This window comes from Staurois parvus, unplaced genomic scaffold (genome assembly GCF_062004578.1).
Source record: "Staurois parvus isolate SC_StPar_1 unplaced genomic scaffold, SC_StPar_1.0 ptg000604l, whole genome shotgun sequence".
NCBI classification, from domain to species: Eukaryota; Metazoa; Chordata; class Amphibia; order Anura; family Ranidae; genus Staurois; species Staurois parvus.
In genome coordinates, this window is record NW_028318400.1 from 36,932 (window position 1) to 325,289 (window position 288,358).

General features: G+C 41.5%; 2 protein-coding genes across 3 annotated transcripts; both read right to left on the reverse strand.

The window, feature by feature from the left end:
• Positions 1–11,851: 11,851 nt before the first annotated feature.
• LOC149449760 (alpha-2-macroglobulin-like protein 1) lies at positions 11,852–140,522 on the reverse strand. Of its 2 annotated transcripts, none has more exons than XM_089692746.1 (37): positions 140,444–140,522; positions 114,352–114,402; positions 101,167–101,350; positions 87,551–87,713; positions 84,632–84,684; positions 82,520–82,540; positions 80,065–80,218; positions 79,902–79,986; positions 76,376–76,526; positions 74,204–74,318; positions 72,688–72,797; positions 70,116–70,283; positions 66,048–66,275; positions 65,822–65,888; positions 64,868–65,013; positions 64,462–64,611; positions 62,453–62,611; positions 52,572–52,650; positions 52,345–52,441; positions 49,044–49,269; positions 47,347–47,473; positions 46,452–46,573; positions 44,492–44,552; positions 42,181–42,264; positions 41,562–41,738; positions 38,981–39,062; positions 34,470–34,626; positions 32,582–32,656; positions 29,989–30,151; positions 29,443–29,648; positions 27,608–27,823; positions 27,406–27,530; positions 25,603–25,693; positions 15,793–15,861; positions 14,849–14,951; positions 13,326–13,417; positions 11,852–12,004 (listed from the first exon to the last, which is right to left on the reverse strand). In XM_089692746.1, exons 3-36 carry the CDS (start codon positions 101,239–101,241, stop codon positions 13,350–13,352), a joined length of 4,173 nt encoding a protein of 1,390 aa, XP_089548872.1. In that variant the 5' UTR covers positions 101,242–101,350; positions 114,352–114,402; positions 140,444–140,522; the 3' UTR covers positions 11,852–12,004; positions 13,326–13,349. The 2 variants fall into 2 exon arrangements, with proteins under 2 accessions (XP_089548872.1, XP_089548873.1); XM_089692747.1 differs by lacking the exon at positions 140,444–140,522 and adding an exon at positions 134,775–134,816.
• Positions 140,523–162,771: 22,249 nt separating this feature from the next.
• On the reverse strand, positions 162,772–287,933 carry LOC149449761 (alpha-2-macroglobulin-like protein 1). The gene is made up of 36 exons (XM_089692748.1): positions 287,826–287,933; positions 276,664–276,847; positions 274,149–274,308; positions 269,690–269,742; positions 266,907–266,927; positions 266,257–266,410; positions 265,549–265,633; positions 265,282–265,405; positions 260,458–260,572; positions 257,265–257,374; positions 253,570–253,728; positions 249,177–249,407; positions 247,676–247,742; positions 242,186–242,331; positions 238,973–239,122; positions 228,666–228,833; positions 219,196–219,304; positions 216,935–217,082; positions 211,619–211,844; positions 209,893–210,019; positions 207,498–207,619; positions 205,740–205,797; positions 205,006–205,089; positions 204,172–204,348; positions 202,469–202,550; positions 201,236–201,392; positions 194,639–194,713; positions 192,635–192,797; positions 190,762–190,967; positions 188,478–188,693; positions 188,269–188,396; positions 183,716–183,806; positions 181,663–181,731; positions 178,993–179,095; positions 178,255–178,296; positions 162,772–163,038 (listed from the first exon to the last, which is right to left on the reverse strand). Exons 1-36 carry the CDS (start codon positions 287,891–287,893, stop codon positions 163,022–163,024), a joined length of 4,395 nt encoding a protein of 1,464 aa, XP_089548874.1. The 5' UTR covers positions 287,894–287,933; the 3' UTR covers positions 162,772–163,021.
• Between the last annotated feature and the right edge of the window lie 425 nt (positions 287,934–288,358).

The following is a 288,358-nucleotide window of genomic DNA, read 5'->3' on the forward strand; positions in this document are numbered from 1 at the left end:
GGGGCGGGTCACTCGGATGATGTCCCCGGCTGGCCCCGCCCCATACCTATATAAGAACTGTCAGCTAGCCTCTTCTTCACAAGGCTGGAAGCCTGGGACTGGAGCGGAGCCTTTTTTTTTTTTTCTTTTTTCGGGTCCCTGCCGCCGCCGCCGCCGCGATTGACGTTGGATCTACTTCGGGGGACATTGTTTTAATAAAGGACTTGTCAAAGACCCTGTACTGTGTTTTTTTTACACCACACTTTTTTTTTTGTGAAGGAGTCTGCGGGAGCATGTACCGCAGACTCGTTCACGTAGGGGGGGGCTGGGATCTGGGGGCCCCCTTGTTAAAGGGGGCTTCCAGATTCTGATAAGCCCCCCGCCCGCAGACCCCCACAACCACCGGCCAGGGTTGTGGGGAAGAGGCCCTTGTCCTCATCAACATGGGGACAAGGTGCTTTGGGGGGGGGAGCCCCCCTGCCCCAAAGCACCCCCCCATGTTGAGGGCATGTGGCCTGGTATGGTTCAGGAGGGGGGGGGCGCTCGCTCGTCCCCCCCCCCTTTCCTGACCTGCCGGGCTGCATGCTCGGATAAAGGTCTGGTATGGATATTGAGGGGGACCCACGCTGTTTTTTTTTTAAATTTCAGCATGGAGTTCCCCCTTAATATCCATACCAGACCTGAAGGGCTTGGTATGGATGAGAGGGGGGACCCACGCTGTTTTTTTTTTTTTTTTTTTTTTTGCGGACCTTTATTTTTACATTCAGCTTTCAAAATAAATATTATCTAGACCTTCAAAATAAGTAAAATCATAACAGAAATAATTATAAAAGATAAGAAACAAAAATAGAATCACTAAAACTAAGGAAATCTAATTAGATTACATGAAGATATGCCGAGTGCTGTTTATTAAACACAATAGACGCGACCGAGTGCCGGCTGTCAGAGGAATCCACAATCAGATTCACTATTAGTCAGTGGCTAAAAAGCAAACGCCCATGGCAGAGGTCTAAAAGGTGTTCGCACATGCTCAGTTCTATCTGCCAAAGACACTGCACGGGCATCTAGATTTTTACTGTGTCGATTTCCTTGAAAAAAACGATTTTTAACACATTCTTAATTTTTTTGGAAATAGCAGATATTGTTTAAAGTGAAGTCCTGATATTTGGCAAAGCAAATTTCTAAGTGAACATGTCTCTACAGTGATTTTTCATTGTGTTAGACTTGCTTCTTAGCAAGTCTGCTTTTGTGAGTCTGATTTCGGGCGTGTGTCTTTTTGTGAATTAGATTGGGCGTCTGCTTATGGGCTCTGGTCAATAGTGAATTAGGTTGCAGGGTAAAAAATGGACGGACGCCCATGAAAATTGGGCTTAAGCCCATAAATATGCGCCCACGCCCAATAGTGAATCAAGGCCCATAAGTCCGCTAGTGTGAAAGAGGCCTTACAGTGCACATACATTTTGGAGGTGTGTTTGGAGGTGGGGATTCTATTCAGAATCAATGGCACGAAAGCCCACCAACACACGTACTTTATCAGCTTCTTTCATGCATTCTTTCCTCAGTTGTCAGTTTCTCTAAAGTAGCAAACTCTGTGATAAGGTCCTCTGAAAGCCAAGGCAAGGATACCAAAATACACCCCCCTCCCATTCCCCTAGCTCTTTAATTCAGCACAACAAAAACTAACATGAATTTAATATGGTTAAAAGACATTAAGGAAAGGACATGAAGGGGTTAATAAAAATAAGAAGGGTTAACTAAAATTTTAACTAAATTGTAGTGTTTCATAAAACTAATTAGTGTTCACTATAAATTTTATTTTACGATTTATCCCTTTGACTTTGTTTTTGGTACAAAGCATTTGTTTTAATTTAGTGCTACAAACATGAACAAACATAAATTTAAAAAGTTTACATAAAAAAATAAGCAAAAGAAAAAAAAAAAGTTGTAGTCTGATGCTCAGGATTAGTGCCTGGGTTCGCCATACATTACAATACTGTACTTTGGATGCCAAATTCAAACCCATTGAAATCAATGGGCTTGACCTGTAAAATTAATATTAGCCAGTTTGCTAGCTATTGGGCTGGGTATTGTCAAACAAATGGCATGGGGTATATGTACTAATGCAAACGTATTTTGAGGGAACTTTGAAGGGTCTCTATGCCTTTTAACTAAAAAAGAAGCAGGCAGTGAATTGTCATGTCACTTTTGCTGTCATACATCCTATACACAGACTGACAAAGAAAAACTGCATGCCCCCCCCCCCCCCATCTCCAAATCCATACCAGAATATTCTAATCTGGTATGGATTTTAAGGGGGAACCCTACAAAAAAAAATGCTTAGCCCCCCCCCAAGAGAAAATCTATAACAGACAGACCCTTAACCCAAGCTTGTAACTTGGCTATTGATTAAAGGGAGGGTGAATCCCCCCCCCCCCACCATTCCTGAATTATACGAGGCCTCAAGCCTAAAACATGGTGAAGTGCCTTGCTAGGGGGACCACCTGGCAAATCACCTTGTCCCTATATTTGGCAGGACAAGGGTCTCTTCTTCATCAATCTGGCCCTGTGGACAAGGGGTTCACAGGTTGGGTGGCTAGTCAGATTCTGGAAGACAATAAGGGGGCGCTCAGATACTGGTTACCTTGTAGAAATGAGTACCCCTACTCATTGACAAAAAAGTAAAGAAAAGTAATTTATTAAGATACCCAAAAAAGGTCCTCAATGTAAATCTATCATCAATCATGTTATCCAGCGATATAGGTCCTCGTCAACTGTGATGAACAACACCTGCCACAAAAAAGAAGCCATAGACCATAATGCCACATGCTGTGTGACAGTTTCTCAAGCTGTCTTATGGCCATGTCCCTATTTGGTCAATGCCGTCCGTGCATTTGTAGGCAAATGGGGCCATGTGGCATTAGTGGTTGCTGAGGATTCAGCAGGTGCCTAAACCTGCCATGTTCTTAGCAACCACTGACGCCACCTGACCCATTCGCAACAGGGCACTATCCTTAAATATAAGCAGGACAGCCTGCAAGAAGGGACAGAAACTGGCTCAGTGAGAGACCTGAACACAGTTTACCCAGAGCTACAGGATACAAGGACATTGTGAGTACCTCTACACCCTGGGGGCCAAAAGGAAAGAGGGTTGCTGGGTGCAATACCTTACCAGTTCTCCCTGGGACAGTGCTGCATGCCTGTCGTATAATCTCTTGCTCCAGTATATTTTTCAAAATGCAGCCAGGTGGATGGACATTTCCTAGCTGGGGTCTGAATTCACTAAAAGAGGACCAGATGCTCTTCGCAGAGACTTTGCTATTGAGTCATTAAGAGGCTGTGCCACTCCAGCTGGAGAAGAAAGTTCAGGATATACCGTTTTTGTACAGAATTAGGAAGGTTGTCCTCAGGGTTATTACTGAAAGTCAAGTTGGGCATCAAGCTCATGGACTGGTTATTGACTCTGAGTGGAAGTCTGAAAATACATGTTGTCTGGCTGTGCAGGATATAGGGGTACCCAATACTCAGCGGCTCCGTTGGGAGTGAGCACTACATTTATACTAGGCTTAGTCAAGAAATCAGCTCAATGCCTCTGTCAATAGTCTGTAGGTGACCTAGCCTCATAGTCAGCTATTCAAAAATCTGCAAGTAGCCTTACAGAGTTTTGTATGTATTATGGCATCCCAATGAATTTAAAATTTAAGGTAACCTAACATTTCATATTCCTATGTACTTGTGTTAAAAAGTATCTTGTCCTTTTTGTATTGCTTCCTTTGTGTGAAATATGTGGTGATCTTGCCAGTTGTCCCACTTTCCCATTCCAAACCAGGCCCAGGCATGTCACATGGTGCATTTGACCAATAGGCTGGGGCCACCTGGATAGTAGGGGCGGCAGGGTGGAATATAGAAGAACCGATCTGTCCATTTCTCTCCTGTCACCACTAAATGCCCACTTCTCCTCCTCTCCGTCTGCAAGCATTCAGCAGTGGCAGGAGAGAAATGGACGGATTGGTTTCCTTATGTACTGCCCCTCCTTTCCATCTTCTTTCTGCTGCCCCAGACTGCTGTCCACTCTCCTGCCCCCCCCCCCCCTCAGCGGTGTGGTGTGCCCCCTACCCCTGTCCCTCTGGCTGCTATGGGGGATCTGTCAGGATGGAGAACGGGGAAGGGGCTGGTAAATATGTCATTTATCGGCCCCTTCCTTGTCTGAATTGACAGACATGATCAGTACTGATCCTTGACTTTGTCTATTCATAACTGTGTTTACGATACTTCAGTTTATGAATGAACGGGAAGCTCTGTACATAGCTATTTCGGTACATTCATTCTATGCTGCTGAGGCTGCAGAGATGGTGATTGAGGGCTGTGTCCTCAATCTCCTTTCTGTGTCTCAAAGGTGAGATGTCAGGGGTCTGTTTAGACACCTGATATCTCACCAAGGACTACTAATGGGGCTTCTAAATAAAAAATCATAATAAAATAATAAAAAACAAAATAGAAAATAAATTAAATAATTAAATGGTAATAAATAAATAATATAAATAATTAAACTACTGACACCAGTGGAGGAATTGCCAGGGTTGCAAAGGTCACACTTAAAATGCTTGGGCTTATCTTTTGTCCCAGTCTAGGCCTGTTTCAAACTGACCATGCCAAAGCATAGCACATCCATCCCAGCGTTGTCAGTTTGCTTCTTTGCATTCTATGTGGGAGCACAGCTTGACTTTACTCCAGTGCTCAGTCTTGTGCTGACATGCCTCCCTGCACATCTCTTCACTGGGAAGATCAGTGTCCTGTTGTTTCTCTGCCTCCTGCTGACATACCCCCTTGCAGTCTTCATTATAAGCTCTCTAAGTAGCTGAGAAGAGAGATTATGGGGGATTTACTAAAACAAGAGTGTGCAAAATCTGGGGCAGTTGTGCATAGAAACTAATCAGCTTCTAGTTTTTGTTTTATTAAAGCTTAATTGAATGAGTTGAAGTTAGAAGCTGAATGGCTACCATGCACAGATACACCAGATACTGGGTGCTCCAGTTTTAATAAATCTTCTCCTATGAGATAAAAAAATAAACATATATATATATATATATATATATATATATATATTTTATATCTATACATAAATGTTTTTCCTTGAATTTCTATTTTAAACTGAATGGGTTGTTCTACAAGGTGAGGGTTTACATATACTTTAATCTTAATTGTAACACAGATTTGTATCCAGAAGGGTGTCTGGATGCAATGCTTCATATTACATATAATTAACAAAGGCCGTAGTATTAAAAGGAATGTATATTTTTCACTATCTTTAAAATATACAGTACAAGCAATCTTATCAGAGTTTGTTAATCTAAAAAAAATACTTGCCACTATTTATAGCTTTCAATTACCCTGAAACCAATAAATACACTAGATATACAAATATCGGACACTTACAGTTTGGCTTCCAGGGATCCGAAGATTAACAGTAATATTAAACACACAGGTACACAGTGGGGTGACATACTATGACGGAGTTTCTTCATTGCATGAGAGATCAGCCAGTCCGCACAATAAATGACACATATCTTTAATATCCGCTGCTGGTTGTAGTACAGCTTGCTTATTGACCCTTGCAAGATCAATATTTGCTGAGCTAGGACTGGTCAGCTCAAGGTTTGTGTGGGTGTAACAGAAGTTAAAAAGAGATTTTCACATTCCACAGAAAAATATCACAAACACTGATTTACTGGAATCTGACCTACATAGAAGCCAGGTGTATCTAACTACCTAAAATAACCTCAGATTGTACCGACTGAATAATTTTGTTTGGTTCACCAGAATAAATGTATAAAACTGCCTGGAAGAAGAACTGTGTGTCCTGCAATAACAGGTTTCTGCCTTATGTCCAGAAAAATTCAAAATCAAAGTTTAAAGCACTAAAGTGCCCAGCACTCCCCTATCCTCACAATGCCCCCTCTGTGCCCAACACTCCCCTCATCAACACACCGCTCCCTCTGTGCCCGGCACTCCCCTATCCTCACACCGCTCCCTCTGTGCCCAACACTCCCCCCATCAACACACCGCTCCCTCTGTGCCCAGCACTCCCCTATCCACACACAGCTCCCTCTGTACCCAGCACTCCCCTATCCACACACTGTTCCCTCTGTGCCCAGCACTCCCCTAGCCACACACTGCTCCCTCTGTGCCCAGCACTCCCCTAGCCACACACTGCTCCCTCTGTGCCCAGCACTCCCCTAGCCACACACAGCTCCCTCTGTACCCAGCACTCCCCTATCCACACACTGTTCCCTCTGTGCCCAGCACTCCCCTAGCCACACACTGCTCCCTCTGTGCCCAGCACTCCCCTAGCCACACACTGCTCCCTCTGTGCCCAGCACTCCCCTATCCACACAATGCTCCCTCTGTGCCCAGCACTCCCCTATCCACACAATGCTCCCTCTGTGCCCAGCACTTCCCTATCCACACAATGCTCCCTCTGTGCCCAGCACTCCCCTATCCACACAATGCTCCCTCTGTACCCAGCACTCCCATATCTTCACACTGCTCCCTCTGTGCCCAGCATCCCTCCCTCCATACACATTGTTCCCTCTGTGCCCAGCACCCCCCTCCATCCACACACTGCACCCTCTGTGCCCAGCACTCCCCTATCCTCACAATGCTCCCTCTGTTCTCATCACTCCCCTATCCTCACAACGCTCCTTCTGTGCCCAGCACCCCCCCATCCATATACTGCCCCCTCTGTGCCCAGCACTCCTCCATGCACACACCACTCCCTCTGTGCCCATGTGCCCAGCACCATGTCTTTCTATCTACACTCCACTCCCTCTGTGCCCAGCACCCCTCCATCCACACACAACTCTCTCTGTGCCCAGCACCACCACCCTCCCTCATCCACACACCACTCCCTCTGTAATTAGCATCCCTCATCCATACACCGCTCCCTCTGTGTTCAGCAACACCCCCCCAGCTCTCACCTTTTGGTGCTGTAAACTCAAAAGCCTTCCAAAACCCTTCCCATTTCAGTAGCAGCAGCCAGCATGGGCTTTTCGATTCTTTGTCTGAACACAGCACACTTGCAGCTTTTGGGCAGCTGTAGTGTGTAAGAAAGCTTTGCTGGCAGGCCGCATCAGCACCCAGGGAAGGGGGAACCTGTTAAGAAATGTAGGAATGTGTCCTGGATGCCGGTACCAGTAGTGCCCCTGCCCCTGAGTCTCAGGAGCATTTAGACCAGAACAGCATCCCAAGCAGACTGGGGGGGATTGCCACTGAAATCCAGGAGACGGTGTTCAGGGGAGCCGCACAGATCCCCTGGATCATGGGGCTGGGTCGTAATTGTGACCCCTGTAGTTACGCCCCTATTATTATACAATAAAGCTAAATGTGATGTGTAGGCAAATATCCTAAAAACAGGTGGAACATGTTCCAAAAGTGAACTCGTCACATGTTCCAAAAGTGAACTTATCCTTTAAACTGTTATTTAGGGTTCTAAAATAAATTGAGTAACTCAAGCGCTAACTATGGTGAAATGAAAACAAAAAATTACAATTATATACTGTAGCTGCTAATGTACACAACCCATGTCGCAGTGGGGCAAATTATATAATCATAATGTGAAGTGAAAAAATGCTGTGCTACATGAAACAATGGTACGATCCTTATATAACCAAAAAACAAAGTGAAAAGATAAAAAAATATATATTAGAAGATAAAATAGTAGAAAAAATATTAATATTGAACTAAAAAAAAAAAAAAAAAAAAAAAAATATATATATATATATAAACATAAAACACACAAGAAATAAAAAATAAAGAATATTTTAAGTATGAATCAAACAAAAGCCACATTATACAATGTTATGGTCTAACTGCACTTTTGGTCCCATATGGACTCAGAAGCTCAGCTTGCTGAATGAAGACTCTAAAGTAAGCTCCCTCCTGATAAGTGTCTTTGTATCAGCTGTATTCCTCATTAAAAAGAACTCAACATAGTGCTTTATCCTTTTAAAAGAATACACTCATGTTCCGGAGGTGTATTTTGCACCAGGTATGATGAAGATCCCGTGATGTACTGATTAACCACAAGATGGCAGTATCATCTCAGCAGCAGAGTCCTGTACAAGCTCAAAACAGACACCATCCGTAATGTAATGCAAGGCAAAGCACGGACCACTTAATGAATGCTATTGCCTGCTGTAATGTCGTTCCAAGAGCTATCCCGATAAATGGCAATGTCGTGATGTCATCCGCACACTCCTGCCCGATGCGTTTCACTAGTAACGGGACTTATCAAGGGTATCACAGCCAAAGATGTGCTGACATTGTACAATGTTGTTTATTATACTGCTGTATCACAACACCATGTACAGTTTTACGGCATCCCCCAAGCAAGATATTTAAAAGATTTGTGTATTTTTTAATATTGCCTTAAAAGCCTGAAAAGCCTCTCCCTGCTGTATTGTACTTTTGTCTGTGTTGGTACATGTTCTCCATAGCAACGCCCAGTTTCCTGTGCTATTTTTTGGCAGTAGATGTTGCCTACTAGCTCTAAAAATGGCCTGAATTTAATAATGTATTTTATTATCTATTACATATTTATATAGCACTGTCAATTTATGCAGCGCTTTGCATATTTACATTCACACCAGTCTTTGCCCTCAAGGAGTGTACAATCTAAGGTCTCTAACTCCCATTCATACACATACTAGGGCCAAATTAGACAGGAGCAAATTAACCTACCAGCATGTCTTTAGATTGTGGGAGAAAACTGGAGTACCCGGAGGAAACTCATACAGGCACAGGGAGAACATGCAAACTAAAGGACAGGTGGTGTTGTGGTTGGAACCCTAGTACTGCTAGGCAGGAGTGCTAACCACTTAGGAGGGTGGGTGCCCCCTTGTGGCAACTCATCTCCTGATAAGAGAGTCTTTGCAATCACTCTGCACATGCTCAGTTTAGTGTGTAAGGCTACAAAAGTTCTTTCTTTTTTTTTTTTGGGAGGGTTCATGTGATCAGCACAGGGCCAATCAGCACTGTCCAGACAAAGGGTCAGGGGTTATGCAGCCTCGCAGGGCAGTCAAAGGAGAAATAAAACTCCTCCTACAAGCTTTACCAGTGCTCAGCTAGACACTGATAGAAGTCACAAGACTGCTATATACTACTGATGAGAAAAGGTATTTAGCAGTTTATATTTACTAAAATAATTGCACTTCCATATTTTGTGTACTGTGGCAGGCCAGATATAGTGAATACAGGGTCCTGGGTTTAGTAACACTTCAAATGCGCATTGCTCAGGTGTGAATGCAGCCTTAATATAACCAATAAAATATATTTTGTAATATGTTGCACTGTAATATGCATGCCTAAAAAGTCCCAGGTTTTATTTATGACTAGTGTATACTTCCCCAGGGATGCAGGAGTAGCACCCATAGATCACCTCATATCCAACTGCAGCATTAACAGTATCGGGTCAGCAAGTGCTGACGGAGTATAGAGGTGCTGAATACATGCCCATCAGTGGTGGCAATAGTGGAATAGAACAAGACAGGTCAGGTAGTGCTGGCAGGGTACAGAGGTGTCCAAATTTCTGGTCAGTCAGTGCAGGTGAAGAATAGCAGTGTCCGATTTAGGGTGGGATATGTGTACTGCCTTACTGGTTTCCTATCTTTGCCTCTATCTAATACCATAATTGGTTTATCTCTGTCTTTTACAGTTTTCTCTACCTTAGATAACCACTATCTTTCTTTCTGCCCAGCTGATTTTTTTCCTCCATGCACTTTGTTCTTATTTTCTTTTTTTAAAATAATTTTCTAATGGCAAAGCTTCCAAGATACATCAAGTCAAGTCATCACATAAAGTCTTGCCAATCTGCATGGAGGAATGGGCCAACATACCAGCAACAGTGTGTGCCAACCTTGTGAAGACTTACAGGAAACGTTTGACCTCTGTCATTGCCAACAAAGGATATATAACAAAGTATTGAGATGAACTTTTGATATTGACCAAATACTTATTTTCCACCATTTGCAAATAAATTCTTTCCAAATCAGCCAATGTGATTGTCAGGATTTTTTTTCTCATTTTGTCTCTCATAGTTGAGGTCTACCTATGATGCCAATTACAGGCCTCTCTCATCTTTTTAAGTGGGAGAACTTGCACAATTGGTGGCTGACTAAATACTTTTTTGCCCCACTGTATATCTACAGCTTTACATGTACTACAGATATTATGCAACAGGACAATGGGGCCAAAAGGCCCATGAGCAATAGTACCAGACTCTGTCAATTGCATTGAAACATATGGAACTGAACTAATGCATAAATAGAAAAAATGTATGCTGACAACTCTAACACTTAATCTTCACAACCATATTATCATGTGACTCATGACTTCTATGATGCAAAATTAACGGTTGACTTCTCAGAAGAAAATGGTTAATAAAGGGGAGACTGAGGAAAAGGAAAGAGGGAGCATAAGAAAAAGGGGGGGATATACCATGAACATGCGGGTCACACTCCAAAAGGGTAATGTGACAGGAGACCCATAAGCAGAATCTTGGCTACTAAATGGTTCAGCTTAAGTGGACTCAGTACGGGCAATATCCTGTCGGTAGGCTTTCGTACACATAAAAGTATCTCCAGGGCCCCTATTTGTCTCTAAATTGTTCTTCAGAATTGTGGAGTGTTGCTGTTAATTCTTCCATATAGTGAATATCATTGATTTTGGAGTAAAGCTGGGATGCAAGCCTTTGTTGTGATAAACAACTGCATGGTAAGAGTTTACCTATATTTCTGGAGGGGTCTCTCTGTCAGGTGGAGTAAGCATGCAGCTGGATTTCTTTTCAGATCAGCCGAGGTCAAATGTTTTATGGCTGCCGTCACCTCCTCCCAAAAAGGCCTTAACATGGGGCAGGACCAAAAAATATGGGATATAGTGCCCGCCTCCACCTTGCACCTCCAACACGTGTCTGGGAGTGTACCATCCATTTTACATAAGGTACCCTGTACCATCTAGAGAGAACTGTGTACCCAACTTCTTGGTACTAGTTTGCTATGAAAGATTTGTGGGCCAAGAGGAAGATTTTTTCAACCTATATCAACTTACCAAAAACTAACTAAAGCTGGGATCGGTTCATCAGAGGGGGCCATTTTTATTCCTTAAAGGAATCACTTCAGATTTCTCTACATCCTTTCCAGATGTGCACACACTTACATCTGTGTCAACTACCCCCTTCAAATGTATCTATCTTTTCTGCTATTAGACCAGTTTGCATGAAGGTTCCAGGACAATTAGAATAAATTACTTTGGATGATAGCAGCAAGAACCTACAACTCTGGGCATTATCCAAAATCCATGAATGTAAATGATGGTATCCACAATCAGGGAAGGACTGGGCTGAGGGAAAGGGTTTGGTGTGGGGTTAACAGGGAGGTATTTCCAGTACTAAAAGGCAGCAGAACCCATAGTCAGTGACACATGGTGTGCATTGATATTTAGCTACCTGTTCTCCACTCAGATCTGTGACTACAGAATCTTGTAATAGAAAGTGTTCAACTCCAACTTTCTTTGCATCTAAAGTTTCATGTGAATAAATGTTGAGAGCTGCAAAGGAAGTAGATGTTAAAAGATGTGAAAGCATATTACAATAAACTATGTGTTTTAGGTACGCCCACGTTTGACCATGTCTACCAGTCAATGCTGTACCATGGCATGTTTTTAATGCTAAATGTTCTTTATACCACAAAAAACTGTTTCTACCATAAAAAGTGCTGGTTAGTTGTGTTTACCCCCAAGGCCAAAGCTTCCCAGTCTTCCCTTGTCAAGAACCCACTGATGTGGACAAGGGCTGTAAATAATGACATCCAGAACCCAAAGATGAAGTCACATTATGGCATTCAACTATAATTATTTTATTTTTTTAAGAATACACACAAGCTTGGGCATAATATTTATTACATAATTGGAAATGCATTGTTTTCAAGAAGCTTGCAGTTGCTTCTATAGAACATTTATCTTGATTCTCTTTTAACTAGAATAAAATACAAGATAAGAGAGTATCATCATTACATTTATAAATAGTTTGTAAGACAAAGTTGCCTAAAATCTACAGTAGAGGTTCCCATTCATGATGGGAGGGAACAAAAAAATTTCAGATGTGAATCATCAGAGATGTTTCTAACCTGAAAATTTTATATTACTCATTTAGAACTTTTTGGAGTATATTTATTTTGGAACTTTTTGAAACATATTTTCATTTACAGAAATGTTTTTCACATATTTTGTTATTTGTTACACATGTTTATTATGTGATGAATATATACGTATATGCACTTGACACTTTGGTATATATGATGCATTCTATTGCATATATTGCACTGTGATATATGTTTTACATGAGGAATGTATATGCACTTGATACTTTTATAGATGTGTTATATATTTTTTTTTCACCTCTGATATAGATCTCACTAGGATTGATTGCACATAGACTGCACATATTTTCACATTTTTTGCTGCAATAGTGCTTCCTCTAAAACATAAATATTTCCAGTTGATGTATACATCAGTTGGCAGCTGTGCTATTATTTTTGGTTGGTAAAGATTGTGGCGATGTTCTGAATATTTCTGCAACACTCGAGTTTGCTTACATTTGCCTTTGTTGGCCAAGAATTTTTGTACAAGTCAGTACCATTCAGACTACATCATAATATGCACTTTCATAGAAAATTGAACAATCGGTCATCCTGATTTTGCATAGTGTGGCTTTAAGTTGGTCATTGAGGGTTTGAATCTCAGCCGGTTCAGCAACAGTTAATTCACTGTTGGATTTTACATGCGATTAGTGGCTATTATAGCTGCTAGCAGTAACCACAATGGCTCCACAGGAGCAGTTATTACTAGTGGCTATTATAGCCAATAACAGTAATCACTTTGTTCTCCCTATCCCCCCCCCCCTACCAGGAAAACAGAATGGCTAAGTGGGAGGGAGGGACCCTGGTTGCAGGAAAGAAAATCTCTCTGTTTATGGTGGCTTTAGAAGAGAAGAGGGCTTTAATGTAACAGGAGGGAGGGGCTGTGTTAAGGAATTTACTTCTCTAAAGAATTCAAATTTTTAGCAAGTTCAGCAAGTGAATAAAAATAATAATATATATATAATAAAAGGATTTTCAATTACTTTATGTTTCAGTGACAATGGTCACTAAGACAAGTAGAGGACTGACTCTCCCCAGTAGGAACACAGACAGCAATAAAATCCTAACAGAAGGTTCTATCCCATCCGTATTCTATGCAGAATTAAACAAATGCCTTTCCATACACTTTGATATTAATACTATAATATCAATACTTACTTTTCTTATTATTTAATAATGTATTTATTTATTTTTTGTTTGCTTAATACCAGAGCTGCAGGGAGATTTGTAGGTTGCAACAGCCTCTTCATCTGGAAAAAAGGAAGAAAACAAACTCCATCAGGAAACGTATCTACTAGAAATGCAATAGCATAGTCTGCAGGGTAAACTGCTACTTTTTTTCTATTAAAATCAAGCCGATTCTGCCTGTTTCAGTTCCTGACTGTACATGAAATATTCCAGGATAGGTTGGTTGCTAGGTATGAGGCTTGGGTTCTGCCACTACCATGGGTTTACAGTTCAAACCTGGGATTTTCAAAGTTTGTAAAGTGCAAACATTTGGCAGAAAAATTTGCTATCAAAAGCTTTTGCCGCTGGTCAGCTGAGTCACAAGAGGCAATAATTTGAAGGAAGAGATAACCCAGTCCTCTTTTCATAAATTGTCAGGGTATGTCAGAGTGGTTAGTGACAGTATAAGTAGGGGAAAATACTGTTTTTTAAAATGATCTATTTATTTAATTTTGGCATGGGTCATGTCCCCCATAGTGGTGCCAATCTTACCATGGCTTTTTTGACTTTAGCTTTCTTATTAGTCATACAAAGTGCTAGAATTGAATAATCAGATTCACTCCCCATAGTTTTCAATGTGATTCAGCACAATATTTGCACACTTTTTGCAAGATTTGAAAAATTATTTGTGAACTGAACCCATTTGCTCTTCACTATTGGTTGTTCACCATCACAATTCCTACTTGTCAGTTGCGAATCAGCACTGATTGTGGGTGGGTGATTGGTGAATTGTCCCTTGTTACAACATTGGCAGTCATGCCACCCACTCTCTTTGCTTCATCATCATCACTTGCACAGGAAAGCTTCTATTGGTTTATGGAAGCAGAATATTTTGAGGAGCTGGTCACACACAGCTCCTATTTCTTTCAGTTGTGCATTTTGTGCAAGACTGTTGGAGGCTGGGGCCCCAACTGGTGTTTCTCTAAAAAATTGCATGGAGTTTCATACATCTTTATTACTTGTGGTCTTCTAAGAGTGGCTGCTATGAATTACTTGTAGGTACTGAAGCAATATGTAAAGTATATCAGTATTAAATGACTGTTTTGTCATACACAAAACTTTTTCTACACTTTTAGATTATGTAATATTACCTTTCCACTTCAATAAAACTTTTATAAAATGTTAAATGGACCCATTTATATCTTTGCACATGCATGTTAACACAAGTTATGATGAGCATTAGTATGTGTTTGTTTTAAGGTAGCCCATTCCAAATGAATGAGCTGCCAAATCATCCCAACGTGCCTGAAATTTCACATGACCTTTTTTTCTAATTTACCACAATGTAGTACAGAGCATGTTGCTGTGCCGTTTAAAATAAATGTCATCACACCACATGTTCTGTGTGTTTCTGCAATGCGGATATGTAAAAAAAACCTAAATGAAAACTGGAGCTCTGTTTTAGTCATTCTATGTAACACCACAGCAGAGGTCTTACCTTTTCTTTATCTTACCTGTCTCATAATAGTCATACACTTTCACAGTGGCCGGTTTCAGGCCTTTCACTTCAATGTCCTGTTCTACCAGAAAGGAGATATGTACGGGACTGTGGTTCAGCTAAAAAAAGAAAATGGCTTACATTATGGCAGCAGGCTCCAACTGGTTCCCTGGTTCCTTGTACCCCACATGTTCCCTCTCTTATTACTAAAAGCAGCTTTGCAGTCTGTTCTTTGTATTGGGAATAGATGTTTTGGCACCTACTATACTATGTGGTCTTCATAAGCACAAAATGAATTAATGACTATACAATAGACTGTATATAGATTAATAAAGATGATTAGAGCATCAGTCCACCAAAAAGTCATGTTTTAGTTATAAATGGAGCATGCTAGGCTTAGTCAACCCTCAGCTTCTTTTGCATATTGGACACATCAACAGTGAGACATCCCTGCCATTATTCTCAACTTTGTTCCTGTCTTCCTGGGAATTGTAGGTTTTCACCTTTGTGTGTTGTATCTCCTCCTGTTATAATCTCCATAGTATCAAATAAATATAAAATACAACATGGAGAATGGAATGCCCCTGATAATGACCACAGCAGGGGTACAGACCCAGGAACTCAAGCACAGAGATCTCACCAAGATGCAGAGATATAATAAATTGTCAGGTGCTTTGTCTATTCAGCATCTATCAGTAACTAAAAATCAATTTTGAATGGACTGACCATTTCATATAATTTCCAATATAATATAGGATATATGAGTGAAACCTTTCATCACCACTTGTTATAGGTAATAAAGCCAACAGAAGTCCTAACATTTTTTTCCACAAATCCCAAATGCAAAATGAAAGTTTGGCTGGAGTCAGGCTTTAAAATGTATAAAACTATAAAAAAAAACAGATCATATTTTGAATGGATCCAATGATGGGAATGAAGAGCTCTGGACACATCACTGACCTCATTCAGATACAGGATCACCAGATCGGTGCTGATTTCACTCCTCTTTATTACTTTGTCATTCTCCAGCTAGAAAAAGATTTAGATATTTATTAGTAAAATTAAATCTTTGTTAAACTACCTATTTAAAAATATCAGAATATTGCTTCAGTTAGATGTACATTTTTTTACATTTTGTTTTTAACACTGAAGAATTTAGCAACTCACTTATAAGACATTAAGGTTGATTTACTAAAACTAAAGAGAGCAAAATCTGGTGCAGCTGTTCATGTTAGCCAATCAGCTTTTAACTTCAGTTTGTTCAATTAAGCTTTCACAATAAAACCTGGAAGCTGATTGGCTATCATGCACAGCTGCAAAAGATTTTGTACTCTCCAGTTTTAGTAAATCAACCCCTTTGTGTTGAGATATCTAACACTCCATAATATAACACAGTGAAAAAATACACAATAATGTCCAATCATAAATGTCAGACAACACCCTGAATGGGCTATTAACAGAAGATTATACAATGCATTACAAGCAGCAGGCAGAACAGATAAAAGATTTAATTGATTGTTCTCTTAATCCTCCAGATATATTGCCAGATAGTTGTGGAGGCATTGAGGATTGCATCTTGACCACTTGTTTATCCTGCTCTGTGGAACACCACTAAAAATCAATAGCAACCAGAGAACAGCAGTAATAAAATGACAGTACAGCTGGAGGGTTTTAGGAGAACAACAGATTAAATCATTTATCTGTCCTTGTCTTTCACTTGTAATGGGTCATATAATCCACTATTAATAGCCCATTCAGGGTGTTGGGAATGCCTAGCTGTCTCAAACAGTAAAGCCTGATTCACATTTCCATACTAAAACACATGGTAGTGTATGTACCATACATTGCAGTGCCATTCATTTGGAATGGTACTCCTATGCGCTAAGACAGCACACCTGCATTGTAGCATGCCACAAAACAAAGCTACACACAGGGCTTAAAATAAAGGTCATGTGCCAAGATGTAAATGGGCTCTAAAGTGCTGAGATCCTGGCATGGAAACATGCATGTAGATCATGAATGTCAGAGTAAGGAAGAAGACTGAAATCTTTAGAACATGATAATTCTGGGTAACTAGTATTTTCAACTGGAAAGGCAAGTAAAGATGGCTGCCATACATCTTCACAACACATATTTTTAAATTACCCAGATAGTTCTTCATTTAGACATAAACAGGAAAAACTGGTAAGAAATATGTTGGTTAGCACTGCAACTGCCAAGCAACAGAGACGGTAGCTGATTTGTTTTATTATGCAGGTGAAGATTTCTCAGTATTCTGGCAGATCTTAGAGAAAAATACCCAACTCTTGCATTCTTAGTGCTGCTTGTTTATTGACCTATTCACAACATGATTATCCCTAGTAATGTTCAAGTCTCTTTAATTACAAGCACCACTAAATGTCAATCTGAACATGGGCTTAAGTGACCTGTGCAAGTAGAACCCATAATTAGAGATGATGTAATAAGGAGAATCACCAATTTGGCACTCCGTTTTTTTTTTTACTTGTGCTAGGGGGGTCTGCTATACTACCGTAAAACACATCCAGACCGTTCAGCCGATCCTCAGACTCTGATTAGTCAGGTCATCTCTGAATACGCCATTCTCAGGTTCTGAAAAGATGGTTACATCTGAAGCTCTTAATTTCAAAACTACATATGCATGTGTAAAGTCTCAGGCAGAACGAAACTGATACACAAGAAATGGACTGATGCTACAATATATTGGATTTTGCCAAAACCACAGAATAGGCAGTGCCTTGCTAAGCACTTTTTTATTATTTTTTGTTCCCAATTATTTAAGCATTTCAAGTCTGGGCACTTTCATCCTCCGGGCCAATTTTCAGCTTTCTGTATTAACGCACTTTGAATGACAATTGCTCTGTCATGCAACACTGTACCTATATGAATCTTTTTCATTTTTTCACACAAATAGAGGTTTCTTTCTTTTTTGATTTTTTTCACACAAATAGAGGTTTTTATTTTTTTTTTGTTTTATAAATGAAAAAATACCAAAAATTCTAAAATAAAAAACCTTTTTTGATTAGTTTTTGTTATAAAATTTTGCAAATAAATAATCTCTCTTCATAAATTTAGACCAAAATGTATTCTGCTACATTTTTGGGGAAAAAAATAACCCAAAACAGTGTAAATTATTTAGTCTGTGTGAAAGTTATAGAGTCTACAAACTATGATATATATATCTGAAAATTGATCAGTTGAGATGCTAAAATGCTACAATGACATATGGTGGTGATCAGAACATTGGTATGCGGTATGGCTGTGATCAGGACTCTGGTATGGGTTATGGCAGTGATCAGGCTGTTGGTATGGTGTATGGTGGTGATCAGGATGTCAGTATGAGGTATGGCAGTGATCCAGACATTGGTATGAGATATGGCTGTGATCAGGATGCTGGTATGGGGTATTGCAGTGATCAGGACGCTGGTATGGGGCATGGCAGTGATCAGGACGCTAATATGGGGTATGGCGGTGATCAGGAAATTGGTATGAAGTATGGCAGTGATCAGGATGCTGGTATAGGGTAAATGTTTTGACACAGGCCATAAAAATCTGACAATTATGCCTGATTATATTCAGGAAGATAAAAAAAGATCTTTATAATGTGTACTATTGTTTTTGTACTTCTATTTTCAGGAAATTATCATTATTATACAGGATTTATGTGGTGCCAGAAGTTTGCAGAGCATTTTAAAAAATAAAGGGAAAGAGCACAAGACAATTTGATACAAGAACCACATACACCAGGTGGTGGAGCCTGAGCATGGCGGCGGCGGAGAGCTCAAGGTAGGAGCTCTCCAATAAGGCTCCCCCACCCAGCCTCCCCAGGAACCCTATCGGAGTCGGGATATGCCGGGGTGAGACCTACCTGAGATGCTGGGGCCTCGGTAGTGGAGTGGAGATCCGGGGACGAGGAGAACTGGGAGCTGTGGGCAGAGATTGACCCATCCGGAGCTCGGCAAGTAAGAGAGCTGGGAAGCCGGGTTGCCGGGAGACAGGAGAGCGGCGTGACCACGTGGTCAGCCGCAAAGGAGTGCTGGGAATGGAGGAAGCCGGCCGGCATCCCGAGAGGAGAGGAGTGAGACGGTCGGCTTCTCAGAGTACCCCCTGGCTGGATACCTGGACCGGAGAGAGGACGTGTGCCCTAGTATACCCAGGAACCACGGATACCCCTATGGGAAAAATCTAGGGAAATATAATTGAAGCAACCCTGTGGAATCCCCCTGGAGATCGCTCTGAGGATAGTAGTTTGATGTCAGCAGTATGGAGCCGCATTGAAGAGAAGGAGGAGAGAGCTGGGTGAGTGGAAGCGGCTTGAAATAAATTAATGCTTTTTTCAAGTGTTTTCATGTTACTGTTTAAAAGAGCAGAAGATGAAGGAGAGATGAGGGGATTCCCAGGGGCTTTGAAGGAGAGATAAAATGAAGAAATTAAGCAACCAAATAAGGAAACCAAGTGGACAATTTATTAAGCAAAGAGGGGACCCTATCATATAGTTGTAACACCTATTGTCTTATGAAACTATAGAGGAGAATAAGCCCCACAGAAGATATGAAGAATAAAAGTACTAAAGGCAGCGGGCTTAAAGGGACCCAAACGGGAACAATTAAAAAATACATGTCTCAGGGAAATGTGACCCCAGAAAGGCTACAAGGTATAAATGGAAAAGGGGAAAGTGATATTAGTCTGGAAAATAGCCCTAGATTATCATTGGGCTTGAATGTTAGTAATCAGCAAATAATTGGAATGGTGGAGTCGAGAGAAATGGAAAGTGATATACAGTGGGGATCGAAAGTTTGGGCACCCCAGCTAAAAAATTGTATTAATGTGCATAAAGAAGCCAAGGAAAGATGGAAAAATCTCCAAAAGGCATCAAATTACAGATTAGACATTCTTATAATATATCAACAAAAGTTAGATTTTATTTCCATCATTTACACTTTCAAAATAACAGAAAACAAAAAAAAGGCGTCTGCAAAAGTTTGGGCACCCTGCAGAATTTATAGCATGCACTGCCCCCTTTGCAAAGCTGAGACCTGCCAGTGTCATGGATTGTTCTCAATCATCGTCTGGGAAGACCAGGTGATGTCAATCTCAAAGGTTTTAAATGCCCAGACTCATCTGACCTTGCCCCAACAATCAGCACCATGGGTTCTTCTAAGCAGTTGTCTAGAAAACTGAAACTGAAAATAGTTGACGCTCACAAAGCTGGAGAAGGCTATAAGAAGATAGCAAAGTGTTTTCAGATGTCAATATCCTCTGTTCGGAATGTAATTAAGAAATGGCAGTCATCAGGAACAGTGGAAGTTAAAGCAAGATCTGGAAGACCAAGAAAAATATCAGACAGAACAGCTCGCAGGATTGTGAGAAAAACAATTCAAAACCCACGTTTGACTGCACGATCCCTCCAGAAAGATCTGGCAGACACTGGAGTTGTGGTACACTATTCCACTATAAAGAGATACTTGTACAAATATGGTCTTCATGGAAGAGTCATCAGAAGAAAACCTCTTCTACGTCCTCACCACAAAAAATCATCGTTTGAACTTTGCAAATGAACATATAGACAAGCCTGATGCATTTTGGAAACAAGTTCTGTGGACCGATGAGGTTAAAATTGAACTTTTTGGCCGGAATGAGCAAAGGTACGTTTGGAGAAGAAGGGGCACAGAATTTAATGAAAAGAACCTCTGTCCAACTGTTAAGCATGGGGTTGGATCAATCATGCTTTGGGGTTGTGTTGCAGCCAGTGGCACAGGGAACATCTCACGAGTAGAAGGAAAAATGGATTCAATAAAATTTCAGCAAATTTTGGATGGTAACTTGATGCCATCTGTGAAAAAGCTGAAGTTAAAGAGAGGATGGCTTCTACAAATGGATAATGATCCTAAACACACCTCGAAATCCACGGGGGATTACATCAAGAGGCGTAAACTGAAGGTTTTGCCATGGCCTTCACAATCTCCTGACCTCAACATAATTGAAAATCTATGGATAGACCTTAAAAGAGCAGTGCGTGAGAGACAGCCCAGAAATCTCAAAGAACTGGAGGACTTTTGTAAGGAAGAATGGGCAAAGATACCTCAAACAAGAATTGAAAGACTCTTGGCTGGCTACAAAAAGCGTTTACAAGCTGTGATACTTGCCAAAGGGGGCAGTACAAGATATTAACTCTGCAGGGTGCCCAAACTTTTGCAGACGCCATTTTTTTGTTTTGTTATTTTGAAAGTGTAAATGATAGAAATAAAATCTAACTTTTGTTGACATTTTATAAGAATGTCTAATCTGTAATTTGATGCCTTTTGGAGATTTTTCCATCTTTCCTTGGCTTCTTTATGCACATTAATACAAATTTTTGGCTGGGGTGCCCAAACTTTCGATCCCCACTGTACAAGCACCAAACAAAAAAGAGATGGCAGAAATGTTTGGGGCCTTAGAAAAAATAATAAAGAATGAAATGGCAACTATCCAAAATGATCTGGGGCAGGTGCTGATAAGAGTGGAGGAAACGGAGGAGAAAATTAAACATCAGGCCCAAAACTTTTCTCAATTAGAGAAAAAAATAAAGAATATGGAGAAAACCCAGGAAAAATTGTTGTATAAATTGGAAGTAAATAGGGACAGGAGGAATAATCCAAGGCTGAGGGGTGTCCCAGAGACTGTAGATGGGGAAGTATTGCAAGAAGAAATATGTAAAATTTTAAATTTTATAATGGACAGATCTGAATTAGAAGTGATTAAAATGGATGGTGTCTTGAGAATAGGAAAACGATATCAAAGTGTTGGGAAGGAAAAACCGAGAGATGTAATCGTCCAACTCCACAGATATGGAGATAGAGAAGAGAATTTGGAGGAAGATTAAAGGGAAAACAACGATTAAATATGGTGAAATGGACATTCAGATTTTTGCAGACCTTACACCAGAGACCTTGTGGAGAAAAAGAACTCTGAAACCTCTGATAGAGCAGATGAGAAAAAAGAATGTGTCTTATAGATGGGGGACTCCAGTATGCCTGATTGGTTGGAAAAATGGAGTAACAGTTCACTTGAGATTTCCAGAGGATATGAGGGATTTTTGTGAAAGACTTGAGTTGCAAAGAATGGAGATTGCCGGATGGGAAGAAGAAAATAGAGAATGAGGAGAGACAACACAAGAGGACTGGCAGTCTGTTAGGGGGAGAAGGTAGAGGGGGAGAGTGGAGGAGGGGAGAGAAAAGGAAGTAAGGGAATTTTTTTTTTCCATCTCCTCTCCTCTCTTGTGAGATTTTAATATCTCCTTCGGAAGTATATTAGGAGGTTTGAGGAATAGTAGTGATATAGAAAAAATAGATTCACTGCCTTAATAAGGACCTCTTAGAGATCTTCCTCTGGGGGATATTGTGGAACTTTAGTGAGTTGATTTAATGGATGGGGAGTGTTGGGGAGGTGGGTGGGAGGAGGAGCTGCCCATGGGCGAAGTTCAAGAGAGAACTTTTCATTAAGATAGATGAGTGGAGATACCACCAATTGAAACACTTTATTGGGAATCTTCCGAAACCTTTGAGATTGAGAAAGGATTGGAATTTGTTTGAGAGGTTGTTGGAATTACGTGGAGATGGGAAATGGGGCACGGCAAAAGTTTATAAAATTATCACTGAGTTAGACACACACGCAAAGCCGATGTATATAGTAAAATGGGAAAGAGATTTGGGAATAGAGATAGATGAAGACAAACAAAGGAAAATATATAGACTAACACACGAGAATATAAGCATGAGAGAGGTGGAAGTAAATTATAAGTGTTTAACAAGATGGCACATTGCACCGAACGTTGAATATAAGATGAATGGGGAGAATACACTGGAGTGTTGACGGGGGTGTGGAAAGATAGGTATGTTATATCACATATGGTGGGAGTGCCCAAAGATTCAAGGTTTTTGGGAGACAATGGTTCATTTGATTGGGATAATATCTGGGATAAAGATAGGATTGGATCCAGAGTTGTGTCTATTACACAGTACAGAACTATCAGTGAACAAATACAAAGATTCGGGTATATGGTATTATCTGAATGCGGCAAAGGGTCTGATACCTAAGTTTTGGCATAGTTCAGAGGTGCCGAGAGAAGAGGATTGGGTGGAAAGAATGAACCAGATATGTAGGATGGAGAAACTGTATTATATGCAAGAAGACAAGATGGGGTTATATTATAGGAGGTGGGGAAATTGGGAAGATTTTGTGTCCAAGGTGAAATATATGAAGCAGTAGAGTGGGATATGTGAAAATACTTAAGAAAAGATGTAATGGAAAAATGAAGAGTGGGTGGTTTTATGGGTGGGGCGGTATTAGATAGGCGGTGGGAGGGTAATGGGAATAAAGATAGAAAGGGATATAAATGATGGCTTTGTATGTTATATGAGAGTAATGATGGAACATGTATTTTATATGAAAAATTAATAAATATTTAAATAATAAAAAAAAAGACAATTTGATTCAAGAGGACCAGGAGGGTCCTCCTCATGAGATCTTATAATCTAAAAGGGCAAGTGATACAAAAGGTAATAACTTTGATGGATAAGGCTGATGGAGAAAGTAGGAGTACAGTTTTTTTGGTTGAGGTAAGATAGGCTTTCCTGAACGGATGTGTTTTCACCTAGAGACAGGGCTGGAGATGTCCAGACAGAGTAGAATGTGGAGTTCCAGAGAATAGGTGAGGCTCTGGAAAAGTCCTAGAGGCTAGCATGAGAAAAGGTAATAGAAGAGCTAGAGAGTAAATGGACAGAGTGGACGGTTTGGGTGATATTTTGGGATAAGGTTGGTGATGTAGCTGGGAGCAGAGTTGTGGGATGGCTATATATATTTAGTTAGAATTTGAATTTTATACATTGGGCTAGCATAAGCTAGCTGGAGGGATTGGCAGAGTAGGGTGGTGGCCATTGAACAGTTTGTAAGGTGGATGAGTCTAACAACAGCATTTGCAATAGACTGAAAGGAGAATAGCCTGTGTAAGAATATCAGAGGGCAAGGAGGTCAGAGGGAGTGGAGAGGGGTCAGGAATGTGTGGTCAGCTGTATCAAAGGTGGTGGAAAGGTCTTTGCATACAAGTACAGAGTAATGGTCAGTGGTTTTAACATTTAGTGAGTTATTAGCGGGTTTTAGGGAGGGCCATTTCAGTGGCATGTAGTGGGTGGTAACCAAGATTGTAGGGGGTTAAGATTGTTGTTATCAGCAGTTCAGACAGTTGTAAACAAGGTGTTCAAGAAGCTGGGAGGTACACAGAAGCAAGGAATTGATCTTAAATTGTTCAAGCTGGTTGGGTCCAGTGAGGGTGTTTAGATATGGGGTGACAAGTGTATGTTTTAGAGGAATGGAAATGATGCCATTAGAAAGCGAGAGAATGAAAATGTGAGTTAGGGAGCGCATAGCAGAGCAAGAGGATGACCATAGAAGTTGCAAGGTAATCAGGCCATAGAGACAAGTGGTTAGGTGGGCCTCAGAATAAAGTTTAGCAACCTGCTCTGTGGTAACAGGGTCAAAAGAACAGAGTACTGAGTGTGGTGGTGGACATTGTATGTTGCATGGGGGAGTTTTCTAGACAGTGGAGATCTCATCACATTATGCATCAACCTTGTTTTTAATTGACTGGCAATCTCCTGGGTAGTGAGTGGGTTAGTGGGTGGAGACAGTGGCGGAAAAAAGTAGAGAGCTAAAGGTAGAAAGTAATTGTCAAGGACTAGATTAGAGGTTGTTATTGAGAGTGACAAAAATGTTTTGTTTGGTAGCATGGAGGTAGGAATTGTATTTTTTTAGTAGGGTGGATTTGTATGAGGTGAAGTATTGCAGGGATTTAGATTTATGCCACAGTCACTCATGAGCAGGTCTATGTTGTAGCAGTCGGGCCTAATTTTGTGTGTAGTGAGCGGAATAAGTCTGTTCAGGATGGATGTGAGCGAGCTGTTATAGACTGAGATGGTCAGATCAGAGCAGGATATGGGTGAGATTTTGCCATAGAGGTAGTAGCAGAACAGAGAAGAGAAGGGTTAAAGTGGTAAAGTTTTCAATGGGTGACTGGTTGTTGATTGGATGAAACTGATACTGTTGTGATCAGAGAGAGGAAAATGCTTGCTGGAGCGGTTGCAAAGACTGCAGAAGCGGGAGAAATCAAGGCCATGGGTGTTTCCATCACAGTGAGAAGGAGTGTGTGTCCATTGTGTTAGATCAAAGGAAAAGGTTAGGCTGAGGAGTTGAGAGGTATCTGGGGTGTTAACATTAACTGGAAAGTTAAAGTGAACCAAGGATGATAGCAAATATTTCAGGGGAGAAAAAAGGGTAACAGGGCAGAGAAGACACTAAGGAAGTGTGACATTGATCTAGGAGACCGATAAATCCCAGCAATCCTTAGAAAAACTAGAACAAAAAGACTAATACAGTGAGGCTCAAAAGAGGAGAAGGACAGGGAGGGAGTTGTAGGGATAATTTGAAACGTGCTTTGTAGGGATAGAAGAAGTCTATCCCCACTGTGTCTGGGTGAGTGAATCCAAAGGTGTTCACTATGCGAGAGGGCAGCTAGAGAGGAAGAGTCAAATTCATGAAGCCAGGTTTCAGTAACAGGAAGTAGGTTAAAGGTGCTGAAGTTGAAAAGGCTGAAAATCAAAAAATTTTACTGACAAAAAAAGCCCCAAAATGTCACAGTTAAGCTGATCCTCCAGCTATGACATTTGACACCTAACTGCCTCAATTGTTTTTGAATACCCTTCTTAGCCAATGACATACCTGTCTTACTGAGCTCTTAACTGGGATGTATCCAGACAACATCTTCACCTCTATGATAATCATATTGGATATCTCCCGGGAACCTGTGTACCTGAGAAAATAGAAAGATCTGTATTATTTCACCTTACCCTTAGAAAGTTAATACCAATAGGATGCTAACAACATATTATGACAGCAGATTTACATCACTGTTTCTAATAAACTCTTCCCTGCTCACTCTCCCTTACCTCATTTATTAAAGAGCTAAATAAGAACAATTTTTTGCCTTGTAGCCACCAAAAAGGTTCAGGCTTTTTCCCAAACTAATTTTCCAGATCAAGCTTAGATCTGATTGATCTGTGGCTGACAAACCCAGTCAATATGTAGCATAAACTGAGGATTTAGTCTGCTCTATTGCTGGGACTGACTTTCAAAGCAACCAGAGTTTGTAAAATTGTAATCTTCAGTCTTCACCTGTATTTAAGTGTATGTAAACCCCAACAATGAACGCTTATTTGCTCCTTTTTGATCTGTTAAATATACCATTAAGAGTGTGTTATGATGTCTGTTTGATACATGCAAAAAACTGTTGATCTTGTCAGAAATTCTGAGCGGTCTTGTGCCCTCTTCACACTTACTATGTTATCTTAAATAATTTACTTTACCTTCCTAGTTCTCATCTTGGACTGCAGAACGATTTGCCTTTATGTTGTAAAGGTCTGAGAGTGGGAGTGGTGGACTAAGACACTGGGCAAGGCTATCAACATTTAGTTTACAGAAAGGCTGGGTGTTGTCAGCCCAAAACATAGCTTAAGATCTGTGTGCATTTATGGCAAGTCAGCAAATATTGTTTTTGTACTTGCAAGTCCTTTAAAGTGCTATAAACATGGGAATATGTGCATGTAATACAAAGATGCACTTCAAATGTTTTTCTTTTATTTTGCCTTGACATACACTTTAAAATAAAACTGTCAACTAGTAAATCAAACTTGAGCAAATGAAAAATGCCCTCAGAAAAAAGGCATGTCAAAACAACCATATGCCTTTTTTTATTTTTCTTTTCTACTACAATATATCAGCTGCATTCCAGCTAGTTGTTGTGGCCAGTGCCGCAAAGTGCCTTCACTCTTAAAGCAGAACTTCATTCTCTCAATCAACATTGACTATTTTAATCCTTATGCTGCTAACAATAGTAAACAGATAGGAAAGTATTTCATATCTGCTTATTTTAAACTTTTTTTCACATTTTTTCTGTTACTTCCTAGTTTCTTGCCTAGGGCAAATGGTGTCATACATCCCACGAGTCTACAGGAGTGGAGAAGGGTTTTTCTCAGCTAAGTACTCCCTCCTGTCTGCATGCCTGAGCTAAGGGCAGATAGATTCCAGAAAGTAAATGCTACATGAATTATCTCCCCTTATTTAAGATGGCCATGGCCAGAAATGCTAAGGGGGTGTTTCCCAGCAAAATAAGTTATGGAGACATGGAGGAACAGACGCTTTGAGTAATAAAAAAAAATTAAATAGTGGTTTTTGTTTGTGGTGCTCAAATGCAGTATAGTTCTGCTTTAAGTACATATTGGCAAAAGAGTGCTGTTTAGACGCAGGAGGGGGTCTACCAAAATTGAAAACACTTCTGATATGGAACTTCATTGTCCACTGTAAAGGAATCATTCTTATTTCATAAACTATTCATTAAAGGGGCACTGTAAGGAGTGCTATATGTTTTTATAACATGACAGTAATATTGAATACAATAATACATACAGCAAGTGGGTCATAGATATAGCTATAGCCATACATGCAAGTACAATTTAGAGAACTTACTGAGCACTTATATTGAGTCTAAGCTCTTTCACTGGATCTTCTACACAATGTTCTGGTGTGACTTCCACCGTGACAGCAAAGGTGGTCTCATTTCTTACTACAGGGATGTTATATCTTAGGACTGTCTGTAAAGTAAGTATAACAAGATGAGACAATCACAGAATCAATGGAACAGAAGGAAAAAGTGGGAATTCCCACCCACCTGCACAGTGACACAACCACCTCCTGTGGCGGTCACTGTGTATTCTCCAGGGATTGTTGGTAGTATTGCCCTCTGGAAGAGGAGTCTGTTTTTGTTATCTACATGGAAGTTCGCCAGAAATCCTGTGTTAGAACTGACTGTCACTGTCATATCTCCTTTGTCACTGTACGTGGCCTCTGCATACTTGGCCAGGGCCTGAAGAGCCACAACTGTGTCCTGAGAAAGAAAAGACAGATATTATACCACTCAAAGCTCAGAATTTTAAAGCACACATAAATGTTGTTCACCAAAGCAGAAATAGAGATTTTTCTGGGGTTTTTGTTTGAAGATCTGTCAGAACTGGACTAAGAATGGCAAAACTCAAGAACCTAAGCAATCGTACAAGAATTTGTATCTCTCTGCTGACTGGAATAATCTAGGTTTATATTCAGACAAATAGAACAATTTCCGGTTTGCCAATTGATTTGCTCATCATGGTTGTCTACCTGAGGAACTATAGGTCACATGCACATTTCATGCAATGACTATTCAAATGTTTATGGTGAATTAGTATTCCCATTCATTCTTCCTACTCATTTGTAATCTTTTGGTTATTTCACTATTATAATATTCATACCATGAAGCTACATAATTTTGCCCACTTCGAGTACACATTCTACTTTCAAGAACAGGATTTACTGAAGTACTTTGTTTCTTTGAGTAGTATCTGGTGGTAGTCTTTTGCCTATGGATATTATATATCACTGTTTAACTGTTTAACTGTTCACAGGCATTTATGTCTACTTTTCACAGATTTTCAAATTCCATCCATGTACCTCCTTGTGCTGCTCTTTGGTTGCCCTATTGGGGTGCTTTGGGCCCCTTCCAAAATCACACACCCTGTGGCGGTCACCATCTGAAGGCGTCACAATAATGATTTTTCTATCAAGCTAGTTTGTAAGTACCTTTTTCATCAAACAATGACAGCACTTGAGCAACATTTTAAAAACCTCCCCTTTTCTTTATGGAGTGTTCAAACATATTCTGAAACCTTGTTTTTTAGTTCACATATTTTATACTGGTGGCATCCACTCCTGAAGATATGAAGTAACATTCACGAAACATGTTGAGTTTTAGGATGTGCTCCTTTTTAGCAATTTGGTTATATGTGAATATCTACAGTATATGGACTAATTATATTAATACTCTAGGCTGATCTATGCTGGATAGAACAATTCAGCTTGTTATTTTCATTTATGAGATTTACATGTATTGTTCAATAAACTGGCATGTTAGGTCATTGCAGGTAAAAAAAATGTGCATGTATTATTTTTTGTTGCAGGAGCCTGTAAAGCATTGCATGAGCAATCAGCAGATCAGTGGTGCCATACAGGTCTCCTGCAGACTTGTCAGTATATCTGCTTGCTGGGATGTACAGGCAAGCAGATATACTGACAGGAAGAATCAATGAACCACCATGGCGCTCCATTGCACAGTGGAAGTTCACTGAGAACTACAAGCTGACAGCCGCTAAGTAGTCCATTCAGTCACAGAACACTGTGAATGATTGATGTGGTCATGTGGGCGGAGCTCCGCACGGCCACGCTGTTTTTAAGAAGTTACAGGTAGTAGAGGGAACTTCTCCCCAAACTACTGTCATAAAGGGGGGGGGGGGAAATCGGGCAACAGCTGCAGCATTGGGAACATATTACACGTTTCACCCAAAAAATGGGTAGAGCATGTAACATGTTCCCAAAAGGTGAATTCATCCTTTAAAGTCCCATAGGCAATTGATTTGGTTCATGTACTTATAGTATTGAAATAACTACAGCATTTATACTTTATGCCTTTTTTACCTGTGTGGAAGAGAATCCACCATAAGAGTTTTGCTGTTTGGTCAACCATCTTACGATCTCTGAAGATTTACCCAAGTCTTGTTTAGGTCCAGAGAGCAGAGCCAGGAGCACATAAGCAGTCATCTCAACCTCAAAAGATGAAGCTCGGTACCAGTTAGGCACATTAGATGGCGGTGTAGGTGCCCGCTGCCAGTATAACTGTCCATCTATTATACAAAAGGGAACAACAAGGGCTTATAGAAAGAGTATCATGACATTGTGTAGGAGGAGCTTCTGAAAGAGGAATTCTGAGTTGTACATCACAGACTGCAGCGTATAGCTTGAACAATACACCAGATACAAGAGCGGAAGAGAGTGAAAGAGAGAAAAATTTAGGGGTTAATTTACTAATGGCATATTTATTTTGCAAGGGATATTTCCCTTAGCTTAATGCTTTATGAGGGTTTTATTTCTTCCTCTGAATCATATGTAGTAATGCAGTGGCAATCATAGAAAGTTAGGATTTTAGGTAGTTTTTAAACGACTACAATGAAAATCTTTTCTCACCTCTACGTATGGCTTTCTGTTCCAATTTGTCCAGTGCAGCTTTCCTGAGCTCTGTCTCTTGGCACAGGGTAAAGGTGTAGGCGAGCAGAGCCAGGGTGTATACATTGTTCACATTCCCAGCAGCCTTCTGCAGACAAGACACTGCGTCCTTCACCAGTGTATCCTGGAATACAGAATATAGATCTTACAATATCAATGAATGAATAACTGAGAGCTGAACTGATAGTTAATAAAATCTTCTGTTATGATGTAATGGTGGCTCTTTTGCACCTTGAGCTTAAAGTCTGTATTAACAGCTATTCCTTTTTCCATGAATATCCACTTTCAGCCATTCTGCTCCCTCTGCATGTCATATACTGAAAAATTGTAACTATACATTTATATATTGTGTGTGTGTGTATGTATATATATATAAAATTATATATATATACATATATAATTTTATATAATGTGTGTATATATATATATATATACACACACACACACACACACTGCTCAAAAAAATTAAAGGAGCACTGTTAAATCAGAGTATAGAAAGTCAATTAAAATCCAGGCATATTGACCTGGTCAGTTAAGCAGCAGAGGGGGTTGTTAATCAGTTTTAGCTGCTTCGGTTAACCTGAAATTAACAGGTGCACTAGATGGGCAACAGTGAGATGACCCCCAAGATAGGAATGGTTTTACAGATGGAGGCCATTGACATTTTTTCCCCTACTCATCATTTCTGACCGTTTTTCACTAGTTTTGCCTTTGGCTAGGGTCAGTGTCACTATTGGTAGCATGAGGCGATACCTGGACCCTACAAAAGTTGCACAGGCAGTCCAACTCCTTCAGGATGGCACATAAATACACGCCATTGCCAGAAGGTTTGCTGTGTCTCCCAGCACAGTCTCAAGAGCATGGAGGAGATTCCAGGAGACAGGCAGTTACTCTAGGAGAGCTGGACAGGGCTGTAGAAGGTTTTTAACCCATCAGCAGGACTAGTATCTGTTCCTTTGTGAAAGGAGGAACAGGATAAGCACTGCCAGAGCCCTACAAAATGACCTTCAGCAGGCCACTGGTGTGAATGTCTCTGACCAAACAATCAGAAACAGACTTCATGAAAGTGGCCTGAGGTTCCAACGTCCTCTAGTGGGCCCTGTGCTCACTGCCCGACACCATAGAGCTCAATTGGCATTTGCTATTGAACACCAGAATTGGCAGGTCTGCCACTTGCACCCTGTGCTTTTCACAGATGAGAGCAGGTTCACCCTGAGCACATGTGACAGAGGTGAAAGGGTCTGGAGAACCTTATGCTGCCTGTAACATTGTTCGGCATGACCATTTTGGTGGTGGGTCAGTGATGGTCTGGGGGGGGCATATCCATGGAGGGACGCACAGACCTCTACAGGCTAGACAATGGCACTCTGACTGCCATTAGGTATTGGAATCAAATCCTTGGACCCACTGTCAGTCCCTACGCTGGTGCAGTGGGTCCTGGGCTCCTCCTGGTGCATGATATTGCCCGGCCTCATGTGACAAGACTATTCAAGCAGTTCCTGGAGGATGAAGGAATCTATACCATTGAATGGCCCCAACGCTCGCCTGACCTAAATCCAATAGAACACCTCTGGGATATCATGTTACGGTCCATCCAACCTTAGACTGTCCAGGAGCTCAGTGATGCCCTGGTCCAGATCTGGTGGGAAAAACTTCAAGACACCATCCGTCATCTCATTAGGATCATGCCCTGATGTTGTCAGGCATGCATACAAGCATGTGGGGGCCATAAAAACTACTGAATACCATTTTGAGTGTCTGAAATTAAATTTCAGCAAAATAGATTAGCCTGCTGCATAATTTTTTCACTTTGATTTTCGGGTTGTCTTTGAATTCAGTCCTCTGTAGGTTGACAATTTTCATTTTCATCAAACTATGGGGTGTCCTTACGTTCCTAACACATTACCCAGTCCATATCAGTATAGATATCCAGCATGATATTTTTCACCATTGAGATCTGATGTGTTTTCAGTGTTCCTTTAAATTTTTTGAGCAGTGTGTGTGTATAGATATACTGTATATATATATATATATATATATATATATATATATGTATTTATTTATGCTCGTCCTGTCTTACCTTTGCAGTGGGTGAATAAGTGTTGAAAGGCATGCCCTTTAAGGTACCTACTGGCATTAGAATACTGTCTCCCCATCTAGCTACATCTTGTCAGATATATTGATGATCCAATGTCTATAGAATAGCATACAACAGTCCTAAGAATCCTCAGGGAAAACAAAGATCTTACAACTGTTACTACCTGTACATTGTGCCTTCTCCATTGCCCTAAACAGAATTCCTTATTGGAAAGGTACTTAATGTTTTTTTAGTTTGACTATAAATAAATGCATCAAACCAATGACTGTAAACACCTTAATAGTGCAATGGAACATTTTAAAAGGTAGTGTAGCAATGAATCCTCAAGATTTGGAATTAAATCAAGTCATTTTGTAAATACCTCAATTTCTGCACAGTTTTATACTGCAGTCATGGGACCTTTCAATGGTATACACCATTGTATTACCAGGCCTATCCACGTATGTCATCTCTTACCTCAACAGACAAACCAGACTCCACCAAAGACATTGTTACATAGGCTGAGAGAGAGATGTCATCTTCCACACCTCCCTGGAACACAGAGATCACAATATTTACACAATATAGAGATAGATATTGTATGCTTGTGTGTTATACGATTATCAGGCATGCACAAATGGTGTTCAACATCTGATGAAATTGATTGCTGAGCATCTGACAGTCTATAGCTGAAGAAGAGAGTGCACATAGCATAGAGGGAGGGGACAACCTGCAGGAAGAATCAATTGCCAATGATGTTCCTGCAGCTGCAGCTTACTTTCAAGTGGGCTCAAGTGATGAGGAGGGTGGGGACCATGAGATGGCAGACAGTATCTGGGTGCCGAGAATACAGAGGAGGGAAAGGAACAACCTCAGCCAAATTTCGTACATGGCAGAGTGCATAGGAGGGAAGGGAGCAGCTGCCCTATACCACCAGGTGGCACTGCTCCATGGGTACAGACCAATAGTATCCACAGGTAAGCTTTGAAGGGCTCAGAGGTATTGGCCTTTTTCATACATGTGCTGCAGAAAGCACTGTAGTGGTTTGTAGCTTCTGCCTGAAGTGCATTAGATGTGGCAAATCTACCAATCCCTTGGTACCACATGCATGAGGAGACACTTGCCTGTTGACCTCAAACCTCGCTATGCTCCTCCTTGCTGCTCTCTCCATATTTCCCCCCACTCTGCAAGAATCCTTACTTGTATCCACTGCAACATCTACAGCCTCAAGGAAAAGAGATGAAAGCTTGGAAAAGGGTTCGAGAGGCAAAGCTTAAGGCACATCAGGTAGCGAAGAGGGTCAGCATTGGACATGCTTAGCAGGGAATAGTGTATGCATCAACTGTGCTCAAAGCCTCCTAATCCCACTTCACCATCTCCAGCTATATCCTTGATAGGCAGGTCTCTCTTCCCAGCTGCCGATGCAGAAAAAAAAAATGTGCCAAGTCATCGCACGCCCAGTGTCTCAGTTACTGGTGTTACAGTTGCTCCTGCTCCAGCTGCCCTTTCTACAAATTTGCATCCCGTGTTTTACCACAGTGGTAGGTGCCCAGTCGCCATTTTTTTCCCCAAAAGTCCATCCCTGTCTTCCACCAGCATGTGGAAGGTAATGTCTTCTTGTTGCTTTCAGCATGTGATCAGCGGCAGGGTCCACATGACCACATATACAAAGGTCAACAAGCATGGGCAGAGATGTTACATCTCCTTCAGGGCCCACTGGGTCCATTTGAAGGTGAATAGGAAGGAGGTAGGACAGGACAAATCGCTAGTGCTGGTAGTGCCACCCTATGTCATGATACGTGGTTCTATGGTTGCTCATAGGCTTCATCGGGTAAATCCTCAGTTCCGCCCAAGTGACTGGAGGCCTATGCAAAATGTTTTACAGTTGGTATGCCGTAGGGAACAGGAGCCAAGATTTTCTCAGCTTTTTGGGGCAGGCTGAGAGGAGATTAAACCTATGCCAGCTTGTGCCAGGAAAAATCATGTGTGATAGTGGTACTAACCCGCTGTCCGCCCTTTGGCAGTAAAGTTCTAATTTTTGGCAGTGGAGATTTTCCTCAGAAGACAAATCAGTGGTTTCAATCTGCGTGTGCTTGTCAGTACTGGCAGCCCCTGATGGCAATTCGGTGATAGGCAAGGACACCACACATAAAGCAGTGTTTTTTTCTCCTGTAAGTGAAGGTCGATATGCTTGGTGAGGGTCATGGGTTCCTTGGTAGCAGAAGCTTCCAAGGTAGCAGGAGCAAGGTAATAGACTAGTGAGCCCTTTATGCTGTTTAAAAGACTCATTCTGAATTGGCTACGGAGGGTACAGCTGAATAGCACATGTGTATGTATACTGTTCAACAAATAATCAGCTTCCTACCTTCATGGCATTATTAAAAAGTTTTCCCACATTGTTGAAACAGCCGCTTTGATGCTGATGGCTTTTGAGCCAATTGAAAGAGTCACTCATTTGACTTTTCTTTATGAAAATATACGGCTGAGCTTTGCTGAAGGATTTTACAACAAAGGCAGTCAACCTTAAAAAAAAAAATCATTTATTTTATTAAAATGTATTTATTGAGGACATACAAAACTGAAAGTAATCAATAATACTATGATTTCAGTTATACAAACAAATATCATTTAGCACTAATTATGTTATGCAATATGTAATACCATGCTGATAGGAGGGAAGAGCAGAACAAAATGTGCTGAACACTATTCAGCTTCTTCTTTCACTATCCAGCCTCAGACTGGGGTGGATCAAGAATAACCTGGGCTCAGAGGAAGTGGGCTGAAAGATGCTAGTTATTTTTGGCCAGAGTGCTCACTTAAATGCTTTCTGAGTCCCTAACCTGGAACAAGCATCCAGGTTAGAAAGTCAAAGCTCCTAATCTGCATACTTGGGCAAAGCAATGTTAGCTTCCATAATTCATTCAGTAGAGAATTCCTATAACATTTTCCCAGGATAATTGTTGATAAGCATTTACGCAAACAATTGGTAAGTATTCACTGTACTGCCCCTATAGAGCAGCACAGTGACTAAGTGGTGACTAAGTGGTTAGCACTTCCTCCTAGCAGCACTAGGTTCATTGGTTAGAATCTCAACCATGGCACTACCTGCTTGGAGTTTGTAGGTTCTCTTTGTGCCTGCGTGGGTTTCCTCCCACACTCCAAAGAAATTGAGTAGGTAAACTGGCCCAATATGTGTATGTATGAATGTGAGTTAGGGCCATATTAATAAAGCAGTGAATGTGCCTTTCACCAAGCATTCATTTGTGGTGAATCAATCACAGTCATTAAAAACCCATGCAATGTGAAAATTGATCTTCAGTGAATGTTTGGTGACTTTCATATTCACTGCTATATACAGTGTCTTGAAAAAGTATTCATACCCCTTAAAAGTTTCCACATTTTTCATGTTACAACCAAAAAATGCATTTTATTGGGATTTTATGTGATAGACCAACAGAAAGTTACACATAATTGTGAAGTAGAAGGAAAATGATAAATAGTTTTCAAATTTTTTTACAAATAAATACCAGAAAAATATGGCGTGCATTTGTATTTAGCCCCCTTTTCTCTGATGCCCCTAACTAGAATCAATTACCTTCAGAAGTCACCTAATTAGTAACTAGTGTCCACCTGTATGTAATGTAATCTCAGTATAAATACAACTGTTCTGTTTAGCCCTCAGAGGTTTGTTAGAGAACATTAGTGAATAAACAGCATCATGAAGGCCAAGAAACACACCAGACAGGTCAGGGATAAAGTTGGGTTAGGTTATAAAAAATATCCCAAGCTTTGAAAATCTCACAGAGCACTGTTCAATCCATCATTCTGAAATAGAAAGAGTATGGCACAACTACTAATACATGGCCGAGCATTAATCAGAGAAGCCGCTAGGAGGCCCATGGTAACTCTGAAGGAGTTGGAGAGATACACAACTCAGGTGGGAGAATCTGTCCACAGGACAACTATTAGTTGTGCACTCCACAAACCTGGCCTTTATAGAGTGGAAAGAAGAAAGCCATTGTTGAAAGAAAGCCATAAGAAGTCCCATTTGCAGTTTGCGAGAAGCCATGTGGGGGACACAACAAACATGTGGAAGAAGGTGCTTTGATCAGATAACACCAAAATTGAACTTTTTGGCCTAAAAGCAAAATGCTATGTGTGGCGGAAAACTAACACTGCACATCACCCTGAACACACCATCCCCACCGTGAAACATGTTGGTGGCAGCATCATGTTGTGGGGATGCTTTTCTTCAGCAGGTACAGGGAAGCTGGTCAGAGTTGATGGGAAGATGGATGGAGTCAAATACAGGGCAATCTTAGAATAAAACCTATTAGAGTCTGCAAAAGATTTAAGACTGGGATGGAGGTTCACCTTTCAGCAGGACAATGATCCTAAACATATAGCTAGATCTACAATGGAATGGTTTAGATCAAAGCATAGCCATGTGTTTGAATGGCCCAGTCAAAGTCCAGACCTAAATCCAATTGAGAATCTGTGGAAGAATTAAAAATTACTGTTCAGATGTTCTCCATCCAATATCACAGAGCTTGAGCTATTTTTAAAAGAAGAATGGGCAAAAATTTCACTCTCTAGATGTGCAAAGCTGGTAGAGACATCCCCAAAGAGACTTGCAGCTGTATTTGAAGAGAAAGGTGGTTCTACAAAGTATTGAATACAAATGTACGCCACACGTTTCAAATATTTATTTGTAAAAAAAATTTGAAAACTATTTATCATTTTCCTTCCACTTCACAATTATGTGCCACTTTTTGTTGGTCTATCACACAAAATCCCCCAAAAATACATTTATGCTTTTGGGTATAACATGACAAAATATGGAAAATTTCAAGGGGTGTGAATACTTTTTCAAGGCACTGTAAATAAGCCCCTTAATGACAGTGAATGACAGCAGCAGACAAAACTGTGTATCCAATGTTTAGGCCCCTGCATCGCAATGTAACACCCACCAAACACCTTGCATTTATACTGAATCTGGTCAGCTCAGCTCAATAAACAGTCCTGGCTTGTGTGCAGGTTGCTTGGCGGCGGTCTGAAAATACCCGTGCTGTGGAGATGAAATCTTTAAAGGAAAAACTGAAAAAAAGTGATGTAACCCAACAACCAATCTGAAATTATCTTTCAATAGTTTTGTGTATTCTCCCCTGCTAGTGGTTAATGTAGATTGCCATTTTATGCTGCATATTTAAAATGACCAGAGGGGCTGATGATTGATGGAGTGAATTGGAGGGATTCAAAAGACTAGGCAACAGTCAAACATTAGTCTGTATTTTTTGTATAACTGGTGGTAGGTGGAAGTTTCTTTGGGTGTAGAGCATACAAAGTAGTTGGTGTATGACAAAGACCTCCACGAAAAGGTTCAGGCTTTGCCGAGTTACACTTTGGGGTTCTGGCAAACACCTCTGGTAAGAAGTAATGAGGTTGTCACGCTTCTGTGCACATCGATCTGACGCCAGGTTTTGCCTCATGTCTGAGTTTCTCAGGTTCCTGCCTATCTGCCCTGAACCTAGGTAATATTAAGCCTTTGCGCCTGTGCGTTAGTATTCGAGCAATGTATCTTCATTTGGAAGCTGGACCCCTCTGGTTCCTGTGGTGTTTGCCGCTGCTTGAGCATTCCCATATTTTTTGTGTTGGTTTATTCTGTCTTTGTTCTCAGTCTTTTCCCTTTGGCTGTGCAGTTATATTCCCTTTGGTTTATGTCCGTCAATCCCCTCAGTTCCTGTTGCTGTGTGTGTCCTCAGCATTTGCTGTAGTAGGTTACTGTAGTTTTTGGTATCCTCTGAGTGCTCTGTGTCCTTTCAGAGTGCTATTTGGTTGCACTTTGCCCGCACGGGTGTGTTAGAGAGCTGCAAACTGGGGGCTGTCATGCAGCACAACATCCACACCTACAGTGGCTCTGGTAAAGACCGAGTGGCTCCTCAGATCCTGAGACACACCACCATTTGCGTGTGGTCACACTGCTCTTGCATCTGCGAGGACCGATACCCAGGTAAACTTGTTTCCACTAGCCTGCTAGATCTTGAGTTTACAGTCCCAGGTGGTCTCATGCCCTGATCATATTAGAGGTGACAGGCTTCCAAAGCAAAGTGCAAACGTAGAGGGGATAGAAGCACTCATGTTCATGTTCAGCTTTAAAGTAGTGCTAGCTTGGGTTGGGAATGTACCTGAATTGCTCCCTGTTGAAGGAATATAAACAGGAAAACTAGCCCTGCTGTAAGAGGATGCCTTGAGAAGCATGTAAGTGTGGACTTGGGTCTCTCCTGAAAGATTAACTATCTGTAACCTGTATAAAGTATATGTGCCCTCAGTCTTTCCTGTGAAGCAACAGCTGATTCTGATGTATCAGTTGTCTTGTTATTTGCCTCAAGTAAAGATTCCACTTAGTTTATTATGGAACCCAGTTTGGACCGTCATTATATCTGCTGGGAGAAGTTTCCCTTGAACTACAGCCTGTGCTTAATAATGGGACTATATGCTGGGTATCCAAGGCTGGGCTTTGCCTAGAATTCCCAAAGGGGTGATATCTTGCTTAGAGAACTCTGGGGAGCAAAGGGACTACAGTAATGCAACATTGTCTGCCCCAAGCCAAAGATAAAGAAATTAAATCCTTGTGTGGTCCCTCTACATTTGACAATATCATCAGGTACTGTAAATATGTTTACTGAAAACAAAGACATAACAAAGACAGCATTTTGAATTTTTAAATACATTTTTATAATAAGGACAACTTGGAAACACAACTTGGGTTAAGATCAGGGGACATTTTCAACCATCCTTCAAATGTATAACTTTAATAAACTAAGGTATTCTGCCCCCAATAGGTTCAGAAGTGGCCATAATTATAAGTTAGCTTACCATGTGTTACCCTTAGGGTCTCGCTTTCCAAATGCACTGTATGAGCCATCATCACGCTTATATGTGAGCTGTCGCTGATGCCCTGAATGTAAGTACAGAAGATTTACAAATTATGTTCAATTTAAAGAGATGCTCTGAGTAACAAGTAATCTTATTTACTGAAAAGTTAATGTAGAAAACATTGTAACTCAGAAATGAAATATTAGTTTCATTATTAGCCAGCATTTGAATTTGACAAAAGGTTCAAATCCTTGTGGTAATGGAATACTCTATTCACATGATTCTGTGTCTTCCCCCTAAGCTTTCAAAATACAGTGCTCAGCATGAATGAGTACACCCCTTTTGAAAAGTAAGATTTTAATCAATATCTCAATGAGCACAAGAACAATTTCCCAAATTTTGACAAAACTGAGTTTCATGGAACATTTGTTTAGCTCATTACATGAAAGTATGGCTAATAATATAAATTAGATTACAAAATCTTCAGTTTTACTCAAATTAGTTGATGCAAAAATGAATACACCCCACAACAGAAACTACTACATCTAGTATTTTGTATGACCTCCATGATTTTTAAGGACAGCATCAAGTCTTCTAGGCATGGAATGAACAAGTTGTTGACATATTACAACATCTATCTTTCTCCATTCTTCAACAACAACCTCCTTTAGAGCCTGGATTCTGGATGTGATGCTCTCCAGAATTCCCTAGAGGTGTGCGATTGGGTTCAGCTCAGGAGACATACTTGGCCACTGAATCACTTTCACCCTGTTCTTCATCAGAAATGCATCTGGGGCCTTAGATGTGTGTTTTGCATCATTGCCATGTTGGAAAATTGCACGATGACCAAGGGCATGGAGTGATGGTAGCATCTTCTCTTTCAATATAAATAAGTATATCTGTGAATTCATGATACCATCAAAGAAATGCAGCTCCCCGGCACCAGCAGCACTCCTGCAGCCCCACAGAAGGACACTGCCACCACCATGTTTCACTGTAGACATCATGCATTTTTCTTTGTACGCCTCACCTTTGCGACGCCATACAGTTTTGAAGCCATCAGTTCTAAAAACATTTATCTTGGTCTCATCACTCCAGAGTACAGTCCTAGTAGTCTTCTTTTTCAGCGTGGGCCCTGCAATATTCTAGCCTGGCTTTTTTGTGGATAGGCTTTAGGAGAGGCTTCCTTCGTGGACGACACCCTTGCATGCCATTCCTCTGCAGTATATGGCAAATTGTGTCACGGGAAAAAATCACCCCAGTGCTTTCTACTTCTTTACCTAACAGACGTGAACTTGCATGGCAATATTCTTCAGCCTTTCTCATTAGAAGATGTTCCTGTTGAGGTGTTTACTTCCGTGGATGGCCTGGATATCTCTGTGAGATGGTTGCAATTCCATCTTTGTTATATTTTTGTATCACTTTTGCTACAGTATTCTGACTGATAAGTAAAGCTTTGCTGATCTTTTTGTAGCCTTCACCTTTCTTGTGTAAAGAAATTATTTTTTTTCTCAGGCCTTGTGACATTTCTCTTCCATGTGGTGCCATTGCTGACAGCATGAAAAGGGGTTTTCTTTGTTAAGTAATAACTTTTATAAATAACTGTCTTCTGGACACTAGTTTAACAAGAATTCAACTACTAGTTAGTCTAATTATTCATTAAGTAGGATTTTGTTGTCTAAAATATAGCTTTGCTACTAAGACTTTCATTGGGGTGTATTTATGTTGCATGCTCTTGAATGAATTTGTTAGGAAAAATACTTTTTTGTGTGTGCAAGTAAACACATCTTGTTTGCAATCAATGGCCTGCATTTGTGGGAATATTTTGTAGTATAGTGTCCCATAGAAAATGTTAATTCTGAAAGGAAAGTAAAGGTTTTTTGATAAATCTGTTGGGGTGTACTTATTTATACTGAGCACTGTATATGGGGTAGCTTTGGGTATGGAAGAGAGATTGTGCTTTGAAAGGGGAATACACAGGATCAGTTTTGGTACTTCTCAGAAGATAAGGCAGCAACATTTATGGGGTTCTAGCATGCAAAATGTCAGCCAAGTGCAGAAGATGAAGGTGATTTAGCAAAAAAAAAGATACACAGAAATTAACTTGTGTAGCTAAAGTCAATTAATAATGATTGACTGCAATGTAAATTAAAGACTGTAATTCTTCACTTTTTAAAGTACTCTACCTCCTCCTTTACACAGCTGAAGTGGGAGCTCCACCATCTAAGCCTGCTCTTGTGCAGAAAAACACCCAACAATTCTGAACAATTCATAACTCCATTTGTGGTTAACTGTATGTGTTTTATGTTTCTTATACTATTATTGATTATTATTATTGCATTTGTTTGCTTGTTTGCGGAATAATACCGTAAACTTTTTTAAAATGCAATAATGAGGGCTTTATGTGATACCAGGACACAAACAGGAAAGGTGTGCAGTGACTTCCAGGAGCCTACCAGAAATAAATGTTTATTCCTTATGGTTTATCTGTACTTATAAAACTTGAATTTTGACTGGTTGCTGTTAGTCACTGCTCATTATTTTTCTTTGTACTATGTGGTACGGATAAACAGTAGCTCACCGCTGTCCAGGAAGTTGGTGGCTTTTTTCTTTATCTCATCAGTTAGCTGATGGGTCTTCTCCAGATACTGTAGAATGAAGATGTTTGGGGCAAAAAGGAGCATGTTCTGCTCTCCACACCCATATGGCATGGCTAGAAGGTGGTCTAGGTTCTGCATGGCTGTACCCATCAAGTCTCCTAAAAAAGGGAAAATGTTAATAAATGTTTATATTTGGTATTATTCATAATATCTCAGTATTTTATATCTGACTTGAAATATTAAAGTATAAGTAAAGTCAAAACTTTGTTTTAAAGGTTTGGACAGAGTGGAGATGGATTAGAGCAATGTATCTTCATTGGAAGCTGGACCTGATGGAAAATCCAAAATGTTATAGTTGTCACTAGAACAAGAGGTGAGGGGGAATCTTCTAACAGGAATTTGTTCTGGTAGCAGCTATCTAAGAAGTTAAGCAAAATCTCATCAACGGGGCACAGACATCAAAAATCAAATGAAAAGTTTGAACCCTTCCAACAAGTTTAAACCCTTCCCTAGTGAATACAAACATTAAAAAAATACTATACATTTAGTATTTTTGAGACATGTTACACAGACATTTAAAGCAATCACAGTATATTTTACCCAGTACAGAAATATAAGCTCTTTCAGACTCGTTCAGAATGTTCCTTGGAATCTTTAAAGAGTGTTTCTCTGTTTTTGAATCACCTGAATGTGAAAACATAAGATTGTTTCAGATAGCTATTGATCAATGTAGAACAGTATAAAGCATAGAAAGTAACTTAGAATGGGCCTCCATTCAACAAATATCAGTATTATGCGTTGTACTACCAATAAAAACTGTTTCACACAATTTAATAATAATTAAAATAAATGTTCACACAATATATTATAAAGAATTATATGCAGAAAAACTAATAAAATGAGGCTTAAGATGTAAATGAAAACCTGGCAAGGAGGCACACATGCAAACAGGTAAGTGGTTTAATTCCCTGCCGTGCCCTCCAATAAACACAATTTAACGCCAAAAGTAGTTTTTCAGACTTTTTGGGACAGGCCTACTGAGGAGCCTTTGGGTACAGCTGCATAAGAAAGAAATTGTCAAATTGTATTTTATATTTAACAGAAAATGTGTAATATAAATATTTGTAATAAAATAGTTTACATTATACCATCACGTGATTAATTTTATTTATAGAGAGAGAGAGAGAGAGAGAGAGAGAGAGAGAGAGAGAGAGATTGCTTGCCCAGGAAACTGTACAACTTCCTTAAAAAGTAACTTTATTTTGGTTTGAATAGAGTGGGGAAGGGTTAAGACCTCTTTCAATGTTGATAGATATAAGCCAGCATCTCAGTGGACTCAGACTTTGAAAATCTTTATTGGCTAGTCATGTACATGTATTTATGTAGCCAATAAAGATTTTCGATGTTTGAGTCCACCAAGTTTTATTATTATTATTATTATTATTATTATACAGGATTTATATAGTGCCAACAGTTTGCGCAGTGCTTTATGATATAAGGGAGACAGTGCAATTACAATACTTTTCAGTCAAAAAGGAATAGGAGGACGGCCCTTCTCATGGAGCTTACAATCTTAAGGAATCTAAACTTTAGAGCTTACAATCTAAAGTTGCTGGCTTATACAGTATCTATCAACATTAAAAGTATTGAGGAACTGCACATCCCAGCAACGAGCACCAGTTTTCAGCCTTGGATGGCATCACCAGCAACAGAGCTTGGGTATTGTATTCAGTGATTTTAAGACCTGTTCCACATGTTTATTGATTATAGAAGAAATAGAAGTAGAGAACCAAGGGAAGAGTTGGTCTTGGGTCAACTATGACTGTGTGTTGCAAAGTAACCTGTTCTTAGAGTGTTTTCTATTCTGATTGAATGTTCTAAAATGTATTTCCTTTTAAGATTGAATGTTCTTAAGAGTATTTTCTCTTAGGATTCAATGTTCTTAGGGAATTTTCTCTTCTAAACTAATTTTCATAAGGGTATTTTCTTTTAGGTTTGAATGATTCTAGGGTATCTTCTCTTAGGATTGAATGTTTCTCAGGTGTTTTCTCTTAGGATCGAGTGTTCTAATGCATGCACTTGTGTGCATTGTGCACATGCACTGGAGGAGTTATTACAATGCATCACAGTTTTTGATTTTTTTGATTTTTGTAAACTTTTTTCAATTACACCCCTTGAACTCTATGCACAGCAGCACATTGTAATGCATTATGTTATGATAAAATATATCAGCATCTTTTTATTGCAAAGCACATATGGCACTGCAGGTCATTTATTAACAGAATGCATAGAATTTTAGCATAGTTTTGGCAGTAGTAAATATCTTATCTTTATCTTAAATAACACAAATTCTGAAAGGGGAAGTGGTCTATTTTCTGAAATCAAGAGAAAATATAATGCACGACAGGCAAAAGTGTTGCAAAAAAAAATTAAGCATGATTATAAGCATGAATCAATCAATATGGTCAAGTGTACAATAAAACAAAAACCTTTGAGGTACAGGAGATAATCCTAATTTTTTCTTTGTCATTATTCCCCAGATGTGCTGGTTCACATATATGCAGATTGGATGTGGGTTGCACCGCATCCAATCTGCATGACATGTGATGTAACATTGCTTCCTATGGTGCCTGTTCACATATGTCCGGTGCACTGGCAGTGCAGATTCAGTGTGGACTGAAAAAGAGTGCTGTTCGATTTCTGAGCAGTGAAGTCTAGTTCAGGTGCCAATTACAAGCTATTGACTTCTATGGGAACTGTTTCAAACTCCACATGTGTGAACAAGATAACATCCTGACCTGAAACTGATGTAAAGCTGACCTGATCTGCTGAACAACTACTGTGTCAATTACAGGTGAAACCTGAACTTCAATCCCCACTGCACATGTTTAAATCGGCTCTAAGCCCTCACCTTCTCCATCTTGGATACAAATAAGTGAGCTGTGAGACTTTTCTTCCAGTACACCCCCAGGCTGAAATCATTAATAGACATGGAATACAGAACATTAGAGAAGAATCTAATCAAAATAGATAAATATAAAGACAATTGTCTTAATACAATACATAGCAAAACATATGAGGAGATGAAACACATGATGGCAACCTTATTATTAGAGTTGAATCAAAAGTAATACATTCACTTTCATATCTCATCAACAGATAGTAGCATTGAAAGACAACAAGTTGGGGTTGATTTACTAAAAGCAAAAAGGCTGTGCAAAGGAATTTCCCTTTAGCTTAGTGAATGAGGCAAACACTGTGCTGCCTTCCATCATCCAATGCAATGCATATCTATCTACCAAGACCCAAGTAGCCAGCTGAAAGAATGCACCAAGAGTCTTGCTAGCATTCAGTAGCCAAGGATATTCATCCAAGCCATCCACTCGAGGCTTCAAACAGGAGCATCTTCCACTTCACAAGTTGAGAGCCGAGCTTCCTGTGGATAGAGTCACCCAGAATTCCTTAAGATAAACAAGAGAGACTTCTCCATTTCAACCTCAAAGTGTTTACACATGCTTTGCCTCTCATGCAGGAGCGACATGATGCTTCAAGGACTGTTTCAGTTATCAAGACTGCATTGCCAAGATCATCCCAGTTTTCACCTGATGTCTTTGGACTTGTGTTTATACTTGTTTTTGCTTGCTCTCCCTCTCTTGTTCTTTTTATGTCCTAGGACATCTAGGTCATCCTTTATGGACTTATATTGGGTTACAACCTTATAACCTTACAATTTTAGGCAGGGTGTATTCTGCACCACTTTCATGTATATTTCTGTGCTCTAGTGAACTGCATTAGGTTATAATTTTTCACCATTTGGTGGTGGTTTTAGGACTTTGCAACTTGTTTACAAATGTGAAATTGGTTTCTCCCTCTGTCCACCACTAATGTTCAGTGCTAGTTAGTTTAGTCCTAGCTAAACCCTTTTCAAGCTCCCTCAGTCATTATCAGTTATTTGCAGAGACAGGGCTCAGGAAAGTCATTATAGATAAGGCAATGTCGGTCACTCTAAAAATACCCAATGTTCAACCAAGTGAAAATAAAATTAAAAAGTCCTTTCCAAGTTCTCCGTATATCCTAATGGAGTCTTCTTTAAGTCCACCAGTTCTTAGTGATCCTTTGATCTCCACTACTCCTCCGAGCAATGCGTCTTCTTCTACTCTTATTACCTCAAAATAAATAAACTAAACATAGTGCATTATCCTTAAACACAAATAAAAGTGCATCCAAGTGTTCACAAAAAACAGTGTCTCAGTGATCACATGCACATCCAATGATTGGGGTTCGTGCCCTTATCCAAGCTGAGTAGGAACTCGCTTGTGTAATCAACACTTCTCCATATGCTGTAAGTGCCACGCCATACGACAATAGTGATCATACATACTCCCTACCCAAATCTGTCCAACTATCTCCTAATCTATCCATCTTTAGACGTCCTTTAGACAGAAACCCTTCTCTTTAAAGAAGCTTACCCCGCTGCTTACTAATACACTGTGTCTTTACTTTCATCAGCTCATCTCCCACAGTAATTGCCTTTTGTATCACTTGACCCTCCAACCTAGAGGCTGGGATATAAACCTTTGCAAGAACATGTTAATGTTGCATGGCAACCAGAATCTATGTTTTAGTTTAAGACATGGATGGCAAAAATGATAGCTGTAAACAGATTGGTTGCAATGAAAGTTTTCTTAAACACATTTTTCATATATCATTTCCTACTATAGTGAATCTGGTACATGATTGTGTTAGCATTAATGGGATTTTGTGATTTTGTGACATGTTCCATCTTTGTTTTGCTGAGCTTACAATTCTGATTTGAAATCTCTAGTACCTGAATAGGATACACAGTATAAAGGAATGATCAGGAAACTGACCTGTATGAGTAATGGCTTAATAATCGTATCAGAACTGCCTTGGCTGGGAACAACCGGAATCTCATTTTGACACAATTCAAATGAGTTTATAGCTTCTGTCCTCACTGTGACATTTACCAATCCTGATTTGAAAGAAAGAGTTTGAAAATTAATGGGTGATAATAACTATAATAATTAGCATGATGAGTTTACATAAATAAAGAACAGATCATATCCTCTTTTAAAGAAAGCCCTGGTCATCTATGAGATAACTACTTTGCATTGAAGGTAGTAGAGTGTAGCCAGTAAATGAGTTTTGGTCAGGACAGATGACATTTGGGAAAACATGTAATACTGTCATGGTTGAAAGCCATTGGCACTCTGTATAGTCTCCATTCTCTCGGATTACTTTTCATGACCCAAAAATACATGTCAACTAAGTACTTTTCAGCCAAAAATGGTCCGTATGCAGATATATGAGCATAGGACTGCTGCAGAAATTATAAATTACAATACCTGCAGTGGTAAAAATAAATAATAATGGTTCTGTGTACTCTGTAGGTTAGGAGTGTCAAACTAGTGGTCTTCCAGCTGTTGCCAAACTACAAGTTCTATGAGGCATTGCAAGACTGGCAGTTACAAGCATGACTCCCAAAGGTAGAGGCATGATGGAACTTGTAGTTTTGCAACAGCTGGAGGGCCACCAGTTTGACACCCCTGCTGTAGGAGATGTGGTTCCTGTATTATGACTGAATTAAAAAAAAAATCCACAAACTAATTTTTCTTTTGCTTTTCAGCCCTATGCATCTTCATCATTGATAGCCACCACTTTTTAATGTATCTATGGAAGGAAATACATTTGACATATAAGAAACATTTGCTGGTTGGCTTGAATGAAGACAGACTGATGGATCACCCAGTTTTGTGGCTTTCATGTTCCATTTGAAGGTTTTACTCTCCTCTGCACAAAGACAGCTGGTATATGGACTGTCTACACGTGTCCTCTGCTGTAATTCTTGAGAAGGTAGAAGGGTGGTTTGTATCTGTCAAAGTAAAAAATGAGCCATGGGTTAAGAATGCATTTTTATCAAAACCAGGAACCCCTCTTCCAACACCTCTAATCTCCATCACAAAGCAAATTCTTCCAGTGATACAAAATACAAAAATTAAAAAAAAAGCCACTTTCTTTGCAAGTACACTGTGAACTAGACTACCCATATGTGTTCTGTATACTCCCTTACGATAAATAGTAATAGAGATACACTATATTGTGAAAAGCATTGGGGCACCCCTCCAAATCATTGGATTCGGGTATTCCAATCACTCCATGGCCACAGGTGTATAAAATCAAGCACCTAGGCATGCAGACTGCTTCTACAAACATTTGTGAAAGAATGGGTCACTCTCAGGACCTCAGTGAATTCAAGCGTGGTGCCGTGATAGATTGCCAACTGTGAGATAAGTCCATCCCTTAAAATTTCTTGCTACTAAATATTCTACAGTCAACTGACAGGGGTATTATAAAAAGTGGAAGTGACTTGGAACAACAGCAACTCAGCCACAAAGTGGTAGGCCACATAAAATGACAGAGCAGGGTCAGCACATTCTGAAGCGCACAGTGCGCAGAAGTCACCAATTGTCTGCAGTCAATAGCTAAACACCTCCAACTCTGTATGGCCTTCAGATTAGCACAACAACAGTGCATAGAGAGCTTCATAGAATGGGTTTCCATGGCCGAGTAGCTGCATCCAAGCCTTACATCACCAAGTGCAATGCAAAGCTTTGGAAGAAGTGATGTAAAGCACGCCGCCACTGGATTCTAGAGCAGCGGAGATGTGTTCTCTGAAGTGACGAATCACACTTCTCTGTCTAGCAATCCGAAGGACGTGTCTGGGTTTGGCGGTTGCCAGGAGAAAGGTACTTGCCTGACTGCATTGTGCCAAGTGTAAAGTTGGGTGGAGGAGGGGCTTATGATGTGGGGTTGTTTTTCAGGGGTTGGGCTTGGCACCTTAGTTCCAGTGAACGGAACTCTTAAGGTGGCAGCATACCAAGACATTTTGGACAGTTTCATGCTCCCAACTTTGTGGGAACAGTTTGGGGATGGCCCCTTCCTGACTGCACATCAGTGCACAAAGCAAGGTCTATAAAGACATGGATGAATGAGTTTGGGGTGGAAGAACTTGACTTGCCTGAGTCCTGACCTCAACCCAGTAGAACACCTTTGTGATGAATTAGAGTGGAGACTGAGAGCCAGGCCTTCTCATCCGACATCAGTGCCTGACCTCACAAATGGTCAAACATTCCCATAGACACACTCCAAAACTTTTGGACAGCCTTCCCAGAAGAGTTGAAGCTGTTATAGCTGCAAAGGGTGGGACAACTCAATATTGAACCCTACGGACTAAGACAAGGATGCCATTAAAATTCATGTGCATGTATATAGTTTATGTGACTATAGGAATTCACTTCTGGTTCTGTCATTCATATATCTTATTTTCCTATTTTCACCTGACTTATTTAATGAACTAATATCATTCACATTTAATTATACCAAGCAGGATAATTATGCTCCCTAGTGCCATACCTCAACAATATTGTAAACATTGCAGTTACCTTTATACATTGCTTCAAATAGTTGAACACGGTGGCTTTAAGGATAAAAGTTTCTCCTCTCACTACAGAGTATGGGAGGGTGAGATCCACAAAGAATGGCTGGAAAACCCTAAGAGATGCTGGAGCAGACAGGCCAAATCCACTGGGGCCCATACAAAGAGCCCCGGCATTCCAGTCTGTGATGGTGTCTGGTGCACGGTGAAGAAATTCTGCATTACCACTGTCCCTAAAAATACATCAGAAACAGGCTATTTTACCAGACAGAGCTATTTACATACATACACATATATATATATATATATATACTAATATACAGAATGGGATATATGAAATAAACAAGACTATGCTATGAAACCTTTTGGTATATGTTTTGGGCTCACGGTGGTGCAAAAGCAAAAGATCGTACTCATTATTGGCATAGCTGTACAGGAAACCATACACATTAGAGACACAGAGTCCAGTAGAAGGAACCACAGAGTATAGTGGGAGACTGGAACTTAAAGTATAACTAACTTTGGATGGAGTGGAAATGGATCAGAACAGCTGTCACGATTCTATTACTGTCTGTGCCACTGTTAGTGAAATTCACCCTCCTGCTTTTTCCTGTTTACCATTATTACCAAAAATGAAAGTGAAGGAAACAATTTTGGGTTGTCACCAGAATAGGAATAGAGGGAAATATTTAATTGGAAACACTAGTGACTCAGGTGATAATCAGGGATTCTCTCACTTTATAGGAAGTATCTTAAAGTAGAACAATGTCTATGGGAGACTGTCCCTCGAAGACGTTGTTTCTGCCTAAACATGTAGGGCATGGCTTGTAGATGACGTCATCATGTACGAGTGCTGCTAGGAGCCAATGTTTTTTCATAAGCTATCAGCCTGGTATTTTGTTTGCTCTAAATGCTGTATATTTGCAACAAATCTGCATGATTTTAACCATGATAATTCTTCTGGATCAAATAAAAGGCATTCATTTTAAAAATACTACACTATGGAAGTATATGTTTTTTCTCTTGTGCCTATCTCAGCAAGCGGAGGTGCAGTGTTTGATCCTATGCTTGGAGCCATTGAAAAAGCAAACCACTTAAGCGAATTTGACTTTTATAACTTTATGGTGCACCAAATCTGCTAAGAGACGTCTGTTGTTGGTGATACACGGTGATGGAGTTCTTTCAAGTCTAAAGGTGCACTATGGATGAGCTGTGTTTCTATCTACACAAGTTCTTTTTGTTAAGTGATTACATTTGCACATTCACCTGGGATTAAATAGTTTATGTTGATTATTTATCTACACATGGGAGTTGATTTACTAAAGGCAAACAGACTGTGCACTTTTCAAAGTGTTGTTGCTCCAGAACTTAGTAAATGAGGTAAAGCTTCACTTTGCAAAGACTACCCAATTATATGCAAGGAAAAAAAAAAAAAACAGCATTTTTGCTTGCATGTAATCAGATTGTGGAAGTCAGTAGAGCTTCCCCTCATTTGCTAAGCTCTGGAGAACCTGCACTTTGCAAAGTGCACAGTCTATTTGCCTTTAGTTAATAAACTACATGGACTGCTATGGAATTTCATGTATAATTTTCTGTTTGTGATTTATTTGTTTCTGCTTTTTTATTATTTTAATGGTTTAATTGGTTTAACAATTGCATAGCGGCTGCTTGTAAACTCATTGGATTGTCTTTGACCCAGCGCAGATTTATTTTGATTTGATTTGTTCAATTAATAAACCCTAGAAGCTGATTGGTTACTATGCACAGCTGCACCACATTCTGGGTACACCAGTTTTAGTAAATCCCCCCCCCCATAGTGTCTATGTAAAAAAGTGAATAGACTAGAAATAGTAAAAGATATGATGTTAGTCGGAACAATAATTGTGCACTCACAAGACAATTGTATTTTCGCTACTTTCTTACACTATGTGCTGCACAGACAGAACTGTACAGGCTATAGTGTATCTGTGGTTAATTTACTAATAAGAGTGGTTTGCTATGGGTACAGCAGCTAAGTGGTATGGTCAGGGCTGCTGTTACAAACCACAGGGCCCCATGCAGCTAACCTGACAGCCCTCCCCTAAAAAAAACAGTTTACTATGCTTCAGTTGTGAATGAACACAGTAATTGATTGGCACCAATCACTCATTGTGTTCATTCTGAAAAGAAATTTACTGGATCCTCCCCCCACTTTCCATCCTGAAGGATCCTATTGTGCGCCTTCAGCTGCCCATAGAAAGGAAAGGAGGGAAGCTCTGCAGGGGTGGGAGAACACAGGTGTGCCTGGGGAGCAGGGGTAAACATATGGTGTAAAGGGAGGGTGATGGGTGTGGCAGGGGGTTGGGCAATTACTGGAACCGATCCCTTGTATGGCTCTCTCTTTGCAGAAGCTGAAAGCCAGTGGGAGGGAGAGGAGAAAAAGCCAGATTTCAGCTCTCTTCTGCAGAGACACACACAGGGGATTGGTTCCAGTAATCCCCCCCCCTTGCCATGCCGATCACCCTCCTTGACCACATCCAACTCACCCAGCTGACCCCCTGGTGGCCTGGGCCCCGTACAGCAGGACTGGTGGTACCCCCTTGCCCATGGCCCTGGGTATGATGCTTATAATAAAAATGTGACTTTTTGGGTCTATCTGGGATTTAGGGATTTTGCATGCAAATCTTGTAGAAACCAAATCACAGGAAGTGTGAAGTGGTGTAATTAAGAAAACTGTTACAAAACACAGTTAAAGTAAGAAAGGCATATTAGATGCAGGGGTGGCTGTATTACAGTGCAGATACTCATATATGCCTGCTGTGGTCATGGTTAGGAAGCACATACAATTTTATATAGCATGGCATCTAAACAGGTTTCTAATGATAAAACCCATATATACACTGGATTTTTGCTCTGATTGCATTGCATATAGGATCTTTTGGTATGTGACAGGATGAAAACACAAAGTACAATTGGGAGACAGGGACAGAACTTTGTTACCCTATAACAGGAAGTGCCTGAACAAGGATGATCCAAGTATTATTTAGATGAAAGCTATAGATTTCCAATGTTAAAAAATACTTTTGAAATGACTTTAACATGTTTCAGCTGACATGAATAGTTAGTTTAAAAATAATGTAATCCTTTTATTTTCTCTTTGCTGAATTTGTTAAAAAAAAATCATATTGATGGTCTAAAGTTCACTGCTTGAAACTGAATTAAGAACCTGACCCAACTGGAGCACAATTTTATTATGGACCAGCAAAGTTAAATTTCATTTTTTTAAATGGAGAGTGATAAATATTTTTACAATTTTGACATCTGCTTACCCCACAGTTATCATTCCCCATATCCATGTTTCTGGGAAATATGTTCGGGTCCTCTCTGTTTTGCTAGGAATGCTAGGCCTTATATGACTGTCATGTCCTGGTGTTTATAGAACAATAGAAAGGCAGATGTTGCATGGATATTTATGATATTGAGTCTTGTTTCTGATATTGATAATAACAATAATGCTGTTATGATAAAGCAATTTGTCCAGGGAAAATCTTCTTACCACCATAGGCGAAATCAACTTCAACACATTTAAATGGCTTCTTAATTTCAATATTTGTCATCATTTTTAGCTTCATTTTCTGAAAAGAAGAACATAAAATATTTGTTAGAAATTAAAGGTGATTAGTTACTATATATATATATATATATATATATATATATATATATATATATATATATACACAGTCAGGTCCATAAATATTGGGACATCAACACAATTCTAACATGTTTGGCTCTATACACCACCACAGTGGATTTGAAATGAAACAAACAAGATGTGCTTTAACTGCAGACTGTCAGCTTTAATTTGAGGGTATTTACATCCAAATCAGATGAACGGTGTAGGAATTACAACAGTTTGCATATGTGCTTCCCACTTGTTAAGGGACCAAAAGTAATGTGTATGTGTGTATATATAAATATATATGTATGTGTGTATATATAAATATATATATACAGTATATATATATATATATTGCCAAAAGTATTGGGATGCCTTTACACGCACATGAACTTTAATAGCATCCAAGTGTTAGTCCATATAGTTCAATATTGAGTTGGCCAACCTTTTGCAGCTATAACAGCTTCAATTATTCTGGGAAGGCTGTCCACTAGGAGTGTGTCTATGGGAATGTTTAACATTCTTCCAGAAATGAATTTGTGAGGTCAGGCACTGATGTCGGACAAGAAGGCCTGGCTCGCCGTCTCCTTTCGAATTCTTCCCAAAGGTGTTCTATCAGGTTGAGGTCAAGACTCTGTGCAGGCCAGTCAAGTTCCTCCACCCCAAACTCGCTCCATCCATGGACATTGCTTTGTGCATTGGTGGGCTGTCTTTTTCGAACAGGAAGGTGCCATCCCCAAACTGTTCCCACAAAATTTGGAGCATGAAATTGTCCAAAATATCTTGGTAACCTTAAAAGTTCCCTTCACTGGAACTAAGGGGCCAGGCCCAACCCCTGAAGAACAACCCCACACCATAAGCCCCCTTCCACCAAACTTTACACTTGGCACAATGCAGTCAGGATAGTACTGTTCTCCTGGCAACTGTCAAACCCAGAAACGTCCATCAGATTGTTAGACAGAGAAGCGTGATTGGTCACTCCAGAGAACACGTCTCCACTGCTCTAGAGTCCAGTGATGGCATGTTTTACAGCACGGCATCTGACGCTTTGCATTGCACTTGGTGATGTAAGGCTTGGATGCAGCTGCTCAGCCACAGAAACCAATTCCATGAAGCTCTCTATGCATTGTTGTTGTGCTAATCTGAAGGCCACATGAAGTTTGGAGGTCTTTAGCTATTGACAGTTGGCATCTTCTGTGCACTGTGCACTTCAGCATGCGGTGACCCCGGTCTGTCATTTTACGTGGCCTACCACTTTGTGGCTAAGTTACTGTTGTTCCCAGTTGCTTCCACTTTGTTATAATACCACTAACAGTTGACCGTGGAATATTTAGTAGCAAGGAAATTTCATGGATGGACTTATTGCACAGGTGACAACCTATCACGGTACCACGCTTGAATTCACTGAGCTCCTGAGAGCGACCCATTCTTTCACAAATGTTTGTGTAGCAGGAGAGATTAATCCTGTCTGATGGCTGTGATCTGCTGACTGGCCTCTCCTGTGTAACCTGATACTTGCCCTGACACAGACAAAGCAGTGAGGGATCTCAGCCCCCCTTCCCCTCTCAGACTGTAATAGAGAGAGAGAGCCAATTATTATATAATTATAAGAGCCATTAAAGGAGTCAATGACAAGGACTCTTTCAAGTAGGAAGTGTAGCTGCAAAGCATTGTGGATGATGGAGTCTTGAACAGAAACGGCCTTATAGGCTGATATGGAGATAGAATTACAAAAGAACTACGAAAGCCATCATGCTTGGAGAGAGCAGAGTGAAGGGATCCATCTTGGGGTCTCTCCTGAGGAGAGGAGATTGCATGTGGCAGGAGAGAGATTGGACCAGGCAAAGAAGTGCTTATGGGCAGTGCACTGCATGCTTGGTGATCTGCATCAGCCAAGCGAACATCCAAACTGAGAGAAATGGCTTACAGTACAGTGTCCATCCTGACAGTGTGAAGTTCTCATCGTCATTTCCAGGACGATCGTTTGGGCCTTAGTCACAGGATCTGGTGAGAGGGGTTTTGCCCACTGTCAGATGACAGGAACACTGCACACATACTGCATCATACCTTGCTCATATTCATCAGGCACTGGGTTGTGTAGATGGCCCTGCTGAACAGACACAGTATTCGCTTTGCTATACAAATACTGCCACAGGATTACAATTACACTTTAAGTGTTTAAGGAGTTTAAGTGAACCAATGAAAGTAGCTAGCTGAAGATCCCAAGATTCATTCTGTTACCAACAGACTGAAGTTACTGGTGCCATACGTGCACGTGCATGCGTAGTCAGGCCTCTATATTGCATGGTGTGTGGGGGAATAGCTTTACCTTGGAAAGTAGCTATTAAGCATCATTTGGGTACAATGTTTTTCTATTGGGCTTGTGGTGTCGGGGGGTTAGAAGGGAGAAGTCTGACACAACAGAGAGTCATTCTTCTGCTCTCCTTCTGCTTGGACATCATAGAGCCGAATTTATGTAGAGGAGTTAAATCCACTTTGAGGTTGCCATTTAAGTGTTTGCCTCTGCTCTTGGGGTTAATTCATGGTTGGAATCCCCTGAAAGCAGCCTGAGTATAAAAGTGAGTTATATTGCTTTCGGTCACAGTATTTGCTGTTCTCTTGATTCACCTAACATATACCTGTTAATGTTTATTACTTCCCATAGAGGTCTTACAGTAAAGTTGATCTCTGTGTTTTATTACAAAGTGTGTGCTTTTCATTGGTCCTTGCACTTACACTATTGCCAGGTGTGTCAGTTGGGGCTGAGACAGTTCTTGGGGTTGAGAGGCAGAGTGGCGGAGTGAACAAACTTAAGCAGCCCCTACGGGGGTATCGCTACATTTGTAGAAGCAGTCTGCATGCCTAGGTGCTTCATTTTATACACCTGTGGCCATGGAGGTGATTGGAACACCTGAATCCAATGACTTGGAGGGGTATCCTAATACTTTTGGCAATATAATGTGTGTGTGTGTATATATATATATATATATATATATATATATATATTTTTTTTTTTTTGTACACACATACACACTATATACTGTATATATTGCTTTTGTATATACTTTCTTTTAGTTCATTATGTTCCTTTTAGTTGATGTAGATAAAACAGTTCATACTGATAATTCCTGGCTGGTATGAGGGTACACTAGGGAGAGCTGTAACTGGTGTAAGGGTACACTGGTGGGTTTGAAGCTGATTTGGGGTACACTGGGGAGGTTTGTAGTTGGCTTGGGGGAACACTGGGGTGATTTGTAGCTGATATGGAGGTACAATGGGTGAATTTATAGCTGATAGGGGGCACTACAGGGGTCAGTCACTGATGGGGGAACTGTGTGATGAAGAGCACAGTCAGATGAAACTAATTGGCAAGGGAAGTGCTATGATTGTAAGGAAAAGCTATTAAACGGAGGCTGTGATTTGTGGGTGAAGGGGATTTTGATGCAGGATGACTGATTACTGCTTGGGGGTGCTATAACAGAAAGGGGAGCTCTGACGGTGATTGATTATGCAGGTGCTGAATATGAATTACATTTGTGCTAACTGCTAAACATGAAACACTTGGGTAGGTGAATACTTAGCCATTGAGAATGTTAATTATTGCAAACATATGAAAATGTTGCCGTTGTGCTGTTTTTTTTTGTCTGTACAAACCCAACTTGATCTCATCTTAATGATACATTAAAGATATACACAAACAGATAGTTTTCTACTGGTAATGTAATGATCTAAAAGACAAATTTTGAAAGCTAAACTATTGTGCAGTGCTCTGGACATGCTGAGGGCTGCACTTGAGGCCCCCTATAATCACTATAAATTGACAACCACTTTTGTGATTGATGTTGACTGATGAGACTGAGTGAAAGAGCACATTCCTGGCTACTTTTTAGATGAGCAAAGTCCTCCCTGATGGCCACTGGATGGTGCAGGCTTTGGCCTTTATCAGTTACTTGATTACTGTTCCTGGAGCAGGTCTGATAGAATGTAATCAAGCAACCTATGGACAAACTACAAAGCTAAGGTCCACACCAGCTCCGTTCCTGGAACACAAACATCTAAAGAGAACCATTACTGGCTTGTGAAAGCATCTGATCAAAGCAATCTGCTTTGGAGGCCGGAGGGGAGATTTGGGGTCTAATAGGCCCCAGATCTCTCCAAGGAGAGGATCTGTCACATCACAAGGGATACTGTGATAGCAATAAAGTTGATAAAAAATTTTTTTACATTTTTTTTTTATAAAATCAATATTAAAATATTAAAAACATTTTAAAGCTTTGCCGTCCCCTCGTGCTCATGGCCAAATGCAAACGCGCACGTAGGTCCCCCACACATATATAAACAGTGATCGCACCACACATGTGAGGTTTCACCACGAACGCCATAGCAAGAGCAATAATTCTTGGGGTAGACCTCCTGTATAACTCTAAACTGATAACCGGTGAAAGTTTTTAATGTATCACTTATGGAGATTTTTAGGAACTGTGGTTCGGCAGTGTTCCACAGGCGTATGCAATGTTAAAGCGTGACATAATAGGTATCTGTGTAACACCCTGCTATCATTCAGATTGCATGATGTTAAAAGAGACACAAGATGGCAGTGTCCTGCAACTCAGTGGCACACACACTCTGGTGAAAAGCTTTATGGACTTTGTAGGCTGAACCACAGGACTTTATTGGAAGACAGCAGATTAAAGAACTTCATTTCCCAGAGGAGCTGACATGTGGGCAGAGGCATATACTGTATATACAGAAGCCCGGGAACCCGGGGACAGGAAATGAGCTTAAAGAGTTGGAAGGTGGGTGTGAGGAGAAGACTGTTCAGAGCAGCGGAGGACCAGACCAGGCTGCAGAGTGTGAAAGTGGAGAAAAGGGAGGAATAGCTGACCGCTGACATCGCTAGTAAGTCTGGGGAACTACTCTGTCACGTCTTCAACATAATCCAGTCATCAGAGCCTGCTGCAGTGTCTGCCCTCTGCAGGCCAAGCCACATCACTGCTTCTCCTGCAATTGGCTCATATTCATCAAGCAACACTTGTCACTGTTGCCAGTTGCTTCTACAAGTAACCCTTTCCTACGAGTGCTTCTATCCACCCTTTAAACCTATTCCTTAACCGCTTCCCGACCGCCCTATAGCACTAATACTGCTACAGGGCGGCACAGGTGAGCAAAATCACATATATATGTGATTTTGCATTTCCGGGTAGGGGGAATGAGTGCATCCTGCCCATTTGACTACTCGCCGGCGCCCAGTGATTACTAAGGATCTCCAACAGGGAGGAGAACTGTTTTTGTTTCCCTGTCAACTTGGGCACACTGCTTTGGATGGCTGTGAAGCACACAGACACCGCCCCATAGTAAAACATTCCCTGCACATAGTTAACCCTTTGATTGCCCTTCATGTTAACTCCTTCCTGCCCAGTGCCATTAGTACAGTGTTAGTGCTTTTTTTCAGCACTGATCACTGTATTGGTGTCACAGGGAATGTCAGTGACACCAAGTCAGTTTCCCCCCATGTCAGAATGTCCACCACAGTCCTGCTATAAGATGCTGATCACCGCCATTACTAGTAAAATATCCCAGTGTATATTTTGCCATTTGTAAACTATAACTTTCACGTAAACCAATTCATTTACACATATTGAGATTTTGTTTAGCAAAGACTTGTACCAGAGTACATTTTGGCCTAAATTTATGATGAAATTTTTATTTTTTAAATCTTTTTACTGCACATGTTCAATAGCAAAAAGTCAAAAATATTGTTTTTTTCTCAAAATTGTCAGTCTTTTTTTTTTATAGCGCAAAAAATACAAAATGCACAGGCGATCAAATACCACCGAAAGAAAATGTCGGACCTGAGTAAAACCGTGTTCAACCCACCATTTAAAGGAGGCCGGTTGTTCAAGGCCTGGTGGGAAAAGGGGATTGTTGAGCAACGGCAGTAAGGGTAACTGTGGTGACACAAGGTGACCAGAGTACTGTACCGAGTCCCATACTTTCAAATTGTGTAGCATGATAGGGCTTAATGTGGCGGGATGAAGTTTGTTCGTGAGCTACAACAATGTCATGACCTGAATCAGAGCACAATTAGGAAGTTCTAGGTGTGTCCAAAGCAGAACGTTTGACGCCGCATGTAGAAAAGTAAGCAGAGCAACCTGTACAGCCTGATAATATTTGGAGATATTTGGAACACCCATCCCCTCTTTGAGCCTATGGGTGAACAGAGTGGAGCGTGAGACTCTCGGCCGTTTAAAGGCCCAGACGAAGGAAAGAATCTTGTTCTTCAAAAGGTGTAGAAAAATATAGAATCTTAGGAAGTATAGTCATTTTTATGGCATGTATACGACCAATCCACGATAGTGAGGGAAAATGCCATGAGTGTAACAGGGAAGTGACAGTTGGTAGGAGAGGTTAGTAATTAGAGGAGAAAAGAGTGGAAAAGGACGCGGTTATTTGACTCCTAAGTAATCAATAGAAGAGGTCGCCCAGCAGTAGGGGAAAAACTGTTGATGATGGGCAATAGAGGAGGGGGGCAGAGAAACATTATGTGCCGTTGTGTTATGGGGATTGATCTGCAGACCGGAAATAGCAGAAAAGCAGCAAACTAAGCATTGCAGGTTTGGAAGAGATGTTAAGGGATTCGTTAAAGTGTGTAATCCGCAAATAAATTCACTTTATATTGATAGCTCGCGTGAGGGATTCCCGAAACATTACAATGTAGTGTGGAGTGTAGAGCGATCGACAGAGGTTCGAGAGCTAAAACAAATAAGATGGGGGAAAGGGGGCAGCCCTGTTTAGTGCCATGGAGGATTGGAAAGGGGTCAGACAGCAGATTAGCATATTTCACTGAAGTGGAGCAGCAACTCTGCATCACGGAGGGCTGCTGACTGTAATGGTGGAGGTTCCTCTGAGTACTCACCCTCCTCAAAGTGAGGGAGCGAGTCATCAGAGAGCGGCAGCAGGAAAGGATCCGGACTGGAAGACAGGGCCTCTAAGATGGTGTCTGGAGTGGGAGGCCTGTCTGTGTCAATTATTCTAGTCATTTCAGTGTTTCACTTGCTGCAGGTTTGATTGTTCTCTCAGTTTTCTGGAGAAAATGGGCAGCATGCTATTTATACAGCCCTGGCCAATCCCTGGGAGAGAGGCACAGATGGCTGCTGGTAGCCTGTATAAATACTCTGAAACACAGAGCTTCCAGGACTTTTTCCTTGGAAGGAGATCACAGTCTAAGGGAAGCTGCTTACCCCCAAAGGTCATCCTGCTGTGTGCCCGGGGGGGGGGGTATTTTTACTACAAGCGGTGACCTCCCACCGGTGATGTTATCTAGATGTGCCTGTAACTTGTATTACATGTGTGTTGCCTACCTTTGAATAATACATTTTACAGAGTGTCTACACTTAGAGGCGCTTTTCTCTCTTTTTTCTGTTCCTAAACCCATTGTCAATCATGTTGTCCAGTGATGCAGATCCATGACAATCATGATGAATGGTGCCTGCCAAAACAAAAAACACACAGGATCATGGATGCAGCTATGGCCATGATCCTGGTACTGTTTTTCTTAAATGGCAATCAGCTCTCAGGTCATAAGGACCCCCCCCACCTTTCACTGTCCACCATGGTTCCTGGGCTCCTCGTTTCCCTGGGGAGCCTGGGACCACAGTAAGCATTTGGGATGGTTGCCCACAGAGGAGATGGAGAAACATCTGTTCCCTGGTCTCCTCTGTGACAAATTCTCCTGGAAGCAACAAGGATTTTGTCACTTCCAAATTCAAAGCTGTAATTTTCTGGCTGTTACTGCTAAGTATACATCTAACCAAACAAGATCTGTGCTTGCTTAGTTGCTTTGGAGGGCAGGGGAGACATCAAGGGTCTAATAAACCCCTGATGTTTTTATAGAGAGTACCTGTCACCTACCCAAAGCTGTCATAAGGGGTCTTGTATGCCTCCTCTGAGAGCAACAAAGTTTAAAGAAAAAAAATTCAAAAAGTGTAAAATAATTGAAAAAAAATAAGTAGAAATAAAAAAAACAATTAAAAGCACCCTTGTCCGCCCAGTGCATACACTCAGGTGCAAGCATGCACATAGATCTGGCATGCATATGTAATTGGTGATTACACCACACATGTGAGGTATCTCTATAAAGGTCAGAGCAAGATCCGTCACACCATGAGGTATCCTGATTTGTTGCCATTTCTCAGGTGTGCACAATTTTAAATCTTGACATGTTTGATATCTATTTACAGGATGCAACCTAATCTTTTATATTTTACCAAAAAGTTGGGTATTATATTGTGAAGTGAAAAAATGCTGTGCTACATGAAACAATGGTACAAACCATTATATAACCGAAAAACAAAGCGAAGAAATAAATATATATTAGAAGAAGAAATAGTAGAAAAAATATTAATATTGAAATTTAAAAAAAATAATTATATATATATATATATATATATACACAAGAACCACACAAAAAAATAATAAAGAATATTTTAAATGTGAATCAAATAAAAGTCATTAAAAAAAATCAAGTTCAATCAACATAGTGTTCATTCAGCGAACCCTCCTTTGAAAAATATGTGCATCTGTCATCAATTCCAGTGCATAGACATCCTCCACCATATATCTGCTCACCTCACGCTACAACAGGCAATAGCATTCATTAAGTGGCCCGTGCTTTGCCTTGCATTATATTAGGGATGGTGTCTGTTTTGAGCTTGTACAGGACTCTGCTGCTGAGATGATACTGCCATCTTGTGTTTAATCAGTACATCACTGGAACTTCATCATACCTGGTGCAAAATACACCTCCGGAACATGAGTATATTTTATATGTTTTAATTGATGAATAGAAGTTTAAAAGGATAAAGCACTATGTTGAGTTCTTTTTAATGAGGAATACAGCTGATACAAAGACACTTATCAGGAGGGAGCTTACTTTGGAGTCTTCATTTAGCAAGCTGAGCTTCTGAGTCCATATGAGACCAAAAGTGCAGTTGGACCGTAACATTGTATAATGTGAGGTCACACTGCATGAGGTGAGCAGATATATGATTGAGGATTTCTTTGCATGAGAATTGATGATAGATGCACATATTTTTCGTTATCCAAAGGAGGGTTCAGTAAATGAACACTTTATTGATTGAACTTGATTTTTTGAATGAGTTTTATTTGTTTCATACTTAAAATATTCTTTATTTTTTGTGTGGTTTTTGTTTTTTATATATATTTTTATATATTTATTGTTTATATATATATATATTTATATATATATATATATATATATATATATATATATCTCAATATTAATATTTTTTCTACTATTTCTTCTTCTAATATATATTTATTTCTTCACTTTGTTTTTTGGTTATATAATGGTTTGTACCATTGTTTCATGTAGCGCAGCATTTTTTCACTTCACATTATGATTGTATAATTTGCTGAAAATTTACTTTTGATAAACAGCTGTGCAAATATCTGGTGATATTTATTCTCTAGGGCCTCTGTTTTCAGAAAATATATAATGTCTGGAGATTCTGAGTGAGTTTCTAGCAAACAATGCAGATTTTAACTTGTGCCCAAAAGAGTAAAAAAAATGTTTCAGAAGGCAAGTGGTTAAAATCTGTGTTAAGAAATGATACTAGATAGTAGGCTAGCTAAATCCTCTCCACTTTGTATAAAACAAAAAAAAAATGGCTTGACGTACAGGTTCACTTTAAAACAATGGACATTCAAACCCCCCTCCTATTTTACAAAATATATATTACCCTTAGTATGCGAAACACATCATGAGAATTCTTGAAGACCTCTAGATTTCCTTGGTTACCAGTTATATCTTGAGGATAATAGTTATAATCACAGTATGATAAATCCACGATTGTTTCTTCGTTATTTCGAAAATCTGAATATGGAAAGAGATCAAAAATCTGGAAAGAAAAATCAAATGAAAAACAGGAATTTTGAAATCAAACAAACTTGTGTAGAATTGTTGAATAAGGCCCCTTCCACACTGGTGTGCATTTTTGGGCTCTATTTTCTGTGCAGCAGCTGTGCACAAAGCCTAAATAGACTTCTGCACTTGCATTGAACCCTTTCTTTCTAGAGGTGTATATTTTGAAAGTATTTTTTTTAGGGTTGACTTAAACATAACAGTAATAAATAAAATTAGAAAAAAATTTAAATTTCTTTTACATATAGCAATAGACAGATAGTAAGTTCCTGATCTGTGACTTGTGTTACTGCAGATGGGTATAATAGAAGGTCAGGTTCTTTTCTTTCTTCCTTGTTGGTGACTGGTAATGAGCCAAATGCCCGGGGCTGGGATTTAGGAATGCATTAAAGTGGTACTAGAAAAAACTGAGTAGACAACTTTTTATTGTAGAAAAGAAAAAGGAACTTCCCTGCCTGTCAGCACAATGCCAATGTGCTGTGATGAATGACTTCTTTGAAAGTGCAGGGGGTCATAGCTCCACCAGCCAATCAAGAGGTTGAAAACCAGGTACCCACGGAAAACAAATCAGAAGCCAGTGAGGAATCCTACAGTCACGTCAATGGAATGGATGTGAGTATTCTGTATCTTAAGTTATGCTCTAACGCCCTATGCACACTGGGCCTTCGCTGTGCTTTAGTGCATCTAGAAGGGACAGGTATAGCATCCAGCTCCTGGTGCTAGCAGCATGTCAGAGTTTATGACAGGCTGTGTCTGGACAAGGCTGAATGCTGTACAAAGTAGTACCACCAGTTGGGGCCTTGTGTGTTTCTGAGAATACAGGTCTTCTGAACCATGCCAGGCCACATGCCCGCAACGGGGGGGGGGGGGGGGGGGGGGTTGGTAACTCTACCTTCCTGGTAGAGAACTTTTTCCCATGTGATGAGGACAATGGGCTCTTTTTCCCAACTCAATGGTTTTGAGACGTTTATGGGAGGGGGCTTATCAGACTACATAGTACCCCTCATTCACAAAAAAATGTAAATAGTGTAGCATCCTCCCAGTTAGGTAGGGGAGCTAGATTAATTTTTTTTTAGCTAGAAGGTTGGATAGCAGCCTGGGGAAATAGTCAGAGGGGGTCATATTTGGGTCAGAGGTTCTGCAGACCAGTTCCCTAATACCTCCTCCTGATCTAGAAACTTAGAGAAGTCTCTAAAACTCAGTGGGTGAGGGTGAGGAAGAGCTGGTCTGCACTCTTGAGGGATCCTGGCCAATCCTCAAGCAGGAGGCTTGGAATGGGGTCAGGACAGCCCTCAAGAGTGACTGAGCCTCGCAGAAGAGTTCTGGTGGAAGATGTGAGGAAGGCTGAGGTGCAGGAGCCTGGGAGGGGGCCCAGTTGGGAAGGGGACTGCCTTCAGGCAGTGTTGCTGGAAAGGACAGACATCATCAGCCCCCAGAACGAGGTAAGTTCAGGTGTGGTGTTCACAAAATGAGATTAGCAGCACTCCCTTTATGAGACTGCTTCTAATCTCAGCTTGACACCTGGTAGCCAGAAATTCTGCTGAATGATAGGGGATCAAATACCTATTTCCCTCATGAACATGCAAATCAGTGCATAATTTGTTAGTTGAATTGTTTGTTGCTATTCTGTCTCTCAGTGTTACAATACGCCTGCCATTCGATTTTTAGACTGATCATTTCTTTGTGAGTGGGCAAGCATTCAAAATCAGCAGGGGATCAAATACTTATTTCCTTCACTGTATATTATTGGCTTGCCAATATCAGTTAAGATTCTCTTCCGGATTCTACTGCATGTGGTAAGAAAAAATGAATGATGAACAGTCTCACCTTGTCAGCAGTCAGCTCTTTGCTTGGATCCATTAGCACAGAACTCTTGTCCACCACCCTGAGACCACAAAGAGAGCCAGGAGCTGCCTGAACCTGGAGAGACACATCCGATCCTGGGAGGACCTCATCTGTTATGAAGCCAACTGATACCTGGAATGTATACAAGACATGAACAATTTAGCCAGATCTGTGAAAAATATACTTAATAGATTGATATTGAATTTTCTAAAAGCATAATGATCAGCATTAAAAATATACCGCCCAAAATCAGATTTTCTGATTTTCCAATTTATTTGTTTATTCAGGGTATTTGGATGAAATATAGATTCTGTAACAAGTTATGATAACTATGTTTATTATTATGTGTATAGGGAATGCTAAAACAACTTGACTTCTCTCATTTCACCTTGTTCTTTAGGCATCTTTGTACTTTAAAGACTTTTGAATCTGCCACAATTTCTCCATCTGGTAATAGGATGTATACAAATGCAGCAAGTGTTGAAGTAATTCCAGGACTATGCGAAAGGCTGATGAAGGCTTCACCATGAAGAGCTAAAAGAATCATATTATTCTTTTCATTAGAGCGAAGAACAGAGAGAAGAGGTGAGGACAGGAATGAAGATGAATGTGAAGAAAATAACGGGAAAGGCTATGAGAGTGAAGGAGAGGAATGGAAAAGGAGATGGCAGAGGATGGGAAAGAAGAGAGGAGGAATAAAAAGAAGAGAGGATGAGAGGGTAGGAGGGTTGGGGAGAGGGGTTGGGTGGTAGAGGAGAAAAGGAAAGGGAAGAAGATTACAGGAAAGGGTAGAGGTGTAGAGGAGAGGGTAGAGGAGGGGAAGAAAAGAGAAGTGGAGAGAGGAAGAGAGCAGAGGAGAAGAAAAAAGAGATGAGGAAAGAAAAGAATATTGGTGCAGAGGGTAGAAGAATAAAAAAGGGAACTAGAGAAAAGAGAGAGAGGGGAGGGATAGGAGAAGGAGAGACAAGGAAAGGGAAGAAGATGAGAGGAGAGTGGAGTGGAGGATCTGAGGGAAGAGGAGGAAAAGAGTAGGGAGTGGAAAGGAGGAGAAAGGGAAGAAGAGGAAAGCAGGAAAAAAATATAGTGTAGGGTTATGGAGGGGTGAAGTGGAGAGGAGAAGAGGGGGAGGGTAAAGAAGATCAAAGGAGAGGTTAATGGAATGAAGGGGAATGGAGTGGATAGGACAAGAGAAGATAAGAGAGGAAAGAATACAGAAAGAACATGATGGAGGAGAGTAGGGTAGTAGAATAGAAGAGCAGAGAAGAGGGTTAGAGAAAAGGGAAGAGGAATTAGAAGAGGACAATAGGAGAAGGGGAAAGGAAAGACATTGAAAAAACTTTACCTAAAGTGACAACTGGAATGGGTATTTGTGATGATCCAAACTGTTGAATTGATCCTCTACTAGTAATCTGTAAGTAAATTAAAAGTTAAGTGATTCATTATTAGTATTTTAGAACTTGCAGGCAGCATATAGGTTGGGGAATACCAGCCTTAATCAGGGACTAAACATTCAAATGTTTGCTCTCTGTGGCTGACTCTGAAGTATATAATGTGTTACAAGTGCTTACCACGTAATGTAAGTCTATTTGTGTAACTTTCTTCCCCAGCTCTGAGCAATGGATGATATATTCCACCTTGATCTCCTGCTGACCTTCACATGGAAGATTTGTATTTGGGTTGTGAACATTCAGGAAGCTCTTACTCCGAGAGTAGATAGTTTTAATGAAAGCATGAGCATAGCCTTCTTCAGCTGTAAAGAAGCCATGCATGTGTTTTGATTTTATTTCAGTTTCTGCCTTTAAAAAGAGACACAATTCAGAAAAAATAGTGAAATAGTAATATACAAAAGGTTGTAAAAGGCAAATGTCAGATAATTACTCTATACTAATACTATGGACATAGTGGAAAACAAAACAAACCTATCTAATCCTTCCTGCCCACTACCTGTAATTAAATGTCCCTCAGCATGATGCACGATTCTGGAGAACTTTGTGTGACTGTTGGCTCCTAATCTTGGCTGTCATTGACAACTCACATCCCCAGTGGTGATTAGGTACTGACTGGAGTGATTCCGGATCATGTTGTGTTGAGTGATTACTTCGTAGCAGAGATATCAAGGAAAGTATACAACACAACTTTCTCTTTAAAATTTCATTAACCTCAGAAATTAGAATGTACACTAAGTTTTTTCAACTACACTTCCAAAACAGGAAGGTTATTTAACAGCAGTCACTAAGGTTTTTCAGTTTTACTTTCAAAACAGTAAGGGGAATTTAACAGCAGACACAAGTACAGTTCAAGAGTCTTCACTTTTTGCATAAAGGAGACCAAACAAAGTATGCAGCTGTTCATGGTAGCCAATCAGCTTCTAACCTCAGCTTGTTCAATTAAGCTGTGACAAGAAAAAAAACCTGGAAGTTGATTGGTTTCTATGCAGAGCTGCACCGGATTTTAGTAAATCAACCCTATAATGTAATATAGCATGTATTGACATTTTGATGATTTGGGTTTATTGAAACTTACAGACAGACTCAAGTACAGAAAAAAACTCGGTCTGCATGTTTAACTTGTTCTTCAGTAGTTTTTGAGAATATAATATTAACCAAAAATATAAAAAATGATTAAGATCTCCTAAGCAGCGTTCCCGTGGACTTTGGAAAGTACTGAGAGCATTAGGTAAACTAATAAAGGTGATAAAAGGTAATCTTTTTACTAGCTTCTTCCTTGACCAAAACTTGCCAGTATCCACTTGCCAAATCTAAGGTTGAAAAGAAAACAGACTTGCCCTAAGGCCATTAACTATTCTTCAACCTTTGATAACAAATACATCTTGATGTGTGCAGGCATTCAGCTTCATGAAGTCCACAAAGAAGTGAAAGCTGCCATCCTTCTTGAAGACTAAAACTATACAGCCAAGTGGCTACAGCTTTTTTCAAATAAGCCTCTAATTAACAGTTTTCACAAAAAATGTGTGACCTACTGACAAAGAGCAGGGAGAATGTTTCAATACATTTCCCTCAAAAGTCTTTCTTCCCCAGTATGTAAAGGGTGCTTTATACAAGTTGCTGCAGTTGCATTTTTTGCTCATGATCTAATTCTAGTCTGGATTGAGACACACTTGGCTTTTAACTCTGGATATGGGGTCGAAATACATGTCATTAAATAACATCTGCAATGAAAAAGCAGCCAAATAGACATTGAGCCTAGATTGATCCAATGAATTAAGAGGCTCCACTGTGGTCCTACCATTACAACAGTCCCACTTAATTTTCTTCTAGTTCACACTTGAATTGGAAAAATTAAACCTACCTTATTGTTGCAGGGAGGCAACATTAAAGCTCATCTAGGGGACAAGTTTACCACTGCGACTTTTTCTGTCAACTGTAGGGTCTGCTTCTGATGTGCTTGGCAAGCGTTAACAATGCTTTGTAACGGGGCAGCTGTCACCCAAGCCCTTTCACCCTCCCAATCATGTTTTAAAGCTTTCAGGAATCCTGTCAGAATCCCAGAGATAAACTGGTCATGCACAAGTTGCATAAGTTGATAAGTACCACTGGGTATTTGATAAATGCAAGCAGAGCTTTAACGTCATTTCACCCAATCTGTGAGGGACATGTTTGTACCATTACATTTTGGAGTTACTGACAAGGCTACTTCCATTGAAGCTGTCTGTCAGGCAGGGCATGCCAGTAGACTAGATGGCTCCTCTGGGTGGACTTCTGTGCATCTTCACAGGCTAATCCATGTTCCTTCTCACAGATATAGGAATTGGGCACATGCTCATGTGCACACACAATGGTGTTCGTACCTGTACACATACACGTGTGCATCTCTGTGCTCACGCGCACTTATGACAGATGTTGGCACCAAACGGCTATTTTTTTTTAACAGTTGCATTTACTGAAATTGTACAAAAGTATAAACATACCAAGGTACATGAGTACAGTCAAGCTTGTGACATACAGTCGATAAACAGTGTATACAAACTTCCAATGCTGAAAATCTGACAAATTCAACCTGGTATCCTGAGTCAGCAAGCATATACTGTACATATTACAGTTCAGATAGCAGCTACCCACAATGGAAAGGAGTTGAGAAGAAGATCTCAGAGTGTGAACCAGAGTATGAAGAAAAAAGAGCAGGAAGGACAAGATGGGGATAAGGGGGGAGAGGAAGAAGAATGAAGTAGAAAGGTAGGTAACACAACAGTAGCAAGTCATATAAATAATACAAATTTGACAAACCTCAAAGTGAAAACACCAATGACTACCAAATGGGCTATTTAAACTGTGCCAGTGTTCAGGATCAGTGCTGCTTTATTGTCAGCCTCCTGTGTATCCTGAAATCCTTTGTTCCTGGTTTCTGACTCAGGATGCTGACCCAGCTTGTCCTGACTATTCTTTGAACTCTGCCTGCACTGACCTTGGCTTGTCCTCGACCACCGCTTCTGCCTGCTCCATTTGCTTCTCTTCCACTAATTGACTCCTAGCCCGGCTTGTACCTTGACCAAGGCCTTGCCTGTGCCTCTGTACCTGATCTGTCCTTCCAGTTTATGACCCAATCTGCCTGTCTCTGCTATTCTTCCTGCAGTCACCGGTACCTGCCTAACATCCTGCTGATCTACAGTCTGCTACCCACCAGCTGTCTATCAGCCCTCCTCCTGCTTCACTGAAGAGAACTGATGACTTCTCCTGCTTGATGTGGACACCTGCTCTGCTGCTAGCAAGACTTATAGGCACTCATTCTACTCTGCACTCCTGAGCCTTCTATTCACACTACCAGGGGCCCCAAGTCAGATGTGTAGGAGAGGCCTTCCTCATCATGTCAGGCTCTGCTACCAGGTACGTGATACTATCACTGCTTCCCCAGTTGCATCTGTCAAAGAACAGAGTTGTTCCATCATCCTGCCAACTAGGCCAAATTTGGATGGTTTCTTTGTAGCAGAGGTATCAAGGAATGTACACAACACAACTGTTTCTTTGAAGTTGCTTTTATCCCAGAAACCAGAAAGTGCAGGTTATTTAATAAAACTTCTGAAAAGGTAAGGTAAATTTAACAGCAAACACAAGTACAGTTTAAGTGCCTTCACTTCTGACATAAAGGAAACTGAACAAACTATACCTTCCTCAAGCTCTGAATGATATTGGTTTCCCTATCAGGGATAAGTGCGGGACCATTCTTCTGGCTTTCAACTTACCCCTAATAAAAACCACAAGACCAAGCTCAAGGACTGTTTACTGACTCTATGCATGCAAAGTGTGGAAAATGCGTGTTGTCTGGCTCTGCAGAGTATTGGGGGACCAAAACAAATCCAGTGGCCCTTAAGAGGGTAGTGCTACATTAAGAATGCCTTATCTAATGCATGCACAGCTATTGTATGATCAGCATCTCACCTCTCAACCGTCCTTGCATTTTACCTTCCCTTCATTCTAATTTCAACACTTTGTCCTCAGGGAGAATTTCAGTTTAGGAGTATACCACCCTGGACTTCACAAAAGGACTCCCCTCAAGTGTAGTGGTTAAAATAACTTGTTATTCTGCCTGACACCAATCTAGCATATATTTATTAAGCTGTGTAATGTGACTTTTTTAAATGTCTCTCTTTTATCTAGAACAGTCCACTAATTTGATATTACCCATATCGAGGTGTGACCTTCCCATTTGGCTGTATCATCAATCTTAAAGGAGGCTAGTCCTTTCACATTGGTCACCAGTGTTTGATTGCTTAAGCGGTTGTTGGTGTAGATGAAGAACTTAACAGTCTGCCCGGATATAGGATTGCCATTGTTATCTTCCAGTTTGATCTGCAGTAAGACACATGAATTTTAATAAAATTTATTAAAATTGTGACTAATTCGATCATGTAGAACATATGGGAAAGTTTCACTTAAAGTATAACTAAACGTTTTATGACAGTGTCTCTTTAATAATACAAGGAATGAATATTAATAGGCAGTAACTCATGAGTAACTCATGTAATAGAATCATGTGTAAGGTGCATGGTCTGCTCTGCAACAACAACCAAGAGAAATCAAGAGTGAAACGGAGGTTCTTTATTTGATAAATAAAGATGCAAGTTGTAGCATCTTCACAATACACTGCTATCCTTTACATCCAAGAAAGCTGCCATCTTAGCCTCTGTTTGATCTACAATTGTCATGATGCTGCACGTGTGCTCAGCTATGATACCAACCATGCCCTGAATTTACCTGTTTAGGCAAACAGTTAAATTGGTGGGTTTATTTCCATTTTAATCAGCACTTTTACCAAAAACTCTTTTAGTGACCTACTACTGACTTGTTGAACACATTCTGATATTAGTTTTTTTTTTATTTAAAAGCCCTGAGCACCATTTGTTACATTATAGGTAACCTGTCAGTGTAGCGGTATGGGCACTCCTGACTGGTGTTTAAAATCATATCAAATCCTTAGTGTTTTAGGCACTTACAGCATCTGATTTATTCACTTACTGAGTAAGCAGCTTTATCTTTTAATCTTGACCTATGTTCCAGTTAAAACTTTTGCCATGACCGCTGCTCCAGGTTTCCTGTTTCGGGGTGGCTCTTTTCTCTTGCAGCATCCTTAGGAGTCACCCTTGCATGCAAAAACTATAGTCGTGTCTCCAATGTGTGCATCAATAGAAACACACATCCCCATAGCCCAGGATTGCCAGGAACTCCCATGCTCCTCCCTCCTCTCTTCTAACAGACTTTCGTGCTATAGCCAAAAGATGGATATAGCGTGGTCGTCTGATTCTGGGAGGGCGTCCATGGACAGGCTTTAGACAGGCGTTTGGGGAGCATTTTTAAAGCTCATTAAATGCTCCCCAAATGCCAGTGGTTTTGAGGCATTTCATAGGCATTTTCCAAGCATTACAAACGCACCACAAACGCCCATAATGCAGCTAATGGTATTAATGCCCCGCAAACGCCTCGCAAATGCCTCACAAATGCCTCACAAATGCCTCGCAAATGCTCTGGAAATGCCTGCCAGGCATTTGAGGAGCATCACCATAGACTTGAATGGGAAGCATTGAAAGTCTTCAACTCCTCCTGACTCAACATGAGGTGTTAATTTTGACACAACGCTAATGCTTAAGTGTGAACAGTACTGTGTGCTGCCATGTGTATAATTTTCATAGGCATTTGAAGAGCGTTAAAAACACCCCTCAAAGGCCTGCAAAATGCCTGCTTACAAGGCTAGTGTGAACTGAGCCTTAGTGTCACATGTGCTGCAGCCACTCACACACAGCCAGTGATGCAGCTGTTCTCCCTTTCCTCGACTGTGTGAGGAGTGATGGGAGAGAGAGAGAGCACAGATGTGTGCAGCCAGAGGAAAGCCCTACCCACCTCCCGGAAAAACAGAGGAAGAGGTCAATTCTGAAGCTGTGCAGTCTGGGAAAGGTCAGAGCCTGATGGAAGGAGCAAGGACTGATGGGAGATATAGTCCCCAGGAACACTGAGTGTGAGCTGCAGACTGACTCTGGAATTACAGATCCCAGCATTACCAGGTCTACAGAGGAAAAGGAAAGACTGTTCCTGGGATCAGGGCATTCATTGGGAGGATGTTGTAGAGCACACACACTGCAGCAGGCTGCTATTAGGGCATTTTGCCACAGTGTCAGAAATGAAGAATGGCCACTGACATCTCCTGATCTGTGGGAACACCACTGCCAAGTCAGGTGTCTGGTCGTGGGAAGGACATCACCATAGTTGGCACCCCTGAGCTCCAGATGGAGAGTGAGAGGAGACAACTTAGGAGACGGCACCCTGTTTAACGGAACAGTATTGCCCACTTGGGACACTATTCAGGCACCCTAATGCAGGTTCGTGGGGACTTGAGTTCTCCAAGGGATTTGGGTCCCAATGCACTAGGGGATGATTTATTAGTGACTGTTGAACCATTTGAGCTCCTATAGTCTAGGGATAAGGGTCAGTCATTAGTCCACTTAATTAGTAAATGAAAACATTATTATGCAACTGTTTCCATATACTTTTTGAGATGTTTATTTCTGCTTTCTATTCTTTTGTTCTTTGCATTATTGTGTATTGTTCAAAAGGTATACCCTCCCAGCCTTGGTGTGTCAGAGGATGTGGAAGGTCATTGACATCCAGAACCAAGGGACCCAAAAATCAGTAGCTCCTTTGGGGGTAATCACTACAAAAAAATGATCAGAAGCTCTGCTGGATACAGAGCTGGATAACTTACCATCCCTTTGTATGGGAACCCAGGCTTGTAGTAAGTTTCAAAGTTTACAAACTTCAGTTTGTGTATAAATTCTGAGATGGAGGCATGACTTCGGGTTGACAGCTGAACTCCTACACAATGAATGAAAAAGAACACAGGAATTATACAATGTGGTAGATATGTAATGCATCAGAGTTAGCCTGACCACAATGAAGTGTTCACTGTTCGATGTAAAGTAACGGATCTGAGCTTCCTTAGCAGTATCCCTATAGTGGAGGGGTTTTCCTAGGTGTATAAGTACCCTTAGCATAATTCTTGGTTGGAGGGAGATGTCATCTTATTCTGAGCCAATAAACAGCAAAATATCATAGAATGATTCATCTATCAATGAATGTATACCAAGTGAATTCTAAGGCTGCGTTTACGCATTACACCAACCTGGGCAAGTATGGAAGGCAAAGCTGTTTCATACATCAGTGCTTCTCACCTAGGGTGCTGTTTGAACTCCCCATGGGTGTCACAAGTATAGGACCCAGTTTGCCGTGGGTGAGTTGCTATGGTGCAGACAGATTATCCTTCAGCACAGTAACATCCATTGACATTCTAGGGCCATGATGATTTTTCGATCATTTGTTTCTATGGGGTTAGCAGCCATCCCACACCATGGCAGCACATGGTGCTGTTCCAGGACAGGTGGTATGCAGGCCTGCCCACCCAATTGATGAGGAGAGAAGTTCACCTCCTCCAGACTTGCTCAATTGCTTGCCCTCTGCTATTCTGCTCAAGCCAAAAAGTAGGGCTCTGATAAGAATAGAGGACTGTGTGATTAACGGGATCTGTGATGGGGAGAACTGTGTGATTGGGGGTTCTGTGATTTGGAGGGCCACTGATGTATTGTAGAGCTCTGATGCGAGAGAGCGACTGAAAAAAGGTTGTGATACTCTGTCATACAGAATCCATCTGCCATCAGACATTTTTTACAACTTTTAACTTGAGGACTGAAATAAAAACACTGAACTGTTTAGTATTCAGCATAGATTGGGTTGCCGACTCCACAACCTAGACCCTGCAGGGAAATGGACCACAAAGAATAGCTCAGGAACCATGTATGGATCTCAGTGACATTGATGTGATTTTCTCTCTTTACAGTCATTTATCTCTTCTTACATCCATACTTCTTGAATAACGATATGTAGTTTATATCACATACTCTGAAGGACAGCTTGTATAAGAAAGGAATCAGGCAGAGGGAGAAGGGATTTTGTTAAAATGTAACAATATTTTTGTAGATATGTGATTGGGGTTGTTTTTATACTTGATGTAGCTCATCACAATAACTGAATGTGGTTCAGGAACTGTCCGCAAAGGACAGACTTACAGCAACAAAATGTTTGAGCAATAACTCTGTGAATCCTTTCAGGGGGCTCCTTACCACCCACCTGTGGTTCATTTCTGTTGTTGGTATTACTCAAAACTTTCCAGAGAGGGCCAAACAATTATGCAACTCAAATGGAAACTTCCTATAATTTAGACATACCTGTCTCTTCCTCTGTAATATATGCAGATCCCTCCAATCTCATTTTTAGGCCACTCCTAGTTAGGTTAAAAGTGTCAGTTTTTGCCTCCACTGTGGAACATCCTGATGGATCCAACTTGAAAGACAGTCAGTCACATATCACTCAAAATTACACATATAGCAAAGGTCAGACAGGTATATGAAGGGTTCTCAATTCTACATATAAAACACTCCTGACACTCAAATCCAACCTTTCTCAACTGTTTTACCCCAGAGGGACTCATCATATAAATTGCAGGTCTCAGACCAGGATTTAAATAGCAGCTGGGACTGTTTACATTTGTTCAGTGGGTGGCAGGCATTAAGGTGAAAGTGATTTGGGTAGCTGAAAAGCCACTCAAGCACTTCTATAGCCCACTGAAGGTGCTACTATCTGGCCCAACTGCCCCCACCATGTATCTCAGGCTCCTTTGTCCCACCTGTGGACCCAGGACCACCATGGCAGGTGTTGTCAGTTAGATCAGAGGTAGACCGGCAAAAGTCCATTCACTGATTTCCCTTCAGTAGTTCAGCTGCTGTGACTGGGGAAGAAGCTAATGGTGCAACTCCTCAGTGAAGGCAGGGGAGATATTAAGGTTCTAACAGACAAAAATAAATTGCTGTCACAGCAAAATGCTATCTCATAGGGGGATATTGGTCCCCAATGGGATAGCAATAAAGAAGACTGTAAAACATTTAAAATTAACATAAAAATATCACTTTCAATGGGCCTCTGAACTTGCTAGGGAATTTTACCACTCCAAAAAGAGTTGATTCCCAAGCAAAGTCACATTTCCTTTTCCCTCCTACCGCATCATAGCCCTCTCTTTTTCTGGAAGTGTCTAATTACTTTCTGTGTTGGCCCAGCTCTTCTGCCCCTCCACTCACCTTCCTACATAACCTTTTATGTAGCAGGATGAGGGGCGAAGGCTAATACTATAGAGTATAATTTGAGATCAGATGACTCTGATTGAGTGATGACTGGAGCTGCTTACATCGTATCCAAGATGGCGGTACCCAGCAGCAGCCTCAGGCCTTTTGGATGTCTCCACAAAAGAAGCCTTGTAAATTGTAAATGTAAAGAGCATGCAAAAAATACATTGAAGCATAAGTATAACTAAAATTAAAAACAAAACAATTAGTACAAAGGATATAACTTACAGTCAGTAGGATGTGTCTTTTGTGCTGATTCATTGTGAAGATTTCTACTAAAATAAGAGGAATCAATACAAGGGACACATCCTACTGACTGTAAATTATGTCCCTTGCGCTGATTTCTCTGGGGAGTTTTTTTTTTTTTTTTTTCATTTTAGCTTTTCTTTGGCTTTATATAGACATATATTGTTATGAAAGGTTGTTGTTTAAATGAATTGTATGTCAACAGGGTCTCTTTAAGGAGGACCATACCCTTCCAAATATAGAATCTCCTGTTGCATGCAACTCACCCACAAGTTGTATTTTGTTTACATTTTTTTTACATTTTTTGTGATTGCACTTCCAGATTTCTCAAGGCAGTGGTGGCGTAGCACCAGCTGCACCGATGCTCCGGGGAAGGCCATATCACCACTGTCTTCCCCGGAGATCTAGTTTCAAAGCTGCAGGACCTTCAAAATCTCATTAAATCTCATTAGATAATAAGGAAATTTATTACACACAAGGATAGTTGACTGTTCATGTCCAGAATTTGTAAATATGTCAACAGTCAGCTTCTGTTTTCGAGTTTCCTCTGCCAGCCACCAAAGATGCATGTCCGGAATCTCACCTAATCTCACAGGATCACACATAAACACACAATTACTCACAAAACCAATTGCGATGTATGTGTGAGATGTTGTGCATATGTCATCGGTGGACTGGCAAAGGGAACCTGGAAAAAGAAGTTGGCCACCAATGACGTTGTTTTTTCAAATAGCTAAGCAGGAGCAGTAGCAGGAGCTACGAGTAGGAGGACAAGGAAAGGAGAAAATAGTATATGTAAGTGTATACATTTTGGCTGAATTGTTTTAAATAGTGTTTAGGAAGGGTTGGGGGGGGAAGGGGGGCAAGGCTTTAATAAAATACGATATGTAAGCTTTCATAATGTTTAAAATCATGTCTTCTATTTATTACAAAATGAAAATTGTTAAGTATAATGAAAGTTTAATGTTACCTTACCTTCCCAGTGAAGTTTGCACAAATGGCATTCTGCGCATTTTGCACGTTTATAGCATCTCTATAATTCCAGTAGTTAAATATATATCGATCAATGTATTGACGACAAACTTCAATCCTATAACCTCCTTTTACTGGCTTTCCATAGGTGTATCTAAAAGAACAATCCATGGGATGTTTTAACTACAGAATACTGTCAGCTAGTAAATACAGTTGCAAGAAAAAGTATGTGAACCCCTTGGGATTACGTGGAGTTTTGCATGAATTGGGCATAAAATGTGCTCTGAACGTCATCTAAGTCAGAACAACAGAAGAACACAGTCTGATGAACATAATACTACACAAACATTAGATGTTGCCATGGTTTAATTGCACATAACATGTAAACATTCACAGTACAGGGAGGAAAAAGTATGTGAACCTTTGGACTTAATAACTGGTTGACCCTCCTTTGGCAGCAATAACCTCAACCAAACGTTTCCTGTAGTTGCAGACCAGACCTGCACAACGATCTGGAGTCATTTTGGACCACTCCTCTTCACAAAACTGTTTCAGTGTAGCAATATTCTTGGGATGTCTGGTGTGAATCGCTGTCTTAAGGTCATGCCACAGCATTTCAATCGGGTTGAGGTCAGGACTCTGACTGGGCCACTCCAGAAGGCGTATTCTGTGCTGTTGCAGCCATTGTTTTGTTGAATTACTTGTATGCTTTGGGTCATTGTCCTGTTGCATCACCCATCCTCTGCGGAGCTTCAGTTGGTGGACAGATGGTCATACGTTTTCCTGCAAAATGTCTTGATAAACTCTGGAATTCATTTTTCCATCAATGACAACAATCCCTCCAGGCCCTGAGGCAGCAAAGCAGCCCCAAACCATGATGCTCCCTTCGCCATGTTTTACAGTGGGGATGAGGTTTTGATGTTGGTGTGCTGTGCCTTTTTTTCTCCACACATAGTGTTGTGTGTTCTTCCCAAACAACTCAATCTTGGTTTCATCTGTCCACAGTATATTTTGCCAGTAGTGCTGTGGAACATCCAGGTGCTCTTTTGCAAACTTCAAACGTGCTGCAATATTCTTTTTGGAGAGCAATGGCTTCCTCCGTGGTGTCCTCCCATGTACTCCATTCTTGTTTAATGTTTTCCTTTTTGTAGATGTGTCAACAAAAATGTTAGCATGTGCCAGAGATTTCTGTAGATCTTTAGCTGACACTCTGGGATTCTTCTTTACCTCATGCAGCATTCTGCGCTGTGCTCTTGCAGTCATTTTTACAGGACGACCATGCCTAAGGAGAGTAGCAACAGTGCTAAACTTTCTCCGTTTGTAGACAGTCTGTCTTACCGTGGACACATGAACATCAAGGCTTTTGGAGATACTTTTGTAACCCTTTCCAGCTTCATGCAAGTCAACAATTCTTGATCGTAGGTCTTCTGAGAGCTCTTTTCTGCGAGGCATGGTTCACATCAGACAGTGTTTCTTGAAACCAGTAAACCCAAAACAGGTGTGTGTTTTTTAAGGGCAGGACAGCTGTCAGCAACACATCCAATATCATCACACTGATTGGAGTCAAGGTTGGCTCACTCCTGGCTCCAATTAGCTCTGGGAGAAGTCATTAAGCTAGGGCCTCACATACTTTTTCCTCCCTGCACTGTGAATGTTTACATGTTATGTGCAATTAAACCATGGCAACATCTAATGTTTGTGTAGTATTATGTTCAGCAGACTGTGTTCTTCTATTGTTGTGACTTAGATGACGTTCAGAGCACATTTTATACCCAATTCATGCAAAACTCCACGTAATCCCAAGGGGTTCACATACTTTTTCTTGCCACTGTATATGGTAACAAGTGTTAAAATAAATTTCCAATATTAAAGCCCAGTTAAACCCCAGAAAAAAAGTCTACCAATAGCTTCCGAGTGCATTACAACTCAGTGTCGCACACCTCCTATAGCCACTTCCTGTTCACATGCACTTGCTCTACAGTGTTCAAGATTGGCTTCCTATTGGTGACAGAGGTGGAAGTTACCTGCCCAATGAGTGTCACACAGTGTCAGGAAAGGCCTGCCCATAGTGCAGGTGAAGCTCCACAGTGCACAAATATGCGCATGCGCAGAGTCCTTGCAAGCCAAGTGGGCATGTGGGCATGCGCTTGTCACTAATGCTGGCGACAAAAGGGCTATTTAAACTGTCTGCTGTGTTTGTCTCATTGCCGTATGGTCTTTTCCCCCTGCTCGTGTTCCTGACTTCTGTGATTGATTCCCGTTGCCAAAACCAGCCTGTTCCTGTTCTCTGCTTGATTGCTTCCTGCCCTGACTTCTGGCCTGTCCTCGGATTATTCTTCTGCCTGCTCCTGTCTGATTGACCTCCTGTTATTGAACCCGGCCTGTGATCCGACTATTCTCCTGCCTGCCGTTTAAGCCTGATCTGTCTCGTCAATACCGAACCCGGCTTGTCTGACTCTGCTTCTCAGTACACGGTGCTCCAACACCCATCCATCCTGCACGGCTACATCTGCATCCTACTCGTCCCTGCAACTCATCAGCCATCTGCTGCTACCGGACTGATCCCAGGCACTCATACCCCACCGTGCACCTGCGACTGCTGTCTCACCATCAGTGGTCCTTGAGCCAGAGTTGTACGAGAAGTCTGCCTCTTCACGTCAGGCTCACTACCCAGGTACGTGACACACAGCTGCTTATAGTCCCCATAAGGCTCATGCGCAGCAGAGTAACAACCCAGGAGAACAATTGGAGGACAAAGACAGAACATTGCCAACAGGATATGACTGAAACAAGACCTCCATAGCAGAATCATCGGGTTTTATTTTCATGAAAACTTCAATTTAAAAAACCAAACATTTCTTCTGAAATGACATGAACATGTTAAATAATGTACAGGATTTTAGTGAATGGGGTTAGAGCTTCTTTAATAAACTTTAGAAATGTGATAAAAACAACCCTTGCAGTGTGGCTCCCCTGCACTGGAAGGGTTAAATGCTCATTATGTCTAGGCATACCCAGATGGGGTGCTTTGGGCTACATTAAAATGCTTGCCCCACCACAAACAATACAGAGTTAATAACCTTGCAATGTCAATGATGATTCAGACACCCCAGTCACAAACCTGGAGTGTTCCAGAGTAAGGAGTCAGGTAGGTATTTACTAGTTCAGCTTCCCCCTAGACTAAAAGAGCATTAACCCTTTCAGTGTGGGGGGGCCAAAACAAGGGTTATTTTTGCCACATTCCCAGAGTTCAGATTTATTGACGCTTTGAATTTCCAGCATATTTGTAAGTACGATGTGTTAATGATTTTTTTTTACACCATTAATTGCTTCTAGGAGTAGAAAAAAAATGCTCATAAGCTGCTAGGAGCTTAAAAATAAGCTAATGTGCATGGAGCCTAAATCACAGTTGGAAACTGAACTCTGATAATTGGCTGAATAAAAAATAAGTAAATGATTCAGAAATTATGTATCTTTTTATACATACTCTGGCACTTGAAAAGGTTTTAGATCTTTTAAATGGCCTCACCTGCCACATATTTTGATTGGAAACGTTTTTCTGTTTAAAAGAACTACTTCGGGGAACTGGAAGTTGACCTCAAATTTTGGAAGCACTGCAGGGACAGAAGAAAACCAAGTTATGTTTTTGGAAATAAGCAGCAAACACAAACTACAGAAAGGATGTAACTCACCATATTCCTCCACAGTAAAGGTCTGGGTTGTATCCTTCAGTCGGATGGTGTATAGCCCCAGTGAAGGTTCAGAGGACAGGGGAAAGGAAAAATCAGCCAATCCCTGGCTTAGAGTTACATTAATCCATTGACCAATCAGATTCTTTCCTGGATCCTAAAAGAAACACAGGCTGAAAACAACTTTATTTATAATGTTACTTGCATGGCTAGCTGCATATATATATATATATATATATATACAGTCATGGCCGAAATTGTTGGCACCCTTGATATTTCTCCAGGAAATCATGTATTTCTCACGAAACGTATTGCATTAACACATGTTTTGCTATACACATGTTTATTCCCTTTGTGTGTATTGGGACAAAACAAAAAAAGGGAGGAAAGAAAGCAAATTCGACATAATGTCACACAAACCTCCAAAAATGGGCTGGACAAAAGTATTGGCACCCTTTCACAACTGCGGATAAATAAGAATGTTACAAGCATGTGATGCTCCTGTAAACTCACCTGGGGCAAGTAACAGGTGTGGGCAATATAGAAATCACACCTGAAAGCAGATAAAAAGGAGAGACGTTCACTTAACCTTTGCATTGTGTGTCTGTCTGTGCCACACTAAGCATGGACAACAGAAAGAGGAGACGAGAACTGTCTGAGGACCTGAGAACCAAAATTGTGGCAAAATATCAACAATCTCAAGGTTACAAGTCCATCTCCAGAGAACTAGATTTGCCTTTGTCCACAGTGCGCAACATTATCAAGAAGTTTGCAACCCATGGCACTGTAGCTAATCTCCCTGGTCGTGGACGGATGAGGAAAATTGATGAAAGATTGCAACGCAGAATAGTCCGGATGGTGGATAAGCAGCCCCAAACATGTTCCAAAGACATTCAAGCTGTCCTGCAGGCTCAGGGAGCATCAGTGTCAGCGCGAACTATCCGTCGACATTTAAATGAAATGAAACGCTATGGCAGGAGACCCAGGAGGACCCCACTGCTGACACAGAGACATAAAAAAGCAAGACTACAGTTTGCCAAAATGTACTTGAGTAAGCCAAAAGCCTTCTGGGAAAACGTCTTGTGGACAGATGAGACCAAGATAGAGCTTTTCGGTAAAGCACATCATTCTACTGTTTACCGAAAACGGAATGAGGCCTACAAAGAACAAAACACAGTACCTACGGTAAAATATGGTGGAGGTTCAATGATGTTTTGGGGTTGTTTTGCTGCCTCTGGCACTGGGTGCCTTGACTGTGTGCAAGGCATCATGAAATCTGAGGATTACCAAAGGATTTTGGGTCGCACTGTAGGGCCCAGTGTCAGAAAGCTGGGTTTGCGTCCAAGATCCTGGGTCTTCCAGCAGGACAATGACCCCAAACATACGTCAAAAAGCACTCAGAAATGGATGGCAAAGAAGCGCTGGAGAGTTCTGAAGTGGCCAGCAATGAGCCCAGATCTAAATCCCATTGAACACCTGTGGAGAGATCTTAAAATTGCTGTTGGGAAAAGGTGTCCTTCCAATAAGAGAGACCTGGAGCTGTTTGCAAAGGAAGAGTGGTCCAAAATTCCGGGTGAGAGGTGTCAGAAGCTTATTGATGGTTATAGGAAGCGACTGATTTCAGTTATGTTTTCCAAAGGGTGTGCAACCAAATATTAAGTTAAGGGTGCCAATACTTTTGTCCAGCCCATTTTTGGGGTTTTGTGTGACATTATGTCATATTTGCTTTTCTGCCTCTGTTTTATATTTGTTCCAATACATACAAAGGGAATAAACATGTGTATAGCAAAACATGTGTTAATGCAATACCTTTTTTGTGTGAAATACTTGATTTTCAGGAAAAATATCAAGGGTGCCAACAATTTCGGCCATGACTGTATATGCATTTGTAATATAGGGAAAAGGTAATTTGCCACTTGCCTACTTCGTTAGACTCCAAGATCTGGGTATCATTTTTGAAGCCGAGGCCCTATTGTATCATGAGCTTGAGTTTCACAGTTCTAACTGATTTCTGGGGTAGATTTTCTACAAACATGCTTGTGGACAACTCCCTGCATCAGCAGGAAAAGGAGATGAAAAACCAAACTAAAAATATGACTTTCATTTGTAAATCCAGATTGGGAACCTGGGAAGGATGAGGTAAGGGTTGACAAGCACAAATCTAAACACCCTCTGACATTTAGGCAAAAGGCAGCCATTTTATTTAGCTTTTTTTGCAAACTTCTTAATGCAGGACAGTAAAGTCCAATGGAGAAAAAAAATCTCCAGTAGTACATGTTGGTTTTAATATTCTTATAATTGATAGCATGAATGGAAATGTATAATTATATTTTCTTTACTACACAGTCATTACCCCTTGTAATTTCCAAGCACATCCTCCTATTTTAATGTGAAATAATTGCAGTGAAATTATTATATGTTAAGCTTACCTAAAGTCTACATAAAATACCATAATTACCTGCAATTCAACAATTGGAAGCTGAAAAACAAATAAGAATTTAATGATTAGACATGTGCTTCTTTCATCTCCTTTGTTATTTTCCTTTTAACAAGCACAACAATAAACAATCACAATGCTGACAAATTATTAAGTTTATGATAGCTTAAAATATCCTATAAAATAATTTTGATGCATCCAAAATAGTAATATAAAATATGCAAATTATCCTTCATGTTCCAACTTGACACTAAACAGATGAGTTTAAAATGCAGTTAGAGATCTTTGCTAGTTTAGATTAAAATAAACCAGAAGTAAAGTCAAGTTCGGGGTCTTGGAGCCTTGATTGAGTTACAGGACTGATATAAAGAACCTCTTGTGTTCTGCCTATGACCTTATATCCCACTAATCCAATACTTCATGCACACAGTTAAGCTCCCCCATGTATCACATATATTGGCCCTGGAATTTCTCTTTGATCAATATTTGAAGGAGGAATGGTTCTTGCAGACCAACCAAAAATCAGATTTTCCCATTTATTTGTCAAATATTTGTTGTTCTGGGCACAACACACATTTCATCCCTCAGTCTCTGAAACCTGGAGTCCCAGGTGCTCTTTTTTCTACGGAGTATTTTTTTAATAGATAAACTGCTGCAAAAATGTCAGCTACAGGAATACAGTTTAAATAATGGAGGAGTTTTATAAACTTAAATAAGGAAAGACATATTTTGTTTGATTTTATCAGCTTTGGAAAAATATATAAAGTAAATTCTGCCAGTTTCTAGACATTGGGGGAATTAGCAAAGAGTAATACAGGCATAAAGCCTGCACCACTTTTCTAATCTGAGAACACAGAGCAGATCCTGTTCCTAATTAACAAAAGGGGCATAAGTCAATTTGTTAATTACAAATGTGTTTGGTACGAGCTGCCTGCTCAATTTTTCTATGCTATGTCTGCACAAAGGACTTTTCCACCCATTAAATTGTTAAGTTCCTTGATGGCTATAAAACAGTTGTCTCTACCAGTAAAATCTGGAGAGAAACACAATTTAAAATTATAAATTTAAAATTATTCACCATGCCTAAAATCATTACCTTGTGACCAACTCAAAGCCAACACGACCAAGATTACCTAGCTGTCCCAAATGCAATCAGTCTAAACCTACCTTGTCCCATTTTATATGGTATTGCCCCAAAATAGCTAGTTTCTGGACACAAGTGAGACTATATATTTAATCCATCACATGGATAACTCTTTCTGTTGATCCACTTTTATGATTATTTAGCTATCAAGACCAACATCTGAAAGCCACTAAATCAGCTAAGGAGCGTGACCAGAAATAGATCCACATTTGTCTCCTGGCAGCTAAGAGATGAATCATGAAAAAGTGGGCTGTCCCTCTGATACATACCATCTCCAGTGTTAAATCGTCTATCCGCTATATATTCTCCAATGAAAAATTAAATGCGTAACTTAACCCAGATGCAGAATATTCAGAAATTTTTCACAAATGGGAAACTTACATAGAGGCTACCTACACAAAGTAGGAAGTGGAACAAATCCTTCACCCATTCTGCTTCACCAAATGGTTCCTCAGTCAGCAACTCCTAAACCCTTCTGAAGATTCAACTCCTTCTCCAGCTGCTGTGCAGTCTTCTCCCAAAGCGTATACTTTCTCTTAGCTTATTAGTTTATAAGCTGCTTGCTACTCCCATGCTTTCTCTCTCTAAGTCACCGAGAGTTTCTTGAGCATTAATTAGGCATCAGTCTATTTTGGTATCCATCCTGAAGATATTTACTCCAGTGGGATTTATTACCCTGTTGTACCTAATTATTTTTATGTTGCTACAGTTAGTCATTTCCTTTTCAATACTTAAGCCCTCCATGCTTCCAGGCTCTACTGAATCACTCAGTCTCATTTGTCACCCTTTAATTTGTGAGGGGAGGGCTTAGGCATTTCCCTTGGATGCTCTATGTTTTTTGACTCTTGTTGTCTACTGAACAAAAGATTTAAGTCTGTGATAGCTCAAAGCTGTATTATTCTTTTGTATGTTTAATATTGTGAAAACTTTTTTCTTCCTAATAAAATATTCACATTGATATTTGGCCCATTGCTGCCCTTTTATCTTACCAAACTTTGTCCAGGTTGAAGATTTGCATTAATTGCCACCACTCTAAATTTCACTGTTGATGGAAAAAATATAAGAAAAACAATCAGAATATAGGTTGGATACAGCTGCAATCCAATGAAAATAGCACATCTGATAGGGTCTGGCAGAGATGAAAGGCACCAACATTGGCAATCAGCTACTTTTACAAATAGTGTACACTACTGGTATAATTAGGAAGCAGGGGCGGACTGACAACTCATGGGGCCCCCAGGCAATAGGGGATCATGGGGCCCCTGTGTCCATGCCCAAACTCAAAAAAGCCTATGAAAAAGGTATCAGGGGCATCTCATGGGGCCCCCTACTGACCCCGGGCCCTCGGGCAGTCCCTGAGTTTCCAAATGGTCAGTCCGCCCCTGCTAGGAAGATTAGTGATGTGAGGAAAGTTTTCATGGTTGGGTCTAGGATAATAAAAAACAGTTTCTGTAAGTTCATTTCACCCTTAAAAACCTACATAAAATCCATTAATTTTACCCATTAACCCAAATGCATTTGTACCCAAATAGTAAAATTAACAAAATCTCCTGATTTGTATCAAAAGGTTGGCGCATGAAAACTTTAAATTGTATTCATTGTTACACTCTTTGTTCATAACTACATTGTAAGAATACATCATATATTTTGTTTCAGCTTTTATAAAAGAATCAATAGTTTACCCCTTGATTTGAACCAATGGACTATGTATGTATGTATGAACTGAAGGGAACCCAAAACCCAAAGATCAATATGCCACAAAGGAAGAAAAGGGATGAAGATTCACCTCAGGTAATATGGTAAATATGGTAAACATTTCATCCAAAAAACAAGCCCTTTATGGATTAAACCACAGAAAACTTAAAGCCAAAACCCAAAAGGGAAAGTTCTGGTTTAACGACTGGTCCCCTGCTTCCCGTTAAGGATTGACACCTTTGAGGAGTGTGTGTGTGGGGGGGAACGAGTACCTGATTTTAAAAGGTACCCGCTCCCACTTCCTCTCCAACTGCCTAGGCAATCTGAACTAGAAGTCTTCCCCCCCCCCAGTCTGAGCAGTGCTGCTCGCACATGTGCAGTGGGCACCCGGCTGTAACAGCTTACCCACACTTAAAATGCTGGTGCAGAGTACAGAGGATGAAATACTAGAATGAAGGCACAGTAATTGAATACAATTCCACATAAGTGAAAACCCTCTGCGTTCCTATGCCAGTGTACTAGCTGCCAGTACCAAATGAATATATCATTAAAGCAACATTAAAATATGTTAATACAGTGCTCAATACTCTTCACTCCTTGGTTATATCCCCTCTTGACTACTACAACTCCCTCCTCACTTGCCTACCTTTACACAAGCTACCCCCCCTTCAGTCTATTATGAATGCTGCTGCTAGACTTATATACCTTACTAACTGATCCATGACTGCTGCCCCTCTCTGCCAATCTCTTCATTGGCCCAATGTATAATATTCAAAAAACTAACCACAATGTATAACAACTCACTTTCACAACTCTGCCCAAGTTACATCCCCAACCTCATCTGCAGATATCGCCAAAATCATCCTCTCCATTCTTCCAAAGACATCTTGCTCTCCAGCTCCCTTTTTACCTCTTCCCATGCTCACCTCCAGGACTTTTCCAGAACTTCTCTTTTAGTCTGGAACTCTCTACCGCAATATGTCCAATCAGCTCCTACTCTTCCTACTCTATCCCTCTTTAGGAGATCCTTGAAAACTCATTTATTCAGGGAAGCCAACCCCACTTCCACCTAAGAACTGTATTTGAGTTACCTACATCAGATCATCCCCTGCAGCTATTACCTTTTGTACCACCTCCCCCTCCCTTTATATTGTAAGCTCCATGAGCAGGACCCTTCTATTCCTTCTGTATTCAACTGCGTTGTAATTGTACTGTCTCCCTTTCAATTGTAAAGCACTGTGCAATCTGTTGACGCTATATAAATCCTGTAAAATAATAATCATAATAATAATAATACAACTAGCAACCAAAATAATTTACCAGCACAAATCTCCTACTTTTTAAAATCTCAGAACAAAACAAAAACAGTAATAATAATAATAATAATAATAAAAAATACTGTAGTGATTAAACTAAAATTGTCCGTTTTGGTATCCTACAAGAAATTTTTCTGTGTTTGTCACTTCGGATAATTTTGCATGAACTGTTATGATTGGCTCTCATAAGTTATGTACTAGTGATCACATTTTCGTATGATCGCTTTGAAAGTGGTATTTTTCATCCGATTTTCTCATCATGTGTACTAGGTATTAAGGAATCATTCCTATTCTGTCTTTGAAGGATATATTCATGTACAGAGTTTAGGAAGGGGGAGACAAACTTCGACCTTCTAGCTGTTCCATGACATGTAGGGACATGTAGTTGTGCAACAGTTGGAGGGTTGAAGTTCATTTACCCCTGGTTTACTAAGTGCCTGGGAAGACTTACTCACATAATATACTAACGTGTACAGATAATTTTATTTTATTGATAATAAACTGAAAATGGACGTCCCCCTGTCTCGAAACAAAAAGAGGTTCAACATCTTATTCTCAAAAGTACAAACTATCACAACAAATTAGCAAAACACAGGAGGTAAAATTGTTAATGAATGGTGTTTAAGATAAAAGTACATCTTTTACTGAAAAGAGGTCTAACATTAAATAATTTTTTCACCTGGTATGCAGTATTTGGACATGTAAATTTGATGACTGATAATTGATAAGTTGTGCATATAGTATTTTGTTGACCTGTCATGGACAAGCAGTGATGCTATTCCTGGTGTGTTGGTTAGTTGGCATACTGCACAGATGATGGAGGAAAAGGCAGTGAGGACTGGTGTTTGTTGACTTGTTAGACAGATCAGACCCTTACCAAATCCAGTTATCCCTTACCTGTCTGTCCTGGCTTATACACTGCCTTGTCTGTTTGAACCAGAATACGATGTTCGCTCTTCTTCACAGTAACTTTACTGCTTTTTCTTATAGACTCTTCAGCATTCTGAATAGAAACTGACAGCTTGGCTTCTTTATCATTGCTTAAAGAAGGATCTGTAATCTGAAGTGCAGAAGAGAGGTCACTAATTACTGAGGATGTACTCAAATTGTGAGCCTATATTCCTGCCTAGGAATAATAGTTATAGATCTCTTATTTATATGAATATTAATGGTTCAGGCTTGTTAAACATGAGCATATTGCATTTAAACTCACTAAGCACACATCAACCTTCTGACAAGTAGTCCTATTGTAGGAATCATCTGCCCTCTACTGTCTGTATTTGTAAATAGTTTTGCTGTTTATCACACAGTTAATTAAGTATAGCACTTTTTCTGGGCGTTTGGGTTGGAAACCCCAGGAGGAAGGAAGTAGAGAGAGAAAGAGAGAGACGAGCTGAGACCACATGTCCCCATGGAAGAAGCAAGGATTATTAGGCATGTGTTAATATGTTATTAGTTTACTATTGTTGCTCTTAGCTTGCAGATATATATATATATATATATAGATATATATATACAGTGTTCAGCATAAATGAATACACCCCAACAGATTTGTCAGAAAACCTTTAATTTCTTTTCAGAATCAACATTTTCTATGGGACACTATACTACACAATACTCCCAATGCAGGCCATTGATTGTAAACAAGATGTGTTAATTTGCACACACAAACATGTATTTTTCCTAACAAATTAATTCAAAACCATGTTGCAAAAATGAATACACCCCAGTGAATGTCTTAGGAGCAAAGCTAAATATTAGACAACAAAATCCTAATTTACAAGAATTCAACTACAGGTGAGTTGAATTATTCATTAAACAGGTGTCCAGATGATTATAAAAGGGCGTTACTTAACAAAGAAAACCCCTTCCCATTTCATTCTGTCAGCAATGGCACCACATGGAAGAGAAATGTCACAAGGCCTGAGAAAGAAAATAATTTCTTTACACAAGAAAAGTGAAGGCTACCAGAAGATCAGCAAAGCTTTACTTATCAGTCAGAATACTGTAACAAAAGTGATTCAAAAATTTAACAAAGATGGAACTGCAACCATCTTACAGAGACGTCCAAGCCATCCACAGAAGTTAACACGTCGACAGGAGCATTTTCTGATGAGAAGGGTTGAAGAAAATCACCATGCAAGTTCACTGCAGTTAGCTAAAGAAGTAGAAAGCCAAACTGGGGTGATTGTTTCCTGTGACACAATACGACGTACACTGTAGAGGAATGGCATTCATGAGTATCGTCCACGAAGGAAGCTTCTCCTAAAGCCCATGCACAAAAAAGTCTGCCTAGAATTTGCCAGGGCCCATGCTGAAAAAGAAGAATACTACTGGGACTCTGTACTCTGGAGTGATGAGACCAAGATAAATGTTTTCGGAACTGATAGCTTCAAAACTGTATCGTGAATGCGAGGAGTACAAAGAAAAATGCATGGTGCTTATAATAAAACATGATGGTGGCAGTGTCCTTCTGTGGGGCTGCATGAGTGTTGCTGGTGTCGGGGAGCTGCATTTCATTGATGGTATCATGAATTCTCACACGTGCTGCTCTATATTGAAAGAGAAAATGCTACCATCACTCTGTGCCCTTGGTTGTCGTGCACTTTTCCAGCATGACAATGATCCAAAACACAGGGCCAAATGTTTTCATTGCTGTAGAAAAACAGGGTGAAAGTGTTTGAGTAACCAAGTATGTCATCTGATGTGAACTCATCGAACACCTATGGGGAATTGTGAAGAGACATGTTGAGCATCACTCTTAATCCAGCATCCAGGCTCTAAAATTCTTGAAGAATGGAAAAAGATAGATGTTGCAGTATGTTGCCAACTTGTTCAGTCCATGCCAAGAAGACTTGATGCTGTCCTTACAAATCATGGAGGTCATACAAAATACTAGCTGTAGTAGTTTTTGTTGTGGGGTGTATTCATTTTTGCATCAACTAATTTGAGTAAAACTGAAGATTTTGCAATCTCGGTTATATTATTTCCCTTACTTTCATGTAATGAGCTAAACAAGTGCTCTATGAAACTCAGTTTTGTCAAACCTTTGGAAATTGTGCTTGTGTACATTGAGATATTGTCTTACTTTTTAAAGGGGGTGTGCTCATTTATGGTGAGCACTATATATATATATATATATATATATATATATATATACATAGCCAAAGTATTGGCACCACCTGCATTTCTGTCAAATAATGCACCACTTCGCCCAGAAAATTGTTGCAATCACAAATGTTTAGGAATTCTCATGTTTGTTGTTTCTTTTGTTTGTATTTGTATGACAGAAAAAAGTGGAGAAACAAAAAGACAAATCTGACACATTCCACCCAAACCTCCAAAAATGGACTGGACAAATTGTTGGTATTAATATCAATCTAATATTTAGTAGCATACCCCTTGGAAAAAGTAACTGAAATCAATTGTTTCCTGTAACATTCAATTAGTTTACTTTGATTAGACCACTGACTAATGTCCCAGAAAGGAAATCTCTCCTGTCCTGCCCTATGGAGGCACTGTCAACTTTATTATCAAATTTTTTCCACTTAGAAAGTTCTGGTGTTTCCCATAACCACCACCCCCCCCCCCTCCAAAAAAAAAAAAGGAGGGCTATATTATATTTCATTTTGGTCATTCTGTATCTGGGTATTTACTAGCTAAATGCACTGTCTGGTCTGTATATTTTCATACTAACGTTGTACATTTATATGGTTACTGTATTTATCTGTTGTACTTTATCTGTATGATTCCCTGGAGTTTATTTATTAAAACTGGAGAGTGCAAAACCAGGCTCACTTCTGCATAGAAACCAATCAGCTTCTAGGTTACATTGCCAAAGTTTAACTGAACAAGCTGAGGTAAGGCTGACCATGCACTATACAATTTTCTTGAGAATTTTGCTTTAGCTTTACCAAAAACCATATAATATGAGATCAAACCTAAACAACACTTTCACTTGTATCCAATTAGGCAGGCCTTTTCACTACATAGTTGAAGGTAAATCTAAAGAAAATTGGGCAGAAATTGGACAGAAAATTGTATAATGTATGCGCAGCCTTAGAAGCTGATTGGTTTCAATGCAGAAGAGAGCCTGACTTTGCTCTCTCTAACTTTAGCAAATAAACCCCACTACATTGTATTGTATTTGCCAAGCTCGTCATTCATCTGGTGCTGTGGGGATTTTGCAGCCTACTAATTAGTTATTACTTTTCTTTATATGCTTTTGTAATCTCTGATGAATCTGGTTACCAATGTAAGCCTATACTATCATTATTAGTTACATAGTTAGTGTGGCTGAGAAAAGACAAAAAGTTCATCCAGTTCAACCATTACAAAAAAAAAAGTTATAATCCTATACCCACAGTTGATCCAGAGGAAGGCAAAAAACCCAGCAAAGCATGATTCTATTTGCTCCTGCAGGGAAAAAAATTCCTTCCTGACCCCCCGAGAAGCAATCGGATATTTCCTGGATTAACTTTACCTATAAATGTTTGTATCCAGTTATTATTAGTAGCATAGAGCCCATATTTAATATAAGTATAGGTTTCTCCTTGTCTGCTTATTGATATATTTTGTACATGGAGATACTGTATATTCTGATGTGGAGTCTGATAGTGCAGGCAGATCTTTGCTGTGTAGGCTGTGAGTCCAGGAGTACCCTAACACTGAAAGGCCGGTCAAAAGCTCCTTTCACATGGGGCAGACCTGTCAGTGGATCCACTTGCTCAGCAGCGGATCTCTGCACTGATCCCCACTCAGCAAGCTGATGCAAGGTCTGCGTCTGCTCCATTGCTGCAGAGCAGACACAGACACAGCCCACTGTCCTCCATGGGCAGTCGAATGGAAACGGACTGCCTGTCTGTTTCCATCCGACTGCCATCCCATCCAATCCGATGGACGGAAGGGGAATGGATCCCCAATCTGTCTCTTTTTGGCGGATTGGATTGGATGTTGGCGAGGATAAACGGACACATATCTGTTTACACTCACCGTTCCGTAGAGGAGAATAGAGGTTCCAGCCGAAGAACAGGCAGGCGGACCCGATCGGATCGTCCATGTGAAGGGGGCCTAACATTCTGTAATTATTAAGTGCCTAGTCAGCTGCAGGACCTTGCTAAATTAACCTTTTTCTGTGATAAAATGCTTTAGGTCTTTAGAATATATGTGAGTATATTGATGTATATATAATAAATGCTTTTATGAAACAATTTCACACTGAGATTTCTTTCTTTAGTGGTGATCTAGCCATCTTTCCTGGATTCCGGGAGCGGTCTCACATACAGGCAGTGGAGGATAACGTCTCTAGGTTTCACTCATGGTCAATTCACACTGACTTGCTCTAAAATATATGGATAATGGATATACATTTCCATCCATTTTAGTCATGTGCTGACATCTGTTGACATACATTTTGATGTCCGTTGACATATATTTTACATGCATTAAAGCATACTACACTTTCCAAGAATATCCTGTGCATTGCATTGACATCTGCTTACATCTGCTTGCATCCACTAACATCCACTGCATTGTGCTAGAATGCATACATGTTGCATTTTAGCGCAACACAGGTCAACACAATGCTATGGTGTGAATAGAACACATTGGAAATTATTGTTTTTTAGATGTTCTTGTCTTGAAATGTGCTAAAATGCAGGTCAATGCACTGGTGTGAAATGGCCCTCAAGCTGTTTTAGCCTTTCTTGAGAAAAGCCAGGCATGTTGTATTGGTGAGTGTGATTCCTATTGTGTAGTGAAGGGAGGACTATGGATTAGTGGTGACTGAAAGGATCTAGATAACCTCCATTTTGTTAATGTACGCCATTTTAAGTATTAAGTTAGCTTTTTGCAGATATATTAGAAATTTAATGAAACTGTTTTAGTTGTTCAAGGATGTATCAACAGAAGCTAACATGACCCTGACAATGTCTTTGTCTGGTTCAGTGGTCGGCAAGCCGCGGCTCGCGAGCCACATGCGGCTCTTTACACACTTTAATGCGGCTCTTCTGTGTGCCGGGCGCCCGCTCCCCTCCCTCCTCTCGGGCGGCCGCCCCAAAAGTCAGGACTCTGCAGCTAGCCCAGCAATGGGCAAACTACGGCCCGGCGGACCTTTTAATCCGACCCGCGGAGCGTGGCAAACATTGGCTGTCAGGATGTAGGCGGGGCAGCGTGACGAACTCCTCTCCTCTCACAGTCCGCCCTGAAGACCGGAACGGCGCGGGAACACGGCGAGAGGAACGCGCGGAGCAAAGGTAAGTAAATTGACACAATATGGGGAATGAATTACTATAGGGGGGATGAATTACTATATGGGGGATGAATTACTATAGGGGGGATGAATTACTATATGGGGGATTAATTACTATATGGGGGATTAATTACTATGGGGGATGAATTACTATGGGGGATGAATTACTATATGGGGGATGAATTACTATATGGGGGATGAATTACTATGGGGGATGTATTTTCAGTTTTAAAAATGTGGCTCTCCAAATAAATTTCAATCGTGGTTTTGGCGAGATTTGGCTCAGTTGAAAAAAAAGATTGCCCATCACTGGTCTGGTTGTTTCTCAGAAAGCTAGCCAAAACAATTTGTACCAAGAAATGTATATGTCATGTTTCATGTAGTTAGCTCATGATGGAAATTTACAAGTTACAGTTTAGAAACTCGCTCCCCCCCTTTACTTTTCTGTATTTTATATAATCTTAGTAATGTCTAATAAACTTTGAACATCTCTGAACATAAGCTGCCGTTATTTCCGTGTTCAAGGGGTGTTCCCAGAATTCTGCTGATAAACCAGGAATCTCTCCACAGACCGGGGGTCTCTGAGGGGATAAAGAAAATCATCCTTTCAGCTGGGGGCTCAGCCCGGGATGACCACCCACCTCACTTGGTAAGTAAACCTTTTGTCTTTTTATGACTAAAAGCTCTTTCTTTCCCTGTGTTGAGGGAAGGTCTTGAATCATTCTGTATTGTCTATATAGACCCGTGATAACCTGTAGCTGCTTTTGGTAAGCAGACTTAACTCTTTGGTAGAGTTACAAAATAGTGCACTGTAAAAAAAAAAAAAAAAAAAAAAAAAGAGTGTTTTTTGGTAAAACACAGTATGTTCTTTGGCAGAACATAAAATAGATTGTTCTCTGGTAGAACACACTGTCCTTTGGTAGAACAGTGAAGAGATAACTTTTGGGAAGTTATCAAAAGGTTAATAAGTCTGTGGAGCAGATTCTGGTTTATCTATCTTTTCCTTTTTCTTTCTGTTGCGTAGAAGTATAAGATAATTTGTTGTGTGGAACAAAATAAGATTTTAAGGTAAAATTGTCTTATCCACTGTCTAAATATGGGTCAAGGAGGTAGTTACCCACCAGGTCCCCCAGAAATGGGAGAAAATTGTAAGGATTATGTTGCTAGATGTTAATAAATCCCTGGGTGGATTGTATGGCTGGTTGGACAGAAGCCGTGGGAAGTACAGACCCATTCCAGAGAGAGGGAGAGATTTTATGGGAATTTTAGGGATTTCTCTGAGAGTAGCATCAGAAGGAGGTATTGTTGCCAGATCCTCCAAAGTACCCATTATACCCACCTATTTCAATGATGAGAGTCATCCCTCACACATTACACCCCCTCCTGATACACATCCAGTTTGGGCCACAAATTCTATGGATGTAGGATTCATTTCATGTACACCGTACACAGTCACACTCAAGGAAGGGACATTGCCCTACAAACAGAGGCAATACAAATTAATGCCAGAGAAGGAGAAAGGGATTGCTCCTCTAGTGGAAAGATTTTTAGAAACAGGTACTTTAGAAGAAAATGTTTCTCCTTACAACACACCTAACAATCCTGTTAAGAAGCCGGATGGCTCTTACAGGTTTGTACAAGATTTGAGGGCCATAAATAATTTGGTGGTTCCATTAGCCCCAATAGTGCCTGATGTACCATCACCTCTATTCCGTCCGATTCAGAATATTTTACAGTAATTGATTTAACAAATGCATTTTTTTCGGTTCCTGTGGACCACCAGATGAGGGCACTATTTGCATTTACGTTCCGCAATCGCCAGATGACCTGGTGTAGAATGCCCTAGGGTTTTGTAGATTCGCCTGCAGTCTACTCACTTGCCCTCCAGACCACACTGAGGTCCTGGACCCCTCTCATTATATATGTGGATGACCTATTGACTTGTAGTTCAAGTCAGGCGGCTAGTCAGGAGGATAGTTGGTCTCTGTTAGAATGGTTGTCAGGGAATGGTCACAAAGCATCTAAAAGAAATTGCAATGGTGCCAAAAACAGGTTGAGTACCTTGGTTTTATTTTAAGTCATGGTGAGAGGAATGTCAGTCACAAAAGAGCTGCGGCTCTCGTGGGTCTGCCCCGCCCACAAACAAAAAAGGACATGCTAACTTTTCTTGGTATGATTGGATACTGCCGCCAATGGATACCTGATTGTTCATTCTATGATCACACTCTGATTCCACACTTTCAGAATCACCTGACATTCTCACATGGTCAGATTAAATGGTTGATGCCTTTGTGTACCTGAAGAATGCTATGGTAACGGCCCCTGGTCTTGGACTACCTGACTATAAGAAAATGTTTCATCTGTATGCTAGAGAAAATTGTACAACCATGGCGGGGGTCCTGGCTCAGGAACATGGAGGCAAGCTCCGCCCTGTAGCTTTTTTTTCCAAAGTAGTGCCAACTCAGGTTCAGGGCATGCCTGCTTGTCTGAGAGCTGTTGCATCCTGCGCGATTCTGGTGGAGATGGCTATTTCTTTCACATTGGGACATGAAACTACCCTACACACCACACATCAAGTGTCCTTACTACTGAAAAACATACACACTCAACACATGTCAGCACAAAGGTTGAGCGGATATGAAGTGATTCTTCTATCTGATCCCAACTTGATTATTAAATATTCTTCAGCAAATTCCGTCCCTGCTCCAATTTTGAATGCCCTATTGGGGTTAAAGGGGGAACAGGATGAAGTGGCACAAGAACACAACTGTATAACCCACATACAGCAAGACACTTCCCCTAGGTCCGACATGTCAGCTGTGGCTCTTGATGGGGCCCCAGATGTGTTTGCAGATGGCTCATGCTCTAGGCCAAATGATAATACTTACCACCCCCTCAGCATTTACCATGCAGGATATGCCATTGTGCAACTTCCTGACAAAATACTCAAGGCAAAGCCAATCCCATATCAGTCAGCCCAAGCAGCCGAACTGATTGCCCTTACAAGAGCATGTCAATTATTTGCAGGACAGGATGTCAACATTTACACAGACTCCAAGTATGCCCATGGTGCTGTACACGATTTTGGGGTCATTTAGGAGAGAAGAGGATTCATTGCTGCTGATGGCAAAACCATATCTCACTCTTCCTTGATATCTGATCTATTCAAAGCCATACAGTTACCAAAAACATTAGCCATTCTTCATTGCAGGTCACATACAAATCGCAGAGATCATATAGCCAAAGGAAATGCATTAGCAGATAAGGTAGCAAAGGAAGCTGCATTACAACAAGTGGCCAGTGAACAGATGCCTATGCTCACTTCAGGTGTCACAACCACACCACATGACCAGATGTATGCAGATTTACAAAAATTTGCTACAAAAATCGATCTAGCAGACTGGAATGGTTCTGGAGCACAACTAGATCCAGCTTCTGGTCTAGTGTGCTTAGAGGGGAAACCATGCATTCCCATGTCAAGTGCCCCACTGTTCATTGCACAGTACCACGGTCTAGGACATAGAGGATGGAAAATGACATGTGAAACATTATTGCAGGATTTTTACATTACAGGCTTATGTAGGTTGGTGAAAGAATATGTTTCTAGGTGCATTACATGTATAAGGAGCAATCCACAGAACCCAAAGAAATCACAACACCAGCATCTAGTGTACCCAACTACACCTTTCACCCATTTACAAATAGATTTTACCCACATGCCAAAAACAGGACAGAGACAAGAGTTTTTGTTGGTAACGGTGGATATGTTTAGCAGATGGGTGGAAGCATTTGTCACTAATAAAGAAGACACACAAACTGTAGTCAGAATTCTTACACAGGAGATAATACCCAGATGGGGATGTCCACTGCAGATAAATTCTGATAACGGACCAGCCTTTGTGGCCAAGGTATGCCAAGACCTGGTAAAAGTACTTAAGATAGATTGGAAATTTCATATTCCCTATCATCCTCAAAGTTCGGGTATAGTAGAAAGGATGAACAGGACAATTAAGGATAAGTTGAGGAAGGCCACTGGAGGAACCTATACCCACTGGAAGAAGATGTTACCTGCAATTCTAGCAGAGGTAAGAATGACACCTAATAAGACTACAGGGTTATCTCCTTTTGAAATATTAATGGGAAGACCGTTCCCCACTCTTTGGGCTAGACAGCCACTTATGTTAGAAAGAGGGGACCTTGACCTGGTACAACAAGAATATGTGAGAAAATTGATTCAGACTTTAGATCAGATTGAAAGAAATGTTGCTCGCACTTCTCCTTTATTTTCTCAGGAACCAACACACCTTTTCCAAGTGGGAGATGTCGTAGTGGTCTGCCAACTCGCTAAAACAAGAAGCAAGGCTACCCCTTTGGACCACCTACTACGGTGATAGCAATTACCAGAACAGCTGTTCTGGTGAAGAATTCCCAGTCCAGGATCCATGCTAGTTGAGTGAAGAAGGTGAACCAAACACCTGAGAAACACGAAACGGAAAAAGGAGGTGAAGGACAAGTAGAAAATCCTCGAAGAGCGGGTGAAGTTGGTGAGAAAGACACTGAAGATGACATTCCTTACTGTCCCTCATGGTGCTTTGAAGCTCTGGGTCCTATTGGGCACACTGACTGTGCTCTTTTTTTCTGCCAGTATGGATCCTAACTAACTGTATTTATCACCCTGAGGACTTGGGCCTAATAAAAGGTATCTGTGGTCAAGGACTAGATTTAAATGAGACCCAGATAACCAAAAGTGAAAGAAAGTCAAAAAGAAGTTTTGAAGAGAACAATCCATTTTCAGGAAAAATGTTGATGATGCAGTTCAAATATGCTTATGCTCAAAAGTCAGGTTATGATAAATGTTGGATATGTAGTAAGTTACATCCTAGCACATATGAAATTCCTCTTCTGGCCACTCCAGTCAAAATATTTTTGTTAATAACAGGGAATGTAAGTATTGGTTTAACCAATATTATTTCTAATGCCACCATATCTTTTCCAACTCTGGGAGTCACTCAACTCCCCGATTGGTGTTTTAGACTGGGGAATACCTCCCACAAGGGAAAGGGAATGTGCTCAAAGTCCATATTAAACATATCTGATCCTGGAAGGAGGGATGGAACTTCTTCTGTGAAACTCTGGCAAGTAAATGGTAAAACCCTGAATGAAAGTTTAGAAGGGATACAAGATAATGTGGGGAAAACTATGTTTGGAAAACTTTTTTTATTTTACACTTGTTGTCACCCCTGAATTTCATTCTGCAATACAAAAATTTCCGATCTCCTTGGGAAACAATACCTATATCTGTTGTGGTAAGATCTGTTACCCTTGGATACCGAGTAATGTCCAGGGCTGGTGCTATGTAGCCCAATTAGTGCCAATCATGGCAGCTATAGACCAAAAGGAACACCAGGTAAAAGCCAGTACATACCCAAAACACCAACTAACTCTGAGACAGAGAAGGGAAACCAAACAAGAAAAGGTAGATCTATTCTCTACAGGCGATAAGGTTTGGTCATGGTTCCCTACCTACACTAGATGGGGAATAAAACTCATGAACAAAATAAATAATTACACAAACATTATTGATGATATACTGGAGAGGAACTCTAAGGAGATAGGGTTGCTAAATACCGAGACCAGAGCTATTAGAAAACAGCTGGAGATGCAAGAATTAGCTATTGAAAGTATGAGTGCTGCTCTGACAGGTTTGTGTGAGATGACAGAGGATTATGAATGTTGTACTTGGATATATAATACCACAATGACTGTTCCAGATTATTATGAAATAATAAAGCAACACAGGGAACAGGTAGATGGTTTAATGGAAGAAGCTAGAGCTATAGGAAAAGATGGATGGACTCCTTTTGATTGGTTAGGATCAGGATTTGGTTCCGTCTTTTCATGGATGAAAGGTATTGCTGTAAGCATAGTCATGATATTGTATTTTGTTTTATCTTTATATCTATGTTTTAAATGCTCATTATATTGCATTTCTAGAGCTACCAAACCGCAAAATACAAATGAAGGTTATCTGGCTATGTACAAAAAGATGAATGAGGTAAATAATTGAGATCATGTTCATGATCTCAGAGGGGATTGAAAGGATCTAGATAACCTCCATTTTGTTAATGTACGCCGTTTTAAGTATTAAGTTAGCTTTTTGCAGATATATTAGAAGTTTAATGAAACTGTTTTAGTTGTTCAAGGATGTATCAACAGAAGCTAACATGACCCTGACAATGTCTTTGTCTGGTTGTTTCTCAGAAAGCTAGCCAAAACAATTTGTACCAAGAAATGTATATGTCATGTTTCGTGTAGTTAGCTCATGATGGAAATTTACAAGTTACAGATTTGAAACTCGCTCCCCCCCCCCTTTACTCTTCTGTATTCTATATAATCTTAGTAATGTTTAATAAACTTTGAACATCTCTGAACATAAGCTGCCGTTATTTCCGTGTTCAAGGGGTGTTCCCAGAATTCTGCTGATAAACCAGGAATCTCTCCACAGACCGGGGGTCTCTGAGGGGATAAAGAAAATCATCCTTTCAGTGACCCTTTATGAAGTTTCACTGGGTGAATGGTTTTATCATCAGCAAGGACTGCAAGTAGAAGAAACTAGTATTGAATTAGACACTTTGTTATTATTTGAAGATCACTAATGGCAGTTTTATTTGGGTGTTCTTGGGCATGGTTAATTTTTTTTTTTATTCTATTCAGCGTGAACATATTTTCATGGCATATTGATTTATATTTGCTTATTCTTTGGATGTGCATTAGTTATAAGGTCAAAGACTGGGAGTTAGCAGAATAGATTTATTGGACAGATTAAAGCGTTGTACTATATGAGGGATCATTTTTTAACTTGACAATTTTGATAGATGTGGGGAGATTGAAGTATGACAGCTTTTACAAACATTTGTTTATTATTATCTTTTGATCACAAATTTTGAGGAATTTGTTCACAATAGTAACATGGTGGGGGGGTGGGGGTTGAATGTTATTGCATGACTGCCTCATGCTGCACTTATATATCTCTGTTTGGTATAAGATTAGATAAGGTATAAAGAAGCTAAAATGTATGTTTTAATATAATGCATAATATAATATATTTTACATTTTTTTGGTTGATTTTGCTGATAAAAGATTTGGTAGATGCATTAGTGCAGTGATTCCACGGCAGACAGGAACTAGTTAAAGAGAAGCGGTTTCCTACTGCAAATGTGGCAGCGGAGAGGGGGAGGAGGCAAATAAGTGGAGCTTCCACTTTTGTGTGGAACTCTGCTTTAAGGGCTTGGTAGCCCACTTTTATTAAAAACAGAAATCAAAGTCTATAACATAGGGTTTCCTATGCAGAGGTTTAGGCTTTACACAAAACAAAAAAATTCAGAGCCACCTGACTCTTAAGCTCACTTAACTTTTATTGCAGTACCTTGCTGCATGGACCCACTCTTATCCCCAATCTAGAGGTTCTTCTGATACCCCAGGCACTCACTCCTCCGAAACTCACATACTGTAACTCTCTTTCTCCCAGTTGCCTCAGCTGTAATCTCCCAGAATTTCCAGGCCCAACTCTCTTGGTCCAATGGACAGAAACCTCTCCCACATGAAATGCTGTCTCGAGGCTATTGCCTTGGACTCCAGACAGAAGCAAACTTCTTTCCTGGCTGCAGCAACTGCAACAACTCCAATTCCACCTATCACTGCAGGAACTCTCTGCAAGCCTGTGGTGTATATGATGACCTTGTGAAGTAAGCAAAATCTGAATAATTGCAGGGTTTACAGTATATATGTACTGTTTGAGGGAACTAAACAAGTAATCAATATTTAAAATATTGATAGTTTCAATACCCCATTTTATAATGGAAATCTGCAAGAAAGTGGGCAGCAGAGTGGATAAATGGTTAGTACTTCCGCCTGGCAGTACTAGGGCAGTTGGTTCAAATCCCAACCATGGCACCACCTGCCTGGAGTTTGCATGTTATCCCTGTGCCTGCGTAGGTTTCCTCCAGGTACTCCGGTTTCCTTCCACCCCCCAAAGACATGCTGGTAGGTTAGTTGGATCCTGTCTAAATTGGCCCTAGTATGTGTATGTATGAATGTAAGTTAGGGACCTTAGATTGTACGCCCCTTGAGGATTAGGGACTGATGTGAATGCACAATATATATGTAAAGTGCTATGTAAATTGACAGCTCTATATAAGTACCTGTAATAAATAAAATAATAAAAGCGGAGTCATACTGTAAGTTAGTTGTAGGAGTACTCTACCTGCACAGGAATACAAGTGAATATGGAGTCCTGCTGGAATGTCCTGTCTAGGATAGTGCTGGCTTTTCCATCCATTTGTATTGATATGGTCACATTGCACTCTCCCTGAGCTTCTTCCAGGTGTAGGCAGACATTGCCAGGATTTAGTGAACTCAGTGCCGATGGGAAGATGACTGCATAGTATCTAAGTAAAAAAAACAAGACAAAGCAGATTTTGGGTTGTGACAATGTTTTGGTATTAGGAAGGCCATGCCCGATTTGCTAAAAAGCCTCAAAGGGCTAAAGTCAGTACCAATTTGCCTGTACAGTAATACTGAACTACAGTGAGCATACATCAGCCTGTGATATTGCCAGTCACTTGATAGTAACAGGATTACATGTCTGCCTCCAGGGCTTCATCACTAGGGATGAGGTTGGAATTTACTGTTACAATGGGTTTGCAGCAAATCCTACAGTTTAAATACACACATGGACACACAGAGCAGTGGCTTGGGAGCGAGTCTGCTTGGGTGTCCCCATAGCAAGCAGCTTGCTGTTGGGGCACTCGGCAGGAGGGAGAATCCAGAAGTGCCAGTAGGGGACTCAAGAAGAGGAGGATCAGGGATACTCTGCAAAGATTGCTTTTATTATCACTTTAACTTGTGCAGTGCATGCACATCCCCACTGCATGGGAAAAGATTTTGCCCAGAGTTGGGCTTTAAAGTTAAACAGAATTTTATTTCCTGCAAGCCTACCTATTACAAAAAGTGGACTCTTGTTTTAGTGATGGTATTTTAGGGGTTGAATTTTTTTTGGGGGGTTTCCTGGTTTTTAGTTTATGGTGATGCGGTCTTTTTAGGTTTTGAGTGCAGCTTTCACTTGTTATTGACTATCTGTTCTTGGAGCTTCCTTTTGTTTAAAACACATCACTGCATTGTTTGAAAGTAAAAAAAAACTAAGTTCAAGAACACAAGAAGTGCACCTAAACCACTTTACATTACGTATATCACTCACATTGCATTAAGGTGTCCGTTTGTGAACCAGAGGTAATAGATCGCTGCTCAGTTCTCCGGCATTCTCGGAGAATACAGTTCTCCTGTGAATGCAGTTTATGAAGCAGTTCTCCGAACGAAGGGAGAACGGTCTCCAAACGCTGGAGAACGGTCTACAAACTCTGAAAAACGGCTCATTTTACTATAATCTCTCCAGATTATAGTAAAAGATCAGTTTACTAAGCAGAGGTAAATTATCTCTGCTTAGTTTTCGGTCCCTCTGATTCTCCAGCTCTGGGCTGGAGAATCTGGACGGAGAACACAGATCTCCAGAGAAGGGCTGACATGATCTCCTGAGTGTTATAAACTGTGAATGACCAGAGAATAGCTGAGATCCGTTGAATCGCAGCTATTCTCTGTGTCATAAAAGGACACCTTAACAATGTAAAAATACAAATTTGGTATACATCATTTAGACCTATTATCCGTGATTTAAACTGTCCTGCTCTGGTATATTTAAAGGGTTAATTCATTTTTACAGATGCGGGGGCATTGACAACTCAACTATCCACAGAGGTAAGTACAGCAGGGACCAGGGGGTTGGAAATGTGTATGGTGTTATCTCACCTTTTCATTTTTTCTGTAAATTTGAACACTTTATGCCACATCTCCCTCATTAAAATTGTTCTGCTGCTGGCCAATTTTACACTGCTGAATCATTTGTGGTAAAAATTGGCCAGCAGCAGGACAAGTGTATAGGATATGAAGTGGCCATTGCCCAGCAAGAGAGTGTAGACCAGAGGAAAGAGCAATAGGACAGGCAAATAACCCTTTCCTTTTGCAGGATACATGACAGATCATCACACTAAGTTGAAGGCTCTGCCTGCTGTAATCATACGGTCAGTCCAAGTGTCACATTCCTCTGGATATGCAGTTCCATTCACAAATATCTCATACAGATAAAAAAAACTAACTTCAGCAAACTAATTACAGAGCAGGAGATACGTAAGATTTTACCCAAAGCTCTGTGCAGACTTCTATGAAAATCAGTGTAACAATCCCATGTTAAGATTTTATTAGAGCTGCAAATGGTGATTTTTTTCCTTTAAAATTTAAAAGTTAAATGCCATATTAGTAAATGACAACAGTACAAGAGTAAATATTCAAAGCAAATACAAAAAGTCACTCTTTGATTACAGTCTGCTATTTCATGTTTTGCAACATTTCCTAAGGAAGAAGATTACACAACAATGTTTTAGTTCAGGTGACTGAACTGGGCATGAGATCCCTTAAAAAATCCATACCAGACCCTTTAGGCTCCATTCACACTAGAGCATTTCAAATCACGGACGGAATCACTGCGATTCTGCCTGCAATTTGAAAATGGGCTGTGAAAATACCAATTCGTGTGTTCAAGTGCCACTCACTTCGATGGCACCTGAAAATGTGGGGCGTTTTTGCCCTGATCACGGCATTTTCCTGCATGACAAATGCGTTGCAATCGCACAAACAAAACCATGGGACACGCAACACCTAAAAATGATTCTGGAACCTTTTTTTTGGTCAGCTTGCTTCATCACTTTAGTCAAGTATGGCAATATATACATACAATATCAATCTCTTTATGAAAGTAACCTAAGTACACTGATGTCTGGTTAACTCCCTATATAATTTTGGATTCTTGTGGCCCTTTCATTTACAGACAAAAGTCTATTGGACTACCCTAACATGCATAACCTGAGTCCAACCTTGTAAGATTGATGAACCCCAGTATACTGGCTTTACCTTACCGTCTTTTCTCTCCCCTCCCCCATCTGGACCTATTAAGGTCAGTACTTTCCTTGCCACATAGCATTAATTCCTAGACATGGGGGCGGTTTTATTTATGTATTAGCTGGCTAAAATATAATGTCAGCATACCGGCTATCTTCCCCAATTAAATCTTTCCCTTCCTTTTTTGGACCTTTCCAGATACTATAAACACACAATTGTTGGTGCATGTGTGGATTGTTTATGCTACCAAATAATATTCAAGTGGACTGTCCGGCTCTGAAATTGATGACAATAATAACCTTATAGTCTCCATTAATGGAAGGTTAGTACAGCATCATTACAAGTTGTATCTATATTTGGGAAGATTCGTCTTAGGTTTTATTGATTGTACACCTTTCATATGGCAGGAGACCCTTCCTGTAGGACCGCTCAGTATGTGACCTATTCTGGTGGGATCCCTCTGCTGACTTGCTTGAGACGCGGATGCTGCATGCACCTAACCCCCTCACACAATCCATGCATTGTAGCCGATATTCCAAGGTAATTACAGAATTTGCACAGTAATAACTCATTTTACAATATGTTAGATCATGTCATACTTATATCCAACTTTCTTTCATGTAGTAGCTCCTAAAGAAGTGAAATTCTTGCGAAACATGTTGAGTAACTACTATTATTGAAATCTGATTTATGTTCCTTGATACCCTTACCGGGACTGACCTAGTGGGATTGTACTGGGAGACAGATTGACCCCCAGTACAATCCCAGCAACAGTTGATTTTTTTTAGGTCCTGCAATAGTTGTACATATATTTGTCAAATCACTGTTTTCATGCTAAAAATCATTATTAATACATACATACATAAACACAACATAACTTACAAAATTCCTGTTTAATTCCTCCATAGGCATTGTTCATATGGGGCTTACTAAAGTGTACACCCATGTGTTGTTACTCATACAGGGATGCACAGGTGTTCAGTACATCCTTGTGCAGTTAGTCCCATTCGTGTCAGTTGGCCAGGAGGCAGAAATAAGGCAGAAATAATGGGTTAAACATTATAAACAATATGTAATATAGCCATATGCTGGACTACAGAACCATGGAGAAGGAGACATTGCCCTCTTCCCAGTCAATTTTAATTTCCCATTTTACTGTTGGACATTGTGTTGCACTATCCCTTCCACTCAATAAGGAGAAAGCTATGGCTTGGAAAAGACTATGGACTTCTATGCAGAACACCGAGGATCATGGGAATTGAAGTAGGAATTGGAGTCCAGGGCAGCAGTCATAGAATGGGACTCATAGACCCTTTGCACTACAGTTCCCAGAGAGGTGGAGAGGGAGTGATGTTATAGTTCTTACTGGATTGCTCTATCGTTTTCTTCCTCTTGACACCATGGGAGTCCATGTGCACACATCTGCCTGTGTGCCCACATATTGACAGGAGATCATGCCAGCTAGAACCAGAGCCTGAAGCCTGAGGGAATTGACACCATAGAAAGTGCAGTGGGGACCAAATAAATTGCATAAAATCCACTTGCGCTGCAGGGAGTTTGGAGCATCCTCTCATCCTCCTCTCTCGCACTTTTGGCCATTGAAACCATCAGTGTGGGCCCCTTTCTACAGCAGGAACATTACAGCCGCATCACAATAGCTGGTGAGAGGGAAGACTGCCCATCATTTGCACAATGACTAGCAGGGACTGAGTTACTGGAAGCAGAAAACTTAATACCTAGCACCTATACTGCACTTGGACTACACCTATACTGCATAATAGTTAAGTGCACCAATACTACGTAAAGGGCCACAACTATAGCCGGCAGAAGATCATAAAAGACTGCCCCTACCTAGCCATTCTACTAACCCCACTATTTGATTAACTGGTAGCTTCGCCCAGTGAGCCTAGGCCTAGCAGTGTCACTTGTAAGCATCTCGACAGTATAGTCTCCCGAACACAGTTAATTAAGCTACATTACTGTCCATTGTTGCTCTTCGTTGACCTTGTTACTGTGTACGCTGATCTGCGGCAAAGTGTCATCTCATTCCTAGTTCATGCAACTGATTTCATCTTATGTCAAACTGTGTTATTACCATTGACAATCCTTCTCTATGCTATCTTTTGTTACAATCCATATCAATATATCAATACTTTCCTTTATTAACTTGTATAGTGCCTGTTTCTTGATATAGTACCACCACTGGGTATAAGGTATTGCCTTTAGTGAGTTTCTGTGATATTGCATGCTTTGTGTAGTCAACCTAGTGTGTCAGAGTGGCTGAAGTTCTTGAGGAAGTCAAAGCAAGGAAAAGAGGATCCATTCTAACAAGTGAATACTATGGGGGTAGCACTACAGTAAACTTTGACTATACCCACAAGGGTAATCTGCCTGGAGAAACAGCGTGACAAAATGTGAGAATGACTAAGATAATGAAAGACCTGATCCACTGTGGTATATGGTGGAAAAACAAGTTCCGTGGCACTGGTAGCACACCATGGGCAATGGTGGGCATTGCCAGATTGTTAGATAGAATGGCTTAACTTTTTTACTGCTACCGCCATATACCTTGCAGCAGTGGCCACGAGGGATGTTGCACCCACTCCCAGCTGCTGTGGCCACTTTATATTCATCCGTCAGCAAATCCCCAATGTAAATCACCCTTATATTCATCCATCAGTGGCCTCCAATTTAAATCTTTCTTAGGGCCTGTTCTGTGCTGGTTTCACACACCGCATTCAAATCACACTAACCTTGCGTCATGTAGCAGGGGGTCAGTGCAAAGTTAATGACACACCAAACACGGGTCACAAATGCAGTGTGTTTGCCTGCACCAGATCCCATGGTACAAAAGTACCATGTGACCCAGTTGCAATGCGTTTCCAAAAGTAGTGGATGCACTACTTTTGGTGTGGTCCAATTTCAGCCAGTTCAAAATGAATGGGCCAAAATCGCACTACACAGAACTGCATGTTAATCACACAGGAACTGCAGCAAGATTCACATGCAGTTCCTAGTGTGATGTGGCCCTTACAGTCATTCATCAGCCCAGTCATTTATCACCCCTTATATTCATTAATCAGCACTCCCCCACTGTAAAACCCTATTAAATTCCATCAACATCCCCCCAATATAGATCCCCTTTTTATTTATCAGCAGCCCCCCAATGTAAATTCTCATTATATTTATTAGCAGCCCCCAAATATAAATTCATTGTGTATTCAGCAGCAGCCCACTAATGTAAATCCCCCTTATACTCATTAGCAACCCCCCACCCCTTCCCAGTGTAAAGTCCCCCTACATGTATCCATCAGCATCTCCCCCTAGATTACAGCCACCCTATGACCAAACAATGTGTACACAATCAGGAAATTACCCTGTGAGATTTTTAAGGTACAAAAGTCATCAAAGCAATTAATATTTAAAAGTTTTTAATTTTGCTCAATATTTAAAAGTTAACTAAAATTATATATATATATATATATATATATATATATATATATATATATATATATATATATACACACACCGTATTTTTTGCTCCATAAGACACACCTGACCATAAGACACACCTAGGTTTTAGAGGAGGAAAACAAGAAAAAAAATATTCTGACCAGAGACTGCAGACATAGTACAGGAGATGACCAGAGACTGCGGACATAGTACAGGGGATGACAGGAGACTGCGGATGTAGTACAGGAGATGACCAGAGACTGTGGACATACTACAAGAGATGACAGGAGACTGCGGACGTAGTACAGGAGATGACCAAAGACTGCGGACATAGTAAAGAAGATGACCAGAGACAGTGGACATAGTACAGGAGATGACCAGAGACTGCAGACATAGTACTGGAGAGGACCAGAGACTGCGGACACAGTACAGGAGATGACCAGAGACTGCAGCCATAGTACAGGAGATGGCCAGAGAAAGTGGACATAGTACAGGAGATGACCATAGACTGCAGACGTTTTGGGAGCGGGTACCCGTATTTGACAGGTACCCACTCCCACTTCCACAGAGTTGTCCTCCCTCCTGCTCCATAATCTTCTGGGACACGTGACAGGTCCCAGACGACTACGGGGCGATTCACAGGGCAGGTTCTGCTGCACAGAAGAGCCGAGCGGTCAGCCAAGTATTCTAACACGGCGCGGGGGGAATACTGAGCTAGGCACTCCATATTCGCTCCATAAGACGCACAGACATTTCCCCCCATTTCTTGGGGGAAAAAAGTGCGTCTTATGGAGTGCAAAATACGGTGTATATATATATATATATATATATATATATATATATATATATATATTTAGATATTTCAAAATATATTTCAATAAATCTATATATGTACACTGCATGTTGAAATGCAGTTTTATTTTTAAAAATATATTTTTTTAAACATATTCTTCAGATTTATTTTAACATATAAAAAAGTCATTTTAACATATATTTTTACATATATTTGTAAATGCATTCCAAAAAACTGTAGATTTGTATTTTTAAAGACATACACTATATTTGAAATGTATTTTTAAAAATATTTTGCATATATTTTGTAATAAAAATGTATTTCAACATGCAGTATATATAATTTATTTATTTATTTTTAAATATATTGAATATGGCTAAAATTGTAGCATTTCAAATATATGTCAATATATTTTTGAATAAGATTTAAAAAATATATTTCAAATATATTTTTCTTTCATATGGGTATATATATATATATATATATATATATATATATATATATATAAAATAATCATATCATAATCTCAATATCTTTAAGGTCCACAACCCGACAATTATGTTGCGCATGTTTGATTTCTGTATACACATTTAAGTCATATAATATTTTACAAATAATCCCTTAAAAAGTTGACAGGCCAAGAAGAATCTTGATGCATTTCATGAATGGTATTCACTACTTCAGAAGGTGGAGATATATATATATATATATATATATATATATATATATATATATATAAATAAAACGTAATTGTAGACAACAAAACATTGCATAAAACACATCAAATACCAGTGTGTGTGACCTCTCATGGATGGTCTATCAGGTAAATGGGGGGGAATAATAGGCCAGAAGGTTATGTGCATAGACAGCTCCCCATAATGCTTCAACCTATGTATAGTTGTATTTGGGCAGTGAAGGGGTGGTGACTGTATGCCAGCAGTCTAATCGAGTCTGCCTTAACAAAAGGGGCCCAGCTGGAAAAAGGAACCTATCTCTTCTAACTGAAAACACACCATTCTTGTTTGAACCTCAGAGAAAATGTCGGTAGCACAGAGAAGGTGGCTTCACGCAGATTTCATAAGCCCAATGACACCACTGGCTATACACTTTTCCTTAGTGAGTCCCAGATGACATGCAACTCCTAGTTTAACCATTCTCTACTCTAAAATGAAAAAAAAAATGTTTATGGCCCATACAGCAAATACACAACCCATTGTACACTCACAGTTTAGCTTCCAGCAATCCAGAGATTAGCAGTAATATCAAACCCAGGGGTACCCAGCGGGGTGACATCCTATAACACAGCTTCTACACTGTATCACAGATCAGTCAGTCTGTGTAACAAAACTAACGCAATGGCACAAGCAATGACCTACGCCTCCAATACCGCTGCTGGCTTTGAACAAAATGCTCGCTGGCTCATTAAAGATAAATATTTGCTGAATTCCAATTGGACAGCTGAAGGTTTGTGTGGATATTAAAAACGTGATAAAGAGATTGTTACATGACACAAACAATATTATGTAGCGCTACTGCTGCAGGAGCCACTTGGATCCTCTGTTCTCTGCCACGGCTCTGAAAACCATTTCATCCCTTCTGACACACCTGGATATTCCTTACAGTGCTGCTAGGACATGTTAGCTTGGGCATAAGTATATTACCACAGTTGTATCAACACATAGAATTACACGTCAGACCATTTGACTGTGAATAAAATAAGTATACACTCAACAGTCACTTTATTAGGTACACCTTTTGCCTTCATAACTGCGTTAATACTTCATGGCATAGATTCAACAAGGTGAATATCAAGTTAAATGTGATGTGAATCAAATAAAATAAAAAAACAGTCCCATTGCTCAAATAATAGTCCAAAAAAGGGATTTGTGATGACGTGACCCAAACACACCAATTGTGACTTTCCGTGACTCCTTAAATCATTAAAGATGTGCGCTCCCCTCCTTACAAGCCTAACAGATAGGCTTAATACACTTTTTGTTCACATACATGGAACCTGCTAGAATTTGCTGCAGCATGGAATGGATGTTGGATACCTCCTATGTACTCCACAATGCTTCTCTCCTTATACACTCGTTATCCCTGCAGGGATCTCTCCCTCCTTCAGCTGCTCAGGATCCCCTGCTCACTCCTCTTAGATGTTCCTCAGCGTCATGTAGCAAAAAAGAAATGTGGACATAGTGCTTTATCCTTATAAGACTTGCCTTTATTTAAATGCTCAATATATGCACTCACATTGAATAAAACTAAAAAGCGCTTTGGTATTAAAAAATCCTTTGCTTGTGTGTGCCCTGCACAGAGTGTATACTCGCCGTATGCTCTCTGGTGCCGAGTGACGTCGTAGCCCCACCCCTACGCGTTACGCCATAGGTCACGTGGCTTCATCAGGGGGTTGTAATTCACCCTGATGAAGCCACGTGACCTATGCAAGAGGTGGGTCCAGGGGGACTAGAGACAGGGTTAGAGAGAGTAAGTACTCAGGTTCTCTAAACACAGAGAGCCCACCATAAGACATCATTTAGAAGGATCCACTTATCCTGTGTAACGGCACTGGAAGTAACCCCCATTGTGTGCAGCATTATGGGAAGGATTCTCTATGCTGTGTGAAATCACTGACAGAATCTCCTATTGTGTGTGACATCATTGGGGGCAGCCCCCATAGCGTGTGACATCACTGGTGGGACTCTTTAGAGACTAGGGAGCAAGTTAGCCAGAGACGAGAAAGCGGATTTGATTGTGGATGGCTTGTGCACTCAGCTGCTGTGGTACTTGGGAAGCCACAGTCCAGTCTGAATAAGGTATCCAGGCCAGTGGGGGTTAATCTGCTTTAAAATGTGGCATAACCTGAACTGTTCATAGGACACAGTTCAGATGAGCAGGAACTGCAATGCCTATAGACCTTGTGGCGGGTTGCATGTCATAGCGATAGAGTGAAGACCCTCAGTGGTTGCCTGTTTATATTCAAGTAGTTTATTCAATAGTCCTTTTCAACCTTGAGCATAGTGAGTGGTTTAAGGGTACAGATGCTCGTTTTTACATGAGATCACGGAAAACCCTCCAAAGGAAATAATGCAGACAAACCCCTTTGTAGACATCATGTACAAGCACAAGTCAGTAGAGATTCTTATAGCCTCCTGAGCCTTGACTGTGTGTCCTAGCTAAAACTTTCATGACATTATTCTGAGGCACTACTGCAATGAAGATATGAATATATCCACCTTTACCCAATCAGTATAATTTATAAAAAGGCATAGAGCTTTTCCTATCCTCCTTTAATTTGCTAACGTCTAGTGAAGCAATGACTTTGGGAACCTGAATGAACAAGCTCTCTCTTCTAGAATTCTAAGTACATGGGGCTCTGTGCTGGGTGGAATATGAAAAACTGGAAACAGAATAATCGTACTTACCAGAGCAGAAGAGTTGTATTCCGCAAAGGCTTCCTTGTCTAAAATACTGCAATACATAGGATACTGTGAGCCAAAAAGGATCGATTTACTAAAGGCAAACAGACTGTGCACTTTACCAGTGCAGTTGCACTAATTTTCCCCAGAGCTTAGTAAATGATGTGAATTTCCTTGTACATGGTTGGGTATTCTTTACAAAGTGAAGCTTTACTACATTCACTGAGCCCTGGGGAAAATCTTGCACAGTCTATTTGCCTTTAGTAAATCATCCTCACAGAGTTTTCATTCAAACATGTAATAACTGAAATGATATATGTAGTACTATGTTACATGATATACTGTATGTTGTTAGCTAATGTAAAGTTTATGTAAACCCTAACAATGAACTTTTCTCATTTGTTCCCCTTTGGTTTGTTAATTATGCCATTTAAAGCCTTTTCTAGTTTTGATATGCACAAAAAAACTGTTCCTGCCAGAAGATCAGCAAGCTGCTAACTTCCTGAAGTGAACTAACAATGCTGCACTCACATCTACAAAACAATGTTCTCTTATGTTTTAAAATGATCGTAAAAGCCTGTTTTTTGAGTTTATTAAAATAGCAAACATGTCATACTTACCTGCTCTGTGAAATGGTTTTGCACAGAGCATCCTTGATCCTCCTCTTCTGGGGTCCCCCCTCCGTGCTTTGAGCTGCCCCCCCCCAGTGCCTCCATAGCAAGTTACTTGCTTTGGGGGCACTTGTGTGTGCTTTCTCCCAAACCCTGCACTGTTTGTCCATAAGACACACAGCACGGTGTTTTGCCCCACCCCCCACTCTTCAACACTGACTCTGATTGACAGCAGCAGGAGCCTCAGTGTCTGCTGTATTTGATCCAATGAGGAGTGAGAAAGGGGAGCCTCAGCTCTCGTGCACAGAGTTGGATTGAGATTGGGCTCAAGCAGGGTTGCTGTTAGAACCCACAGGGCCCCATACAGCCAACCCAACAGCCCCCCCCCCCAAAAAAAAACATAGTTCACTATGCTTCAGCTATGAATGAACACAGTGAGTGATCGGTACCAAACACTCATTGTGTTCATTCAAGACAGGGGCTGGTAAATGTGACATATTAACTTGACCCTTCCCCCAACTCTCCATCCTGAAAGATACTATTGTGTGCTTGCAGCTGCTGGTGGGAAGTGAGGGTGATGGATTTGGGGGGGGGGGGGTCAATTACTGGAGCCATTGTATGGCTCTCTCTGCAGCAGCTGAAAGCCTTCAGGAGGGGAAAAAGAATAAGCTGGCTTTCAGCTGCTGCAGAGAGAGCCATACAAGGTGTCAGCATGTAGCTCCTGCCCCAAGGCAAGTGAGTGCACGTCTTCAGGGGACACTAGTACGCCAACGTCAATGCATCATCTACTTAAATAAAACAAAGGCACTACAGCACCAACTAAAGTTCAGGTGCCATTTTGTTATAGTCACAGCAGCCATTTCCCCTGGGGTTCTTCATATTAGAGAATAGTGTTCCAGTATATTGTTACATAGGTGCCATTTTGTTGTAGTCACGGCAGCCATTTTCCCTGAAATTCATCATATTAGAGAATGGTTTTCCAGTATGTTGTTATATAGGCGCCACTTTGTTGTAGTCATGGCCACCATTTTCTTTAGGACCATAATTACCATCTTGTATAAGTAGGAGAAGGGTCACTAGGTAGTAGCTTCAAGTGTAGGTATCTCATAGTCCAGTTTAATTGCATCAAATCACATTTTCTATCATTTGTTATTAAAGTTCAGAATAGTTCTCATTAAAATGTTCCATTAACAAAAATTATTACATTGGTTTGAATTAATTTTTGTCCCACACTAATTGAACATTTAATTGCCTCTGTTTCTCATAAATCTGATTTTTTTCATTTAATAAGTGAGTATTATAAGATGCCTCATGTTTTCCTCATTAGACATGTAACAGAAACTCTAGCAATCAGAGGACGTTGATATTTTTTGAGCAAAACTATGCAATAATCTTTGTGGATTGACTGTTATATGCACAATGCCCCATACAATTGGTATATTCAGCAGGTCCATGATATCAAACCTTTAATGAAATTAAACAAAAAATATAATGAAATATGAGTGATAAATTAGCAATTAATGCACTGGAATGAAAATACCATATGCCAAAGATTTTCTAAGAGTAAACACTAAAATATGCTAATATGAAGCGCCAACCTAAAAGCTAAGGGTTGGTGGTCACAGAAAAGCTGTCAGCTCTATTATTCTTGATTGACAAATAGTATATATTAGAAATATTCACAGTTTTGCTTGCACCGAGCTGATTTGCAGATAAATCAGCCCAACACATAAAGTCCATAGTGACATTATGTACCAGAGACCAGTCAATAGTTGTGTGCTGGGAATAGCTATATGACTCTTATAAAACTTGTAATATTACGTGGGTGGAAGGTCGGACATTGACCACAACACATCAAATATTTGTTTGGGAGGTCATTGCCAGGCCTGTGTAGGTGTTGAGGGGATTGGAAGATATAAAGGTCCTTTGGCATACATTAAAATTAAAACACAGATGAGATTACATTAAAGAGAAATTCAAATTTATACTATGTAATTGTTTAAACAAAATACAAGTTCAGGAACATCCATTTTTCAAAAAACATTTTATGACCATATAAATCTTCAAGGTATTTAATACTTAAGACCATTCCATTTTGCCTCACTCGAATTCCTCCCTCATAACAGGACTGCACATTCAAAAGTCAAAAGTGTTTGGGTACTTACCAGGCCAGTTCCTAGAAGTATTGGAGGTTAACTTGGTGACCACATGGATTCCTTAGAAAACAAATGGTTAGGGTTAAAGCCCAATTCCAGCTTTCAGTATTAAAGAAAAAAATTACTCAGACCACTTTAAAATAAATGGCTGCATAACTCACCTTCTCCGAAAGACTCATCTGTTCCATGATCTAGTGCAGGGCCCTATTTCTGGTTTAATGACATCCAGGATCATTCCACCCACTTACTGGGAGTACAGGAAGCATCACTACAAAGCCACTATACACCATGTTATTATTAACACACTGATCACATGGCTTTGTTACAAAACAAATTTGCATGTTTTTTTCTTTTTTTTCTTTTTTTAGTTAAGTTACTTTCACCAAAACAGACCACTGAAATTACTCTGCTCATCCCTATCCACACTATGGAGAGGAACCATAATTAATAGCAACAGAAGGGACATTTTGAATCTTGTGCAAAAAGGCATCCTTTTATTTTAAAGCTGAGATCTGTCCAGGAACCCCCCCCACAAAGAAAACCACAACACCTTCTACTTAACCACGGGAATACTTGCATGTTTTACCCATGCTCCTGTCCAGGCCATTTTTCAGTTTTCAGTGCTGTTTGTCTGACAATTCGGGGTCACACAACACTGCACCCAAATTAATTTTATATCTTTTTTTAAAAAAGATAGAGCTTTCTTTTGTGGGTATTTATTAACAACTGGGTTTTTTATTTTTTTCTATATAAAAGAAAAAAACCCTGAAAATTTGGAACATAACAAAAAAAAGTTTCTCTTCCCCTCTGTTATAAAACATATTATTATCCCTGATGACCCCGCAGTGTAAATGTACCATTGTACAGGTGTCAACCAACATTTGCACTGTGTGGGCACATCCTAAAATGGCACCATTAAAGCCATCTGCACGTGCAGAGCATTTGCGATTATCATGCATGCATCAACTCTTCTGGCAGCACCATTTTAGATTTGCAACTATGCAGTTAGAAAGCCACCCACTGTATATATTATGTGGTGTTTGTGCAGATTGCTCTTCTTTCAAGTGCTCAACAAAGTGAAAAGGAGGCTGTACTAAATAGTGGAAGTATAGAGTTAAAGTTTAGTGCATTCCATTTTCAATGGACTACTGCTGGTTTGATTTTTGGGACAGTAATGCATTGTTGTACATGAATTGATTTTTAAGGAACATTAAATGACTTTTGGGGCACCTGAAATGACTTTTGGGGCACATTATTTGATTTTTAAGGCACATGAATTAATTTTTGGGGCGCATATGTTTTGGGGCACATGAATTAATTTTAGGGCACATGAATTAATTTTTGGGGCATATTGATTATTAGGCTACTGGCTCCCCCTTATAATGGAAGTGGAATATGAGGCACATGCTGAGACGCCATCTTGAGGTACCATGTGATTTTGACTGTACTTTGCAGTTTGAATTTTTGTATTGTTTTGAGGCAAATCTATACATTTTTGGGGCACAGGGGTGGACTTTTGGGGAACTTGATTTTTGGTTCACAGCAATAAATTGTTGGGGTACAGTTTTTAAGGTACACACATTGATTTCTGGGGCACATCAATTGTTGGGGCACGGGAAATTTTGGAGCATAGTCCACATGTGACCTATGCTGAAACATTTTGTTTATTTAGTTCTCTTTTTTTGGTGGGTAACAACCCTTTTCCACAAGGCTTCACTGACCACTGTGAACCTTCACGTTGCAAAGACGGTCCTTAATCTTCCATGGAATCTACTGCTGGTATCTACTACTGCCATCATGTGCTGCTGTGCTTTTTAGGTAATTGTGTTTTAACTGGTTTGCTGATTTACCACCCTTCTTCTCCGCAGGGACACATCCTTTTTCTGAACTTCACTGCACGCTTCCTCCATGACCCCATTGGGGTCCTTGTTCAGGTTTCCATGTCACTGCCTCCATGATGTGGACACTTCCTATATTGGCTTTCCAGCTGCAGGCTTATGTTAGGATCAAGAAGAGGAGGTATGTGAGTGTGAGATGACTGTAGGGGACCAGCTGGCAAAGATGCATCTGTAGCGCTGCATTAGCAGTCATCTGGAAATGGTGGCGGCAAAGGAACTGGCCAGAGGACCAGTGAATTTTACTTGCTTTAGAGCAAACAAAACCTTGCAGGATGGGTTATACAGTGGAGGGTCATATTTTGCCCAAAATGGGACTTTAACTTGTTTGCTGATTAACCACCCCTCTTTCCTACAGTATTTCTCTTCTTTTTCTTTTCTTGTATTTCTTCCATGGCCTACTTGTGAGGTATGTGAGCATCCATTATGTTGTATAGTGTTTGTAAGTGTAAACTCTTTACGTGTTTAGTTTGGACCTGAAGAATAGCTGTTTCTATCATGTGAGTAATTGCTTTTTTTCTTCATAGGAGTGTGAAAACCGTAAAGAATTCTGTCATCTTTTTGCACACACTGGACTGTTCCTGTAAATAATTCTTCACCTACCTCCACCAGAGCACTGAAATCAAGATTTTCAAGTCAAGCTATGTTCACTTGCAACTATCATAACTTTGTCTTTCTTGCATATGAAATTATTATTATTATTATTATAATACAGTATTTATAAAGCGCCGATAGTTCACTCAGCGCTGTACATTACAAAGGGGGACAGAACATGTGACAGAACAATACCAATACAATGCAAAACATGAGGGGATCGAGGGCCCTGCTCTTTCGAGCTTACAATCTAGAAGGGACGGGATAGTGGTACAGGAGGAGATAGCTGTGGGGGATGGAGTGGTAGGAAGAGTGGAGGAGGTCGGCAAGATAGCAGGGGTTGGGGTAGGCTTCCCTGAAGAGATGGGTTTTCAGGGTGCGCCTAAAGGAGAGGAGAACGGTAATTTTCAAAATAAGTGAGCGCTTGAAAACAGCTAATATAAAATCCCAAAGTAAAAGAAGAAAACAGCAGCTGAACACCAAAGAGGTACCATATGAACCTTCTCAATAAAATGCATACAAGGGAGAGGTGCAGCGCTAGCTATATGAATATACTTATATATCTGATAAACATACATATAAATCAATAAAAAGTGCTATTAAAGTGCAGAATGGTGACTAAATGATGAATTCAGTCCATAACGTGCTCAGAATCCAAGAGAGTCCTTTAAGAGCTCCAATCCCTGGATTCGTGGATGAGGTGAATAAAAGGTAAAATTGCGCACTCACCAAATGCGCAATTCAAATGCGCATTCAAAGCTGATATTCCGAGGTCACCATATGGATCTGGTCAGATCTGGTCACAGAAAAGCCCTCCGCCACCTGGTAGTGTACTCCACACTTAGAGGAAAAGGCCGCTCTGCAGATGTAAAGGACTCCCAACAGAGCCCAAAGAACAAAGGAGGCCAAATAGTGTGATACCAGATAGGTAAGGGGTATTTATTCCCAACAACACACAGTAATATACAGGCAGAGGCAGGAAGGATACTGACCCATACAGTGGATATGTAATGGATGGCCGCCGGGGCCCTCGTGGCGCCGGTCGGCGTGACGTCACACTGCTTGTAGCCGCTCCCTGACGCGTTTCGTGCGAAGGCACGTAGTCATAGGGGGTTAGCTTACAGCAGTGGACGTCAGTGTAAGCCCTAAATAGGGAAAGTGGCGCATGCGCTGTAATCGCGCGCCATTTTCCCAAATGGCGCGCGATTACAGCGCATGCGCCACTTTCCCTATTTAGGGCTTACACTGACGTCCACTGCTGTAAGCTAACCCCCTATGACTACGTGCCTTCGCACGAAACGCGTCAGGGAGCGGCTACAAGCAGTGTGACGTCACGCCGACCGGCGCCACGAGGGCCCCGGCGGCCATCCATTACATATCCACTGTATGGGTCAGTATCCTTCCTGCCTCTGCCTGTATATTACTGTGTGTTGTTGGGAATAAATACCCCTTACCTATCTGGTATCACACTATTTGGCCTCCTTTGTTCTTTGGGCTCTGTTGGGAGTCCTTTACATCTGCAGAGCGGCCTTTTCCTCTAAGTGTGGAGTACACTACCAGGTGGCGGAGGGCTTTTCTGTGACCAGATCTGACCAGATCCATATGGTGACCTCGGAATATCAGCTTTGAATGCGCATTTGAATTGCGCATTTGGTGAGTGCGCAATTTTACCTTTTATTCACCTCATCCACGAATCCAGGGATTGGAGCTCTTAAAGGACTCTCTTGGATTCTGAGCACGTTATGGACTGAATTCATCATTTAGTCACCATTCTGCACTTTAATAGCACTTTTTATTGATTTATATGTATGTTTATCAGATATATAAGTATATTCATATAGCTAGCGCTGCACCTCTCCCTTGTATGCATTTTAAAGGAGAGGAGAGTAGGTGATAATCTGATGGGTTGGGGAAGGGAGTTCCAGAGGATGGGTGACACCCTGGAGAAGTCCTGGAGGCGGGCATGGGAGGAGGAGACCAGGGAACTAGAGAGAAGGAGGTCTTGTGAGGAGCAGAGTGTGCGTGCTGGGTGGTACTTGGATATTAGGTCGGTGATGTAGTTCGGGGCAGTATGGTGGACAGCTTTGTACGTCAGTGTTAGGATTTTGAATTTGATCCGTTGCGCAATGGGAAGCCAGTGGAGGGATTGGCAGAGGGGGGTGGCGGAAACGAAGCAGTTGGAAAGGTGAATGAGTCTGGCAGCCGTATTCAGGATCGACTGAAGTGGGGATAGCCAGCGGCGAGGCAGGCCAGTGAGGAGGGAGTTGCAGTAGTCGAGTCGTGATATGATGAGGGAGTGGATGAGCTGTTTAGTGGTTTCTGGGGTTAGGAATGGGCGTATTTTGGCGATGTTGCGGAGGTGGAGTCTGCACGAGTTTGTTAAAGATTGGACTTGGGGCTGGAAGGATAGGTTGGAGTCCAGACTGACACCAAGTACTCTGGGGCTGGGGGGAAGACAAGAAGCTCGGTTTTGGAGAGATTCAGTTTAAGGAAGTGGAGCGACATCCAATCTGATATGTCGCTCAGTAGGTGTGTGATTCGGGCAGAGACCGAGGGGGTGAGGTGGGGGGTTGAGAGATAGATTTGTGTGTCGTCGGCATAGAGGTGGTATTTGAAGCCGTGAGAGTGTATGAGTTGGCCAAGGGAGGAGGTGTAGATGGAGAAGAGAAGGGGCCCAAGGACAGAGCCTTGAGGGACCCCAACAGAGAGGGGGAGTGAGGGGGAGGTGGTAGCATTATAGGTAATGCTGAAAGAGCGTTGTGACAGGTAGGATGAGAGCCAGGAGAGAGCAGAATCTCTGAGGCCGAGGGAGTGTAGTATTTTGAGGAGGAGGGGGTGGTCAACTGTGTCGAAGGCCGCAGAGAGGTCAAGGAGTAGGAGCACTGAATAGTGGCCATTAGCTTTGGCGGTTAGAAGGTCGTTGGAGAGTTTGAGTAAGGCGGTTTCGGTGGAGTGTAGGGGACGGAAGCCGGACTGTAGGGGATTGAGGAGGTTGTTGTCGTTGAGGTGAGAGCATAGGCGGGTGTAGACGTGGCGCTCGAGGAGTTTAGATGTAAATGGGAGCAGGGAGATGGGTCTGAGGTTGTTCGGGTCATTGGGGTCCAGGGAGGGCTTTTTAAGTATGGGGGTGATGTGTGCATGCTTCAGTGGGGAGGGGAAAGTGCCGGAGGAGAGGGAGAGATTAAAGATGTGGGTGAGGGAGCGTAGGATGGAGGGGGAGGGAGGTCGTAGGAATTGTGAGGGGATAGGGTCGAGGGGGCAGGTGGTGAGGCGGGCATCAGAGAGGATCTTGGAGACTTCCTCGATGGTAGTAAGGTCAAAGGTGTGGAGTGTTGGGGGAGCTTCAGTATGAGGAATGTAGGGTGGGGTGGAAGTGGAGGTCAGAGCAGTGGTGGGGCCGTGGGAGAGGGGTGATGAGGGGGTAGCTGAGTGAGGGGAAACAGGGTTGGAGGGAGTTTGAGCAGTGACGAAGTCCCTGCGGGTAATGTCGAGGGGGAGGGGGGATGAGGGGGTAGCTGTGTGAGAGGGGACGGGTTGAGAGGGCGTGTGAGTTGCGGCAATGTCCTTGCGAATTGTGTCAATCTTGTTTTTGAAGTGATTGGCAATCTCAAGGGCGGTGAGTGAGGTGCTGGGTGGAGGTGGGGGTGGAGAGAGTAGAGAGTTGAAATGTTGAAACAAACTAAAAAATGGGAATATTTTGTTAATGATTCCATTCTTACTGACTTTTGCTTCATCAGCAAAGGCAAAAAGAAAACTGATGCTTTTTGTGTTGTGTCCAGTGTAATTCACAGTTCCTAGTGATAGGATATCTGTCTCAGAACACATAGCATCCAAGATACAAAAAACTGCAATGCACAAATTACTTTTCAGAAAGTGGATTCATTTTTTCAAAGCTTGAACCAAACAAAAACAATTTTTCTTTACCCTTCCAGAAGGGTACCTTTGCATTTCAGACAGTAAAATGTAATCATAGTTTCAAATCCATGGACTGTTTTTCTACTTTAATTAGAAAGCTTTTTGGAAAGGAATATAGTTTCTCTCAAACAGAATGTAAAGCCATAATTACACAAATTCTAGAGTAATGGGAAATAGAAAAGCCACACCTAGACATTGCTAAACCTTCCTTTTTAACTTTTCTATTAGATGCACCCAACCATGAATATCTGAAATGACTTCCTGTTCTTGCCAGGACTTGCACTTGTAATAAACAAGGGTAGCAGATGTAAGGCTAAAGTCGAACCCAAGCTAGCTGAGTTTTGTAAATTGAGGGTGAGACCTCAGATATTTTAGCATCTTAAACCCTCAATGTAAATAGTGATTTTAAAATAGACAAAAAAAAGAGTTAGGCTTTTAGCTGATAACAAAAATACTAATTTTGCCAGATTGAAAGAAAGGGTCCCAGTAATGTTATCTCTAAAAATGAGATGCACTTCAAAGGAATGTATTAGCATTGGGATGCGCAGCACACATTTTGCATAATTGTGCTTAAATAGCTTTGGCATGATTCCTATAGACATTTGTGGAATTGTGACAAAGGTGTTTGGGTATTTCCATATTTACACAGTAAGAGTCACCCAACTCAAACATTTATGCGACTTTATATGACAGCAATGGAGAAAGCTGTTGAGCTGTAACAATGTAAGGTGGCTGTCTCTGTTGCCAGCACTGGAAGGCATTATCAAGCTGTATCCAGCATTCTTTCAGAAGAAAAATGTTCTTATCTGATTTTCTGGCCCATGTGCCTTGTTGTAATTGCAATTGCCCACAACTCAGGTGAGTAGAAAAGATAGGCTTTAACTATTTCCTAGTTTGTGAGGGGTTTATATATTCTGTAGGTAATACAGAATATTTCTAAAAATATAAAAAAGGAATGCTCTTGAGGAAGGAGGAAATGGACAAGATTTGACACCACCTGGAAGTGTTGGAGCTGTGCCCAATCAGAACATTTTGTGGAGCAAGCAAGGAAAGTTTCTGCAGTGCACTTTTACACTCAACAGAATTTTTCTCAGTAAAGTGACACAATCAATTTAGTTTAGGCAGGGTTAACTTTTTAAAAAGCAATGATTATGTAGCACTGCCTGATAATTGTTGAAAACTGGCTAGCATCTTACTTTGAAGTTATACTGAAGGCTCAGGTTTAAAATAATAAATAAATAAATAAACATGGAATACCATGGTTTTGCACAGAGCAGCCTCCTCTTCTCGGGTCGCTTGCTCTGTGAATGGCAGCAGTGGGAGTCAATGGCTCTTGCTGCTGTGTCTCAGTCAATAAGGAGAGAGAGCTGAGGCTCCTGTGCACAGTGCTGGACTGGGCTCAGGTAAGTATTGGAGGGGGGGAGGGAGAGCTGTGGGGGGGAGCAGCACACAGAAGGTCATGCATAGAATGCATGAAGGTAAAAAAACCTTCAGCCTTTACAACCGCTTTAAAGTACAAAATAACACCCATTAAGATCAAGATTGCCAACCCCCACAACTACTTTTAGAAAACTGGGAAATTTTTTACTGACCTTAAACTTCTTAGGAACTCCTATTACGTACTACATACTGCTATTACAATATTTCTTATCAACTGGATTTCGCAGTACACAGTTTCTCTTCAGGTTCTTGAATTGTCTGATGCCTCCCCACTCACCTATATCTGATTGGCATTTGTGGGTGTATATTTAACTTGGAAATGTAACCTTGGAAAATGGTCATTCTTAACCTGAAAAGTAGCAGCTTTGTAATGGAGTGATATTTTCTCTACACTGTACTTTTGTGATATGCAAAAACTCTAATAATCAAGAATGTTTTCATTTAAACTTAAAGTGGAGTTCCACTCACCTGTCAAAAAAAAGTCAGCAGCTACAAAAAACAGCCACTTACCTGTCCCTCGGTCCTGTGGTGTGTCCCCCGCAGCCCGTTTCACCGACATCTTCAGTGTGAGCACCCGGCTGTGATAGCTTGCCACTACGCATGTGCGAGTAGAAATGAATGGTCATGTAGTCTTCAGGGACCTGTCACATGTCCCAAAAGACTACAGGAAGGGAGGGAGGACACCTTCCTTTTCCGATCGCCTAGGCAATCGGACCGGAAGTGGGAGCAGGTACCTGTCAAATTTGGGTACCCGATCCCCCCCGCCCCCCCAAAGGTGCCGATCCTTGATGGGGAGTGGGGGAGCAGTCCTTAAAGCGGAACTTCCCCTTTTGGGTGGAGCTCTGCTTTAAGTCCCTTGTGCTTGTTCTGTTGCTATGTATATAAAATAGTGCTTTCTGCATGACTATTATACTTTTTGCTGATGCTGTCTCTATGTGAGCATATCAGTAAGTTGACTATAATTCACTGAAATCAAAATATGGAGGTTGATTTACTAAAGGCAAATAGGCTGTTCACTTTGCAAGGAAAGTTGCACTTTGTAATGTAATTTGCACTAGAGCTTACTGAATGAGGTGAAATTCTGCTAAGTTCCATCATCCAATGGAGCAAAGCAAAAATGCGATTTTTTAATTTTACTTGCACATGATTGGGTATTCTTTGCAGATTGAAACTTCACCATATTCTATGAGCCCTGTGGAAAATTCCCTTGCAAAATGCATCTTCCCTTGCAAAGTGTACGGCCTATTTGCTTTTAGTCAATCAACTCCAGTGTCTTTGAGCTTATCTCAGAGATTTTCCATCAAAGATGTCATTTGCACTGTCTGATAAACCAAAAGCTAAAAGGATCCACCTATCTGTATTTAAAAAATAATGTTAAAAATTGATAGAACAAGCAAGTAAAATGTCATATTCAAGCATTAATTTCAGACACTCTACAATAATCACGCAGACTATATGGTTATGGAAAACAGACTATAATTTCCCTTTTATTTAAGAACACAATAGGTGAGGTTGGAAATAATAGTACCAAACTGCAAAGCTTATTATCTAAGTGTCTGTTATGTCCCACATGCAATCTGTTGATACATTTATAAAAACAAGATTCTTGATGAGACGTGGAAACCATGAAACATTTGGTAAACTCAATTTATTTTACTGAATTTATTTCGCTTCCAAGTTTCCGTATATTTGCATGGTGTTATTTTGTTCTCAACTCAAATTTCTAGAGTTGTCATCTACTAAGCAAAACAGAAGTAAAAAAGGGAATGCGCAATGTTTAAAATTGTATTGCGCAGGACCTGCAAAACATTCAAATACAGGAGAGCCATCAAATATATTACTGTTCAAAAACACTAAATTAGTACCACATCAACTGTTGTAGATTCAAGAAATTTTAATGTATTAGTCCTTAGTCAGAAGGACACAAGATGTTGCAACCACTGCATTTTGGGGGGTTGCTAAAGTCATCCATCATGGCTTTAAAAGCTGTAATCCTTATGTCCAATGACAGCAACCTTACTTGGTTATGGAGGTAGTCTTATTGAACACAGAGATAGCAGTTGAGAACATCAAGCCGCAGTAACAATCACAGAAAAACACATTATTATTATTATACAGTATTTATAAAGCGCCAATAGTTCGCTCAGCACTGTACATTACAAAGGGAGACAGAACATGCGACAGTACAATAACAATACAATGTGATAAATGAGGGGTTCGAGGGCCCTATTCTTTCGAGCTTACAATCTAGGAGGGAGGGGATAGTGGTACAGGAGGAGATAGCTGTGGGGGATGGAGTGGTTGGAAGAGTGGAGGAGATCGGCAATTAACAGGCGGTGGGGTAGGCTTCCCTGAAGAGGGGGGTTTTCAGGGTGCGCCTAAATGAGAGGAGAGTAGGTGATAGTCTGATGGATTGGGGTAGGGAGTTCCAGAGTATGGGTGACGCCCTGGAGAAATCCTGGAGGCGGGCATGGGAGGAGAAGTCTAGGGAACTAGAGAGAAGGAGATCTTGTGAGGAGCGGAGTGTGAATGTTGGGTGGTACTTGGATATTAGGTCAGTGATGTATAAATGGTGAATGCTTGTGAGCTATTATGAAATGAGGTGTTCAATATGTGACTTTAGATGTCCTTATTTCTCACGTGAGGTTCGCTGGCACTTGCACTGACTCATATGCTAGTGTATATATAATATTTTCAAAATAGATAGTGCCGCGCTCCCATGTACCAATATGTATATCTTATACTTTCAAAGTGCTAATGAATAGCTTTCAAGATACTGCATGTATCAAACAATTATTACTAGTGACTCAAAACATCATTGTGAATATTAATCTTCATGCAAGTGACATTAATAACTGATAATCCTAAGGTGATAGTGCCTATTAAAGTACAGTGATATACAAATCAGAAATACTCCTCTATTCTACTGTGATCCTTATATTTATATTGTGCAAACACATATATATTATGTGCACGTGCTTATGATATATTCAATAAAAAAAAAAAAAAAAAAAAAAAAAAAAAAGTCTTTCAAAATAAATGTGCAGGTGGATTCTTGGTTCCCTCTCGCCGAGTGCTTAATGGTCTCCCTATGTGCTCACCTCTATATTTGCCTGAATAAATCCAGGCAAATACACTTTTTATCCTTCCAGGATAGATGGGATGGAATGATGCTCTTGAATTATCTCAGAAGGTGGATGTGGATTTATATTTGTTCTCCTGTAGCTGCTCATGAGTGGGTATACTGACCATCTCTCTGAGGATCTCCCAATTCCCCTCCTGGGGCTGTTTCCTTTTCCAGTCCTCCTTATATCAGCTCAAAGGGTGTTGTTCAATTGAGAAAGGAAGACAAACAGACCATAGTGTCTTATCCTTGTGCAAAAAGGGGGTTTATTGCTGCCAGTTGCACAGTAGTATACAATTGTAGTCCAGCATAAATGTGCTCTGCCTCTGTTCCTGCAGTGCTGTCTACCTGTGTCTGTATTCAGATCACCGAGCCTCTCCAGTGCAATGTCGTGACGTCAGAGCCCCTCCCCTACGCGTATCGTCACAGGGTCACGTGACTTCATCAGGGGGAATGATTAGATGCCACGACTATGCTAATACTCCTATTTATATCTCTCGGCCGCCTTTTTACTGGAGCCCAATGGGCGCGGCCATTTTCCCAGTGATTTTCTTAAACTCTATGTATGGTGAGTGTTTACACCTGTGTGTCTACTCAAATTATAACGTGATACCTGTCTGCCAGACATTGCTAACTGGGTCAGCTGTGATCTGTCTCTTGCTCTGCAGTTTCTAAACAGTGGCTGTTGGCTATACATTATATTGCTGAAAGTATACCTATTAGGCTAAATTAAAACCATGTTTTATTAATAATACAATATTAAAAATATAAAATTCAAAATTATAAATTTAACCAATAAAATAAAATAAAAAAAAAAAAAATATTTTTTTAAAAATCAAATAATAAAAGATAATAAAAAAAATATAAAAATAAATAATAGAAAACGCATGTATGTTACTTCTCAAGTAACCTATTTGTCATTAATTATCTAATTCCTTCAATTTTGAGATATTATTTAACTTACATCTTTCTTTACATCTGGGTTTTGGTTTTGTATTTAAGAAGGTATTACTTGAGGATATGATACTTAATATAACTTACATGCGTTTTGTGCTAGTCATAAATTCTCTAATTCTACCCTAAACTCACTCCACATATTCCTAAATTCATGTCAGATACATTACTTCAATCCCCAATCTATATATATTCAACGCCTCAAAGTTAGATTGGGAACTATTTCTATACTTATTTGTTACTAATAAAGCATGTAAGGTCAAACTCCTTATTTAACCCATTGGGAGCCAGACAGCCCATTTCATAGATCCACTTCGATTCTTTCTTGCTAATTTCCCTTATCAGGTTATCTCCCCTCCAGTGTTGTACATGTTTTTCTACACCCCAGAACTCTAATTTTCTTGCATCTTTATTGTGGTATTTTTTGAAATGCTGCGATAAGTGGTGATACTTGTATCCTCTGTTTATATTATATACATGTTCTTTTATTCTTTCCCTTAACATCCTTTTCGTGCGTCCAATGTAGATGAGATTACATGGGCATTTGAGGGCATAGATAACCCCTCTTGTATCACATGATATAAATTGCTGGATGGTGTATTCCTTTTCATTTAGGGGGTTCTGAAATGTAAATCTTCTCCTGGGGTTATTTTTCAGTCTGATGCAACTATAGCATCTACCACAGGTATAAAACCCTTTTCCTTGAAAAAAACTAATTTGTTGATGTTTAACAGGTGGTGCTATTATACTCTTCACCACTTTGTCCCTAATATTTGGAGCTTTTGTATATATAAACCTAGGTATTGTGGGAATATTATTTTTCAGGTGCTTATCTAATGCTAAGATCTTCCAATGTTTCTTTATTATGTTTTGTATTGATTTATACTGGGTATTATAACTCAACACTACCGCCAATTCCTCCTTTTCAGTATTCTCTTTATGTTTGTCTGCTATTAATACATTACGGTCCATAAGGCCTATTTGCTCCCTTTCTTTTTGTATTATTTCTTTCTTATATCCTTTATCAATAAATCTTTCTGATATTATTCCACTTTGTTCTACATAGTCTTTCATGTTTGTACAGTTCCTTTTTAATCTAATAAATTGGCCTCTAGGGATATTACTTAGCCACGCTTTATGATGGCAGCTATCTATGGGGATATATGAGTTTCTATCAACAGATTTGAAATGATTCTTGGTATACAATTGTAATCCCTCTTTGTAGATTTGAATGTCTAAAAAATTAATAGAAGTTTCATGTATGTCATAGCTCAGTTTTATATTGGCTTCATTCATATTTAAATCGTTATAAAATTTCTCAAGTTCTACCTTTTCTCCACTCCATATTACCAAGAGGTCATCAATATACCTTTTGTATATTTTTATTCCTGGGTTCTTATTTTTGAACACTGATTCATCTTCCCATTTTGCCATATAAAGATTAGCGATGCTAGGGGCGAATTTAGCGCCCATAGCAACTCCTTTCCTTTGTGAATAGTATGTATTACCATACCAAAAATAATTATGAGTAAGGCAGAACTTTATACACCTTATGATGAATCTGTTGTGTCTGGTGGTGTTATTTCCATATTTATTAAGTGCCCATATAGCTGCTTCTATAGCCCCCTGATGGTCTATGTTAGTATACAGTGCTGCTACATCTGCTGTACTTAAAAGCGTGTTTTTATCTGTCAGTGTATCCTTCATTTCTTGTATCACATGTTTTGTATCCCTTAGATATGCTGTAGTTTTAGTGACCAATGGTTGTAGATGATAATCTACATATTCATCTAACCTCGCTGTGAGTGAATCTATTCCATTAATGATGGGCCTACCTGGCGGGTTGGTGTTGTCTTTGTGAATTTTCGGAACTGAATACATGATAGGTAGCCTACATACTGATGGTATTAGATATTGATGTTCTTTCTCATTAATGACTCCTTTCTTTTTCCCTTTTGTGACTAGTTTGATAAGCTGTTTCTTATATTCCTTAATAGGATTACTGATAAGCACTTCATATGTGTCTCTGTCATTAAGCATATCTGCCATTACTGATTCATAATAAATCCTTGATTGTATCACTATACCCCCTCCTTTGTCTGCTGGGCGTATTATTATGTCATCCCTCTTTTTCAATGAATCTAAACCTCTCTTTAAATTCACCTCTATTTTAGGTTTTTTAATTTTGAGAGATTCTAAATCTTGTAATACCATTTGTTTAAATGTGTCTATATATTTATTATCTCCAATCTGGGGATTAAACACTGATTTGTTTTTAAGTTGGCTATGCATAGTATTTTCTGTTGCTCCTGTGTTGTGTGTAATGGGGTTGTTGGCATAATACTTTTTAAGATTGAGTTTCCTGATCAATTTCTGAATGCTTACATATGTATCAAATTTATTTAATCCCTTTTGTGGGGCATACTTAAGACCCTTGCTAAGCGCATGTGTTTCTTCTTCTGTAAGGGGTAATCCACTGATATTGAAAATGCCTTCTCCCTTTAATTCCTTCTTCTTTTTTTGTTGTGACCTTCTTCCTCCTCTTTTCCCTCTCTTTCTTGTGTGTGTTGTGCTTCTTCTTCCCTCCCCCCTTGGGGATTCAAATCCCATCCTAAAAAAGGATTGGGGAGGGGTGAGTTGAATTCTTCCCTTTCCAGGGGTGAGTACCTGTTTTGTGTGGGTACTTGGTAGGGTTTGTTCATTACTGGGTATTGTGCTTGGTATTGTGCTTGGTATTGTGGCCTTTGTGGTTTTTAAAAAAATATTTTTTTTTTATTTTATTTTATTGGTTAAATTTATAATTTTGAATTTTATATTTTTAATATTGTATTATTAATAAAACATGGTTTTAATTTAGCCTAATAGGTATACTTTCAGCAATATAATGTATAGCCAACAGCCACTGTTTAGAAACTGCAGAGCAAGAGACAGATCACAGCTGACCCAGTTAGCAATGTCTGGCAGACAGGTATCACGTTATAATTTGAGTAGACACACAGGTGTAAACACTCACCATACATAGAGTTTAAGAAAATCACTGGGAAAATGGCCGCGCCCATTGGGCTCCAGTAAAAAGGCGGCCGAGAGATATAAATAGGAGTATTAGCATAGTCGTGGCATCTAATCATTCCCCCTGATGAAGTCACGTGACCCTGTGACGATACGCGTAGGGGAGGGGCTCTGACGTCACGACATTGCACTGGAGAGGCTCGGTGATCTGAATACAGACACAGGTAGACAGCACTGCAGGAACAGAGGCAGAGCACATTTATGCTGGACTACAATTGTATACTACTGTGCAACTGGCAGCAATAAACCCCCTTTTTGCACAAGGATAAGACACTATGGTCTGTTTGTCTTCCTTTCTCAATTGAACAACACCCTTTGAGCTGATATAAGGAGGACTGGAAAAGGAAACAGCCCCAGGAGGGGAATTGGGAGATCCTCAGAGAGATGGTCAGTATACCCACTCATGAGCAGCTACAGGAGAACAAATATAAATCCACATCCACCTTCTGAGATAATTCAAGAGCATCATTCCATCCCATCTATCCTGGAAGGATAAAAAGTGTATTTGCCTGGATTTATTCAGGCAAATATAGAGGTGAGCACATAGGGAGACCATTAAGCACTCGGCGAGAGGGAACCAAGAATCCACCTGCACATTTATTTTGAAAGACTTTTTTTTTTTTTTTTTTTTTTTTTTTTTTATTGAATATATCATAAGCACGTGCACATAATATATATGTGTTTGCACAATATAAATATAAGGATCACAGTAGAATAGAGGAGTATTTCTGATTTGTATATCACTGTACTTTAATAGGCACTATCACCTTAGGATTATCAGTTATTAATGTCACTTGCATGAAGATTAATATTCACAATGATGTTTTGAGTCACTAGTAATAATTGTTTGATACATGCAGTATCTTGAAAGCTATTCATTAGCACTTTGAAAGTATAAGATATACATATTGGTACATGGGAGCGCGGCACTATCTATTTTGAAAAGGTCAGTGATGTAGTTTGGGGCAGTATGATGGACAGCTTTGTATGTCAGTGTTAGGATTTTGAATTTGATCCGTTGCGCAATACAGTGGAGGGATTGGCAGAGGGGGGTGGCGGAAACGGAGCGGTTGGTAAGGTGGATGAGTCTGGCTGCCGTGTTCAGGATCGCCTGAAGTGGGGATAGCCTGTGGTGAGGCAGGCCAGTGAGGAGGGAGTTGCAGTAGTCGAGTCGTGATATGATGAGGGAGTGGATGAGCTGCTTAGTGGTTTCTGGGGTTAGGAATTTGGCGATGTTGCGGAGGTGGAGTGTGCATGAGTTAGTTAGTGATTGGACTTGGGGCTGGAAGGATAGGTTGGAGTCTAGAATGACCCCAAGTACTCTGGCCTGCGGGGCAGGCCTGATAGTGGCATTGTTGGATGTGATGGAGAAGTCAGTGGGGGTGGTGTGCGGGCTGGGGGGAAGACTAGGAGCTCGGTTTTGGAGAGGTTCAGTTTAAGAAAGTGGAGCGACATCCAGTCTGATATGTCGTTTAGTAGGTTTGTGACTCTAGCGGAGATTGCGGGGGTGAGGCGAGGGGTTGATTTGTGTGTCGTTGGCACAGAGGTGGTAGTTGAAGCCGTGAGAGTGTATGAGTTGGCCAAGGGTGGAGGAATAGATGGAGAATAGAAGGGGCCTGAGGACGGAGCCCTGAGGGACCCCAACAGAGAGGGGGAGTGAGGGGGAGGTGGTAGTGTTATAGGTAATGCTGAAGGATCATTGTGATAGGACGAGAGCCAGGAGTGAGCAGAATCTCTGAGGCCGAGAGAGTGTAGTTTTTTGAGGAGGAGGGGGTAGTCGACTGTGTCAAAGGCAGCGGAGAGGTCGAGGAGTAGGAGGACTGAGTAGTGGCCGTTAGCTTTGGCGGTTAGGAGGTCGTTGGAGAGTTTGAGTAAGGCAGTTTCGGTGGAGTGTAGGGGATGGAAGCCGGACTGGAGGGGATCGAGGAGGTTGTCGTTGAGGTGAGAGCTTAGGCGATTGTAGACTAAGTGCTTGAGGAGTTTGGATGTGAATGGGAGCAGGGAGATGGGTCTGAGGTTGTTCGGGTCATTGGGGTCCAGGGAGGGCTTTTTAAGTATGGGAGTGATGTGCGCGTGCTTCAGAGCGGAGGGGAATGCGCCAGAAGAGAGGGAGAGATTAAAGATGTGGGTGAGAGAACGTAGGATGGAGGGGGAGGGAGGGAGGTCGTAGGAGTTGTGAGGGGATAGGGTCGAGGGGGCAGGTGGTGAGGCGGGCATCAGAGAAGATCTTGGTGACCTCCTCGATGGTAGTAAGGTCGAAGGAGTGGAGTGTTGAGGGGGCTGCAGTGTGAGGAATGTTAGGTGGGGTGGAGGTCGGAGCAGTGGTGAGGTCGAGGGAGAGGGGCAATGAGGGGGTAACTGTGTGAGAGGGGACGGGTTTAGAGGGAGTTTGAGCAGCGGTGATGTCCTTGCGAATTGTGTCAATTTTGTTTTTAAAGTGATTTGCAATCTCAAGGGCGGTGAGGTGCTGGGTGGAGGTGGGGGTGGAGAGAGTAGAGAGTTAAAGGTGGAGAAGAGTTGGTGAGGATTGGAGGAGAGGGTCTTTATGAGGGTCTGGAAGTAGGCTTGCTTGGCGGAGTGGAGGGAGGAGGTGTAGGTGTGGAAGGCAGATTTATAGTGGGTGAAGGCTTGTTGGGATCTGGTTTTGCGCCATAGTCGCTCCAGGGCACGACTGTGTCATTTGAGGGTTTTGGTGTGATCAATCTGCCTGGGCTGGAGCGGTTGGGGTCTGATGTTTCGTGTGGTTAAAGGCGCTAGTGAGTCAAGGATGGCTGACAGCATGTTGTTGTAGGCAGTCATAGCCAGGTCGGGGCAGGACAGGGGGAGGATGCTGTCATGGAGTTGATCAGCTGCAGAGTGGAGGGGGGCAGGGTTCAGGTTGCGGAGGTTTCTGCTGGTAGTAGTATGGCATTTGGAGGGGTAGGGGTTAGAGGATGAGGAGACAGAGAAGGTAATAAGGTTATGGTCAGAGAGAGGGAAGGGGTGTTAGTGAGGTTGCGGGGAGCGCAGAGGTGGGAGAAGACAAGGTCCAGGATGTTTCCGTCAGAGTGGGTGGTTGATTGAATGCACTGTGAGAGTACAAAGGAGGAGGTTAGGTGGAGGAGATGGGATGTGTCCGGGTTGTCGATGTTGACAGGGATGTTGAAATCCCCAAGGATGATGGTGGGTAGCTCAGAGGAGAGAAAGAAGGGTAACCAGGAGGAAAAGTCATCAAGGAAGTGGGATACAGGTCCGGTAGATTACGGCAATCTTTAGGGGGGGTTGGGGAGAATAGTCGGATGCAATGGGCCTCGAAGAAGGAGAAGGATGGGGGGGGTTTGGGAGGACTTGGAAGGTGCTCTGTGGTGATAGGAGCAGACCAACTCCACCACCTTTACGACCGTTAGGTCTGGGTGAGTGGGTCCAGATGAGACCTCCATAGGAGAGTGTCGGTGGCCTAGATCTAGGTTTCCGTGATCGCTAGGAGGTTGAGAGAGCTTTCCCGCCAAAGAGGTCGTGGATGGCGGTGAGTTTGTTGCACACCGGGCGTTCAGGAGTGCACACGAAAACAGGGGGGTGGTTTTAGGAAGCAGGGGGACAGATATTAGGTTACAGGGGTTGCAGCAGGACGTGGGAGCGGGAGGGTGCTGTGTGGGTGAGCGATGTGGTGGAGTGCCAGGGTTCGGGGAGATGTCCCCCACGGTCAGGAGGAGAAGAAGGGTAAGAAAAGTGGCATGGGAGTGGGATGTGTAGGAGCGCGTTAGTCTACCAGTGGGGGTGTTCGGGTCAGTGGGAGAGTGGAGTATTAGGAGGAGGTGGTGGGTGCCATAGAGGGGCAAAGGAAGCAGTGAGGACACAATATACAGTTGTTTGGGAGGAGCAGAGGGGTGTAGTGAATAGATTTTGGGAATGGAGGAGAGGAATATGAGGAGGAGTGGAAGAGGCATTTTAGGGAGGTGCATGGGGTGGCGGACAGGAGTGGTGGGAGGCTTGGCTGCTGGTAGTCCAGCGTGCAGTGGTGTTTCTCGTCGCTGTGTCTTCCGGTAGCTGGAGTTAGGGGGTAGGGAGAAGGGATCGGGTGTGGATGGATAATTGCCAGGGGCGCTTGATTGGAGACAGTTCGGTGTGCGGTGGGTTTCTCGTTGTGGTGTCTACATCTAGGGTTCTAGTCTTTAGGTGAAGTTGAGCTGGGTCTCTGGGTGGTCGGGTCCGGAGCGTTATGCAAATAAAAGGTAATAGTTGGACTTTAAAACTATAAAGTACAGATTAACAATGAAAGAGACCTGATAGAACAGAAACATGGGAGCTGACCATTCCTTCTAAAAATGCTAGTTCCTTTTTTATCATACGATACTGTGCTTCCATACTTTGAGTCATCAACCCACAACAAATAGGTAGATCTAGAGATCTGTACACTTGTTTCAGGTCAGCTGCTAGAAACAACAAAAGCAAGAGGATCTTAACCTCCTTAGCGGTATTCCCGAGTGTAGCTCGGGGTAACATTTCAGTACCAAGAGCGGTAACCCCGAGCTACACTCGGGAATACCATGCGGCACTGCTCCGGCATTTGTTCTTCACTTACCTTACCCTGCGCTCCCACGATGTGTCCCCTGCAGCGTCCCCGGCCATCTCCTCCGGCCGATGCCGGCATCCGGCTTCTGTGTCCTGTCCCTGTGACGTCGGGACGCTGGCGGCGGCGGGAAATTTAAAAATTTTAAAAAATGTCTTTTTTTTTTTTTTACATTTTACATAGTAAAACATTGCTGTCCCAACCAATTTCACATACATTTTGTCCTGAGTGCTTTGTCCGGCGCCCTGCCTGCATCTTGTCTGTTCTTTCTGCCTGGAAACTGAGAAACGTCCATGGTGTCCAAAAAGCGTCCCTTTAGGTCAAAAGCGGTTTAGATCAGCTAGAGAACAGCGATAGTAAATCAGAACCACTTGCAGAATTGAGTGATAATGATTCGTGGGGGAAATTCGTCATCAGACACTGAAAACGATTTTGCGACTGAGCTCAGCAATGTGCGAACTTGGCGCTATATTTCAAATTTCAGTGTTTTTGGTTTGATTATATTATTGAATTAAATTTTTTATTATTTTTATATTATTTTTATGATTATTTATTAAATTATAATTTATGATTTTGTGTTTCAAATTTTATCATACCCGGGATGTTTACTAGACTCTTGTTCGGACAGATTTCAGTGAGTTTTTCCTAAAAATTACAGGCCTACAATTAAAAAAATACATATTTCCATGCAAAAAAATGGTACCGCTTTCAGAACCAAAAATCTGAAATAATCATACCGCCAGGGAGGTTAATACAACCAAACACATGGCATTTTCCGACCTAGATCAATAATGACACCCGTTATATTTCAATCGGGCCAAGTTTATATAAAAAAATTAAACGTTTCTAAATTTCATTCGCTGAATTTGTGATATGAGCTCATAATCTTTACCAGTGTTGCAGGGATGATTGTATTCTGCCACTGTTTGTTCATCTGAAAGTTAAAACAAAAACACTTTTAATTCTTCAATTCTATTCTGTGTATTTGATTAATATTTGTGTACTGCTGTCTGTTTTTGTCTTTCTGTGAACAAAAGGCAAAATAATGAGTCTAATGAGGGTACTGGGGTTGATTTACTAAAACTGGACCATGTAAAATCTGGTGCAATTCTGCATAGAAACCAATCATCTTCCAGGTTTTTGGAAGCTAAAGTTAGAAGCTTATTGGCTACCATGCACAGCTGCACCAGATTTTTCACTCTCAACGTTTAGTAAATCAGCCCCATAATACCGATACATGATGGTTGAAAACATAAAAAACCTTCTTAGCGTCACATTTTCCATTAACCCTAATTCATAATCCAAAGAGGTGAAATTAGGTCAGAAATTTCAGATTTTTATAGAAATCTGAAGCCAATGAAAAACATAATTTTAGTATTCCTAAGGCCAGTTCACAATAGTCCTGTGCTTTAATGGACAAAAAAATCATGCATGAAGCATTTTTAGCAGCACAAATGTTAATGCTGCCCTGCAACACAAGTATCCCAAGAAGCTGCATTAGGGTTCCATTCAAAACAGCATGCTATACTGCACCCCAATGGTTTTAATGGACTCTAACGCTGAATAGTTCATATTTGGCTGCAGATTATGCAAATGTTGTCAAAGAAAAATAGTATACATTGTATAATTGCATACATTGTTACTTAAATTACCCCTCACCCAACAAAAAATCCAAAGGATGTGAGTGGAGGTCTAGTTTGTTTCCTTTATGTAATTTTTAATATAGTATACTGCATAGTAATTATGAACAACTTCCAGCAGAAAAATGAAGTCAATCAATGAAATGGTATCCATTTCCAGGAAATATTATAACTACTACAGTATAATGCATTCAGTTTACATTACTCTACATTTTGTGTCTTTTTTTGCACCCAACATCTAGCATTTTCTTTCAATGTTTTGGACAAGAGGGCACCTTTCTGTCATATGATTTGTACCATGCATTTGCCTGAGACAAAGCAAGCAGCCTAAAAGGGATGGAGTCAGGAATATCTGGAATGTACATTAACATGCCCAGTAACCAATGTTTCTAAAAGTACCAGATAACCATCAACTAGGCTAACTAATACAATCAACTGGCCTGGTACCCTCAAGAATTGCCTGTATACAAAGCAAGAGATGTTGGAAGATCAGCTGTAACCTTTAAGGTAAATGTTTTTGTTTTCCTGGTATACAACCCCTGGGAAATAGTATGGAATCACCAATGTTGGAAAATATTCATTCAAATGTTTAATTGTGTAGAAAAAAAAACAATCACAGACATGCCTCACAACTATTTTCATTTTACATTCCTACCTTCTGGCTTTAAGAAACACTTAAAAATATAAAAAAATAAAGAAAACTGCAATCAATTGTAACTGTTTTTGTAGATAAAGCAGAGGAAAAAAATATGGAATCACTCAACTCTGAGGAAAATATTATGGAATCTTCATGTACTTTGCAGTTCTAAAACAAACATCTGCATCAGATTAAATCTGCTAATTAGTCTGCAGTTAAAAAAAGACCGCTTACACACCTTGGTGAGCTGTTGTGCCAAGCTGATTGCATGAATCATGGCGCCAACACCAGAGATGTTATTTGAAACAAAGGAGAGGATTATAAAATTTTTTCAAGAAGATGAATCATCATGGAATGTGGCAAAAGATGTTGGTTGTTCCCAGTCAGCTATGTCTAAAATCTGGACCAAGTACAAATCAAATGGGAAGGTTGTAAAAGGGAAGCGTACTGGTAGGCCAAGGAAGACATCAAAGCATCAAGATAGAAAACTTAAAGCAATATGCCTTGAAAACAGAAAATGCACAACAAGACAAATGAGGAACAAATGGGCAAAAACTGGAGTCAATGTCTGTGACCGAACTGTAAGACATTGCTTAAGGCAATGGGATTTACAGTGGGGCAAAAAAGTATTTAGTCAGCCACCAATTGTGCAAGTTCTCCCACTTAAAAAGATGAGAGAGGCCTGTAATTGGCATCATAGGTAGACCTCAACTATGAGAGACAAAATGAGAAAAAAATCCAGAAAATCACATTGGCTGATTTGGAAACAATTTATTTGCAAATTATGGTGGAAAATAAGTATTTGGTCACCTACAAACAAGCAAGATTTCTGGCTCTCACAGACCTGTACCTTCTTCTTTAAGAGGCTCCTCTGTCCTGCACTCATTACCTCTATCAATGGCACCTGTTTGAACTTGTTATCAGTATAAAAGACAAATGTCCACAACCTCAAACAGTCACACTCCAAACTCCACTATGGTGAAGACCAAAGAGCCGTCAAAGGACACCAGAAACAAAATTGTAGACCTGCACCAAGCTGGGAAGACTGAATCTGCAATAGGCAAGCAGCTTGGTGTGAACAAATCAACTGTGGGAGCAATAATTAGAAAATGGAAGACATACAAGACCACTGATAATCTCCCTCGATCTGGGGCTCCACGCAAGATCTCACCCCGTGGGGTCAAAATGATCACAAGAACGGTGAGCAAAAATCCCAGGACCACACGGGGGGACCTAGTGAATGACCTGCAGAGAGCTGGGACCAACGTAACAAAGGCTACCATCAGTAACACACTACGCCGCCAGGGACTCAGATCCTGCAGTGCCAGTCGTGTCCCCCTGCTTAAGCCAGTACATGCCCGGGCCCGTCTGAAGTTTGCTAGAGAGCATTTGGATGATCCAGAAGAGGATTGGGAGAATGTCAAATGGTCAGATGAAACCAAAATAGAACTGTTTGGTAGAAACACAACTCGTCGTGTTTGGAGGAGAGAGAATGCTGAGTTGCATCCAAAGAATACCATACCTACTGTGAAGCATGGGGGTGGCAACATCATGCTTTAGGGCTGTTTCTCCGCAAAGGGACCAGGACAACTGATCCATGTACAGGACAGAATGAATTGGGCCATGTATCGTGAGATTTTGAGTGCAAACCTCCTTCCATCAGCAAGGGCATTGAAGATGAAACATGGCTGGGTCTTCCAACATGACAATGATCCCAAACATACCGCCTGGGCAACGAAGGAGTGGCTTCGTAAGAAGCATTTCAAGGTCCTGGAGTGGCCTAGCCAGTTCCCAGATCTCAACCCCATAGAAAACCTTTGGAGGGAGTTGAAAGCCAGTGTTGCCCAGCGACAGCTCCAAAACATCACTGCTCTAGAGGAGATCTGCATGGAGGAATGGGCCAACATACCAGCAACAGTATGTGCCAACCTTGTGAAGACTTACAGGAAACTTTTGACCTCTGTCATTGCCAACAAAGGATATATAACAAAGTATTGAGATGAACTTTTGATATTGACCAAATACTTATTTTCCACCATAATGTGCAAATAAATTCTTTCCAGATCAGCCAATATGATTGTCTGGATTTTTTTTCTAATTTTGTCTCTCATAGTTGAGGTCTACCTATGATGCCAATTACAGGCCTCTCTCATCTTTTTAAGTGGGAGAACTTGCACAATTGGTGGCTGACTAAATACTTTTTTGCCTCACTGTACATACAGAAAAGCCAAGTGAAAACCATCATTAACACCTAAACAGAAAAAAACAAGGTTACAATGGGATAAAGAAAATCAATTATGGATTGTGGATGACTGGATGAAAGTGATATTCAGTGATGAATCTGTATTGGGCAGGGTGATGATGCTGGAACTTTTGTTTGGTGCCATTCCAATTAAAATTATAAAGACAACTGCCTGAAGAAAAAAATGCAAGTTTCTACAATCATTGATGATATGGGGTTGCATGTCAGGTAAAGGTACGGGGGAGATGACAGTCATTAAATCTTCAATAAATGCACAAGTTTATATTGAGATTTTGGACTCTCTTCTTATTCCATCAATTGAAAGGATGTTTGGTGATGATGCCATAATTTTTCAGGATGAAAATTCATCTTGCCATAGGGCAAAAGCCATGAAAACTTTCCTTCAAAAAAACATATAATATCAATGGCATGACCTGACAATAGTCCGGACCTCAATCCAATTGATAATCTATGGTGGAAATGAAAGAAAATGGTCCATGACAAGGCTTCAATCTGCAAAACTGATCTGGCAACTGCAATAAGAGAAAGTTGGAGCTGGATTGATGAAGAATACAGTTTGTTGATAGTTATATCCAAGCCTCAGAGAATTCAAGCTCTTATAAAGGCTAGAGGTGGTGCAACAAAGTACTAGTGGTGTTACCTCCTTCATATACTCCCACCCAAATACACGCTCCGCCTCGTCTGCACCCCAGTCATGCTGGCCCTCCCTTTTAGTTTTGCTCAGTCAAGGCCCTGACTGGAACCCTGATATTGCTGTGCTACATATTTAAACACATTAGAAGAAATTTATGAAAATCTTTTAAGCTGAATCCTGTCAATTTTTGCTTATAAAGTACGTAGGGGAGCAGTAGGAAAATTACATATTCTTAGTAAACAAACTGGTTTTCAGCTTTGCAAAATTTTTTAAATTTCCCCTGGGGTTTGTATGCAGAGGATTGCATATGAATCATTTAGACTGAGTGACTATTTAACTTCAGGGATGGATACATTAAAAGATTAAATTATAACAAGCTCTAGTACATTTTTTATTGTGCTTATAGGAACAATGAGATTTTAGAGCCCATTCACAACCCTCATGTATACATGTTAATGTGTGGCATGTCGCTTCATTATAAATGGGTAGCCAGCACACTGTCCCAGAATAAGACAAGACAGATTTTTAATTCAGCCCATTGCTATGCACAGTATGTGGGCGCACTGTCTGCTTCTCTATTAGTGCATTGGAGTGCAGGTAAAAATTAAAGATATATCAATGCACAGCACCACAGTATACATATTCCCATGCATGGTAATGTATGGCAAAATATGTGTTTTAATACATGTCACTATAATGCCTAAATATGAATGTGCTCTCAAGTTTAAATGGTTAAGCAATGCAAAGATCAATTGGCAAATTATAGCAGCCTTTTGGAAATTATTTTAAATTTATTGATGCCTTATTGGTTCACTCACTGCTCTTTCAACTGCATTGTTGAATAAACGTATTGCTTTTTCAGACTGGTGTGTATGCATTATGAATGCTCACATCCTGTGGCTGTCAAAGGATCAGTGATGATCAGCTACTGAACATTTCAGATGGATTCAGGCTATAGGTTCATTAAACTACGATAACATCATGACACTTGTTATTTTCTTTTTATCATTGTTGAAAAAATGATCGTTATAGCAAAGAACAATTTCCACTCGTAAAACTTTGAGATGATAGATATATAATACAAAAGGTGTTAACATGATCTATGCAAGAAACCTTGATGTGTTTTGTACAGTTGATCATGCTAATGCACAAAGAATCGGAGCAAAAGCCTCTATCTGGTTAATGGGAAGAAAAATCGACATAGTTATGTTCTAATTAATGCCCGTTCTTCCAAATAGAAGCTAAACAGACTGTAATTGTCATATTATGTACCACAAGTTTTTAAAATGTGCACATTTAATGGCTGAATAAAAGGATACACAGCTAGAACCTGTGTAACATACCCAAGGTTGTCACTTGCATACTAAAACAATATTAAATGACTCACAGTTTGGCTTCCACTGAGCAGGAGATGTGAAGGAGGACTAGACCCGCACACAGCACCCAGGACACCATTGTGCAGGGCTGAAAGGCTTAGAATAACTGTGTATAAGTTTAGCACAGCCTTGGTATGTTTCACATTCCCCTCCTATGCTGTTGAAAGCTGGGTTCGCTGTGAGGGCATTGGCCACTGAACAACAAATACTCATTAAGCACTAACCAGTTATTACAGGTCTTGCGTGGGAATAGGGCACTTGCAAATAATTTCTTTAAATATTTTGTTTTCATTAATATTAAAAAAGGTGACTTCATTGAAAGAGTTGTATTTTCACATAAAAATGATAACACTGGGGCGTGCCTTAGCCGTCTATGTGAGCGGTTGTGTTCCTGCACAGCTCCTTCAACATCCTGACATTTATCCTGCCTTGAGACCTCTATTTAGGCTACACCTATCTGCATCACCGACAGCACAGCCCCGGCTGACATCCTGTCTCTGCCACCATTACCCTGGAGCGCTGAGAACATGACAAGGAAGAAGGTAGAGGGGGATACCACATCACAGCCTGTCCAACATGGTGGAGACCTGATCCCTCAGCGCTCGGCTGAAGACCTCCAGAATGATGAAGCTTAGCAAGTTTGCCCACTCCTGTAGGGATAAATCTCACCCACTTCTTTCTGGCTCAGGGGCACAGCGGCCTCCTTCCTCGGGACTCTTGGTGCAGCTCCCTCAGGCCTCTGCAGTGCCCTCTCCAGCCTCCGGTACAGTGAGTACCTTCTCTCCTAGTCCCCACTGACGGCCATGCAGATGTTCCTGAACCTCCAGAACCATCGCTTAAAGAAATATTAACAGCAGTCTACACTGATGGCACATTGCTCACACAGCTTACTGTGGAATTTAAAAGCATGAAAGAAGTCATTTTGTTTATCAGCCATGATATGCAAAAGATGAGAGAAAGGGCGACCGCCATTGAAGGTAGGGTGAGCGCATTGGAGGATGAACCCCCCCCCCGCAACAAGATGTACGTTCTAACACTATTAAAACATCTGAGCACCTGGCCAGGTTGGAGGACGTGGAGAAATGCCTACGCATGAGCAACCTTCGCCTGGTAAGCTTGCCTGAGAGAGCCGAAGGAAAGAATCCTGTGGAATTTATCAAGACTTGATTACTTAATACATTCATTAAAGATAATCTAACACCTTTTTTCTCTGTGGAGAGAGCCCATAGGGTCCCACCCCGACCTACTCCACTGGGGGGCCCTGACAGACCTTTTCTACTGAAACTTTGACATTATAGGGATAGAGATATCATCCTCCACCTTGCTAGACGACAACTCACCATGGAGATACAAGGGGTGAAAATATTCATTTCAAATGTTCATTTGAGCATCTCCCTAAAAATTTAAATCAGCTCATGGGGGGACATCACTGATGGGAGGGCACAGTCTCTGATGGGGGTGCTGCATTGCGTGAGTGCTGCGTTGATGGAGTGCTAAGAAGCAGTTAAACACAGCAGTTGAACTAAAGCAGGAGAAGTCAAGCAGCAGGAAGACACAACAACAGCAAGAAACTCTACTGCACGCTGGACAGACTGCAAGCAAACACCCCGGGAAACATCTCTTACAAGTCTAAGTCCCACTCCGTGTACCTTTTTAATATGTCCCCTCTACTCCTCCTTTTTATATTACTTTCTCGTGTTCCCAAAATCTCATTTCTTTACCCCTCTGCTCCACCTCAAAACTTGTACATCTCCCCCTCACTGCTACCATCTCCCTACTACTGCTCTCATCACCTCCTGCTGATACTTTACTCTCCTGCTGACCCAAACACCAGGACAGGAAGGCATGTGCACTCGTGTACATCCCACTCCCATCTTACTTTCTTCACACTTCTTCTTCTAACCTCTGGGGATATCTCCCCAGATCCTGGTCCCTCACCACCTCACTCACTCACTAGGCACCCTCCTACCCCCACGAACCGCCGCAACCCCCTCAACCTTATACTGTACCTGTCCCCCTCCTCCCCACATCCACCCTTCCACTCTCGGTTGCACTCCTGAACGCCCGATCGGTTTGCAACAAGCTCACCGCCATGCATGACCTCTTTATCTCCCACTCCCTCAACCTCTTAGCCACAGAAACCTGGATCCAAGCCACTGACTCCGCCTCCCCTGCGGCACTCTCCTATGGAGGTCTTGTCTGGTCCCATTCACCCAGACCGAGCGGCCATAGAGGTGGTGGGGTTGGCGTGCTCTTGTCACCACTGACCACCTTCCAGGTCCTCCCAAACCCCCTCTCTCTATCCTTCTCCTCCTTCGAGGCCCACTGCATCCGACTCTTCTCTCCCACCCCTCTGAGGATTGCAGTAATCTATCGGCCTCCTGGATCCGTATTCTGCTTCCTTGACGACTTTTCCGCCTGGTTGTCCTTCTTCCTCTCCTCTGAGCTACCCAGCATCATCCTTGGAGACTTCAATATCCCCATCAATGTCAACAACCCGGCTACATCCCAACTCCTCCACTTAACCTTTTCTTTTGCACTCATGCAGTGCACACAGTCCTCCACCCACACCAATGGGAACACCCTGGACCTCGTTTTCTCCCATCTCTGCACCCTCCACAACCTCACAAACACCCCTTTCCCTCTCTCTGACCACAACCTCATTACGTTCTCCATCTCCCTGTCCTATAACGCCTCCCCCCCAAACGTCAAACCATCACCAGCCGTAACCTCCGCAACCTGAACCCGGCCCCTCTCCACTCTGCAGCTTACCGTCTGTACGACAGTATTCTTCCACTGTCATGCCCTGACCTGGCCACTACTGAGTATAACAACTCACTGTCAGCTGCCTTAGACTCCTTAGCACCTCTAACCACACGTAGCATTAGACACCGACCGCAAAACCAGTGATTATGGCGCAAAACCAGATCCCCTCGAGCGTTCTCCCTCTACAAATCCGTCTTCCTCACCTACTCCTCCTCCCTCCAAGCCGCCAAACAAGCCTACTTCGTAACCCTCATCAACACCCTCTCCACCTGTCCCTGCCAGCTCTTCTCCACTTTCAACTCCCTACTCTCCCCCCCCCCACCCCGACCCAGTACCTCACTCACCGCCCACGAGATTGCCAATCATTTCCAAAATAAGATCGACGCAATCCGTAAGGACATCACCAATGCTCAACCTACCTCCCCACCTAGCCTCCCTCCCACTATAACCCCATCAACTCTCCCCTCCTCTGACCTCGCAACCGCCCTACCCCCCACCACACCTAACGTCCCGGACACTATAACCTCCCCAACACTCCGCTCCTTCAGCCTTGCTACCACTGAGGAGGTTACTAAGGTCTTCTCAGAAGCCCACCTCACCACTTGCCCCCTTGACCCGGTCCCCACACAACTCCTCTGGTCACACTCCTCCTCCATCCTATGCTCCCTCACCCATATCTTCAATCTCTCCCTCTCTACTGGCGCATTCCCCTCCCCCCTAAAGCACGCGCACATCACCCCCATACTCAAAAAACCCTCCCTGGACCCCACTGACCTGAACAACCTTAGACCCATCTCCCTGCTGCCATTTACTTCCAAACTGCTTGAGCGCTTAGTCTACAATCGCCTAAGCGCCCACCTCACTGACAACAACCTCCTCGATCCACTACAGTCTGGCTTCCGTCCCCTACACTCCACCGAAACCGCCCTACTCAAAATCACTAATGACCTGCTAACCGCCAAAAGCTAATGGCCACTACTCAGTCCTCCTACTCCTTGACCTCTCCGCAGCCTTTGACACAGTCGACCACCCCCTCCTTCTTAATAAACTACGCTCCCTTGGCATCAGAGACTCCGCTCTCTCCTGGCTCTCCTCCTATCTATCCCAACGCTCCTTCTGTGTTGCCTATAATGCTACCACCTCCCCCTCTCTCCCCCTCTCTGTTGGGGTCCCCCAAGGCTTTGTCCTCGGGCCCCTTCTCTTCTCCATCTACACCTCCACCCTTGGCAAACTGATATACTCCCATGGCTTCAACTACCACCTCTATGCCGATGACACGCAAATTTACCTCTCCACCCCTCAACTCACCCCTTCAGTCTCCGCCCGTATCACCCACCTGCTGAACGGCATATCAGACTGGATGTCGCTCCATTTCCTCAAACTGAACCTTTCCAAAACCGAGCTCCTGATTTTCCCCCCAGCCCGTGTGCCCCCCCACCCTCTCCATCACGACCAACAATGCCACCATCAGCCCCACCCCACAAGCCAAAGTCCTAGGTGTCACTCTAGACTCAAACCTGCCCTTCCAACCCCATGTCCAATCGTTGGCAAACTTATGCAGGCTCCACCTCTGCAACATCTCCAAAATTCGTTCCTAACCCCAGATACTACTAAACTACTCGTTCACTCCCTTATTATCTCACGTCTGGACTACTGCAACTCCCTTCTCACCAGCCTACCTCATCTCAGACTATCCCCTCTGCAGTCTATCCTGAACTCAGCGGCTAGACTCATCCACCTCACCAACCACTCTGCTTCTGCCACCCCCCTCTGTCATTCCCTCCACTGGCTCCCGATTGCCCAACGCATTACATTCAAACTACTAACATTGACGTACAAAGCCATTCATAATGCTGCCCCAAACTACCTCACTGACCTGATACCCAAATACCACCCTACCCGTAATCTTCGCTCCTCACAAGACCTCCTACTTTCTAGCTCCCTGGTCTCCACCTCCCACGCCCGACTGCAGGACTTCTCCAGGACTTCCCCCATCCTTTGGAACTCACTACCCCAATCCATCAGACTGTCAACTACCCTCCTCACCTTTAGGCGCACCCTGAAAACCCATCTCTTTAGGGAAGCTGTGAGGGACCGCTGGACGGCACCACTAGCACTCCACTGGTCAGGCGCGCCCAGAGCGCGGAGTCTAAGCCCCAGGGTACTTGTTCACCAGGGCCCCTGATGGTGGGGATGGACTTGTAGTACCCCGGGACCAGGTCGCCACTACTGAGCACACCTGTCAGTGGTAGGGGTGTTAGCCAGGGGCTCCAACCAGGGAGAGCCAAATGTAAGGAGGTCGGGTGACCCCGACGGGATGGATGGATGGCTGAGCAAGTGCGAAGTCAGACAGGCCGAGTTGGTAACGTAGAGGGAGGTAAGGTACAAGGGAGCAGGCAGAGAATCGTCAGGTCACACGCCAGGTCAGCAACAGTAGGTCAGATCTAATGAGGGGCATTCAGGAAGAGAGGTCAGGCAAAGCAAGGGTCTGGGCAGGAGAAATCAGCAGGTCAAGAGCAATCGGGTCAAATAACTTACAAGGCACAGGTTCAGATTCGCAGGATACAGGTAGGACCAGAAGGCACTGAAATGACAGCACAGGGACATTTAAATATCCCGCCCTGCGCTGCCATTGGTGCCCAGCGGGCGGCCGCGGCTTCTACTGCGCATGCGCGAACTCGAACGCCGCGGCTGGCCTGGAACTAGTGCCCGTGTCCCCGCACATGGCGGTGCAGTGCGCCTGCGCCGGGACCATCGCAGCGGGGATCGAGAGGATCCATGACATTGCCCCCCCCCTACGAGCAACCTCCGGATGCCCACCCGATCTCTCCACCACGGGTGATCACAAAGAAACCTCCGGACAAGTCTGGGTGCATGGACATTATGGGCTGGTTCCCATGAATTGTCCTCAGGGCCGTAGCCCTTCCACTTGATGAGAAATTGGGTCTGGCCCCCCCTTCGTCGGCACTTCAGGATTGTCTCCACCTCAAATTCTTCTTCCTCTTCGACTGTTATGGCCTCCGGGGGCCTGGATTCCCATTCCGGGAAGGCATCAGGGACCACCGGTTTCAGCAGGGACACGTGGAAGACAGGGTGAATCTTGAGTGTCTCAGGGAGAACAAGTTCATAGGCCACTTCATTGACCATCCGCTTAATGCAAAAAGGGCCTATAAATTTAGGTCCCAACTTCTTTGACGGGCAGAGCATCTTCAAGTTAGCTGTAGCCAGCCAAACCTTCTCTCCGGGCCGCAACACCAGATCCCCTCTTCGCTTCCTATTAAAAGCCCTCTTGTAATCTTCTTGGGCCCGACTGATGGCTTCTTGTAGTTTTTTAAGGTTAGTGTATCCTGTGTTGCTGGAATTGGGCATTCCGGGACTAAATCCGGGAGGAAGACAGGGTGAAACCCATAGTTGGAGAAGAACGGGGACTGCCCTGTTGCTGAATGTCAAGCGTTGTTATACGCGAATTCCGTATGCGTAGCATCGCAAGTATTGTTCCAGGGTCTGATTGGTCCTTTCGGTCTGACCATTGGTCTGAGGGTGAAATGCCGAGGAGAGGGATAGCTTGATATCCAGAGCTTTGCACAATGCCCTCCAAAATCTCGAGGTAAACTGCACCCCTCGGTCCGAGACGATGTCTTCGGGGACCCCATGCAGTCTAACAATCTCTCGAATAAAGACTTGCACGTCTCGGCCGCCGATGGAGTCTTCCGTAACGGAACGAAATGGGCCATCTTGGATAAACGGTCCACGACCACGAGAATTGCTGTGTGGTCCAGTGAAGGTGGGAGCTCGACTAGGAAGTCCATAGAGATCTTCTGCCAGGGCCGTTCAGGGATTGGTAATGGACGTAGCAGGCCCCACGCCTTATTTCTTGAAGGCTTGTTCCGCTGGCAGATGACACAGGAGCCCACGTAACTCTTACAATCCTTGGCCATGTCTGGCCACCAGAAGGAACGTCGGAGAAGTTCCAGGGTCTTGACCGGGCCAAAATGTCCTGCCATCGGGTGGTCATGGCAATGTCCCAAGACTAGGATTTGGGCTTCCTCCGGCACCACGATCCGGTCCTCCCTCCATAGGAGTCCCCCCTTGTTCTGGAGGGGCGCCCCATCGGGGGTAGACATGGCTGTGGACGCTTTCATTATCTCGGAGCGAAGGTTGGTCTGGAGGGCCAAGAAGTTTCCTGCAGGCAGAATAGTGTCAGGTACTGGGATCTCCTTGGTGTCCTCGTACATGCGTGACAGCGAGTCTGGCTTCGTGTTTTTTGATCCCGGCCTGTATGTGATGTGGAACTGGAACCTCGAGAAAAACAATGCCCATCTTGCCTGTCGTGGGCGCAAACGTTTGGCAGTCCTCAGATATTCCAGGTTCTTGTGGTCCGTGAATATCAGAATGGGGTGTGAGGCACCTTCCAGCAGGTACCTCCATTCTTCTAATGCGGTCTTGATAGCCAGTAGTTCTCGATCCCCAATGTCGTAGTTATTCTCCGCAGGGGTAAGTTTCCGTGAGAAGAATGCTACTGGATGAAGTTTTTGCGCACTGTCCAACTTCAGCATGCTGAAAATAAAGTTTTTTTTTCTTCTCAGGCCTTCTTTGAAGCGGGGGAAAAGACAGGTCATATGCTGGCAATGATTGCCAAAGCTTTGCAACCGTCCTCTCATATCACTGCTTTAAAACTGCCCTCGAATCAATTGGTCACAGATACCCCCTCCATCTTACAAGGATTTAGATCTTTTTATGAAACTCTCTACTCTACCAAAGTGTCTTCTGATGACTCTAACATGCGAGAGTTTTTAGAGCGCATAACACTTCCTCAACTTACTACTCAACAAAGGCAAGAGCTTAATGCACCACTCACTCTTGGAGAAATTCAGATGGCTGTAGCTTCAAAGCCCAATTCAAAGGCTCCTGGCAGAGATGGGCTGCTGATGGAAATTTACAAATCTTTTGGGGAAATACTTCTACCTGAACTACTTTAAATACTCCAGGTGGCATTGGAACAGAACTCCCTCCCCGCCTCGATATATGAGGCAATTTAACCTAGGGGACACCTTCATTTTGTGGATTCAGTTATTCTATCGTGCCCCGTCAGTTATTAATGCCCTATCCACCTCATTCACACTAGGCAGAGGGACACGTCAGGGCTCTCCTCTCTCCTCGCTGTTATTCGCCTTAGCAATATAACTTCTGGCGACTGCCATTAGAGAGGATCTGGGAATAGTGGGTTTTTGGAGAGGAGAGCAGATGGAGAAAGTAGTATTATATGCCGATGACACTGTCCTGTGTTTGGGTGATACATCCGCCTCGTTGACATGCCTAATGGCAATAGTCAGTGAATTTGATTCCTTCTCCGACTGTTCAATAAATTGGGATAAGTCCACCCTTCTCCCGCTAGACACTCTTACACATCCCATGCCACCTGAAGCTGCGCAGATTGAAACAGTGGACTCCTTTAAATATCTGGGTATTCACCCCACTCTATCGAAATATACAGATCTAAACTTGCTTCCATTAATTAAGAAATGTCAACAGAAAACAACTAGTTGGACTAAACTCCCTCTATTCATAGTAGGGAGGTGTAACTTCATCAAAATAATCTGGGCCCCTCAATTACTTTATATTCTGCACAATGCCCCTGTTTAGATTCCTTTACAGATCTTTAAAAGATTTGATACAGTATTTTGGTGCTTCATTTGGTGGATGAGCATGCCTCAGATTAAACTAGAAACTTTACAGAAAGCTAAAGATATGGGAGGCCTTGTGGTTCCCAGTCCTTTTCTTTATTACATTGTGGCTCAGTTACAACATTTTACAGCCTGGCAGGACAATACACATCCAGACCCGGTCAGTTTGCTTCTTCTAGGGATTGTGCCCACAGATAATTTAGTGGAATGCCTTGAAGCAGGTGAGTTCAAAGCCCTAGCACAGTGCCCCACTCTGGCACTGATTGAGTTTGGAGCAAGACGAAACATTATTTCCAATATACAGGTTTTACAACATTCACACGAAGCCTTAATAACCATAACTACCCAGAGTTTCTTAAATTGAAGGGTTTTGTGGTGTGGACAACCGCAGGTCTTAAATATGTCCCTCAGCTGTACCATGGGCAACTGATGAAAGACTTTCAAACTATAAGGGCCTACAATTTAGACATGTCATGTCTGTACAATCCAGGGCTTCACTGTGGGTCCTGATTAACCCCATACTTCTTAGTAGACTAGTTTGCTCCCCGTCCAAGAAGGGACAGATTTCTTCATTATATAGTGCATTGCTCCAACGGGTATCCAGGGCCATGTCCCTTAATTGTAGACTGCAGTGGTCTGGGGATTTGGAGTATATTTCTGATGAAGAGCAGTCCAAGACTCTTTCTAACATTTTATTGGCATCTGTGTCTCCTTCCCAAAAGCTTACTCAGCTTTTCATTGTCCATCACACCTATCGTACCCCTCAGAAATTGTTGGATTGGCACAGGAGGGACACCCCCCTTTGCCCACGCTGTGCTATAGAAAACGTAACCCTACTACATATGACGTGGAAATGCCCTAAATTGGTGCATTATTGGACATCTGTAATGGAATTGATTAATGAAATTTTCTCCTTTGCTCTTCCTGTAGATCCTAAACTTTGTCAGCAAAAGTAGAGAAGCACACTCCAACAGAGATCCCAGTCCTAGTATGAAAAGAGACAGCTTCAGCTTGTCATCTCCGAAATCATGCCCTTCTAACACATTTTACCCAACCACGGGCTTAATTGAAGACCAGAGTATCCATGTAATTGAGATTTGTGGATAGTAAGGATAATTCCCCTAGTGTGTACAATCAGGAGCATTATCCACTTAAGGACCGCCTGCAATGTACTGCAGATGGGTGGGCGGTGCAAACAAAGCGCCCGTATGTTTCTGAGTTTAGGGCACATGCGTGGGATCCCCCCGCCGACACCGACTGTGATTGTATACAACTGGAATCTGTCAGCAAGTCCCGGCCAATGATTCAGGCTGGAACCTGCTGATCAGCTGTGTACAATCACAGCCCAGAGCCCTGTGTTGACAGTCAACACAGGGCTCTGTACAGAGAGAACGTTCTTTCTGTTTATCATTACCAAAGCAGGAATAAGAAAAAAAGAGATCAGTTAGTAAAAGTGGCACACATTGCATACATTACACATAGTCACGTATTTAACCCCTTGATTGCCCTAGACGTTAATTCCTTTCAAGCCAGTGTCACTAGTACAGTGACAATGTATAGTATTATCACTGATCACTGTATTATTGTCACTGGTGATGTCAGTGTCAGTCAGTGAGTTCCTCCCCAGCGTCAGTTAGTGTCAGATTGCCCACCGCACTATCACAGTCCCATTATAAGTCGCTGATCACCGCCATTAATAGTATTAAGAAAATCCAATATATATATATATATATATATATATATATATATATATATACATATATATATATATATACACACCATGGTTTGTAGATGCTATAACGTTCATGCAAACCAATCAATATACACTTATTGGGATTTTGTTACCAAAGGCATGCAGCAGAATACATTTTGGCCAACATTTATGAGGAAATTTTAATTTTTAATTATTTTTCATTGAATATGTGTTATAGTAGAAAGTAAAAATAAAAAGTCACGCACAAGCCACAGCCTTGCTTAATTAGAAGGGCGCTGATCATAGGTAGACTGGTTGGAAATTTTGTTACAAAATAACTTCCAGTCATGGGCACTCAAGAGAGACAATAGCTTACCTGAAACAAAGGGCAAAGAGAGAATATGAGAGAATGAGTGGGAGAAAAGACAGAAAGAAAGGAAGAAAAAAGATTTTTTGAGACAGTTGGTGGATCTTTAGGTCTATAGCTTCACATATCTTTGATAACAACCCTGTTTACAATGCTCAATAGCTCATGCTAGCTCCTCCACAGCAGAAGCATGGAAATGTCATGGAAGAAATGGCCAGTCAGCACTTGGGGAAGCCGGCCCCAGCAAAAAGGGTATTTCTGTGCTCCAAATCGCTTGTTTAAATGGAAGTTGCAATGTGCAGCTTTAACCCCTCATACCCCTCTTCAGTCTCTGTTCCCTATTGATAAAAGGTATTTGTCCCCTTATGTCTGATACCAAATATCACTCAACCCTGAGATGGGGCTTAAAAAGGGCAATGTGACTTGAACATCTGTCAGGGCTCCCGGGTATGACCAGAGGTGTGTGACTGACGCAGGGAAACGCAGACTTCAGATATGTTATAAATGTAATTTATTAACACTAACCATAAAAACATAAACGCAGTGCAATGCTAAAACATAACACAGTGCAAACAAACCAACCAACCACCCACAGATAACAGTACATACAATGCAAGCGTCGTCAGGCAGGCCGGGTCAATATCAGTCGGGCAGGTAGGTACAGGGGGAGCAAGCGGAGAATGGTCGGAGTCACAGGCCAGGTTCAGCAGGTAGCGGGCAGCGTGGTACAGAGGGTCAGGCAGAGGAGAATGGTCAGACAAGCCAGGGATCAGAGCAGGGTCAGCAGAGAATCAGACAGGAACAGAGAGCAGGAACAGGATACAGGGCCCAAGAGAAACACAACACCAAGGCAGAGTCTGCAGGTCTGAATGTCCCTTAAATACACCAGTATAATTAGTTCCAGGTGTTTGACTGGCTGCAAGGTTGAGTCTCTGATTGCTGGGAGCACCCGCTGGCCAGCCCTGGTACTGCAGCTCATAAGGCAGCTGAGTCCCACTATTGCTGACCAGTCCATTCCTGACAACATCTATTCATTTATGTATTAGAGAACCATAGCAATAGCTTATTGATATCATGCAGGCTTCAGTCCTTTATATCAGTGTCCATAAATTCTCCATACTCCAAAGTCAACATGTTTTGCGAAGAATATGGCTTCCCCAGGACTGGTTGGGTAGGTGTTGCTGTAAAATGTAAAATACAAAATTGACATAATTTTACATCTTAGAACGCATAGGTTACCAATAACAATGCACCAAATATGGATAAATACATCATGCTTACCTGATCAGAACATATCAACATGGGAGGTTATTTTTACCCTGCACCCTCCATGCTGACACGTTCTGATCAGGCAAGCATGAGGTATTTACCCATATTTAGTGCATTGTTACTGGTAACCCATGTATTCTAAATGAAAAATTATATTGATTTTGTATTTTACAGCAACACCTACCCAACCAGTCCTGAGGAAGTGATATTCTTTTTGAAACGCATTGACTTATGAGCATGGAGAATTTATGGATACAGTTAAAAGGGCTGAAACCTACATGATGTCAATAAGCTATTGTTATGGTTCTCTAATATATGAATGAATAGATGTTAAACTCACAGTGCCCTTTTTAAGCTCCATCTCAGTGTTGGGTGATATTTGGTATCAAGCATAAGGTGGTTGAGTGGTGTTTCAGTTGTCTAATTTTTAACTACTGTATGTATTAATTAAATATGTGATTTTATGCCAAAATTGCCTCTTGCTGCACCGATAAAATCAGCATTTTTTTGGTAATGAGTACTTTGTTCCAAATACCTTTTGTCTAGAATTAGGATGTAGCACGGTGAGGGTCCATATGCTATTTAGTTGTTCCCTACTGATAATATACTACTACAGATTAATAAGCCATAAAAATAAAAGCCAGATCAGGCACAAGACAAACTAGGCAAGAACCTAGGAACTTGTGGATTGTGGATGCCCAGGGGGCCTAGCTATGACGTTCATGCTCCTGTGGTAAACCAGGATAACTCAATACAAAGTTGCTCTCCTTCCTGTCACATACCAAGGGAGGAGTTGCTTGTAGGGAGTTGGTGTCTGACAGGGTGGGCCATGTCAATACTGACAATAAACATTAAATGGCTTGCTATGGTCTTTCTATCCTTCTTATTTACCTGTACCCTGTTCTGCAATGTAGGCTGATCCCTCCAATCTCAGGTTCATGATACTTCTTGTTAAGTTGAAAGTTTCACACTTTACCTGCACTGTGGAGCATCCAGAATGAACCAGCTGAAAAGATGATGCAGTGGGTCACTTAGACTGCTATTGGCACAGTGTAAATAGTAGGACAACCATATTCAGCATTGCTAACATACTAGCATCATGTAGGTGATAGAACAAGAATTAGAAAATATATCAATTGGTAAGCTCATCATTGTCTCTTCTAATAATTTACCTTTCCGGAGTAGTTTCCAGGGGGTTTATTTTCTTCATAACAGTGCAAATATTATCTGATTTTCCAATGACATAACTCGATCCTATAGTCTTCCAATGCTGGCTTTTAATATGTGTACCTGAGGGAACATTTCATAAGATTTAAAGCAGAAATAAATCCATTGATTCAACAGTTTCCCAAATAATTTACATTCAAGGCATGATTTGATTAATGACCATTACCGCTCTTAGTGTGCATATGTTAGCTCTCCACTGAACTGTCAAACCATCAAATGGCTGTTGTGACACCTGATCACATGTGCAGCACCATGGCAACTGCAGATCAAACAGGCCAAGATGGCAGCTTACGTGGCTGTAAAGGATCGGATTTAGTTCCACTTTAAAACGGTAGTAAAACGCCCAATTAGAAGACAAAAATTCTGTCCCCTGCAAGTCTAAGCCGTAATGTACTGGTATGTACCACATACAAGCACACTAAGATACATTTACCTGCAAACCTCCAGGGCACGGCTGTCACAGATCCCCTACCGCTTTCATCTTCACCCAATCTTCCTTCCAGGTTTGAGGGCTCCAGCTGTTTGAATGGCCAGGGCCATGATGACATCACTTCCACGCATGCATGTGGGAGCAATGGCAGTGGAATGGCACTCTCTGCACTCAGTGGCATACTGTGTGCCCTGAATGCAAAGCGTTACTACGCATACTTAGGTAACGTCGTCAGCTATTGGTCCTAAATGGTGCACGTTTGGGAGATATTCATTGTACCTTCAGGTAAGCTTACCTGATACAAATGAAGAGAAGGGAGTTTACTATCACTTTAAGTATCTACTGTTTACCATTAGTCAAAGACAACAGAAACAGTAAACTATACAGCTAGAAATTAGGTTGTACGCTCTATGAGCGGGTTCCTCCTAACCCTCTGACATTGAATTGTTTTGTAACTGTACTGTCTCCCTGTATATTGTATTGTGCAAACTGTTGACCCTAAACAAGTCCTATATAACGATAAGAATAATGACCCCACTATCCCCCCAACTTTCTGAGAATGTGGTGGAACACCTGGAAATTTTCTGCATATCTTCTGGACATATCCGGTCATCCAACCCTTTTGAATGTACAGTAGCTGCAGATTAGTGTCCAAAAAAGTTACTGCCAGGGTAGTCCTGGATTTACTCACTTATTTTCTTCTACATCACAATAAATTCCTATTAAAACCTACAAAAGGTCAGTTATTCGCAGGGCTTTTTTCCCAGGGAATAGGGGCAGGGACCCCCCCCCCTCCCTTTCTGAGTCACTCCTTGACTCTGCCCCTACCCACCTCTGAGCACTGTCCCTTGGTCCCAACCCCTACCCACCTACCAGTAGCACCCCTTTTAGAGAATTCAGAAACAAGTGTCATTTTTTGGTGCCAAGTGATTTGTATGGAATTTGTTAATGATAGAAAAAGGGAGGATAGATTGGGGGGATGTAAGGTTAAAGGGGAGATAGATTGGGGTGATGTAAGGTTAAAGATGGGTTGTAGACTGGTCATCTCTTGTATCCTGTCCTCAGTCCCCGACAATCTCTTGTATCCTGGCCTCTGTCTCCAACATCTCTTGTATCCTGGCCTCTGTCTCCAACATCTCTTGTATCCTGGCCTAAGTCTCCGACCATCTCTTGTATCCTGGCCTCAGTCTCTGATCATCTCTTGTATCCTGACCTCAGTCTCCGACCATCGTTTGTATACTGGCCTCAGTCTCTGATCATCTCTTGTATCCTGACCTCAGTCTCCGACCATCTTTTGTATACTGGCCTCAGTCTCCGACCATTTCTTGTATCCTGCCCTCAATCTCCAACCATCTCTTGTATCCTGGCCTTAGTCTCAGACCATCTCTTGTATCCTGGCCATAGTCTCCAACCATCTTTTGTATCCTGGCCTTAGTCTCAGACCATCTCTTGTATCCTGGCCTCAGTCTCTGACCTTCTCTTGTATCCTGGCCTCAGTCTCCGACCATCTCTTATATCCTGGCCTCAGTCTCCGACTATCTCTTGTATCCTGGCCTCAGTCTCCGACCATTTCTTGTATCCTCTCCAATGTCTTTTGCCATCTCTTGTATCCTCTCCTCTGTCTTTGGCCATCTCTTGTATCCTCTCCTCAGTCTCCGACCATATCTTGTATCCTGACCTCAGTCTCTGATCATCTCTTGTATCCTGACCTCAGTTTCTGACCATCTTTTGTATCCTGTCCTTAGTCTCTGACCATTTCTTGTATCCTGTCCTCAGTCTCCGACCATCTCTTGTATCCTGGCCTTAGTCTCAGACCATCTCTTGTATCCTGGTCTCAGTCTCCAACCATCTCTTGTATCCTGGCCTCAGTCTCCGACCATCTCTTGTATCCTGTCCTCAGTCTCCGACCATCTCTCGTATTCTGGCCTCAGTCTCCGACAATCTCTTGAACCCTGGCCTCAGTTTCCAACCATCTCTTGTATCATGGCCTCAGTCTCCAACCATCTCTTGTATCCTGGCTTCAGTCTCCAACATCTCTTGTATCCTGCCTCAGTCTCCAACATCTCTTGTATCCTGCCTCAGTCTCTGACCATCTCTTGTATCCTGTCTGCACTCTCTAACCATCTCTTGTATCATGTCCGCACTGTCTGACCATCTCTTGTATCATGTCTGCAATCTATCAGGGGAGCCTGGAGAGGAATCAAGAGTGGGAGCACCACCGGGACAGAGGTCATGGGAGGAGTCAGACATGTGTGGACTGTGAGAGGAAAATAGAGAATGAAACCAGAGCTGCCGAGCTGGAGCCAAGAAAGGACCATCTGACTGAGCCCTGCATTGTGCACCAGAGAGGAGGTTAGTGACAGCGCCGCAAAGTCAGTCTGAATTGGGGGGGGAAGTGATGTAAAGGGGAGTGAAAACAGTAAGGTTGGGGGGGGCACTAATATAAAGCATCCCCCCTATATCAGTAACCCACCCTTACCTTAGTGCATTCACTCTCTGGGGTGGACTGTGGTTACTAGAGTTCCCAGCATTCCCCCTTAAATCAGTGTTCTCAGGTTTCCCCTTTACATCAGAGTCTCTGTGCAGGATTCCCCCTTACAGTACAAGGAGGAACTCTGCAGATCCTGATGTGAAGGTCAACACTGCAAACCCTGATGTAAAGGAGAGCGCTGTGGACTCCCCTTTAAATCAAAGTTCCCCTTGCGCTGTAAGTGCTGGGTTACAGTATATTAACCTGACCTTTATGAAAATGGAGAAATATGTTTTTTTACTTTTCTTGTATCCTAAACACATTGCTAATCACATTAGCTATATCTTTGTAGTTTAAATATTGCTATTTGCACTGCTTTGCACTTAAAACGGACATTTTATGTACTTTTTTTTTTCTGAAGTGTCAGTATAACATGTGGTTCTGTCGGGATTTTGCCAGGTGCTTTTCAGTAAATGTTGGGCGTTCTGTCAGTAAATTTCACTTGGGGGGGGGGGGGGGTTTGGCAACACTGATGATAACAGGGTATGAGCTTAAGACACCGTCTGCAAATGATGTTTACACTATTCATGACCTCCTTACAGCCCCTTTACCACTGCCCCACTGCATTTTCCCTGTATTGTGGGTGCAACAAATTGGAAACATGCTTTTTGTACAAAAAATGGCCACTGTCCCAGTCTATAACTGGCTTTTGCAGCAAAGACAAATGAACAGGTGACGCATGTCAAAAGAAAAAAGAGAAAAGAAAGTTCCTGGTCAACTTGCCAGCTAGCTTGCCAACAATCGAATTAACCTGTCTAACAGTATGCATTAAAAACAGGGGTTAGTTAGCACACATTTGCAAATACATATGTAAGCCACAGACCCACATCACAGCACCCCGATATTCTGTGGTCCTAACTCTACAAATTTTGAGAGCCCCCATAGTAGAGACACATGTATTTAATGGATAGATCAAGGGCAGGTGAACCTGAGGGAGCCCACCCCTCTTTAAAGGCATGGCAGCCCACTGGACACCCAGCATATAGCACAATGGCAGCTAAGGTGTCCTAGTGCACCCACTCACCTACAATTCAACAGTACAAAAAATGTTTTTTTGAGTGTGTTACCTGCACTTCCCATAGACTTCCACTAGATCAGGTGATTTTGGTGTGTTTTCTGAAAGTGAACCACAGTTGTAACATGCAGGACTTTTCAATTTCATTCAGATAAATCCATTCTAGGTGCATTAACACAAAAGGTGTTTATAGTTATTTTTTTCTTCAGCAACTAATGCCAATGTAGAAAAGCCTGTCCTTTGACAGCATGTTATAGAGCAGGATGCGTGCTCTCTGTTGGCAAGCAGTGGTCTTTCTACAGTGGTTCAACACACCCCCTCTGTGCAAAAGGAAGGGGTGGAGTACTGCAAGTGATGCCCAAAAGGGAGATATCCTAAACTTAGATAGGTATATATTAAATCATATTAGTGGCTATGATATGGCAATCAAAAATGCTTACCCAATGAACTGATCAAATCACCATGGATATCCATGGTGATTTGATCAGTCCATTGGATAAGCATTTTTGATTGCCATATCATAGCCACTAATATGATTTAATATATGCCTGAGTTTAGGATATCTCCCTTTTGGGCATCACTTGCAGTACTCCACCCCTTCCTTTTGCACAGAGGGGGAGTGGTTGTGTTCTCATTATTACTTGGCCTCATATATAAGAACCATCATTATGCATTGCATTTTATCTGTTGCTCTGAAGAAGGGAGTTCGACTCCTGAAACGTGTTAGCACTTTAACCCAAAGACCTCTGCCATCCGAGATTGACATCGTTGACTCCTTGTCTTTGTTTTTATGACCTTTTTTGGTTTGTGAGTATGCATTTGTAATTTTAGAAAACATTTCCTGTTATTAAGGTAATGTACGAGGAGAGTGCGCCGTTTTGTTCTTTCCTATGTTTTTGTACACAATTGGGTCACTGCCTTGTTTCCCCTTTGACGGTATGGCTTTTTGGCCACAATTCTACCATGAAGACCACTTTTGGCCAGACTTCCCTGGACAGTTGAAGGGTGTACTTGGTTACCACTGGTTTCTGCCAGTTCTATGCTGAAGGCTCTGCTGGACATCTTCCATTGTCGAAGGGAAATAAGCTCGATGTCTTTCACTGCTGCATTAAATTTCCTTGGCTGACCACTGCATCCATGGTTCTCATCGTTGCCATAAGGTATGTATGACATGTTTGTCAATAAAATGCGTTTACAATCAGTTTAGGTTTTTTAGGTTAGTTGTGAATTATTGAATATTAACAGTTTCATTCACACTCAAGGGCAAGGGGCACTGAAGTGCTGGCAGGGATATCACTGAGTGTTTACACAGCATGAGCAGTGTATTGGTTTGACAAACATTTTTGTATTTGGTCCAAAAGCACTATTTTATCTATCATTGATTTTATTTGTGTTGATTTAGTACACTGGAAAAAGGATAACCTGATGCCCTGCACATTCTTGAGCTATAATGTGGCAGGAAATTCTGAATCTTGTCCAAAACGACATCCTTATATAGGAACCTCCCTCCACAAGAATACCACAACCCCATCTAGTGAACCATTTCAGTACTTGCATGCTTCACTCCCTTCTTTACTAGACTATTTTTTTAGTTTTCAGTGCTGTGGTAGTTCGACTAAAAATTACTCGGTCATGCAGCACTGTACCCAAATGAATTTTGTATAATTTTTTTCAAGCAGATAGAACTTTCGTTTGGAAGTATTTAATAACCACTGTTGTTTTCTTACTATATAAAAGAAAAAGACTGAAAATTTGGAAGAAAAACCTGTTTCCCTTACCGTCCGTTATAACACATATCAAATACATAATCTTTCTTCCTAAATTTACGCCAGAATGTATTCTGCTGCATTTCTTTACTACAAAAATGCAAATCAGTGTATATTACTTAGTCTGTGTGAGTTTGCGAGTCTACCCTGTTTCCCCGAAAATAAGATCTAGTATTATTTTTGGGAATTGTTAAAGTATAAGACCTACCCCAAAAATAAGACCTAGCTGTGGTCAGGGCTTTTTTTTAGGTGGAACTTTGTTCCGCCACCTCCAGCACTAACCCTGTGCACACCAATATCTACTGTTTCTTATAAACACAGAAGCGCAGCTTTTTTGTTTGTAAGTGACAGTCCTTGTAAGAGACATCACCACCCGCTCCCACAAAACCTCCCTACCTCTGTACTCACAGTGGGACAGGGAAGGAACAGATATCTGCGGGTGCAGTATGCAGTGTGTTTAGGGGCGGGGCATCTCGTCCTGCAGCCTAATGTATGGAAGCCGATACCCCAGGGGTAATTGTCGGCCAGTGGGGAAGAGGTGGTATGGTGAGTGAGTGCGCTTGGTGCACTGTGTGGGAAGATAGGACCCGAAACGGGAGTTATTATAGAGAGAAAAGCTAGCTAACTATATGAGGGCAGTGGAGGGGGAGGGGGGATGTGCAATGGTGAGCTGCAGTCAGGTGTTGCAGAGGTAAATTGACAGATGGGTTGCAGATGCTGCATAGGTGAGCTGTGGCTTGGGGGGGTGCAGAGTTGTAACTCACCTCTGCACCCCCTGGCCACAGTTCGGCTCTGCACCCCCCAGCATCAGCTCAACTCTGCATCCCCTGTCCGCAACTCACCCCTGCATCTTGTCTGTGGCTCATATCTGCACCCTGTCTGAAACTCACTTGTCAATTCACCTCTACAACACCTGACTGCAGCTCACAACTGTCATCAGCCGGCCCTCTCCATAGTAACCCTCATACACAACTGCCTGCAGATCACCTCTGCACCCCCTGTCCACACCTATACATTAAAAAAAAGACCTAGTGTTTTTTTTTTTTTTTTGAGCCAAAAAAAATATAAGACAGTGTGTTATTTTCGGGGAAACTCGGTACTAACTATGGTATAAATTTTTGAAATTTATCAACCCTGATATTCTGACAGTCTATCTCATTTTTTGAGGCCCTAAAGTGTCAGGACAGTATGAAAACCCCCAACAAGACTTCTTTTTGGAAAGAAGACACTCGAAGATGCTCAGTAAGGAGGATGGTGAGTTTTGAAGATCTAAATTTTTTTGTCACAAGTATTTTGAAACTTAACTGCTTCCCGACTGCCCTATAGGAGAAATACTGCTACAGGGCGGCACGGGTGCACAACATCATGTATGTATATGTGATTTTGCATTTCCATGTAGGGGGCGTGTGCGAGCCTTACCCACGCTGCCATTTGTGGCCACCAGTTACCCGCCGGCGCCCGGCGATTACCGAGCATCTCAGACAGGGAGGACTGTTTTGTTTACTAACAGTTCTCCTCCCTGTCAGCTTGGGCACACTGCTCTGGATGGCTGTGCACCAACACACCGCCCCATAGTAAAACACTCCCAGCACACAGTTAACCATTTGATCATTTTTTTTTTCTTTTAGCACTGATCACTGTATTGGTGTCACTGGGGATGTCAGTGACACACCAAGTCAGTTTCCCCCAGTGTCCGAATGTCTGCCGCAGTCCTGCAATAAGTCGCTGATCGCCGCCATTACTAGTAGGAAAAAAAAATTGCAGTATCTATACCACCATTTTTAAAAGCTATAATTTTCACGTAAACCAATTAATTTACACGGATTGGAATTTTTTTTAGCAAAGACATGTCGCAGAATACATTTTGGCCTAAATTTATGATGAAATTTTATTTTTTTACTGGACATGTTTAACCCCTTCAATACCGGGCACTTTTTCCCCTCTTCCTGCCCAAGCCAATTTTCAGGTTTCAGACTTTGAATGACACTTTGAATGACAATTGCGCGGTCATACAACATTGTACCCAAACTAAAATTTTATCATTTTTTTCACACAACCAGAGCTTTCTTTTGTTGGTATTTAATCACCGCTGGAGTTTTTATTTTTTTCTAAATTAACAAAAAAAAGATTAAATATTTAGAAAAAAAACACGGTTTTGTTTCTGTTATAAAACTGCAAATAAATAATTGTTCTTCATAAATTTAGGCCAAGATGTGTTCTACTACATTTCTTTGGTGAAAATAACTCAAATTAGGATGTATTTTTTAGTTTGTAGGAAAGTTATAGAGTTCACAAACTATGGTATATATCTGAATATTGATCAATCCTGAAGTACTGACAGCCAATCTAATTTCTTGAGGTCCAAGAATGTCAGAACAGTACAGACATCCCCCAAATGACCCTTTTTGCAAAGTAGACGGTCCGACGTATTTCATAAGAGGCATAGCGAGTTTATTGAAGTTGTAATTTTTTTGTCATAATTTTTTGGAAATGAAGAAATTAAAAAAATTATTTTCACTATTTTGTTTTTACATACTGTCACCAGTGCAGTACAGCGTCATCATATAACTGACTGGTGACAGTACGAAAAAAAAAATTGATCATTTTTAAAAAAAAAAAAATTATTTTTTATTACATTTTTTACTCTAAGATTTTCATTTTCATATTTCACTATAACCAAAGTAGTATAATGTTACCATATTAACATTGTACTACTTTGGGGAAGTGATCAGTATTTTTTATTTTATTTATTTATTTATTTTTACACAATTTGCTTATAGCAAAGAATTTCTTTGCAATAAGCAAGCATTTACCTGAATGAAATCGATTCATTCAGGGTTTTTTTTTGTGCTTAGCTGTGATTTGGCCACAGCTAATCACATGACACATCTGGGCTGTGATTGGCCCAGCGTGTGCATATGATCGCTGTGACCATTCACAGCTAGACACACTTGTATACAATGGATGGCATGAAAGGAAGCCATCCATTGTATACAACTGTCATGTGACCTGCTGTGATTGCACATGCCTGGAAGGATGCCATATGGCGTCCACCCGGAGGGATGAGCTGTTCGTCCGGCCGCTATCTGGTTTTAGGCCGGGCGGCAAAAAGTCAAAAATATTAATTTTTTTTCTCAAAATTGTCAGTCTTTTGTTTTCTTCATGTGCAAGCAAGAATGCTGTTTTTGTTGTTCCCTATGCACATGATGGGTATACTTAGCAAATGTGGTGGTTTCATTTTACAAAGTATAACCATCACGTGCAAGGGGAACAACAGAAACAGCATTTTTGCTTGCACATGATTGGATGATGACACTTAGCAGAGTTTCTCATTCGCTAAGCTCTGGAGCAAATTCCCTTGCAAAGCAAACAGCCAATTTGCCTTTAGTAAATCAATCCCAGCATCTTCTGTCTTTGAGCTTATCTCAGGGATGCAGTTTCCATTAGCCCATAAACCAATAACTAACAGGAAAAGCATCCACCTATCCGTATTTCAAAAATAAAAAGTAAAAATTGGTACAAGAAAGTAAAACATCATATAAGAAAAATGTACTTTCATACACACTCCAAACTAATTACACAGACTATATGCTCATGGCAAACAGACTTTAATGTTCCTTTTAATGTAAGAACATAATAGGTGAGATTGGAGATTCCAGACTGCAAAGCTTTTTAGTGAAGTAGCTGTATTCTCCCAAATGCAATCAGTTCATACGTTTATAGAAACAAGATGATGATACATGGAAACTGTGAGGTGTTTAGTAATCTCATTTTAATTGTATAGTATCTATTTCATGTCCGAGTTTTCCTTACAGGCGCACAATGTTGTTTTGTTCTCAACTTCAATTGCTGGAGTTATCTACAAAGCAAAAGAGTAGCAAAAAAAGGAAAAGTTACATTTAAAAACTGACTTAGGCAGGAGCTATAAGGACATTACATTAGAGGAGAACCATCAAGTCTATTATAGGATAAGTTTACCTTTTTAGCAAAAGATAATAAATGCAAATTTTTTTGCAGGTAAAAAAATGTATATTTATTTTTGTCTGCAGGGGGCTGTAAATCAGCAGATCGCTGGTGCCATGAAGATCTCCTGCAGACCTGTCAGTAACTTTGCTTGCCCATATAGGATGTACGAGCACGAAAATATACTTCCAGGAAGAATAAATGTACTACCACACCGCTTAACAGTGCCGTGGAAGTTCATTGAGGAGTACAAGTCAGCAGCCGCTAAGGTTGTCAGGACTTGTAGTCTCTCATTTACAAAGGACTGTGAATGAGTGACGGCTCAGCTACGTTTTTTAAAAATGTGACGGCTAGCGAAGGGGAGGGGGAAGATTCCCTGGTAGCTGTCAAAACGGTGAGTGGGGGCCAGTCTGATCGTAACATTTTACACCCTGAATATGGAAGTAACATATTACGAAAGGTGTACTTATAGTTTAATGTTTAGAAACACAAAATAAGTGTCACGCCAATTGTTGTAGATTCCAGAAATTTTAATTTATTAGTCCTTAGTCAGAAGGATAAAAAGGGTTAATTTACTGAAATTGGAGAGTGCAAAATCTGGTGCAGCTCTGCATGGAAACCAATCAGCTTCCATGTTTTTTGTCAAAGCTTAAAGGATAAGTTCACCTTTGGAACATGTTAAATGTTCCACCCGGTTTTAGGGTGAAACATGTAACTTGTTCCCATAGCTGGTGCTGTACCCACTGCCTCCCCTTCCTCTGACAGATAGTACGGGGATCCCCATACTATCTGTCAAATATGAAAACCACATGGCCGTGTGATTCATTCACGAATTGCCTTAGCTGCTGTCGGCTTGTAGTTTTCAATGATCTACCATGGTGCTGTGGAGCACCGTGTTAGTTAATTTAAGCTTCCTGTCAGTATATCTGCTTGACCGTACATCCCTGTACTGTAAGCAGATATTCTGACAGGTCTGCAGGAGACCTGCATGGCATCAGCAAACTACTGATCTCTGGTGAAATGCTTTATAGGCTCCTTTGGACAAAATTAATAAATGCACGTTTTTTTTTGCCTGCAAAAAAATGTGCATTTATTAATTTTGTCCAAAAGGTGAATTTGTCCTTTAATTGAACAAGCTGAAGTTAGAAGCTGATTGGTCATCATGCACAGCTGCACCAGATTCTGAGTGCTCCAGTTTTAGTAAATCAACCCCAAGCTGTTGCTGCCAGCATTAGAGATGAGAGAAGTATTCAAAAATTCGATTCGACTGATTCGGCGAATTCGTGGACAATATTCGATTCGAGTCTAATATATTCGCTGTGAATTTAACTTAAAAAAGGGTGTTTCTAGGCTTCAGAGAGACTTAATATTAGTGCAGAACACTGTACCTTTAATTTAAATGCCCTTGGAGTCTGCTGGGGAAGAGAAATAATACTGTCAGTCAGTATGACATGCAGATGAGTGCCGTCGATCTTAGAATCACCGCACACTTCACTCATTTGGCCAGTCACGGGGCCAAAACCAGTGTTTGGAGCCACAGTGTGGCGGTGGAGGCAGCAGCAATGGGAGGCCATACAGCAACCTATGACAAAATGGAAACCAGCAGGAGTGTGAGGAGACCTCAAAGTGGCACATGGCAGAGTGGGAGCAATGGGAGGCGGTACAGGGACCCAGGTCACACTGTGGGCCCAGCAGCAGCGTGACCAGGCGGTACGGGGGCCCATGGCAGATTTGGGGCCTGGCAGCACCTATGGGAGGCCTGTAATCTGCCAGCAACCTATGACAAAATGGAAAACCGCAGGAGTGTGAGGAGACCTCAAAGTGGCACATGGCAGAGTGGGAGCAATGGGAGGCGGTACAGGGACCCAGGTCACACTGTGGGACCAGCAGCAGCGTGACCAGGCGGTACGGGGGCCCATGGCCGATTTGGGGCCTGGCGGCACCTATGGGAGGCCTGTAATCTGCCAGCAACCTATGACAAAATGGAAAACCGCAGGAGTGTGAAGAGACCTCAAAGTGGCACATGGTAGAGTGGGAGCAATGGGAGGCCGTACAGGGACCCAGGTCACACTGTGGGACCAGCAGCAGCGTGACCAGGCGGTACGGGGGCCCATGGCCAATTTGGGGCCTGGCGGCACCTATGGGAGGCCTGTAATCTGCCAGCAACCTATGACAAAATGGAAAACCGCAGGAGTGTGAGGAGACCTCAAAGTGGCACATGGCAGAGTGGGAGCAATGGGAGGCGGTACAGGGACCCAGGTCACACTGTGGGCTCAGCAGCAGCGTGACCAGGCGGTACGGGGGCCCATGGCATATGACCTCGTTCATCCCATAGTCCTGCCGACTCACGAATAGCGTGGCCTCCTCAAAGGGCCTGAGCAAGCGCAGGTGTCACGCATGAGCTGCCAATGGCTGACATCTAAGTTACACAGGGAGTACCTTTATCCGCTTTTAACATCAGGAAATCTGTGATGGCCTTTCGCTGTTCGTAAAGGCGGTCTAACATATGTAGGGTTGAATTCCACCTTGTTGCAACGTCACAGCATGAGGAGTCGGTACGGGGGCCCATGGCAGATTACGTGCCTGGCAGCAGCAATGGGAGGCCCGTAATCTGCCAGCACCCTATGTCAAAAAATTGAACACACCAGCAGTGTGAGGAGGCCTCAAAGTGGCACATGGCAGAGTGTGGCGATGGAGACAGCAGCAATGGGAGGCCGTACAGGGACCCATGACACACTCTGGACTTGGCAGCAGCATGAGCAGGCGGTATAGGGGCCCATGGCAGATTAGGGGCCTGGCAGCAGCTATGGGAGGCCCGTAATCTGCCAACACCCTATGTCAAAAAATTAAACACACAGGCAGTGTGAGGAGACCTGAAAGTGGCACATGGCATGAGAGACTGTGGACCTGGCAGCAGCATGAGGAGGCGGTATAGGGGCCCATGGCAGATTAGGGGCCTGGCAGCAGCTATTGGAGGCCCGTAATCTGCCAGCACCCTATGACAAAAAATTGAACACACCAGCAGTGTGTGAGGAGACCTGAAAGTGGCACATGGCATGAGAGACTCTGGACCTGGCAGCAGCATGAGGAGGCGGTATAGGGGCCCATGGCAGATTAGGGGACTGGCAGCAGCTATGTGAGGCCCGTAATCTGCCAGCACCCTATGACAAAAAATGTAACACACCAGCAGTGTGAGGAGACCTGAAAGTGGCACATGGCAGAGTGTGGCGATGGAGACAGCAGCAATGGGAGGCCGTACAGGGACCCATGAGAGACTGTGGACCTGGCAGCAGCATGAGGAGGCGGTATAGGGGCCCATGGCAGATTAGGGGCCTGGCAGCAGCTATGGCAGGCCCGTAATCTGCCAGCACCCTATGACAAAAAATGTAACACACCAGCAGTGTGAGGAGACCTGAAAGTGGCACATGGCAGAGTGTGGCGATGGAGACAGCAGCAATGGGAGGCCGTACAGGGACCCATGAGAGACTCTGGACCTGGCAGCAGCATGAGGAGGCGGTACATGGGCCCATGGCAGATTAGGGGCCTGGAAGCAGCTATGTGAGGCCCGTAATCTGCCAGCACCCTATGTCAAAAAATTGAACACACCAGCAGTGTGTGAGGAGACCTGAAAGTGGCACATGGCAGAGTGTGGCGATGGAGACAGCAGCAATGGGAGGCCGTACAGGGACCCATGAGAGACTGTGGACCTGGCAGCAGCATGAGGAGGCGGTATAGGGGCCCATGGCAGATTAGGGGCCTGGCAGCAGCTATGGGAGGCCCGTAATCTGCCAGCACCCTATGTCAAAAAATTGAACACACCAGCAGTGTGTGAGGAGACCTGAAAGTGGCACATGGCAGAGTGTGGCGATGGAGACAGCAGCAATGGGAGGCCGTACAGGGACCCATGAGAGACTGTGGACCTGGCAGCAGCATGAGGAGGCGGTATAGGGGCCCATGGCAGATTAGGGGCCTGGCAGCAGCTATGGGAGGCCCGTAATCTGCCAGCACCCTATGACAAAAAATTGAACACACCAGCAGTGTGTGAGGAGACCTGAAAGTGGCACATGGCAGAGTGTGGCGATGGAGACAGCAGCAATGGGAGGCCGTACAGGGACCCATGAGAGACTCTGGACCTGGCAGCAGCATGAGGAGGCGGTATAGGGGCCCATGGCAGATTAGGGGCCTGGAAGCAGCTATGGCAGGCCCGTAATCTGCCAGCACCCTATGACAAAAAATTGAACACACCAGCAGTGTGTGAGGAGACCTGAAAGTGGCACATGGCAGAGTGAGGCGATGGGAGACAGCAGCAATGGGAGGCCGTACAGGGACCCATGAGAGACTCTGGACCTGGCAGCAGCATGAGGAGGCAGTACAGGGGCCCATGGCAGATTAGGGGCCTGGCAGCAGCTATGGGAGGCCCGTAATCTGCCAGCACCCTATGTCAAAAAATTGAACACACCAGCAGTGTGTGAGGAGACCTGAAAGTGGCACATGGCAGAGTGTGGCGATGGAGACAGCAGCAATGGGAGGCCGTACAGGGACCCATGAGAGACTCTGGACCTGGCAGCAGCATGAGGAGGCGGTACAGGGGCCCATGGCAGATTAGGGGCCTGGCAGCAGCTATGGGAGGCCCGTAATCTGCCAGCACCCTATGACAAAAAATGGAACACACCAGCAGTGTGTGAGGAGACCTGAAAGTGGCACATGTTTGGGGCATGATTCATGGCGGATTTAGTCAGTTGTGTCAGGAACTGGTGGTTTGAAATCCAGACTAATCCACGCCTGATTCATTTTCACAAACGTGAGTCTCTTCACACTTTGGGTGGACAGTCGTGTCCTCCGTGGAGTTACAATACCTCCTGCCGCACTAAACACGCGCTCCGATGCCACGCTACTGGCCGGGCATGACAGCCTTTCAAGGGCAAATTCAGCTAGTTGGGGCCAAAGGTCAAGTTTCGTTGCCCAGTAGTCAAGGGGATTGTCTACCTCGGTTGGCAGGGTGCTGTACAAGTAGGCCCAAGCCTGTTGTTTGAGCTCCTGCTCCAGGTCCACCTGATGCTGCTGCTGCTGCTGCGGCTGGTTAGTAGTTTCCTCACTGCGCTGGTGAAGAAAGCTACTCATCATCGACTGCAGACTGAGGCAGTCGCTGCTGGTGGAGCTGCCACTGCTCCTACCACCCCACCCCTCCCCTGCTGCCATGGCAGCGGAACGCGAGCGCACAGGGCCCACAGTGTCTGAGGATGGACGTTGGCGCAGAAAGGCAGAGACCAACTGACTACATAGGTGGTTTTTATAGTACGTAATTTTGGCCTCCCTCTCAGCAGGTGTGAAAAAGGCCACCATTTTGGAACGGTAGCGAGGGTCCAACAAGGTGGACAGCCAAAAGTCATCCCTCTGTCTGATGGTTATTATTCGGCTGTCGCTACGCAAGCAACCGAGCATGCTATGGGCCATTTGTGCCAAGGAATGCGAGGTACTCCCTGCCTCCATCTCCACAGCATACTGCCACGGTGCGTCTGGGTCCTCTGTCTCCTCCTCCTCCTCCTCTACCAGATGCTCCTGCTCCTCCACTCCTGTCCGCTGAGTGGAAAAACCACCCATTTCACTCAATAATTCCTGAGCACAAATGTCCTCCTCTACCTCCTCCTCTTCTTCCTGTCCTGCCCCCACAGGGGTCATGTGGCATTGAGATCTGTGCGCCATGTCTACCGCACCCTGACCAGCCATTGTTAACAGCATTTGTTCCAGGACGTGCAACAGAGGAATGACGTCGTTCATCCCATAGTCCTGCCGACTCACGAATAGCGTGGCCTCCTCAAAGGGCCTGAGCAAGCGGCAGGTGTCACGCATGAGCTGCCAATGGCTGACATCGAAGTTACACAGGGGAGTACCTTTATCCGCTTGTAACATCAGGAAATCGGTGATGGCCTTTCGCTGCTCGTAAAGGCGGTCTAACATGTGTAGGGTTGAATTCCACCTTGTTGCAACGTCGCAGATCAGGCGATGCTGTGGAATTCCGTTCTGTCGCTGCAGCTCAAGGAGGGTGTGCTTTGCGGTGTAGGAATGGCTGAAATGCATGCAAAGTTTACGTGACATTTTAAGGATGTCTTGCGGTGGGATGGTGGATTTTAGGAACCGCTTGACAACCAGTTCTTTCCGTTGTCGGTCAACATGGTTCCGATTTTCAGTTTGCGCGGAGACAGCCATCTGTCGATTTCTCTGTTCATTACACTCAGAAGTTCCTCCCCTGTGTGACTACGTTCGCCAAGGCATACCAGGTGCAGCACAACGTGACACCGTTGCGCCCTGCACATGTGATATGCCGGTCGGGTAATGGGACTTGGCACGGGGGTGGCGGCTGAGGACACGGCGGAAGAAGAGGTGGTAGAGGCGGACATGTTTGCTGGACCAAGGACGTGCAAACGTGGAGGCAAAAGTGTCGTGACCTGTCCAAGTTGCTGGTGCGGCTGTGCCGGCACCACGTTCACCCAGTGGGCCGTAAATGACATGTACTGTCCCTGACCGTAGTTACAGCTCCACACGTCGGCGCTGCCGTGCACTTTGGCAGAGACCGACATGCTCAAAGACTGGCCCACCATCTCTTCTACATGTGAATGCAGGGCTGGCACTGCCTTTTGGGCGAAGAAATGACGGCTTGGCACTCTCCACCGCGGCGCGGCACAAGCCATCATTTCTCGGAAAGGTGCTGAGTCCACCAGTTGGAAAGGGAGCGACTGCAGCACCAGCAACTTGGACAGGAGGACGTTCAGCTTTTGCACCGTCGGGTGCGTGCTCGCAAACTGTTGTCTCTTGGAAACGGATTCCAAGAAAGACTGCTGACGGAATCCGTGAAGAGGAGTAGCAGGAGAAGGAGCATCTGAACGAGCGGAAGATGCCAACGAGCGACAACTCCCCTCAGCAGAGGTGTTGGAGCCTTGACTGGCTGATAGAGGGCGATTGACGTCGGGTGACGGAGCAAGTAACGGAGCGGGTGATGGAGCGGGGGCTGGGGCAGGCAGAACCGCCGTATCTTTATCACGGTTTTCCCAGGCCACCGAATGGTGACGCTGCATATGCTGACGCAACGCTGTAGTCCCAACATGGGCCCCCTGGCCACGCTTGCATTTCTGGCCACATAGTCGACATACGGCTACGTTTACTTCCTCGGGCGGCTTGACGAAAAATTGCAACACCACCGAGTAGGAAACTTTGCCCCCGCTACTCCTCACTGGCTGACTGCTACTTCCTCCGTGCGCACCGGCACCACTACTGGCCGTTTGGCTCCACTGACACTGCTGCGACCCTGCTGCCTCCTGGGCAACCCACTGACTGTTTCGCTCGCTGCCAAGCTGGCACCCTCTTCTCCTGATGATGCGGAAGAAATTACCTGATGACGACGAGGCTGCCAAGTGCGATCAACCTCCTCATCATCAAGTAGGGTCTCCGCCTCACTACTAGCCCCCTCGGCTGCGTCTGGGTCAGGAGACAGACCTGTCTCTAGACCGGCTACCGAGCCACTCTCCTCGCCAGTACTTCTTCGCCTGGCTGCTGAAAAGGTGGATGTCTCCCCCCGTTCCTGACCGTTCTCTGTTAGCTCTTCCTCACTGTACAGTGGGGCTGAGCCCACAGCATGCGATACTTCGCTTGGTGAGGGAACAGCAAAGGACAGGGGCAGGTAGAGGACACGTGATTTCAGTGGGCTTGCTCCCGGGCCATGCCAACTAACGGTTGTGTCTGACGTACCCACCGACCGTTGGCTGTAGGTGTCAGAGGTGACCTGGGAAGAGGAAGACGACCGAGCCAACCAATCGATGACGGCAGGGTTGTCGGTGGAGACACGCCCGCTGGATGACACCGGGAGCACTGGCCTCTGGCTGCGAATAGTGCTGCCTCGACCCCTTCCTCTGCTGCCACGTCTGCTCGCTCCTAAAACATTGCCTCCTCTGCCACTCCTCTGCATGTTGTCTGACATACTCTTTAATTCAACGATTCTGTGTCCCTGAGTAACAATTCTGTGTCCCTGAGTAACAATTCTGTGTCTGTCCCTGAGTGACAATTCTGTGGCCCTAAGTAACGGTTCTGTGGCCCTCAGTAACAATTCTGTGTCCCTGAGTAACGTTTCTGTGGCCCTAAGTAACGGTTCTGTGGCCCTCAGTAACAATTCTGTGTCCCTCAGTAACAATTCTGTGTCTGTCCCTGAGTAACAATTCTGTGGCCCTAAGTAACGGTTCTGTGGCCCTCAGTAACAATTCTGTGTCCCTGAGTAATGTTTCTGTGGCCCTAAGTAACGGTTCTGTGGCCCTCAGTAACAATTCTGTGTCCCTGAGTAACAATTCTGTGTCTGTCCCTGAGTAACAATTCTGTGGCCCTAAGTAACGGTTCTGTGGCCCTCAGTAACAATTCTGTGTCCCTGAGTAACGTTTCTGTGGCCCTAAGTAACGGTTCTGTGGCCCTCAGTAACAATTCTGTGTCCCTGAGTAACAATTCTGTGGCCCTAAGTAACGGTTCTGTGGCCCTCAGTAACAATTCTGTGTCCCTCAGTAACAATTCTGTGTCTGTCCCTGAGTAACAATTCTGTGGCCCTAAGTAACGGTTCTGTGGCCCTCAGTAACAATTCTGTGTCCCTGAGTAATGTTTCTGTGGCCCTAAGTAACGGTTCTGTGGCCCTCAGTAACAATTCTGTGTCCCTGAGTAACAATTCTGTGTCTGTCCCTGAGTAACAATTCTGTGGCCCTAAGTAACGGTTCTGTGGCCCTCAGTAACAATTCTGTGTCCCTGAGTAACAATTTTGTGGCCCTAAGTAACGGTTCTGTGGCCCTCAGTAACAATTCTGTGTCCCTCAGTAACAATTCTGTGTCTGTCCCTGAGTAACAATTCTGTGGCCCTAAGTAACGGTTCTGTGGCCCTCAGTAAAAATTCTGTGTCCCTGAGTAACGTTTCTGTGGCCCTAAGTAACGGTTCTGTGGCTCTCAGTAACAATTCTGTGTCCCTGAGTAACAATTCTGTGTCTGTCCCTGAGTAACAATTCTGTGGCCCTCAGTAACAATTCTGTGTCCCTGAGTAACAATTCTGTGGCCCTAAGTAACGGTTCTGTGGCCCTCAGTAACAATTCTGTGTCCCTGAGTAACAATTCTGTGTCTGTCCCTGAGTAACAATTCTGTGGCCCTAACTAATGTTTCAGTGGCCCTAAGTAACAGTTCTGTGGCCCTCAGTAACAATTCTGTGTCCCTGAGTAACGTTTCTGTGGCCCTAAGTAACAATTCTGTGGCCCTCAGTAACAATTCTGTGTCTGTCCCTGAGTAACGTTTCTGTGGCCCTAAGTAACGGTTCTGTGGCCCTCAGTAACAATTCTGTGTCCCTGAGTAACAATTCTGTGGCCCTAAGTAACGGTTCTGTGGCCCTCAGTAACAATTCTGAGTCCCTGAGTAACAATTCTGTGCCTGTCCTTGAGTAACAATTCTGTGGCCCTAAGTAACGGTTCTGTGGCCCTCAGTAACAATTCTGTGTCCCTGAGTAACAATTCTGTGGCCCTAAGTAACGGTTCTGTGGCCCTCAGTAACAATTCTGTGTCCCTGAGTAACAATTCTGTGTCTGTCCCTGAGTAACGTTTCTGTGACCCTAAGTAACGGTTCTGTGGCCCTCAGTAACAATTCTGTGTCCCTGAGTAACAATTCTGTGGCCCTAAGTAACAGTTCTGTGGCCCTCAGTAACAATTCTGTGTCCCTCAGTAACAATTCTGTGTCTGTCCCTGAGTAACAATTCTGTGGCCCTAACTAACTTTTCTGTGGCCCTAAGTAACAGTTCTGTGGCCCTCAGTAACAATTCTGTGTCCCTGAGTAACGTTTCTGTGGCCCTAAGTAACAATTCTGTGGCCCTCAGTAACAATTCTGTGTCTGTCCCTGAGTTACAATTCTGTGGCCCTAACTAACGTTTCTGTGGCCCTAAGTAACAGTTCTGTGGCCCTCAGTAACAATTCTGTGGCCCTGAGTAACGTTTCTGTGGCCCTAAGTAACAATTCTGTGGCCCTCAGTAACAATTCTGTGTCTGTCCCTGAGTAACAATTCTGTGGCCCTAACTAACGTTTCTGTGGCCCTAAGTAACAATTCTGTGGCCCTCAGTAACAATTCTGTGTCTGTCCCTGAGTAACGTTTCTGTGGCCCTAAGTAACGGTTCTGTGGCCCTCAGTAACAATTCTGTGTCCCTTAGTAACAATTCTGTGGCCCTAAGTAACGGTTCTTTGGCCCTCAGTAACAATTCTGTGTCCCTGAGTAACAATTCTGTGTCTGTCCCTGAGTAACAATTCTGTGGCTCTAAGTAACGGTTCTGTGGCCCTCAGTAACAATTCTGTGTCCCTGAGTAACAATTCTGTGGCCCTAAGTAACGGTTCTGTGGCCCTCAGTAACAATTCTGTGTCCCTGAGTAACAATTCTGTGTCTGTCCCTGAGTAACAATTCTGTGGCCCTAAGTAACGGTTCTGTGGCCCTCAGTAACAATTCTGTGTCCCTGAGTAACAATTCTGTGGCCCTAAGTAACAGTTCTGTGGCCCTCAGTAACAATTCTGTGTCCCTCAGTAACAATTCTGTGTCTGTCCCTGAGTAACAATTCTGTGGCCCTAAGTAACGGTTCTGTGGCCCTCAGTAACAATTCTGTGTCCCTGAGTAACGTTTCTGTGGCCCTAAGTAACGGTTCTGTGGCCCTCAGTAACAATTCTGTGTCCCTGAGTAACAATTCTGTGTCTGTCCCTGAGTAACAATTCTGTGGCCCTCAGTAACAATTCTGTGTCCCTGAGTAACAATTCTGTGGCCCTAAGTAACGGTTCTGTGGCCCTCAGTAACAATTCTGTGTCCCTCAGTAACAATTCTGTGTCTGTCCCTGAGTAACAATTCTGTGGCCCTAACTAACGTTTCTGTGGCCCTAAGTAACAGTTCTGTGGCCCACAGTAACAATTCTGTGTCCCTGAGTAACGTTTCTGTGGCCCTAAGTAACAATTCTGTGGCCCTCAGTAACAATTCTGTGTCTGTCCCTGAGTAACATTTCTGTGGCCCTAAGTAACGGTTCTGTGGCCCTCAGTAACAATTCTGTGTCCCTGAGTAACAATTCTGTGGCCCTAAGTAACGGTTCTGTGGCCCTCAGTAACAATTCTGTGTCCCTGAGTAACAATTCTGTGCCTGTCCTTGAGTAACAATACTGTGGCCCTAAGTAACGGTTCTGTGGCCCTCAGTAACAATTCTGTGTCCCTGAGTAACAATTCTGTGGCCCTAAGTAACGGTTCTGTGGCCCTCAGTAACAATTCTGTGTCCCTGAGTAACAATTCTGTGTCTGTCCCTGAGTAACAATTCTGTGACCCTAAGTAACGGTTCTGTGGCCCTCAGTAACAATTCTGTGTCCCTGAGTAACAATTCTGTGGCCCTAAGTAACAGTTCTGTGGCCCTCAGTAACAATTCTGTGTCCCTCAGTAACAATTCTGTGTCTGTCCCTGAGTAACAATTCTGTGGCCCTAACTAACGTTTCTGTGGCCCTAAGTAACAGTTCTGTGGCCCTCAGTAACAATTCTGTGTCCCTGAGTAACGTTTCTGTGGCCCTAAGTAACAATTCTGTGGCCCTCAGTAACAATTCTGTGTCTGTCCCTGAGTAACAATTCTGTGGCCCTAACTAACGTTTCTGTGGCCCTAAGTAACAGTTCTGTGGCCCTCAGTAACAATTCTGTGGCCCTGAGTAACGTTTCTGTGGCCCTAAGTAACAAATCTGTGGCCCTCAGTAACAATTCTGTGTCTGTCCCTGAGTAACAATTCTGTGGCCCTAACTAACGTTTCTGTGGCCCTAAGTAACAATTCTGTGGCCCTCAGTAACAATTCTGTGTCTGTCCCTGAGTAACGTTTCTGTGGCCCTAAGTAACGGTTCTGTGGCCCTCAGTAACAATTCTGTGTCCCTGAGTAACAATTCTGTGGCCCTAAGTAACGGTTCTGTGGCCCTCAGTAACAATTCTGTGTCCCTGAGTAACAATTCTGTGTCTGTCCCTGAGTAACAATTTTGTGGCCCTAAGTAACGGTTCTGTGGCCCTCAGTAACAATTCTGTGTCCCTGAGTAACAATTCTGTGGCCCTAAGTAACGGTTCTGTGGCCCTCAGTAACAATTCTGTGTCCCTGAGTAACAATTCTGTGTCTGTCCCTGAGTAACAATTCTGTGGCCCTAAGTAACGGTTCTGTGGCCCTCAGTAACAATTCTGTGTCCCTGAGTAACAATTCTGTGGCCCTAAGTAACAGTTCTGTGGCCCTCAGTAACAATTCTGTGTCCCTCAGTAACAATTCTGTGTCTGTCCCTGAGTAACAATTCTGTGGCCCTAACTAACGTTTCTGTGGCCATAAGTAACAGTTCTGTGGCCCTCAGTAACAATTCTGTGTCCCTGAGTAACGTTTCTGTGGCCCTAAGTAACAATTCTGTGGCCCTCAGTAACAATTCTGTGTCTGTCCCTGAGTAACAATTCTGTGGCCCTAACTAACGTTTCTGTTGCCCTAAGTAACAGTTCTGTGGCCCTCAGTAACAATTCTGTGGCCCTGAGTAACATTTCTGTGGCCCTAAGTAACAATTCTGTGGCCCTCAGTAACAATTCTGTGTCTGTCCCTGAGTAACAATTCTGTGGCCCTAACTAACGTTTCTGTGGCCCTAAGTAACAATTCTGTGGCCCTCAGTAACAATTCTGTGTCTGTCCCCGAGTAACGTTTCTGTGGCCCTAAGTAACGGTTCTGTGGCCCTCAGTAACAATTCTGTGTCCCTGAGTAACAATTCTGTGGCCCTAAGTAACGGTTCTGTGGCCCTCAGTAACAATTCTGTGGCCCTGAGTAACAATTTTGTGTCTGTCCCTGAGTAACAATTCTGTGGCCCTAAGTAACGGTTCTGTGGCCCTCAGTAACAATTCTGTGTCCCTGAGTAACAATTCTGTGGCCCTAAGTAACGGTTCTGTGGCCCTCAGTAACAATTCTGTGTCCCTGAGTAACAATTCTGTGTCTGTCCCTGAGTAACAATTCTGTGGCCCTAAGTAACGGTTCTGTGGCCCTCAGTAACAATTCTGTGTCCCTGAGTAACAATTCTGTGGCCCTAAGTAACGGTTCTGTGGCCCTCAGTAACAATTCTGTGTCCCTCAGTAACAATTCTGTGTCTGTCCCTGAGTAACAATTCTGTGGCCCTAACTAACATTTCTGTGGCCCTAAGTAACAGTTCTGTGGCCCTCAGTAACAATTCTGTGTCCCTGAGTAACGTTTCTTTGGCCCTAAGTAACAATTCTGTGGCCCTCAGTAACAATTCTGTGTCTGTCCCTGAGTAACAATTCTGTGGCCCTAACTAACGTTTCTGTTGCCCTAAGTAACAGTTCTGTGGCCCTCAGTAACAATTCTGTGGCCCTGAGTAACGTTTCTGTGGCCCTAAGTAACAATTCTGTGGCCCTCAGTAACAATTCTGTGTCTGTCCCTGAGTAACAATTCTGTGGCCCTAACTAACGTTTCTGTGGCCCTAAGTAACAGTTCTGTGGCCCTCAGTAACAATTCTGTGTCTGTCCCTGAGTAACAATTCTGTGGCCCTAACTAACGTTTCTGTGGCCCTCAGTAACAATTCTGTCTGTCCCTCAGTAACAATTCTGTGGCCCTAACTAGCGTTTCTGTGTCCCTAAGTAACGATTCTGTGGCCCTCACTAACAATTCTGTGTCCCTGAGTAATGTTTCTCTGTCCCTAAGTAACGTTTCTCTGTCCCCAAGTAACGTTTCTGTGGCCCTAACTCTGTCCCTAATACAGAGCGGTCTGCCTCTCTTGAATGACTGGAGGCAAATGAAGAATTCTAAAATGGCCGCCATTTATAGCTCGACCATTACACAGTGCTGGCTGGCTGGCTGCTGATTGGCTAATGCGATCACATGTCATTAAGGAATGCATTATGGGTCAGCGCGCCTTGTCTGCGCGCCTTCCCAGACATCCCCGCTCCGTCGCCGCACATGTCCGCCGCCATTTTAGGAAAAATTTCGATTCGCGCATCCGAAGTATGCTATTTTTCGGATTCGGCGCGAATCGAAAATTTTCCAATATTCGAAACGAATTCCACTTCGCCTACTTCGATTCGCTCATCTCTAGCCAGCATGTTTTGGGGGTTTCTAAAGTTCATCTACATCAGGTTGTACTCCTTATGTTCAGTGACAGCAACTGCTGATCGCGGGTGCAATGCTTTGCAGGCTCCTAGTTAAAAAAAATAAATAAATGCACATTGCAAAACAGTAAATGCGCCTGCAAAAAGATGTGGATGTATTATTTTTTTAAAAGGTGAACTTTATTATTGTTATACAAGATTTATATAGCACCAACAGTTATGCAGTGCTTTACAGCAGAAGGGCAGACGGAACAATTACAATACCATACAGTAGGAATCAGAGGGTCCTACTTGTTAGAGCTTACAAACTTATCCTTAAGCCCTGGTTCTCACCTCTGTAACTTCACCTGCGACATGCAATTTATAAATGAAGTCGCATCTAATGCATTTCTACAGCATTGTCTTAATAGGTGCGATTTCAAGTAGTACAATTTGAAAAATAGTCCCTGCATTTATTTATCACCACTTCAGTGCAATTTAACTCTCATAGACCATAAAGTAAATGGCATTCTGACTAAGGACTAATAAATTAAAATTTCTGGAATCTACAACAATTGGCGTGACACTTATTTTGTGTTTATATCAGCGCTACTTTGAAGTCGCACTTTAAAGGGGATCAAATAGCACCACTTACAAATTGTGTTCAGTGTCAACAGGGCATAGCTACGAAAGAGAACTGATGGGAGAGAAATATGGGGTGTTGTCCACTTCTGAAAATGCTAGTTACCTAGCTTTCATACAATAGCACATTTCCATTCATTGAGTAATCAACTCACAAAATATATGCAGATCAGGAGATCTGCACACTTCAGGTCAGCAAATAGAAAGTACAAAAGCTAGAGGCTCACAGAACAGCCAAACAAATGGCAATTTCAAACATAGATCAATAATAATATACTTTTTATCAGTCCTCTATTTATCAGTCCAAGTTTAATTAAAAAGGTGAAACCCGTTCTAGAATTTAATTCACTAAATTTTTACCAGTGTTGCAGGGATGGTTGTATTCTGCCACTGCTTGTTCATCTGAAACATAAAACAACGACACTTTAAATTCCATAATATAGTGTATTTGATCATTATTTGAGTACCACTAATTTACTTTTTCAATTTGTTTTATTTTTTTTTTTTCTGTAAAAATAATTAAAATAATGAGGTTAATGAGGGCACTCTAGTTTGGCACAAGAACAAATCCAGGATGGTTGAAAAAGCTTCAGTAATCCCTGAAGAACCATATAAAGCCCACTGCATCTTCATAAAACCACCTTAATTTCTCCACATGGAGAGACGGGTGACCACACTCAAATGTATGGAAATTCCAGACAGGTTCATTAATAATCCGTTAGTACTCAAACATCACAGCTCCAGAGGCAGGGAAACAGACCTGACACGTTTCATGCAAACATGCACTTAATCATAATAATTTGAAGCAGAGTTACCGCGTTTCACGCAGACATGCACCTATCTGTAGAATACATATTCATGGGCCCAGTAACCTTTGTTCCTAAAGTACCAGATAACCAGCAACAAGGCTAATTAAATTAATCAGCTGGTCTGGTACCCCAAAACACTGCCTGGATACAAAGCAAAGGACGTGGGTAGATCAGCTGTATACCTCAAAGATTACATTTTTGTTTTCCTGGTATATAAAAACACCTGGACTCATCTAGATCATCTATAGGCATGATTATTGCATTCACTAGTAGAAGAGAAGGCTATTACCTGTCTCATAGTAATCATAGACTTTTGCTGTGGCTGGTTTCAGATCCTTGACTTCAATATCCCGCTCCACAATAAAAGAGAGATTTACAGGATCATGTCCCACCTATGAGATAAAGGACATTACAGTGATTGAAACAAGTGCAGCTAGGTGCTTTGTGACTCCACTCTGGATGAAAGAGCACAAAGGGGGGAGGAGGCACCTTTGGAGAGCAGCATTGCCAGTCTGGGTGGATGCCAGTGTTAGATACACTAGCGAATTTAAATACATTAACAAGTTGAAGCCAAACTTCAGCTAACACTTTATACACAGTTACTGCAATTTTTTTACATTTGGAATAAAGGTTTTAAATAAATAAATAAAAGTTGACCATTGTATTCATCCCTGCTAGTGTTAAATGGTTTGTCTCATCTCTGTAACTGATACATTCTGCTGAACATCTTGTTCTTTTGAAAAACAGACTTACTGGCTGGATCACCAGATGAAAAAAGAAGAAAGAAAGCCTAAAAAAAAATGAATGCAGCTGTCATGTCTAAGAATTGGTAAGCTGCAGTATAATAAATTAACACTCTAACTACAGCAGAGAAAAATTAGGTCTCCCGCCCTTCCAGGCAGGGCTGTGCTGTTTGGTAAAGTTTGTAAATCTCAAAACTGGATGGAAAAAAATATGATTTTATTTGACTGTTAAACAGCTCCCATACAGTATATGCATTTCATTAAACTGTTTGCTTAAACTTCAGCTTTAAATGTTCTAGTTTACCTTGAAATTGTTTTTCGTATAAATAGGTCATTGGGCCATGGTAAAAATAGGCTATTGGGCCATGGTAAAAATAGGCTATTGGGCCATGGTGAAAATAGGCTATTGGGCCATGGTGAAAATAGGCTCTTGACTACTGGAAGCATGGCATAAGTTAAGGGCTTTATCTTTACCTTGTGTTTTTTTATTTGAATAAGATGTGCATTGATCCTGTAATTTCATGGTGTCATATGTCGGCCTGTACTCACCTACTCATCCTATAGTAGATTAAGGGATAAGTTCACCTTTTGTAACATGTTACATCCATATTCAAGGTGTAACATGTTACTGAACAAGTAGGTGCTACGTCCAGAGATAATCCCCATGGAGGTGAAATGTCGGTGCTCTGGCTCTGTGTGCATTCTCAGCACAGATGCAACTAAATAATGAGGATTGGTATAGCAGAAATTCGTCTTCCTGAATAGTAAATTTTATTGAATGAGTAAAATGTGCATATAAAATGGCTTGCATGTTTTGGCAATAAGCCTTAGTCATAGACATAAAGTACAAGACAGGACATTACATTTATATATAAATGAATCTAAAGAAAGACTGCTCCTCATACCCATCAGGCAGTTCAGTAGATTAATCAGCCAATCAGTGGCAGGTGCCACGAAATAACCTTGATTGTCGAAGAAATTACCAACAGAAAAACTTTGAAAAGCGAAAAAAAAAACTGAAAAGTGATTACCTTAAAATAAAAATTGAGAATAAAGAAAAAATCAAAAAGCAAAACACAGAGGTGTCATAAAGGTACACCTCAGGGCACCTACCATTTCAAAATTCAATACAATCTTATAAAAAGTTGAACCTAAGGTGTACAATATAAGTAATGATCAGAAGGGATATAGAGCTGTAAAGGGCATTAAATACTACCATTCAGAATATTATTAGTATGTATGGGATAATATAAATAAATAAATAAACACAGAAAAAGGAGGCCCATGGTAAAAATGTAATAGGATGGATATTAAGAAAAAAAAAAAACATGTTACTGTAGGAGCGGTCCCCGCACCCCTGATCCTCAGTTGTGACAGCTAGCAGAGGATATTCTACCCCCGGGAGCTGTCACAATTTAAAAAAAAAAGCAGCTGAGTGGGTAGAGACATTGTAGCTGTTGGCTTGTAGTTCTCAACGATCTACTTCAGCACTGTTGTGGTAGTTCGTTGATTCTTCTTTTCAGTGTAATCTGTCTGCTTGTACCTCATATTAGCAGGCAGTTTTACACTGACAGTCTGCAGAAGACGTGCATGGTACCAGCGATCCGCTGATCGCTGGTGCAATGCTTTCCAAGCTTCTAAAACAAACAATAGTAAATGCACATTATTTTACCTGCAAAATAATGTGCATTTTTAATTTTTTGTTAAAGTTTCTGTTTGTGTTCAAACATGAGACGTGCCGCATGGCACTGCACAGTTTAATGCATGACCTCTGTCTGTAGTCTGAGAACCAACATTTCCTGTGAAGGAATTACATACCCCACAACCCCAAGGTCTTTTAGTCTAGTGCTTATGCGAAGGAGAGCTGGCAATTAGATCTGACACAGGTAGAACAGTTTACAGAGAGTTTGCGGTTTTAGCACATTAGCACGCCCACATTTGTGATGCAACACAGAGGAAATGACGAGTCATGGAATGAATGCTGTGTGACCTGTAATAAGAAGTTGCCTGTCCCGTTAGTGAAAAGGAACAGGCTATGTTAATTAATGCATGGAAATGGGGGAATCTATCAGCCATGACACTACAAACTACAGCCACAACATGTGAGCCCCTCATTACAGAACAAGGCAAACAAATGACACAGGGAATAGGGAAACCAACAAATCTACTATACAAGTTTGAAAGTTTTCCAATATTCTAAAGAAGGTTATTCAAACCTGATTCAGATATAAAGTGACCGTGTCCATTTGGATTTCACTTCTTTGTATAAGTTGGTCCTTTGTCAGCTGTAGAAAAAAAGAAATGCACATAAACTGCCAAATCTATGAAGACTGTTCAGCAAAATCAACCATTCATTTAAATCTATGTGGTTCATTGGGGTGCATAACTGTGCATTAACCCCTTGCCCTCTAGAGGATTTACCCCACCCCCCTTCCTGACCAGGCCATTTTTTGCTGTTCAGCACTGCGCTATTTCAACTGGTAATTGCAATGCTGTACCCAAATTAAATTGATGTCCTTTTTTTCACACAAATAGAGATTTTCTTTTAGTGGTATTTGATCACCTCTGCACTTTTTATTTTTTGCGCTATAAACAAAAAAAGACTGAAAAGTTTGAAAAAAAAAACAGTTTTTCACTTTTGGTTATAAAAAATATCCAATAAACCCAAAGTTAGTCATAAATTTAGGCTAAAATGGCTACATGTCTTTGATAAAAAAAAATCTCAATACATGTATATTCATTGGTTTGTGTAAAAGTTATAGCATCTACAAACTATGGAATTTACGTAGCTTCTACTTTCTGACTGCCTATCACATTACTTGAGATCCTAAAATGCCAGGGCAGTACAACCCCCCCCCCCCCCCCCCCGAATGACCCCTTTCACCTCAAGGATTTTGCAGAGAGGCAAGTTGAGTCCATGGAACATTTTATTTTTTGCCACAATTTTTTTGAATATGCACATTCTGCTATATGTGGGGATACCACATGTGAGAAACATTTTGGCAGCCTAGCTACATACAAGTCCCAAAAATCCAATGACCACCTCCAGGCTTTTAAAGGTCAAATTTCCTCATATCACTTCCCCGCTACCTATCACAGTTTTGGAGGCTCTAAAATGCCAGGATAGTGCAAACACACCCAAATGACTCCTTTTTGGAAATTAGACACCCCAAAGAAATTGATAAGAGATATGGTGAGTATTTTACAGATATCATTTTTGTCCCAGGTTTTTGAAAAAGAAAAGAAAAAATACATTTTTTGTTTTCTTTCTTCATTTTCCAAAAACACGTGGCAAAAAATGAGATCTGCAAAACACTCACCAAGCCTCTTAAAAAATAACTAGGAGTGTCTACTTTCCAAAAAAGGGTCATTTGGAGGGGTTGCTTCTACTATCCTGGCATTTCAGGGCCAACATTTGAAGCTTATGCGACACATCATCCACTCTTGAAGACCAAGCCTTTTCTGACACTTTTTGTTCACATGAAAACTTTTTTTGCTAGAAAATTACTTTCAACCCTCAAACATTATATATTTTTTTAGAGCAGAGGCCCTAGAGAATAAATCGGTGGGTGTTGAATTTTTTTACGTCACACAGTATTTTCGCAGTGATTTTTCAAACACAAATCTTTTGGGAAAAATACACTTTTTAGAATTGCTGCTGCTCATTCAATATCCAACTACAATCTGTGGGCAGAGGAATGACTAGGCTCTATTGCTTAACTGTAGCTGAGAAAAGCCAAATCACCAGCCTTGCTGTGCTGCATGGTCATGGCTGTGTACTGTAAATCTCAGGACTGGCAGGATAGAGCTCATTTAACAGATAAATCAGTTCACATATTTGTATCTTAACCAGATTTGTACCTATTTGCCTGGAAGTCAACTTTAAGGATGTGTTGTGGCCTGAGGCACTAAACTTTTACTAATCTTAGGACCAGACTTTCTCTACTTTTTTTTTTTTTAACATAAAGGAACCCTTGAAATACCTTTTCAGTCTAATGGAACTCCTGATATTAATTACTATATCTACAGGTTACAGTACATTATACTGGTGGTCAGTGGGAAGAATGTTCCTTACATTTGTGGTTACTGGGATAAACACCTCTCATACATACAGCTAAAAAGATCTTTGTTATCAGTGGGAACTTATCTGACAGGTAAAAAGTGCTCATTTCTTGGTGAACCCCTACCAACCTCTGCAGGAAACTTGGTTGAGAAAGGCTGTTTTAGACAATAACTGGTCTACTGATTAGTTAGTATACAAGTCTCTACCTTCTTTATTGTACTCTTGACAGGGATGTATCCAGACAGCATAATCACCTCTATAACAACCATGTTGGATTTTTCCCGGGTTCCAACGTATCTGTAGGAATAAAAATACAAGGCTTGATTAAAAATACTTTGGTCTGCAACCTAAAAAAAGAGTCAAGAATAATATTAAAAAAACAAAACACCATTAATTCCAATGTGTATCCATATAAGACATAATTCAGTGTTAGCATTTGTACTGAATCTATATCTCCCAACTGTCCTTCATTTCAAGGGACTGTCCCTTATTTTAAACAAAATCCCTTTGACCCTCTTTCCTCTTCAATCATCCCTCTTTTTTGTTCTACAGCAGGGGTTGTCAAATTTCTAAACACAGGGCTAGGCTACTGTCTTTCGGCCCTTAGGGCAGCTAGAATGTGGCCGGTGACAGAAAAAAAAATCCCCCAATGTTGGTGGCAATAGAAAACATACATAGAGCCTGTGGTCAGCAGGTGGAGGATAGTGCCTCATCAATGCTATTAGTGGCAAAAATAGTGCCATATTGTTGTCAGTGGATAAAATGGTGCCTCATTGTTGGTGCCAGTAGGAGGAACAGTGACCCAAGGGTCAGGTAAAGGCAAGTAATGGGCCGCATCTAGCCCACAGGCCACAGTTTGGAGATCACTGTTCTAGAAGTATAACTTGATAAACAGTGTAGTATTTAAATACCAAAACTATCCTACAATGTTAAACCTTTCATCTATCCTGTAAATTCCTACATTTGTTGTTTTGAAAAGCAAGTATGAAGGAGAACGAGTGGTAAAAAGGATTTGTGGGTTCATCCAGTCATTTTCTGTGTATTAATTCTTTAGTATCTGCGTAAATGGGGACTTAGCAGGGTTGCGTCCTTTGCCTACATACAAAGGTGTCCCTCTTTCCCATCTCTGAAGGTTGGGAGATATGATGAATCTGCCTTACCATCAGCAACTTATAGAGTGACACTCAAACTGGAGAAGGTGGGGGTCAGCTTTAAAAGCCAACCAGGGGTCTAGTGTCAGCCTAAAAAAACCTCATCAGTATTTTAAAAGTAATTGTATTGTCCAATCACAAGTTGGGGTTTAGAGGTGACTGAGAAAGCAGAACCACAACAACCATTCAACTCCTGTAGCCACCCATAAGTTGAACAAATACAATTACCTATGGCTGCAGTAGTGACCAGATATAGTGAATGCAGGGTCCTGGGTTTATCCTCAGACTCTGAGATCAAAATTGTTTGTTAAAGAAATAAATAAAAGACCTAAAACACTGTTTTGCAAGTGAAATTCTTGAACAGCATTCCTCCATTCATCATATGTACAAAGATTTCTTGTACAAATATTCTTGTCTGAAAATCAATACCTCTATGGCCAACATAAGATATTTAGTAGCAGCACCATAGTTTTTGTATTACCTGTCAAGATGGGGTTACAAAAAAACCAGCAGATAATCACTACTATAAGGGGTTAATTTATACTGTGAAACATTAAATGTAATAATACACTGCTCATCAAAAAAATTAAAGGGACACTTTTTAATCAGAGGATAGTATCAAGTAAATTAACCTCCCAGGATATTGATCTGGTCAGTTAAGTAGCAGAGGGGGTTGTTAATCAGTTTCAGCTGCTTTGGTGTTAATGAAGTTAACAACAGGTGCACTGGATGGGTAACAATGAGACAATCCCCAAAACAGGAATGGTTTTACAGGTGGAGGCCACTGACATTGTTTTCCCTACTCATCATTTCTGACTATGTTTCACTAGTTTTGTATTTTGCTATGGTCAGTGTCACTACTGGTAGCATGAGGTGATACCTGGACCCTACAGAGGTTGCACAGGCAGTCCAAATCCTCCAGGATGGCACATCATTACGTGACATTGCCAGAAGGTTTGCTGTGTCTCCCAGAACAGTCTCAGGAGCATGAAGGAGATTCCAAGAGACAGGTAGTTACTCTAGGAGAGCTGGACATGGCCGTAGAAGGTCCTTAACCCATCAGCAGGACCGGTATCTGCTCTTTTGTGCAAGGAGGAACAGGATGAGCACTGCCAGCCCTACAAAATGACCTCCAGCAGGCCACTGGTGTGAATGTCTCTGACCAAACAATCAGAAACAGACTTCATAAGGATGGCCTGAGGGCTCGACGTCCTCTAGTGGGCCCTGTGCTCACTGCCCAGCACCATAGAGCAAGATTGGCATTTGCCATTGAGCACCAGAATTGGCAGCTCTGCCACTGGCGTCCTGTGCTTTTCACAGATGAGAGCAGGTTCAACCTGAGCACATGTGACAGACGTGAAAGGGTCTGGAGAAGCCGTGGAGAACATTATGCTGCCTGTAACATCGTTAAGCATGACCGGTTTTGTTGGTGGGTCAGTGATGGTCTGGGGAGGCATATCCATGGAGGGACACACAGACCTCTACAGGCTAGACAATGGCACCCTGACTGCCATTAGGTATGGGTATGAAATCCTTGAACCCATTGTCATACCCTAAGCTGGTGCAGTGGGTCCTGGGCTCCTTCTGGTGCACAATGCCTGGCCTCATGTAGCGAGAGTATGCAGGCAGTTCCAGGAGGATGAAGGAATTGATATCACTGAATGGCCCCATGCTAGCCTGACCTAAATCCAATAGAACACCTCTGTGACAATATGTGTCAGTGCATCTGCCTGCTGCATAATTTTTTCACTTTGATTTTTGGGGTGTCTTTGAATTCAGTCCTCTGTAGGCTGATGATTTTTATTTCCATCAAACGATTTTTATTTCCATCATCCTTACGTTCCTAACACATTACCCAGTCCATATCAGTATAGATAGCCACCGTGATATGTTTTCCCCTTTGAGATCTGATGTGTTTTCAAAGTGTTTCTTTGATTTTTTTGAGCAGTGTATACAGTATATAACAAAAAATATACCCAGAAGATACACAAGGTATTTAAAATGGGAGTCAGACATTAAAGTGTTACTAAACCCAGGACCCTGCATTCACTATATCTAGTCTCCCACAGTACACACAACATGGAAATGCAGTTATTGTAGTAAATATAAACTGCTAAATACCTTTCCTCATCAGCAGCTAAAGCAGTCTTGTGACTTCAGCAGAGCACTGGCTAAATCTTGTAGGAGAAGTTCTCTTTCTGCTCTTGGAGAATGCAAACCCCTGACCTCTGTCTGGACAGTGCTGATTGACCCTGTGTTGATCACATGGACTCTCCCAAGAAAAAAAAACCTCTCTAGCAATACACACTAAACTGAACATGTGCAGAAGGGCTACAGGTTCAGTCTGTCATATCAGCGTGGACATTTGGATAAGAGGAGGGGCAGAGAAGTCAGGACCAAACAGCCTTTTTACACAATGCAGAGGAGTAACCCCTTAGGTTCCACAATTAGTATAACAAGCATGCTTTACTGCATATACAGACTAATTTTACTGTTGCGGGTTTAGTAACACTTTAAGTTGCATGATGGAGGGGGAGGTGATATAAATCTTTTTATATTAAAGTAGTACTAAAGGCTGAGACTTTTTTTCATGGATATAATCATTTTAAATATAATGCAAAATAATGGTAAAATTTAAATTTTGTAATTAATTGTAATGCCTTATATTGCCTCGAGACTATCATGCTCCAGCTTCTCTGAGTTCAGATGCTGATCTTCCTGCACAGAGCCCTTAAAGTGATTGTAAATGTTGGATTTTTGTTCAAAACAACAAACTTGTTATACTTACCTGTGTAATGGTTTTGCATAGAGCAGACCTGGCCCTTATCTTCTGGGGTCCCCTGCAGGCGCTTATGCCTTCTCAGTGCCCCTATAGCAAGCGGTAAAGTATTTTATAGAGTGCCCCTATAGCAAGGTAACAAAAACAAAAAACTTACCTTTAGAATCATTTGCTTCCATCTCCTGTCCAGGACTACACGTCCCATAAGCCATTGCTCCCCACATTCACAAGTTCTCAGGCCCTTACTAACATGTATGGATGGTATACTGAGCATGTCTGCTGCACTGTGTATACTGACCTGTATGGACAGTGTACTGAGCTGTGTGAGTGCTGCACTGTATTTTCTGTACAAATAACGCATTCTGTATGCAGGGCAACTAATCGATTATGAAAATAGTTGACAACTATTTTCATAATCGATTATAATCAATGATGTCGATTAGTTGTTTCAGCCCTACAATTAACATTATTCCATTAGGACAGGGGGGTGTTTAACTGTGTATAAGGATGCTTGCATCCTTGAGAGTAAGGTAAGACACATATATGGACATATAATAGAGATTTTGATATTAGAATTTTTGATGTGACTTTGGTTTTAATCATTTTCAAATGAACATGGCTATTCTGAGCATGGCAACAGGAACATAAAAGGTTGGTCCACCCAAAACAAGACATTTCAGATATAAGGGGTCACTATTAGGAGGATGAATTAGTACATAGGGATAGTAGCATTTTAATGTTCTAAAAAGTAATGGGCAGAGATAAAAACATGAGAATCTTACTGTGTCCCCCAATTAATTATACATTTGAGAACACTAATAAAACTCACGTAGCACTGATAAGAATCTCAAAATTTGTCACTGGATCCCCCAGGCACTCTCTGTTTGACTTTGGTGTCACCTTTAATGAAAAGCTGGTGTCACTTCTGGGTGGTGGAACATTGTATCTCAGGACTGTCTGTGGAATGAAGACAAAAAAGCGAGTTAGAGGTAAATTATGACAAAGAGAAGAGAAGGCAGAGAGTTAGTTTCCTCTTACCTGTACAAATACACAGCCGTTGCCCATGGCAGTCACAGTGTAATCTCCAGTAACAGCTGGTAGTGATGCTTTCTGGAGGAGGAGCCGGTTGTTTTTGTCTACATGGAAACTCTCTAGAAATCCTGAGCTGGAACCAACAGTCACAGTCACATCACCCTTATCACTAAATGTGAGCTCGGAATACTTGGCCAGAGCTTGGAGAGCCACAACTGTGTCCTATATGGAATAAGAGGATTGGTAGTAAAGGTCCAAAGGTGTACACTAGGGACAAAGGTGAACACTTTTATTTCACGTTGTGGTCAACAAAGGCCAGTATATAAATCACATGATGTACAAAGTAAAAAATAAGGATGTAATGGACAAAATGCAAATAAAAAATCCTGCTTCCAACCCCCCCCCCCCCATCCTACTCCCCAACCCTAGAATAATTCTAGGGTTGGTCTTTCTACATATTTTTATTGTGAAGTCTCCATAAATATAGGATCTTGGACAGGAAGGCCCTCTGCTAGGGCCTTTTAGGAATTTCAGCACAGGGACAGATGATATACAGTTGCAAGAAAAAGTATGTGAACCCCTTGGGATTACGTGGAGTTTTGCATGAATTGGGCATAAAATGTGCTTTGAACGTCATCTAAGTCACAACAATAGAAGAACACAGTCTGCTGAACATAATACTACACAAACATTAGATGTTGCCATGGTTTAATTGCACATAACATGTAAACATTCACAGTGCAGGGAGGAAAAAGTATGTGAGGCCCTAGCTTAATGACTTCTCCCAGAGCTAATTGGAGCCAGGAGTGAGCCAACCTTGACTCCAATCAGTGTGATGAAATTGGATGTGCTGCTGACAGCTGTCCTGCCCTTAAAAAACACACACCTGTTTTGGGTTTACTGGTTTCAAGAAGCACTGTCTGATGTGAACCATGCCTCGCAGAAAAGAGCTCTCAGAAGACCTACGATCAAGAATTGTTGACTTGCATGAAGCTGGAAAGGGTTACAAAAGTATCTACAAAAGCCTTGATGTTCATGTGTCCACGGTAAGACAGACTGTCTACAAATGGAGTAAGTTTAGCACTGTTGCTACTCTCCCTAGGCGTGGTCGTCCTGTAAAAATGACTGCAAGAGCACAGCGCAAAATGCTGCATGAGGTAAAGAAGAATCCCAGAGTGTCAGCTAAAGACCTACATCTCTGGCACATGCTAACATTTTTGTTGACACATCTAGAATAAGGAAAACATTAAACAAGAATGGAGTGCATGGGAGGACACCACGGAGGAAGCCATTGCTGTCCAAAAAGAATATTGCAGCACGTTTGAAGTTTGCAAAAGAGCACCTGGATGTTCCACAGCACTACTGGCAAAATATACTGTGGACAGATGAAACCAAGATTGAGTTGTTTGGGAAGAACACACAACACTATGTGTGGAGAAAAAAAGGCACAGCACACCAACATCAAAACCTCATCCCCACTGTAAAACATGGCGGAGGGAGCATCATGGTTTGGGGCTGCTTTGCTGCCTCAGGGCCTGGACGGATTGTTGTCATTGATGGGAAAATGAATTCCAGAGTTTATCAAGACATTTTGCAGGAAAACGTACGACCATCTGTCCGCCAACTGAAGCTCTGCAGAGGATGGGTGATGCAACAGGACAATGACCCAAAGCATACAAGTAATTCAACAAAACAATGGCTGCAACAGCACAGAATACGCCTTCTGGAGTGGCCCAGTCAGAGTCCTGACCTCAACCCGATTGAAATGCTGTGGCATGACCTTAAGAGAGCGATTCACACCAGACATCCCAAGAATATTGCTATACTGAAACAGTTTTGTGAAGAGGAGTGGTCCAAAATTACTCCAGATCGTTGTGCAGGTCTGATCTGCAACTACAGGAAATGTTTGGTTGAGGTTATTGCTGCCAAAGGAGGGTCAACCAGTTATTAAGTCCAATGGTTCACATACTTTTTCCTCCCTGCACTGTGAATGTTTACATGTTATGTGCAATTAAACCATGGCAACATCTAATGTTTGTGTAGTATTATGTTCAGCAGACTGTGCTCTTCTATTGTTGTGACTTAGATGACGTTCAGAGCACATTTTATGCCCAATTCATGCAAAACTCCACGTAATCCCAAGGGGTTCACATACTTTTTCTTGCAACTGTAACCTACCACCCAGATCAACCAGAACAGTTGACAGTGAGATATGCTGCAGGTTATCAGTGAACAGATAAGCCTTGCTGAATCTAGCTTGCTGCATTTCTGTATTTAGTCCATCAGTCACCTGTGTAGATGAGAAGCCTCCATAGGGGTTCTGCTGTTTGCTCAGCCAGTTCACAATCTCTGCAGCTTTGCCCAGGTCAGGTTCAGGACCAGAGAGTAGAGCCAGGAGCACATAGGAGCTCATCTCCACCTCAGCAGATGGAGCTCGGTACCAGTATGAATCTTGCTTGGGAGGCACAGTATCACGTTTCCAGTAGAGTTGTCCATCTGTAGATACAAGGACATGACATAACTATATTATGGTCTTTTCTCTCGCTAAAGCTTGTTTGTATGACCTCATTACTGGCTTGTTATTAGTGAGTACCATTGAATGCAGTAGTATTCCCAGGCTGATGTGATGAGATGTCCCAAGTGACATCTCAAGCTAAGGGTGCATTCACACTTGTGAATGCATCTGCAGTTGGACTACATGGGAGAACCCCAGCGGGGATTCTTGCGATTAGATGCAAGAGGCAAGCCCCATTGAAAGCAATGAGAAGCTGTCGGTTCCCACAGCTAATTGCGTCCACTTGCATGTAATCACTCAAGCAGTGATTATATGCGAGTGGGTGTGATTAGCTGGGGGAGCCAATAGCCTTCCATTGCTTTTGATGGGTTGCCTCTTGTAGCTAATCTTGGGATCCCCTGCTGAGTTTCTCACATGTAGTAGGACTGCAGATGCATTTACAAATGTGAATTCACCCAAGGCCCCATTCAGATATTGCATAGTAGGAATGAGCGTTGCCATTTTAAAAGAGTGATTTACAGGCTTTTCCGTGTACCACGCATATGGCAACCAATTCACTTCAATTAGCTGCCCTACGTGCGTTTGTCACGCAAAAGAAGCTCCTGTTCCTTTGTGGGAAACAAGCTTAGCAGAATTTTTAAAGGAGTGCTTTGGCATGTTTGACGCGCTATCAGGGGCGGACTGACAACTCATGGGGCCGCCGGGCAATAGGGGATCATGGGGCCCCTGTGTCCTTGCCCAAACTCAAAAAAGCCTATGAAAAAGGCACTAGGGGCAGTGCCCGAGTTTCCAAATGGTCAGTCCGCCCCTGCGCGCTATTCTATCATGACTCAGCAAGGGAGAATGTCACCAGCACACAGAGTATCACCAATATGGGTCCAAACGTTTTAGTGAACGATCACATAGTTACAGCAAGGCAACATTTCAGAGTCGCAGGACCCCTTCATCCGGCATGTGGTCACATGCCGAATAAAGGGGTTCTGCAAGACTCCGAAATGTTGCCTTGCTGTAACTAGGTGATCGATCATTAAAACTTTTGGACCCATATTGGTGATACTCTGTGTGCTGGTGACATTCTCTCTTGCTGATTCTGTCTCGGTTCTCGGTCGCTGCAGCACCCACTTATACACACAGCCATGTTTCACGCAGGAATGTGTACGTTTTGATTGTACATTTGCAGTCTGTCATGACTATTGCGGCAGAATCCCACTGCGTTTGAAGTGCCATTAAAAATAATGGTACCCAAATGTGCATCATGCTTTTTGCCATGATTTAGATTTCCAAATTGCCTAATGTGATTGGGGGGCCTATTAGAAAGTGGGATAAATGATGCTGGCCATCTTAAAACTGAGAAGACTGGTGATAGAAGGCGAGTACTGCAACAAAGGTTTCTTTTTTATTTTCAGTAATCTTGGACCATTGATATTTACTATATGAAAGTAAAAACTGGGGTTTTGCTATAGGGGTTTGGATGTAGACATAGTTTTATTTTGCATTTCAGCTGGTGTATAGGAAGGAATGAAAAGTTAATTAAGTCATCTTGTAATTTATTGCATACTATTTAAAACAAGTATACATTTTAAATAGATTCGGCTATATGCAAATATATACATTTGCCTGGAGTTCTCTAAGTTAATTGATTTCTCACCTCCTCCAACAGCCTTCTCCTCTAGTTTGTCCAATACAGTTTTTCTGAGCTCGGTGTCTCCGCTGAGTGTATATGTGTAAGCTAGCAGAGCCAGAGTGTATACACTAGACACATCCACGGCTACTTTTTGCAGACAGGACACTGCTTCTCTGACCAGAGGATCCTACATGGAGAAAAAAAAAAGGATACATGAGAAAGAAAATTGCTAAATATATCATCTGTAACGTAATGGATACAAGTAACCTTTTTTTTTGTAAAGTTTTTTTGCTTTAGAGCAGCAGTCTGAAAACTTTGGCCCTTTGCTTGCGTTTATCCGGCCCTTGGAGCATTATTCTATCCAGTGACACCAACAGTGGGGCATAATTCCTGTCACTGACACCAACAATGGGGCACTATTCTTCCACTGACACCAGCAAAGGGGCACTATTCCATCCAGTGACACAAACAATGGGGCACTATTCCATCCAGTGACGCCAACAATGGGGCACTATTATCCACACTGACACCAAGAATGAAGCATTATTACTTCCATTTATACCAACGATGGGGCACTATTCCTTCCATTGATACTAACAATGGTGAACTATTCTTTCAACTGATACTAACAAGGGGGCATAATTCCTCCCACTGACACCATCAGAAAGGCACTATTCCTCCCACTGACATCAACCATGGGGCACTATTTCTCCCACTGACACCAAGGATGGGGCACTATTTCTCCCACTGACACCAACGATGGAGCACTATTTCTCCCACTGACACCAATGATGGAGCACTATTTCTCCCACTGACACCAACGATGTGGCACTATTTCCCCTACTGACACCAACGATAGGGCACTATTTCTCCCACTGACTCCAAACACAGGATATTGTTTACCCCCACTGGTTGCTAGGACATTTTTTGCTCCCACTGACTCTAATATGGGCCCCCTAAAGTTTGAAGGACAGTAAATTGGTCTATTGTTTAGAATGTTTAGAGACCCCTACTTTAGAGGAATGATCCAGTTGGCAGTCGAATGGAATAAATATATATATATAATTCTTTGGGTTTAATGGTAATATATTTACTTTAACTGTAAATGTCCGTGCTTCTTGAGTGCATTTTACTGTACCACAATGTAACCTAGTTACATTATTCTAAGGTGATGCTGCTCCATTGTTTTTGTGCTGTGACACTGCAATCTATGTGATATAACTAAATAAAAAAACAATGTGCGCTATAAAACTAGCGAATAAGCTAATAAAATAGAGCCACTGCAATAACACTTAAAAGGTGATCCCACACTTAAAACATAAAACATACATAAATAGTGTTGCGCTAACTCATATAGACATAATAGTCCATAAACAGATTCAAACGTGATAGTTCAATCAAATATATTTCATATTTTGATTGAACTATCACGTTTGAATCTGTTTATGGACTATTATGTCTATATGAGTTAGCGCAAAACTATTTATGTAATGTAAGTTCTTTCCCCCACAGATACTTATCACTACAAAGCTTACATTAAAAAATTAAATAAATAATTAACCTATATTGGTCACTCATAAAGATTAGATAATGGGGGCTCTGGCAGCATTATTTCATATAATGGAAAATATAACAAGATGGGCTGGTACTGATGGGGGAGAGCGCCTAAAACTTCCACTTGAACAGGAACAGATAATCTTTATCAGTCAAATGATAAAAAAATATATATTTTTGAAGTAAAATACTTTTTCTTTTAACTACAAATGTAAAACCTAGAGCAAGTTATACAATTATTACCATTGGGAAGTGCCTTATAATAAACTACAATATTTGAATAAAATAGTTATTAACATAAGTGTGCACACGCTCATTATCATTGTGTGTGCCGGTGGGGAGATGGGTTAGATCTTCCTCTGACTGGCTCTGCAATAAAATAATTTCTTCAATGTATCTGTGTTTGATCTTTGGGATGCACGCCCTAATGCAATAGGCTACGCACACCTATGGTTATTAATATTGATCACTCACCTCCAGGGGTACACCGCCATCTATCAGAGCAATTGCCACATAGGCGGAAAGGGAAATGTCATCTTCCACTCCTCCCTGTAATAGAGACCATGGCTTCTATTTAACATTTTTATTTTTCTATTTAATTATGCAGATTTAGTTAAAATAAAATGTAGAATGGTTTTACTTTACTTTAAAGTGGTTGTAAAAGGTTTTTACCTTAAAGCATAGAATAGAACCTTCTATGCGTCCACCCTAATAGTTACCTGAACCCCATCGTGATCCAACAATGCGCACTGGAGCCTCGACTCTCAAGGTACTCTCCCTCCTCATTGGCTGAGACAGCAGCAAGAGCCATTGACTCCTGCTGCTGTCAATCACAGCCAGTGAACCAATGAGAAGAGAGGGTGGGGTCAAGCTGCAGCTCTGTGTGTGAAAGGACATGCTTAGCAATGGCTGGGGAGCGAGCCTGCTTGAGTGCTTTGTGCTTTGAGTGCTTGCTCTGGGGGCACTCAGCAGGAGGGAGAAGCCAGGAGCACCAGCAGGATATTGGAGAAGAGGAGGATTAGGGCCGTTCTGTGCAAAACCACTGCACAGAGCAGGTAAGTATGACATTTATTATAACAATTGCCTTTTAACATGTTCATGCTTCCTGGAAGATTGTTTAATGAGTGTTTGTTTTTTATCCATTCTTGTTTCCTCCACACAAAAATGGCACACAGATTCCTTGTTTTATTTTCCCAGAGAATAGAAGATGAAATTTAATTGGTTATTGTAAATAAGATCTATAATTTTCCCATAAAAGATCATTTTTTTGTTTTCCGTAAAGAGAAGATCTTTCATGCAAAGATGTATTAAAACTGCCGATAAAGAGAAAAGGTAGAAAATAAATTATGCTAACAATAATAAGTTGGGAAATTATATTGGTTCTAGTAATGATGGTTAATTTTTAGAATTTCCAGAGGTAGCAGAGGAACTGGCTCGGTGAAAGATTAATAAAGTAATGGGCCCTGATGATATTCATCCTAGAGTTCTAAGAGAACTTCGAGGTAAAGTTATTGAACAATTAACTTATCTTTTTAATCAATCTCTTCTAACAGAAGTTTCCCATGACTGGCGGACAGCTAATATTGTAGCTATCCACAATATCCAGGTAGAAGCTGGCAATTACAGACCAGTGAGTTTAACATCGGTCAGAGTCAGGTTAATGGAATCACTCCTGAAAAGAAGGATCATTGATCACTTAAAAATACACAATTTGCTGGCTCCAAAGCAACATGGCTTTACCGAGGGCAGATCATGTCAGACTAATCTGATTGGATTTTTTGACTATATTACCAATGTTTTGGACCAGAGTGGTGCTGTGGACATAGCATATCTTGATTTCAACAAGGCATTGTATGTTCCACATATTGTTGTAATATAAAAGTTGTACAAGCTAGGACTTAGCCCTTGGGTGGTTCAGTGGATATGCATCTGACTAAAGGATAGATACCAGAGTGTGGTTGTAAATGGGGCTCACTCAGAACAGAGACCAGTCATTAGTGGTGTACCACAAGACTCTGTACTAGGTCCTGTTCTATTTAATCTATATGTAACTATATGTAAGTGATATAACTAAAGGTTTGTTGGTAAGGTTTGTCTTTTTGCTGGTGAAACAAAGGTGTGCAATAGGGTTGATATCCATGGAGGTGTATGTAACATGGAACATGAGTTGGCACTGCTGGAAGAAAAGTGGAAATTGCACTTCAGTGTCTCTAAATGTAAAACAATGCACCTAGGGAGAAAGAATCTCTTGCGAAAGTACAACATTGGGGGTACAGAGTTGGTCAGCACTTCAGAGGAAAAGGACTTGGGAGTACTTATTTCAGATGATTGCAAAATGAGCAAATAGTGTGGCCAGGCAATGGGGGAAGTGAATGGAAATAAAATTTTAGGATGAATCACTAGAGGGGTCACCAGCAGGAGGTCCTGATTCCCCTATATAGATCTTTAGTTAGACCTCATTTAGAATACTATGTCCAGTTCTGGGACCTCACTTAAAAAACGATATTGATAAGATGGAACAAATCCAGAGGCAGGTAATAAAAATGGTCTGGGGGGATAAAATGTATCAAGAGCGACTTCAGGAACTTCAGAAAGCCAAAAATACACAGCTCAACATGCAGATCATGGACTCTGGTAATATTGAAGAGGTCCCATAGAGGACTGATCATATACAGTATATCCAGTGAGAAATAAGGGATGTGAAAAAGGGAGACAGCAGTGTCAAAATGGCTCCCATACAGTGTATATCAAAAGAAGCATAGAGCAGTGTGTCTCTCCAAATATGATGGGTTATATTTATAAAACAATCGCAGAGCTATTCACCCAATGAAACTGGATTTATACATTTATTCTGTTGAAATGGGGGCAAAATTGAATATCAGTAGACTATTTTCTCGCTCTTCATTCTTACAGAATAGAGTGAATCGGGAAAATACTGCATTGTGGCCACTAGATGGACCTGATGATGATAGGAAATAAATATGTATTTACTATGAGTGTCAACTCCCTCTAATGACCCATTTCCAGATTCATTTTATTCTGAAGAAGGAATGAAGAACATTCAACCTGAGAAAATAATTAACAATGCCTAATAACATTTGGTTTTGCTCCCATTCTCACCAAACAAATGTGAAAGCCGTTCCACAGGATGAATACCTCTGCAAATGTTTTATAAATACACCTCTAAGCATAGCAAGGGGGTTATTTGCTAAAACTATGGAGTGCAAACTCTGGTGCAGCTCTGCATAGTAATCAGTCAGCTTCCATGTTTTATTGTTGTTTTATTTGAACAAGTTAAGTCAGAAGCTAATTGGCTACCATGCACAGCTGCACCAGATTCTGAGTGCCCTAGTTTTAGTAAATCCCCCCAAAGTTTCACAATAATGAGCTTCACATCCAGCTAAGCAGAACCCACTATTTTAGATTGCCTAATATATCAAAATAGATAATGCACAGAGCCAGTAATGCAATAAAACAGATAACAGATGACCTCCTGCTGAGTTCATATTAGTTTTGGAAAAGACACCCAAAGAGGCTGTGCATTCACAGTGAACTTCAGCATATAAATATTAGTCTTTGGTAACATTGGGTGAGTACAAACAAAAATGTGGTGCATTGTCTCCAATGATAGCTGGAAACAAAGCACTCAAGTTCATGGCGGCACAGACTAGGGAAAATGCCAGGTCGGGCTACACAAAATGCTGGCTTGGTGCAAATGAAAATCATAGTAGCTATCACAGAAACATCCAAAAAGACTGCTTTTCACTGGCACAAATGTCCAATGTGTAAGGGCAGATAAGAGGTAAGCACAGACTGAAAAGGGCCTGAAAACGGCCCTCTGTGTTCCGACTCATGGTACTTGTTTAATGAGAAGTTAGCTGACATTCTACATAATAAAAAAAAATATAATCCATAGATATCTAACTATCTAGGGAGAAACTTCAATGAATTATGGTCCCTTCAACTTCCTGAAGCTAACTAACTGGAGTTTCACTCTGCACATGGGGGCCCAACACCACCCCTTCACCCCATCCCCTCCTTGTGTGTTTCCTGTCTTTCTGCACTTCTCATTTTTTCACACATCATTTTACACCAAGTTTCTGGTTTCACAGTTGGTACCCTCACATTATGGGGTTTTTTTCCAAACAGAGCTTTAATGATGTTTGGACGTTCACTCTTTTGGTGAGTGTAGTCTCACTATTTTAATAATACTTTTGAGGGAACATGTCACACTAGCTGCCATAACCCCCTCGGGTGTACTTCACACCATCATATTATAGTTTTTGTGTGTTTCAAGGGGCATGCAACTAAATGTTTGGTCACAACCGTCTATCGCTTTATTTCTTATATACATCATATGTTAAAATGTGACCTTCTGTAAGACTGGATATTTTACATTTTTATTCATTAAAAATGTATTGAAACAGAAAAGGTCCCTCCAAGGAAGACACATAGGGGAAACATGTCAGGGCCTGAGGCATCCATATGTGATACCCAGCATGTCAACCATTAAACTTCACACAGAGTACTACCTTCTAGTAGGAAAATCCATTTAGGAAATGTGGTATAGGCTACCACAACTGGAGTTCTTACTAGATCAGTTCAATCCCTTTTGAAAGTTTTGTGTCTGGAGTTGTTAAAAACTTATTGTTGTTTTGATACACATTGTAGTTTGTATTTCAGTAAATTGTTCCTGAAATTGCTGAGGCCTCAGTGTTTTTATTTTTTTTTTTGCACGCCACTTATTGTTTTTAAAGCCATTCATTAAAAGTGATATTTTACTGTGCATTCTGTGTTCCCAGATCTAAATCCTTATTGTATCTTTAAATTAGCTGTAAACTTATAAAGAGAGAGGAAAGAGTTGATATAGAGAATATGTTGAAATTGCTGATAACAAAAATGATGATGAAGATAGATGATCTCAAGAAACTAGTGATAAAAAGCTGTGGTCTCAAGAAAACAGTGATAGAGCTGGTCTCAAAAAACTGGTGATTAGGTAGAATGGTCTTTATAAACTGGTCATAAAGAGAGGTGGCCTCAAGTAACTGGCGATAGAGATGGTCTCAAAAAACTGGTAATAAAGATAGGAACTTTAACTATTTTCCGTCCACTCTATAGCAGATTTACTGCTACAGGGTAAATGTTCTGTGCAAAATCACGTATATAAACATGATATTGCATTTCCGCCACTGGGGGGCGAGCGCCTGCTGCCGGAGTATCACTTCTGCTGTGACTGGACACAGCAGAAGCAAATCAACAGGTGCCGGCCAATGGCACCTGTAGTCCGCCGAGGAGACGAACAAAACATGGCTCTGCCTATGTAAACAAAGCAGAGCTTTGTTATGTCAGCGACCAGTAAAAACAGCACACTGTACACACAAGAACACTGGCGAGGCACACAATTAACCTTTTTGATTGCCCTAGATGTTTAACCCCTTCCCAACCAGTGTCATTGGTACAGTGTCAGTGTATATTTTTAGTACTGATCATTGTATTAGTGTCACTGGTTCCCACAAAGTGTCAGATTGTCTACTGCAATATCGCAGTCCTGCTATAAGTCGCTGATTGCCACCATTACTAGTATTTTTTTTTTTTAAATGTCCACTATATACACACTGCCATTTGTAGACGCTATAACTTTTCTGCAAACCAATAAGTGTACACTTATTGGAATTTTTTATTTTTACCAAGAATATGTAGCAGAATACATTTTGGCCTAAATTTATTAATTTTATTTTTTTTAATTTTTCTTATTGGATATGTTTTATAGCAGAAAGTAAAAAAATGCTGTTTTTTTTTAATGTCTGTGTTTTTTAATTTATAGCACAAAAAATAGAAAACCTAGAGGTGATCAAATAACACGAACAGAAAGCTCTATTTGTGGGAAGTAAAAGACATACATCTCATTTATGTACAGCATTACATGTCCACACAATTGTCAGTTAAAATAATGCAGTGCCGTATCACAAAACATGGCCTGGTCATGAGGGGGGTAAATCTTCCAGAGGTTAAGGTGATTTTCAAGGTCAAATTGGCTTCTCACTTTCTGAATTTGCCCCAGTACTTAAAGGGAAACAATGTAAATTATAAAAATAGGTGAACAGGCAGGACTTTTAATGCAGAAGAGACATGCTACATATGCAACTTACTGTAGAAATATAGCAATCCCAAAGCTCACAGAACTCCTGTGCATGCACAGGAGTGACTTTGTATCGGCCCGGTCAATGAAAGCGGCCAGTGCGTGACACCTGGAAGCTGGCTGCACGAAGATGTCAATGGCCATCGGGGAGCTCCAGGGCATTGCATTGCTGGAGCCAAGGTGAGTATAGTTCTGCTTTAAAAAAAACATAGTGACGTTTCACTTTGCAAAGAATATCCAATCACGTGCAAGGAAAAAAAAATATTGCTTGCACATGATTGCAAGGGAACTTGCCCCAGAGTTTAGTGAACCTCTTCTGGCTTTCATCATCCAATCATTTGAAAGCAAAAATGCTGTATTTTTTTTTTTAATTTTCCTTCTACATGATTGGCTATTTTTTGCAAGTTCAAACTTCCAACACATTCACTAAGCTCCAGGACAAAATCCTTTGTGAGGCTTATTTCCTATCGGTAAATCAACCTCAAGGTCTAAGGAAACTGGTGTTTTAGAGAGATGTTCTTGAGAAACCAGTGATAAGGGATATGTTTCAAGAAACTGGTGATAGTTTGCCTCTACAGACTAGTGATTCAGAAGAAAGGTCACAAGAAATTTGTGATAAATAAAGGCAGTTTCAGGAAACCAGTGATAGAAATGGTCTCAAGAAACTGGTGATAAAGAGAGATGCCCCCTACTGGTGACAGATATCTCAAGAAAATGATGACAAAGAGAAAGTCTCAAACTGGTGATAAAGAGAAACGGTCTCAAGATCTATAGATGAATTGATTTATTGGTATAATGCAGTTGTAGGGAGTAATTGAAGAATATGTCTTAAACTTATGGTCCAAACACAAAAGCCAAGTTTTGTCCAATCACATATTTTGGACCATGAGGGTTGTTGTTACAAGAATTAACTGAAATGGTATCCAAATCACCTTCATAGCATTATTGAAGAGTCTTCCCACACTGCGGAAGCAGCCAGTCTCATTACGATGATTCTTCAGCCAGGTAAAGGATTGTTTTAGGTGGCTTTCATCTATAAATATATAAGGCCGAGCTTTGCTAAAGGACTTCACTACAAATGCTGACAGCCTGTAGAAGAATGCAATAAATGTATTTAGGAGAATTGTCCTGTTATAATAGAAAACAAAGCTAACAATAATAATCAATTAAACAAAATAGTGAGTAAAACTTTTACTTTCAAATAGACGCTAAGATAAATAATGAAGATGATATGGACCATAGCCGGAAAAACAGTGTCTAGCTCTTTCATATCCTTTGGACAGAACCTTTACTAGAGTGATTTGTATGACTCTTCAAGAACGATAATTGAAATTAAATTGATGACTTGCAGAGACGTCATCGTAGCCTTGTGTGGTTTGGTAAAAAAAAAAAAGTAACACATTTTTGGTTTTGGGTTTAATACTAGTTTAACGGGAATTACCATGCTATTATTATTTTAAAACTGAACTCCAAGCAAATAGCTAACTATACAGAAAAAATATTGTACATAAATGAAAGTTTAACCTGCCAAAGGATGTGTCTTTCAGTCCATTCAGGCCTAAGATTTACATAGCTTTATCTGGTAGAAGGAGCAGTGATATTTCTCTGCCACTGTTCAGATTACAGACCTAAGCCTTCCGCTTGCCTGTGAAGAAAGAAGTAGCACCCTCATCTCTGTCATCCTGCTCTCTCCTATCAGCATGTCTTATGTTTTCGCATGAGTACATCAGCACACCTGACTGGTCCCTTGTTCTACTTTTCCCTCTCCCAGTCTGAGCTCTGCTGTAGGGTTTTGCCACTAGTTTTTAAAAAATGTACTGTATATATTTCAACTATTCATGTTGCATTACGGAACTATATGTATTCTCTCTGACCTTAACTGAATTGTGTTGCACTTAGTGAGTTGGGATTTGTTCACAAGATCTTATTAAATATGTATAGCATAAGTGTCAACCGACACTCTGCTGGAATTACAAGTGATAAAAAATGTGGATGGACAGCTAAGTAGCCCAGTGATTATCTATGATACATTCAGTATACATTTTTTATACCAAAAATTGTTATGCATGCATCAAACATAGGAGAAAGCATATATAATATAAAACGTGTGTGTGTGTGTTTTTCTTTTGTTACTGGAAAACATTTATCTAGGTTTTGGCATTTACCATGTGTTGCCCTCGCGGTCACTTTTTCCAAAGGCACTGTATGACCCATCATCACGCTTGTATGTCAACTGTCGCTGATATCCTAAACAAAATACACGCATAATGTATACTGTCCATTCAAAAAGGTTTATGATAAATATGTTTATACTTAACTATGTAAGCATCAAGAATCTACAAATACTACCAGATTGTAGATTTAAAATAATTTAACTCTCTATTGGCCGGCTATAACACACTTTGGCTTATGTTAAGACTGATGGAAAGTAGAAGTGCCTGTATAGAAAACAGGTATAAGGTAACATTTAATTTGATGCATACTATAAAAATGACTGGGCTCAGATGGTTTTTAAAGGCAATTATTCCACATTCCACCATGCCAAGATTTATACATAACCCTTTCGCAGAGCAAAGAGGTTCTCAACACAATGGTGTGTTACCAAACGGTTTCAGATTGCATTATTCCTTTTAATGATGGCTGTCCCAAGAATAAATGAGAACAACACTTGAGCACTTTGTAGCTTGAAGCTCAAAACTCCAAAAAAGTGCAAAACTTCAAAAATAAATTGTTCTCATGGTGCCTGTTCACCCCTGATCACATGAACAAGCACCACAGAGAACAAAATATTTTTTTAAGCTTGCTCGTTTTTGGAGCTTCGAGCTAGAAATTGCTCAAGTGTGAATGCAGCATAATTTGTAATATTCCGCATGGCCAATCACTTACAGTATATTTTGCTGAAATGTTCCCAGTGATATAACTGCTGTATGGCGGCTGAGCGTTGGGGTTCTGAGATGAATCATCTTTACAAATCACACTTCACTACAGATTTATCCAATTTGGCCATATTTGTTTTATAGCATGATTATCTGACAAGCATTGCAAATGTTCACACTAGCAGATATTTTAGACTTACCGTATTTTCCGGCGTATAAGACGACTGGGCGTATAAGACGACCCCCCTACTTTTCCTGTTAAAATATAGGGTTTGGGCTATACTCGCCGTATAAGACTACCCCCCTCTTCCAACCAATCACGGCAAGCAATGTACCAGTATTTTCTGTGCACACTGTGCACACTGCATACAAAGCCTGCTTGGATTGGGTGGGTCAGCTCTCCCTGCCTGCCCAGCCCTGCCTGTCTCCAAGATACCATAAATTGCACAGAACTGCCACAGACATTATAATATTAATAATTACCGTATCTCATAGAAGTTAAGGGGACAAGGTCGGATGCAGCAGTACCATACCGGTACTTCCGAGCTGACACTTCTGCACATGTCTAGGGCAGCAGTAGACGATCACTGATCACCATTCCTCGCAGAACTGCATGAGACGTCGGATGCAGCCGTTCAGTGCTCGATTGATCGTGACTGAAACTGTGACATGCGCAGAATCACTGTGTATCTCTTCTCTGCATATCACAGTTTCAGTCAAGCTCAATCGAGCACTGCTGCATCCGACGTCTCATGCAGTTCTGCGAGCTACGGTGATCCGCGATCGTCTACTGCTGCCGAAGACATGCGCAGTAGCGTCAACCCGGAAGTACGGTAAGGTTTCAGCACAGCACCCGGCGTATAAGACGACCCCCGACTTTGTAGACGATTTCCAGGGGTTAAAATGTCGTCTTATACGCCGGAAAATACGGTATATTGGAAGAAATATTTTTTTTTAATAAATAAGAAACCGCACTACATATAAAGTCTCACCACTCTCTAGGAACTTGATGGCTTTGCTCTTGATCTCATCGGTTAGCTGATGAGTCTTTTCCAAATACTGCAGAATGAAGATATTGGGGGCAAAGAGGACCATGTTCTGTTCTCCACACCCATATGGCATGGCCAGTAGACGGTCCAGGTTTTGCAATGCTGTGCCCATAATATCTCCTGTAAGGTTAAAGTATAGGAAAGAATAATTTATTATATGTACATATATAGCATCAACAATGTATGCAGCGCTTTACATATATATTTATATTATATATTCACATCAGTCCCTAACCCTCAAGGGGTGTACAATCTAAATTACCTAACCTGCATTCATACATACACATACTAGGGCCGATTTAGACCGGAGCCAATTCACCTACCAGCATATCTTTGGAGTGTCGGAGGAAACCGGAGTACCTGGAGGAAACCCATGCAGGCACAGGGAGAATATGCAAACTCTAGGCAAGTGATGCAGTGGTTGGGATTTGAGCCAATGACCCTAGTACTGCCAGGTGGAAGTGCTAACCATTTAGCCACTGTGTTAGATGTTAGTGGAAAAACATCAACTTGAGCACCATCTTGAGGTCTAGGCTAAAAAATTGATGTTTGGAATGTAATTGTGACTTTTCCAAATTAAGAATTTTAGACAAGACAATGAATTTTCTGCAGTTACTTTTCATATTAAGCTTTGACCAGGATCACTAACATCTGTGATGAGGTCAGTTTAAAAAATTACACTGCTGTAATACATTTAGTCTATGTCAGAAATCTCAGCCTAGGGTGCAATACTTCTAAAATGCTATGCTCATTGCTAAGTAAATTTCTTTCTCTCACCCAACACAGTCACATAAGCTCTTTCAGAGTCCTTCAGAATGTCCATAGGAACCTTTAGGGAAACATCCTCTGTCTTAGTGTTATCTGAAATATCAACATGAGAGATAAAAGTTCCAAAAAATAAACAACCACATGCACATATGCATAATGATAATATAAAAATGAGGACCTCAGACCATTTAAATTATTACAACAAAATTAAATTAAATTCCTACCAATACTTTTTTTTCTACCTTTGGCTACAGTGGTGATGGGTTGGAGTTTGTCAGGTATTTACCGCTGAGTCAACTATCATGTGAAGTTACAGTGGACAAAGGCCAGGTGATATTTTATCTATTGGGTGAGCAACATAGACCCCACCCCATCCCACAAAGCCCCTCCTTTTTCCATGTTGCAGCAGGTGAGAAAGTCTGATTAGCCCTGACATACAGTATACATAAGATGATTAAGTGTGTCACCTGCTTCACCGTAAGAACTATCAAGAACAGGGGCGGACTGACCATTCGAGTACTCGGGCACTGCCTGAGGGCCTGGGGTCAGTAGGGGGCCGCATGAAATGCCCCTGGTACCTTTTATAGGCTTTTTTGGGTGTGCTTTGAGTGTGGGCAAAGACACAGGGGCCCCATGATCCCCTATTGCCCGGGGGCCCCATGAGTTGTCAGTCCGCCCCTGAACAAGAATATTTTTGATAAGAATTTACAGTTGATTGCTGTTCCCAGTAATGTTCTCCTCACCTTCTTCTTGGATGCAGAGCAGAGAGCTGTGCGATTTCTCCACCAGAACTCCTCCGGGCTGTCAGAAGAAGTAAGTCGAACAAAGATGTCACAATGTGAGAACATCTGGCGATGGCTTTAATAGAAGACATGTTACTACTGAACAGATACAGACTAGAGGTACACCTACCTATTTTAGAGTAAACCAGGACATATATGGACATACTAAGACAAGGTTGCATGTCACCTCTCTGAAGATTATAGGATTGATTATTACCATTTGAATATTTTTGATTAAATATAAATATTGGCTGATTATTGGGTGTAAGGAAGGATGGATTTACTTCAGTAGTGTATGGCAGCCAGTGCAGGCTTAAGTATGTGCGCATGCATAGGGTAACTGCCATACGCAAATTACCAAGCAGGCATGCTAGCGCAAAGATTAGCATGCATGTTTGGCACTGATATCGCCACCCAGTAGCCTATATACACTGACACAATGCAGAAGGAAGTTACTTGGTGGGCTTCAGCTTGTTCCTGTTTACTGTACAGAAGGAGGTCCTGATTCCCCTATATAGATCTTTAGTGAGACCTCATTTAGAATACTGTGTCCAGTTATGGAGCCTTTGCTTACAAAAATATATTGATCGATACAATGAGTCCAAAGAAGGCAACAAAAATAGTGAAAGGTCTGAGGGATAAAACATATCAGGAGTGACTTCAGGAACCTAATATGTACAGTCTGAAGGAAAGAAGGGAAAGGGGTAGACACAAATAAAAACTTTAAATACATTATGGTGAATAAGGTTCCTGAGGGCAGTATTTTTAATATGAAATCAAAATCAAGAATACGGGGACATGACCTTAAACTACCTGACGAAAAGTTCAAAACTAATCTTAGAAAATATTACCTTACTGAAAGGGTAGTTGGAATAAATTTGCAACAGAGGTAGTGAGCCAGTCAACAGTAAATAGCGCCAAAAATTCCTGGGATAAACCTAGATCTATACTTGGACAAAAAAGGTAACGAAAAAAAATACAAAAACGTGTATAAACAAAGAAAAAAAAAAAGGGCAACCTTGGTGGCCCACTTTTCTTTTCTTTTTTCAGCCATCACATTTCTATGTTTCTACCTGAGACTTGATCTACTGATTCTACCTTACTGTACATGACCCGGCTTGCCTCCAACCTTTCTCTGGGCTTTTGCCTCTTTGCTGTGACTTTGGCCTACCTTCTGCCTTGTACTTTGCCCAGCTGTTACTGAATTTGTGTTGTTTCCTGAACTTTGTATTTGCTTCCTGATTTAGTACTATGCTGCTCAACTGTTCCTGACCTCAGTTTGTGCTCCAACTCTATCTTTCCCTTCTGATTCGGTATCCACCCTTGGCAACAGCCTCAACGTAGTTCCTATAACCTGCTGCAATACCACAGTGTTCCGGAGCTTGGTTCCTGCTCTGTGAACCTCAGTTCTCTACTCCTTACACCTGGAAACAACACAGATCTGGTACAGCATGCAACTCAAGCAGTCATGCCACTCTATGCCCTCTCAACTCTGTCACCAGCTTCAAGAGTGTTGGGCAGAGATGCAAGAGAAGTCCCCTCATCTACTCAGTCTCTACAAGGGTGTACATGATTTTGGGTAAAGAACAGTGCTCAGAGAGTACTAATATCTTCAGAAGTGTGTTAGTCTCTTTCCTATAATTAATTGATTATTTTGGATCAGCCTAAACTAAACAACTGTTATGAACATGTAATGTAACGCCACTTCTGGTCACTTACCTGTACAAGTAAGGGTTTTACAATGGTATCAATGGCCCCTTGTTTGGGAACAATCGGTATCTCATTCTGACACAACTCTTCAGTGTTCACAGCCTCAGTTCGCACTGTAATGTTTACTTCTCCTGGGAAAAAATGAATCATCACATATAGGCATATAACTAATAAAGGTTCACTTTAACCCCTTGGCGCTGAGTGTACGCAAATTGGACTGGGCTATTTTCCATGGGGCTGCTAATTTGTGTACCTGCCTTTTTTGCTAGGAGTGCGCCACGCGGTGCGCTCCCGGCACAGAGAATGGTGTGTCAGTATGAGCCCCGGGTCCCGATCATTAGAACTCCCAAAACTGGGTCACATGATTGCTGTGAAAGCCTGTGTAGACATTACAATGATCAGTCACTGTGAAGCCCGCCCCCCTTGTTTTCTTTCTCTGGAGGCGAGAGATACATTGAATCTCTCTCTGTCCCTTCAGAGAGCAAAAAAAGTGTTTGTAAGAAAATAAAAATAATAATAAAAAAATAAATAAAAATACCTAGATCAAGGTTTGATCTAGGTGAGTGCCAGGGTTAGTATTTTTATTTTTTATTTTTTAAATTAGTATCAGTGGCAGTGGCAGGATAAGAAGTAAAAAGCAAAATGTGCACTAATGTTTCTGGGCCGTATTACGGGTGCAAACAACAACTAGCATACACACATGTGGTATCACTGCAATCATCAGGAGCAGGAAAAATTATTTTGGGTTGTTCTTTGGTGGTTGGCTATGATAGTAGCAAGAAATAACAATAACATTAAAAAATGTTTTTTTTTTCATGATTTTGGGTCAGTTTTGCTTTGATAATAATAATAAGAAAAAAAAAATCAGGATATACCCATTACTATTTACCACCAAATGAAAGCCCAATTTGTCCTAAAAATAACAAGGTATAATCCACCTGTATTCACAAAGTAGTTGTGATGATTTGTACAGTTTTGTGAACACATGTCAAAGTTGCAAAATTGTGCTTAGGCTTTAAGATTTGTTTTACCCTTGGGCATAAAGGGGTTAAATTAGCATTGAATTTAATACAAATATATACTATAATTGTTCTGTCCTTGATACAAGTAACAAAATTGGTTCTGTGGAAACTCTTGATATAACCAGGCTAATTACCAAAATGTCTATAGAAAAAGTTGACACCAGCAATGACAATCAAATACATAAAAATCATATAGCTCTTCTTTGTAAATACCACTGAGTTTATTGAGCAATGGGCAGCAAAGTGAAATGCATTTAAATTTGAAGCTCAGCAAAAATAGCTAATTCAGAAATTTCTGCATAGGTAACATAGGCCATGGCTTAGAGTGGCAGGGCTGTCAGGGATGGCACACAGCCACCCATTGTAAAAGAGACCAGGGATACATCCTGGATGGGAAATGTGTGTCCCCATTATTTGGGTTACGGTTCCTTTAAGGGGGGGACTTGAATGCACTTAGGAGTACTAAGGTGTTCTCACGCATGCAGGATGAGGGGTTCCTGTTGGAAAGGGGGGTAAACTGACTTGCGGTTTGCCCAGGATTGGTAAGTCTCTATATGGGATTCAGAATTTGGAGACTTAGAGAGACTTTGGTTGAGATAGAGCCTCCAATCCTGGGGACTTTGGTCCTGAAAGGTGTAACCCTCCTACAGGGGACAAGAAGGAGTCAGCACCTGTCAGCGAGGTGGCGTGTGATGCAGGTCACAGCTGTGAGAAAACGTGGAATGGCTGGTGACTGAAACACGGTTTGCTGAGTCCCTGAAGCCTTGCTGCACCCTAAAGCAGTCAGAAACCTTAAACCCTGGTGTGGATGGGTATACTGGTGGTGAGCCATTGTGTTGTTTTTCATGATGCCAGAATTATGGACTGTTTACATTTACTTTTGCTGAAGAAAGCGGTTTATGTGCTTGCCTTATACAAACAATAAGGGCTGTTTTTATTTTTAAAAGCAGCTAGCTGGTGACCCCAAGCTCCACATAATACACCATACACAATTTGTTAACAAATGACTGTGACATCTAATCTTGCTAATGTGATACAACAACTAGCCAGTCAACTATGGTAGTAGTGGGTTGGCAAAAAAATGTGCCTTGTTGGGCAGAAAGTATAAATCTGGCTCTAAAAATTGCATTAATAGTAATTAGTATTGAATACAATTTTAATAAACTGCAGGAACTAACTGAAACTGATATTTCAGCAAAGTCCTATTAAAACAAATTGACTGCCTCTCTAAAAATATGTCCCACTGTTCATGGGTAGATTAATATGAATGGAATATAGTAATTTTCCTTTACTAGTATTGATGATAAGGACTGGACAACAAATTCTCTAGTAAACCATGAGTAAAACAATGTCTAATTTTGGATTGAAAAATCCCTTCTCACCCAGTTTGGTGGCTTTCAGGTTCCAGTAGAAGGTTTTGCTTTCATCGGCACACAGACAGCAGCTGTAAGTACAGTCTGTACAAGGTGTCGGATTTAACTCCTTCGTGGGGCCCAGCGTGACTTTAATCTGTCAGCAAAAATTTTTAAAAACTACCATAAAATAAAGTTTACACATTGATGTTTTCACAAGTACTCCAAATGTGATAGTTATTTCCGAGAAGCTGCAACTTTATAACATTATGGGCTTTCATATGTTTATTTCATTTGTCGAATTGCTCACTTGGAATTCAACCAAAAAAAAGCATTATCAGTTTGTAATAAAAATACATATAGGGACTTTATTAAACCAAATAAAATACCTATGCATGCTTTAAATAACAATATCAAATATTGGCAATAATTATGCCCTGTCATGCATTTTGACATGTGCTGCACTGTTCTTTACATTTCACATCAATGTGCATTGCAGTCAATGTACATACATAATTTGCCAGCAGACCAAAGATCTTCAAGTCATATCCAAAAGTTTCATTGAAAGTGATCACATCACAGAGGAAGAGTGCAATGTTGCACAGGCCGAGCAGGACCCCTTAATCAGGCATGTGCATGGCCCTGAAAAATTGTACTCTTCCTCTGTGATGTGATCACTTTGAATAAAACCATTGAATATGATTTGAAGATCTATGGTGTGCAGGTAAATATGTACATTGATCTGTGAGTGACGTTTCCAGTCTCCAGTTGGCTGTTGCTTCATCACATGGAAAATGTGCAAAACACATGGTAATGTACATTATGCATAATGCACGCTAAGTGCCAACATGCATTGACTTGTTTCAACATGCTTTACATTGTCAAATGCATCTCCACTGATCTCATATAAGGCCCTGTTTACATCTGCTCCGGTCTGGTGTGTTATGTTGCATGTTAATATACCGGTATATTAAAGTAGCCCAGTTATATGAATGTGCTGCCAATGCAACACAACGGACCAGAAAATGAACCTGCACTATTTTTTTCTGGCTTAGTGCACCACAAAGCATTGTGACGCATGGAGCCTTTGTGAGCATTTCTACACCACTTCAGGGCTTCAAGAAAGCTGTTTGAAGATTGCTGAAAGCTCTGTAAATTGCTCCTTATATTATCATTTATAATTAGAAACCTGTGTGGACAAAGCCCTAAAGTATTACTAAACCCACAACAGTAAAATCTTTCTGTATATGCAGTAAATCATGCTTGCTATACTCACTTTGGAATCTAAGGGGTTAATCCTCTGCTTTTGTGTAAAAAGGCTGCTTGATCCTGTTTTCTCTGATCCTCTCCTTTTACTGTCCCTAATCCAGAGCAGTGACAAGTCTGGTGTTTGGTGTGTATTGCTAGGGAGTTTTTTTTTTTGAGGGTGCATGTGATCGGCACAGGGCCAATCAGCACTAGAGGGTCAGGGGTCTTGCAGCCTCATAGGACAGTCAGATTACAATAAAAACTCCTCCTACAATATTAACCAGTGCTCCATCTGACACTGATAGAAGTCAGAAGACTGCTATATACTGCTGATGAAAAAAGGAATTTTAGCAGTTTATATTTACTAAAAGAATTGCACTTCAATGTTCTGTTACTGTGGGAGACCAAATATACTGAGTGCAGGGTCCTGGGTTTAGTAATGCTTTACTGAAGGCAAGTCTGAGATTAAGTAGATTAATATCATTCACATTACTTCAGTTTAACTAACCTTAATGCACTGCTTGAGATAGTTAAACACAGAGGCTTTAAGAGTAAAAGTTTCTCCTCTCACTACAGAATATGGGAGGGTGAGATCTACAAAGAATGGCTTGAAGACCCGAAGAGAGACAGGAGGAGACAGGCCAAATCCACTCTGACCCAAACATACGGCCCCGGCATTCCAGTCTGTGATGGTGTCTGGAGTCTTACGATGGAAGTGAGTACTGCCAGAGTCTCTGGACAAGACAAAGAACAACAAAGAATATAAAGTTATACTAATAAAAGTAGCCAAAAGCTGGAGTATAAAAAAACTTTATTTATTGTAGCCAGGTTCCTTCTTCCAATGGCTTGAAAAAAAATGTTTTCTACTGGCCCCTTAGCTGCATGTTGATTAATTTGACACACTGCATACATAGGAGCTTTCCCCACTTCCCATTCATTTAATGGGTGTCAGAATGAAGAGAAAGTGAGTGCAGGTTCCACCCTAATAAAGATTCAAGTGGTAATAAAAAAATATTTTGTGGTATAAAAACACTGGTGTGCATGGAGCCTGAGGCATTGGGGTTTTCTTCTTGGTGCTCTATATCCTTCACTCCGCTTTGGTTTAAAATTGGATCATTTGACTCAGCTTGTCTTTAAATAAACTGTATGGCCAAAGGTTTGTGAACACTTGACTTTCATGTCTACTATGTGGTCAAAAGCATGTGGACAGCCCTTCAAATTATTGTGTTCGGGTGTTTCAACTATACAGTAGCTTACTGTTATTGCTGAAACATACAAAGCCATTTCACACAATTGTGGATTACCAACCTTGTGGCAATTGTTTGGGGGAGGCCCATTTTTCCCAGCATGATTTTGCCCCTGTTCATAAAGCCAGGTTCGTAAAGATCTGGTTTGTCGAATTTGGTGTAATAGAACTTAAGCGACCTTCACAGAGCTCGGCTCTCATTCTTACTGAACACCTTTGGGATGGGTTGCAACCAGGTGTTGTGAGCCAGGTCTTGTTCAAGGTCAGAAGCTGCCCTCACAAACATATCTTTTTTAAAAAAAATTTTTAAGTATTTGTTGTGACTGATCAAACTTCTGGCTTAGACTCAGTTCACACTAGTGCACTGGCACAACAGCCCAATCGCAAAATACAGGGAAAAGGTCCCTGGACCTTTCCAGAAATCTCAGCCCGCACTGAAAACCACACTAACGGTACAAACAGGGTGCGATTTCCAGTGTGGTAAGATTAATCGCACCTGCCACAGGTCTTGCATTTTATGTGCGGGTGGCTGCAGTTGCGGGACCAAGTGCGGGTCCCACAGCGGCTTCCACTCGCACTAGTGTGAACACTGGTGCAAAGGGCTGTCTTCACCTGAACTAGATGTACAGCTGTTCCATGCAGCCCATTGATGGCAGGCTCTTGAAATCAATGCAGGTGGCTGGCTATAATAGACTGTGTTGTAATCTGTGCATCGGACCGGCTTAGATGTACACCTCGGATACACTTGGAGATTCATGCAGGCCCGCTGTCATTGATTTCAGCAGGCTGCCTGCACAGGACTGCTTGGAATACCTGTGCATTTCAGATGGGTAAAGACAGCCCTTCATACGGGTGTACGGAATGGTTCACCCATGTGATCAGGTTTAAATGGGCACAAATGCTCACAGACGCAACAACAAAATCTTGTTATAGGCACAAGCAGGTGGGGGGTATGCCATATTAATGCCCATGGTTTTGGATTTGGATGTCCAACAAACCTTTATAGGTTTGATGGTCAGTTGTTCACAAACTTTTGGCTGTATATTGCATAAAGGGGATCACTTGTCTGTAATTTTATACCTGGACATCACTGAGGAAAGAAATAGAACTTTGATGATGTAATTAGTTTTATTATTGTAAACTTATATGGCCCTTTTCCTTACTGGCCTGTCTAAACAAATATACATTTTTTATTTTAATGACAGTAGATGGTTTGATTCCTATATTGACACAAAATCTTTTGCCTATATGGCAAATAAAGGAATGACGCTTAAATAGTTGACGATTCCACGCTAAACTATCCTCTACCAGACATGGACTGATTCCTAAAGTACAGTTAGGTCCATATATATTTGGACACAGGCACAATTTTAGTTTTTTTCAGGTATTTACCAAAACATATTCAAGCTATAGTTATTTAATGGATATGGGCTGAAAGTGCACACTCTCAGGTTTAATTTGAGGTTATGTACAATTGGAGAAAGGGTTTAGGAATTACAGCTAGAGTAGCCTTCTCCCCTTTATTAAGGCACCAAATGTAATTGGACAATTGAATATAATCATGAATAAAATGTTCATTTTTGATATTTTCTTGAGAATCCTTTACTGGCAATGGCTGCCTGAAGTCTGGAACCCATGGACATTACCAAAGACTGGGTTTCCTCCTTTCTGATGCTTTGCCAGGCTCTAACTGCAGCTGTCTTCAGTTGTTCTTTGTTTGTGGCTCTTTTTGCCTTTTCTTTTTGCCTTCAGCAAGTGAAATGCATGCTCAATTGGGTTGAGATCAGGTGACTGACTTGGCCATTACAGAATATTCCACTTATTTTCCTTCAAAAGCTCTTGGGTTGCTTTTGCAGTGTGTTTTGAATTATTGTCCATCTGTACTGTGAAATGCCATCCAATCAACTTTCCTGCATTTGGCTGAATCCGGGCTGACAGCATATCTCTAAACACTGCAGAATTAATCCAGCTGCTTCTGTCTTCTGTCACATAATCAATAAACACCAATGACCCAGTGCCACTGGAAGCCATGCATGCCCATGCCATCACACTGCCCCCCCCCCCATGTTTTACAGAGGACATTGTATGCTTTGGATCATGAGCTGTTCTAAGCCTTCTCCACACTTTTTCCTTCCCGTCATTCTGGTACAGATTAATCTTAGTTTCATCCATCCAAAGAATACTTTTCCAGAACTGGTCTGGCTTTTTTAGATGTTTTCTTGGTTCTAGAACTGGTCTGGCTTTTTTAGATGTTTTTTTGGCAAAGTTTAATCTGGCTTTTCTATTCTCCAGGCTTATGAATGGTTTGCACCTTGTGGTTAACCCTCTGTATTTACTCTCGTGAACTCTTCTCTTGATTGTAGACTTTGACAATGATACGCCCACCTCCTGGAGAGTGTCCTTCACTTGTCTGGATGTAGTGAATGGGTTTTTCCTTTACCATAGAGAGGATCCTGTGATCATCCACCACTGTTGTCTTCTGTGGGCATCCATACCTTCTTATGTTGCTGAGCTCACCAGTGCATTCTTCTTTCCTCAGAATGTACCAAACTGTTTATTTGGCCACTCCTAATGTTGTTGCTATCTCTCTGATGAATTTGTTCCATTTTTGGAGCCTTACAATGTCCTGTTTCACTTGCACGGACAGCTCCTTTGAACACATGATGTACATTCACAGCAATAGATTACAAATGCAAATACCACACTTAGAATCAACTCCAGACCTTTTACCTGCTTAATTGATGAATTGATGAATTGATTGGCCAGGAAACAGCTTTTGACTCAATTGCCCAATTACTTTAGGTCCCTTGAAAAGGGGGGATGGCTACTCTTAAGAGCTGTAATTCCTAAACCCTTCCTCCAATTTGGAATTACATACCCTCAAATTAAACCTGAGAGTGTGCACTTTCAACCCATATCCATTATATAACAATAGCGTGAACATGTTTTGGTAAACACCTGAAAAAAAATCTAAAATTGTGCCTGTGTCCAAATATATATGGACCTAACTGTATATCTAAATGCAAGAACAGCAATGTAATGTATTGCATATACCAGTCATTGCGTTTGCTGGCTGCATTTGTTTTCTTTGTTTGTGTCAAATACATTGTCTGCAAGTAAAGAATACCTGTTGATCCTGTCAGTGTACTTGTATCTTCCTGTGCACTGAACTGAAATTTTAACAGCTTTCCCTAGCTATCTTCTGTGGGTTACATAATCACTTCTCCCTATGTTATATAGGCAATGAAAGAAGCTGTTTACAGTCCAACAATGTCAAGTGTCAAAAATGCTGCTCCTCCATAGATAGAGTGCAGTGGGTGAGCATAACCACCACAGGACAGAAAGTATGTTACTGGCAGTATCATCAGGTGAAAACAAAGGATAGATAAATTAAAGCGAATACAGCCACCATATCTACTGACTAGTAAGGACCAATCTGTTACACTTTGTTTTTTTAATGTGAAGTTCATCATAGGTAACCAATCTAATAATAGGGGCAAAAGGCAGACACCTTGTGGTGCTTTTAAATATATTGGTAATCAGTACCTAGATGAGGTCCTCTAGCACCTAAGATGAATATGCCAAAGTGTACTTCCCCATGAGTTTAAGAACATGTGTGCTATGATGGGGTGGTTGCACTGAGTGCTGTCTGAGCTAACTCTACCTTTTTTTTTTTTTAACAGAGCTGAGTTTTAGTACAAGCTGTTTGTTGCTGAATTAGGTTTCTTTTTTAGAAGCTAAAAGACATATTTAATCAAATTGGTGCTTTTATGTGTGTCAAATTTACAACAGATGATTTCATGGCATTATTCAAATTGCTTCCAGAAAAGACTCGGAAGGGTCTGCTCCTGCAATGTATACATAGTTTGTATGAGTGTAAGAAAATTTGTTTTGTGTTTTTACTGCCATTTCCTCACAAAATGGTCTGAAGTGTTTGATTTTAACACTTTCAACGTGTAAAACATGTTATCTCATTCATTTGTAGTTAAAAGAGTATGGGTTATGTTTTTTGTTTTTTTTGTTTTTTTTTAGAAAATCATTCCTACCAAGGTTGATGCAGTATCGGTCCAATGCTGCACCTGTACCCACCAATCCTAAAGACTGAGAACTGAGCGATCAAAGTCCACTGATCACTCAGCCACCACTGTGTTCTTCCTCCCCCCACCCCTTTGACCTAAATCCCCCACAGACACACACATACACACGCTCATAGGGTGGTGGGGGAGGCTGGCTCAGGCTCCCAGCGGTCGATAAGAGGCTGAGCCAGGTGCTGGTCCAAACTTCTGTTTGGATCCCGACCATATTTTTGGGATCTGCCCTCAGCCTGGAGCGACTCTGTGATGTCATCTGACAGCGGGCTTCAGTGAACTACAGAAGTACAGCCAAACAAGCTTTGGCTGTACCTCTCCTTTAACAATGCCCAAAATTCCAGTACTGTTACTTTAAATGGCCAGATGGCAGTGTATGCATGCTGCAACTGACATGTCCGATTCTTCTAGGCTGAAAATAGCTCCCCAAACTCTTCAGAATGGAGCAGTACAAAGCGTTAAGTCCACAGCTGAGCAAATTGACACTTACCCTACTGCTATAAGTTCCCATATCCAGGTTTCAGGGAAATACGTTCGGATGGGCTCTTTTACTTTCTCTTTCTCTTGTTCCGTATGCTCTATGCCATTTATTACCTTAGAAATTTTTGATCCAGGTGATCTTGCTCTATATGTATCAGCTGAAGAAAAAGTTGATAAAGTAAATGCATGTATATACTTATTTATATTGAGGGTTCTGAGTAAAGTGTGTGACCAGACATTTCAGGAATCCACAGGAGAACTTTACCTCCCCACATCCCATTGTTCTATGTGATGCTCTATGTTTTGGGCCATTGCTGACCATACATTATAAAACATAACTGAAAGGGAAATGTTTTTTGTATCCATGGTAACCAGGTCCTTCTCTAAGCTTTACAACCTTGCCTGGAAAAAAAGAAAAATTCTGCTGAGAACTCCATCCATTTATAACCTTTTATATGTAAGGCCATATGTGGTGAGGCTTTGGGGGAAAGGTCAAACACTGATGGGATAGACTTACACTAGAGAGGACATAAAGGACAAGTTCACCTTTCAAAATATGTTATATGTTACACCCATATTCAGGGTGCAACATGTTATGAAAGGACCAGACCCCAATCCCCCATTTTGACAGGTAGCGGGGGAATCTTCTCTCCCCGCAAGCTGTCACAATTTAAAAAAAAAAAAACAGTATTCCTGTCAGCGTGTAGCTGCCTGCCCATCCGAGGTAGGAGCACACAGATACACTGACAGTGTGCAGGAGATTTGCATGGCACCAGCGATCTGCAGATCTCCCAAAACAAAAAATAGTAAATGCACATCTTTTTACCTGCAAAAGGGGAACTTATCTTTTTGGTGTAGGCTTCAGGGCTGTTATCCTTATCTTAGCATTACTACCTAGTCAATGACAAACTAGGAACAAGCATGAGGGGTGGACTTATCACTGACTGCGTGCTTGTTCCAGATTAGTGACTTACTCGGAAGATGTGTCAGTAGCATGATATCAGGCCCAGAGCCGTTACCTTTTTGAACAAGTCGGCAATGACATCACACATTTGTACCCTCACTGATTCTCTTCATCTGGAGCAGAAATTAAACTAACTCCAGATCTCCAGGCATGACCTCAGCATGTTGGTGTCATTACTCCTCCATAATCCCTCTATATACACTTACCTATATTTTTAAAGGCTTTTTAAGGTGGAGATTCCATACACTCAGTCCTACATAGTGACCCTTTAAAAATCCAAAGGGATGTTGGGCTGGGGGCATTTACACCTGAGCAAGGATTAATATTATGTAGTAAGTTGGTTGCCTCAGGTGGAGTGATTTCACTGTGCAGATATCAACACATGGTGGGAATCAAAAATCTACCTGCTCCCTGTTTAGTCCTGTAATCAAAGGGTTTGCCAGAGGAAAGACTTAAAACACTGTGTTGTCATGTTACCAAGGAGCCATTTCTGGTACAGTAGGTGTGTCACAATAAGCCGTGTCCTTTCTGAACACCACTTTTCACTATGCCCATCAAGAAATGTAGTGCCGTAATACACTTTATTTAGCCCAAAGAAAAATGATCATGAAAGGCTAGTTGGTTGGATTGATTCCTAAGTCAAAGGTTCTCAGTCCTGCCCTGAATACTTTGGTGCTCTCCCTCTATGCTGCCTGGGGTGTGCATGGCTTGTCTGTCATGATAGCCTTGTAAATAAATTGATTGTTTCTGGGAAGAGAAGCCACAGTACAGAACATACAAAAAAGAGATACAGAGGCTAAAATACACAAATAGACTTTTTTTTCCCCAAAATGTTTGAAGGAAAAACAGTACAGGTGCCCACATCTATCTCATTGAGGCTGCAGCGATGGAGATTGAGGGCTGTTTTCTCAATCTCCTTTCTTTGTCTCAAAGGTGAACATCATGTCTGTTTAGATCCCTGATATTTCATCAAAGCCCCCCAACAGGGCTCCTAGAACAATGGCAACAAAAAAAATAAAAAAATAAAAAACTACTGACACCATTGGTGTAACCACCAGGGTCACAAAGTTCAGAGGGAAGGGGGCCCTTCACGGTTTCTTGAAGATGCCCTGAACATTCTAGTTATGCCACTACCTCCAGGCATTGTTTGTTCAAGTAGGTAAAGGGAGACAAAAGTCCTGTACTGCAAACTTCTTACCTTCTGGCACCAATGGATCAGTATGGGCAGCTATAGCACTAGCAATACAGCAGGCCTGGATTTGAAGAAAATATTTGTCAGAAACAGCTTTATTCTTATATAATCTTACCCCGTACTGTGCCTCCAACTGGTCTGCTCAATCGATAACTTGGAAAGTCCATGTGGCACTCCAGAGGTTTCTGAATGTTTGCACTTGTTATTATTTTTAGGTTTATCCCCTGTAGTTTATAAAAGAATGAGGTTTCATTAGGAAAGCATATGTTATGTGCCATGCATTATCAGTTATGAACAATACCCGAAAACGAAAACAACTATGGACAGCGGTCAATGACATATCATGAAAATCCTGCTCTATGTGATATTAAATGATATTTGAATGTTAGAACTGTAATAAACCTTTATTGCTTAGTAACTCTACCTTTTATTCATTGCTTCTAGAGAAGTCTTTCACCAAGTAAATTTTTACCTCGCTTACCATTTTATCCATTTCTCCTTTTCATCCACTCTCTAATTTCCTGATAGTTTAGCTTTATACCGTTTCTTCCAGCTTTGTCACTGAATCACTGTCTGTTCTTTTCTGGATGCTTTCATGTTTGCACTCATATATATTGCAGATGCAAGGCAAGTCAATATTCTGTTACTGATTAAATATAAACTCTTAGTTGATATATATATAGTATATATACTGTATATAGTTGTATATATATTAAAATCTAGCAATTTCCAACTAAATCTAACCTCCAACCTTACTTTCAGTCTTGCACAGTTATACAGTCTCCTCTCCATCACTAGAAATTGCATATTTTGATTGTATTTTACTGCACACTGTGAGCTTCTGCAGCAAGTCATATAGAGCCCTACTCATTTACTGGGTGGAGGGCATCCAGCTTCACCAGAGCTTTCCTCCTCAGCCTTACTGTCGTTTGCTTGCCCCTTTCATTCATTGGATTTCAATCCAGGCTTTATGTCGGGTGGTCTGCATTCAAATTCAGTCTGCCTAGGAATGCCTACTCCTTCAGACTGATGCCCACCCATGAAGGCATGTTGACATTTGCATAAATTCTCCAAAGAGCCAGCCTACTGCTTGAATCTGGGATAAGGGCTCATAAAAGGAGTACTGAGGCAAGGTTCTGTGATGTTTTCGGGAAGCTACATGCAGCACCCTGCCATCCCCTCCCTCCAGACATGATCTGCCTGCATTACATAGAGAAGCAGAAACACCCAGTGATGACATTGCTGGGTCTAAAATAATGTATATAATGAAAAAAAGATAGGTTTTACTTAAACGTTTTACAAGGGGTCATCAAAAAGTTTCCATACTTATATATATATATATATATAATAAAGTTAAAGAAAAGCGCAGAAACCTTTTGAAGAACCCTCGTATTAGCATGTTAATAAGGTGTGTGTGTGTGGGGAGGGGGGGTCATGTGAGAGGGATCAGAGGAGGCAAAATATAATTAAATTTCAGATTTAAGATTATACAGTATATCACTTTTATGGCATCTCTGGCCGTCACCTACCTATAAATTTGTAATCTCCACCAGGTAGAGACCTCACACAACAGTTGCACATATCTGTTTGTACAGTAGGTATCTCCACTGCTGTCCTTATCCCAGAAGAGTAGTGAGTTGGTAGCAAAGAAAAATCTAAAGGAGCCTGCAGGCATCCCAGTTTTGGAAAATTCGTAGTAGCAAGCAAAAGTCTAATATCTAGAGATTGGAAAAAGAAGCACACAGGGGGCGCAAACACCTAACTCATTATCCAAGGTTTATTGGAAAATTAAAAATGAAAAACATATCAAATGAGATGCGTATATAAGCATGTAAAACCACTGAGATGGCCCAATGTGATGGCAGAGTACCTGACTGGTGGTGAGGTAGGCCTGCTGACATGTTTCAGGGACATGTCCCCTTCCTCCGAGCTAAAACTGAAAAAGGTTTGTGCCCTACTAATCATGTTATAGGTTCCACCCATCACATGGCCCCTGCCCTCTGCCTCAAAGGGGGAGGGGATCAATGAAGATGAAAATAATAATAAAAACAAACAAATTGTGCATACTTATTAATATTATAATGTATGTAAAAGGTTATCCTGCACCTAGCTTTCGAAATGTATACTAACTCAAAACACTTGCAAGTGGTAAGATGCGTGCATATATTAAATAAATGTATAAATAGATAAAATCTATATACCAAACATGTAAAACATTTTGTGTGCATATAAATATATATATAAATATATATTATATATATATATATAAATATATATATATATTTATATATATATATATATATATATATATGTATGATGATCGCGGTGTCAGACCCCAGACCTTCTCACCAAACTTGTGACCGAAGGACTGGCCGATCCAAACCGCGATGTGACGTGCTTAACAATACCACGCCCAGCTGCACCCTGCACAAAGATTTTCCAACTACTGGACTACAATCTATGTACCTGCAGCCTGGACGTTATTGTTACTGGGTCAGGTTAATTACGCAATTAACCCCTTCACACTGCCACCACCTCCTTTTTATACAGAGAAAGAGGAAACTCGCAATATCGCTATAACACTATAATAATTGAATAATGTACACACACATATGGTTAGGTCCATATATATATATTTGGACAGAGGCACAATTTTAGATTTTTTCAGGTGTTTACCAAAACATATTCAAGCTATAGTTATATAATGGATAGTGGCTGAAAGTGCACACTCTCAGGTTTAATTTGAATAAATGTACATCTAAATTTGAGGAATGGTTTAGGAATTATAGCTCTTAAGAGTAGCCATCCCCCCATTTTTCAAGAGACCAAAAGTAATTAGACAAATGAATATAATCATAAATAAAATGTTCATTTTTAATATTTTGTTGACAATCCTTTACAGGCAATGACTGCCTGAAGTCTGGAACCCATGGACATTACCAAAGACTGGGTTTCCTCCTTTCTGATGCTTTACCAGGCTTTAACTGCAGCTGTCTTCAGTTGTTCTTTGTGGGTCTTTCTGCCTTTAGTTTTGCCTTCAGCAAGTGAAATGCATGCTCAGTTGGGTTGAGATCAGGTGATTGACTCTGCCATTGCAGAATATTCCACTTCTTTTCCTTCAAAAACTCCTGGGTTACTTTTGCAGTGTGTACCTTTGCAGTGTGTGTGTGTGTATATATACACACACACACACACACACTATATGGCCAAAAGTATTGGGACACCCTTCCAAATCATTTGATTCAGGTGTTCCAATCACCTCCGTGGCCACAGGTGTATAAAATCAAGCACCTAGGCATGCAGACTGCTTCTACAAACATTTGTGAAAGAAGGGGTCGCTCTCAGGAGCTCAGCAAATTCAAGCATTATACCGTGATAGGTTGCCACCTGTGCAATAAGTCCATCTGTGAAATTTCTTTGCTACTAAATATTCCACGATCAACTGTTAGTGGTATTATAACAAAGTGGAAGCAACTGAGAACAACAGCAACTCAGCCACGAAGTGGTAGGCCACGTAAAATGACTGAGCGGGATCAGCGCATGCTGAAGCGCACAGTGTGCAGAAGTCGCCAACTGTCTGCAGAGTCAGTAGCTAAAGACCTCCAAACTTCATGTAACCTTCAGATTAGCACAACAACAGTGTGTAGAGAGCTTCATGGAATGGATTTCCATGGTCAAGCAGCTGCATCCAAGCCTTACATCACCAAGTACAATGCAAAGTGTCAGATGCAATGATATAAAGCACGCCACCACTGGACCCTAGAGCAGTGGAGACGTGTTCTCTGGAGTGACGAATCACACTTCAGCATACTAAGACATTTTGGACAATTTCATGCTCCCAATTTTGTAGGAACGGTTTGGGGATGGCCCCTTCCTGTTCCAACAAGTTTGTGCACCAGCGCACAAAGCAAGGTCCAAAAAGACATGGATGAGCGAGTTTGGGGTGTAGGAACTTGACTGACCTGCACAGAGTCCTGACCTCAACCCGATAGAACACCTTTGTGATGAATTAGAGCAGAGACTGTGAGCCAGGCCTTCTCATCCGACATCAGTGACTGACCTCACAAATGCTCTTCTGGAAGAATGGTCAAACATTCCCATAGACACTCCTAAACCTTGTGGACAGCCTTCCCGGGAGAGTTGAAACTGTTATAGCTGCAAAGGTGAGCCAACTCAATATTGAACCCTACAGACTAAGACTGGGATGCCATTAACAATCATGTGCGTGGAAAGGCAGGCGTCCCAATACTTTTGGTAATATAGTGTGTTTATGTATGTATGTATGTATGTATGTGTATATATACAAACACTGCTCAAAAAATGAAATTAACACTTTGAAAACACATCAGACCTCAATGGGGAAAAATATCATGCTGGATATCTATACTGATATGGACTGGGTAATGTGTTAGATACGTAAGGATGCACTGTTGTTTGATGGAAATGAAAATTATCAACCTACAGAGGACTAAATTCAAAGACACCCTAAATATCAAAGTGAAAAAATAATGCAGCAGGCTAGTCCATTTCGCTGAAATTTCATTGCAGCAACTTAAAATGGTACTCAGTAGTTTGTATGGCCCACATGTGCTTGTATACATGACTGACAATGTCGGGGCATGCTCCTAATGAGACGACGGATGGTGTCCTGGGATATTTCCTCTCAGATCTGGACCAGGGCATCACTGAGCTCCTGGACAGTCTGAGGTGCAACCTGGCGGTGTCGGATGGAACAAAACATGACATCCCAGAGGTGTTCTATTGGATTTTGGTCAGGCAAGCATGGGGGCCATTCAATGGTATCAATTCCTTCATCCTCCAGGAATTGCCTGCATACTCTCACCACATGAGGCACTGTTGTGCACCTGGAGGAACCTAGGACCCACTGCACCAGCATAAGGTCTTACAATGGGTCCAAGGATTTCATCCCAATACCCAATGGCAGTCAGGGTGCCACTGTCTAGCCTGTAGAGGTCTGTGTGTCTCTCTATAGATATGCCTCACCAGACCATCACTGACCCACCACCAAAACAGTCATGCTGAACGATGTTACATGCAGCATAACATTCTCCATGGCTTCTCCAGGCCCTTTTACATCTGTCACGTGCTCAGGGTAAACCTGCTCTCATCTGTGAAAAGCACAGGGTGCCAGTGGTGGGCCTGCCAATTCTGGTGTTCAATGGCAAATGCCAGTCAAGCTCTATGGTGCTGGGCAGTGAGCACAGGGCTCACTAGAGGACGTCGGGCCCTCAGGCCACCCTCATGAAGTTTGTTCATGAAGTCTGGATGTCACTGCTATCCCTAACAGCCGTGAGGGCAGACCATCTGGGAGGGGTGGTGAGGGTAGTGCAGGAAGGCCTAGACAGTTGGTAGTAGTAGGGGATTCTATAATCAGAAGGACTGATAGATAATTTGTCACCAGGATCACCTTAACCGAATGGTTTGCTGTCTGCCTGGTGTCAGGGTTCGTCATGTGGTGGACCGGGTTGATAAATTACTGGGAAGAGCTGGGCATGACCCAACTGTCTTGGTCCATGTTGGAACCAATGACAGAACACCTGGAAGGTGGAGGCTCCTTAGGAATTAATTTAAAGAACTAGGCTGTAAGTTGAAGGGAAGGACCTCCAAGGTGATATTCTCTGAAATATTACCTGTGCCATGTGCAACTCAGAAAAGACAGGGGGAGATTAGAGAACTAAATGCATGGCTAAAGACTTGTTGTAAGAGGGAAGGATTTGGGTTTCTAGAGCACCAGGATGACTTTTCATTGGGGTGCAGCCTATATGCTAGAGATGGTTTGTACCTAAATTGAAGGGGGTCTGCTGTGCTGGGGGAGAGGTTTATGGGACGGCTGGATGAGTATTTAAACTAGGATCAAGAGGGGAGGGAGAATTAGATTATAATGGGGTAGATAGATCAGACAGGGGTCAGTCCTTATTAGTGGGTGGAATGGGGAAAGATGGAGGGAGGGCTATGGCGGATGATAAGAAGGTTCCCATGTTACAAGCAACCATTGGAATTGGTACCATTTGTATGAAAATACAAAATATGCAAAATACGTGTGCACAAGGTGTTAATGTGTTTGTTCACCAATGCCAGAAGTCTGCCAAGCAAAATAGGTGAGTTGGAAGCTTTGGTGCATGAACAGAACTATGATTTAATTGGTATTGCTGAATCTTGGCTTAATTCTTCACATGACTGGGCCATTAATATTCCTGGCTGTTCTCTTTCAGAGAGACAGGGTAAAAAGGAAAGGTGGTGGTGTCTGTCTCTATGTGAGAAGTGATCTCAGAGCAAGTGTGAAACAGGAGCTAGTTGATGGAGAGTGTGATAAGGCTGAAGCATTATGGGTGGAACTGCACATGGGGGTGCATACTACAAAGGTAATCATTGGAGTTTGTTATAGGCCTCCTAGTGTTAATGAGGAGGTGGAGTCTCAGCTCCTTGCACAGATCAAAAGGGCTGGGACAGTGATAATAATAGGGGATTCTAACTACCCAGAAATTGACTGGAGTAATGGTACTGCAGGAACAGTTAAAGGACAAAAATGTATAAACCTACTACAGGACAATTTTATGGTCCAGTTCATAGAGGCCCCAACTAGGAATGATGCTCTGCTGGACCTGGTAATCTCAAACCAGGCAGAGCTTATTACGATTGAAACACAATTGCTCACAACTGACATGATCCAGAAATATTTAGATAGAATAAAAGTGAATAAAGCACCTGGACTGGATGGCATACACCCACGGGCAGGGGCGGACTGACAACTCATGGGGCCCCCGGGCAATAGGGGATCATGGGGCCCCTGTGTCCTTGCCCAAACTCAAAAAAGCCTATGAAAAAGGTACCAGGGGCATCTCATGGAGCCCCCTACTGACCCGGGCCCCCGGGCAGTGCCCAAGTTACAAATGGTCAGTCCGCCCCTGCCCATGGGTCCTCAAAGAATTAAGCTCTGTCATTTCAAAGCCATTGTTTCTCATTTTTAGGGACTCTTTAATGATTGGCATAGTATCACTGGATTGGCGTAAGGCCAATGTGGTGCCTATATTTAAAAAGGGGTCAAAATATTTACCAAGTAATTATAATCCTGTTAGTTTAACTTCTATAGTTGGGAAGATACTGGAGAGTTTAATAAAAGACCACATAGATGAGTTCTTGCTGGAAAAAATATTTTAATTAACATACATCATGGATTCATGAAAGACAGAAGTTGTCAAACAAATCTGATTTCTTTTTATGAGGAGTTGAGCAAAACCTTGGACAGAGGGGTGGCGGTGGACGTGGTATACCTGGATTCTGCTAAAGCATTTGACACAGTTCCCCACACACGGCTAATGTGTAAGGTAAAGTCTACAGGCTAGGAAAATCCATATGTAAATGGATAGAAAACTGGCTAAAAGATTGTATTCAGAGAGTAGTGGTTAATGATTCATACTCTGAATGGTCTAGAGTTGTCAGTGGTGTACCGCAAGGTTCAGTGTTTGGAACCCTTGCTTTTTAATATATTTATAAACAATATAGGGTCTGGGATTGAAAACCACAATTCAGTCTTTGCAGATGACACCAAGCTGTGCAGTGGAATAACGTCCTTATAAGATGCCTCCAATTTACAAGCCAATCCATCAATGCACTGTTTAATTGGGCAACTATGTGGCAAATGAGGTTTAATGTTAATAAATGTAAGGTTATGCACTTGGGGGCTAAGAATATGCATCCATCATACATACTGGGGGTGGGTACAACTGGGGGAATCAATGGTGAAGAAGGATCTGGGAGTTCTGGTAGATCACAAGCTTAATAATGGCATGCAATGCCAAGCTGCAGTTTCTAAAGAGGTATTGACTCCAGAGAGAGAGAGATATCATTTTACCCCGGTACAAATCATTAGTAAGACCTCATCTGGAATAGGCAATTCAATTTTGAGCACCAATTCACAAAAAGATCATTGGGGAACTGGAGAAAGTACAGAGAAGGGCAACCAAACTGATAGGAGGCATGGAGGAGCTCGGCTATGAGGAAAGATTAGAGGAACTGAATTTATTCTCTCTTGAGAAGCATCCTGGTCTTCCATAACACCTCAGCAGTGCCACAGGCTGATAGCTTCCATGACATGCCGCATTGAGGCAGTAATTGCTGCAAAAGGGGCCCAAACCAAGTACTGAGTACATATGCATGCTTATACTTTTCAGAGGTCCGATATTGTTCTATGTACAATCCTTGTTTTATTGATTGCATGTAATATTCTAATTTTCTGAGATAGTGGATTTGGGGTTTTCATGAGCTGTAAGCCATAATCATCACAATTATGACAAATCACGGCTTGAACTATCTTGCTTTGCATGTAATGAGTCTATCTCATATATTAGTTTCACCTTTTAAATTGCATTACTGAAATAAATGAACTTTTGCACGATATTCTAATTTTCAAGTTTCACCTGTATATATATATATTATTTTTTTCATCTCCATTTATCCACTCCCTCTTTGAGGCAGAGAGGAGGGGCCAGGTGATAGGCAGCACCTATGACACACATATTTAGTAGGGCACAAACCTTTGGGGCTTTAGCTCTGAGAAAGGGGACATGTCCCTGAAATGCATTAGAGGGTCGACCTCCCCACCAATCAGGTACTCTGCCATCACGTTGGGCCATCTCAGTGGTTTTACAGGCTTTTATACACATCTCATTTTGTGAGTATGTTTTTTGTTTCTAATTAAAAAAAAAAACTTGCATAATGCGCTAGGTGTTTCTTTTTCCAGTTTTTGGTTGATCCCCCAGTCAGAGGAGGGCTGCACCATTAAGACCTGGTTCCTATGCCAATAGCATGTTTGATTCCCTGGCTGTTTCCTGGCATTCAACCCCTTTGAAGCGCTGAAACAGTTGTTCTTTCAGTCCAGTTTTAATATCTAAGGATATTCATATGTTGGTTTGGGGTCTTGGGGGACACAGTTCCAACATTTAACTAGTAAAAATAATGGGCATAATGGTACATTTCAGTCAGGGTTAGGTTAGGGGTTAGTAGCCAGTAGGAACACAACCTCTGGTGCCCAAAGTAATATCCATCTGAGTTGGTCACCTGTGTTACAGAGACTATTTTGTTTTACTGGTCTTAAGCTCTCTTAGAACATTGTAACAATGTATAGAGAGACAGAAAACGGTTTTCTATATGCCCGGTTCACATGGTATAGGCTGGCTATCCAAGATCTCCTTGCATAAGTGTACCTATCTTTTCTGCCTCACCCCTCCAAATTAATGCAACTCCCCCTCCCTAGATATATACATTCTACATCCCAAGTCCACCATCCGGCTCAATCTTCACACCAAAATCTTTCCTCTGGACATGCCTCTCAGTCTCCATAGAAAAGCATTAAAATAGACAATTGGGAAGGAGATGTCAACCAAGGCATGTGAAGGTTGGAGCAGATGGCAGCCATAGGATGCAAGTGAGTGTACATCTGGGGAGGGGGATGGTAGGGTGCTTTAGGTTGTAGGAGAAAGGGGACAGAAAGGCTAGTGTGTACTGTTCAACTTCACGTATTCATTAACATTTATGGTTATGTATTTTGGGTATTGGTTTGCTTACCTCAAATAAACTGTGCACATCCACACCCATGTTACCATAACGGCGATATGAATAGTACGTAAACATTATCCTTCTTTCATCTTCAAAAGGTCTGCATGGATTATCAAGGTCCTCCCTGATACGATAGTCATACCCTCCACTATTCCGGGATGGAAATAGATTAAAAACCTTAAAAGAAAAAGCGGTACATGAAAAATCTAGCAACAAAATAAAAATTAATTTTTAAAAATGTAATGTAAAAAATGAGGCTCCACCCTGTGTTACATTTGAGTTCCTTTGTATCACTTTATAGACAACTAACGTGTATAACAATCTAAAGTTTAAAAGGAATGTATAATATTATTGTTGTTCTTATTGTTATTTTTAATAATAATAACAATACTAAGTTTTAATAATATTAACAATACACATTTTTTTTCAGTGTTTTAAATGTTTGTTTCCATGTATTTGTTTCTAAAGCAAGCCATATAAAGTTTGAATCACGTTTGGTTCAGCAGGGACCAGCCGAGATTAGAACCATGTATGGGCAAGCTGAATGTGCCCAAATTGATCAATCAACCAAATTGGGCACAACCAGCCTGACAGATTTTATATGTGATTATAGCTAGCGGCTTTTACAGTGCCTTGAAAAAGTATTCATACCCCTTGAAATTTTCCACATTTTGTCATGTTACAACCAAAAACATAAATGTACTTTATTGGGATTTTAGGTTATAGACCAACACAAAGTGACACATAATTGTGAAGTGGAAGGAAACTGATACATAGTTTTCAAAATTGTGTAATTTATTTAAAATATTGTAATAAATATCTGAAAAGTGTGATGTGCATTTGTATTTAGCCCCCTTTACTCAGATACCCCTAACTAAAATCTAGTGGAACCAATTGCCTTCAGAAGTCACCTAATTAGTAAATAGAGTCCACCTGCGTGTAATTTAATCTCAGTATAAATACAGCTGTTCTGTGAAAGCCCTCAAAGGTTTGTTCATTCATGAACAAACCTCATCACGAAGGCCAGGGAATACACCAAACAGGTCAGGGATAAAGTTGTGGAGAAGTTTAAAGCAGGGTTAGGTTATAAAAAAATATTCCAAGCTTTGAACATCTCACGGAGCACTGTTCAATCCATCATCCAAAAATGGAAAGAGTATGGCACAACTGCAAACCTACCAAGACATAGCTGTCCACCTAAATTGACAGGCTGGGCAAGGAGAGCATTAATCAGAGAAGCAGCCAAGAGGCCCATGGTAACTCTGGAGGAGCTTCAGAGATCCACAGCTCAGGTGGGAGAATCTGTCCACAGGACAACTATTAGTCGTGCACTCCACAAATCTGGCCTTTATGGAAGAGTGGTAAGAAGAAAGCCATTGTTGAAAGAAAGCCATAAGAAGTCCCATTTGCATTTTGCAAAAAGCCATGTGGGGGACACAGTAAACATGTGGAAGAAGGTGCTCTGGTAAAATGAGCCCAAAATGGAACATTTTTGCCTAAAAGCAAAACACTGTGTGTGGCAGAAAACTAACACAGCACATCACCCTGAACACACCATTCCAACTGTGAAACATGGTAGTGGCAGCATAATGTTGTGATGATGCTTTTCTTCAGCAGGGACAGGGAAGCTGGTCAGAGTTTATGGGAAGATGGATGAAGCCAAATACGAGGCAATCTTAGAAGAAAACCTGTTAGAGTATGCAAAAGACTTGAGACTGGGGCGGAGGATCACGTTCCAGCAGGACAACGATCCTAAACATACAGCCAGAGCTACAATGGAATGGTAGCTTATAGCTTATGGCCATACTAATGGAGAGCTGCTGGAGGGGAGTAACATTCTAAGAGAACCTGAGAAGATGGTCCCCTATATGACCAAAAAGAGCATTTTTTTTATTTAAATATTTATTAATTTTCAAGCAGATATATTATACAAACTTATTCTTTTAAAAACATTAACACATTTATGGCACAAACATCATTCCACGTATATTTTCCCTTTTTAAATTTGATATCTTCCCATATTCTTTCAGTGTCTTCATTAAATTTGGCAATGTTATCCTGGGGTTCCCCACATAAAACAGCAAATCATCCGCATAAGCTGCCACCTTATGCTCTGTGTCTCCTATCCATATTCCCCTTATGTCTGTATTATTCCTTATTGTAGACAGCAAAGATTCCAATGACAAAACATACAATAATGGGGACAATGGCATCCCTGTCTTGTTCCATTTAACATCCCAAAATACTCTGATAAATCCCCATTAACCATGATTGCTGCAGAGGGCATACTATATAACTTCCTTATCCACTCTCTCATTCTGACACCCAAGCCTAGTACTTCCAAAGTATCCATCATATATCTCCAATCCACTCTATCAAATGCCTTCTCGGCATCAATTGAAAGCACTACCACCGGGGTTCTCTATTTTCTACTTTTCTGTATGAGGAGCAAAGATCTCAACCCATTGTCTCTGCCCTCTCTCCCTGAAACAAAACCTACCTGGTCCATATGTATCCATTCAGGCATTAAATCTTTCAACCTATTTGCTAGGACCTTCGCATATAGTTTAGTATCTGTGTTAAATAATGAAATTGGTCTATAGCTTGAACATTGAGTGACATCCTTTCCTTCTTTATGAATAAGGAACACATGTGCCTGTAGGGATTCTCGTCTCATTTCCATCTCTCCCCCCAGTGCATTCATATATGTCTTCAATTTGGGTACTAATAGTTCTTTGTATTTTTTATAATACCTCACAGTATATCCATCTGGCCCTGGACTTTTCGCAACCATGGTACTTTTTAATGCTACTTGTATTTCTTCCTCTGTTATTTCTAACTCTAGGGAATTCAGTTGTACTTCGCTTAATTTTGATAATGCTGCGTTTTTTAAATATGTCAGCCTTATTTCGATTTTCCCTACTCCATCATTATTTATAGGATTATGGGAAGTAATATTAAATAACTTACTATAATATTCTTTAAACACCCTGGCAATATCTTTGGTTGAATGAACCAACTCTCCCTTGGAATCTCTTATTTTTTCTATATAATTCCTAGCCTTTTTTTTCCTCTGAGCCCTCATTAAATACTTTCCAGGCCTATCTCCCCATCTATATCTCTCACTTATCATTTTTTAAAAACTCTTCTCTTTTCTTCTTCCATTAGTTTTTCTTATTTATTACCATCTGCATTATCTCTTTTGTTATTCTACTTTTATGCATTTGTTCTAATTCAAAGAGTTCCTTGAGGAGCCCGTTAATTTTTTCTCTCCTTTCCCTTTTCTTTTTTGCCCCGCTCGCAATAAGGATTCCTCTAATATAAGCCTTGTAAGCTTCCCATACTGTAGCCACTGACACATCTCCGGTATCATTTTCCTCAAAGAATCGATCTGTTTCTTCCTTAATTTTTTGATCGGTCTCTTGATCCAGGAGAAGTGCCTCATTCAACCTCCATACTGTTCCTCCTTTCAGTTCCTTTCCCCATATTAATTTCATCGTAACAGGAGCATGATCCAATATTGATATTGCTTCAATTTTTACTTTGATCAAAGACTCTTTAAATCAATGTTCTAATAATATATAATCCAATCTCAAATACCTCTCATGTGCATGTGAGAAAAAAGTGTAGTCTCTATCCTTCATATGTTTAATTCTCCATATATGAACCCATTGACATTCATATATCATCTTCTTCAATTATCTCAGACACCTACTTTCCTCCCTCTGCACAGGAGAGGTTGCATCCATCTGCAAATCCATGCAAAGATTAAAATCTCCTGCCACGATGAAACCACTTTTTTTTAAAATCCATCAATTTTTTCAAGACATTTTTCAAGAATATCTCCGGCTTCTTATTTGGACAATAAATATTAGCTACTGTACACTCTATTTCTTGCAATTTACCCTTTAAGAACAAAAATCTCCCTTCAGGATCTGTCACTCTGTCCTCCAACTCAAATCTTACATTCTTTGCGAACCCTATTGCCACCCCCTTTGCTCTGCATAGAACCATAAGGGATATTGTCTAGAATTTAATTTCACATTAGTCTCTATCTCCAGATTTGACTCCTGTAAAAAAAACCACTGCCGATAATCTATGCTGTAACTCCTTAAACAACCTGCATCTCTTCCCGGGGCTATTTAACCCATTTACATTATAAGTTACAAACTATCTCTTCCATTCTTCTTTTACCTCCTCTTCTCTCCTCCGTCCCCTCTCCCCTTCACTCTTTACTAATGTGTCTCCCCTCAAATCACAGAGTGTTAACCTAACTCCCATACCCCTCCCCCCCACCTCCCCCCACCCCACTCCTCCCCCCCACCCCCCCTTCCCACGCTCCCCCCTGTTAGGCTTATAATTTGCCTAGGAATCATTTATGGGCCTAATCCCACCCTTGATTCAAACTTTGAGGTAGAGCTCCGCCCCTGTACGACTCGCCCCCCTCCCTAGTGACTCTCTATTTATCTTAAATCAGAGTATTTCTTACAAACTCTCCGAGTGGGAGGCTGGAAGGAGATGGATGGAGAAAGAGGGGAAAAAAAAGTCCTCCTCCATACCTCTCCTCCCACCCTCTCCACTCTCTATTTTTTCCTTCTAATTAGCTGCCAGTTCTTTTTTCCCATAGCCCATATCTGTCCTTCTTCCCATCCAGGTATCTCCATTCTCTGCAGTTCAAGTCTGTCACAAAAATCTCTCATATCTTCAGGGAATCTCAAAGTTGCAGTAACTCCATTTTTCCATCCTATTAAACACGCCGGGAAGCCCCATCTATATTGCACATTTTGTCTTTTCATCTGTTCCATTAATGGCCTCAAAGATCTCCTTCTCAACAGTGTCCCAACTGATAAATCCGAGAAAATCTGAATGTTTATCTCTCCATACTTAATGCTCGTTCTTCCTTTGATCTTCTTCCATATCTCATCTTTATCCCCATAATTGTGGAATTGCACAACTATATCGCTCGGTTTTTCTTTATCTCTCTCTTGTTGGAACTTTCCTATTCTGTAGACACCATCCAATTTAAGAAACTCTGAGACAGATCTATCCATTATAGTATGTAATATTTTACATGTTGTTCCCTTTAGATTGTTTCTCTTATCCCTATTTTCTTGATCCTCCATCTTATAAAGCAGCTGCCTTTGTTCTTTCCTCATTTCTATTGTCCATTTTTCCAATTTCGAAATAATTTAGGCATGATTTTTAACTTTTTCCTCCGTTTCTTCCACTCTAGATAACAGATGCCACAAATCTTTCTGTATTATCTCCATCTCCTGCTTTATTGATTTTTCCAAATTTTTAAACATTTCTGCCATTTCTTTTTTATTTGGCATATGTAGTTCTTCTTCATGTTCTTTCGCCTCCATTCTCTATCGTTTGTTGGCTGCTATTAACCATTCCCAGGGATAGTCTAGGGGTGCTTTCCATACTAATTTCCATTTCACTTCTTTCACTTGCTCCCTGAGATCTTTCTGGCGTCACATTCCCCTGTGAAGTAAATTTTTTTATCGTACCTGTTTGGAAGCCCTTAGGCCCACTTCCTTTAACATTTTTATTTTTCATGCCACTGGTGAGACTTTCCTCTCTTGTTTAAAGCACTGGGGTATGTTAATAATTTTTGTTGACCCACTACTCCTTTTGGATGTCCTTTTCCCTTAATTTTTATGTCTTTTAGGTCCCCCTGCTCCACTCTGTATCCTCTGCACCTTCAGACCCCCTGGGAATCTCTCCCAACTACTTGCATGCTGTGCAGTGTACACTGGATATCAGATAACAGTCCAGCCCAACCGCTCTCACTCACCTTCCCCTCTCCTTACCTCTTCTGTGAGGCAGGCTTCAGGCTTTTCCTTCTGGGGCCGAGCTTCTCCTTACTGTGTCCTCTCTCTGGAGGGATTCCTCCGGATCTCTCTTTCCATGCCTCGTACTTCCACATCCACTGGGAGCGAGCCGAGAGCAAAACAACGGCTCTATCTCCCCTCCGGACGCCGGCTTCTCCTCTTCCCAACGCTCCTCCGCGGCAAACCACGTGGTCGTCACCACGTCCCTCCATCTCCCAGCAACCAGTATAGTTAGTGGAAAATATAGCACCCACTATAGGTGCAATACAAATTTAATGGTTTGGTTCAGGGGTATGTTGTGATACAAGCTTCTTATATGTTTATACCTGACCTGTCTGGTGTGTTCCTTGGCCTCCATGATACTGTTTGTTCACTAATGTTCTCTAACAAACCTCTGAGGGCTTCACAGAACAGCTGTATTTATACTGAGATTAAATCACACACAGGTGGACTCTATTTACTAATTAGGTGACTTCTGAAGACAATTTGTTCCAGTAGATTTCAGTTAGCGGTATCAGAATAAAGGGGGCTGAATACAAATCACCCCACACTTATCAGATATTTATTTGTAAAAAATTTTAAAAACCACGTATCATTTTCCTTCCACTTCACAATTATGTGCCACTTTATGTTGGTCTATCACATAAAACCCCAATAAAATACATTTACGTTTTTGGTTGTAACATGACAAAATGTGGAAAATTTCAAGGGATATGAATACTTTTTCAAGGCACTGTAAACGAAAAAAGACCAGAAATGTTGATAAAATATTTTTTACTTTCTACTATAAAACATATCCAATAAAAAAAATGTCTTCATAAAATTTGCCCAAAATGTATTCAGCTACATGTTTTTGATTAAAAAAAATCCCAATAAGTGTATATTGATTGGTTTGTGTGAAAGTTATAGTGCCCACAAACTATAGTATATATACTGGAATTTTTTATTTATTTTTTTACTAATGGTGGTGGTCAGCGACTTATAATGGGACTGCAGGAGTGCCACTGGCAATCTGACACTAACTGCCAATGACTTTGCCAGTGACATTAATACTGTGAACAGTGATAATACTATATACTGCCACTGTTCTAATGACACTTGCTTGAAAGGAGCTAACATGGACGATCAAGGGATTAAATATGTGCCTAACTACAGTGAAGGAAATAAGTATTTGATCTCCTGCTGATTTTGAATGTTTGCCCACTCACAAAGAAATTATCAGTCTAAAAATCGAATGGTAGGTGTATTATAACACTGAGAGACAGAATAGCAACAAAAAAGTCAAAAGAAATGCATAAGGGAAATAAGTATTTGATCTCCTTCACAAAACATGACTTAGTACTTGGTGGCAAATCCCTTGTTGGCAATCACAGAGGTCAGGTGTTTCCAGTAGTTGGCCACCAGGTTTGCACACATCTCAGGATGGATTTTGGCCCACTCCTCTTGGCAGATCCTCTCCAAGTCATTAAGATTTGGTGGCTGACTTTGGCAACTCAAACTTTCAGCTCCCTCCACAGATTTTCAATCGGATTAAGGTCTGGAGATTGGCTAGGCCACGCCAGGACCTTAATGTGCTTCTTCTTGAGCCACTCTTTTGTTGCCTTGGCCATGTGTTTTGGGTCATTGTTATGCTGAAACACCCATCCATGACCGATTTCCAATACCCTGTCTGAGGGAAGAAGGTTCTCACCCAAAATTTGACAGTATATTTCCCCATCCTTAGTCCCTTTAATGCGGTGCAGTTGTCCTGTCCCCTTAGCAGAAAAACACCCCCAAAGCAGAATGTTTCCGTCACCATGTTTGACAGTTGGGATGGTGTTCTTGGGGTCATAGGCAGCATTCCTCCTCCAAACACGGCGAGTTGAGTTGATGCAAAAGAGCTCGATTTTGGTCTCATCTGACCACAACACTTTCAACCAGGCATCCTCTGCATCATTCAGATGTTCAGTGGAAAACTTCAGACGGGCCTGTACATGTGCTTTCTTGAGCAGAGGGACCTTGTGAGCACTGCAGGATTTCAATCCTTGTTGGCGTAGTGTGTTACCAATTGTTTTCTTGGTGACTGTGGTCCCAGATGCCTGGAGATCATTAACAAGATCCTCAAGTATAGTTCTGGGATGATTCCTCACTGTTCTCATGATCATTGACATTTCATGAGGTGAGATCTTGCATGGTGCACAAGACCTAGGGAGACTGACAGTTGTTTTGTGTTTCTTCCATTTGCGCATGATTGCACCAACTGTTGTCACCTTCTCACCAAGCTGCTTGGTGATAGTTTGGTAACCCAGTCCAGCTTTGTGTAGGTCTACAAACTTGTCCCTGACATCCTTGGACAACGCTTTGGTCTTTGCCATGGTGGATAGTTTGGAATCTGATTGTTTGTTTGCTCCTGTGGACAGGTGTCTTTTATACAGGTAACAAAATTAGATTAGCAGCACTCCCTTTATAAGTCTGCTACTAATCACAGCATGTTACCTGTATGAAAGACACCTGGTAGCCAGAAATACTGCTGAATGATAGGGGATCAAATACTTATTTCTCTCATGAACATGCAAATCAATGCATAATTTGTTAGACATGCATTTCTTTTGAATTTTGTGTTGCTATTCTGTCTCTCAGTGTTACAATACACCTACCATTTGATTTTTAGACTGATCATTTCTTTGTGAGTGGGCAAACATTCAAAATCAGCAAGTGATCAAATACTTATTTCCTTCACTGTGGGACTGTAGCGGGCATTCTGACACGGGGTGGGGGTTGACTGACCAACAGCCACTGACATCCCTAGTGACACTAATACAGTGATCAATGCTAATAAAAACCACTGACACTGTACTAATGACACTGGGCAGGAAGGGGTTAACATCTGGGGTGATCAAAAGGTTAACTGTGTGCTGTTATTCTATGTTGTCTGTGTGTGCTTTACTATGTAAGCATGCTGCGTTGTATTGCTCTGCTATGCTGAGCAATACAAAGCAGCATGCTGGTACTGACAGAGGAGAGATCTGTATTGTTTACATACAGACCTCTCCCCTGCCAGTGTTCCTCGGCGATCGCTGGGTGTGGGCAGGGAATCTGCGAGTGGGGAATCTCTGGCCAGGATCCAGTGATCGACAGCTGTAGCCGCCAATGGTGGCGCGGGTAGGGCAGCGTGCACGCCCCCTACCCGGAAATGCAAAATCACATACTGTATATACACATGTGATTTTGCACTGCCCTGCTGCCCTTTACAAGTAGTTCTGGTATAGGGTGTTAGGGAAGTTGTTAAACGCTGCAGTTGCTGAGATAGAGATTCCCCACTGTCATTTTAACAGCTTGGATTTGGCAGCAAAAATAGCCAGAGAACAGCAGTGAGAGAAGAACAGGGCAAGAGGAGAACAACAAAAGTAATTGAATTATTTTTCCACAGAAATATTTAATTGAAAAAAAGGATATTGTACTTAGTACAATGTGCAAAGTTTAAGATTACCGAAGCAGTAACGTAATAGAATTAGATAGAAACAGAATTATATAATTTGCAGGGGTACATAATAGAAGGCAGTTAGCTACAGACATGTGCTACACATAGCTGGGAACAAGGGGTGCAGCAGTGAAAAGGAGGGAAGAAGAGAGACCAGGAAAGGAGTAAAAGGAAAGGAGGAGAAAAGGAAGGAAGGAGGAAAGAAGGGGAGGGAGAGGAAGGGTACAGGGAAGAGTGGCCAAAATATATAACTATGGATATATTCAAACAGGAGAAGAGTCATGTGTGCCCCAAGAATCTATGCAGGCTTACCAGATGTTGTCAAATTTCTTAGTACAATTATGACTTTCGTAGGTCAACTTATATAAAAGTAATACTGTATTGATGGCTGCATGCTAGGAGGATACAATAGGAAGCATGGGAGACTTTCACTTGAGTAGGATCTCCCTATAGGCATAGAAGGAGGCAAAAAAAACCAAACTGCTTAACATAACAACCCAGCTCTGCACCATCCAGCACCCCCAGCAGCAGTACTCTGGGGTCCAAACTCAAAGCTAGGTCATACGTATCATTACACATCCAGGACAGGAGTCCAGAAGAGCTGGATCTTAGGATGTCCAGACCATGTGACAGAATGCACCCTCAGCTGAAATCTAGCACACACTGTAGAATATATGGCGGCCAAGCGAGCAGGGGTGTAGTTGGCTCTGTGAAGAAATTTCAGTTGGATAAACCTATCATTGGTTGAGACCATATTAGTAACATAATGGCTTATACACTAGCCCCAGTCCTCTTCCAACAATTTTGGCAGATCAGCTCGCCATTTGGAGAGTACTTTACTCAATCTTACAGTATTCATTGGAGAGTCAAAGGTATATGGATAATGGCGTTTCATTGAAAATGTTTACCATGTACACCTAATGCCCTCAGCTAGTTAAAACAAATAAGTAACCAGGGTATATATAGAAAGATTTTCACAATACAGCAATAACCTTCTTCTGAATGGTTACAGAACTCACTTTGTCAGCAGTCAGCTCCTTGTCTGGTTTCAGTAACACCACACTCTGATCCACCACCCTGAGACCACAGAGAGAGCCAGGAGCAGCCTGAACCTGAAGAGACACATCAGATCCTGGGAGGATCTCATCTGGTGAGAAGCCGACTGATACCTGGCAAAGTGATAAATGACAACAATGATATGGCACGGCAAAATAAGAGTATTGATTTAAAGTGTATGTATACTGTTTATGGTCCTGCTTGAAAAATTCCCTTACACAATTGGGCCTGGTAATCATTGTCTCCAGTATATAAAGATATGGGAAGTCCATTTTTTTTGTCAAGTAGGTTTATATTTAAGCTGGCCATACACTGATCAAAATTGGGCTAGCAGGAACTGGCTGAATTTTTGATCAGTGTGTGAGCTTCCATGCTCAACAGAAGTCGATTGTTTAATCCACTTCTGTTAAAGGGATTGGATTTACAGTGATACTAAATGTTGACTAGCTAAATAGACTGTAGTGTGAGCTTTCAAAGCACGCTGGGTTCTTCTTCAAACATGAACTTATAGTAAAAACATGCAACTTATACATGAAACAACAAAGAGATAAATATAGAGATAAATACATATGTGTCAGTGTCTTTGTGAGACAGAAGAGCCTCTCTCTCACTGAGACAGTGATCAATATTTATCTTATGAGAAATAACAAAGCATCCATTTAGGAGAACATTTGGTGGATGAAATGAGGTGGATTCGGAAGATTATGATAGGGCCACATGGGTGATCCTTTGGTTGTGGCAGCAGGGATAATCTGCCCATTTTATATATCTTCTGTGCATCCTTTCCTCACCTCTTAGCCCCTTTGGACTTGTTGGACACCTAGACGATAATATGACACTTGATTTTTATAATGGTTGAAGATTATTCCAGACCAACACCCATCAATAATCTTCTCCTAAAGAAGTGGACGTTGTTCATGAAACACGTTGAGAAAATATGGATTTTGTAAACATTTTAAATTCTAATATGCACAATAATACGTTATGTAATAGAAATTACACCTGGAAAGAATCAAAGTAATATGCATGGTTCCACTATCTTCAACCATTTTTGAAAAGAATTACCAGCTATAATGTGATTTTATTATGTAAGAATAGTTTTATGATGTATGATTAAGAGTTCTGAATGTAAGATTTGGTTGTATTTCAGAATAAATTGTGATACCCAAAAAGTCATGCTTAGTATTGTGTTTTTCAAGAATCAATAAAAGCATCATTGAAAATCCAAACTTTTACTTTTGTTGATGGTGTAATCGGTATAACACTCAACTTCTGTTTTCTGGTGACAACTGTCTTAGAGGAGATATCCCCTTGCTTTGGAGAGATCATTTACTAAGGCGTTAAGAATCCTTTGTGTGTTTTATTTAGCAATTATACTGTATGTTACTTTAATTTACAGTACTTAAACTTTTTTTTTTCACCTAACTTTGTTATCCCTTTATAGGGCTGACAAGCCCCTATAATTATGATAGCATAATACTGGTGATAGGTGCTTTTATGGTGACATCAAGGACTATTATGCCCCTAATCTAACCTCTGCACTCCACTGTAGCTAATTAAGCATAGCTCTGACCCTTGAGGAAAAAAAATGCTTGCCCCCTCTGGAATCATTCACTGGAGGAATGATCAGCTGATCACCCACTACTCTACACGATGACACATGCCTGCCCTGGCACCTGTAGATGTGGCAGGGTAGCCTGGAACAAATTTGGAAGGGGGAAAATCACTTTCTAGTAGTTGTGGAAGTGATCGAGTTGGTTTACAGCTGGTTTAATCACATTCAACACAAAGCCGACAGTCAGCTGGAAAAGAGTACACACACACTCCCAGCAACTATTACAGCTTGAAGGTTGTGTAAATAACCCCAATGTTGCAGATGTAAATCTTTCATCAATGGCAGCAAAAGGGTTAAAAGGTAGAGCCTAGATATGACAAAGATCATTATGATGGAACACATGCAACTAAAGTTCCCAAAACACTGTTTTAACAGGCAGCAAGCTTATCCATCTTAAGGAATTACAGTGAACCTACGGACTCATCTCATCAAGTTGTCCCAAGTCAATACAGCAGGTATTTTAACTTAACTGCCTACATGTTTGTAGTGTCTCCTTGTTGGAGGCTGTTAAGCCATTTCCAGCCACATAGCCTAACTAAACATTTTCAGTGATGAAAGGTCTGGGACCCTGTAATAAAACCACCCCTTCTGTTCACTATTCCACAGCCTTTAGCTCATGTTGGAAAACACTTGCACACACACAAGGGGCCCGACTTTGTTTGGTGGTTCCAGGCCTAGTCTACAGATAAGTCTTGTTTAACACCTGGGCCCACATGACATAGGAGTCCCATGTTACTGGTTTGTATCCTCGTAGAGTGACTATTCTACCCTCCACCAGACAGGTTGACAGTCTTTGGCTCCTTTTAGGCAGGACGGATCCATTAGCGTACTCCACTTGCTCAGCGGGGGATCTCTCTGCTGATCCCCGCTGAGCAGGCGAACACTGCCTGCTGATTTCAATGGGATGGTCGAATGGAAACGGACCACCTGTCTATTTCCACTCAATTGTCATCCAATCTGATCCACTGGACGGAAGGGGAACTGATTTTTGGCACACAGAATCTGATTGGATGCCTGAGATTAGAAGTCTATAGATGGACTGACAGGGTCCACCTGAAAAACAGACAGGTAGACCCCATCTGTCCACTCATGTGAAAGGGGCCTTTGGTTCCCAGATATTCTTTCAGCCAGACATCCATAGGGATGAAAGTGGACTCGATTCCTGCTTGCAACATTGTTCATTTTAACCAAACATTTTAGAACATACAGATCTATTACAACAGTTTTATTTTTAGAGTAAGTTGGTACACACAGGTACCCTTGGGACACTTTAGAAAGTAAGATGAACCCACAAGTTCACTTTTAGGATCTGAAATTAATACAAAATATAGGTCATGCTCAGGCCACTCACTTTATTTATCTATTTTTTAAACTTAGTTTTTTGAAAAAAAACTGCACATACAAATTATAATGGGAAAGTACTATCCAGCAAACCGTGTATACAAAAGGGAACTGTCACAGCTCTGGAGTATAAAAGCCTGTGAATTCCGTACATACCACAGCAACAAATAGGTACTTCCATGTATATGCACAATCAGAAAAATCAAACAAGAACACTCACTCTATTCTTGAAGCATCTCTGAACTTTATAGTTTGCAGAGTCGGCTAAAATGTCTCCATCTGGTAACATAGTGTACACAAGTGTCCACAGAGTAGAAGATTTTCCTGCACTTAATGGGAGCTTCAATGTAGCCTTGCCATACAGATCTGCAAAATTTGAAAAAAACAAATACTAGAGGTTAGCAAGTTCTAGTGAAGAGAAAAAAGGCAACTTTTTTGGGCTTTGCATTTTGAATTTACTTTTTAGGTAACATTATATTTTATTAGAAACAAATATGTAGATGGCCCCACACCAATGAAGTCACTTACAATCATGGCCAAAAATATTGGCACCCCTGTATTTCTGTCAGCACCACTTTGCTCAGAACATTGTTGCAATTATGATTGTTTAGGCATTCTCATGTGTTCTCTTTTGTTTGTATTGGTATGACACAAAAAAAGTGAAGAATCAAAAAAGACAAATCTGAAACATTCCACACAAAACCCCAGAAATGGACTGGACAAAATTATTGGAACCCTCAATTTAATATTTGGTAGCACACCCCTTCCTGTAACGATCAATGAGTTTCTTACATCTCTCTACTGGAATTTTGGACCAGTCTTCTTTCGCCAACTGCTCCAGGTCTCTCGGATTGGAAGGTTTCTTTTCCCAACTGCTGTTTTTAGATCTTTCCACAGGTACCCTATGGGACTGAGATCCGGACGCATTGCTGGCCAGTTCAGTACTCTCCAGCACTTTGTCTGAAACCATTTCTGGGTGCTTTGTGATGTGTGCTTTAGGTCATTGTCCTGCTGTAAGACCCATGACCTCTAATGGAGACTCAACGTTCTGACACTGGGCCCTACATTGCACCCCAGAATTCTTTAGTACTCTTCAGATTTCATAATGCCATGCACACGGTGAAGACATCCAGTGCCTGTAGCAGCAAAGCAACCCGAAAACATCAGTGAACCATGTTTGACTGTAAGGACTGTATTCTTTTCTTTAAAGGCCTCATTGCCTTTTCTGAAAACAGTAGAATGATGGTCTTTACCAAAAAGCTGCAATTTTGTTTAGTCTGTCCACAGCACATTCTCTCAAAAAAGATTTTGGCTTCCTCAGGTAAGTTTTGGCAAACTCCAATCTGGCTTTTTTAGGTTTCTGTGACAGCAGGGAGGTCCTCCTGGGTCCCCAACCATAGCATCCCTTTTCATTCAGATGGCAACATACAGTGCAAGCTGATACAGTTGTTGCCTGTGCCTGAAGGTCAGCTTGAATTTGGCTGAAAGATGATCGAGCTTCAATAGCCGCCATTCAAACAATCTTTCCTTGCAATCTTTGATTGAGTTTTCTCTTTCATCTACATCCAGGGAGATTAGCTACAGTGCCGTGGGCTATAAACATCTTGACAATGTTGAGCACAGTTGACACAGGAACATTAAGATCTCTGAAGATGGACTTGTAACCTTGAGATTGTTATCTATGCTTTTCCATCATTTTTGTCCTCGAATCCTCAGACAATTCTTTGCTGCCCTTTCTCTTCTCCATGCTTCATGTGGCACACAGAGACACACAACAGAAAGGTTGAATTAATTTTTAACATTTTTAACTGGTTGCCGCTGTGATTTCTATATTATCAGCACCTGTTAAATGATACAGGTGAGTTTAATTACAAATTACAGGAACGTCACAAACTTGGAATGCAATAATTTCTTACAATTTTGAGAAGGTGCCAATAATTTTGTCTAGTCCATTTGTGGGGCTTTGCGTGGAATGTGTCAGGTTCAGCTTTTTGTTTCTCTGCTTTTTTTGTGTCATACCAATACAAACAAAAAAAATAAATATAAAAATGCCTAAACATTTGTAATTGCAACAATTTTCTGGGTGAAGTGATGCACAGAAATGCAGAGGTGCTGATATTTTTGCCTACGACTGTATGGCGAATCTTTGAGCCAACAAAAAAACACTCATATCTAGAACTAGGCCCATAAGGTTAAAATGCATCAGAGAGGTGGCTTGTAGGTGGAGACTTTGAGTGTGTTTTTGCTGGTTTAATAAAGATTTACCACAAGCGACGTCATTACGGAATTACAGAATAGTGGAGTGCTGACAGGCCCATGTTGGCCAGCACCCGATGTGCTTGATACAATGATTGAGGACGACATGGTAGGTTTGGGAGCATTGTCTTATTTACAGTCAGGTCCATAAATATTGGGACATCGACACAATTCTAACATTTTTGGCTCTATACACCACCACAATGGATTTGAAATGAAACGAACAAGATGTGCTTTAACTGCAGACTGTCGGCTTTAATTTGAGGGTATTTACATCCAAATCAGGTGAACGGTGTAGGAATTACAACAGTTTGCATATGTGCCTCCCACTTGTTAAGGAACCAAAAGTAATGGGACAGAATCATAAATCAAGCTTTCACTTTTTAATACTTGGTTGCAAATCCTTTGCAGTCAATTACAGCCTGAAGTCTGGAACGCATAGACATCACCAGACGCTGGGTTTCATCCCTGGTGATGCTCTGCCAGGCCTCTACTGCAACTGTCTTCAGTTCCTGCTTGTTCTTGGGGCATTTTCCCTTCAGTTTTGTCTTCAGCAAGTGAAATGCATGCTCAATCGGATTCAGGTCAGGTGATTGACTTGGCCATTGCATAACATTCCCTTAAAAAACTCTTTGGTTGCTTTTGCAGTATGCTTTGGGTCATTGTCCATCTGCACTGTGAAGCGGCGTCCAATGAGTTCTGAAGCATTTGGCAGACTATGAGCAGATAATATTGCCCAAAACACTTCAGAATTCATCCTGCTGCTTTTGTCAGCAGTCACATCATCAATAAATACCAGTTCCATTGGCAGCCAAACATGCCCACACCATGACACTACCACCACCATGCTTCACTGATGAGGGTGGTATGCTTAGGATTATGAGCAGTTCCTTTCCTTCTCAACACTCTTCTCTTCCCATCACTCTGGTACAAGTTGATCTTGGTCTCATCTGTCCATAGGATGTTGTTCCAGAACTGTGAAGGCTTTTTTAGATGTCGTTTGGCAAACTCTAATCTGGCCTTCCTGTTTTTGAGGCTCACCAATGGTTTACATCTTGTGGTGATCCCTCTGTATTCACTCTGGTGAAGTCTTCTCTTGATTGTTGACTTTGACACACATACACCTACCTCCTGGAGAGTGTTCTTGATATGGCCACCTGTTGTGAAGGGTGTTTTCTTCACCAGGGAAAGAATTCTTCGGTCATCCACCACAGTTGTTTTCCGTGGTCTTCTGGGTCTTTTGGTGTTGCTGAGCTCACCGGTGCGTTCCTTCTTTTTAAGAATGTTCCAAACAGTTGTTTTGGCCACGCCTAATGTTTTTGCTATCTCTCTGATGGGTTTGTTTTGTTTTTTCAGCCTAATGATGGCTTGCTTCACTGATAGTGACAGCTCTTTGGATCTCATCTTGAGAGTTTACAGCAGCAGATTCCAAATGCAAATAGCACACTTGAAATGAACTCTGGACCTTTTATCTGCTTATTGTAATTGGGATAATGAGGGAATAACACACACCTGGCCATGGAACAGCTGAGAAGCCAATTGTCCCATTACTTTTGGTCCCTTATCAAGTGGGAGGCACATATGCAAACTGTTGTAATTCCTACACCGTTCACCTGATTTGGATGTAAATACCCTCAAATTAAAGCTGACAATCTGTAGTTAAAGCACATCTTGTTCGTTTCATTTCAAATCCATTGTGGTGGTGTATAGAGCCAAAAATGTTAGAATTGTGTCAATGTCCCAATATTTATGGACCTGACTGTACATTTAAAAATAATATAAATGCAACAATTTTGATATTATAGTTCACAATGTGCTTTTACCTGCAATTAGGTGTGTTCTGTTTAGCTGTGTTTAGAAAAAACACAAATCTTCACACTCAAGGGCAATTTACATATTCTGAACACATTTAAGCACATGTAAAGGCAAGTACATTTAAAAGCAAGTGAACTTGATCTGAAAATCAGTTTTTATGCTTCCCAGATAATTCTCTTGTACTTAACCTAAACACAGAAGGCTATTGTGAATGTAGCTTTAAGAGGAAAACACTGTCGTTAAACGAGCCAGTAGGAATAAGTGAATTAATCTGTACATGTCACAGATTGGGACAATACTCTTGAGCAGAGGTCTCCAAACTTTCCAACTAAGGGCCAGTTTACTGTCCTTCAGACTTTAGGGGGGTTGGACTGTGGCTAGTGGGTGTAGATAATGCCTCAGGTTCTGTAGTCAGTGAGAGTAAAAAAAATTACATTACATAGCACTCCTGTGGTTAGGAGAAGGAGGAATAGTGTCCAATCATTGGAATTAGTGGGAGGGATAGTGCTCCCGTCATTGCTGTCAGTGGGGGTAAAAGTACCCCACTGTAGGTGTCAGTGGGAGAAATAGTGCCCCATCATTGGTATCAGTGGGGGGATTGACACCCAATTGTTACTGTCCGAGGGAAGAATAGGGCTGCAATTTGGACACCAGTGCTCTTGAGGAGAATTATTTTGGATTATTAGCATGCCACACCATTTTGCACCCACATTTGCTTTTGTTAGTCAGCCCTTTTGTTTAAAATCTAAAGGAAAATAATTAATTTACTTGACAAACTATAATTACTAGGTTACCAGGTGTTACCTACTGGCACAGAAGCAGCAACATACAGGCACTGTCCCCACTATTTTTGCACATTTTTGTGATGGTCATTCTTCCAAACAAATTGCCTCAGAGGGTGTGCTGCACAGTATATTTTTCTAGAAGTATTTACAGACTACAGACTGGATACATGCCATTATATATTTGTTGGCAGACTTTCCTATGCAGTTGCATCAGGAAGGCAATAGTACTGGACTATCCTCTACATCTACACAAAGCGAGAGTGGGCAAGAGGAAAGAGCAAGCACAATAAGGGCCTGTGGTAATGGGCCTTGGGCTTGTGTTGATGGGATCAGCTTGAGACACTTCTGAGATCATTTTAAATTCCTTGAAAGGTGCAGTTGACCTCTTTCTGACCTGTTTTAAACAGATTTTGCATCCCTGTAGACTTTTATGTAAATGTCAAACTTGCCTGATGCCTGAAAGCTTTTCAACACAAGTCCTATGTTTGGTTTCTAGGAGTTATATTTCTTGGTGTCTGGTGGCGTTATAAGAAATATAATTATACAGTGGTGGTCAGCATATGAAGGAACCCCTTTATGGAGATGAGAAGAAAGGAGAAGGGCCTTTCTTGCATTTCTATATGGATTCCACACTGATGGTAGTCGCTATGATTTTGACTTCTACAGTCTGTTTTAAGAGGCACATCACTGAGGCTTGTGGTCACCACACCATCAAATGTTGCTAATTTCTCGACTACTAAAACCTTCCGAAAACCATATATTTATAAATATATATTATGTTCTGTATATTTATATGAATTAACTTAAACACACTTCCCTATTACCCATCTTGTACCACTCGAAAAAAATCTTACCTTTACTTTTGCTATTGAAGCCAATTTTTAAAGACCCAAAATCATATATAGAACCTGTAGAAGTCACCTATAAAAGAAAATTAGCTGTTTTTATGTAATTGAATATGTATATTATTCTGGTTCTTTACTAGTTGTTACTGAGGATTTAGACAAAAGAACAATGTATGAACATAGAGAGTTTACACCTATCTGTTATTCCACTGCAAGAAAATCAGGTAAAAGGTGTTAATTGGTTATTTTCAAAAATTAAAGAGTTATTAACTCAAGAGATAATTAATGAATAAGGGGTGTAAGACCTCAGTGAAAAGAAAAAAAACTAAAAGGAGGAATTGAGTTGATTTACTAACAGTGAATATACTGTTCACTTTGGAAGGGATGTTGCTTTGCAAGGAAATTACCCCCAAAGCTTAGCAAATGAGATGAAGGTCTGCTGACTTTTAAATTCCAGTCATGTACAAGCAAAACTGCAAAGTAAAATTCCACCACATTCACTAAGTTTTGTGGAAAATTCCTTTGCAAAATGAACTGCCTATTTGCCTGTTGTGAATCAATCCTAATGTGTTCAGCCTTGAAGAAAAACAATTAATAACTGAATGTGTGACCTAATATACAATAAATTATCTTTATAAAAAATTCTGAGACAATCTGTTTTCTTTGCAATTGCAACAGAAGATATATAATCACTCTTTAAAACTTAGCATTTTGAATGGTCTACTGAAAATATACCAGGCCCTTCTTACGTGATCAATGGCTGCCAGCCCAGGTACAAGCTCCAGAAGCACGTTGACAACATTCGGACTCAGTCTAGTGGTGTCCTTCAAGATTTATTGCAGTACTTGAACACAGGTAGGTAGAGGGATGAGGGTACGGGATACTCCAAAATATACGAAGGCATTAGAGGACAGATTCTCCACCTTCTTCAGTAGCAGCCTTAAGTATTTCTGGAGGTAGAGGGGACAGTCAGCTAATCTGAGTCTCTGTAAGGTCAGTCACAGTTGTAACAGCCTCTGGTATCTGACCCTTAAAGCACAGGCACCCCTGAAGGTCTAGGTAAAAGGTCCTACTCACAATGTCCAGAGATAGATCTCCAATCAGCTTCTCTGTGACACTCTTCATTGAAAAGGGTCATTCTCCAGCCCAGCTTCCTAAGGTAGTGTCCTCCGGCAGTTTTTTTTTTTTAATTCCAGATTGTAGACAGTTCAGCCTCCTCTCTCTAAGTGATGATATTCTGACAGCCACTGTGTAGAGGGAATAGAGGTTGAGAGGATCTTTTGTTCCTCTGAGGCTTGTGTAGTTGTCATCAGGGGAGCAGCCATCTGATTGGACACTCCTGCCCTGAATGATCTGTGTGGTCATCTTAACCAAGGGCAATGCTAATAAATAGCACTGCCCCACTGCACCCGGCACACATTTGTGAAGTGAATAGTGTAGGGACAGGATCGAGGATAGAGGTTTGGTTGGGCATTTAATTTAATTTACAATAATCTGACAAGGTGCTCACCATATAATGGAGGTCTAAGTGGTCAGTTTCATTCTTCAGCTCTGTGTGTTTAATGATAAATTCCACCTTCACCTCCTGCTGCCCTTCGCATGGGAGGACTCTGTCCACAGAGTGGAGCTTCAGAAAGCTCTTAGAACGGGAGTAGAAGGGTTTTAGATTCAGTTGTGCATCGCCATATCTAGGGAACTTGAAGTCTTGAAAAAATGTCGACTTCTGCAGGTTTGTCCTTGCCTTTAAAAATAAAACAAGTGCATTAATTTATGAAGGGCATTTTGTTCAAAATGGTTTCTAATACTGTTTAGATGAAATCTAAACTCCAGGCAGATCTAAAAAGACATATGTTAATGCAGGCCTGATTTCATTAACCCTTACATCAATTACATTGCATGTATTTCAGTTAAATGCATTTGAATTTCTCAGATTTCAGCCACCAATTTGGGACCCAGAAGTGCTATATACAGGACATCCCGAGTCATGGTGGAAGCCCTAAGTAGAAGTGTAAGTAATAGCATGAATCCATGTGGTAGGACAATTGCACAAGATTTCACCCCTTCAACCTGGAGTATGTTGCTGTCTCAGGAGAGCCTAGGTGCAGGATTTCATTTACATTGCCCGATAAGCCATCCAATAATTACAGAAGGGTTACTTCAGCAAAAAGAACCATTATTTTTATAAGCTTAAAGCGTATTTCCACTTTTGCTGTCAAATTTGAGAAAACCTCACTATATGTTTCTTATATATTTTCATTCACACAGCATGCCAATGTAGTGCCACCCCTGCAGGAGGGGCTTGGTAAATATGAGTTCTCTGTTCTGTGCCTTGACTCCAAGAACAACGTCAGCCCCTCTGACACACCTGGTTGTCTAAAAATCACTGCAAGCACGAATACACAAGTGTAAAATACCTTTAACCTGGCTGTGGGTTACTACCAGTGAATAGATACACACATGCTTAGTGCTAAATGTGCTTAATCTATTGATACAGGTTAGAATAAATAGCAAATTGAACATAGATGAACACACAGCTGATTGATTAGGACACAGTCTGCTAGACAGTGAAATAATAATGTTAAATTGGCAAAAATTTTATTTTATACCCTTAACTAGAATCAGAAGGGCAAGTTAGTAAATCAGCACTCTAAGGGATTAGCTGGGATACCCCTTAAATAAAAAAAACAAAAGCAGACAAGGCCTCAGGGCAACAACTGTTAGGGAAATTGTTTAGTCCTGAATGGTCAGCTAAGCTAATCGCCCTGTAAGTGCAATAAGACCATCAATTAGGCCTGCCGGCAGTATTAGGGCTGTCGGGTAGCTGAAAGGTACTTCCTAATGGCTCACTTTCTAAGAGTGATAACAGGTAGCGGCCACAAGGCCCACTCACCAGACCCAGCGACACAGCAGCAGTCGTCTCTCCAGTTGGGTATCTGCTCACTCTGGGTTGTCTGTGATGACTCTGGTAGGTAGCTAGGTCCCTACATACTCGGGTCCCACTCTGTACCCTCTGCTGTCCCTCACATGGCTCCGCTGACACAGGCTCTGTCTCTCTTAGGTGGAGTTCCTGGACATGATCCTGTCACACTCAGCTCCTGTCACACTCTGAGGAGAATCCACATCTGACACAGGCTCTCTCTCTCTGTTAGGTGGAGTTTCTGGACATGACCCTGTCACACTCAGTTCCTGTCACACTCTGAGGAGCATCCACATCTGACACAGGCTCTCTCTCTCTGTTAGGTGGAGTTTCTGGACATGACCCTGTCACACTCAGCTCCTGTCACACTCTGAGGAGCATCCACATCTGACACAGGCTCTCTCTCTCTCTGTTAGGTGGAGTTTCTGGACATGACCCTGTCACACTCAGTTCCTGTCACACTCTGAGGAGCATCCACATCTGACACAGGCTCTCTTTCTCTGTTAGGTGGAGTTCCCTAGCACAGTCCTGTAACACTCTGAAGAGAATCTTTTTTCCAGAAACATCTGCTTCTCTCCTCCTTACTGCTGATTGGTCCATTGATGTTGCTAGGAGAGATGGGGATGAGAGTCCATACACACAGTCCTCAGTGGTTAAACTGCGCTACTCAGGGGAGGAGGGGGACCCAGACACCTCATTTTTTAATCTATATTTCTTACCTTTTAGATGGTTTTTAAAGATGAAGCTGACATGCCTGACTGCAAGGTTTTTTGAACAATGATAGAGTAAGTCTGTCCTCATTAACATGAAATGCAAGAAACCTAGCCTCAAAACCGTTAACCCTTTGGTAGGGCAGACAATGTTCAAATTGATAATGAGGATCTGCCTGCACAGTAAAGACAGGATTAATTATGGTAAACACAGGTGCCCATCCCCCCTAAAAACATAGAGAACTATGTAGGATTTTTCAATTTTTCCTTGCTGATGGGTCCAGAATAGAGAACCTAAAAAAGACAAGCTGCAATTTTTTTTTATATTATGTGATGGGGTCATGTAACAAATATTAAGTAGGTGGTATTCCAATTTAGATGCCGAAGTGTTATGTGAATGGGAAAAATACCAGTTCTGACAGCCTTTGCGGCTGTCGGCTTATAGTTTCCATAAACTACCATGGCGCTGTTGAATGCTATGGTAGTTTATTGATTCTTCCTGTCAGTGTGTATCTGCCTGCCATCAGGACCATCTTCACTATTCATTGTACCCTGGGCAAATATTTAATTGGTGGCTAGAGGTTACTGCACATCATTACTGTTCACCCATTGGTTGCTAGAGGCTACCACACATCATTACTGCTAATTGATTGGTTGCTAGGTAGATTATGCTACAAACTCACATAGGAGTACTCTTGCCAGAGTAGAAGTGTTGTCTTGCATTGCAACAGAATTTGACACATGGCAATAAAGATGGAGTCAATCAGGCAGGCTAGGATTATATTCAGTCTGACAAAACTGACAATGATCATAGCAAGTGAAGAGGTGAGTGACTAAAATGACTAAAGCAGTGAGTTCAGCATGGCAAAGCAGATGAGCTCATTTAAGTTGTTAATCACTTCACATACCAACTGTCTGCTCATCTATGCCATCTTGAGGATGTCATCCTCTCCTCTCTGCAATCCTCCCTCACTCCTCTTGCCCTTGCCACTGCTTGTCAGTGTATCCAGGGGCGGACTGACAACTCATGGGGCCCCCGTGCAATAGGGGATCATGGGGCCCCTGTGTCCTTGCCCAAACTCAAAAAAGCCTATGAAAAAGGTACCAGGGGCATCTCATGGGGCCCCCTACTGGCCCCGGGCCCTCGGGCAGTGCCCGAGTTTCCAAATGGTCAGTCCGCCCCTGAGTGTATCTCTCCACTCGGCCAGCTCCGCAGTCAGTTATGGGCACTGCTGCTTACTGCTTCCTTTTCCCTGCAGCTGCACTATGTGGTAGAATGTTGGGCCCCATAACACTGACAGGGCCTGGGGCAGTAGCCCTTTTTTCCCTGCCTTAAAGACAGCCCTGCTGCCCATACAAGGTATGAGAACAGAGATACACTGACAGGTCTGCAGGAGTCCTGCATGGCATCAGTGATCAGCAGATTGCTGGTGCAATGCTTTCCAGGCTCCCAAAACAAAACATTGTAAATGCACATTTTTTTAACCTGCAAAAAAATGTGAATTTGTTATTTTTTGTTAAAAGGTGAACTTATCCTTTAAGGGAGGCATGCTTTACCTGGTCTCTTTTATGTAACAAGTGAATTTTTATACTGAACCCGAATCTGCTGTTAATTTTATCTTCCTGTCCTGGACATGAAATTAAAGATTCTAAAAGTGTTACTGTATTTTCCAGTTTTGGGGATAAAAGCTACCAAAAAGAAACATTTGTGTTGCCATGTTCTCGTTATTTTCTGTTATGATGTGACTACCGATACCAAAAGTAACACATAGTTGAGCTCATCACTGTGATTCTTTTCCTTTCACTGGTTCTAAAAGGAAACATCTCTTGAAAATCTCTTGCTTTGATGTACCTGGAGTGTACTTAACTAATTTAGGCTGATAGTTTATTTGGGCTTTAATACCTCAAGCATATTTTTTTTTTTGTTTAAAGCTGCGCTCCACAACATATAAATGGTTCACACTTTACTGTCACTTGTGGTGTGCTACAACAACAGTGTGTCATGGTGCACAGTGGCCAAGTTGTCAAAGACAGCTCTTGGTTTCTAGTAATGATCGGGAGCCTGCGAGACTGGCCACTCTCAATGATCATGTGATCAATCAGACCATTCTACCCCCTGGGTGTAGTAGCCCAGTTAAAGGGATTCCAAGACTAGGCACAGTGGAACAGTGCAATGAAACATCGTAAATGTTGTCAAAAGAAAACCTTTATATCTAACCCCCTGCATATAAGCTAAAGGAGACACATGAAATATATCTGGCCATAAATTTTAGTACCCTCAGGATTTTTTGTCCCTTCCAGCCAATTGTATCCAGTGTGAAAGAAATTCGCCCATTGTCATCTGTCACTAAGGTATTATTGATTGCAGGCTCATTATTTGTTAGGTAAACATTAATGCCTGGTACAGGATTATCACTGGAATCCACCACTTTAATCTGAAAGAAGATATAAGAAGAAACAATTAGGCTGAATAAGTAGTATTAATCATGATTTTATTTTATAGTCAGTCGGCACAATACCAGATGTGAATTGGAAACTTGTATATGAGCCATCACAGTTACAGAGCACTATTTGAATTGGTTTTCATACAAGCCATCATTATGTGTCTTGTTAATGTTCTCTACAATATAAAATAACAGAAACAACTAGCAGATATTTTATTGTATTTGCCACTGTAATTGCAAAAAAGAGTGGAGTGCTGTCATCATCAGGCCTGGGACTGAAAAGCAGAGCTGGATAATTCTGATCTGAGGAAGAAAAAGTCAGCGGGCATACTGTCAACACTATGTGCAGTACATTGAGAACTGCAAGCCATCTGAGGCGGGACATGTAGTTTATTCATTCACAGATTCATGTGAATGGATAACGCGGCTGTGTGGTCAGAGCCCCACACAGCCGAACCATGCAGTTGAAGGGACTACTTACTGCTGGAGTATATTACACGGTACGCCCTAAATAAGGGTGTAATGTGTAACATGCTCCAAAAGGTGAACTTAGCCTTTAACATGTTAATATAATCTCAAAAATTTTTCTCAACATTTATTAATTTGCAGCTTTCATTAGAAGAATTCTTGATGATCTTGCCATAAAGATCCTTGTTCAAGCACTTACTATATTGGGGTGATCTCCCAATTGTGATTTTCACATGATAGAGTAAAATTAAGGTGAGCCTGAGATCAGTCTGTGCTTTGATTTTTCTTATTTTATGAAATTAAAGCAGAATGTGTAGAAAATACATAACAAGCACTTAGAGATCTATTTAGAACACATTTTTTTGTGTGTGATGAACGTCTCAAACATTTGCAAAGCCGTCACAAATAATCACTGTTGTTTTTCTAATACCTTTATTTCCCATATTCCTCAGCTCCATCTAGTAAACAATGTGCTATTTTCCTGAAATCCTTTATTCACAAAAATACCACTAGATTATGACCACTAGATGGAGCTGACAATCATAGGAAATAAACGTATTAGGTAAATTATGGTGATTATTTGTGAAGACTGGGCAAAAGCTTGAGACATTAGCATAGCCATTTTTTTTTAATAAATAGACCCTTAAATAAAGACATCTTAAAAGTTTCATGTGTACTAGCCTTAGGAGAAGCTTGGCAGCATTATGCTCAGCTTATAGAGCTACATGCACATGCAACAGGCTTCCTAATCATCACTATCTTCTGTCATCTGATGGTTGCTATCAGCTATCTTTGGCTCTCATTGCTAAAAATAATGATTTTTAGAGCTTAAAGTGGTAGTAAAGTAAATGTTTTCTCTTGCACATACAGATAAGCATATTATTATTATTATACAGGATTTATATAGTGCCAACAGTTTGCGTAGCGCTTTACAATATAAGGGAGACAGTACAATTATAATACATTTCGGTGCAGAAGGAATAGGAGGGCCCTGCTTGTGGAGCTTACAATCTAAAGAAAGGGGCAGGTGATACAAAAGGTGATAGCTGTGGGGGATGATCTGGCGGAGGTGATTCAAGTACAGTCCTTAGGTGGAGGTGGGGTAGGCTTCCCTGAAGAAGTGAGTTTTCAAAGATCGCCTAAAGGTAGACAGGGTGGGGGCTGACCGGACATGCTGTGGTAGGGAGTTCCAGAGGATGGGAGAGGCTCTGGAGAAGTCCTGGAGGCGAGCGTGGGAGGAGGTGATGAGTGAGCTAGAGAGGAGGATATCCTGGGAGGAGCAGAGTGGGCTATTTGGGCGGTATCTGTGGATGAGGCTGGTGATGTAACTAGGGGCAGTGTTGTGGATGGCTTTGTAAGCTGTGGTTAGTATTTTGAATTTTATATGTTGGGTTAGTGGAAGCCAGTGGAGGGATTGGCAGAAAGGGGCAGCAGTCGCTGATCGGTTGGTAAGGTGTATGAGTCTAGCAGCAGCATTCATAATAGACTGAACGGGGGATAGCCTGTGTAACGGTAGACCAGTGAGGAGGGAGTTGCAGTAATCGAGGCGGGATATAACCAAGGCGTGGATAAGTTGTTTTGTGGAGTCATTGGTCAGGAAGGGGTGGATTTTGGAAATGTTCCGAAGGTTGAGGCGGCAGGATTTAGCCAGTGAGTGAATGTGGGGCCCAAAGGAGTCTAGGATTACGCCTAGCACCCTGGCATTAGGGGAAGGACCAATGGTTGTGCTGTTGATCTTAATGGTAAAGTCATGAGTGGGGGATCGGGGAGGAGGAAATATTACAAGTTCAGTTTTTGAAAGATTGAGTTTAAGGTAGTGATGTGACATCCATGCTGATATGTCGCTTAGTAGATTTGTGATTCGTGAGGAGATTGAAGGGGTGAGCTGGGGAGTGGAGAGATAGATCTGGGTGTCATCAGCATAGAGGTGGTATTGGAAGCCATGGGAGGTTATCAGTTGGCCCAGGGAGGAGGTATAGAGAGAGAAAAGGAGGGGCCCAAGGACAGAACCTTGGGGTACCCCAACAGAAAGAGGAAGTGGAGCGGAGGAGGAGGAGTTGTATGTGACACTGAAAGTGTACTGAGAAAGGTAAGAGGAGAACCAGGAGAGAGCAGAGTCACGGAGGCCAATGGAGTGGAGTTTACTGAGGAGGAACTGGTGGTCGACTGTATCAAAGGCAGCGGAAAGATCAAGGAGTATGAGTATATAATAAGGCTTATCTGTAGGTACAGCAAATATATCCCAAATGTGAATTGTTTAGGAAATATTTACTTTAGCAGCACTGGTGATGTCGCTGGCGCATGCACACTGCGCTCTCAATGGACGGCGTGCCACTACCGAGGCCGAGGCTCACGCATGCATGTGCAGGAATGTGACATCATTGTAGCTCACCCAGCCAAATGGTCGCAGCCCGCAAACCTGGAAGGAAGACAAGGTGAAGATGGAAGCCCTGGGGAGCTGACACAGTGCTCTGCTGGAGGGTTTTGTTTTCGGGTAACTCCTTCATAATGTGCTAGTATGCAATGCATACTAGCACATTATGATCTTACCTTGCAGAGAGAAGATTTTTTGCGGTTTACTACCGCTTTAAAGTATAGCTAAAGGAAAAACCTTTTGTTTTAGTTTTGGATAGACTGGAGATGGATTAGAACCCCTGTCAGTTTTTATTGCTGTCTGTGCCCCCATTAAGGAGATCCACCCTCTCTATTTGTCCTGCTTACCATTATCAAAGTGGAAGTAAAGAAACCCCCAAATTTTGGGTTGTCCCCAGAAAATAAAGGGGAAATCTTCTAATGGGGATACTAGTTCTGGTGACCTGGGGGGGGGGGGGGCTAAAGATTCCCTTAATTTGCAGGGATTTCTTCTCACTTCCTGTTTGACTATGAGATAGGAAGTGAAGAGAGAGCTCCAAAATGGGACGCAGATGGCAAAAAAAAAAACTGGCAGGGGTTATAACCCTTCCTTGCTCTACCCAAAATGAAAAAAAATGTTTTGCCTATAGTTCTATTTTAATAAATTAAGTCTGTTTGTGTTAGTGCAAAAATATTTTATAACTCACCACTCCATTGTAGGGGATCCCAGCTTTGTAGTTACCATCAGCATCAACAAACACCACCTTATTGATTACGTTGGATACACTAGTTTGGCTGGTTGTAGATAATACAATTCCTGCCAAAGGTAACATTGAAAATAAGCAAGATCACATTTTACGTCAAATCAGGGGATTAGAAATACATGAGATACATGATCATTTCTAAAAATACAGTGTATTCTTAGACAGTAGCAGTGCTTTTCAAAATTTGGGTTTTCAAAGTGGACAATGGCCAAATATTATGTTATGTGTGACATTATATAATATTCATGTATTTGATTTTGGGTCTACTTTTTGTGTATTGCTGGGCCATGCTATGTATTTCAAAAGAAATGTGTGGTGGGTTTGTATAAACATATGTATTCTGGTGTGGACTAATAGTTTTGTTAATTTTTTGGTCAGGTGAATATCAAATATCACCATTTATGCTGTGTTCTCTCCACTGGCTCACCCTGGAATAAATGTTCCTTTGTAAAAACAGATTTTATATAAAATAAAACATAAAGATTTATAAAATACCAACAAAAACATAAATAACAAACATACATATATAAAACGGATTTAAAACCATTACAGTTTCCTTTGAAGTGGTTCTAATGGTGTATAGGGTTGCAATAAAGTATATATTTTGAAAGTATATGAATAATATCTTGATTTATTTAAATAATTACAGGTGTATTTTGATTAGATCCATGATCTCAATTTATATTACTATTCTAAAGCCTATGACTTGTCAGATTAGGACACATGACTTGTATGTTTATTATGTTTCTATTGTCCACTGTGCGATGAACTTTTATGGGGATGCACCAATAATTGGTATCGGTGCCGATATCAAGTATTTTCATGATACCGTGAAAAGTACCCATACAAGAACGCGATACCGGAAAACGATACTTTGCGGTGTGATTTGCGCCGCAAAGATTAGCCTGCGATTTGAACAGGAATGTGATTCTTGCCCAAATCACATGCGTTTCCCCACTGGGTGTGAACCCAGGCTCATCATAGGAAACCTCCCTGTAGGCATCCCATGCTGAGCGGAGAGTGAGCATGTGGGGACGTAGGCTATGGAAGCAAATGGTCCATATTCTCAGCGGTAGGAGAGGAGAGAAAGCAGCAGGGATTTCAAATCCCCGCCGCTTTCTCTCCTCTCCTTGCAGGGATGACAGTTCAGGAAAACCTTCCTGCACCGCTCCTGTGTGAACTCAGGACATTCCTGTTCAAATTACATGCTATTCTTTTTGGTGCAATGTGCAATTTGCTTCCATACATTTTGTATGGACGCAAATCACAGCACAAAGTATTGGTAATCGGGGTAAAAAAGGGTATTGGTGCATCCTCAAAATTTTAATAACTCATGTTGATTGAACTTGATAGACTGTCTTTTTTCAACCTAACTAGGGATCTTTATAGCTTTATTTTCCCTTTACATATGTGGGCTGTACTTCCCGTTTCGTCCAATGTGTCTTGCACTGCCTATGCAGGTTAGGTGTGTAGATAAAAACAAACTGTGCAGCTCTGACCAAAGTTGAATTGTGCCCTTGCTATAGGTGTAGGACAATTACATATTTTATGAAGCAAGACTGGAAAACTCCCAGAGCTGACATCTTCCCACCCTGCCTTGTTGTTACTGATCACATCTCCTATCACAGGAGCGAGCTCTCAAATGCTGAACTCAGAGCTACTGTATCAAAGGAGAGAAAGTGCATGTGAGGGGGTTTGAATGAGCGAAAGCGCTTGCTCCTGTGATGGTGGAGGTGAACAGTAACAGCTAGGCGTCTCTTATAAACATCCTAGCAACAGGGCAGGATGAGGAGAGGCAATCTCTGGGAGTTTTTCTGCCAGGCTTAGGGAAGTATGTAAATGGACTACACCTATAGCAACCACATTTTTTAACTTTAGCCAAAGCTGCCAATTTGTGTTTATCTACAGTCACCCCTTACTTAGTCATTTTTTTGGTGAAGACGACCTATACATTTAAGTTACTAGCTTATTAATGTAATGCTACTCCTGTAGGAGCTGCTAAAATACTGTCCAGGTTCTCCCCAAATACTTTGCCCTGCAGCCAGGCACATAGGCTCATTCACTTGTTTCTCCAATAATCAGTCTAGTGGTGTTGTTTTTGTGTTTTTTTAGGGATGAGGGAGATGAATGAGATACTGCAGATTAGGAACTATGTACATGCAGGACTTATTCTAATCTTCAGGGCAAGCTATATCAGAGTCTGTGCTTAAATCAAACAGTAGACTTCAGCTTTAAGCAGTAACAACAAGTAGTAACTTTTTAGAGCTCCAGAGCAGTGTCCCTTTAGGTACTAGTGGGCAGGTGGACAAAGCTCTTCGGAACACCAGACGGTATTCCATTTGCTAAACCTGCAGCTGACTTCCTATACCAGAGGGGGTTAAGCAGCACACAGTCTCTAAGATCCTTTAGGGATATCTGTACCCACAAGGCCCAAAAGCAGCTGGATGCCTTCCTCTGTGATACCAGACCAGATCTTCAGGAGACAGCCCCCCCTCTCCTCAGTCAGCATAGCAGAACCTGTGTCTCAGCAATTCAGACCCTCAGATAACCCAGAGGCCTATGGCAGGAGCTGCCTGGGAGGGTTACATGCCATCTTCCTGGCTTGGGCAATCCTAGCCAGGAAAGACCCAGAGTCCTGTGTGCTCACTGAATATATACAGTTACCCAGCATGCCTTAGAGCTCCCCTCTCTGGAATAGGCTAAGGCTGTATCAATATTCATGCTGCCATCTGCATAGCTCCACACCTATCATCCAGAAACTTCTGCAATCTCCGGGATACAGAGGAAGCTAGGCAGACTAGCAGCATCTGAGCACATAGAGCAGACCTCACGAGATGATTACAGCTCACTCAGTACAGTGAGCTAACTATAATTTTACAGCCATTCTGCCTACAGAATGACAACTAAATGTACTTATCAAAACATAACTAATCCTATCTATCTATCTATCTATCTATCTATCTATCTATCTAATCCTAGCACCTACCTAGGAGGCTGCTACATTCAAAAAGAAAGACCGATAGAGGTACTTTTGTTCCTCTGAAATTTAAAATGTAATTTTAGTTCTGTTTTAGGATCCTGTGTCCATTACATGTTCAGTTTCTAAGTGTGACAGCAGAAAATTAATAGAAGTTACCTGTCCCAGTCTCAGTGATGGAGGCTTCTCCTCTCAGAACATCCTCCATGCCAGTGCTCCTCAGGTTAAGGGCCTCAGAATTGACGTCTATTATATGACATCCTGATCTGTCCAGCTGAAAGAGAGAGACACACACACATGGAATTAGTAATCAGGCAGAGGACTGTACAGCTGGAAACACATATTTAAGGGTCAAATCTTTTAGGGCTAGTTCACACTAGATGCAGTTCAGTGCACTTTTTTTCTGCATCAAAAATTAATGCACAGTGTTTTCCATGTATTCCAATGGCCCTAGTTCACACCAGTGCAGTCAGTTCCAGTCAGTTTCCAGTGTGTGGTGTGAACTGTAAGCAAAAACATATCCAGAATGTATCCAGAGTGCGTTTTTGTAGTGTGGAATGGTCCTTAAACATTTTATTATCTACTTCTGCAATCTCTCGGAGACCCTAAAGTTGACATTGTCCTCAATGGGCTGGCAGGAAGGCAGGTAATTCCCACCAGGGACTACCCAATACAGACATTAAGTTGTGGATGCACTGACTCTTTATTATATAAAATGTATGTTGCCAAAAAATGAATATATGAGCACTAGGGAATTTTCACAGATAGAGATTTGCTCTGAGGAAATGTGTCCTGTAATTTGTTGGAATAATATCACTACTGAAAACTATATTTTTTGTTCTGCCCTACTGAAGTGTATTTTTTTCTGTGTTGTATTCAGCTTTTTCTATGATTGTTTTGATGTCTGCTGACATCAAGTGGAGACTGAGGGTCACTACAACTAGATATATATGTGATTTAATATCTCCCCATGTCCTCCCCTCCTGTTTATTGCTAGTTAGTTTAGTCTTAGTTGTACCCTCCCTGTTATTTCCATGTTCTCTCAGTCAGTGTTAATACTTTATAGAGGCAAGGTTTAGAAACTCATTGTCTTCTTGCACTTTAAAAAACGGAAAAACATTCTCTCTACTGCACTTGTGAGAAATAAAATTGTGTTGGAGTCAACTTCTGCGTCTTATTGAAGAGTTAAGATGCCTGTGGATGGTGCCAAGTAACCAGGTGTCCATGCTCTCCAGGCAAAATGAGTCTAAGGAGGTATGTCAATGCATTAAGCGGGATTTGAAACAGAACAGTCATTCGTATCTATATTGAACTGTTATAAATAGACAAATCAAGTAAAGGGTCTAGGGGTATATATGGTCTTAGTTTCCAAAAGGGAACACTATGGCTGTTGACTAAAAGGGAAAGAAGGTTTTTGTTTAGGTACAAAAATCAAAGGCAGAGTTTGCCAGAAGCTCTATTGACTTATCTTAGGGGGTATTTTTAGAATGTTAAAGAAATCCTGAGATCACTTTGTGTAAATTTTGTAACTTTATAAAATTCATCCATTACAATTGAACTTCCAAATGATCTATAACTTATTTAGGGTAGGACAGGTGTCAGGGTCTGTGTAACAACTGTGCCTAAAATAACTGCTGGCTCCAAACTTGTTTAGCTTCTTCTGATAAAGCTGTACTCCAGGCTTACCTCCTCGACCTATCCCTGGTTTGTCCCCTGACATCCATCCATCAAGGCATTGTGCTATATGCATAACTCTTCCCAAAAAACAGCCCGCTGCTTGCATTAGGGCTAAGGGCTCTTGAGTACTGAGGCAGGGTGCTGTGATTTTTTTTTTTTACGTATAGCACCCCACTGGTCATCCCACCAGCCATATCTGCCCATATTTCAGAAGCACAGAGTGATTACATCACTTGGTCTAAAATAAAGTATGTAACTAAAATGTAAATGTTTAATTTAATAATACCAATAGCATGGTGATCAGGTGGGGAAGGGGGAACCAGAGAGACAGCAGGTTAAACATTAACTGCTTTAATATCAATAGAAGCACCCGGAGCTGTCTACGGACTCATGCAGGTGCTGAAAGGGTGTTTTGACACCCAGCCAACAGATTCATTGAGGTCAACTGTGATAGATTGTACTGCACCAAAAAGCCATTGACATATGCCCAATTTGACCAGCCCCCCACAGAATAAGGCCTTGACCATTACAACCTTGACAAACAGACCACACCAGAAGTCTGAAAAAATGCCCTGGAGCACCTGTGGCATAAGATTTAGTCTCAGAAAGATTTCAACCAATATAATCCTCCAAAAATACAATTCCTGCCTCCAAACTGCAATGCAGACCTATTTTCTTTTTCTCAATTGTGTATTTATTTAAGAAATATAAATATAAGTGCAGCACTAAAAAATGATAAACAACAATACTAGTAAAATATCAGAAGTGGGCGCTTATGCAGTGCTATAAAATGGTATAATAGTGAAACGTCATAATGTGACGTATCTCCCAGATAAAGTCAATAAGTATAAAATGACTATAGTGCATATTACCACCAGACCAGAAACATCCAGAATTAGGCAATACTATTTGGTCAGGACATTATAAAGCACTCTGCAAGAAGTTCAGAACATCTGCTGAGCAAGCCCCTAAGGTGGAGATTTCTCCAATTCTGGATGTTTCTGGTCTGATGGTCTGACGTTTGCTTGGAGCTGTCCCTGGGAGCAGAGAGTGTCCTGTGAGTGACTGGAGTTGCCTTGTATGCCTATGGTGTGCCAGATGACTGCACTGCCCTCAACCTGACCCAGATGACCATTGGTGGAGACATGCGCATACCTTTTGCGCTTCTGGTGAGTGGATTCCTATTACTGGCCCTCACCATAGAGATCACCAGCACGGATCACCATTTTATCTGGACTTCATTTGCAGTTATACCATAATATGCACTATAGTCACTTTATACTTATTGACTTTATCTGGGAGATACGTCACGTTATGACGTTTCACTATTATACCACTTTATAGCGCTGAATAAGCTCCCACTTCTTATGTTTTACTAGTATTGTTGTTTATCATTTTTTAGCGCTGCATTTATATTTATATTGGATTATTTGGGGGTCAAGAGGCTTACCTTGCATGCCAGCTGCTTTTCTGATCTTGTGCTCGCATACATCTTTACTATATGTATTTATTTAACACAAAGAAACCCTGCCAACTCTTCTCAACCATCAGCTCTCTACATTGTCCTCCACCCACTAACTCAATCACTGCCCAGAGATTGCCAATCGCTGAAAAAATAAGATTGATGCAATTCATGAGGAGACACTTCAGCCACTTAACACTCCATGTCCTCTAGTATAATTCTTCTTTCCCTCATTCAACCCTGCTACCATAGATGAGGTTGCTAAACTTTTTTCTAACATCCACCCAGCCACCTGCCCCCTGGACCCTGTTCCCTTGCAAATGCTACAGTCACCTTCTGGCTCGATCCTACACTCTCTATCTCATAACTTCAATCTCTTCCTCTTTTCTGGCAACTTTCTAAAACATGTACTAGTCACCCCCATACTTAAAAAGCCCTCACTGGACCCCACCAATCTTAAGAACCTAAGCCCCATCTCCTTGCTCCCTTTATCCTCCAAACTCCTTGAATGTCTGGTTTACAACCGACTGAGAGACCATCTCACTGAGAATAACCTTCTTGATCCCCTTCAGTCTGCATTTTCCGCTCAACACTCCACTGAAACTGTTTTCCTAAAATTCACAAATGATCTACTAATAGATAAAACCAATAGACACTATTCTGTACTCCTACTCCTGGACCTCTCTGTTGCCTTTGACACAGTGGACCACCCCTTCCTCTTCAGAAAATTCCACTTCTTTGGTCTCCATGACTGTACTCTGCTTATTATCATCCTACCTATCCCACTGCACCTTCAGCATTACAATTTTATTTCATCCTCTCCTTTTCCTTTCTCCATCAGGCTCCCCCAAAGTTCTGCTCTTGGACTGATCTACTCCTCCTCCCTGGGTCAGTTGATAGCCTCCCATGGCTTCCAATACAATTTCTACACGAATGACACCCAAAGCAGCCAAGATCATATTTTCTCCCCCAAGTGCCATTTCTTTGACTTCTCTGTTGTCAATGGCTACACTATCAACCCTTCACCAAATGCCAAGGTTCTAGGCGTAATACTGGACTCTGAAGGATACTTTCGGCCCCACATCCAATCACTGTCCAAAGCCTGCTGCCTCAACTTACGCAACATCTAAAAATACTTCCCTTTCTAACCAATGACACTACAAAGCTTCTAATTCACTCCCTGGTCATCTCTCACCTTGACTACAGAAACTCCCTCCTCATTGGCTTACCTTTACATAGGCTATCCCCCATTCACTCCATCATGAATGCTGCTGCCCCTCTCTTCCAATCCCTCCACTGGCTTCCACTCAACCAACAAACTTATATCATAATACTAACAACAACTTACAAAGCCATCCAGAACTTGGCCCCCAGCTACTTCATTAACCTAGTCTCAAAATGCAAACCTAATCGTTCTCTTCATTCCTCCCATGACCTTCTGCTCTCCAGCTCCCTTGTCACCTACTCCCATCCTATGGAACTCCCTACCCCAATCTGTCTGACTATCTCCTACTCAGTCCTTTTTTTTAGATCCCTGAAAACCCTTCTCTTCAGAAAAGCCTATCCTGCCCCACCTAACAACTGTGCTTTTATTTTCTCCATCAGCTCATCCCCACAGTTATTACTTTTTGTATCACTTGACTCTCCCTCTTAGATTGCAAGCTCTAATGAGCAGGGCTTTCTGATTCCTCCTGTATTGATTTGTATTGTAACTGTACTGTCTGCCCTCATGTTGTAAAGTGCTCTGCACTGTGCAAACTCTTGGTGCTATATAAATCCTGTATAATAATATTATCAGTATTCATTATCTTTTCACAATTTAATTGCCGTTCTATTACATTTACCGTTCCAGAGAAATTCGTACAGATATCAGTTTTGCTATCACTCATTCTTCTCCACCAATATCTGTAATGTTTGTGACACACAGTGGCAGTGTAGTTTCCTTGAACTGGCTTCCCATAAGTGTATCTAAAAGACATAAAACATTTCTAACATGTAACAAAGAAAGTGTTAATTTTCATTAAGGAGTACTTGGAAAATTTGTGAACCATGTCACATTTCCTTTCTTCCAGTCACTATGCAAGGTTGCATAAACTGATATTTAGACTCACCTTCCACATATATGAAGTGGGAACTTGTTACTATCAAACATAACAACCTTGGGGAACTGAAGGGAAACTTCAAACTTTGGAAGAACTGTAGAGATATAATAATAGAATTCAAGGATGGTGTAGACCAGGTGTCCTAAGCTTCTCAGTACAAGGGTCATATTGTATAAATATTCACAGGCCAAAAAAAATTAGTTTTATAACTAAACAAATAAAGCTTAAATTAATGAATAAGTCCCTCCTTACATGCAGGAGAGCCCATCAGACTCCTCCCTTACATCCAGGAATGCCCACCATGCTCCCTCTTTACATCTAAGAGTACCAAACATGGCCCCCCTTAATTTCAGACGTGCCCAACAGGGTCTTCTCCTTACATCCAGGAGTGCCCAGCACAATCCTCCGTTACATTCAAGAGTGACCAGCAGAGTCCCTAGTTACATCTAGCAGTGCACAGCAAACTCTATGCTTACATCTAGGAATGCCCAACAGAGTTGCCCCATATATTTAAGAGTGCCCAGTAGAGCCACCTTACATCCAGGAGTACCTGGTTGGCTGGCAGTGGACACACCAATTTGTGTTTTACAACACACAGACTAGTGCATTCACTACCAGCCAGCCGGGGTAGCCAGATAAAATCTTGTAGGGGCCAGAGGTAGCAGACCCCTTGTGTAGACTATTAGTAATAAATGTTTTTGAGGGGCAGTTTCTCACCATATTCTTCCACTGTGAAGGTATGGACTGTGTCCTTCACCCGAATGGAGTATTCCCCCAATGGAGGCTCAGAAGACAGGGGAAGGGAAAACTCAGATAATCCCTGACTGATGCTCACATTCAGCCACTGACCAATCCGGTTCTTTCCTGGGTCCTTAAAAGAGGACATAGGCTAGATTAACGTGACTTTCTAACTTTGTATAACGGACCGCTATATATGAATTAGGTTGGTTATTGACAATACTAAATTAAATTTGTAGACAGGTGCCGGATTCATACGGGCTTTTCGCACACATTCATTTACATTGAAATGAGCAGAAATATATGTCAATGCATGTTGTAAACACAAGTCAGCAAATGAACATCAACAAGAGCAAACATGCATTAACGTGTTTTCAAGTGTTTACATGCAATGACCACAACATAACTACTGACATATTTTCAGATTGTTGGGGGGGGGGGGGGGGGGTAGCTGTTCAATCATGGGGAGAACATACAAACTCCATGCAGATAGGGTTTTAGGCTGGGTTAAACATAGAGGCAAGAGTGCAATCTACTCCATGGTGGCTATAGTAGAAAAACAAATAAAATATGCTATTATATTTTCACATACATATCAAGTTTATTTACATGTGGGTTAAATATTTTACCTGTAGTTCTACAGCTGCAAACTGAAAGAGAAAGAAAACAGACAGGCATTTGTTATATTTTATTTATACTTCTTTGACTGAAAATGATCTACAAATCTGGGTTTATTTATGAAGCAGTGAATGTGACTTTCACTAATTATTCACTGCAGGTTTATCTTCCTGGTACATGTGTTTACATTGAGGTGATTGGTGAATATGACAATCACTGCTTTAGAAACATCCCCCATATGTAATGTAAGAATGTAAATATGATACAACAAGCATGCAAAGTGTAAAGGTTTGCACAATCCAATATAATAAATATTATAATAGCTCAAATAATGTGCTTAAAGCAGAACTACACTGCATCTGAGCACCACAAAGCAAAAACACAATTTAATTCATTTTTAATATTCAAAGCAAATCCACATCCCCATGTTTTATTTTGCTGAAAAATCACTTTGAACATTTTCTCCCTAGAATTTCTGGCTGTGGCCATCTTGAGTTAGGGCAGATGATTCATGTAGCATTTACTTCCTGGAATCCATCTGCCTTTAGCTCATGCATGGAGCAGGAGGGTGGGCTTAGCTGAGAAAACCCCTCCTTCCCTTCTAAAGTCACCTGGGATGTATGATGTCATTTGCCTAGGCCTTGAAACCAGGAAGTAACTGAAGAAATGTAAAAAAAAGTTGTAAACAAGTAAATGTAATATAATTTCCTGTCTATTTACTAATTCTAGCTGCATAAGGATTAAAAATAGTGTTGACTGAGAGAGCAAAGTTCCACTTTAGTGATATATAGTTTAATTTGTTTTTTTAGCAAAGAACTTTGTTGAGTATTGTTAGCCTCTATACCAGCCACATAACATCTCTCCTGTACAGTATCAGAAAACCAACCACCTGGTGACAGTGGCTTTCCTTCCCTGTCTGCCTTATGCAGTTAGCAGATTTCATAAAGCAATAGCAATATCTGATCAATCTAGTCAAAGCAGTACTACTAGGCCTCATGCACACTGGGCATTTTTACAGCTGCTGTTTTGGACATCAGGCATTTTTTTCTACACCCAATAAACTCCCCAGCATGTTATCCTATATGTTCATGCACACATAGGCTTTTTTCAGCATTTTTTGGCAGGGGCGTTTTTAAGCTGGAAAAAAAACAGAACTACTGAGTGTGAAGAGGAGGTTATTCAGCTGTAAAAATGCTTTAATGCTGAAAACACGGCTATCTGGCGTTTATATGCAGGAATCCTTTAAATACCTTTCCAGTCTCAGGGAACCTCGGCTAATAATTACTATAACTACAGCTCACAGCATCTTAATGCCATGGTCACTGGTAAGAATGCTCCAAGTCCTTACATTGCTGTTCCTTGGGAAGAATTCCCCCTTACAGATAGCTAAAAAGATCATTATTATCAGTGGTTACCAGGGGCGGACTGACTACTCATGGGGCCCCCGGGCAATAGGGGATCATGGGGCCCCTGTGTCCTTACCCAAACTCAAAAAGTCTATGAAAAAGGTTCCAGGGGCTTCTCATGGGGCCCCCTACTGCCCCGGGCCCTCGGGCAGTGCCTGAGTTTCCAAATGGTCAGTCCGCCCCTGGTGGTTACCCCTCTGAGAGGTAGAAGCTGCTCAGTGCTCTAGGATCCCCTAGAAACTTCTGGAGAAACTCCATCTGAGAAAGGCTACTCTAAGAGCTGGTTCACTCTATGCCCCCACTGTGCGTTCCTGTGCGATTCATCCTGCATGCAAAATGCACTGCTTTTATGATCTGCAGTGGGTGTAAAAAAAATAATGTAAAGACACCCCAAAAGCATGTTGCAAACGCAGTGCGTTTGCCCACACCTGCTGCCACCTAATCGCATGGTGCAAAAGTATCATGTGATCTGGTTACAGTGTGTTTTGAAAAGTAGTGCATGCACTACTTTTAGTGTGGTGCAATTTTAGCCCATTCAAAAATGAATGGGCTTGAAATCCCACAGCACACTGTGTGATCAGCTCCAGGCATGGTGTGAATTGGCCTTTAGTGCACCCCAGGAATATTAAAACCAAGGGGGGCTCAGTTATGTAAAGGCTGGCTAGAGCACAGTTACAGCTTGCTTATGCCATTTCCCACCTAGCTTTCGATTGGTCACTCAGTGAAATGGGTAACTCCTATTGACCAAGAGGTTGAAACAAAGGTTTCCATAAGTAAGCACCCCTTATTACTAGGTGTCTGCGTTTTGCTTATGGTGCCATTTTAGAGGTGCACAAAGACAGCGCCTTTCTGTACTCAGAATGCAGCGACTTCTCTATTCAGCCTCTTGAGCACCAAAATCAGACTTTTTTTTACCCCTCTGTTCCTGGCAGGGGACTGGTTACACTATGCTGCAGACTGTATGCCACACATAGTAACCACATGCTGTACAATTAGTCTCTGTCAGTGAAGATTATCTTTGCACCAAAACATATTAAAAGATCTCCATGATCGTACTAGGGCTATTTAGTACAGTATGTCTTATAAAGGTTTCAAGGTCTGTATTATGCTATCTACAACACAGCACCACATCTAAATCCACTTTCACAGATAGTTAATGAGGACCCAGCTGGGACTGTGAATAGTGCCTCTGTTAACCAGCTATGAAAAAGACATTCTGCACGAGTTTATGACTGCTAGAGACATGCGATTCCAATGAAAAGAGTTGAAGAATTTCTGAAATATCTCTTGAATCATGATATGATGTTATTCTAGATACAAATAATTGTTGGTGAAGTCCATAGAGCTGCTGATATATCAGCCCCAAAATTTCTCCCAGAGGTACTTACTATAATATTTTGTGGTTGAAGATCTTCATTAAGGGAGAGAATTCTGAAGTTCACTGTAAAACACAAATATAAAATGTTATATGTGATATTTTATATGGGATTGCTCCTAAATTAATTAAGAAGTCTTTTCAGGGTTTCGGTTCAGAGTTTACCAATAAGAAACAATAGGACTTTGTGTGAGGCTTAGAGTGATTATTAAGGCAAAAGGTTTTTTTTTCTTAAAATAAAAAATGGGGGTATGCTTACCTGCTCTGTGCAATGATATTGCACAAAGCTGTCCCTTACCTGTTCTTTGGACAGGATCCCACTGGCATTGTCTGTTTCTTCTTCTTGTGGATACCCCCGTAGCAAGCTTTGTGCTATGGGGACACCTGTGTAGGCATGCTCCTGAGCTGTGCTGTGTGCATTTATAGACACACACAGTGCTGCCTGGCCACCCCCCCACTCCTTCCTCACAGGATTTGACTGAGAGCTGCCAGTGTCTTCTGAAGACGGAGACTGTGCTGGATGGTGAATGGAAGCAGGTACATGTTTTGGGACAGGAGGAGGGAGAAGAGCTAGTGAAAATTTTTTTTCCTTAACGCAGAGAATGCATTAAGGTAAAAAAATGTTTTGCCTTTAGAACCACATTAGTGATTGTAAACCATACTTTTTTTGTTTATTTAAAATAAAAGAGAAGCAATACTTACCTGCTTTGTGCATTGGTATTACACAAAATGGTCCCTTAAACCTCTTCTGAAGTGCTCCTCTGCTCCTTCGTAGGTGTGTCCCCTCAGTGAGTTGTGTGCTGAGGGGGCACCTGTGCGGGCCTTTCCCAAGCCAGGCTGTATGAGTCCATAGATATACACAGAGTGTGGCTCAGCCACTCCCCTGCTCCCTCCTTATAGGACTTGACTGACAGCAACAGGTGCTTGTGGCACCTACTGTTCTTGGTGTATCCTGTGAGAAGAGGAACAGAGTGGAGCAGAGCTGCAGACGAGACAGTGCTGTATCGGTGGAGGAGTCAGATGTTCAGGGACAGGGGAGGGAAACTGGTAATGGAGTGTTTTTTTGCTCTAATGCATAAAGGTAAAAAACACTTAAACTTTATATCTAGTTTAAAATTAATAAAAATGAATGACAAAATAAAAAGGTTGCCTGCCAAAGAAAAGTGTTTATTCTTATCTTCTTTTCAGTTTTTTTTAAAGGCAATAGAGTCACTAATTCTTTCACTGCCTGGCCACATGCTCCTCTTTAACTGCTTCCCGTCTGTCCATTGCCTATAAATGGTGGACAGGAAGCAGTGCTGATGCGGGCTAACCCCAGTGTCCCTGATCACATACACATTACCAATGTTCTGAACACTGCCATACTAGCGGTCCTTATCACAGCCATACCCCATACTAGTGCCATGAATACTGCCATATGCTATACCAGCACCCTGATCGCCGCCATACGCCATAACAGTGCCCTGATCACCGCCATACACCATAACAGTGCCCTGATCACTGTCATACACCATACCAGCGCTCTGATCACCGCCATATCCCATACCAGTGTCCTAATCACCGCCATACCCCATACCAGCGCCCTGATCACCGCCATACCCCATACCAGCGCCCTGATCATCGCCATACCACATAGCAGCGCCCTGATCACTGCCATACCCCATACCAGTGCCCTGATCACTGCCATACCCTATAACAGCTCCCTGATCACTGTCATACCCCATACCAATGCCCTGATCACCGCCATACCAGCTCCCTGATCACCGCCATACCCCATACCAGCGCCATGATCACCGCCATACCCCATACCAGTGCCCTGATCACTGCCATATCCCATACCAGTGCCCTGATCACTGTCATACCCCATACCAGTGACCTGATCACCATCATACCTCATACCAGTGCCCTGATCACCATCATACCCCATACCAGCATCCTGATCATCCCCATATGTCATACCAGTGCCCTGATCACTGCCATACCCCATACCAGCGCCCTGATCACTGCCATACCCCATACCAGTGCCCTGATCACCGTCATACCCCATACCAGTGCCCTGATCACTGTCATACCTCATACCAGTGCCCTGATCACCATCATACCCCATACCAGTGCCCTGATCATCATCATACTCCAAAACATCATCCTGACCATCCCCATATGTCATACCATCATCCTGGTCACCGTAATACCATATACCAGCATCCAGGTCACGGTCATACCACATACCAGAGTCCTGATCACCGGCATATCCCATACCAGCGTCCTGATCACCGGCATACCCCATACCAGCATCCTGATCACCGGCATACCCCATACCAGCATCCTGATCACCCCATATGCCATACCAACATCCTGATAACTGCCATACCAATATCCTGATAACCACCATACCCGCATCCTGATAACCGCCATACCAACATCCTGATAACTGCCATACCTCATACCAACATCCTGAGCACTGCCATACCCCATACTAGCAGCCTGCATTTTAAGGTCTCAACTGATCAATTTTCAGATATATATCCCATAGTTTGTAGCCTCTATAGCTTTTGTATAGACTAAATAATATACACTGTTTTGGGTTATTTTTACCAAAAAATGTAGCAGAATATATTTTGGCCTAAATGTATGAAGAAAGATTATTTATTTGCAAATTTGTTTTACAATAAACAACATTTTTTTTCAAAATATTCAGTATATTTTCATTTATGCAACAAAACATAAAAAAAAACCAGTGCTGATAAAATGCCACCAAAAGAAAGCTCCATCTATCTAAAAAAATGATAAAAATGTCATATGGGTGCAATGTTGCATGACTGAGTAATTGTCACACAAAGTGTGACAGTGCTTAAAGCTGAAAATTGTCCTGGACTGGAAGGGGGTGAAAGTGTCCGGACTTGAACTGGTTAGGTCTCAGGTGGCCAGACCTTTTTTTACAATTTATCAACTTTTTAATTTTTCACTTACAGCTTTCAGAGTTTGTAAAAGACTCCTGAAAACATAGGACCAGTAGAATAAAAAGTTGGTGCTACTGATTTTGTAGGTCCCATGATAGTTTGCGCAAATGTTTGTTAAAAAATTATATTTAAAAAAATACAAAAATCATTATTGGTGCTCACAAATACCTTCCAAAATTCCTATATATAATTACCTGCTAAATCTAAAAGCTAAACAGGCAGTTAGTTAATAACAAATATTTTTACATTTTCAATTTTGTCTTTTTGCGAAAAGGTGAAAATCAAAGGTATGCAAAACAACAACTAACCAAGCTGGAGGTTGTCTTCACTCCTATGCATTGTGCCAACAACTAAGCACAGTTCCATGTGTGCGCTGCATTGGTGTGCATTGTGATAAAATGATAGAGGCAGTGCCCTACAATGTGTGGCAGCGCATCACAAAACGATGCTGCATAGAATTGAGTGAATATAATAAAAAAAAAAAGAGAGAACTTAATTAAGCACTACAATTTTAGAGCTGCAGTGCAGCTCTTGTGCACAATGCATGCAAGTGCACACCATAACACGCCTACTTATGTGAATGGACACTTAGAGTTATTACTAGTAGCAGTACTGAATGAATGAATTAACAAATAGGAAGTACTTTGTATAGATGCTTCAAGCGATTCTAAAGGCTCAGTTTTTTGGGGAGGAAATAACAAACATGTCTATACTTACCTGCTGTGTGCAGTGGTTTTGCACAGTGCAGCCTGGATCCTCATCTTCTTGGGTCCCCCCCCAGGCTCTCCTGGCCCCTCCCTACTGTTGAGTGCCCCCACAGCAAGCAGCTTGCTATGGGGGCACCTGTTGCTCTGTGTGTCCAGCTGTGGCTTTGCCCCGCCCCCTCTCTCTCCTCATTGGCTGACTGGCTGTGATTGACAGTGGGAGCCAATAATGAAGCACAGACCAGAGACAGCTGAGGCTGTCGTTCACATCGCTGGATCGCGATGAGGCTCAGGTAAGTATTCAGGGGGCTGGGGCACTGCTGCACACAGAAGGTTTTATTACCTTCATGCATAGATTGCATGATGGTAAAAAACATTGAGCCTTTAGAACCACTTTCATGTTAATTCACAAACTGAAAGCATAGTAAACACAGTTAACTAGGCTTCAGTTATGAATGAACACAGGAGTGATCTGTACCAATCACTTCCTGTCTTCATTCAGAAAAGGAAGGGGTCAGTATCATAACATCAGCAAACATAAGGCTTACTGGCCTAGCCAGCTGGGAATGGTTCTGTACTGCCATATCACGAAAAAATTAAATGTATTGTTTATACTTTTTTGGTTAAAAAAAAAGGAAGAATTGTCATACCATTTTCATGGCCTTGCTCTGTGCATTGCATGTGCCCTGGACATTTGGTCTAGCAATGCCCCTCATGTGGACTTTCTTCCACATGCCACATGCATTTCACTATTTTACTTATTTCCTGGAATAGAACATGCAACGCTCTATTTTGATGGAATATTTACCAGTTTGTCCTGGTTTGTACACAGCTTTGTCTGTCTGAACTAGAAGGCTGGATCTCGTCTCCTTCACCAGAACTTTATTGCTCTTCACGACTGTTTCCCCTGCATTCTCTATGGAGATCTTCAATGTGCCAACCACCTCTGACTCTACAGATTTGGTAACCTTAGCAAGAAAAAAAATGAATAGGTTAGAATTGAGCTCTAGTATACTAAAGCCCTGTATGTAAAGGAGCCAGCTAAAGAAGTTAAAAACTACATACTTCTGCAGCAGGAATTTCCATCAGTTGTTTTTCCTTAGAAATAACAGTGTCATAGGTGTCTCTCTCACTTATAAAAAATAAAATAATTGAGCCCAAACTATTACAACTGTCCTTTAATAAGAGAACAACAACAGTAACTAATCAACACTCATCTTTACTTCTCCTAATAAATGAATGTTTGCCAGATGTGAAATAAGCGTTGATTGTGTGCTAGAACTGTAAGTTCAGATTCATCATCATTGTTCTGTCTGCTGTCCTATTTGGAAAAAAAAGTCTTATTACAATGTCCACAAACATAGAAGATTTTCCCATTTTGGCCACATATGTTTAGATCATAGAACATTGTGCCTGTCTGTGAGCCCCATTGTTCACTGGTTGATCCGTTTCAGGAGATTTGATCAGCCAAGTAACACCACACTGGCTCATGCAGAGTACCAAATGTTGCACTTAAATTTCCCTCAAGGTACCAGGGGAAAACACCAACAACCAACCAAGGAGAATCAACAAATGTGCCCTGTGTGTGTTATATAGATAACAATACCATCTAGGGTCAGATGAAGGGTAACCGATGCCCTTAGTACAATGATGGCCAGCTTGGCCACTCCATTGCTTAATTGGCCAGACATTAAAACACAATGGGGTAGATTTACTAAACCTGTAGAGTGAAAAACCTGATGCAGCTGTGTATGGTAGCCAATCAGCTTCTAACTCCAGCTTGTTTAGTTAAGCTTTGAATAACTGGAAGCTGATTGATTCCTATGCAGAGCTGCACTATATTTTACACTCTCCACTTTTAGTAAATCTACCCCAATAGGTACTGAAAGTGGAATAAAAGTTTGAAAATTGATAAACCTTCTTCAGATTTCTTCCAAGTCAGCCATAGGCCAGACCCCACAACTATATAGTATAAAAACATTTTCATTTTATTTATTTAACTGATTGGGCATGGATCAAAATCAAGCAAGTGACCAAGTTTTTCTATCTAAAAATAAAGGAGGAAATCATTTGATGGATAAAAACAAAAAATAAATTATTTATACTGCATATTTGTTTTCACAATTTTTCCTTTGATATTCACAAATTACTTGGATGTTAGCAAAAATGTAAAAGCAAACTCAAAACCTTTTATTAAAAAATATTCTCACCTTGATGTTAATCCTTTTTCACTTTGAACTTAAAGTGGAACATTAGTAAGAAAATTAGGTCCTGGTAGATGAATTCAGGCTTTCCCCTGTTTCAAGTATAGTTATGTAAAACATTAAAAATAAGGGCCTGTACTGTTTAAAATCAGGTAATACACTGCTGTACCCTGCTCTGCACATGCTCAGTTGATTGCTATTTTTAGGCACTGTGCCATAAAACGTAGAGGCTGATCTGCTGACAGCCTAAAGATTTACTGCTGCTCAGGGACTCTGGGCTTCAGTAAAATGTCAGCCTACAGCAAGAAAAAACAGGAGCAATGCTGGAGGAAATTTACAGCACACATTCATTTTCATAGGAAAATTATTAATGTGCAATGTATGTTCCTTGCTAAAGAAAATGATTTTTTATCAAAATGTTATGAGTAAAGTTCCTCTTTAAAACCCTGTAATGAAATGACTTACCTTTACCCTACACCTCATAGAAGTCTATGAGGATGTAATGCTCTTGCATTATCAGGAGAAAGAGAGGACTTGTAGCACAAGATGTAAACAATGGAGACCCTGGCTGTTGGATCATGGTAGGTGTAGATCTGTGGAGGGTGGGATCTGTTCGCTTAGGTCAAAGGTGCAAAAATTATAAGGCCATTTGTTTTAAATGTTTACTTATCCTTTGAGGACATGTTAGCTATGCAGAAAACTGCCCCCCCTGATGCCATAAGCGTGTGCTTATTTTGCCTAATGGTTATTTCAGCCCTGATACAATCTATTTCATTGGCCCATCAAACCTCCTTAAGCCAAGATGTGACAATTATCTACCATCTCCTCCATTTTCATTCTTGAATCAAATCTTAAATGAGAACTAGGCGGGCCCACGACCATCATAGCTTGCACTTTCTGAGATGACGTCCCAGCAATCTCCACAGGACCTAACCTTGTGGTTCCTACCTAACCATCTGACTCTCAAACCCCATACAGGTTGGACCTCCCTCCTTACCCCAGCCCCTCATCTTAATGTTCTTCCTGTCCTAATCATCCCCTTAGTCATGTAGACCCTCTGTTTATTTTCCTTGTCCAGATTACACTTTTTTGCATATTATAGATGTGGACTTTTTTTACCCTGACTGGAACACAGGTGAATATGGAGTCTTGCGTGAAGCTCTTCTCTACAAGGGTTGTGTTCTTTTCTTCCAGATGTAAGGAGATCTGTACTCTGCTCTCCCCCTGAGCCCCTTCCAGGTGTATACATATGGTTTCAGAATGCTCAGTGCGAATTTCGGAGGGGAAGATGACCGCATAGTGCCTGCGAAGATCAGAGCACATTGTAGAAGCCATAATAATCAGGTATAAAAGAATTGTGTAACATTTGTTTGTCTTTAATAGTGTGATTATTTGTACATGTAATGCATCCAAACAATTCACTGGCTTTTTTCAGTTATTCACAGAACAGTTATTTAGCCCATTTTCAGATTTAATTGAAATTCAAATGATTGATAAAAGGAGTTCCGCATCTTGCCACTGGTATCATGTCCATTTCCATGGTCATCATACATCAAACTCTCACCCCCGGTTCACATATACAGTATGAGGCCTTGCGGGTTGCGTTTTGCATGAGCATGAGAGCCCATTCATTTGAATGGACTCCTGTGCCCGTGACATGCAGGAAAGAAGTCTCTGCACTTCTTTTGAAAACGCAGCCCGCACGGGAACCTCGGTTCCCAGTACGATTGCATTTTCCAGTGCGGGCGGTGTGCCATTAGAACTAATGGCACCCGCCTGCGGGTCCGCACTTCTCTGTGCGGGTGGTGCGGTTGCACTGATTTTCGTGTGGATCCGCAGCAGCACCACCCCCACAGATGTTAACCTAGGGTTAATGTTGGCAAAGTTCATCAAAGCAGCAATGGTAATTTTTTTCCTTTAACGTCCACAATTTGAAAATCAGAGAACTATAACCTTTCAAATGTTACTGTTACTAGTGAAACAGATTTGTTTATCTAAACCTAAAAAATGTGCTATTTTGTAGCTTAGCATTCCTTGTTTTTTTTTTCCCTTTTCCCACTTGTCTACCAGGGAAATTTTTAAATAACACACACATGTTAAATTCAGCATTTTTTTTGCTGGAAATTACCTTAAATACCCCAAAAATTACATATTTTCTGAAAAAAAGAGGTATTGTAGAATAAAATAAGGGCCCTTGAAATTATGAAAAATTGTAGTACGCAAAATTTTCCATAGACAACATTTCAAAAGCCTTTATAGGTTATCAGTTTAGTGTTAAATGGTGGACTTAGAATTAGTACTCATTCTTAGTAATGCCTCAAATGTGTGGCTCAATTTAGGTTTACATGCATTGGGCGTATATCGGAGTGAGGGGTTGCTTTTAATTTTTTTTTAATTATTTTTATGTGTTTATTACTTTTTGTTATTTTAACTTTATTGCTATCACAAGGGGGCTAACACGCCTCCTATGTGATATCATGGCCAAGTGACAGGTCCTCTTAATGGAGATATCAGGGGTCTGTTAGAACCCCAATGTATCTCTAGTCCTCCACTGCAGTTAACCAAGTACAGATTGTGCTTGATTAGCTGCTTCTCTAGCTACAGTTGTCAGGGAAGGACATCTCTGAACCTGGAAGTCACACAATATATGCCACTTCTGGGTTCATTAGTCACAGGCGAGATTGGGGAATGGATGTTCCCCAAGTTCCTCCTGCTCTAAATTTTACAGTAGTTTACCAAGGCTGTCAGCGGAGGGAGGCAACACCTTTGTAGTTCTGTGAAAGTGATCACTTTTACCTGAAAATGTTGCTGAAGGTGAACTTACACTTTAGTGGCAGCCCTTAACTGCTTGCCTGCTGCCCTACAGCAGAAATACTGCTACAGGGCAACAGGGCTGCGCAAAATCACATATATAGAGGTGATTTCGATTTGGCGGCTTCAGCTGTCGATCACTGTGTCCGGGCCGGAGATTCCCTGCTGGCACCCAGCGATCGGCGAATATCACTGATGGGGGAGAGGTCTGTATGTAAACAGTACAGATCTCTCCCCTGTCAGCTCCAGCACGCTGCTTTGTATTGCTCTGCATAGAGCACTGTAAAACACCCACACAGCAAAACAGCACACAGTTAACCCTTTGATCACCCCATATGTTAACCCCTTCCTGCCCAGTGTCCTTAGTACAATGTCAGTGCTTTTTATTACCACTCATCACTGTATTAGTGTCACTGGGGATGTCAGTGAGAGTCAGTTCCTCCCAGTGCCAGAATGCCCGCCACTGTTTTTTTTAGCAAAGGGGGTTTTTTTTAGCAAAGACGTAGCAGAATACATTTTGGCCTAAATTTATGAAGAAATTAGACTTTTTTACTGGACATGTTTAACTGTTTCCCTTCCGACCTATAGCAGGAATTCTGATAGTAGGAATCCTGAGCCTTTCATCTATGGGTGGATGGATATAGAGGAATGCATTCGTCAATATCAGGATCTTCCAGAGTTCCCTTTTATGGGATAGGTGGGTGCACTCCTTTGTGTCTGGTGGAGGCTCCCTCTTTGGATGCTAGAATCGCTGTGAACCAAAAAACTCAGGCCGAGCAGAATCCTGAATTAAGACAAGTCTTTCCAAGAATCTTGGAGTTCTTCTGCTCAAAGCCCATTCCACTATAGCAAACAAGCTTAATCACTTCACTAATGGTAATTCCAATGTGCTTCCAGTACAATTCTCAGAGGACATAAAATGAATTGTTCAGTGCCCGCACTATACAGCAAGGCCAATTTCCTCTGAAGAAATGCTGTCGTACCTTTCTTTTGCAACAACTGGAACGCTGCCTCCTCACACCGGTGTAGCGACCAGGAGGGTATCCCATGAAACTGGGCATCCCCTAAAGCAACTGCGCATGCGTCTTTTTCTTACCGGTCCAAAACGTCAAACGTGGTTGACGGTTTGGACCGTAAGAAAAAGACGCATGCGCAGTTTTGGACCGGCTCAGGATTCCTGCTATCATCCCATGATGACCATTAGATGACATCAAATCATTACTAATGCGCATTTACATGCGCTTTCTGGTGAGTGCGCATTGCTTATACACTTATATACACATCCACCGGGCCCAGGAAGACGCATGATTTTTTGAGCACTTTACTCACCTTATGAACTTTCATCAGCAATTGATGTCTATGTCCATTTTATGTTGATTCATCTATAGACTATTTGTATGATTTTAGCGCCGCACTTTATCTTGTTTCTATTGGAGGTTTTGCTTGGTTACCTTTGTGCTTGGCTGCTTTTTTAATTATTTATTTATTTTTTTCATCACTCATTATCTTGCTTACTCAGTACCTTTAGGAGCTCACATTTACCCATATTTTAGATACCCAACATGTAATGCTTTAAAATTGCGCACGCTCGTGGAATGGCGTCAAACTGCGGTACTTAAAAATATCCATGGGTGATGCTTTAAAAATTTCTACAGGTTAGCAGTGTAAAGTTACAGAGGAGGTCTAGTGCAAGAATTATTGCTGTTGCTCCAACGTTCGTGGCGATACCTTGTGTGTGGTTTGAATACCGTTTACATATGTGGGCATGGCCTATGTATGCATTCACCAGTATGTGTGAGAATGTTTTTTTTTTTTTTTTTGCACTGTCCCTTTTATTCCTATCACAAGGCATGCATGCATCCCTTGTGACAGAAATAATTAGTGACAGGTCCTCTTTATGGAGAAATATGGGGTCAAGAAGACCCCACATCTCTCCTCTATAATGTAAAGCATTAGATCAAAAAAAGCATTGATCTAGTGCTTTAAAAAAAAAAAAAGGCGTTGTTTACAAGGTGCCGGAGCCAGAAGTGACATCGCTCCGGTCCTAGAGGGCATAGAGACGAGTGGAAGCCATCTTTCCTTCACTAATCTCTATGCCTAGCGTTGGGATCATTCAATGGTTTCTCAGGCAAGGCAGAGAACTACCGAGCGGCAGCCGGTGGTGGCAGAGAGTGGTGTTTTTGGCCGAAATTTCAGTGCCCCCCTACATTTTGGCCTAAATTTATGATGAAATTAGATTTTTAAATTTTTTTTACCGGATATGTTTAATAGCAAAAAGTCAAAAATATTGTTTTGTTCTCTAAATTGTCGGGGGGTTTTTTATAACACAAAAAATAAAAAATGCACAGGCAATCAAATACCACCGAAAGAAAGCTCAATTCATGGGGAAAAAAAAGACACAAATATAATTTGGGTGCGGCCTTGCATGACTGTGCAATTGTCAATTGAAGTAATGCAGTGCAGTGGATTTCTAAAATGGTTTTCAGATTCCTGTGTAGATGGTCTCTCAGCATTCACTTCCTGTAGGTCGGCTCCCAGAAGCCTTCACTTCCTTGTTGCATCACAGAAGAGGGCATGATAGGGCATGTTCACCACTCTGGGCCACACCTCCCTCGTTCCAGTACTGCCTTGTTCCCACTTTCGATACAATCTGATTGTACAATTTCCTTTACCCCTGGTTCACACCAATGTGTTTTTTAGTGCTTTTTGCAGAAACGCACTACAGTCTATTTTACATGGTTTCCTATGGAACATGTTCACATCTATGTTTTTTGAGCTGCTGCATTTTTGGAAAGGATCAGAGACTTTTTTTAAAGCAAAAATCAGCATTAGAGTTCAATGGAGAATCTGCTGAAATGCATGGTAGTGCGTTTTTGACTTGTTTTGCATTTTTATTCTGCCCAGCAAAAAAAAAATTCCACTTTAAAAAAAAAAAAAAGCTGAATAAAATCAGATTGTATAGTGTATGGTGAGCTGTACAGGCTTCCAGGACATACTTCTCATGTTTTCAATAGTAAAGGTCTGCTCTGCATAGGCTGTGATCACTCAGCTCCTGCACACTCTGGCAAATAAACGATCTATGCAAGATGAAGGTAAGAAAAAAAAATGAATGGCTGAATTTTAATGAGAATGGTGATCACTATATTAGATTTGCATGCAGCTGTGCAGATGGGTGTGACTGATCTCTTTGACCCCGGTTCACATATCCGCGTTCCTGCGGTCTGCTTTTTGCGCAGGCACGAGATCCCATTCATTTGAATGGATTCCCGTGCCCCGAGACACGCATGGAAGAAGTCCCTGCACGTCTTCTGAAAACACAGCCCGCATGGGAACCTCGGTTCCCAGTACAGTTGCGATTTCCAGTGCGGGCCGCGTTCCATTAGAATTACACAGAATCCTCTGTGTGGGTGGTGGCGCTGCACGGATTTTTGTGTGGATCCGCAGCGGCACCACCCACACATATGTGCAAACACATGCCAAGTCGCACCCTATTGTTCACAATTGGAGCGGTCATATCGGTATGGTTACGACTTGGTCGGAGCCGCACCAGTTTCAAAACTGGTACATTCACTACTTTTGGTGTGATTTGCATAGACATCTGCATGAGATGTCTCGCAAATTGCACCTAAAAAATCGGCGGGTCTCCCGACTTTGAAATCATGTGACTTCACTGTAAGTCGCACGATTTCAAAGTCGGGCTTGATGTGAACGGGGGCTTAGTGCCCAGTCAGTGCGATTTCAGGTACAATTTGTGAATTGAAATCGCACCTGAAATAGCATTTAATGAATATGAATGTCGGTGTCTTAACATGTGCAATTTGCTGCAGCGTGATCTCTAAAGTAGTTCTTGCATTACTTTTTCTGCAGTTTTGTTGCAATTTCACATAAATAGAATACAATGGAAATCGCACTGCAAATTGCAAGAAATCATTGAAACTCATCACAAGTAGCAATAAGGTCTTCAGAAATCGCACTGAATTGCACACAAATCACGTGATTTTAAATTGCAGCAGTGTGACCGATGACTGGTTTTCCCAACCTAAGAGCTGTCCAGGAAGTAATGGAGAAGTTCTTCACAGATTAGACCAGGAGTCTCCAAACTTTCTAAACAAAGGGCCAGTTTACTGTCCTTTAGACTTTTGGGGGGCCGGACTGGGTGTAGAAAATGTCTCGGTGTCAGTGGAAGTAAACAGCGCCATCACTGGTGTCAGAGGAATAGTGCCCCATTGTTGGTGTCAGTGGGACAAATAGTGCCCCATCGTTGGTGTCAGTGGGACAAATAGTGCCCCATCGCTAGTATCAGTGGGAGGAACAGTGCCCCAAGGGCCAAATAAAAGCAAGGAAAGGGCCACATTAGGCAGTTTGGAGACCACTGGATTAGACTGATGCCTAGGTACTGTAAGTGCTGGAGTAAAATATTATAAAAAAACTATTTTTTTTTTGTTGCAAAAGAGGCTCTTTAATGCTATATTGGTACATAAAGAATTTAGGAAAAAAAGGTGAACTTAGCCTTTAAGGAGCCTGATTAGTATTCCCAGTTCTTAAGCTGTTGATAATGGATAGGGAGAGGCTGTGATTAGTTTAGTTAAAGACATCTGGGCAAGCTGACAACACTCAGTCCAAAAAAATGCCGTGTTGTTCGCACATAATAGGATTTATGTACTGAATGAATTTCAATTGGTATTTTTCTGTTCTTACAGAGTGTTTAACCACTTATCCTCCTGAGGATTTACCCAATTCCTGACTAGACCATTTTTTGCATTACGGCACTGCGTTACTTTAACTGACAATTGTGCAGTCATGCAACGCTGCACCCAAATTAAATTTACATTATTTTTTTCCCACAAATAGAGCTTTCTTTTAGTGGTATTTGATCGCCTGTGTGGTTTTTATTTTTTGCGCTGTAAGCAAAAAAAGACCGACAATTTTGAGAAAAAAACAATATTTTGGACTTTTTGCTATTAAACATGTCCAGTAAAAAAAAATTAAAAAATCAAATGTCGTCATAAATTTAGGCCAGGGCCTCCTTGTGTTGGTACAGCCAAAGCAACGTACGGGTACGTTGCTTTGCCTGTAGCTACTGCCCGGCTGCAGTACATTGTGGTCAGGAAGCGGTTAAAGTGTTACTAAACCCTCAACAGTAAAATCAGTCTGTATATGCAGTAAAGCATGCTTGCTATACTCACTGTGGAACCTAAGGGGTTAATCCTCTGCATTGTATAAAAAGGCTGTTTGATCCTTTCTTCTCTGCCCTCCTCTTGTTGAAATGACCACCTGATACAGACTGAATCTGTAGTCACATGCTCAGTTTGGTGTGTATTGCTAGAGAGGGTTTTATTTTTCTTGGGAGAGTGTATGTGATAAGCACAGGGCCAATCAGTACTGTCCAGAAAGAGGGTCAGGACTTTCACATCCTTCTAGAGCAGAAAGAAAACTCCTCCTACAAGCTTTAACCAGTGCTCTGCTGAAGTCACAAGACTGTTCTAAACTTTGATGAGAAAAGGTATTTAGCAGTTTGTATTTATTAAATAATTGTATTTCCATGTTTTGTGTACTGTGGGAGATCAGATATAGCGAATGCAGGGTCCTGGGTTTAGTAACACTTTAAGGTTTCTTGGCTGTCGCTTGGCAATTCAAACTTTCAGCTCCCTCCATAAATTTTCTATAGGATTAAGGTCTGGAGACTGGCTAGGCCACTCCATGACCCCAATGTGCTTCTTGAGCCACTCCTTTGTTGCCTTAGTGGTATGTTTTGGATCATTGTCATGCTGGAAGACCCATCCGCGACCCATCTTCGGTGTTCTTGTTGAGGGAAGAAAATGCTCATCCAATATTTTACAATATATGGCCATGTTCATTGGCCCCTCAATACGGCAAAGTCGGCCTGTACCTTTAGCAGAGAAACAGCCACAAAGCATAATGTTTCCACCTCTGTGCTTGACTGTATAGATGGTGTTCTTAGGGTCATAGTCAGCATCTTTCTTCCTCCAAACACAGCGAGTCAAGTTAATGCTAAAGAGCTAAATTTTGTCTCATCTGACCACAGCACTTTTTTCCCAATCCTTCTCTGAATCATTTATATGTTTATTGGCAAACTTCAGACAGGCCTGTACATGTGCCTTGTTAAGGAGGGGGACCTTGCGGGTGCTGCAGGATTTTAATCCATGACAGCGTATTGTGTTTCCAATGGTTTGTTTGGTGACTGTGGTCCCAACTGTCTTGAGATCATTCACAAGCTCCTCCTTCACTTTTCTCATGATCATCCTTACCCCATGAGGCGGAATCTTGCATAGAGCTCCAGACCGAGGGAGATTGATGGTTATTTTGTATTTCTTCCATTTGTGAATATTCGCCCCAACAGTTGTCTCCCTCTCACCAAGCTTTTTGCTGATGGTCTTGTAACCCATTCCAGCCTTTTGCAGGTCTACAATCTTGTTCCTCATGTCCTTTGACAGCTCTTTGGTTATTTGTCCATGATAGTGAGGTTTGAATGGAAGAAAGAGATTCTGTCTTTTATACACATAACGAGTTGTTGTTAGAAGCACCTTCTTAAATTGACAATACTGATCTGTATACCGCATGAGCACATAGCCAGTCTGTGGGAGCCAGAATTTTGTTGGTTGGTAGGGGATCAAATACTTATTTTACTCACTGAATTGCAACTTAATTTATAACATTTGTATCATGCTTTTTTTGGATTTTTGGTTAATATTCTGTCTTTATCATTTAAAATACACCTATAATAAAAAATATAGACCCTTCATTTCTTTGTAAGTGGGCAAACTAACAAAATCTGCAGGGTATCAAATAATTATTTCCCCCACTGTAAGCACACCCTTCTGCCTGCATACCAGAGCTAAGGGCAGATGAATTCCAGGAGATAAATGCTATATGAATCATCTGCCCTTACGCAAGATGGCCGTAACCAGAAATTATAGGGGTGTTTTTCAAAGTGCTTTCTCAGCAAAATAAAGCATGTAGACATGGATGGAAGGGTGAGTTTGCTTTGAATATTAAAAATAAATTAAATAGCACTTTTAGTTTGTGTAGTTCTACTTTAAGATATCCATGGACATAAAACAGCAGTCAGAAAATCTGGCTGTGACTCAGTAATCCTGTTGAGCAATTATGCCGTAAAAGGTGACTGGTTCTTTCCCCAAGTATGGCCCCCATGGCACTTTCTCCAAGACTCAGGTATAGCCTATAAACATACAACTGCTTCCAGATCCAACCATTACCAGTTAGCTTTGGCAACATCTATAATACTCTATGAGATCTATGATCTCTCTATGATACTCAAAGACCACACTCAAGTCCAAGACAGGAAAACGTTTTCACAGCACATTTGGCATTAGCCAATGACCCAAAGAAGAGTTTGAAGGAACTTAATACAATAGAATGTATGAACTGAACACATGCATTCCACATTCACACTTCATGGGAGGGATCTTTATTTGTCACTCCTTATGAATGGATCTGGAACCCTGAATTTGCTGTGCTGCATATCTATGTACAATAGAAGAAATCTAAGTAAATCTTCTAATCTGAGAAATGTTAACCTCTGCTTGTAAGCAAAGTAAGTAGGGGATCAATAGGAAAATTAAGTAAATTAACTTGCTTTCAGCCTTTCCATGTTTTTATAGATGTACCCCAGGGCCTTAAGGTTGAGGATTGCATAGGAATCATTTAGACCAGGGGTGTTCAATCTACGGCCTAAGACGGCTATGAATGCTGGCCAAAATATTGATTTTTTTTTTTCTTTTGTAAAAATGCATTTTCACTTAGCGAACACATGCGGCCGAAAAAAATTTGACAGTGTCTCTTCACTGAACTTTTAAGTTTTATCTTCCCAAAGAAAAATCTCCCTCTCTTCACAATCATGCCTGATTCATGTCATCAGTTTTCGGCAGCACCAATGTTTGTGAGCAACTATTTTAAATGATGAAGCACGCGAAGGACAAAATGTGAACCAAAATATCTGATGAGGACCTTGAGATCTCATTGAGAATTGCTATTGCATCAATTGAACCAGATACTGATGACTTAGTTCATCCAAAACAGTGTCAAATGTTGCAATAGCCTTATGTTGCCCTCTTTTCAATTTTATAATAAAAAATATTACAAAAAAATGAAGTTTTATTACGCAGACATGTACATTCGCTCTATCAGTGACAGCAGTCACCGACCCAATAGCAGCACAAGACAAGGACTCAGTGAGGACACCTACACCCCCTGGGCCAGAGACGGGAGAGATCATTTAGGTGGAAACCATAAATCGTTCTGCAGCTAGGACTATAGCCCTTCTAGTAGTAACTACTGGATCCTCTGTCCAGGAATTCCTCCATACAGCCAAATTGAGGAGGATCTAGGGTTGGAGAGGTAAATTGGGAGATGCTGGTTAGCTCTCCAGAAGAGGCTTTCTGTGTAATATGTAATATAGTTCAGGAATTTTGTCCTCAGTTGCCATTCCCTTGGGCAACCCATGCACCGCTTACCCCATCCAAGTTCTAAAAACTTCAAAAAGCAAAGCCCAAGGACTGTCAAATTCTGCAATAGTCTTATGTTGCCCTCTTTTAATTTTATATTAAAAAATATTACAAAAAAATGATGTTTTATTACTCAGACATGTACATTCACTCTATCAGTGACAGGCGCACTGACCCAACAGCAGAAGAGGACAAGGACTCAGTGAGGACACCTACACTCCCTGGGCCAGAGAGGGGAGAGAGCATTTGGGTGGAAACCATAAATCGCTCTGCAGATGGGACTATAGCCCTTCTAGTAGTAACTACTGGACCCCCTGTCCAGGAATTCCTCCATACAGCCGAATTGAGGAGGATCTGAGGTTGGAGAGGTAAATTTTGAGATGCTGGCTAGCTCTCCAGAAGAGTAGTTCAGGAAGTTTGTCCTCAGTTGCCACTCCCTTGGGCATCCCATACAGCCCTTACCCCATCCAAGTTCCAAACCCCTAATAAAACTTCAAAAAGCAAAGCCCAAGGACTGGCTTCTGTCTCCTGGTACAAGTCTGGATAGAAAATGTATTTTGCCTGACTGTGCAGGAATATAGGGGGAACCCAAATCTCTTGTGACTCCTAAGGGGGTAGTGCTACATGTGAAATCAAATATATAATACAAAGGTGTTAACAAGATCTATGCAAGCAATTTTTGTTTGTTTTTTGCAGTTGATCGTAGAGTTACAACTCACAAAGAATCGGAGCAAAAGCTTCCATCCGGCTAATGGGAATTAAAATCAGCACAGTTGTGTTTTAATCCATGCCCGTTCTTCCAAATACAAACAACACAAACTATATTATATTATATATCATATCAATATATATCATATATTATATTATGTATCACATAATTGAAAATGTGCAAATTTAATATCTGAATAAAGGGATACAAAGCTAGAACCTGTGTAACATTCTCAGGGTTGTCACTCGTATACTAAAACAAATGACATTACTCACAGTTTGGCTTCCACTGAGCAGGAGATGTGAAGGAGGACTAGACCCGCACACAGCACCCAGGACACCATTGTGCAGGGCTGCGAGGTTTGGAATGACTGTGTATAAAGCTTGGCACTGCACTTTTATGTTTCACATTCCCTACACATCCCCCTCCTACGCTGTTGTAAGTGTTCGCTGTGCTGACATTGACCACTGGACAGCAAACATTCACTAAGCACGTACCTGTCATCACAAGTATTGCGGGGGATTAGGGCACTTGCAAATAATTAAATATTTTTTAACTATTTTTTTAAAAATGTGATCAATCTCCCCCATTGCAGCTTCATTGGAACAGGCATATTTCCACATAAAAATGACAACACTGCCAATGAGTAATACTGTTTTTGACTTGTGAAACTTCTGTGCTACGAACATTTTTACAACGTACTACTTGCTGTAGATTTTGTATGCTGAGGGAGGTTTCAGTAAGATTATACAATTTCTGATTTTTTTTTTTTTTTTTAGGTTAACCACTTGCCTACCAGGCACTTATA

Excerpts from the sequence above, each read along its gene's own strand:
- LOC149449760 (XM_089692746.1), bottom strand. The coding sequence starts at position 101,241 with ATGGATGGAAAAGCCAGCACTATCCTAGACAGGACATTCCAGCAGGAC. Across the intron at positions 41,739-42,180 it reads AGCTTATATTTCTGTACTGG|GAGACTTGATGGGTACAGCC; the intron begins GTAAAATATACT and ends TCCCTTTTTTAG. Across the intron at positions 27,531-27,607 it reads GTGGTTGTGTCACTGTGCAG|ACAGTCCTAAGATATAACAT; the intron begins GTGGGTGGGAAT and ends CTTACTTTACAG.
- LOC149449761 (XM_089692748.1), bottom strand. The coding sequence starts at position 287,893 with ATGGTGTCCTGGGTGCTGTGTGCGGGTCTAGTCCTCCTTCACATCTCC. Across the intron at positions 265,634-266,256 it reads CTTCACAGTGGAAGAATATG|TTCTTCCAAAGTTTGAAGTT; the intron begins GTGAGAAACTGC and ends ATATCTCTACAG. Across the intron at positions 219,305-228,665 it reads ATGTGCACAGTTTATTTGAG|GGGATAAACCTAAAAATAAT; the intron begins GTAAGCAAACCA and ends TATAAACTACAG.